At 41.6% G+C, this 271173-nt stretch overlaps 1 protein-coding gene and 2 long non-coding RNA genes across 22 annotated transcripts; 1 reads left to right on the top strand and 2 right to left on the bottom strand.

The window, feature by feature from the left end:
* Window positions 1-28253: 28253 nt before the first annotated feature.
* LOC109560415 (uncharacterized) lies at window positions 28254-52296 on the bottom strand. Its single transcript, XR_002180920.2, has 3 exons — window positions 52186-52296; window positions 33382-33457; window positions 28254-31447 (listed from the first exon to the last, which is right to left on the bottom strand). It is a non-coding gene; the product is annotated as an uncharacterized lncRNA (long non-coding RNA).
* On the top strand, window positions 51589-228043 carry RBM47 (RNA binding motif protein 47). Of its 16 annotated transcripts, none has more exons than XM_070791341.1 (8): window positions 51589-51743; window positions 51895-52051; window positions 120043-120127; window positions 192577-192700; window positions 214925-216084; window positions 216938-217141; window positions 220131-220330; window positions 225256-228043. In XM_070791341.1, the coding sequence occupies exons 5-8, from the start codon at window positions 214956-214958 to the stop codon at window positions 225493-225495; spliced, it is 1773 nt and encodes a 590-aa protein (XP_070647442.1). In that variant the 5' UTR covers window positions 51589-51743; window positions 51895-52051; window positions 120043-120127; window positions 192577-192700; window positions 214925-214955; the 3' UTR covers window positions 225496-228043. The 16 variants fall into 16 exon arrangements, with proteins under 16 accessions (XP_070647442.1, XP_019818182.2, XP_070647438.1 ...); XM_019962623.2 differs by having other exon boundaries at window positions 216935-217141; XM_070791337.1 differs by lacking the exon at window positions 192577-192700 and having other exon boundaries at window positions 216935-217141.
* Window positions 184911-214872, bottom strand: LOC139183620 (uncharacterized). Of its 5 annotated transcripts, none has more exons than XR_011567168.1 (4): window positions 214279-214872; window positions 210046-210121; window positions 209138-209249; window positions 184911-191792 (listed from the first exon to the last, which is right to left on the bottom strand). It is a non-coding gene; the product is annotated as an uncharacterized lncRNA (long non-coding RNA). The 5 variants fall into 5 exon arrangements; XR_011567169.1 differs by having other exon boundaries at window positions 184911-189569; XR_011567166.1 differs by lacking the exon at window positions 184911-191792 and adding an exon at window positions 196043-209048.
* Window positions 228044-271173: the final 43130 nt, after the last annotated feature.

The raw sequence follows: 271173 nt of genomic DNA, 5'->3' as shown, positions 1-271173 counted from the left end.
GCCAGTATGTGTAGATAGGCCACACTCCCCTAAGGCTGCAGAATATCTCTGTACTTTGAGGAAGGCTGTGGCCAGGAGAGAGGTGGCGTAGCACAATGGTTTTCAAGTCGTTTAGCCATACTAAGAAATCCAAAGCCATACTAAGAAAATCCAAATCCCAGGTAACCTGACTATGAAGATGCAAGTATATGTATACAATGTAACTGAAATAAATCCCATAGAAAAACACTCACCTTTATTATTTCAATGAATTTAGCTCTATTTTATACACACATAAACACACACACACGCACACGTAGTTTGTGACCTACTGAATTGATTATATGTCCCTTTAATGAAAGGAATATCAGCCTGAGGCTTTACTCAGTGGGAATGTGTCTGGCTTTCCTCATCATGCTATTCCTGTCCCAAATACAACCAAGCATATTTATTTCTTAATGTGGATCCAGCCATACCCTATAAAACATTTCACTGGGAGCCATTTTGGTTGGTACTCAGCATGATCAAAGGGCTTTCCTGTGGGCATGGGTGTGTCCTAGGAGAGCAGATGCTCTTTGAGGACTGGGCTTGTAGCTCCTCTTTCAAGCTGCTGAACTGTCTTTTGGGTCTCCTCTCCATCTCCCTTACCAAATAGGAGTAAATCAATAAATGGTTGCAGACCAACCTATTCTACTCTATGCTGTGACCTTGAGCAAGTCATTTAAACTCTTTGATCGTCAGTCCCCTGATCTATAAAATGAAAACTCTCATTCCACCTCACAAAGCTGTTATGAGAGGCAAAAAAAAAAAAATGTTAAATGAGAAACTGCCTTCTCAACTTTAAAGTAAATGTTACATATAATTATAATTTTACCTATAACACTGTAGGGCATGACACATTAAATGCACAATGACAAAGAGAACTGAAGCTCTGAGAGGGTTCCTAATGCTTCTGCAGTTCTCTGGCATTTAATAAACTCTCAATACATTAATATATTCTAAAAGCAGATTACTAAATCTATCAGTGTCTATATAAAGTTATAAGTTGCTGCCTAACAAACTGCCTTAAAGCATAATGATTTAAATTCATAGAGAAAGAAAGTAAAACAGTGGTTACCAGGGGCTGGAAAGAAGGAAGAGTGAGGAGTTAGTGTTTAACGGGAATAGAGTTTCAGTTTGAGATGATAAAAAAAGTTCTGGAGAGGTACCATGGTGATGGATGCACAGTGTGAATGCCACAGAGCTCTATACACTTAGAAAATGGTTAAAATGGTGAATTTTGTTAGGCATGTTTCATAATAGAAAAGAAACACTTAATGACTTAAAACCACCACCCTTTTAGAGTCAGGATTAGGGGCAATGCTCAGCAGGTGTGGGTCACCTTTGCCCTTTGTGATGTCTCAGTGGACAGTTCAGATAGCTGCACTGACCACTATGAGGCTGGCCCTTAGATGAGGTGCCTCTGTTTTCCATGTGGCTCTCAACCTCCAAAACTTCTCATTACCTGTGGCCTCTCTCTACAGCTGGATAGCCTGGACTTCTTTACAAGGCAGTTGGATTCTGAGAGAAAAAGCAGAAGCTCCGGATCTCTCAGGGCTTCCCAGGTGGCACTCGTGGTAAAGAACGTACCTACCAAGGCAGGAAACCTAAGAGATGCAGGTTTGATCCTTGTCAGAAAGGTCCCCCTGAAGGAGGGCATGGCAACCCACTCCAGTACTCTTGCCTGGAGAATCCCATGGACAGAGGAGCCTGCCAGGCTACAGTTCATGGGGTGGCAAAGAGTCGGACACAATTGAAGTGACTTAGTGGGCACATGTCAGATCTCTCTTGGGCTTGAAGTCCCGGAAAGTTGCTTCCATCCTATGCTGTTGGCCAAGCAAGCCATTATGCTGGCACAGATTTAGTGTGGAAGGGGACTGCACAGGGCATGAATTTGGGGAGGCATGGTTCACGGAGGGCATTTTCTAACAATGTACCACAACCTCCACGCCACTTTGGTAGCATATCTTTCCTGCTCCGCTTATCTTGAATTCTGTTCTAGTGCAGTTTCTACAGATGAGCAGGGTAGGGTGGTAGGTAAGAGGGCAGGCTTTTGCAGGAGGCTTCAAATGTTGGCTCTGCCATTTGTTGGTTGTGTGACCTTTGGCAAGTTACTCACCATCTCTGGGTCTCAGGTTTTTTTGTTTGTTTTTTATCTGTAAACTGGAGATGGCAATAGTATTTATCGCATTGTGCTGTTCTGAGTACTGAAGGAATGAATCTGAGTAGAAAACAATAACAGTGCCTGGTACAAAGGAAGAACTATATGAGCATTTGCTATTGTTATTGTTGTCCTTTTTTGTTATGAAACAAATAAGGGTGATATGGTAGGAAAGGGAATATTTAGGGCGTACTAAGGCAGAAGTCTAGAAACTTACTTACACAGGACCTCCCTGCCTCAGAGTTCTCACTTACATCTAAATCCCCTGCTGACATTTAAGCCTCTTCCCTTTTGTTCTGCCCACAGGAGACATGGAGAACAGCTGATCAACATCTCATAATAATCCCCTGAACACCTGAAGACAGCTGTGAGCGCTTAAAGATTTGCTGAGGCTAATCTGAACACAGGTAATTGATGATATGTTCAAAGGTGCATAAACCTGTATTCGGCACATGTGTTGTGTATTAATGGGCACTTCACAACTTCTCTTCACCCCTTAGAAACTGGAGCGCTGGGTCTTGTCTGCACACAGGGAGTGAGTCTCTTTTTTCTGAGCAGAAAGCTGAGGAGGAGGACAGTACAGGCAGGGCCTGAGAGACGCCATGTGCATGGCAGCCTGCTGGTTCACACAAAGAGCTAAACTCAGGAAGTGATAATGTGAGCAGTTAATTAGCACCTACTGTCAAACTCAACAGTGGCCCTCACTCCTAATCCAATTGACACTTTTCAATCCTCAGCTTCCTAGAGGGCCTTGTCACATTTGTAACCCTCTCCTGTTTTGGAGTGAGGCAGGACATTGTGGTTTTTTGCAAGTATTGGAGCCAGAATGCCTGGATTAGAATCCTGGCTCTGCCACTTACCAACTGCATGACCTGCTGCAAGTTACCTGGCTGGTGAGTTTCATCTTCATCTATAAAACGGATTTGATAATAGTGCTAAATTATTGGGTTGCTTGAAATATTAAAAAGAAAATTTTTTTTCTTAGCACAATGGGGAGACATAGTAAGAATTCAAAATATTTTTAAACTCTTTTCCACTGATTTTCGGGACAGTGGCTCTTCTTCTGCCTGTTAGACTACGCCTTCTGTACCTCTTTTGTCAACCCTTTCCTTTCACCCATCCATGAAAATCAGCAGTTTCCCCAAGGTTCTACCTCAGATCCTCTACTCTTCTCATTTTGTGTTACCTCCTATATGATTTATGTTCGCAGTCTCAATTACTATCTATACACTGATGTTTTGTAAACCTTTGTCTCTAGGCTACCTTTCCATTGTAGAATATCTGGATAGTCCAAAGTTCCTTAAATTCAAAAGGTCTAAAATTAGGATATCTACCCTTGACTATGATGAAGTAGAAACTAGTACCAGATGAGCCATCCCACCACTTAAAAAAAAAATCACTAAACTGAGCAAAATATTTGAGTCAACTGTTTCAGACAGTACAAGTCTGTGGTCCCTAAGAGAAACTGAAGAGGTAAGGCCCAGAATCACTCTGGCTTTTTATATGGGGAATATATCCCAACTAAGAAACAGTGAACTGAGGAACTGGCTGAGCTGAGCAGGCAGAGATTGAGTTTGGGGCAACTGAGCAGTTAAAATTTGCGAGGTGGGGCATTGAGAGAAGGGAGCTTTGCAGAGGGAAGTCTCTAAAAATCCCATGTGAATCCCCTGTTGGTGCCTAACTAAAAGCTGGTTTGACATGTGTAAGGTGAGACTGTCCTAGGATTACCAAATACCAGCTTCTGTGGGGTTGAAAGCCGAGCAGGGTTATTAGAATTCAAGCAGTGATAAGGTCATAGAAGTTTGGGTGCAGCCTGAGTGGAGAGCCCCATTAACACTATATTAATAACACCTCAGGCATCCAGCTGCGAGGCCAGATGGAACACATTTTAAAAGTAAGGATCATGGGAGCTCCCCTTGTGGTTCAGTGGTAAAGAATATGCTTGCAGTGCAGGAGACATAGGTTCAATCCCTGATCTCGGAAGATCCCACATGCCATGGAGCATTTAAGCCCATGCTCCACAACTGTTGAACCTGTGCTCTAGAGCCTGAAAACCACAACTACTGAAGCCCACAAGGCCTAGAGCCTGTTCTCTGAGAAAAAAAAAAGAAAATAAGGATCATGTTCTAAAGCGGTATTTCTCAGTTGGTCATTCCCAACTTGAAGCATTAGCATCAAGTTCATAGGCTTGAAGCATTAGCATCACCTGGAAATTTGTTATAGACATACAGTTGGAAATACTAATTCTAGAGTCCCACCTCATATCTACTCAATCAGACTCAAGGGAAAAAGCCTAGAAATCTGTTTTTAACAAACACTTCAGATGATTCTGATACATGCTAAAGTTTGAGAACAACTGCCCTAAAGGAAGGCCTATGACTAGAACTGCCCTAACAACAAGCTTGGAGAAGGCAATGGCACCCCACTCCAGAACTCTCGCCTGGAAAATCCCATGGATGGAGGAGCCTGGTGGGCTGCAGTCCATGGGGTCGCTAAGAGTCTGACACGACTGAGCGACTTCACTTTCACTTTTCACTTTCATGCATTGGAGAAGGAAATGGCAACCGACTCCAGTGTTCTTGCCTGGAGAGTCCCAGGGACGGGGGAGCCTGGTGGGCTGCCGTCTATGGGGTCGCACACTGCTGAAGTGACTTAGCAGCAGCCGCAACAAGCTTGGCGAGATCACAGGGGAAACGGCGAAGGCTGAGCACACTGTCAGAGGGCTTGGGAAGACAGATTGGACTTCCCAAAGATCTACCCTAAAAAACAAAAGAAAAAAAAACTCCCAAATCAAAAACTAAACAAATGCCTACACAAATTCAAAGTGGTCAAACAATAATTGAACTACCTACTAGAACAAAAATCAAAACTTTTCAGAGAAAAATAAGACTACAGAATCCACAATTTCTACAGTGCATCATCTGTAGCCTTGAGTATGACAATAAAAAATTACTGCACAGACACAGGAAAACATAGAAAATAGAAATTGACCTTAAGATTACTCAGATATTTTACTTAGTAGACAGACATTAAGATAGCTATTATAAAAATATTCAAAGAATTAAAGGCAAAAATGTTCAAAATAAAGAAAAAAAAGATCTGGATGAGTAAATAAGTAGGAAACAGACAGGGAATCTTGATGATGAAAACTATGAAAAAGAAGCAGTGTAAGCTCTAGAACTTTTTTAAAGTGAAATAAGTACACAGTTCAGTTCAGTCGCTCAGTCATGTCTGACTCTGTGACCCCATGGACTGTGGCACACCAGGCCTCCCTGTCCATCACCAACTCCCAGAGTCCATTCAAACCCACGTCCATCGAGTCAGTGATGTTCATTAGCGGCTTAACAGCAGGTGGAAGATGAGTCAGTAAACCTCAAGATTACCCAATAGAAATTATCTGATTTGAAGAACAGAAAAAAATTTGGAGAAAAATGAGTAGCTCCTCTGAGACCTTTGGGACAATATCAGACATATGTATAATTGGTGTCTCAAAAAGAGACAGTGAAATTGGGACAGAAATATAATCGAAAGAAAAATTTTCCCAAAGTTGTTGAAACAGTCAACTTAAACCCCCATAGCTCAGCAAACTCTAGGCAATATAATTAGAAAGAAAAACTATACCTAGATACATCATTGTCAGATTGCCAAAAAACACAAAAATAAAAATTTGAAAGCTGCCAGAGAAGAATAATGCGTTATATATAGAACAACAAGCACATGGAGAGGGCCAGCTTCTTGTCAGAAACTGAGAAAACAGAAGACAATGAATGACAGTTTCAAAGTGCTGAAAGAGTCCTTCACCAAGTTCATTACCTTCCCCACCCTTCGATTTGCTCATCATTCTCAAATCTCTATTTGAATTCCTGGTCACTGTTTATTTGACTTTCCAAGTTAGAAAACTGGGAATCATTCTAGATACCTGTTTGTCCTCTATCCTTACATAATTGCCCAGCAGATCTTTTGATCCTGCTTTTAAAATGTCACTAAACTAGTCCCACCTGTTCATCCCAATTTCCATTGCTTTAGGTCAGGCTCTTCCTACCTAATCTTCAGAAGTCAGATTGCCTGAGTTTGAATTTTGCCTTATTAGGTGTAACTTTGGGAATATTCTTAGACTTTTCTGAGTCTCAGTTTTCAGATCTATAAAATGGAAATTCATTATCATCATCATCACTATCATCATAAACCTATCTGTGATTTTAAGATCGCACAGAAATTTTCTGTCTCCGCCATAACAATCCAGGTGAACTGGGTTATGCTCCAACTACAAATATTCTTCAAATCTCAATGACTTACAACTGTGATTAACTCCACATGCCTGCTGGAAGTCAATGGGAGCTCTGCTGTCAGTTCTCACTCTGGAACCGGGGCTGAAGGAGAAGCCACTATGTGGAATATTGCCAGGCCATGGCAGAGAGAAAGCAAGAGCCAAACAAATTTTGTTCTAGTTCTTAGTTCTTAAAGTCTCCTAGTTCTCAAAGTTTCCTCTATTTCTTTGACTGAACTGGGTCACACAGCCAGCCACATCCAACTTCAGAAGCAGGTCAGAAAGTAGTTTTATTCTATGCTCTGAACAGGATGTGGTAGTAATTAGTGCTGGTGTCTAAGTATTTCTGGTTCTCCTTTTGGGCTCATGGTAGGGTTGTACTTCCCTGCCTTCCTGGAGTTGGTTGTGGCCATGTGACACTGGGGCAGAAGCTTTGAGAGTCTATAGGCAATGAACCACACTCCTAGCCTACTACTGGGATGGTGACACCCACCCCCCGCCTCCCTCCTGTGAGGTATATATTGAGATGAAGTCTCCATTATTCCAGGATTCTATGTGACTATAAGAAGAATTGCTCCCTGGCCAACTTGCACGTGACATATGGTAGGAGCAAAGAATTATTTTGGTTGTTTTATGCCAATGAGATTTTGAGGTTATTTCTTGTCACAGCATAACCTAACCTGTCCTGACTAGTATAGTAGCTTAAAGAATGATTGTGAGGATTAAATGAGATAATTTTTGTCAAAGCCTTGGCACATGATTAGCACTCAGTGTATGTTCGTAATTACCATTCTTGCTTAAACTCTTGTACTAACCTCCTAACCACTGATGTCTGACCCTGTCCAATTTTCTCCATCCACTCCATTGTCTCCAGAGACATCTTCCTAAAACACTAAACTAATCGTTTACTTCCTTCAGATGAAATTGAAATCTTCAGTTTTCTCCTGACTTCGATAAACCTTAAATTCCCTTGTAGGGATCAAGACCTTCCATGGCCTGCACTCTGCCTGCCTCTCCAGTCTCATTTCGCACGCGCCCCTCAATTCTCCTGGGATCAGCCATATCGGGCAGCCAGTTCTTGTTACGCTCTTCATATATTCATATCATTGCAAATGCTGTTCCTTCTGCCTGGAATGCTCTTCCTTCATTCCAAGGGAACTTGCCCTCAAGGCAAACCGCTTATCATTCTTCAAGACAGCTCAAGGATCACCTCCTCTATGTATTTACTCTGATACACTTGGTAGGAGTTAGCTATAGTCCTCTATTATGCCCTAATTGTTTGCTTGTCTATTTTCATTATACTGTGGCCCTCAATGGCAAAGATCATTTCTGTACCCCCAGTGCCTAGTACTACACCTTCCATGAGCCAAATATGTGCTTGTGTGTTAGTTGCTCAGCTGTGTCTGACTCTGACTCCATGGACTGTAGCCCGCCAGGCTTCTTCTCTGTCCATGAGATTTCCCAGGCAAGACTGGATGGGGTAGCCATTTCCTTCTCCAGGGGATCTCCTGACCCAGGGATTGAACCCACATCTCCCACATTGGCAGGCGAGTTCTTTACCACTGACCCACAAGGGAAGCCCTAAATTGAAAGAGTGAATAAATGAATATTTATTGAAATACTGTTTCTAATACAAGTCATTAATTAGGGCACACCACTGTGGGCAAAATTTCCAACTTTTCTTCTTAGACATGACAAAACCTAAAAATAGAAAATATTTTCAAAATAAGAGCAAAGCAAACTAAGGTAATTTGTAATTACATATTTTTTTATTCTGAAGAGTCCAGTACTCATCTCCAAATTCAATACCATGCTGGTCACATAAGTGGCAGGGTAATGTAATAGGTAGAGGTGGTAACTGTTACATATAATGCTTATTTTTTGACATTTTTGGCTACCTGAGATACTTTATATGATAATATTTTTGACATAGTGAAAAAACAAACCATCAATAGATAAAGCATGTCAGGAATATGTGTCTAATTAGTATTCTATGGGTGCCTTTTCTTTTCAAATTGTGGTTTTAATAGCCTTGAACATCTGCAGTCACTTTTCTGGTAGGATTGCTATGCTTTCAATAGCAGATATTTACTTTGCTTTAATCTGCAACTTCCTTGAGAGTTCTTTCTTGTCTCTCTTGTTAAGAATGGTAGCCTTTTTCTGTCAAGGTTTCAGAACTTTTAAAAAATAATTTATTAACTTATGGCTGTGCTGAGTCTTCACTGCTGCTCAGGTTTTTTTCTCTAGTTGAATCTAGTGGAGTCTACTCTCAAATTGCAGTGCTCAGGTGTCTCACTATGGTGGCTTCTCTTGTGGAACACAGGCTCTAGGAGCTCCAGCTTCAGTCGCTGCAGCATGTGGGCTCAGGAGTTGTGGCTCCTGAGCCCTAGAGCCCAGGCTCAGGAGTTGTGGCGCACGGGCTTAGTTGCTCTGAGGCATATGAGATCTTCTCGGCCTAGGAATTGAACCCATGTGACCTGCATTGGCAGGCAACTACTTTACCACTGAGCCACCAGGGAAACCCTGAGTTTCCAGAACTTTTAACCTCCACTTTCACCATAAAATTCATAACTATTATAAAGGGAATTATCTGAGATTTTTCCAACAAAACTTTATGTTCATTGAGTCCATGATTTGATTTCTATGGACCATAATAAGCTCCAGAATGCTTATATTGCTTCCCTGGCAGCTCAGTCGGTAAAGAATCTGCCAGCAGTGCAGGAGACCCGGATTTGATCCCTGGGTTGGGAAGATGCCCTGGAGAAGGAAATGGCAAATCACTCCAGTATCCTTGTCTGGAAAATCCCATGGACAGGAGAGCCTGGTGAGCTGCAGTCCATGGGGTCACAAAGAGCTGGGCACAATGAGTGACTAACAGTTTCACTTTCCATATTGCCCATTACTATCAAACTATCTTGGTTTTGCAAGACTGAGGGAGACCAATAGCAAAATTCTTAAATAAGAGAACTCTAAAAAACCTAAGAAATATATCTCAAAGATTTATGAAGATCAGATGGAGCAGAAGTTGAGGTGAGGACAGCATGCGATAATCAGTAAGAAAAGGAATCTTGAAACCTGAGTATAAATCAACCTATGTGTGGGACTTCCCTGGTGACTCAGTGGTTAAGATTTCGAGCTTCTAATGCACGGGACACAGGTTTAATACCTGGTCGGGAAACTAAGATCCCACATACTGCATGGTACAGCCAAAAAATAAAATCATTAAAAAAAAAAAGAAATTATGATAGGTAACACAGAGTCGGACACAACTGAAGTGACTTAGCATAGCACAGCAAACTCTGCAGAGGAACAAGGATGCCCAGGAGAAGGGGAGGAGCAAGGATGGCCAGGAGAGGGGGCTGGGTGAGCACTGAGAGGGTGGGGACTCCTGGACAAGGAGCAATCTCAACAAATTAAGCAGCGGACTTAAATGGCAACAGACCCTGATGCTGGGAAAGATTGAAGGCAGGAGGAGAAGGGGGCAACAGAGGATGCGATGGTTGGTTGGCATCACTGACTCAATTGACATGAGTTTGAGCAAAGTCTGGGAGCTAGTGAAGGACAGGAAAGCCTGGTGTGCTGTAGTCTATGGGGTTGAAAAGAGTCAGACACGACTGAGCAACTGAACAACAGCAACAAAATCAGCCAGCATGTGGTACAGTACAGGGACACAGGGTGACTTGGAGAAGGTATTCATGTAGGAAATTGCCTCTGCAGGTTAGATCTTCAGAGAAAAGAAAACATGGTTAATGATGAGATAAGTATAGCTCCCAGTTAAGAAAAGGCATGTTAAAAGAACTTTAACACTTCTGAGAAAAAATCGTGGTGCCACCCACATGGGCTTGTCTTTAGATTTGGAAGCTGGGGTAACTGCGCTTAGGAGAGAGGAGGAAAGAGAAGAGCAGAAACACAGTTCTGGGGCGAGAAAAGGACACCTCCAAAAATACTCATCTCTTCTCATACACCAAGGACAGAGGTGTTTTGACCTGCCAAAGACAAAAATTACTTCAGCCGTAGTCAGTGATTTCAAAAGTAAGTTCCATGAAAAGAAAGAGGTGGAGCAATGGCACAGCCATGTCAGCATTGGTGGAGAAACGTGTTGTGTCATGTGACTGCACTGACATTTTAGGTTCCGATAATCTGTGGAATTATCAAGGGGACCCATCCAGCATTTAGCATATTGTGTCTGCAAGAAAACACGTTCTTGATTGAAAACAAGACTGGAGTATAGGCTATTTTTCATGTGTGGCACCTTGTATCCAAGTAGCCACTTCTTTCAAGTGTATAACATCTTTAACAGAATATGACCAGTCACACAGTACAGAGGAACTGGCAAATTAAACATTTAATGGTCACTGAATGGAAATATCTATTTTTATTTGTATAAAGAAACTAACTGCCTAGATACAAGGAACAATGAAAGGAACATAGTTATGAAATCAGTTCTTTCTTGGATTGGCTCTGAAACACTTTGAACATATGAATTGTTTATTGTTACTAAGGAAATGTGTTTAGAGAGAGGTCACGTCAGATCACAAAGCAAAATTAAATCTAAGTAGCCAGGAGTTCCCAACATTGATCAATCCAGATTGTGATACTGTAGGTTTTGGACTTCCATTTCCTAAACTTGCTTCAGATATAGTTCAGTAGGGAATCTGATCGTTTTTGTTATTTCAGTTAAAATCAATAAATAAAAGTAGAAGTGATGGGTTCTGTGAAATTATTTGCTGGTATTAAATCAGAGTTCCAAGGATAGGAACATGTCTACTCCCTGTGTGGGGCATCTGTTGGCTCTGTGGTAGCTTGGAAGGCAACTCAAATATTACTCTGATCAAGACATATATTTCTCCAAGTGAAAAGAATGTCTGAAACACCAAAGCTGGAGCCACTGGATTAGCTTGGGATTCAGGAATTTACTGTGACAGAAAATTAGGCCAAGTTGAAAATTTTTTTGCAAGAAGACCAGAGATTAAGGAAGTCTATTTTCAAAATACACTTGAGAAGCCTTAAGAGCATGCCATTGTAAGAAGTCAGCAAATTGGTGAGATTGAGGATTAACAGCTATGCATGATGATTGTTTGTAATGCCCCTAAATTCAGAGGGTGTTTACTTCTCTGACTTATGTGGGTCAACAAGAGTGCAGTGTAGGAGTAAGGTGGGGGAAGGGGTGATGGCATGTAGTTGATACTACCATACTCCAAAATTATTATTGATTTTATATAATTTTAATGACTGTGCATAATTTATCTTAAAATTTCAAGTAATCTTAAAGCAGGAGATGTAATCTTTATATTGATTAAATAAATATGTTGGTTAGATGCACCACATGTTGCATGAGGACCACTGAGGGCCCCCTCATTAGACTCCTTTTTGCAAAGAGTTTATGGTAGATCTTTCAAATAGATCGGCCATGATTCACAATACTTATAATCATTTAAACTATAGTCTCCAGAGCAACAATAAAGTCAATATCTTTCTATCTAACCACTAGTGTCTCAAGTTTTACTCTGCAAGGATTTCTGCCCTTTCTTCAACGTATCTATCTTTATTAAGGGTGAAAGGGACATAGCCAATGTCCCAGTGGTCCTTTTCCACAGGAAGGTGAAGTCTATCTGCTTTCAAAGTACCAGCTGCCTCTACCCACCACACACAGTATCTATGTTCAAAAGGAAGAGTATACTAGGAGCAAGCTTCCAGAATACACAGTGCCACATAAAACGTGTTCAGCTGGAGCACAGACCCTTTCAAGTACATTGCCTAACCCCACAATGACTTACCTGAATGCTTCCTCAGAGCTCTTTCTGAAGGACAGGGTCAGATTGAGGCTGTCAAGTGGTACACGTGTGCTTCTAGGCGTCTTCATCCAGAACTTCCACTGAGCCAGGCAGTTGGTCTGGTTAGATCACTAGTCTTTGGGTGGGTATCATGACTTCCCGCCCTAAATGCAAGCCCATCAACCTTTTAGGTTTCATTGCCATTACCTCACAAAAGAAGCCAGAAAACTCTAGATCAGTGGTTTCCAACCTGCTTCTTTATCAGAATTTCCTTATTAGCATCACCACATTGCTATTTTATTTGGACTTTTTTATTGAGTGAGAAAACTCCATAACTGCAAAAAAAAAAAAAAAAAAAAAAAACCAGTTACTATCAACCTGAGACTGAGATTAGCTTGTTAATCAACTTCCATAGGTATTTTTAAAAATAATGGTTATATATGAAACATAGTCAATCTCCAGACGTGACTTGAAGACCCATTTTACTTAAGGCTCTTTTGGTTGCAAATAACAGAAACAAACTCTGGCCAGAATAGATTAAAAGGCTCCAAGGAAGAGATGCACACCAAGCCTTGGGAAGGCAGTTCATGGCTTTATTCTATTTGTCTAGTTGACAGCAAGAGTCAGCTCATTCCAAAGAGTTACATCCTTCTACATGGGAAAGATCTTCAAAAACTCACTCAAATTCTATAGTTTTATTTTTTTTTTCCCCTGAAAATCACACAGAATTAGTTGGCTAGGGATGCCATAACAAAATCACACAATCTGGGTTGCTTAATGGAATTCTGGAAGATGGAAATCCAGGATCAAGGTGCCAGCAGGATTGGTTGCCCCGGCTGGCAGATCATCACCTTCTCACTGTGTCTCCACATGGCATTCTCTCTGTGTGCATAGCCCTGGTGTCTCTTCCCCTTTTCATAAGAACAGTAGCCATATTAGATTGGGGTCACCCTTATAATCTCATTTAACCTTAATTAATTCTTTAAAGGTCCAATCTCCAAATACTGTCACACTAGGGAGTAAGGCTCCAACATATGAACCTTGAAGGGACACAAGTTAGTCTGTAATAGATATTGTATCTGTCTTTTTCTCTGTAGACTCTATAAATTGCTATTGGCTGAAAGCACAAGAATCCCACCAAGCTGAGCACCTTCTAAAGTAGGTACGATTATATAATTTAGATAACTCAGAATTGAAAGCCAAGTAAGCATTGACCCCGGGATATCACACTTTACAGGAACATCTCCTGGCAAATTTAAGTATTACTACTTCACTAGCTGCTCATTTTGAAGTCCCAGTCAGCAAGGAATTCCATGAGTTTCAAGACGTCTGTATGGGAATTTTTTTTTTAATATCTGTGAATTCTTATAAAATGTGTTGTTGTCCAGTTGTTAAGTCATGGCCTACTCTTTGCAACCCTGTAAATTGCAGTACACTAGGCGTCCCTGTCCTACATTATTTCCCAGAATTTGCTCAAACTCATGTCCATTGAGTCAGTGATGTCATCCAACCATCTTATTCTCTGTCGCCCCCTTCTCCCTTGCCCTCAACCTTTCCCAATATCAGGGTCTTTTCCAATGAGTCAGCTCTTCCCATCAGGTGGCCAAAGTATTGAAGCTTCAGCTTCAGCATTAGTACTTACCAATTAATATTCAGGACTGAATCCCTTTAGGATTGAGAAGTTTGATCTCCATGCTGTCCAAGGGACTCTCAAGTCTTCTCCAGAACCACAATTTAAAAGCATCAATTGGCATCAATAGCATATAAAATATATTCAAGACCAAGTTGAGATAGTTCATTCATCTGTTTTTTGACTTACAAATTAGGGAAAAGCAAGGGAACACTACATGCATGGCTGGTTTCAACTAAATTCTTTCTTTAAATGACATAATATCAGTCCTTATAGGTTTGGATGCCACTGTCATGGGGAAAAGATGAGGGAGGTAGGGAAAAGCTATATGTTATTTAGTGAAAACTGAACAAAATCTTATCTAGGAAAGAAAGAAAAAACATTGAGACTTAGAATTTTACCAAACTTCTAACCAACTTGGACTAAGATTTAAAAAAAATATAGTTTACCTATAAATAACTCATGGATTAAGAGTGTCAAACTTCCATTCAGGTGAAAAATCTGTGTGTAATTGGCCCTCCAGATCCCTGGTTCCTGGTTTCTCCCTATATGTCGTTCCTCCACATGTGCAATCTGGTATCTGTGGATTCAGCCAACCTCATAGTTGTGTGTGAGTGTATTACCATCATATTTACTATTGAACAAAATCTGCTGTAAGTGGACTGCACAGTTCACAACTGTGTTGTTCAAGGGTCTGCTGTATATGAACTCCCAAGTCAAAGACTTGGATTCAAAAACTGAAAAGGCTTTACCAAACGAGGCTAAGGTATAAGAGAATCTAAACTACAGCTATATGTAATTCCAATATATAGTACCTATAATTCAAACCTTACTACTTTAGAAAGGTATAGATTTTTATCTGGTCTTACAGCTTCTGTCCACACTAGGTGCGAAAATAAAGTTTTTCACATTTTGGTACATAAAATCATTTTTAGGGTATTGCCTGCTGTTAATTACCACATGAATAATATCATAAAGTATAATATTACCAGAAATGAGTAGTTTTAAGTATTAGCTCAAAGAAGGAAACTTCTTTCACTCGCTAAATACTTTGGCACGCACTGGCTCCTCCCAGGCACAGGGACTGCTGCTTCTCAGCAAGAAATAGTCCCAGATACACCATATTGATGAATGCAAATAATCATCGACTCCAGCATTTTCCTGATTGACTCTTCCTTGTTAATTGGCTTGAAGTTTAATGTTTTTGCTGCACTGGTTTCTGAATTCAAAGAGCTCTATTGTACCTATTGAAAGCCCATTTTCAGAATAAAACAGCCCAAAGTCCATGTTCCAGATTAGCAAGTGCGGTGCCATTTATATGTCCCCATGGTATATAAACCTTAGGGGATCTACATTAAACAAAGTAGAATATATCTTATTTGCTTATGGAAGATTGTTTTGGTTTTAGAGGAATCTCTGTCCTCATCAAGTCTTTGCAGTATTTTTTTTTAAATTTTAAAAAATTTTATTGAGATATAGTCAATTTACAATGTTGTATGCCAAAGTGATTCAGATATATTATATATATATGAATATATATCTGAAGATATATTTCTCTTCTCTTTAAAAAATATTTATTTGGCTGCACTGAATCTCAGTTGCAGCACAGGGAATCTTCAGTCTCCGTTGTGGCATGCGGGATGCAGGATCTTTAGTTGCAGCATGCCGACTGTTAGCTGCAGCATTTGGTTCACTGAAAGGAGTTCCCTGACCAGGGATCAAACTTGGGCCCCCCTGCATTAAGAGCACAGTGTCTTAGACACTGGACCATCAGGGAAGTCCCTATTTATCTTCTCTTTTAGATTCTTTTTCCATTATAGGTTATTGTAGGTCCTTCTTGTTTATATGTGAGTCTTCACACTCTTGCATTGACAGTTTTCCTACATAGAATGAGATAGAAGCCACATTTAGCTAACCATGCCTTAAAGGATCCTGATTTCCAGAGGTCCATTTGTCTGCACAATCATGACTAAGAGCATTCCTATTTATTTCCACTGTCACTCTTGCTAGTATGAATGACCATATTGATATCAGAAGGTCGAAGTCAGACTTACAGCAAAGATAAAAACTTTGAAATAATCAACAATTTTGGTGAAGGGGTGGGAAAAGAGGCACTATTACTTTGCCAACAAAGGTCCGTCTAGTCAAGGCTATGGTTTTTCCTGTGGTCATGTATGGATGTGAGAGCTGGACTGTGAAGAAGGCTGAGCGCCAAAGAATTGATGCTTTTGAAAAGTGTGGTGTTGGAGAAGACTCTTGAGAGTCCCTTGGACTGCAAGGAGATCCAACCAGTCCATTCTGAAGGAGATCAGTCCTGGGTGTTCTTTGGAAGGAATGATGCTAAAGCTGAAACTCCAGTACTTTGGCCACCTCATGGGAAGAGTTGACTCATTGGAAAAGACTCTGATGCTGAGAAGGATTGGGGACAGGAGGAGAAGGGGACGACAGAGGATGAGATGGCTGGATAGCATCACCGACTTGATGGACATGAGTCTGAGTGAACTCCGGGAGTTGGTGATGGACAGGGAGGCCTGGCGTGCTGCAATTCATGGGGTGGCAAAGAGTTGGACACGACTGAGCGACTGAACTGATTGAACTGATACGGTAGAGAGAGTGTAAATTGATACAACCTCCTTGTAAGACAACTTAGTAATAGGTGTCAATACTATACATATTTTTTGGCTGAGCAATTCCACTTCTAGAAATTTATCCTGCAGATATACTCACAGACATGGAAAAGAATACATGTTCAAGGGTAATCATATTATTGATTGTAATAGAAAAACTTGAAAACTAAATATGTATCAGTAATAAATATGATAGACACATTCAGTAAAATACTCCATCAACATCAAAAAGAATGAGGCAGTTCTCAATGTGCTAATGCGAAAGGATCTCCAATAAACAGCAAGGTAGAGAACAGAATACCATGGCCTCATCTGTGTTAAAAACATATCTGTGAAAATGGTTTACATGATATATTATCACAGCAATATCCACACTATTGTCTATGTACAGGTGGTCTTAGGGAGATGTACAAGAGTAATCAATGATTACTTCTGGGAGACCAGTGTGTGGATGCCTTGGGTGGAAGAAAAGCTTGGTTTTTATTGGTCATCTTTTTGTTCCCTTTTAAATGTTGTAGGATGTTAAGTTTTGGAAAAATCCATGCCACTGTCTAATAAGAGGGTAGACTGGGCTGGGGAAGGAGAGAAGCCTTAAGCGACTCACTTTTGCTACTTCTAGTTGACTCATTGGAAAAGACTCTGATGCTAGGAGGGATTGGGGGCAGGAGGAAAAGGGGACGACAGAGGATGAGATGGCTGGATGGCATCACTGACTCGATGGACGTGATTCTGAGTGAACTCTGGGAGTTGGTGATGGACAGGGAGGTCTGGCGTGCTGTGGTTCATGGGGTCACAAAGAGTCGGACACGACTCAGCGACTGAACTGAACTGAACTAAACTGAGCAGCTCTGCTGATAGTTGATGAAGGAAATATATTTAACAAGCACTTGTATAGTACTTCTCAATGCCAGGCCCTATTATAAACATTTTATAAATATGTGATTCAATCCTCACAACAATCCTATGAAAAAGATGCTCTACAAATGAGAAAACTAAGGACAGAGGTTAAATAACTACTTGCCCAAGACCACATTGAAAGAAAGTGGCAGGGGCAAGACTTGAACCCTAGCAGCGAGTCTAGAGTTTATGTTCTTATGGATGCTATGTTGTGTATCATGATGTCATGACATGAAAACTGCATGATCTCATGAATGTGGAAACTATGGCCTTGATCATGTTTAACACAGTCAATCCCAGTATCCTGAAATTAACTCAGAACCCTGGTTGGGGAACTAAGATCCTACAAGCTGTGCAACCAAAAAATAAAAACATCTAGTGACTGTGGTGAGAACAGGATTAGGCTTAGGCCTGACTTCCCAGTCAGCTCACCTTTCTCCCTCACTGCCACACCGCCCACAGTGAGGGAGCAGACAGACCTGTCCACCCACTGCTGAGTAACCTTAACCAAGCCGGAGCCAAAGGGGTAAAAGGAATAAAGTTCTCTCTCTGACTGAAAGGATGACTCAGGTTCTTATTTTTAGAAACCAACATGAAACTATCGGCTGAACAATAGCTAGGTTTTCTACTGAGACCTTGGGCTGTAGGGGTGGCCCTATCTGCTCTGTGGAAATGTATTGGTCTCCTTTTTTAGCTCCAAGCGCTAGATGACTGATTTCCAAACAAGTGGAGCTGAAAGGATTTAAACAGATTAACATTCTAACAACAAGAAATGGAATAAAAGCGAATCCTGTGGCGTTTGTTAACATATTGAAACACATTCAATAAAACCCCCCTCCCCAAGGCCTAGCTTTGCAAATATTTGCTTTATAAAGATGTGTCAGTTTAAAAGGAAAGAGCAGTTGCCACTAGGATCTGGTCCCATGTCCCTGTGTGACCTTTCTTCCTCCTTCCGGCTTCCTCCTCTCCAACTACAGGGCCCCTGGGCATTCCCCAGAACACGCCAAGCCCTATGCTGCCTCAGGGCCCTTGCGCTTCTGTTTCCCTTGGCCTGGGACATTCTTCCTCTAGTGTCTGCCCTGAATTCACTCAGATCACTGCTCAAGTGGCATCTTGCTGAAGTGTCTTGCCCCAACCATCTTATTTAAAGCAGCTGTGCTCCTTGTCTGTCACTCTCTCCTTATTCTGCTTTATTTTTCTTGATAGCACTTTGATCACCTTGTTATCTTCTGTCGCCCACAAAAAAATGTAAGCTCTAGGAGGGCAGAGGATTTCTTTGTTTTATTCTTTACTATCTATCTAGTATGCAGAACAATTCATGGTAAATAGCAGAGACTCAGATAATTGTTGAATGAATTAATAAATCAGGAACAAAAGCATTGCATCTGTGTAAAGGCTTCCCTGGTGGCTCAGTAGTAAAGAATCTGCCTGCCAATGCAGGAGATGCAGGTTTGATCCCTGGCCTGGGAAGATCCCCTGGAGAAGGAAATGGCAACCCACTCCAGTATTCTTGCCTGGGAAGTCCCACAGACAAAGAAGCCTGGAGGGCTACAGTCCATAGGGTCTCAAAAGACTAAGACACGACTTAGCAACTGAAAACACACACAAAAAACCAACTTGTCACTCCTGAGGTATCTTTGCATCCACTTTGTTTTCTCTTTTTTAAATCATTTGTTAACCTACTCAATGCGGAAAAGATACTTGCTCATGTGATTGTACAAAGTCCAGAATTAAAAAAGATAACAAAACCAGAAACCAGCTAAGAATGAAGTTTTTCCTTGCCTTTCAATAGCTGTGTGACCTTAGAAAAGTCATTCATTTTTCTTGGCTCCAGATGTCTTATCTTTTAAATAGAGATTAGAGTCTTTTTTCATTTTTTTAAATTGAAATATAGTTGATTACAGTTATTACTTAAGTTACAAGGTACAGCATAGTGATTCACAACTTTTAAAGGTTATATTCCAAACTAACACAACACTATAAAGCAACTATACACCAATAAAAATTAATTAAATAAAGGTTATATTCCATTTATTGTTACTACAGAATACTGGCTATATTCCTTGTGTTATAGCTTGCAAACTATAGAGTCGTCTTTGAAAAATCAAAGCAAATGGGATCTAGAGGTTTCTTCCTACACTAAGATCCTTTGAAATTTAAATTCATGCAGGAAATATCGGTTTTACCTTTCCCAATGTTAAATGCAAACTGAGTATGTAACCCCGGGCAAGTCCTTTAACCTCTCTAGGCCTTCAGAGAAACCAACATTTGTTTTTGAGGTTCTTATGAGGTCAGGTCATTGTCACCAGTAGGGGTGGGAATGGTGAAGAGCTAGGTCAACCAGATCTTCTGCTGTTTGTAAGACCTTGATCTCTGTCTCTACAGGGTACGGGTCCAGTTGTTGGGTTGGGGTGAGGCTCAAGACTAAAATGCTGGTTCAATAAATATTTTCTGAGCACTTGCCATATGCTGTGTGCTGGAGGATACCACAGGGAACACTGCCAACAAGGTTCCTGCCCTCTTACATTCTAATGGTAGGAAATGGATGATAAATAGGTAAAATGATAAATGAATCAAGACAAATAAGTTCTAGGATGGAAGCAAAAGAATGCTATAATAGACTATAGCAGATTGGACCTGTTGAGGTAACCTGAATCAGGGAAGGCCTTTCTGGAGCTTTCAAGGATGAGAAAAATCCAGCTACATGAAGAGCATTCCAGATCAAGGGAAAGGAGGGCCTAATTATCTAGGCCTTGAGAATGAAAAGTGACATTCTAGGACCTGACAAAGGCCAGTGTGCAAAGGGTATAGTGACTGAGGGGACAGCGCATGAGATGAGGCCCTGAGGCAGGGAGGAGCCACTCCACGTGCTTAATGTGATCAGTCACCCCTATTGTCCAGAGCTGGGAAGTTTTTGAGAATGTGAGACTTTCAGTACTTAGACCAGGAAAGTCCTGGGTAAGACGAGGGACGAGTTGGTAGAGGGTTGTACTTTATCCTGTCTGCAATAGGCGGTCACTGAACGGTTTTAAGTAGGGAAACGATATGTTTTGATCTCTCTTTTTCAAAGGTCACTCTTGGGTTTTGTGTGGCAAATGCATTGGAAAGGAGAAAAAGATGGAAAAAGAGAAGGCCAACTAGCCAATTATTGCAATGTTCCATGCAAGAGAGGATAGTGGGTTGAAGTAGATTGGTGGCATTGAAGATGGAGAGATGGGGATGGATATAAGATACATTTTGGAGGTAGAATGAATAGGACTCAGGAATGTATGTTAGTGAAGGGAAAGGAGTTAAAAATGACTTTAACTCTTGAACTTCTGATTTTAATAGCTAGGTAATTTTTTTTTCAACAGAGGGAAATCTGAGAAGGACTAGGGGTAGAATTTGGGGTAGGAGGGGAATGGAGGTATCTAGAGTTCCATTGGGAGGAAAATGTGATACTTGGAGTGAAGACACTCTTATTGTTAATGTTCAAAGTATTTTGTAAGCAGAAACTAATTAGTTCTCATAACAGTTGTTCTGGGTTGTTAATTACCCGAACCCCATTTTACAGGCTCTGGAGAAGAGCAAATGTCAGTAACTTGCCTAAGGCTGGAGTAAATTAAAGAAATAACAGCAGCATCAATTAATTCCTGGTAGTCTTATGCTCTGCCAGTCTTTTAGAAGAGCAAGTCTTTGGGGTAGGATGAGTAAATCAAATGGTATTTTGGAAGAATAGGGCATGGATTTTGAGGTTTATAGACCTGGAGTCGTCTTTTGGCTTTGCCCTTTGTTACTGATGTGATATGGACGCATATGTAATAATAATATACTGGAGCCTTCAGGTTCCTATGAAATAATACTTATAGAGTCAAATACTAGACATGTCCTTATTTCTGCTGTATCCCCTGCCTAGAAACATATTTTTCCCCAGAAAACCAACTGTCACCCTATTACAGAGAGCTTCTCTGATCACCCTATAATAAATTAACAGCCCCTCACCCCCATTCAACAGCATTCTCTACCCACTTTAGCCTGGTTTGATTTTGCTATAGCATTTATTACCACATGGTCTGTTATATATCCACTTCCATAAGAGCAGGGATTTTTCTCTGTTTTGTTCCCTGTTATGTCTAGAATGATGCCTGGCACAAGAGAGGGCTCAATCGTTGTTGAAGTGAGTGCATAAACTAAATAAAACTTTACATATAGTAAAACTCTTTGCTTGATATCTGCCATGGTAGGAACTCAATAATAGTTATCAGAATAAAAATTGAGAAACACACTCAAGTTTATATATTCCTTGTCTAAGAAACTGTTTTAGCACTATTTTTTGTATATTATAAAAAAGATAAATATTTAGATTATACTTGAAAACGTATCTACCAATTTTGTGCTTCATTTGATTAATGTACAGAAAGACAGTCTTTGCTGTTCTGTGGTCATTCTCATTGTCATTTGGTGATTTACAGTTACGTGGTCATAAGAACAACCCACTTCATGCACTGACTCACAAACAGTATACGCATGAACAAACAAAGCTGAAGGTTCAAAAGTATGCTACCACCACCACTTTGGGGTGGAAATGGTATTTTTAAGCAATTGAAAGGAAAATTAAGTTATAGATGCTTTGTCATCTCCCAGACCTCCCAGGGAAGAATGGGAAAGCTACAAGTTACTTTTCCTCTATAAAAGTACTCAACTACTCAGTAGTCATTTTCTTGTATAACATTCACTCTTAACTTCTCTATTCTGGTAATATAGGTCTTTCTATTCTTATTATTTTCTTTCTTTTAACCTCATCTCCTTTAAATAATTGCTCAAATGCCACGCTATAGGTAAAATCTATTCTGACCACACCCCTTCCAGCCCTGACCCCTCCTAGTCTCCCTTACACTGCTCTACAACTTTTGCCGCCTTAATGCTATTATATAATTATTTATTATGTTTATTGCCTGTATCCCTCCAATTAAAACATAAGCTTCATGAGGATAGAAATTTTTATTTTGTTCACTTCTATCTTCCTAAGGCCCAGAGAATAGTTTATCCCATCACAGTGAATGAAACTGAAACTCCAAGATTAGACAAAATCTAAGTTTGTTGGAGTTTAGGGAGACAGGATGGAAACTGCAATCTCTGGTCTCCAGTCACACCAGATGGATGTAGTAGCATAATCTCTGCATGAGGCCAGTGTGACTTCCAACCAAGACATCAGCCAAGGCAGTCACTGTCTTTTCTGCCTCTCCCCTGCACTCCCAGCATTCATCTCTACTTGGTCACTAACTCTCAGCTCAGTTATTTTTCTGGCCACTTCCATGTTATTTACTGTCTCTTTCTGCGTCTTTCTGATTTTTTTTTTATCTTCACTCCTTCATCAAAAAGCCACCAGGGTTTCCCTGGTGGCTCAGTGGTAAACAGTCCACCTGCCAAAGCAGGAGACACAGGTTTGATCCCTGGTCTGAGAAGATCCCACATGCTGCAGAGCAACTAAGCCCAGGCACCACAACTATTGAGCCTGTGCTCTGGAGCCGAAGACCCACAGTGCTGCAACTGAGCCCATGTGCTGCAACTACTGAAGCTCGCACACCCTAGGGCCTGTGCTCTGCAACAAGTGAAGCCATCACAATGAGAAGCCTGAGAACTGCAACTGGAGAGAAGCCTGTACTCTCCACAAGTAGAGAAAAGCCAGAGCAGCAACCAAGACCCAGCACAGCCAAAAAAAAACCAAAACTAAACAAATGAAGCATCAATCAATGAATCAGTCAACAAGCATTTATTGAGTATCTGCCATGTATTTAGCACCAGCCAGCATGTAGCATATCCTAATGGTCGAGTCAGCAATTTAGGGGTTGGACATGCTTTGGTTGAAATCTTGGATTTGCCCTTCACTAGCTGGCTGACTCGGAGAAGGCAATGGCAACCCACTCCAGTACTCTTGCCTGGAAAATCCCATGGGCGGAGGAGCCTGGTAGGCTGCAGTCCATGGGGTCGTGAAGAGTCAGACATGACTGAGTGACTTCCTTTCACTTTTCACTTTCCTGCATTGGATAAGGAAATGGCAACCCACTCCAGTGTTCTTGCCTGGAGAATCCCAGGGACGGATTCTCCTGGTGGGCTGCCGTCTGTGGGGTCACACAGAGTCGGACATGACTGAAGTGACTTAGCAGCAGCAGCAGCAGCAGCTGGCTGACTAGGGATAGTCCCTTAACTTTAGTTTCCCCACATGTGAAATGAGGGTAATAATGACATGTGCCTCAGAGGCAGTTCTGAGGAATGAGAGTATGACCATGACAAACTTAGACTATTGCCAGACAAATGAGGTGATCCATAAACATTAGCTCTTACGATCACGTCTGTCCTAGTGTCCAGTGAGGAATGGGCTGTACATCCAGGACTTGATCCTTGTCTCCATAGAACTTCCCAACTCATAAGCCAGTTAGAAAACAATCCAGGCCTGGATATATGGTGGAGTACTCATTTCTGTGGTTTAGAGTGTATAGAGATGCAGCAGTGTTGAAAGGAGTAAAAAGGGAAAAAATGCAAATGCCAGAAATACTGATTTGTCACATATTGAAGAGGCAGAATATATATATATATATTATTCAATTTGTAGTATATTAAAATTTTTATATACAGTATATTTAAAATATATAACTAGCTATGACCAACCTAGACAGCATATTAAAAAGCAGAGACATTAGTTTACCAACAAAAGTCCATCTAGTCAAAAGCTATGGTTTTTCCAGTAGTCATGTATGGATGTGAGAGTTGGACCATAAAGAAGCTGAACGCTGAAGAATTGATGCTTTTGAACTGTGGTGTTGGAGAAGACTCTTGAGAGTCCCTTGGACTGCAAGGAGATCAAACCAGCCAATCCTATAGGAAATCAGTCCTGAATATTCATTGGAAGGACTGATGCTGAAGCTGAAGCTCCAATACTTTGGCTTCCTGATGTGAAGAACTGACTCATTTGAATAGACCCTGATGCTGGGAAAGACTAAAGGCAAGAGAAGGGGTTGACAGAAGAAGAGATGGTTGGATGGCATCACTGACTTGATGGACATGAGTTTGAGCAAGCTCCAGGAATTGGTGATGGACAGGGAAGCCTGGTGTGCTACAGTACATTGCAAAGAGTTGGACATAACTGAGTGACTGAACTGAACTGGTATCTTAAACACATATACTGGATGCATAGTATTAGAAGAAGAAAATTGTATGAATCTCAAAGGTTATTAGCCTTTTGAGGTACCATGCTTTGTGGCAGACAAGAACTTTAGTATCCTAGAGCAACTTGAATGTTCAAATTCCAATTTGTCACTTAACTAGCTGTGTGATGTTGTTCAAGGTATCTAGGTTCTCTGTCAGAGAAGGCAATGGCACCCCACTCCAGTACTCTTGCCTGGAAAATCCCATGGACAGAGGAGCCTGGTGGGCTGCAGTTCATGGGGTCACTAGGAGTCAGACACGACTGAGCGACTTCACTTTCACTTTTCACTGTCATGGCATTGGAGAAGGAAATGGCAACCCACTCCAGTGTTCTTGCCTGGAGAATCCCAGGGAGGGTAGAGTCTGGTGGGCTGCCGTCTATGGGGTCGAACAGAGTCGGACACTACTGAAGCGACTTAGCAGCAGCAGCAGCAGGTTCTCTGTACTTGTTTCTTCATGTGTAAAGTGGAGGTGATGATAATGGTAAACATACTATAGAATTGTTATGAAAATTAGATTAATTAACACTTGCAGTTAGTGAATGTGCCTAGCATATGGCAAGCACCCAAGTGTTAGCTAGTATCACCCCACATTTATTCTTTCTTTCTCTAAGTCTTCACTAGAGAACAATAGCTTAAAATACCATAATTTGATTTTTTTCATTATTTACTCCTAATATAAAGTATGTGCTTACCTGAAGCTACATATAATCTATTGGTAGAAAACAAAGCAAAGGTAATACAGTTCTCCTTAAGAGTAACCTCCTGGTGGCTCAGATGGTAAAGAGTTTGTCTGCAGTTCAGGAGACCCGGGTTTCATCCCTACATTAGGAAGATCTCCTGGAGAAGGGAATGGCAACCTACTCCAGTATTATTGCCTGGGAAATCTCATGGATAGAGGAGCCTGGCAGGCTACAGTTCATGGGGTCTCATAGAGTTGGACACGACCGAGTGACTAACATTTTCACTTTCTAATGCAATGATGTCAGGTTAGCCTCCTGCTGTCTTCTGAGAGGACTAGCTCTTGAAGTCTGAAAATGAACTATACTGTGTGTGAAGATGATATGGGCTTGATTATGTATATTATGTTATATATTGCCACATATGCCCAGAATATCAAGCTCTGATATTTTGCATTTACAGTATTACCCTTCCTCCATATGGATTTCTAGCCTCTTTCACTGGCTTAATTTTTTTCCACCCAAAGACTTACTTACATTTAATGACTATACATGGCACATACCTAATACATAGGCCTCACTGTTTGTTTTTTTTCCCTTTGTCTCACGTGTTCATTACAGTGCAAATTTTCCTTTATACATGTTAAGTTTACAATATTGTTCCATTGATCTGTTATTCCATGATAAAGCTTTTAGACCCAGTTCAAATGAGCATTGCATAGAAGTAACCAAAATGATTTTTCATTTGAGCCGTTACTCAAATTATAAGGTAGTTCTGTCTATTTTACTTTCAAATAATAAAGCACATTGCATATTGGGTAATATGTATAAAATCTTTCATAGAGCAGGATGCAAATGTAAAGTTTGTTACAGAAGCTCTGGCATGCCAAAAAAAATTTTTTTTCCTTTATTCTAAGGTTGCTAACAATGTCTTCTATTCTAGAAAACAGTGTATAACTTTGCAGTGAAGAAACCTTAACCAAGTAATCAGAGTTAATATCACCATTAATAAAGACATATTAACCTCCACTTCCCCCTAGATGATACGGCAGTGAAAGTGAAAGTCGCTCAGTCATGTCTGACTTTTTGCGACCCCATGAACTATATATACAGTCCATGGAATTCTCCAGGCCAGAATACTGGAGTGGGTAACCATTCCCTCCTCCAGGGGATCTTCCCAACCCAGGGATCAAACCCAGGTCTCCCACATTATAGGCGGCTTCTTTACCAGCTGAGCCACAAGGGAAGCCCAAGAATACTGGAGTGGGCAGCCTATCCTTTCTCCAGTGGATCTTCCTGACCCAGGAATCAACCCGGGGTTTCCTGCATTGCGGGCGGATTCTTTACCAACTGAGCTATCTGGGAAAGCCTGATACAACAAGGACACATCATTTCTGTGGGCTTCCCACCAAAAGGTCAAGCTTTAATCTAATCGCGAGTAAATATCCAATGAACCCAAACTCTGAGACATTATATAAAATACTTTTAGCCGATACTCATCTATAGTGTCAAGGTCAGGATAGAAATGCAAAGTCTGAGCAACTGCTATGGACTGGAGAATACTAAGAAGACACAACAATTAAATGCAATGTAAAATCTTGTGTTGGATTCTGGGCTTTGATGGAAAACTGCTGAAATTTGAATAAGATTTATAGTTTAGAGACTTCCCTGGCAGTTCAGTGGTTAAGACTCCACACTTCCACTGCAGGGGGCATGGGTTCAATCCTTGACTGTGAAACTAGGTTTTCTCTGTGCCCCCCCAAAAAGATTTACTTAATTATGTTCAGTTGGTTCACAGTGCTTTTCAGATATACTATCCTTCAATTTTCTGTCCATTCTATTAATATTTGAGAGCTTGATATTCAAACTCCAACTAAAAAATCTTAATTCATCTACTTATAAAAGTAACTATGATATATAGTGGAACTATATGTAACTATGTTCTGTATTTTCCAAGTCTCCTGTAAATGTGTTATCATACTTTCATCATTTAAAAAATAAAAAAACAAAAGAAGAAAAAAAGATTTATAATTTAGTTAACAGACTTGTTTCTACATTTGTTAACTGGCTTTAATAATTGTACTATAGTTATGAAAGATGTTAACACCAGGGTAAGCTGGATAAAGGGTAGTTGTGAATCCTATATATTTGCAACTTTTCTGTAAGTCCACAATTATTTAAAAATAAAAAGTAAACAAAAAGCCAAAAGAATTCTCTGTGTCTGACTTTAAAGCCCTAACTCCTAACCACCAGAATGTACTTTGAATTCCAGGCCCAGGCTACGTAAGGACCGGTTGATGATTTGCTTCTGGAACTGCACTGCAAGGCACCTGCCTAGTGTCTCAGAGTGAAATCATATGTTTAAGGTATCTGGAAGTAAATAAGAAAAAGAATAAGGAAAAATTTGCCTTTAATTAACCTATTAACAAATTTTCAATCCAAAAACAATTAGAAAGCATGTCAGTGTTCTAGTTATAACTAGCATTTATATGGCACTTACTATGTACGAAGCCCCTCTCTAAGCATGTTACAAATTTTAAGGTATTTAATCTTCACACCAACCCTATGAGGGTAGTTTATTCCTTTTTTACAGATGATGAAACCGAGACACAGATTTTAAGTGACTGGCCCCAGGTCACAAAACTGATAAATGGGAAAGCTGTAACTCAGACCCAAGCAGTCTGGCTCTAGTCATGGATATGTGCTTATCCAAAATTCTACATTGCCCTCCACTGTTATCGGAACACTTATTTTGAATCAGCTGTAGCTGATACAGTTTAGGGAGCACCAGTGTTGGTCAACATTTTGGGTCTTGACGCCTATACATTTTAGGCCCTAACATATGTCCAGGCATGGCCTAGTAAGCAGCTCAAACCCACCCTGCAATGTCCTGGGTCCACAGAAAAGGAAGCACTGAAACCTCCAACAGGTTGGCTCACTGATCGAATTTTGCCCCAGAAACCTGGAGAGAAAAGATTTCCTTTCTGAGCCCAGGTCTCAGTTCTCTATCTTGGGAGTGGGTTTTCTCTACACAAAAACAAAATCAAATTTATGCTATGTAATCAGTGAGTTTGCAAAGTAAGGATTTCATTTCTCAGTGACAGTATCAGAACTGAACATGTGAACCAACAGGCTCCTACAACTATCGGTGAGTCAATTCAACTAGAAAAACAGAAAATATGCTAAGTGGCTTGGCTGTGCCAGAGTGGGCGGAGGAAGGCTACATTTCTATTCACAAAGTCTGATTCATTTAGGAAAAGAAAAAGTCACATGCCATCAGATTGGGATTTGTGTTCACTGCACTGAGGAGAAGTACAGGGCCTTCATACTCTCAGGGGTGACTAAGCCATTATTTCACTTGGAACACAAAGCACTGTTGCTTTGCACACCCCTCACTGTAATTAGCTCTTGTAAGCAAGGGATGAAGAATCGAACACGAGAGCTCCTTGGCTGTGGGCCAGACACTCAGAATTATTTATTTTATTTTGCTTAAGGAGACAGAGGAGAAGAGGGCCACGTCTAATAGTCTGTTTCTTCATGTGTCCCTGAGTTACATGCAGTCAGATGATAACTATGCTCTTCTATCTGAGAGCAATAGTTGGTCCTTTCAAGAGAGTCCAAATGCATATGTTGGTTCAAGCCAGGGGTGCACTGGTAAATGTTTAACAACCAGCCTTGGGAGAGGTTGAAGACTGATTTGTTGTGTTTGCAGATATCTACAGTGTTAAATACTCCTACCTTGACAGATGTCAGGCTACTCAGCTGACATCACTGAACGAGGACTTGGGAAAAGATGAACGCACAGTAGCACAGCTGTTCTTTACACTTCCCACCATTCAGATGCAGTTGATGTAAATAACTTAAAAAACAGAGATAATGGCCAAAGTAAAGAAATCATTAGGAAATGATGTGTTGAGTATTTGTCACTTCATTTTAAATGGAATTTATTGAACTGTAAGTTCACGTCATGCAATTTCCCTGGTGGCTTCCCTGTTGGCTCAGATGGGAAAGAATCCGCCTGCAGTGCAGGAGACCCAGGTTCAATCCCTGGGTCAGGAAGGTCTCTTGGAGGGGGAGATGGCCACCCACGCCAGTCTTCTTGCCTGGAGAATTCCATGGACAGAGGAGCTTGGCAGGCCACAGTCCATGGGGTCACAAAGAGTCAGACATGGCTGAGAACTGTCATAGCATACATAGCTGCCATGGAATTTTAATAGTGGCTGTTAAACAACTTGTTGTTGTTGTCTAGTCACTAAGTCGTGTCCAACTCTTTGCAACCTCATGGACAGTAGCCCACCAGGCTCCTCTGTTCATGGGATTTCCCAGGCAAGAATACTGGACTGGGTTCCCATTTCCTTCTCCAGGGGCTCTTCCTGACCCAGGGATCGAACTCATGGCTCCTGCCACATATCCTGCATTGCAGGCAGATTCTTTACCACTGAGCCACCAGGGAGGCCCTTGAAAGTTTAACAACTGGCTCAGCAGTTATGAGAGCCAGGACAAGGCAACTCCAGCACCACTGATCATGTGGCCCCAGGCACAGAAGAACTCATAAGCCTGTTACTTCAAAACGAAGCCCACACATCGTCGCCTAGGCTTCTACTTTCTCATTCTGTGAGAACAATCATTCTAGAATGTCCTGCCTTGCTTTACTCACCTACAGAACAGAGAGAAGACCATCCCTATTCCTGTTATAGTCTGCGGATTATCTAATTCAAGCCTCTGGTTTACCTGGCTTCCCAGGTGGCTCAGTGGTAGAGAATCTGCCTGCAATGTAAGACATGAAGGTTCAGTCCCTGGGCTGGGAAGATCCCCTGGAAAAGGAAATGGTGACCCACTCCGGTATTCTTGCCTGGGAAATCCCATGGACAGAGGAGCCTGGTGGGCTACAGTCCGTGGGGTCGCAGAAGAGTCGGAAAAAACTTAGCGACTAAACAACAGTTTTACCGAAGAGGAAAATAAGTCTCAGAAGAGTCAAATAATAGTTAAAATAATAGCTGACATTGATTAAACTCCTACTATAGGCCAGCTGCTGGGGCTGTGTTAAGAATGTCATGGTTCAACAAAAAGCAGCTCCTTTTTTTTTTTTTTTTTGTCCTTGCTATGCAGTTTGTGGATCTTAGTTCCCCAACCAGGGATTGAAACCTGGGCCCTTGGCGTGAGAACACAGAGTCTTAACCCCACTGGATCTCTAAGGAATTACCAGCTCCTTCTCTTGACTTTGTGTTTTCATTAACCAAGCTGCCTCCCAGTTATTCTTTGAGAATGAAAACTATGGCTTTATTATTTTTATATACCCTGATATAACTTGCATAGAACCTTAGATATAACAGGTGACAATAAATGTTTACTGAGTTATAATAAGATGCTTAGGTTCCAGACCTAAATATGCTTCTTGTAGTCTTGGAAAACACTGCCCCAGTATTCTCTGTCACTCTGCCAAAAGGCCTTTAGAACCTTTTTTGGGGGTAAAATATATATATTATAAAATGTACCATTTTAACCATTTTAAAATGTACAATTGAGTGGCATCAGGTTGGGTTTTGGTTTAGTCACTCAGTCGTATTCGACTCTTATGACTCCATGGACTGTAGCCTGCCAAGTTCCTTTGTTCATGGAATTTTCTAGGCAAGAATACTAGACTGGGTTGCCATTTCCTTCTCCAGGGGATCTTCCCAGCCCAGGGACCGAACCCTAGTCTCCTGCATTGCGGGCGGATTCTTTATCAACTGACCTACAAGGGAAGCCCATTTACAATACTGTGCAACCGTTCAGTTCAGTTCAGTAGCTCAGTCGTATAAGACTTTTTGCATGGACTAAAGCACGCCAGGCCTCCCTGTCCATCACCAACTTCCGGAGCTTGCTCAAATTCATGTCTGTGTAGGGATAATAGTAGTAGCTACCTCCAGGGTTATTGTAAGGATTAATGCATTCATATGTATAAAGTGCATAAAGGAAGTGCTGTCCACTTCCTGTGAATAACACTCTGGGATTATTATCTTCCTGGAGACCTTAGTGCATACATGAGTGATATTTGAGTGTGTACGTGTCACAGGCAGTGTGGGAGCACTGAAGGATGAGGGATGGCTGAGGCAGCAGCAGATACTGGGAAAACACCGTCTGGAAAGCTGAAGATCGGTGATCTTCTGGTGTTGGTGACATGCTTTGGGGCCTTCAGGTGTTACCTCTCTGAGCCTTTGTCTTCTCACCTGTGAAATGAGAATATTTGACCAGATGAAATCTAAGGTCTGCTTCACATTTAACATTCTATATCTGTCTTTAACAGGTTTGAAAGGTGCCAGGATTTTTAAAGGGAACTGAAGAAATCAAATTAGCAGGTAGGGAGGAGGGTTCCTCAGACAGACATTGACACTTGAGTGGAAACGAGACTCTTAGGTCAACCGTGCCACCTGCTTGAGTCATCTGGTTTCCCACATCCTCTTTTAAAGGAGCTATGCACCGTTCCTTTGCACTAAGGTTCAATTTCAAGCTCACACGGTCCAGTTCTAAAAGGCCAGAGAGAGTCTTTGTTGGCCTTGATGACTCATAGGGACAGTTTGCCACCTATTTTACTGATGACAGTCCGGGATTACAGCACTGATAGATAGTACTGAGTCTTTTGCTTGTTTTTTTTTAAAGGTAAAATTTACCAGCTGGTGATCTCTGGTTATTTTCTGATCTGCTTGGCCAGATGGCACTTTCAGTGATAAAACTGCACAACACAAAGAGGTTTCACTTTGCTCTGTATCTTCTCTGCTCCATTTCTCAAATAACATGTCTACTCTGCAGATTTTTTTCTGAACCCAGAAGCTTAGGCATTCAGTGATGAAACCTGATGAGGGAAGCTCTTAGAGTCTGATTAACTTAGAGACATCATCTAGTTGCTGTTTAATTAGACATTCAAATAAAATCATACGCATTCCTATTGGATACTCACTTTGATTACGAACATTTAAAAATTCACTGATATTATTGTTCTTACTATTGCATTATCATTGTTGTATTGATAATGACTATTGTGTAGAATACTTCTATACGACTGACTCATTGAAAAAGATACTGATGCTGGGAAAGATTGAGGGCCAGAGGAAAAGAGGGTGACAGAGGATGAGATGGTTGGATGGCATCATTGACTCACTGGACATAAGTTTGAGCAAACTCTGAGAGAGAGTGAAGGACAGGGAAGCCTGGCATGCTGCAGTCCATTGGGGTCACAAAGAGTTGGACCGGACTGAGTGACTGACAACAACAAGAATACTTCCACATTTCCATTCACAAAGTATCTTTTAAAATAGTAATTTATTTGATATATGTTATTGTCCTTCGGGGAAGTGTAGGACTGTAGATAAGAGAATAAGCTTCAGAGTTTTACTAAATTGGGTCAGAATCCCAGCTTTGCCCTTAGATTCGGTTAGTCTCGATGTCCTTACCTATAAAATGGTGATAATAATACCCAATTTATACAGTTGTGGGTGGATTTGGAGATATAATACAAAGAGCCTAATTCAGTACTTGATACATAAAATATTCAATAAATAGTGGCTATTACTACTATTGTTATCATTATTCTCCTTTTCTACATGAGGAAATTGAGGCTCAAAGAAATAAGAGATTTACTCAGGGTTGTTTAAGCCATAAGTGATAAAGCTATGTCTCAGATGTAGGGCTTTGGATTCAGAACTTGTCTGTGTTCTTTCCACAGACTGACATTGCCAGTCAAAGAACAGCTTTAGTCTAGTAAAAGTGCCTAGCTTCGTTATTCAACTCGTTAAAAATGTACTTGTTGTTTTTTATTTGTTATTTTACTTTTTTCCTCTTTACCTCTTTTTTTTTTCCCCCTTGTTTTTGGCCATGGGGCTTCTGGGATCTTAGTTCCCCAACCAGGGATTGAACCCTGGCCCTCAGCAGTTAAAACACAAAGTCCTAAACACTGAGTTGCTAGGAACTCCTCCCTTTATCTCTTCATAGTTCTCCTCCCTTTCTCTCTCCCCTCTATTTCTGTGTCTCTCCCTCCCTCCTTTTCTGTCTGTCTCATTTAGTAGAACCCAAATTAGGGAATCTGAAGTAAAGAGCAATAAAAATAGTCCCTGGATTTGTTTCTGACTCATAGCCAAATAGCTCCAAATTACACTCAGATGCCTACCATCTTTCAACATCTCCAAATGTTCCCTTAGATCTTTGGAGCTAGAAGCTGTCTTCCACGTCATCTAGCACAGCTCCTTGATGAAAGCAGAGAAAAGTCAGTTAGCACAGGAAGTTCAAACCAGCGAAGGAGCGAGAGCTAGAAGCCACAGGTCAGGATCCCAGTCCTGGTTTCTTTCTTCTTCTCTTTGCTCTTCAATGAGTATTATCTCTCCTCTACTCTTTTACTAAAACTAATGTACATTATCTTCATAATCCTATGTACTTGGTTTGATGATCATTTAAAATATCAGCTAGTTACACAATTGTGACACTCGAGACATCACAGTCATAAGATCAGCACAGCTTCTTTGGAAATCATGCTGTCAGGACGGGAGTCTCCTCCCAGCGCTTTTGTTCTGGTCTTGGGGTGGTAACAAGAGGCTTTCTCGTGACTTACCTAAGCCTTCCTGCTTTGGGCAGAATTGAAAGTAGGGCAGTACTTGCCAATCCCGTGGTATTTCAGTGTGTCCCTATGGTCATAACCAACATTAGGAAGTATGAAAATTTAAATTCTATGCTTGCAGCCTCTCTCCCTCTTTCTCCCTCCCTCCCTCCCTCCCTCCCCTCCTTTCTCCCTTCCTTCCTATCCAAGCCAAATATATTGCTAAACCCAAATTTGGAGATGTTCCAGGAGTGAGGCCTCTTTAAACTTGATCCTCTAAAGATCCTTTCCTCCTCCTTTCTCCCACAGTCACAGTGCCTACCTCACAGGGCACCCAAAGGCAGTGAATGAATAAATGCACAGAGGAGAAAAAAACATATGCCCAGTTTTGAATTTTGAGTCCTGAGCATATCACCTAAAGAGTGATGGTCATCTTGTGTTTTGAACTTGGTTTGAATTCTTTTCAAACTCATCTTGTCACTTGAACCTAAATTTCATCCCTTACCCCTTGGGTGAATCATTTGACCTCTCTGGGATTCTATTTTTTCCATTTGTTCATGGCTGTTCATGGCTCTAAGGGCCAGGAGAAGAAATAAATAAGTGCTACTTGTCTGGCTTCCCTGGTTGCTCAGCAGTAAGGAATCCACCTGCAGTGTGGGAGACTCGAGTTTGATCCCCGGGTTGGAAAGATCCCCTGGAGAAGGAAATGGCAACTCACTCCAGTATTCTTGCCTAGGAAATCCCGTAGACAGAGGAGCCTGGCAGGCTACAGTCGATGGGGCCACAAAGAGTCGGACATGACTGAGCTATTGAAAAGCAAACAAAACTTGCCTGGCACATAACAGCCCTTAAATAATGCTCATATTCTTTCTTCCCTTGCCTCCTCAGGGCCTTACTGCCCCTCTTCAAATCCTCCTTGGTTCGCTCCTGAGTTCCACTAGCAACATGGTAGAACTTGGGGTCATTTTCCTGTGCCAACTCCCATTTCTTACACTGCAAGCGGCTTAGTTCATTTCCATTTCTACTCAGCAGGGAAGACCAACTTTCGTTCTCATGGATCTGGAATTTGTGTTCCTCTTTGTTTGTTTGAAGTTGAACACTGTGGGGTATCAGCCCGCACCTTCGATCTAATCCCTGCTAGTCCAGAGGGACAGGTCTTCCTTGGCAGTGAGATTTTAAAATAACACTGCAGGCGAAGGATTGCTGAAATTCAGCTGAAACCAGCCTTCCCTAAAGACCAGCTGCCTGCTCAATCAAAAGTCTTGGATTCCTCTGCAAGATTACATCTTCTTCTGGGCTATTTACTCAGCCCACAGCTTACTACAAAGCTGGTTTTCACCCCGTGGTAAAAACTACAAAGATAGCCTGCTTGCTTAAAGATGGATGGCATCTTTGAGTTGCCTCAGGCTTATCTGCAGCCATTTTCCTATGGCCATTCCACCAGCCCTCAGGTCTCTGCTCACTGGTTTTTCACACTTTTGGAATTTATTCCTTGGATTCCTAATGACTGGGTAAGTCTGCTTGGCAACTTGCCCTGAAGTGGAAGACTCTATTATTATTACTATTATTTTTGCAATAAGATCACAATCAGAGTCAGTCCCACAAGAAGGGCAAGGAAAGGTTTCCTAACCACCTCTCGAGACGTGGAAGAGTTCCTCTTGGTCCAGAAGTGCAGGTCAGGAACATGGCTTCCAGCTTCTTCCTGTGTACCCGGGAATTATAACCAGGAAGCCACAGCAGAAGGCTCACGTATTCTTCCATCAAATATGTATTGGGCATCTACTCCATACCAGGCACTCTGCTAGGGCCTGAGTTGACAAGATGAGTAAGTTATAGTCCCTAGTGGGCAAAGGCAGATACACCTAAACGTAGTTACCGCCATGTTGCTGCACATTGTAAGAGAAGTCTGTATAAAGGGCCAAGGACCTCAGGGGAAAGAGGCCCTCACACTGGATGGTGGAGTGTGGTAGATGAAAGGGCATCACAGAGGTGACTGTCTGACAGAACTTCAAGAATGAGGAGCTCAACCAACTGGAGACATGTGGCATAAGGGCCAAAGTGGAGAAGAAAGGAGAGATTGTGTGGTTTGGATCCCTGCAGAAGTAGGTTCCGAGACAGTGACTTGAATGCAATAGTTAGTTTGGGAGATGACCCCAGAAAACAGCTGTAGAAGAATGGGGGATGCAGCCGGAATGGAAGGAGGGTGTGTTATCGAGACAGTTACCATTGTGGGTAATTGGAGTTCAACTCTTTTGGACAGCCCTGGGAGTCAGTGTAACACAACGTGTGGCTCAGAATTATCTCAACTAAAGAGCAAAGAAGCTGGAGTAGGAGGAGCTGTTTCCAGGAACACTTCTACTTCTGGCTTGCCCTGCCTAGGGTGCTCCCACAGCCAAAGAAGAGCCACAGAACTAGAGGTACAGGTGTTTGCAGCAATTTTCAGTGTGGACAGGTACATGTCCCCTGAGACATGAAAGGCATTGAGACATGAAAATCTCAGTGGTCCATGAATTATGGACCATTAGTGAAGGGGCAAGAGGTAGAGTTGAAAAAGAAAGTGGGAGTCAGGACTTGTGTGCGCCCTAGGGCCCACGCTCCACAAGAGCAGCCACCGCAATGGGAAGCCCTGCACTACAGCGAGAGTGTAGCCCCTGGTCACCGTAACTGGAGAAAAGCCCATGCAGTGTCGAAGAGCCTATGCACCACGGTGGAGACCAAGAGCAAACAGAAAGAAAGATAGAAGAAAAGAAAGAGAATGCCTTGCTAAGGGGTTGGATCTTTACTCAACAGGGGATGGGAGTCACTGAGGGAGGTGGGGAGCCGAGTGCTATGGTCAGATGAGCCAAGTGCCACAGAAGCAGGAGAGGTTGTGAGATGGGAAGGCAAAGCAGCACCCAGATCCTGGACCTGCCATCAGACCGGATGGACAAGTCGGCAGCACTCACAGGGTCGAATTCATTGCTCTTGAAGGCAATGAAAGGCAGGGCCTAAGGCAAGGCAGGGCCCTTGTGCTATTATAATAATTGTGCATGCTTACTTAACCAGACCATCTGTCTGTGGTCTCTGATTTCATGCACCATGCTGAGGCCAATGCCTAGTGCAGGGTCCGGCACATAGCAGGTACTCAGGAAGTGTTTGATGGATGGAGCGTAGGTTGGTTTATACTCATAGCTCTACCCAGAGCTATTAACTGCACTTACAGCCAGATTATCCTTGTTTCCAAAGGGCACTAGATTATTTTGTGTATGCATGTTGAAACTGGACTGCAAAGGTGGTACTGGCAGGACACTGAAGTATTTGGGGTCTCCTCTAAAAGCCCAGAGAAGGTCCCAGAAGATGCCCCCTCCCCCTGGGCTGCTCTAGCAAGGCCTTGGTGGAACTTTGCTTAATCGTCACTTGCATGGAGACATTTGCCACAGTCTCTATGTCATCACCAGAGGCTGGACTTTCCCTCTGGCCTTGGCCAACTAAGTGTCCTAACCCTTTCCTTCTGCCTAAATCAGACAGCGGTCGCTTCTGGTTGCCAACCAGAGAAAGAGGCTATCATTGTCATTCAACAAGAGGATGGTTTTCTGAGGTGGCTGTGTGACCTTTTTAGAAAATCCCCATGGAAAGGGGAAATATTCTGATGGTAAACAAGAGGAAAATAGAAACAATTCAGTAGCTAAATTGTTTCTGGAAGGGGCTCCATGCCCAGTAATTCTGACCCAGATCTCAAAGGAGAGGAGAGTTAATAGGATCCCACCACCCAGAATCCAAAGAGAACTCTAGAGGTTATGCAATCCATGGCTCTGCCGAGGGCGCAACCAAACTGAACCCATTAGTCAGTGATACTTCAAACATTTTAGGAAGGAGATTCTTTATCCTTTTCCATTAGAGATCAAGAAATTTTATGGTTAAGAAGCCCTTCAAGGAAATAACAGAACTTAGGACCTGGAAACTCATTTCATAGCTGAGGAAACTGAAGCCAAGCTTCAGTTCAAGCCAGTATTAAAACAGTGTCCCTTGACCTCCTGTTTTGAAACTTCCTTCCATCACTCATCAAGCATTCCTTGAGTGCCCACCATGTGGACCTCTAGTTGGAATAGGGGAAAAACATAGCTCAACAAGATAGTTTCTGCACTCGCAGGACGGGCTCATAAGCCAGTTGAACAGAGATATTTGCATTTAATTAACTATAACCAAATGTCACCAATGCTACAATAAAAGCATATTCAAATGTGTCTTGAAATCTTAACGAGAGTCTTTTTTGTTTTTAAAAAAATAGGTGCTAATATTTACAACAGATTGCAAACATTTCTACTTCTACCTCCTCCAATCCTCATGTCCAATTTCATTAGGTACACACTTAATGAAAATTTTGTAAGTACCAGAATTTTATTATAAAATCAGAAAGCACATGCTCCCATCTCAAGTTGCAGTGTCAGGTTATTATTTGTCCAAAGAGTTAAGGAAGCTGAACTGAGGTTTGTTTACCTTCCTACTGCCCACAACCTTAGGAACATGTCACTGTACTGATAATAAATGGAATCAGATGCTAAAAAAAAAAAAAAAGTAAATAAGAATAAAGAAAAAGGAACACTTACTACTTGTCCATGTTTACTATAACCTCCACAGTGAAACACAATATCTTTTTTTTTTAATATTTTTTCACACTTTAAACTTTTTATTTTGTGTTGGGATATAGCCAATTAACAATGTTGTGATGGTTTCAGGTGAACAGCAAAGGGATTCAGCCATACATATATATGTATCCATTCTCTTCCTAAACCCCTATCTAATCCAGGCTGACATATAACATTGAGTAGAGTTCCATGTGCTATACAGTAAGTCCTTGTTAGTCATCCGTTTTGTGAAACACTATTTTTGAGAGGAGGAGTCATATGACGAGTCACTAGCCCACAGACAGGTTGTCATCACGAAAGCAATAGGCTGAAATTAAAATGTCATTTTATTTGAGCACCACTGTGTCACTTAGGGCCTGAAAGAAATATGCTGCTAGACTAGCATCTTATTCTAAAAAGAAAAAAAAACGCACTATTGTAACCAAAGTTAAAAAAAGGAGATACTATCAGAATGATAGCTTTCTGAATAGTAAGATATGAGGGGGGAAATGTCCCTGGGAACAGACAGGTAAGTGTGTATAAATTTCACTAACTCTGCCATTGTTCGGAGAAGGCAATGGCACCCCACTCCATTACTCTTGCCTGGAAAGCCCCATGGACTGAGGAGCCTGGTAGGCTGCAGTCCATGGGGTCACTAAGAGTCGGACACAACTGAGCGACTTCACTTTCACTTTTCACTGTCATGCATTGGAGAAGGAAATGGCAACCCACTCCAGTGTTCTTGCCTGGAGAATCCCAGGGACGGGGGAGCCTGGTGGGCTTCCGTCTATGGGGTCGCACAGAGTCGGACACAACTGAAGTGACTTAGCAGCAGCAGCAGCTGCCATTGTTATTTCATTTGACTCTTCCATTCAATAATTGAACTGGAAAGTGTAAGTCAATGATGCATCACAATAAAAACTTACTTTCTGGAACCAAGTCTCCTTCTGCTCCCCTATTAGTCAGTAATGACCTAGCTTCAACTGCCTGCCCCACAGCTAGATGCTGCAGAGAACTGGTTCCTGACAACTCATGAGATGCCCCACTCTCCTATCCACAAGTCTCCAGTTCTCTCTGTGAATCCCTATTTTGATGGATGGCCACAAGAAGCTAGAAACCTTGGAAGCAGTTGCCTCCTCTCTTTTTCTCACTACCACCCCCATCCTTCCTTTCTGCATTCAGTTGGCATCAAATTCTCTCGGTTCTATTTACTCAACAAATCAGGGAGTGTTCAACTGCAGTAAATAGAAATCATTCTCGCTGGTAGCCATTCCCTTCTCCAGGGTATCTTCCTGACCCAGGGATGGAACCTGGATCTCCTGCGTTGCAGGCAGATTTTTACTGTCTAAGCCACCAGGGAAGCCCTTTAATATATGCAATCAAGTCCTTATACAGTGATTGGAAGAGCAGGCATCCCACTGGACCTGGAGGTCAGCCTTCCACAGTAACACTGCCAGAACCAGCCTGTCAGGGGAGCTGCTGCATTGCCACAATCAGGAAGGTGAGGAGTCAGAAAACTACCACTAGAACTACTGAGTTCTGGGACACACCACTTTCTGGGATCAGAAAGCTGTTCCGCCATGTTCGCAACAAAGGCATGTTTTGTCTGCTAGATCCACACCAGCAAAAATAGTGCCTGTGCCTGTGCCCTGTGCTCTACCCACAAGGCTAGCAGCCCATGGGGTGATGCCACAGGAACATGTGTTTATGACTGTGCTGGCTGGAAGAAACAGCAGAAGCAGCCAGAAACCTGCCCCTTCCTCAGTTTTAACAAATCTTCCACAAAATGGATGTTTGTCAGAACTCACATTGCATTTGGAACTTTAACTGCAAGGGGTCTGGGAAATGAGGGTTTTAGCTTTTCAGCCTTTCAAGGTACACTGGAAGGAGAGTGGAATGAGATAATTCACAGTATTTACCGCATGCATCATCTCTTAAACTGCCACTGCCCTATGGACCTTGTTGTCTCTTACCTGAACCATTGCAGTATCTTCACACCCAGTTTCTCTGATCCCAAATTCTTCCCTCTTCAATCCATCCTCTGTGTTGTGCTTAAAACACACCTGTAATCATGTCATTTTCCTGCTCAATATCTTGTCACCCATAAGCATAAGGACCATTTTTCCATTTAAGTCTCTGAACCATCTGGCCCCAGCTCACCTCACCATCTGCAGATTTTGCTACTTCACCACCCCCTAGGCTTTGGTCACACGGGGGGTTAAATGCTTTCACCACCTCTTCCCATCTTGCTGTTGTTTGTGACCTTCTCCTGACTAGAATGCCTACTACCCTTCATTTTTTAATTTTTAATTCCACCTCTGAGAAGTTTCCTTCACTTTCCCCCTCTTTCCACACAGGCAGAATTAATGGGTTTCTCCTGGCATTTTACATCTCTCTCTATTGCCTTCCTCACTTTGTACTGTATATAGTTATATATGTATCTGTCTTGCCAGTGAGGAAATGGACTGTGTGTTCTATTCATCTGTGTATATCCCGTGCTTAACTCCTGGCGTGCTGCAGTCCATGGGGTCGCAAAGAGTCGGACACAACTGAGAAACTGAACAACAACAAGTCCTCAATAAATATTTGTTGAGCAAATGAATGAATGAATGACTTGTCCTGTGTGTCTAGGATACCCAGTCCCATCTGACTAGTTTTTGTCTTCAGCTTATAGATATTCTGAGACCTTTCTCCTCTCAAAAAGCAAGTTTACCTTTGATCCTCTGGCTATTATCCTATCCCTGTTCTTCATTTCAAGACCAGTTATCTGAGAGGGTTATCCACACCTGCTATCTACACTCCTTTACCACCCAGCTTTACCACTCCACTGAAAGCACCCTTGTCAAGGTCACCAGTTATCTCCTGGTTGCCAAACAAAATGATAGTTTTCCATCATTATTTCATTTAACCCTTGCCTCACTTGACTTCATGAACATGCCTTCTTTCTTGAATCTCATTTTTTCCTGGGCAGACACTTTCTCCTTGGCCTTCTCCATGGACTCTTCTCCCTCGGTTGGGATAGAGATCCTGTCTCTTGTCCTCCTCTTGTCCTCTCAACACTCTGGGAGGTCTCGTGGCCCCATTATATTCCTAACTCATTTCCTATGATTTCCTCCTTCCATCTCTCCATTCCGGCTGTACCAGCCCTCCAGATGTTCTCAAATTGATCCACATTCTGGCTCAGTTGGTAAAGAATCCGTCTGCAGTGCAGGAGACCCAGGTTTGATCCTCGGGTAGGAAGATCCCCCGGAGAAGGAAACAACAACCCACTCAGTATTCTTGCCTGGAAAATTCCATGGTCAGAGGAGCCTGGAAGGCTACAGTCCATGGGGTCACAAACAGTCGGAGGTGTCTGAGTGACTAAACCACCACTGGCTCTTGCTCTGCCTGGAGTACACTGCCTCTGGGCATTTCAGTTGCTCTGTCCCTCACCATCTTCATCCCTCTCAATGTCACCTTTTCAGAGAGGCCTTCTCTGACCACCTTTGAAATATTGCAACCTACCTCAGCTTTATATTCCTTTCTTGCTTTACTCTTCTATTCCTTTCCCTGCTTTCCTGCTTTATTTTTCCTCATAGTACTTACCATCATTAAACCTGCTGTATATTTTTATTTATTTTCATATTTATTTTTGTCTGTCTCTCCCGGTGAGAATGTAAACTCCATGAGGACAATATTTGGTTGTGCCTGTTTGGTTCACTGCTGCTTTCCCAAGTTCTAGAACAGTGTTTGGCACATGGTAGATGTTCAACAAATGTTTCTGGAATGAGTGAGTGTCTCTACTCCAAACCTTTTTGTGTCTCTTATTTCATCCTCAATATCTGATCAGTCACTAAGCCCCATGACTCTTACCTTCTAAATATATCCTTAATCCCCTCTTCTCCATCTACTTTGCCTCTACTATGGCCTCTCACAGGTTTGCCAATCTGATCTCTGCACCCCCTATTCAAAGCCCTTCTGAAACTCCTTAGCATATCAGATGATTCTCAGGAACTGCTCTGTCTCTCAATTTCATCTTACACTACTGCCATCTAACCCTCTAACTATAGAGAGCTCCTTGTCTCACATCCCTGAATCCACCATCTCTCTTGTTCTGGGGAAACAGAAATATACCTCTCCGCCTTCTTTACCTGGCCAGCTCCTAAGCAAACTTCAGACTTCTCAGTTCTGACATCATCTCTCCTAGGTGGACTCTTTAAGGTAAAGTTAAACTGCCATGAACTTCTTGGGCTCATATACTGTAAGGCCATTGGATGTCTCTTACCTGTTGCCATAGAACCCAAATTCCTTGAAAATAGGGACTGTATCTCATTTATTTTTCTATATTTAGCATGATGTACAGAACCTGACACATGGTAGATGCTCAATAAATATTGGTTCAGTTTAGTTGCTCAGTTGTGTCCAACTCTTTGCAACCCCAAGGATTGCAGCACGCCAGGCCTCCCTGTCCATCAGCAACTCCCAGAGATTACGCAAACTCGTGTCCACTGAGACTGTGATGCCATCCAACCATCTCATCCTCTGCCGACACCTCGTCCCACCTTCAGTCTTTCCCAGTATCAGGGTCTTTTCAAATGAGTCAATTCTTCACATCAGGTGGCCAAAGTATTGGAGCTTCAGCTTCAGCGTCAGTCCTTCCAATGAATATTCAGGACTGATTTCTTTAGGATAGACTGGCTGGATCTCTTTGCAGTCCAAGGGACTCTCAAGAGTCTTCTCCAACACCACAGTTCAAAAGCATCAATTCTTTGGCGCTCAGCTTTTTTTATAGTCCAACTCTCACATCCATACATGACTACTGGAAAAACCAGAGCTTTGACTAGATGGAGCTTTGTTGGTAAACTAGTCTCTGCTTTTTAATATGCTATCTAGGTTGGTCATTGCAACCTAATCACTGGTCTGCAGTGATTTTGGAGCCCCCCAAAATAAAGTCAGCCACTGTTTCCACTGTTTCCCCATCTATTTGCCATACAGTGATGGGACAGGATGTCATGATCTTAGTTTTCTGAATGTTGAGTGTTAAGCCAACTTTTTCACTCCTCTTTCACTTTCATCAAGAGGCTCTTTGGTTCTTCTTTGCTTTCTGCCATAAGGGTGGTGTCGTCTGCATATCTGAGGTTATTGATATTTCTCCCAGCAATCTTAATTGCAGCTTGTGCTTCATCCAGCCCGGCATTTTACATGATGTACTCATGATAAGTTAAATAGCAGGGTGACAATATACAGCCTTGACGTACTCCTTTCCTGTTGAACCAGTCTGTTGTTCCATGTCCAGTTCTAACTGTTGCTTCCTGACCTGCATACAGATTTCTCAAGAGGCAGGTCAGGTGGTCTGGTATTCACATCTCTTTCAGAATTTTCCAGTTGTTGTGATCCACACAGTCAAAGGCTTTGGCATAGTCAATAAAGTAAAAATAGATGTTTTTCTGGAACTCTCTTGCTTTTTCAATGATCCAGCAGATGTTGGCAATTTGATCTCTGGTTCCTCATTGCCTTTCTTTGGGCTTAGAATGAAAACTGACCTTTTCCAGTCCTGTGGCCACTGCTGCGTTTTCCAGATTTGCTGTCATATTGACTGCAGCACTTTCACAGAATCATCTTTTAGGATTTGAAATAGCTCAACTGGAATTCCATCACCTCCACTAGCTTTATTTGTAATGATGCTTCCTAAGGCCCACTTGACTTAGCATTCCAGAATGTCTGACTCTAGGTGAGTGATCACACCATTGTGGTTATCTGGATCATGAAGATCTTTTTTATATAGTTCTTCTGTATATTCTTGCCACCTCTTCTTAATATCTTCTGCTTCTGTTAGGTCCATACCATTTCTGTCGTTTATTGTGCTCATCTTTGTATAAAATGTTCCCTTGATATCTCTAATTTTCTTGAAGAGATATCTAGTCTTTCTCATTCTATTGTTTTCCTCTATTTCTCTGCATTGATCACTGAGGAAGGCTCTCTTATCTGTCCTTGCTATTCTTTGGAACTCTGCATTCAAATGGGTATATCCATCTTTTCTTTTTTGCCTTTAGCTTCTCTTCTTTTCTCAGCTGTTTGTGAGGCCTCCTCAGACAACCATTTTGTCTTTTTGCATTTCTTTTTATTAAGGATGGTCTTGATCACTGCTTCCTGTACAATGTCATGAACCTCTGTCCATAGTTCTTCAGGCACTTTATCAGATCTAATCCCTTGAATCTATTTTTCTCTTCTACTGTATAATCGTAAGGGATTTGATTTAGGTCATACCTGAATGGTCTAGTGGTTTTCTCTACTTTCTTCAATTTAAGTCTGAATTTGGCATAAGGAGTTCATGATCTGAGCCACAGTCAACTCCCTGTCTTGTTTTTGCTGACTGTATAGAGCTTCTCCATCTTTGGCTGCAAAAAATATAATCAATGTGATTTTGGTGTTGGCCATCTGGTGACATCCATGTACACAGAGTACAAGAGACATCCATCTACAGAGTTGTCTCTTGTGTTGTCAGAAGAGGGTGTTTGCTATGACCAGTGTGGTCTCTTGGCAAAACTCTGTTAGCCTTTGACTTACTTCATTTTGTACTCCAAGGCCAAATTTGCCTGTTACTCCAGTTATCTCTTGACTTTCTACTTTTGCATTGCAGTCCCCTGTAATGAAGAGGACATCTTTTTTGGGTGTTAGTTCTAGAAGGTCTTATAGGTCTTCATAGAACCATTCAACTTCAGCTTCTTCAGCATTACTGGTCAGGGCATAGACTTGGATTACTGTGATATTGAATGATTTGCCTTGGAAACAAACAGAGATCATTCTGTCATTTTTGAGACTGCATCCAAGCACTGCATTTTTAAAACAAAAAGTAGACAGTTGGATGATGAATCCTAACAGGAAATACCTACATTGGGCTTATAATGTTCTGGTGGTCTTCCCAGGACCCTATTTGTAGTAGCACATGGAAAATTCCCAATAATCCTAATGCTGTGGGTACTGGTAAGATGCCTAAAGGCCCCAGATGGTTATTTGACCACAGTTACACAGTTGGTAAGCAGGAGAGACAAGATTCAGACTTAGGTATCTGGCTCCACATATTTGTAACTACTATGCTTAAACCAGTGTTGGATGGATAGAAGGTGTATACAAGGATATTCTAAGTAGAGAAACAATAGAAGCAAAGCACATATTATTTTATGTGCTTTTTATGATCAGTAAATTTGACTAAACCTGACATGAATTCTGTCCTGTAAAATACTCATCTTGTACAATGTGTCAAATTAAAACCTTATTTTGTGTTCAATCTCCAATGTGACTCTAAGCTCAGATCCTCGCTGAGCTAAACCCTATCTTCCTTGACACCCACTTCTACAAACTGATATCACAATATTCAAATGTATATCCACATTCACTTATTCATTTAACAAACATTTTCTGAGTGCCTACTGTGTGCCGGGCCCTGTCTTTACACTGGTACTACTGCTAATAGATATATACACTTATATATAATGTAATTGTAGACAATACAGAATCTTTTTTGAGACCGTAGAGTATAGTGGTTAGGATCACAGGCTCAGGAGCCAGACTGCCTGGGTTAAAACTCAGTTCTGATGCTTTCTATTTGTGGGACCTCAGCATTGTCACCTGTCCAGTGCATTGGTCTCTTCAGCTATAAAATGGGTATAACAACATTCTATCCTATCTCCTGGGGTTGTTGTGAGGATTAAATAGTTAATATGTGTGACGTGCTTAACACAGCTTCTAGCAAAAACTCTGGGAAGCACTTAATAAATGTTAGTAATTTTATGTTGACAATCATTTTTAATTAGTTATTGCTAAACAATTGAGCTTCTTATGTGAGGCTGTTTTCCACTATAAAATAAAAATAAATCTGGAGACCTTCTCTGGTGGGGCATAAGCCTTAAAGGGATATAAAGGAATTAACAGCATTTGTTGCTCTAACAAAACCATGTTTTGGTCTCGAGTGGGCCTTTAAGGGCCTGTAATTTCCATCAGGGTTCCTTCCATCCCAGCAGGCGGGTGAGTCGGGGAAAGCCTGCAGTCTAAGCAGACGGGCTTTGGCAGAGCTATTTGTGCAGGAAGTACGGAGGTCAAGGGACTCCTTGTATTGAAGGCCTTTCTCAAAATGAAGGATTTGGCTTCTGAGATTAATGTTCGAAGTGAACCCCTGCTATACTTAATTCCCTTTTCTGTGAACTCAGTGCATTTTTAAAATTCAGTTAGGGGCCCTCCTATGGTGTGGCATGGAAACCACAAACCCAGACGCCCTTTTGACGGAGTTCGCACTGCCCTCCCTCATCCCTTGACCCAATGGACTGCTGACTGCATTCTAGGATTAATCACTGCGCTGAATTCTTTGGGTTAAAGTGTGTCCAGAAATAACATGTCTTAAATTTGCACATATTAGGTCCAGTGGGGATTTAATATAAACATTTAAAAATAAAAGATTCATTAAAAAAGGCTTCTATGAGTAGCTAGGGCTTCCCTGGTGGCTCAGACGGTAAAGAATCTGCCTGGAATGCAAGAGACCTGGGTTTGATCCCTGGGTTGGAAAGATCCCCTGGAGAAGGGCATGGCAACCCACTCCAGTATTCTTGCCTGGAGAATCCCCATGGACAGAGGAGCCTGGCAGGCTGCAATCCCAGGGGTTGCATAGAGTTGGACACAACTGAGTAGCTAGTGGCCACCATATGAGGAAATGAGAAACTGGAAATGGCGGGTGAGAGGTCTCTCTGGGTTGAGTTGCATGTTCTAAGTTACCAGAGGGTTGATAATTTAGAACCCTCCTGTGTTGCAGGCGGATTCTTTACCAACTGATCTATGAGGGAAGCCACATCAGAGGGTTACTTTTTAAAATAATTTCTGTTGGGCAAAATATCCAATCAAGCTCAACAGTAAGTTTGATTGGTGATTTTATCCCATCTACTAATACATTTTCTATTTCAGGTAAAATTAAGTGGAACAAGGGAAACTGGTAGAAAGTAAGTCCATTGAGAAGATATTTGCCTTTTTCACTTTATGATCTCAGCTCCCATAAGAAATAAACATTAGAGGCTCCCTCCCCATAAAAGTCAACTGCTTGAGGACTTCTCTGGTGGTCCAGTGACTAAGACTCCAGTCTCTGTTTGGGGAACTAGATTCCACATGCCTCAGCTAAGACCTGGTGCAACAGAAAAAAAAAAAAAAAAAAAAATATATATATAGAGAGAGAGAGAGAGACAGAGAGAGACAGAGAGAGAGAGAGACAGAGACAGAGAGACAGAGAGACAGACAGAGAGAGTCAACTGCTTATCATATAACCACTGTTACAAAGAGTTGTTATATAGGGAAATAATTATAACAGTAATAACAGCAAACAGTTATATAGCAATTACTGGGCTATAATCTTCTGGGCATCATTCTAAGCTCTTTGCATTTATTACATGCCTGATTTAGGCCTAACATGTACCATTTTAGTGCATGGTCTTTGGTCTTTTAAAAAAACAACGAATGTGTTGAAAACTTTGACTGTGTCCAGCACTATGCTTTTTTTTTTTTTTAATTTTTGGACACACTTCATGGCATGTGGGATCTTAGTTCCCTGACCAGGAATTGAGCCTGCACCCTCTTCAGTGGAATTTAGGAGTTATAACCCTGGACTGCTAGGGAAGTCCCGAGCACTGTGTTTTTATGTGTATTGCCTCTTTTAATCCTCATGATGACTCCACAGTTAGGTGTTGCCATCACCCATAAACTGAGGCTCAGAGAGTTAGGTAACTTGTTCCCCACAATTGCCAAGATGCAAAGTTTGGTCTTATTGACATCAAGCCCGAGCTCTTTATCTTGCTGCTCTTCTATCTCTCATAGAATTGGAAGCTGTTGCATAGACTCAGCGTGCCTCACTCTCATAGGGGTCTTTGATGGGGTTCTTTGTGGGTTTCCATGCCTCCAAGGTGAGAAGTGTCCCGAAACTCTGGCTAGAATTTCCTAGATTTCTCCCCACAAGTGGGAGATAAAATAATTGTTTGGAACTCCTTGATCTTGTTCCTTAACTGGATACAGAAATAGAGTAATCATAGTTCTAGCTATAGGAAATAGTGAAAAGAAGTTTTAAAAAGAAACCCAAAGCAAAAAACCTTGACTCTGCTACTTACTAGCACCTGGAACAACTCTTGATAACCTCAGTTTCCTAATCTGAGCAATGGAGTGATGCAAATTATTTGTGCTTTACTCGGCACCCCACTCCAGTACTCTTGCCTGGAAAATCCCATGGATGGAGGAGCCTGGTCGGCTGCAGTCCATGGGGTCGCTAAGAGTCAGATACGACTGAGCGACTTCACTTTCACTTTCCACTTTCACGCATTGGAGAAGGAAATGGCAACCCACTCGCCTGGAGAATCCCAGGGACGGGGGAGCCTGGTGGGCTGCTGTCTACGCGGTCGCACAGAGTAGGACACGACTGAAGCCACTTAGCAGCAGCAGCAGCAGCATACATACCTTATACAGTTTTCATGACCAAAGATGACATCACTGTTGGAAAGTGTATGTTAGATTCGTTGTTACTATTATACTGTGATTTAAAAAAAATTTTTTTTATTTATTTATTTTTGGTTGTGCTGGGTCTTCCGTGATGTTTGGGCTTTCTCTAATTGCAGCTAGCAGAGGCTACTCTTTGTTGTGAGAAGGTGAGGCTACTCAGGCTTCTCATGGCAGTGGCCCTTGTTGCAGAGCAAAAGCTCTAGGCATATGGGCTTCAGTAGTTGCAGCTCGCAGGTTTAGTTGCTCCAAGGCAAATGGAATCTTCCTGGACCATGGATGGAACCTGTGTCCACTACATTGGCAGGTGGATTCCTATCCACTGTACCACCAGGGAAGTCCTATACTGTGGTTCTTTACAAATGTAGGAGGATTGCTCCTATTAATGAGGGTGTCTTGGGAATAGTGTTATTTTATCTTAAACATATGAAAGACAATTCTTTGTGAGCCATGGAGTAGGTTTTTTCCAGGTACCAAAGGCAATACCACTTCTGGGAGTATCTACTATGTGCCAGTAATCATAATGAGACTTCACCTTTCATTTAACTCTTATACAAATCCAGAGAGGGAGGGGTTATTATTTTATAAGTGAAGTAACTGAAGCTCTCCATGGAGTTGCAGAGTCAGACATGACTTAGTGACTAAACAACCACCACAAACTGAAGCTCAAGAGCAGCTAAGCAATCTACCCAGCAGCACATAACTAAGAGGTAAAATTGAGATTCAAACTTAGAACTATGGGAAACAATTTCCATGCTATTGGCATTCATTCTAGCCCTCTGCCTTTTAGGCAGAAGGAAAAGGAGAAAACAGAAAGCAAAAGGCAAGGGTCTACAGAACTCAAATGCCCCAAGATCATGGGATTTGCCTGAGAATTAAAATAATGATGATGATAATGATAGTAATAGTAAAGATGAGGAACAGACATCAAGGTCAGCCACAAAGAAGTAGTAACAAACATTCATATTTCTTTTGCCATAGACTGTCACTTAAAATGTTTTATTTTCTCTATGTTCCTAGGGACAGCACTGGGAAGTAGTTAGGAATAGGAATAATATCCACTTAATAGGTGGCAATGTACAAAAGTGAGAAAGAAGGAGCAGTGCCAGGCTTCGTTTGAGAGAAAGTGAACCACTGAGGGCTGTCATAAGGACTTGCTTCCGGGGAGCTGGGCTTCCTCAAGGGCCATCTTCCCTAATTCCAGCTCCAGTTCACCTGCAGTCACTGACCTCCACACTTTCAAACTTACTTGATTATTCCTAGCCATTATTCCCCTGGTTTGGCCCATTCCTTCCTATGGAAAAGCCTGGAAAAAGAGGTGGGAAAATCTGTGAGCCTGAGAATGTCCCCTCTTGAATTCTTTAACTCAGAAGGTCCCTGACACTGTGAGGCTCTCAAGGTAACAATTCTCATACTTACGGAAAAGAAAAATCTGAGCTATGTGGAGTCAGAGTTTTTAAGTTGTCTTGAGGCTGTGGAACGCTTGTCTGTATCCAGCATCTTAGATATGGTGAAGGAACCCTGAAGGGGTCACAGTGCCGGATCTTCATATAGTAACAAGGAATGAATCTAAAACTCAGAAAACATTTAGTTGATCTGTTAAGTCTTGCACCACAGGGAAGATAAAAAATCAAAGAGATTTAAAATGTTTCAGAATTCTTGGCTGGTTTGAAGGAATCATTTTTCCAAAAGGTGGCAAACTATGCTTTTAGATTTAACTGGAGCTGAGAACTATCTCGGCCTCATCACTCAGGGAAAACGTGCTCTAGCTGACCTCAGTGCCTTCAATCTGCAAAACAGGAATGAAGTGCTGCATAGGATGGTGCTGCAGGGCAAAACGAGGTGGGTTAAGGTGCACCGCAAAGTACTAAAGGCCTCATTTGGGTAAACGGGCTATGATTTCCTTAAGAGCGAAGTTAAGTGGAGAAAAAAGGGCATCAGCACTGCACATGCTTACTGTCAATAATTACTTTCAAATATTTATGAAGAGCTTAAAAATTATTTCCCCCAGTTTCACACTGATATTCAAATGGTAATAACCATTATTTGTCCAGCATTGGATAGGATAAGTAACTCTCCCGGTGTCAGACAGCAAATTAGGTGCCTAAATCCGAATTCGAATGAAGCACACATCTGTGGTAGATGGCTAGATCCTGAGTTTCCTCGCTGTCAGAGAACTTCATGGAGTGTACAGGTCAACTTATTGTCATGTATCTTGTCCATCTGGCAACTTTTAAGTGAGATGGAGATCACTTAAACACTATTTTTACAGGACCTTTATTTTCATTATATTCAATGAATGTAAACTGCAGAAATTTCACTGTTAGAATTTTCCGGATAGGGACCCTGGGAGAGGTTTAAAAAAAAAAGAAAAAAAGAAAGAAACTGGCTCATGGCTTTACAACTAGAGAGTGGCAGTGTTGGCTCAAGAGCCCACTTCTCTGATCACGACCCCACCTCTTCAGGAAAAAAGCTATAGTACAAATAATAATAATTTTAAAAAACAGTGGCATTAGTGGCAACTAACACAGTGTACCAAGCACTGTTCTAACCTTTTTGTATGTATTAACTCATTTAACCCGCAAATAAAAAAAAAGATTTTAACTATCTCTTCACTAAGCAGCCCAATGAGAAGTAGCACTTTTTTTTCCTCCCCTCAGTTGAATGACACTGCAACCCGAAATCACAACTCCGTTTTAGGTTCCTGGTGGTGCCTGCTTCCTCTTCTAGTTTGTTTAGTCACAGAATTCGATTCCTGTTGGCCGATTACGCGCCTACAAACAGGCTTAGCGCTCTATTGAAATGCGTGAGGCTCCTTAACTCTTGTATAAACAGGTAATGCGAAGGGGTGGGGCACAGATTGCGGATTTCTTGGGGATGGGGCTGGGATGGGGGTTAGAACCGGCTCCCCAGAGGATCGGGCCGAGGTTAAGGGAGGGCTTGGCTGCTGTTTTAAAATGCAGTGTTTTTTTTGTACCCTTTCTAGAAACCAGCTGTAACTTTAGGTCACAGCGTATTAAAATGAGCCACTTCTGAACCAGCAGCGCCCAGGCCCCAGGCCCTGCTGTGAAGGCCCCGGCAAAGGTCAGGGCTTGGTCCGCGTGACGCTCCTTCCCGTGCCCGTCCGAGCTGTTCTGCCTCAGGTAAGGACACTCTCGGGAGGTCCCCCCCTTCCTCCAGGCCCGCCGCCGAGCTCGCTGTGATCCTACCTGGTTACACGACTTCTTTACTGGGCGGGGGGTGGGGTGGGGGGAGGACGGGGGTGGGGTGTACCGACCGGCTCGTGATTCAACAGCTGGTTCCTTATTCCTCAAACGTGGTTCTGCTTGGTTTCCCTCAACCGCCCAAAGCGGGGGGCCAGACGTCTGATTTCGGGCAGATGTCCTCAGGTGGAGCAGGTGCCACTGCTGGGGCTATTTCTTGGCTGTCTAAAATGGATGTGACTTTTTGAGCGGGGAGCGACAAGTCTGTGTGGTGAAGTCCCCACGTCTCTTCCCCATCAAGGCAGATTTGTTTTGTTTTGTTTTTATCCCCAACCTTCAGCAAAGGTATCTGCGCTCCTAAAACAACAGGAATGTTGCACTGGCCTTCAGCCAGCGGAGGCTCAGCGAGCAGGATAAAATTTCAGAGCAGATTTACGGGAAGTTGCCGGTGTTGGGAGTAAAAATCTGGTTTGGTGAGTTTAAGGGAAGGGAGTAGACGAGAGACAACCTTGCTACTGTGAGGCGAACGGCCTCGGATGGGGGAGGGCAGAAGCGGGAGGAGGGAACAGGGAAGAGCCGGAGCCGAGGCTCGAGCGCTCCCCGCGCGCAGCGCCGGACGCACGCAGGGCTCCCGGGGCCGCCGGTCTCCCCCGGGTGCGAGTCCGGCGCGGCTCTGCCAGGGGAACTCGCCGCGCTTTCGAATTCTCGCTCCCGCCAGGAATTTAGCCCCGAGAGAACTGCCTTCTGGTTATCGCGCCGGCTTCTCACTTTGGAATGTGCAGTTTGGGACAGTGAGAAGTTGGGGCTCGGGGAGTTGTCCTCGGAGAGAGTTTCTCTCCTGCGGGTTTCCAAGGTTAAGAGATTCTGATAAACTGGAATTCCCAGAGCCTGGGAGTGAAGCCTGAAACGATCTGTGGCTTTAAGCGGCGCGGTAGGGAGTCGCTGGACACTCCTTATTTTGGTTTTACATTAAAAAGAGGGAGGCCGAGAAGATGTTGTAGGTTACTTCCTAGCTGTGTCAGTCGCTACCGCGCTCTGAATGGTGTTAATTTCAGAAGTGGGCGACTGCAAATACATCACAAAGGTAAGGTCGTTTTTGGCAATCTTTTCTAACTACTGTCCCTTAATCTTACCTGTGGGTCCAGATTTTGAAATTTTGTTTTGCTCTCTTTCGACCTTATCTCCCCTTATTCTACCGTCCGCCTTCGGACTCTGGCATATTTAATGGGAAAGAAATAGTTTATAATAAGATTTTAAAAGCATCAGCTTCTGGAAAAGCAGAAAATTATATACAGTCAGCCCCATCGTTTCCTCTGGTGATGAAACCTCTTCCATACAATAAGCAATTTTCTCCCCCGCTCTTGAAAGCATATGATTGGGCTGTCCAGAGGCACAGGTGACTTTTTAGACTCAGATTATTAAAGTGTGATTGAGAAAACTTTTATGATAGGCATCTCACAGTGAGTGGTAAGGAGGGGAGGGTTACTGGGGGATGTGTGTTGGGGGAGGATATGAGGGGAATATCTTCTTGGAGTCATTTACCTCCCAAGGTAACACTGAGCACAGGCTTAGATGTTTAAAGTTAAAAATTCAATCTGTATAAAAGTCTAGGGCTGATGAACTATGACAGCTGACAAATCCGCCACTGGATATTTAAGAAATCAGATAAAATAAATGAAGTGGAATTTTTCAAATAGTGATTCATTTTTTATTAAGGTAAAAGTTCATCTACTCTTGGGTACTGTCCCAAAGCATTTGGGGATGTGTCTTCTTTCTTGCGGCTTATCTGAGATTGTGTCCTCGAGGTACTTTACTCATAGGCCATGCTGATTTTTGCCATGCTGATTTGTACTGTTACTGATGTAGCACATTCTAATGGCTCACCCAGTGTTCTTTAGTATGAATATAGATTAGAAATCTTGTTCTTTAAAACTTGTTATGGTAGAGTCACAAGAATTTTTTAGGGCAGAGAAAAGCATAAATGTGAAGAGGTTGCCACAGATTTAAGCACAGTTGCAATTTAGATCAAGTGCATTTGAGAGTTGTAGGTGCCTATTCTAAAAGTAAAAGGTTTTCAACAGCGTAAAACACAATCTCTAGACAAAGCCAAGTACCCAATCAAGGTGATGAGATAGCGTTTTGCAGGATTTTGTATTGCTGTTCAGCATGGCTCAGATGGTAGAGTCTGTCTGCAGTGCAGGAGACCCAGGTTCAATTACTGGGTCAGAAAGATCCCCTAGAGAAGAGAATGGCTACCCACTCCAGTACTCTTGCCTGGAGAATTCAGTGGTCAGAGGAGCCTGGATTATTAAACAATATTATTATTGTTTTTATAATAATTAAACAATAATTATTATTACAATAATATTATTATTAAACAATAATCCTTGTCAGATTGATGATCTGAAATCTTGGAGGGAAACAGAACTAACCCAGTCCAAAATGGAAACAGGAGGAAGGAAAGAAAGGAATTTGGGTTTTCATATCCTTTCTTGTCTACCTTACCCTTCACCTTGTTCTGATAAACCATTTTGGCCTCTTTGACTTAATTACTGCACAGAGGGAGAATGAGAAATCTGCCCAGTGTTATTATTTCAATATTTGTTAAAGGAAGAAATAAACTGACAAAAACCAAGCTCCTAAGTCTGACTCTGTCACGCTTCTTTACCTGACAAGGCTACACTTAAATTCATCTGCTCAAGAGTGTTTTGTGAACAGATGCCAAAAATGAATCAAGTTTTGAAGATTCTTCATCTTTTTCTTGGTTTTTGAGTTTTCAGAAGCTTGTAAGATTGAAAATTTGGCATCATCACTTTACTCCAATCTCTGTAGTTTTAATTGTCAGCGTATTTTTGATTCCCACCTGTGCTGCTGTACACTAAATTTTGCCCAAAACAGCTGGTGACACTGAGGATGAAATCAAGATAGAAAGCAAGGAAACTATGTGCTTCAGGACATGTGTCCTCATACTTGCTCTGACTGGTGTTTAGGATGACTCTCATTTTTTTTTCCCCCTCACATGATAAGAGCATTCAGATTAGACTGTTCTCTGATTTACTAGGAACAGAACCTGTTCTCAGTAATTTAAACAAAGATTAGAAGATTGAAGCCGATAAAATAATTTTCTTACAAAATGAACTTGCTTTCCAAATTCTACTCTTGATCTGACGATTAAAAAATCTATCACGTCCCAATTGATTGAGCTTTGACTGCTAGAGGGAAGTATTTGCCTGTTTCAGACAGGTTTCCACCTCTACATTTCAAGTCCCTTCTGATTTTTCAGCACTGGATACAGGAGTGCAAGTGGGGGGAGGGAGATCTCCTCAAAGTTGGCCTGAGGTTCAAGTGAAACTCTGATTTGGTTTTCCCAGAGGATGCATAATCCTAGAAAAAAACTTGCTCTGAAGAGGGCTTAAGTGTGGGATTCATACGACTTAGCTAAAGGATAGATTTTGTAAGAACCTAGGGTTTGTGTGCCAAACGTTTGTGAAGTTACATTGAATACATAAATACAGTTTAAAAAAATGTTTGTCAGAATGATTCCAAGTTAAAGATTATATTGGAACGCTTCAGCTATTGGCCCGATTAAAAGATGTATTTTTCCTCTTGGGAGCAGTCTCTGTGTCTTATGATGATGTTGATTTTCTGATTTAATATTGTGAGACGTGTGTGTTAGTCCAGACAGCCACTTGCCAGGGTCATTGCCTCAAAGAACAACTAGAAAAGGATTGTCAATAATGGCAATGCAGGGATGACTTGGGTTATGAGATAGAAGGCTTTTAGAAACTCCCGAGAAGAATAGCATAGCAATGATAATATGCGATTGTTCAACTGCCACCTCAAGCTGTTAGAAACCTCTCATACTGGGATTTAGGGGGAAATGGCACCCTGCCACTTGTGTGTGGTCCTGAATCATCTTGTCAGTAAAAGACTCCTGGAATGGTCTGAGCTTGCGTTCTGATGGTTTCTGCCTCTTTATAGTTGCTTCTCCTTTTGCTCTGTCAGCATCTGTATGGGGAGAGGACTCAGAGGGAAAGGGTGTCTTTCCCTTCAAGTCAGTGTACCCCCCCTCTTTCCAGAACCTCTCTTTTTGCCCTGAGAAGTGGGCGAGGAAGGAATTTTCCAGCGGAAGTAGAAGGGTACAGAGTGTCTGGAGGAATAAATGGCCAGACACAAGTGAGCTCCAAACCCCTAAAATAATGTGGGATTTAATGCCCTCCAACTATTGCAGGTGAACTGGCAACTGGAGGAATCTGAGGCTCACCCCCCACCCCACTTTTGTAATTCAAATGCCCTAGTGCACTGCACTAGATGGCTCATTTGAATGAGTTCAAGATGTTGTCTCTAGGTACAGCCCAAAGTAAACTGATTACAAAAGACACAGGCCCTTCAACCACACTCCATTCTGGCTTTCATCTACTTTCTGCAGTGGTTTAAAGGACACCTGAAAAGAAAAAACAAAAACCCACAGCTTAGTTTATGTAACTTAGGTGTATAATATGAGCATTCTTTTTCACTGTGAATGTGGAGATTTTGTCATCTTAGGCAGTTAGTTTATGCCGAAGTGATTTGTGGGAGTGTTTAGATATAAACAGTTTATACATCTGTAAAATACAAAACAACAAAACTGAGACTATAGTAGAAATGCTTGACTGTAGTTTATAGTTTCTCTTTTTGGTAAACCCTACCGGGTTTTAAAGAGTGGGATCGTTTTAGAAATCAAAAGAACAATCTCTACCTTTCTGAAGGCCGCTTAAGAGAGATGACACCGGAAGACAAAGCGCTGGCATAGGCCTGAAAATGCTTTGTGATTTTGAGGAGATATCAGTCCTTTGGTCTCAGCAGATTCCCGGCAGTGCAAAAATGTATGCTTATATATTACAGCCATTTACATTAGTCAAGAAAACAATCGCTGGCCTCAAATCATGATATTTGTCTCTGGGAATATTATATGTTTGTAGCTCTTGACAACATAACGTCCCAGTGCCAAGACCATAGTTGGTGGGTGTATGTTGATGAAAGGGGATTTGCTGACAGTGTTTGCTTCCTGATTGTGCTTTGCTTTGGCTAATAGTCAATTTTGGTCATATTCCTTGAGTTTCCGGGGGAAAAAAACCAACCGGATTGTAGAAGCAATGGATAATCCACACGTGGACAAGCAAGGGTTAATTATACATACCAATGGGCAATGGGTGGATGTACAATGAATGTGGGGCATTGTGTAGCTGAAACAGAAACAAGACACCTCTACCTGACCAAGGAAATGCCAACCTATACAAATTATAATAAAAAGTATTCACCTTTCAGAGCACTGAGTCTTCACTCAATCATTTTTGTAAAGCATTACATATCATGCCAAAAGAAAACAAAAGAAGTACTTAGGAAAGTGAGGAAGATTTTTTTTCAGGTGTTAATTTCTTACATCAGTTTGATTGCCATTCTGAAAATGTGTATTTGGGCCTTTTGAGGTCAGGTAAAATACTCATGTGTCCGAAAGTGGGGTTCCATGTCCATGATGATGATAGCACTGTGCCTTTTGAAAAGACGGCTTAAATAATATTTCTCTTTGTTTGCTGTCATTTATTTTCAAAAATAATAACATGGTTCTCGGTACACCAAGCCCTTGCCAAGATTAGGCCCATCTTCTTAGTAGCTATCTCAAGACAAAGTTGCCTTTGTGTAACTACAGCTGGGAGAATTTGGTGACACGGAAAACTCAGTAGGGCACTGCAGCTTATTATCAACAGAAAATTCAATGGCCTGATGGGTTTTTTGTTGTTATTGTGGTTGTTTTTATTCTTCCAGCTAATAATCATGATATATTTCTATGTGCAGATGATTTTACTATTTTCCCAGGGAAGAATGCAGCGGTTGAGAATTTACCTTGGAATTTAGTTAGATTATAAAAGGCAAAAGCTGCAGCATGATGATGCAGAGAAGATCTCAGCTCCGTGGGCTAGTTTGTTCTCAGGGTGTGTGCTCAGTTGCTCAGTCGTGTCTGACTCTTTGTGACCCTATGGACCGTAGCCCACCATGATCCTTTGTCCATGGGATTCTCCAGGCAAGAATACTATAGTGAGTTGCCATGCCCTCCTCCAGGGGATATTCCTGACCCAGGGATCCAACTCAGATCTCCCTCATTGCAGGCAGATTCTTTACCATCTGAACCAAATTTGGTCATGTGTGGAGAAAAAGAAGGAGTGGTTAGCCCACATGAAAATGACAATCTGTGGGGAAAGGATGACCATTCACATTAAATTCAAACTCCATGGAGAAGTAGCTAAGAATACAGTCTACCTTGGTTCAAATCCTAGCTTGGCCACTTACAGACTACCTGATCTCTCCATGACTCAGTTTCCTCAGCTGTAAAATGCCTATCTCACAGAGTTGTTACAAGGATTAAATAAATCAATCTGTTTTATAAAGAGGGCTCAGAACAGTACCTGGCATGCAGTCAGTCTGATATGGTACATTGTTCACTTGTTATATATCATTTTAGGATTTCTTTCTGTGTTTGAATTCTTCTCATCTCACTACTCACTCCTTTTGTGACTTATTCTGGTGATGGTAATCTAGGATTCTCTTCTTAAGATCACTCCTTTTGACCAAATGCCATTGCCATTATAGGCAGGCACTATTTTTTGCAAGTTTCTTTTGATCTTTGTAACTTAGTTGTAGAAAGAAGCTAACTTAGAATCATTAACATGCCTTTTTCTTTCCTCTCTGTATATGATCATCAACTGTATGATGTTTTATCAGAAGCAAAAAGAATGATGCTATCATATCCGTTAAGTGAGAGACTGCCAAATGTTCTGCTGAAAACAGTATAGATCTGGAAATGGCTAATGCAAAGTAGAAATACTCTATGTGGAAGACCTTAATACAGCAAACTTAAGTAGTTCCTATTATGACTTCTGCTGGTTAGTGTTCACGGGTCATATTCATAATCAGAGTATGAGGCTTTCTCAGAACTGCCAGTGTCTTATCTGTGCACTTCTCATGGCATTTTATATCATTTGATACTTTTTGTACATATACTGTTTTCCCCTGCCAAACAGACATTAAGTTCTTTGGAGGCAGGATTTGTGTCTAAATAGTATTTGCATCCCTCAATGTCCCTAGTTATAGTTAAGTGCTCAATGAATAAGAATTTCTTTGCCCAAATTCATTACCATCTAAAATGACAGCTTTTTTTTTTTTCATTTCATGGGCATGTATTATGAGTCATATTTATTTGGATGACCTCTATTTTTCCATAAGCGTTTTAGCAAAAATTGTTGGATAGAGAAAATATGATGGAGAAGTAGTGAACTCAGAAAGCAACCAGGATGGAAGCTATATCCACAGCCAAGCTTCTGAAAGCAGTCTGGATGGGGAAGGGAGGGGCTGAATTGTTGCACAGCTTAGGTGCCCATCACACTGGCAAACACTTAAATGTTTGTACCTCTTTTTTTTTCTGCTCTTTAACAGACTTTAGAAGGCCCAGACTTGTTACTAGGTAACAATGAGAAGGGGAAAATGTATTTTCTCAAATTACAAGGAATTTATTAGATAATTATCAGGGAAAAGTGCATTTTCTCAAAATTAGGGAGAGTGAACAGAGATCCACTGAGGAAGAACAATATCGAGGGAGTGCACAGCTCTGTGAGCCCCGGTGGTTGGTGTTTCTGGTACGGCTGTTGGTGTACTCTCAGCTAAGCGGAAGGAGGGCAAGTGGTGAAGACTTGTGTTCCGAGAATTGCCTCCAGTGAAATCCTATTTGTAGGGCAAAGGGAATCCAATAACAAGCTAGCTGGTGCAAACAATAGTTTGTCCCAGGTACCTCCTTTGCTCTTTGCCCTATATTGTGGGTTGCAGGATCCACCTCAAGTTATTTGTAGATTCGCCAGTGTAAGCAGAAACTGCTTACTACTATGGAGCCCTGGAATTTGTGCCTTGTTTCTGCGTGGCTCCATATTCACAGTCACTCCCAGTGGCTGAGACCAACCCTGGGAAGGCAGGAATCTTCCCAGAGTGGGACCTAGGAGTCACTCCCCCAGTGGGAAGTGTATGAGCCACACAGACCCTGAACCAAATGGTGACACCTGTGTTCTCACACATCCTACTATGGTGTGAAGGGTCTTGTCCTTTCCCCATCGGCTAAAGTTAATCAATGAAATTGTCAGTGGAACGGCAGAATCTGCTTTTCTCTTCTCCTTGCTTCCACCTTTGCCCTGATCCCATATGCTTCGTATTTGACACAGTATCCAGAGTGACTCATAAAACAGTCAGATCATGTTATTTCCCTACTGAAAACTTTCCAGAGCTTCTCCATCTCCCTCAAAAGCCAACGAGGCACTGTATTTCTAGTCCCATTACCTTTTTTTCTTTTGGCCACACTGCAGAGCATGTGGGATCTTCTTTCCCTGACCAGGGACTGAACCCGTGCCTCTTGCATTGGAAGCATGGAGTCTTAACCACTGGAATGTCAGGAAAGTCTGCATTACCTCTTAAATCTCATCTCCTATCAGTCACCCCATTATCGCTTTGCTTTAGCCATAGTTTCATGCTTCCAGGCCTTTGCACTCACTATTCTCTCTCTCTGAACTGTCTTCCCCAAATACATCCAAGCTCTACTTTTCCACCTCTTCCATGTCTTTACTCTTCCTCCCTTTGTGGAAGGGCAGCAATTCCTCCTTCCTGTTGGCACTCTCTCTCCCTACCCTGCTCTATTTTTAATACTGTACTTTTTAGTATATTTTATGATTGTGTGGCTTACTGTTTGTCTGTTCTCTAGTAGAACATCTGTATCATTTATTAATGTTTGTCAAGCATCTTAGAACAGAATCTGCCACAGACTGTGTGCGTGCTCAGTTGTACCCGACTCTTTGCAACCGCATGGACTGTAGCCCGTCAAGTTCCTCTGGCCATGGGAGTATCCAGGCAAGAATACTAGAGTGGGTTGCCATTTCCTCCTCCAGGAGATCTTCCTGTCTCCTGCATCTCCTGCATTGGCAGGTGGATTCTTTGCCACTGAGTCACCTGGGAAGCCCCTGCCACAGAGTAGGTAATCCATAAATATTTGTCAAATAAGTGAATAAAGCACAGACTCTTACACAGCACAAGTACAATGGAAAGTGTAGTACTTACTCGTGTGTTCTACTCAAAATATAACTACAAGCACGTCTTTCTACATAAGCATGATTTTTTTTCCCCAGACCTCTCCTATTAAGCTACCATATCTTCTCTGGTTTCTCTGGTTTCATTATTTTCTGTGCCACCATGAGTCCTTGATGGAGGCAGTGACTAAGTAACAAGCAAGGCAGAGCTAAGTGTGGGAATGGCGCAATCATTTCAGCACTTCTGTTTCCAAATCATAGCCTAGTCTTTGGCAATCTTTTTTGATTTCCATCTAAATCATACAGCTCTGTTTTGAACCAGTCTTGTGAATTGCTTGCCCTACAGATAATTACACTTAACTAACTCATGTTACTATATTGGTTATCACTTTTTCTATTGTCATTTAATTATAATTAATGATTGCTCTGAAAGTAACTGTCAAGACAACTTGCACTTTTTTTTTTTTAGCTGTCTCTTCAGACCTTTGAGATTTTGCCAAATGTCAACTGTGGCTACAGGATTCCATCTTCATTCTTTTCTCAATTGCAGGGCTCAGTTAAGTATTTCCCCTTGACCTGGCATGAAATGAGTGCTAGTGTCGTTGTCTGAGTTGTTAATATCTCTGCAGAACCTTTTACAAAATTCTGGTCTTGCGTTTACTGAGTGGCACAACACTCTCCGATCTGTCATACTGGTTTGCTAGTCCCTGCCTTATTCCCTCCTTCTGCACGATTTTCCTTGGTTAAATAAAACTGCATTTCTTGGTGCTTGCAGGTGCGGCTTCCTCTGTGTGTCCTCCTGTTAGTTTTAGATCTATAACTCTGTAAAGAACTTCCCCGATGGCTGGTGGGATCCTGTGGCTCCTGGGCTTGGGGACCCTAGAAGGGTTTTTGTTGTTGTTGTTGTGCCACGTGGCATGTGGGAGCTTAGTTTCTTGATCAGGGATTGAACCCATGTCCCCTGAATTGGAAGCGCAGTCTTATCTGCTGGATCACCAGGTTAGGTGCCTAGAAGTGGTCTTGAAGGTGAGTGTATACTCCTGGAAGGTTCTTTGCAGTTAAAAAACAGAAATTCCTTGGTGGTCTAGTGGTTAGGGTCCCAGTGCTTCCACTGCAGGGGGCCTGGATTCCATCCCTAATCAGGGAACTAAGATCCCACAAGCGGCATGGCACAACCAAAACCAAACAAACAAAAAAACAGTATGTAAATTCTGCTGAAGGTGCGTGAAGATCGTGGATGTAGTTATTTTTGACTGTTGTTGATCATGGCTTGTGGCTGATTTACAATTATCCGGATATTTTTCATTTCTAAGTTGATTTGGAAACTGTCATCATAATTGATAGTAAAATGGACAATGCAAGAAATTTTTAAAAACCCTGAATATACCTAATAATCAGCTAATATTTGTAGTACTTTCTGCAAATCATTGTATTACTTATCATATGTACTGAATGGGACATTAAGAATGAGTAGCATGTAAATGTTCAGTTAGATCTGTGTTTAAGAATATACTGGGCCTCTCTGGTGGCTCACATGGTAAAGAATCTGCCTGCAATGCAGGAGACCTGGGTTTGATCCCTGAATTGGGAAGATCCCCTGGAGAAGGGAATGGCTACTCTCTCCAGTATTCTTGCCTGGAGAAATCCATGGACAGAGGAGGCTAGTGGGTTACAGTCCATGGGGTCACAAACAATTGGACATGACTGAGCAACTTTTTTTTTTTTTAAACAATATACTATGTAGGTGGAAGTGAAGTGAAGTGAAGTGAAGTCGCTCAGTCATGCCCGTCTCTTTGCAACCCCATGGACAGTAGGCTGCACCAAGCTCCTCCATCCATGGGATTTTGTAGGTGGAGCTAGTGGTAATTCTTTATGAATTAGAAAAATTTATCAAAATATAGACCTAGTTAATGGGTATACTTGAGAAAAAAAAAGATGAATATGGAATACTTGGCAGGCAGATTCTTTACCACTGAGCCATCAGGGAAGCTGAATGTGGATTAAACGGGTTTAAAGCAGACTTTGAAAAAACCTATTTTCCTTATGTAGACACAGACTCAGCTGTTATTTATTGAGTAGCTGCTATGTGCCAGATGCCGGGTACTAGGTGTGCAGCGGAGAGCAAAAGTTCTCTGTCCTCTTGGGGCTTTCTTTAGGGGTGGAGATGGGGTTCAGTGCTCTGAAGGAACTGAGGGGTACTGGACAACAGAAGATGGGACTCTTAGCCGGAGTGGCCTGGGATGTGATGCCCCTGGGATGTGATATGGTGCTGAAGGTATAGCATTTATGCAGTTCCTAAGGCTGGAGGAAGCTGGGCATGCTGAAGGACTTAAAAGGGGCCAGTGTTGCCCCCGTGCTGGGGGCAAGGAGCAGGGAGGCACAGGTAAGATTGTGGGACTAACTGAGTCCTAGAGCATGTGGCCCTTCAACCTCAGAAGAGTTTGTCACCCCCATTTCAATGGAAAGCCATGAAAAAAGGACTTACTTGTTAAATAATAACTCTTAGGTAAAGACTGAATTGGAGGGAGGCTGTCATGGCAGACAGATATGATTCCTTTTTGGAAGGGGGCAGTGGAAGTGGAGTCATGATGGTCAGCTGGGCGCCATTTCTTCTGTGCGCTCTCCTACCTGTTTTTACAGCCTCAGTTCAGCTGCGGTAGGGGTTTCGCCAGTGACTTGAAGAAATAGCAAGACTTACTGATGGCCTGGATGTAGGGGTGAGGGAAAGAATGAGGATTCTAGCTAAAGTTACTGGGTTCGATGTAAGGGACTGAAGGAGAACAGGTTCAAGGGGAGCTGGGGAAACCAGAAGCTCAGTTTGGGGAATGTTTACTGAGATGTCCGTTAAACACCCCAAGGAGATGTTTCCCTTTTGTATCCAGCACTTGTAGCAAGAGTGAGAGGCATTTATTTTAGACAACTATTTTGGATTTCATTATTTCTTTTTATCACTGTGTCCAAATTACCAAATATAGATAAAGTGTGTAACCTTTATATCACACATGACTAAACAGTATTCTAACAATAAATGAGCCTTCCACAGTGTATAAGACACTGTAATGTGGGCATGGGTTAGGGTGTGTTAATGTTGAAAAATTTTAAGTATAGTTTCAGCCATTAAGAATTATCTAATTCAAATTAATCCTATATATATTTAATATTTCAGTATTATATGTTTAATATTTGCATTATATAAACATATTGATATGCTGCTGCTGCTGCTACTGCTAAGTTACTTCAGTCATGTCCAACTCTGTGCAACCCTATGGACAGCAGCCCACCAGGCTCCTCTATCCACGGGACAAGAATTCTCTAGGCAAGAATACTGGAGTGGGTTGCCATTTCCTCCTCCAATTGATATGCTGCTGCTGCTGCTGCTAAGTCGCTTCAGTCGTGTCTGACTCTTAGCGACCCCATGGACTGCAGCCTACCAGGCTCCTCTGTCCATGGGATTTTCCAGGCAAGAGTACTGGAGTGGGTTGCCATTGCTGATATGTTACTATATTATAAATATGAATATGCTAAGAATTAAATTAATATATTTAGTGTAGAAGATATATTTACTATATATTGAATTTATATTAAATAGCATATTTAATCAGAGAAGGCAATGGCACCCCACTCCAGTACTATTGCCTGGAAAATGCCATGGACGGAGGACCCTGGTAGGCTGCAGTCCCTGAGGTCGCTAAGAGTCGGACACGACTGAGCGACTTCACTTTCACTTTTCACTTTCATGCATTGGAGAAGGAAATGGCAACCCACTCCAGTGTTCTTGCCTGGAGAATCCCAGGGACGGGGGAGCCTGGTGGGCTGCCGTCTATGGGGTCACACAGAGTCGGACACGACTGAAGTGACTTAGCAGCAGCAGCAGCAACAGCATATTTAATATTGAAAAGTAAGTGTATATCATGCATGAACAAAGACTCATTCCATAGTATAAAAGATGAAAATATTACAACATGAAGTACAGTGGATTTCCTTGTGAGGTACAACCTCTTTTAGAGGCATGCAAATTCGTGCTGTAAATATTGGCACATACAAATGGATCCATTTAGGACATGCAAATGTATTTCTTGTCTCTTCCTTACCTAACCTGACGAGGGGTCTGTAGCACTTCTGCCTAGTAAGTGAGTGAAAACTGGAAGCCAACATGGACACACTTTAAACTACATTGTGAAAGGCTGATTTGCATCTCTAGCAAATCCATATTTTAAGCTTCTCGAGCAAGCGCTTGGGAATCCGATGACAAATAAGACATGAGGCTTTGGAGCTCGGAGGGCTGGAAGCTTTATCTGTACCACCACTGTAAGCCCTCCTCCCCTACCAGTGGTTCTTCTAAAAATAAGAAGATTGAGCTTATATTTCCAAATTTGTAGAAATAAAACTCTATTGTCTGAAGCAATAGAAAACTCTAGTCCAAAAAGTAATGTTTTAGAAAGTCATAAACCATTACATTTGGGTGGAGGTAGGAGAGGAGGTTACAATGGATAATGTTTTGCAATCACGGCTATAGAAACTGTCAACGGCTGCAGCTTTTCATTCTGGTTTGTCAACACCAGTGGTGCCCATGAGGTGTAATAAAATTTATTGTTGCTTAATTGGGACAAATGGTGTGGTTTTTGGTTTTGCATAAGATGGGTCACTGCTCAAAAGGATATGTAGTATCTGAAGATTTCACATTTATTTCAGTTTTGTTTTTAATAAGGAAAATGCTTCGATGACAAATTATATATGTGTGTACCTACAGTAATCAATGATAGAAAAGGAGAGTCTTGTACTTGAGTAATTGCTTAACAGCTATCTGTAACTAAATATTTGAAGTTGAAAGTTAAAAACAGAAAATAGTAATGGCTAACAATAATAGCTGACATTAAGGAGTGCCTACTGTAATGCCAGGCTTGACTTTATGTAATCAACAGAATCAACTGTAAGAATTAGGTCCTACTATTATCCTCATCTGGGCTTCCCTGGTGGCTCAGATGGTAAAGAATCTACCTACAGTGTGAGAGATCTGGGTTCAATCCCTGGGTTGGGAAGATTCCCTGGAGGAGGGCATGGCAACCCACTCCAATATTCTTGCCTGGAGACTCCCCTGGACAGAGGAGCCTGGTAAGCTACAGTCCACGGGGTCACAAAGAGTTGGATATGACTGCATGACTAAGCACACATACATTATCCTCATCCAGCAGATATGGAAATGAAGGACTAACAGATCAAGCAGTGTGCCCAAGGTAAATAGTGGTCAGGATGTAGATTCTCATAAGGCTTCCTGAAGGAGGTTGGGTTTGGGAAAAATCCCTAGACCAGGTCCAATCTTCTTACCAAGATCAGCCCTTGGTTAACAGACTAGGGACTTTGGACATGGCATTTTATTTTATTGGCTTTCAACTTCTTTGCCTTTAAAATTGGCTAGAAGGCAGGGGGGATTTGAGACATGTTTTGCACAGCCCCAAATTTCTCTTAAGTTTTTTTACTTTTATGGTTCAAATCTATTAAAGATTGCTATTCGTAGGATTTCTAAAGAGAAGATCAAGATGGTGGGAGTAAATGAGGATGAGGGGTAGGGATGGTTTAGAAGGGCAGTCACCCTGACATTAAGTCACAGAAAGAAAACAGCTAGGTTATATGGCCTGTACAACAAATCTTACAAAGTTCTTAGAGGCTTGATTCTTCATTTCTGAATCCCATTTGAGGAATTGAATATTACTGATATATATTCCCTGGTAGCTCAGCTGGTAAAGAATCCATCTGCAATGCAGGAGATTCCAGTTTGATTCCTGGGTCAGGAAGATCCTCTGGAGAAGGGAAAGGCTACCTACTCCAGTATTCTTGGGCTCCTGGTGGTTCAGATGGTAAAGAATCCGCTTGTAATGCGGGAGACCTGGGTCCAATCCCTGGTTTGGGAAGATCCTCTGGAGGAGGGCATGGCAACCCACTCCAGCATTCTTGCCTGGAGAATCTCCATGGACAGAGGAGCCTGGCGGTCTACAGTTCATAGGGTCACAAAGAGTCGGACACAAGTGAGCAACTAAGTGGGCAAGGTGGTTCTAGACCAGTGGTTCTCCACTGCAGGAGACTGTTGTCCAGAGGACACTTGGCAAATGTCTGGAGACATTATTGGTTGCCACAGTCTGGGAGGGGCGGAACACTACTGGCATCTCTGGAAGAGGCCAAAGATGCGTCTAAACGTCCTGAAGCGCACCGGAGAGCCCCTTACAATAAAGAATTATCTGACCCAAAAGTCAGTAGTGCCAGGATTTGGAAACCCTGTTCTAGGTGAGTCTTTACAACCATTACAGTCTGTACAACAAATAGTGTTCTTGCCTTTATTATTATTTTTTTAATTTTTATTTATTTATATTTATGGCTATGCTGGGTCTATGTTGCTGTGCAAGGGCTTTCTCGAGTTATGGCTTTCTCTAGTTACTCTAGTTGCAGCGTGCTGGGTTCTCCATGCAGTGGCTTCTCTTGTTGCAGAGCACGGGCTCTAGGCTCCCACGCTTCAGTAGCTGTGGCTCTCAGGCTCTAGAGCTTGGTGCCAGTAGTTGCGGTGCGTGAGTCGCCCCGAGGCACATGGGATTCTCTCAGACCAGGGATCGAACCCGTGTCGCCTGTATTGGCAGGCGGATTCTCTACCATTGGACCACCAGGGAAGTTCCTCATGTATTTTGCTGACATTTTCCTCTGAAGAAACTTTTTGGTTAGTATGTGATGTCCTATAGATTTAGGGGAAAAGGATAAATGCATTTAGGTTTACAGTTGTTCCTGGCCGAAGGAAGCTTAGTTTTTAACTAGTTTCCATAAGAAATTAATTACAATCAAAGAACACCTTTTTGTGTTATGCTAGGTCAGGTCGTTTAAGGTCCCAAAAGCTCTACAAATACCCTGTTAGATCAGGGCCTTTGTTCCTGCCTCTAGCAGACTTCGTAGGATATATTTTGTATAGTGTAATTCGTGAATTTCTAATTACACTCTTTGAATGTCAGATTCAAACCCTAGATACCATTATCCAACACTCCACATATTATGGATTCATCATCAATGAATTCTCTCAAATTCCAGGGACTTTATCTCCATTTCCCTCCTTTTACCCTTAAGATCAACTGGCTCAACCATTCCCTTCTCCAAGGGATCTTCCTGACCCAGGGATCAAACCTAGGTCTCCTGTATTGCAGGCAGATTCTTTACCATCTGAGCCACCAGGGAAGCCCCTACAATTTACTATGTCTTGTTAAAGAAGTACTTACTTTTCTTCCCTCTAAAGCTAACTTTCAGGCTTCTCAAGGTAGCGGATTTACCTGCACGTGGCTCTCTTGACCCTTCATGCTTTTGACATGAGTCCTTTTCTTTCTCGGTCTTAATCTTTCTGTTCTGAAGAGGCTTGTGTCCTATCAGTTCAGTTCAGTTCAGTTCAGTCTCTCAGTCGTATCCGACTCTTTGCGACCCCATGGACTGCAGCATGCCAGGCCTCCCTGTCCATCACCAACTCCCGGAGTTTACTCAAACTCATTCCATTGAGTCGGTGATGCCATCCAGCCATCTCATCCTCTGTCTTCCCCTTCTCCTCCCACCTTCAGTCTTTCCCAGCATCAGGGTCCTTTCAAATGAGTCAGTTCTTCACATCAGGTGGCCAGAGTATTGGAGTTTCAGCTTCAGCATCATCCTTCCAATGAATATTCAGGACTGATTTCCTTTAGGATAGACTTGGTTGGATCTCCTTGCAGTCCAAGGGACTCTCAAGAGTCTTTTCCAACACCACAGTTCAAAAGCTTCAATTCTTCCGCGCTTAGCTTTCTTTGTAGTCCGACTCTCACATCCATACATGACTACTGGGAAAATCATAGCTTTGACTAGACAGACCTTTGTTGGTACAGTAATGCTTCTTAATATGCTGTGTAGGTTGGTCATAACTTTTCTTCCAAGGAACAAGCATCTTTTAATTTCATGGCTGTAGTCATAATCTGCAGCGATTTTGGAGCCCCCCAAAATAAAGTATCTCACTGTTTCCATTGTTTTGCCATCTATTTGCCATGAAGTGATGTGACTGGATGCCGCGATCTTAGTTTTCTGAATGCTTGATTATTTTCATTGTTCCTCTCGTGGCACTGGAAATGTAGATATATACATCTATGATATTTTTGTTATGATGGAAAGTTGTCCCAATTAACCTAAGATGATCTGTGGTTTTGCCCAAGAATCAACGCTTTCAAGTTTGCTTCCAAAACTCTTCTTCAAAATTCTATGTGATTTGCTGGCCTTTCTAGTAGTAATAACTTCAGCCATTTATTCATGGAGTAAAAGGTTCTATGTCAGACATTGGAGATACAAAATGGATAAGAAATACTCTCAGTCCTCTCAGTCCTTTTATTGTTACTCATTTGGTTGTGCCGGATCTTAGTTGTTGCATTTGGGATCTTTCAGTCTTCACTGCGGTGTGCAGGATCTTTCAGCTGCAGCATGTGGGATCTAGTTCCCTGACCAGGGATCAAATCTGGTTCCCCCACTTTTGTGATAGAGGTATTTATTTATTCGTCCAGTGATTCACTGAAAACCATTTGTTTTGTGTACATTTATTGTGTCTATTATATTTGTGTCAAATACATTTATCTTCTAGAAATAAAAACAGATATGATTTAAAGGAGCTTATAGGCTAGTACAGACAGACTGACAACATTAAAAATGAGTGCCGTGAAATCTTCTAGATGCTGTTAGGGATCAGTAGCATCTGTTTAACCTGAGGAGGCGTATGCAGGGAAGAGGGAACCTTAGGAAACTCCTCTCCTCATAAACGTGAGACCTTTAATGTACTTAACATTTACATAGCGTGTGTTAAGTGCCTGCTCCTATCTTAAGCACTTTACAAAGATGAACTCATTTAATTCACATAAAAACACTATGAGGTACATACAAGTATTTTCTCCGTTTTACACACTGGAAGACTGAGCTTCAGAGAGATCCAGTAACGTGGCTAGGGTTACATTGCTTGGTAAGGGCAGAACCAGATTTCAAAGCCTAGCAGTTTGGCTCTGAAATTAGCTGTGATTCCTTTGTTTTGTTTTGTTTTAGTTTATTTATTTTTAATCGAAGAATAATTGCTTTACAATTTTGTGTTGGTATATGCCATACTTCAACATGAATCCGCCACAGGTATACATATGTCCCCTCCCTCTTGAACCTTCCTCCCACTTCCCACCTCATTCCACCCCTCTAGGTAGATATGATTCTTGAGTCTTGAAAGAGACTTAGAGATATGAAAAACAGGTAGTTGCCAGTTGGAGGGAGAATCCCTAACCCCAGAAAGAGATGAAGCGGGAAGAAACTTTAGAAATAGAACTACATCTCATAGGCAAAACATGTAATTTATAGAAAATAAATAAAAATGGAAACTGAAAAAGAAGGAAAAATCACCTGGGTTCCTACTTGTTAAACTTTTTGTACCTTTGAATAATGTGCTTGTGCTTTTTCACTAGTTGTCCTTGAACCATAAAAGAAAGTCTGTATTACTTTCCTTCATGTTAGCTCACTTAATCCTTGCACTGTCCCTGTAATTTCGGGGTCTCCATTTGACAGAGGTGGACATTGAGGCTCACATGGAACAGTTCACATGGAACCCACAGTCTAACTCAGGCCTTCTAAATTGATCTTCTGATTTTTTTTTTTTTTTTTTCTATTTCACACCTACCTTCTGAAACAAAGGTGGGTATAAGAAGAGGTGTGGAAATGTATCCAAACACTGCAGATAATTCACATGTTTCATGTCATCTTGTTTTTTCAACTCAGCGATGACAGCGGGATTAGCAGACTAACTCTAAGGAATGTTCATGTAAGACACTCGACTTCATCACCGCTGTCCTGCTTGCAGGGTTTCTGCTACTTGTGTTTATTTCATAACATGGATTCACCCAGAGTGTGGCTTCCTTGCCAGGATCTTAGAATTGTACCTGCCTTTACTAACAGCGGCTTTGGCAGGTCAGTGGTTATCAGAGCAGAGATTGTCATTGCTCCAACAATCTCTAAGTTCAGGATTTGCATGTTTGCTGGGCACAAACAAGCCTAGTTGACAGGAGAGAAAAAGAAATCCAAGTCTAAGCTTGTTTCAATCTCGATGGCAAAAGAAAGGGCTTTTTATGCTGTTTTGTACAGTCTTAATACTCAACAGGGGTTGGGCCCCCGCATTGGGGCATAAGATCTTTGGTCACTGGCTTGGTACTTTAGAGCCCGGACACTTGGGGACATTAAGTATTCTCAGAGTCTGTTCTTCCCGCAAATGGTAAGGTTCACTTACTCTATCAGCAGGCATGGACTGGAGCAACTAGTGGGTACTGGTCATTCTGATAAATTCTGAAGAGTTGTAGATGAATCACCTACCCTCCCTGCCTTTTAGGCTGCTTACACTCCAGTGGGGACAGCTGATGTCTTCCAGTTCAGTTCAGTCGCTCAGTTGTGTCCGACTCTTTGCAACCCCATGGACTGCAGCACGCTAGGCCTTCCTGTCCATCACCAGCTCCCACAGCTTGCTCAAACTCATGTCCATTGAGTCGGTGATGCCATCCAATCATCTCATCCTCTGTGGTCCCCTTCTCCTCCTGCCTTCAGTCTTTCCCAGCATCAGGGTCTTTTCCACGACCTCTCCCAACTTACTATAATATAACAGGGCACACGGTCTGGACAAGAGCTCCAGAGGAGGGGGTGCTCAGGAAGGAACAGGGTCTTTTACCTGAATTTAAAAAAAATATATTTTCTTTTTATTTATTTATTTTGCTGCAGCAGGTGGGATCTTTAGTTGTGGCATGCAAACTCCCAGTTGTGGCATATGGGATCTAGTTCCTCAATCATGGATGGAACCCAGGCCCCATTGGGAATCTTAGTCTGTGGACTACCAGGCAGATACCTTAGCTGAATTTTGTAGTTGTTTTTGGAGATGTGATTCACATACCATAAATGTCACCATTTTTTTTTTAAAGATATTTTTAACACAGACCATTTTAAAAGTCTATTGAATTTGTCACAAAATTCCTTTTTTTTTTTATATATTGGTTTTTTGGCCATGAAGCATGTAAAATCTTAGCTCCCCGCCCAGGATCAAACCTATACCCACTGTACTGGAACGCAAAGTCTCTACCACTGGACCGCCAGGGAAGTCCCTAAATGTCACCATTTTTATAGTGTTAGATTCAGTGGTTTTTAGTGTATTTCACAAAGTTGTGCAATCTAATCCCACCATCTAATTCCAGAACATTCTCATTATCCAAAAAAGAAATCCTGTGCGTCTCAAGTAGTCATTCCTTGTTTCCCTTTCCCCCACACACTGTCAACCACTAATCTACCTTCTGTCTTCCACGTATTTACCTATTCTGGACATTTCATATAAACAGAATTATATAATATGTGACCTTTGTGTCTGGCTTGTTTCACTTAGCCTGTATGTTTTCAAGGTTCATCTATGTTGTAGCATATATCAATGTTTCATTCCTTTTTATAACTGAAAATATTCCATTGTATTAACATATTTTGTTTATCCATTCATCAGTTGATGGACATTTGGTTTCAGCTGAAGTTTGAATAAATGGACAAGGGTTTGCAAGGCATAGAAAGGAGGGTGTATTTTATGGCAGATAAAACCCATCATATAAATTAACACATATGTATGTGCTGTAGTACCCGTTGAATGCCAGGCACATTTCACATCCTCATTACAACCCAGTGAGGTGGCAAATAAAGCAGAAAGACAATTTGCCCAGGTTACCAGCCTGCTGTCAGCCAGGTTACCAGGTAGAGAGCTGGGGACCAAATCCAGGCAGCCAGGCTTTGGAGTTCACTGTTCAACCACCTAGATTTGCTGTGAAGCTAGGGTCGTGGGACAAGACAAGCCTGTTCTGAAGAACTGTCTATGGCAAGAGGGATGCAGGAGAGTGAGATAAATGAGGCCAGAGACTGAGTGTCCTGTACTCAACAATTGTCTTTGTGAAAGACACATCTGACTGCATCATTCCCCTATTTTAAAACTGCCTCTAGTTCTATGTTAGTTTCCCAATGCCAGTCATTGCTTACTGCCTTTATAATTTTCCCCCTATGTTTTACCTGTATAAGTGTTTAATTTTTTCTTTAAATCAGCTCACTTTTGTTTTTGCTTAGGCACATTTATTTAAAGTGGAACTTTATCTCCTACATTAACCGGAAAACTAGTATTTTTCTAATGCACGTTTAAATTCGCCAAACCATTAGATTGCAGTGCCTCCACTTATTACCACCTAAAAGCAGCTTGCACACCAGTAGGATGCGTCATATTTATTGAGAAATTGAGGCTTGCAGGGTAAGGTTTGGACACTGTATAGGCCCTTCAGAACCCTGCTCCAGTCCATGCTCCAGCCGCATGTGTGGCTTGTCACCACAGTACCCTGTGGAGTTGTCACATCAAACATGCTTCCCTTCTCCTTGAACTCATGCTTTTTCATTACAATTTGTTGTTCTTTTGACTGTCTTTCCTCTTCTCTCTCCATTCTTTCTTATCACCAGCTCATAAAATTCCTCCCTTCTTAAGTCTTCCCATATCCTCTGGGTTCTCCAGAACTTGGCTCTAATATGTCTTACTTTGCTGTTACTTTTTTAGTGTGTCCCTGTCAGATTTGAGGTGCTTCAAGGCTGGGAACTTTACTTGTTAAATGAGTAAATGATTGATGAAGGCCAAAGAGGAAAGACCTTGATTGTGACAGTGTTATGAATGACATTTCCAAATCACAGAATGTTTTGAAACAAACATGATCGATTCTGTTTTTAACAAAACTAAGTGGGGTTTGTTGTATGAGATCAAATGAAAGAGTAAGATCCTGGAAGCAGGGAGAGGAGATATAAAATAAGCACTGATTAAAATGCCAGGTGTCTAAAAGAGGACCCACTAAACCTGAAAGTATCTATGCTTTATGAGCCAGCAGTTTCACTCCCAGGTATGTTCCCAGCAGAAATCTGTTACATATGTTCACCAAAAGGTAAGTTTCACAATGCCCTTAGAAGCATCATTAAAAATATCCCCAAACTGGAAGCAACCGAGATATCCATCAATAGTGGAATGAATTTTTAAAAAATAGAGTACTATATACAGTGAGAATGAGCAGCTATTACTGCATGTAAAAATGTGTTCACAGTTCACAAACCTGATTTTTAGTGAAAGAACCCTGGCTTAATAAAATATATGAGTCCCTTTTACCTAAAGTTCAAAAAGAGACATGTCTATGAATTAGAAGTCAGGATAGCTGTCAGCCTTGGCTGAATGATGACTAGAAGGGGACATAAGAGGGACCTCTAGGGTTCTGGTGACACGTGTTCGGTTTGTGAAATTCATTGAGAAATACTCTTTTAATCTGTGCATTTTCTGTACATATGAAATGCTTCAATAAAGTTTATATTTTAAAACATACGAAGAAAATAAAAGCAATTAACAAAAAGGATTTTTAATTTTTTAAATTATTTTTGGCTGTGCTGGGTTTTCGTTGATGCATGGGCTTTTCTCTAGAGGCGAAGAGTGGGGACGACTCTTCATTGCAGTGTGCGGGCTTATTGCAGTAGCTTCTCTTGTTGCAGAGCACAAGCTCTACCACGTGGGTTTCGGTAGCTGTGGCTTGTGGGCTCAGTGGTTGTGGTTCCTGGGCTCTAGAACACAGGCTCAGTAGTTGTGGTGCACAGGCTTAGTTGCTCTGAGGCATGTCGGATCTTCCCAGACCAGGGATCAAACTCATGTCTCCTGCATTGGCAGGCTGATTCTTTATCACTGAGCCACCAAGGAAGCCCCCAAAGAGAATTTTTTAAATTAAAACATCTTGTTCCAGAAAGAAATAAGCAGCAAACTATGAAAACTAAGAAGAGAAACTAATGGTGAATCTAAGACCCTGAGCTGCTTCTCTCCATTTTCATTTGGCTTCATTGTCTTGGAATTTATTACCTGCCATGATTTTGCTGTAAAAGTAATAACTACTAAGAAAAAGGCATTTTGTTTTACAACATATGAACCATATGGAGTCATTATTCTATTTCATCTTTAGAACATCTCTATGAGGGTTCATTATTATCCCTATTCTCCAGATGAGGAAGCTGAGGCCCAGAGAGATTTCTTAATGTGCCCCAAGTCACAGGACTAGTAAGTGCCTGAGCTGAAACTATTCCTCTAAGTCCTGTCTATGACTCAGGGCCATCTGGGAATGGCACTTGTACTTGAACTTTGGGTCTCCAGGAAGAGAGAGGAACAGAGGAAGCTGGCACTAAGGGAGAGAGAATGGTGCGCCATCTACATGATAAATCCACCATGGAGCTTTGTAACTCTTTGTGTCAAGTCAACCAACAAGTAAAGCAGAACTTTTTTGACACGCGAGTTAAATTAATTGTTCTTTTCTGTCTAAATAATTAAGGGCTTATGTACAAATTAAATGACCTCAAGTTAATAGAGAATGCCATTGACTTGATTGAGTTGTAATTGAAAATGTTTTTGGCTGCTTCCAGTTAGCTTTCAGTAAGCAAAATTGTCCATGGGTGGACATCTACCATTTTTCAGCTGGACAGGACCACAGGGGCTTTCTGGTTTGACATTCCATCCAATGTAGGAATGCTTTTGCAGCATTAGTGATAATCATGCTCTGATAACATGTGCACTGAGAGCACGCAAGGGACCAGGTGCTCATTACAGCTGCCAGAGTTGCTATTGTTAATATTCCTATTTTACCGATGAGCAAGTAGACTTCGAGAGGTTAAGCAGCTTTCTCTAGAACACAGAGGTAATTATAGCCAAACAGATCTAGACACAGGTCTTTCTGACTCCAAACTTGCAGGGTTTTGTTGCTGTGCTTCCTGTTTCCATCTTGGCCTTGAATTCTTACAGTGGTGGGTGCATCGTCATGATACCTCATCCATGAGACACTTCAGGCTAAGAATGGAGAGCCCTACTAGGAAGCCCTTATATCTAGCTAGAATCTTTCTTCTCTATGCAGGAATGGAAAACTGAAAATGATATAATAGGATAAGAGAATAAATTAGCCTATTCATAAAAACTTTCATCTATATAGGGCCTAGTTTTGCTCTCAAGAGTAATACTGCTTAAGATTCCTTGTTTTGGGTGAAAGTCACCTCTCCAGAATTTTTTTTTTAAGTTAATCAATTAAGTAATTTTTACCACACTGTGCAGCTTGTGGAATCTTAGTTCCCTGACCAGTGATCAAACCTGAGCCCTAGGCAGTGAAAGTGCAGAGTCCTAACCACTGGACCACCAGAGAATTTGGTCTCCAGAAATTTTAAGTGAGGGGTTACATTAGTCTGTAATTTTCAGAATGATGCAAGGGCTTCAATTATCTCTTTTTTTTTTAATTAAAAAAATTTATTGAAGGATAATTATAATATCGTGTTGATTTCTGCCATACATCAACATGGATCAGCCGTAGGTTCAATTGTCTCTTGGTGTACATTAAACTATTCTGATTTCCTAGTAGATCAAGCAACCACCAATGAATACCTGTCATCTCTCGTGATTCGGGCATTGCTCAGCAGGGACGTTCTTCATGTGGATATATACATCAAAAAGAACTTGTTGGTGTTGATCAATTTGTGGCTTGTCTGGTTCAAGAATCCAAGACGGCTTCTCTCACATGTCTGGCACCTTGGCAGGGATAATCTCAAACCTCTTCATAAGGTCTCTCCTACAGGGTAGTTGAACTTCTTCATGTCAGCCAGGCACTCCAAGGGTGAGTGTGCCCAGAGAGGACATTAGAGCTGCCAGTCTCTGCAGACCTGGGCCTGGAACCTCGCATAGGGTCACTTTCAGGTCAAAGCAGGCACAGAGCCTACCCAAATTCAAATGGAGGAAAACACACTCCACCATTCAGTGGGAGGAGTGTAACAAAGGCTCTGTGGCAATTTTTAATCTTCTGTACTAAGGATCAGCCTAACTTAATCCCCATTTTCCTGGGTTGGAGGTGGTACTTCCTGTTTGGGTTCTGAAGTTCTCCTGCTGAATTTATTGCTTTCTCTTTTGGCGGGTATCAGAACTTTAGGAATATCTTTTTCTAATAATTATTTTAGTTATAGAGCACAATCTTTGTCAGTTCTAACTATTTGCTGAAGTTAAAGATGATGAACTTATTGGTATCAGAGCCCTATAAAGATAGATTCTCCTTCTGACTGACAGACAGAAGACATGCTGATATAATACATTTGCAGGTAAAGCACAGAACAGAAGTATGCTGGAGAGTGGGTAGAAAAAGAATATAGAAACCCTAAGTCAAAAGGTTTTTAGAAATAGGTTAATTTATTGCCTTATCCTATTACATCATTTTCAGCTTTTCATTCCTGCAGAGCATTTGTGATGTTTTGATTCTTTAAAACAGCATTTTAAAAGTTCTGTAATTTTGGTCAATGATGCTTGTTTTCCAGTATAAATTGAGGCAAAATTCAATGGTTATTCTGCTACTTATATTAGTAGAAGGAGTTAATTGAAATTATTTCTAATCTTTTGATCCCTGTCACACTACTCTGCTATGCAATAATACACAAAAGAATTTTCAGAAAGCAACTGTTGGGGACCTAGCATAGCTCCCTGCCTTAAAAATGTGCCATTTTGTGAAGTTGTATTAGCAATTTGTATACTAAATTGACCACAAGGTGCTGTTTTAGAAAACAGAAAGTGCTTTAGGCAGAAATAAAATCAAGATGTTTTGGATAAGAGATGTGAATACATTGTTGCCAGGTACCTAGTTCTTTGTGCTTGAGATCCTGAGGGAAACTCATGTAGCAGTTCAAAAATTGAGAAAAGCTTTTCATGGGTAAATGTTGTTTGTTTATTTGTTACTGATATAGTCATTAGGGCAAACAGAAATGAACTGGAGCACACTCATTTTATGTGCCTTCTCTTTTACTTCTATTGAAATATTTCAGACCTACTGAAAAGTACAAGAAATGGTACTTTTCCAAATACCCCTGTGTCCATGGGCCAACATAAGGAATAAAACATGAGAGAACTGAAGCCCCTTGCAAACTGCACCCAATCCCAATCCCCTTCCTCCCTTCACAGGAGGGGTCTCACCCAAAATGTAGGGATTATCACTCCCTGGCATGGCTTCTTGCCTTTACTATAGTACATATGGTATAAACCCATATATAACCTGTTGGCTTACTTAACGGTTAGGGAAAAAAATCAAAAGAATAATCTTTTGTGACACCTGAAAATCATATGAAGTTCAAATTTCGGTTCCATAAATAAAGTTTTATTGGCATACAGTGTAAAAACATACTGTCCCTGGTTGCTTTTATGTGGCTTGGCAGCTCTGAGTGGCTGGAATGGAAACTGTATGGCCCACAATGCCTAAAATATTTACTATTTGATCCTTGCAAAAAAATATTTGCCGACCCCTTGTCCAGCGCACACACACACACATAAACACAGAGTACCTAATTTGGCTAGAGAAAGATTGATGTGGAGGTCTGTGTGCCTTGGCTGGGAGCAGGCTGAAGTGGACAAAAAGCTTTTTTAAAAAAAAAAAAAAAAAATTTATTTGACTGCACCGGGCTTTAGTTGCAGCTTGTGGAATCCAGGTCCCTGACTAGGGCACCCTCTTAGCCCCTGGATCACCAGGGAATTCCCTCTCTGGTTTCTTGACAACGGCAGTGATTGACCATTCCCCTCCCATCCCCCCTCCCCTGGATGATTACATTTTGTTCCTCTGCTCTAAGCTTCTTTTCCTCTTACTCTTGCTTTCCCCACCCCCATGCCTACAAAACCAACAAATTCTGTTTGTCCTGTGACAGAAAGAACAGCTCCAAGGATCACCTCCTCCCTCCAGAAAGTTCTCGGCTTAGCAGTGTGCTAACTGTCTTCATTTGGCACATTGAGTTCCCTTGGACTTGCCTTGTCTTCTTTCTCCTAGAGTTCTGGCTTATTGTACCCTAAGAGATTATGTCCACACCAGCTGCAGACATAGGTGGAGGTCAGCAAAGAGTAATTGAACAAATGCCCTTTTAAACATAAATTTATAAAAAGTTGATGAGGAATTTCAGCCTTTTGCAAAAATAATGATACCTCTTCCTTGTTTTTTAACAATGGATCTTTTCCTTTCCTAAGCCAGAATTAAACAGATATTTGTTCCAACTTGATGATTTCCTCTTCTAATAATAGATGAATAATGGATGGTGCTGTGCACTTCAGGAGTGTCCCATGGCAAGCATCATGGACTTTGAAGCCAGGTAGCCTGTCTGTTATTGGGGAGACTCTGGAGATCCCTTAGGATAGAAGAGGGGAATAGCAATCTGGGGTGTCTGCCACAAAAGTTAGAATACAGAGAGCAATGCTACAGTCTTCAGTCTGAAGGAGCTTTTAAGTAAGTGAAATAAAAACTGAACAATAGAAAATGATAAATACTGCAGGGTAAATACAAAGTAAAATGTGATAAAGACTGTAAGAGAGGTACAGAAAAGTTACTGGATTGGAAGGGATGGAGAGATGATTTCCTTCTGGGGACAATTGGAAGGACTTCCTGAAGGAGGTGGCCGGGGAAAACAACAAGGGTTTGGATCAATGGAATCTAGAGCAAGAATTTTCTCGGCCATGGGGACAGCATGAAGAAAGGCACTGAGGCAGAGTTATTCAGATCAGATCAGTCGCTCAGTCGTGTCCGACTCTTTGCGACCCCATGAATCGCAGCATGGGGTCACAAAGATATTAGGTGGCAAATAGATAACAGATCAGTCTGACCTTCTGTGAAGGGAAATAGAGAGATGAGCAGGGGAATGAAGGAGACTATCTGGTGAGGCAAGGCCTTGAATGCCCGGCAGAGTTTGGTAGCCATGACCGTGTATCTACTCCTGCTTGAAATAGGAGTGCCTGCAGAATGATTAGAGTCTGAGCTCTGGCTTCTGTTCTAGAAGACTGCTGTACCACAAGACCTTGACTTTTCCTGTCTGGGTCCATTGTCACTCCAGGCAGATTTGCTGTCTCAGTACGGAAGATGTTAAAGACGCTGGAATGCGCTGTTTCACAGAATGCCTCCAAAAGAGCCAATCTGAGCAGATTGCGTAAGGGCCCCCATCGCTCCATTATCATTTCAAATCAGGAGAAATATCCCTGACTATAGCGGAATTTGCTGTCCTTTGTGTTCCTCACTTTTCCACAGTTCTGGTCAGAAAAGAGGCCAGAGTGGAAATTTTCATGTTTAAAGTGGGTGGAAGAGGGGAGGAGAGAAAAATAAGAGATTTTTCTAAACTATTTCCTTGGATTGTTAGGGACATACATTTATGAGGGTTTCAGAACCTCTGAAGTGGTCTTCCAGGGGTTTCTTTTAGTATAGTAGTCGGGTATAAGTCAAGGTTTCCATCTATGAAGGTGATTTATTGAATACAAAAATTAAATAGTGTTTTTATAATAATGTGTATCCTAAATAGTTTCCATTGATACTAAATGGGATGGGGAGGTTAGTAAAACTGAATTAAGGTTCAAAATGTCATTTCAGTGAGGAGAGGAAGGGGCAACGATTCTCAGGTGTGTACAGCTTGAGTCCTGGGTCAGACTCACTCTGGGTCCAAAGCCTGGGAATCTGCATTTTGATATCTACCTGAAATGAAAGAGTTTTTAAAATGTTTTTATTATGGTAAAATATAATAATATAAAATTTATTATTTTATCCATCTACTCTGGAAATTTTTCATCTCCCCAAACTGAAACTTATTAAACAATAATTTCCCATTTTTCCCTTCCCCAACCCCTAGCAACCACAGTTTCACTTTACTATGAATTTGACTAGTCAGATAACTCAAAAGTAGAATCACATGGTATTTGTCTTTTTGTGAGTGGTGTATTTCACCTAGCGTGGTGTCCTCAAGGTTCATTTGTAACGTGTCAGAATTTCATTCCTTTTTAAGACTGAATAATATTTAATCTATGTGTAGTCCCACATTTTGTTTATCCACTGATCTTGATGAATCTTTTTATCATTCTTTTGGCTGTTGTGAAAAATGCTGCTATGAATACTGATGTGCAAGTACCTCTCTGAGTCCCTGCTTTTAATTCCTTTGAGACTATACCTAGGAGTAGAATTGCTGGCTCATGTAATAATTCTCTTTGATTTTCTGAGGAATCACCATGCTATTTTTAACAGTGACAATGTAATGTAACCATCATTTCTATCTACTTCCAAAACACATTTTCATCACCTCCAAAGGAGACACTATAACCATTTAAGAAATCACTGTTCACCTCACTTTCCCCTACCCACTGTGTGTGTGTTGGTCGCTCAGTCAGGGGGTCTTCCCTAACAAGGGACTGAACCTGGGCCTTGTGCACTGCAGGCAGATGCTTTACCATCTGAGCTACTAGGGAAGTCCCTACTCCTTCAGTTCAGTTCAGTTCAGTTGCACAGTCGTGTCCGACTCTTTGCGACCCCATGAATCACAGCACACCAGCCCTCCCTATCCATCACCAACTCCCGGAGTTCACTCAAACTCATGTGCATTGAGTCAGTGATGCCATCCAGCCATCTCATCCTCTGTCGTCCCTTTCTCCTCCTGTCCCCAATCCCTCCCAGCATCAGTCTTTTCCAATGAGTCAACTCTTCGCATGAGGTGGCCCAAGTACTGGAGTTTCAGCTTCAGCATCAGTCCTTCCAGTGAACACCGAGGATTGATCTCCTACCCCTTAGTGACCACTTATCTGCTTTCTGTCTCTATGGATTTATTTATTCTGGATATTTCATATTAATGGAATCATACAATATGTGGCCTTTCGTGTCTGGCTTTTTTCACTTAACATCATGTATTTGAGGTCCATCTATGTTCTAACACATTAAGACTTCCTTCCTTTTCAGGTTTGGATAGTATTTTATTGCATGGCTAGACCACAGTTTGTTTGCTCATCTGTCGATGGCCATCTGAGTCGTTTCCACCCTTGGGTGTCGCTTTTTAAGATAGCGCAGCCAGGTGGTATGCATCAAGTGAGAGGCAGTGTGTCCTCAGCTTGGACACAGGGGCCCTTGCTCCAGGAGGAGGGACCTCTACCAGGACAAAACAGTCACCCTACATAAGAGGTGGCAGATGGGCGCTTCACAGGAAAATGAAGCTCCCACGGTGTATTGTTTGTGTTTGTTCTTCCATGCACTGTTGTCCTGCCCAATCTTTAAACGTTGAATCAGTTGCACACATTTAAACTTGGAGAGAATTTTTTCTCTGTCCCTTCCTCCCCACTCAGTGCACCTGGGTTTCTGTCTTGTTACAAAAACGATACAAAACAAAGCTTCATCAGTACCTGGCCTAGCAACTACCACCTAGTACCACCTAGCAACTACCAGCTGGAGTTGGGCGTGGGCTTCCACCTTCTGCCCACTACCCTCTCCAGGTAGTCACAGCCCTCACCCCTCCTTAGTAAGGCCAAAGATTAGACCATTTGAGTTGCTGTGTTTTCTAATTAATGGAATTAGAGGAAAGTGAAAGATGGGCTCATGTCTCTATCAAAAGTAGAAAAAAGAAATGAAACTAGCTGCTTCTTTCGAGGCCTTGCATGCCCCCACAGGCACTGAGGATTCTGTCCTCTGTTTCAGTGTTCATCACTTTCCTAAATACTAGAAATAAGGGGAAAAAAAAGTTTTATTGAGATATGATTCATACTTTGTACAGTTCAGCCATTTAGTGTACAATTCAGTGGATATTAATATACTCACTGATTGTAGCCATCACCACAGTCAGTTTAGAACGTTTACATCACCTTGAAGAGAAACCTTTAGTTATCACCTCTATCCCCCTTACTCTCTCTCAGACCTAAGCAATCTCCCATCAAATATCAGAATTTTTTTTTGGTGTGAGGTGGGGGCGGGGCTGCACCTCGAGGCTTATGGGATCACAAACCCATGCCCTCAACAATGACAGTGTGAAGTCCTAACTACTGGACCGCTAGGGAATTCGTCAGAGAAGGCAATGGCACCCCACTCCAGTACTCTTGCCTGGAAAATCCCACGGATGGAAGAGCCTGGTAGGCTGCAGTCCATGGGGTCGCTAAGAGTCGGACACGACTGAGCGACTTCACTTTCACTTTTCACTTTCATGCATTGGAGAAGGAAATGGCAACCCACTCCAGTGTTCTTGCCTGGAGAATCCCAGGGACAGGGGAGCCTGGTGGGCTGCCGTCTATGGGGTCACACAGAGTCGGACACGACTGAAGCGACTTAGCAGCAGCAGCAGCAGGGAATTCGTAAATATCAGAATTTTTAATGGCACTGCAGAAGGGGTTGAAAGGGAAGCAACGCTAGGGGCTTTTCCTGTGGTCCATGGGGTTGCAAAGAGTCGGTCACTGCTGAGCGACTAACACTTTCACTTTCAAGAGTCCATCACTATAGTACTCTGGCCTCACTCAGAAGGAGTGAGGAAGGAGATGATGGAAGCTAAAATAAACCTCCTTGATCAAAGTGTAGCTACCACCACACCTGGGAAACTTGTAGGTTCTCATCCCAGCCAGTGGATTTCTATGTGAATTTCAGAAACAAAACCATTTGTTTCAGGAAGAGTTATAGATTTGTTCCTTCCTTTGTGCGCTGTGGGGTGCTTTCTTTGTATGCTTTGTCCTGTCCAACTTCTGTGAGCCCACAGATGGTAACCCCCTAGGCTCCTCTGTCCATGGAATTCTCCAGGCAAGACTCCTGGAGTGGGTTGCCATTCTCTTCTCCAGTGGATCTTCTTGACCCAGGGATTGAACCCAGATCTCCCCTATTGCAGGCAGATTCTTTACCATCTGAGCCACCAGGGAAGCCCCAGTGTAACACTACTTAGCCATAAAAAAGAATGAAATTTTGCCATTTACAGTAGCAGGGATGGACGTGAATGGTCTTATGATAAATGACATAAGTCAGACAGAGAAAGACAAATACTTATAACGTTATTACTTATATGTGGAATCTAAAAAATACAACAGCTAGTGAATATAACAAAAAAAGACTTGTTGATGTAGAGAACAAACTAAAGGTTATCAGAGGGGAGAGAGAAAAGGGTAGGGGAAATACAGGGATAGGGATTAAGAGGTACAAACTGAGGTATAAAATAAGCTACCAGGATATATTGGAATATTGTACAATATGGGGAATATAGCCAATTGTTTTATAATAACTATGAGTGGAGTATAACCTTTCAAAATTGTGAATCACTATATTGAACACCCATAACTGATAATATTGTACATTAACTATACTTCAATTTAGAAAACAAAAAGACATGGTTGGTCGTCTGGGGAGGGAAAGTTCAGTTGAAAGTAGACATATGTAAAGACCTTCCATGTGTTGTCATTACTCTCGCTCAGGGTTCAGTTGTGACATTTTGAATCCCGAAAGAGAAACCACCCCGGAAATAATTACCTTATGGGAGAACCATTGAATTTTAAATGAGGAAGCCTCAGGGATCCTGAAATGTTCCCCCTCAAAACCTGCCAGACTCACCTTGCAGGCTGTCTTATGTTCCTGTTGGCTTCAGGTTGCCTTGTTTAGCAAGTAAAGATTATTGATTGTTTATCTGAAATTCAAATGTCACTGGATGTTCCATTTTATCTGGCAGCCTTCTTTGTCCACAGCCCGATATGTCTCATGGCTCCATGTCTGCTCTGTATCACTGGTCCTTTGAGTTGCAGGGTCTGGGAGGTCTCTGCATACTTCTCAAAGAAGTGCAAATTCAGTGGGGCAGGCACTAGGCTGGGTTCCCCTTATCCAGTTGACACGGCCAGACCCCTTGAACTGGCCAGGCAAAAGAGTGATTTAAAAAAAATAAATGCCAGTCAAGGTGCTGTCTGGCAGCAGCCCAAATTTTGGGCCTGGCTTCATCACTTTGACCAGAGGCAAGTCACTATAATTCCTTGGAACAGGATTTTCATCTTTTTACTTCCTTGAAATGAAAACAGTAGAAATGCCAGTAACCAGCATTTGTTTAGGGCACTACCATTTACTTGTCTAGTGTAATTAGCAACCCTAATTAGTGTGGCACTCATTCCCCTCCCCGCCCTGGGCAGCTCATTTAATTCTTACAATTAGTTATCTTTGAAGAGTGTCATTATACCCCTTAAGTAGACAAACCTCTGAAGGGTTAAGGAAAGAAAGCCGCTCAACTCTCTCCAAGATTTTATTTAGTGAAATCAAATGAAATTAAACCCCAAAACATGCCCGAAAGGGGAAAGAATTCATAAAAGGAAGGAAAAAGCAGCCCACTTATTGTTTTCATTCTTAGTGTCCGTGTTCTGCCTGCCCCCAGCATCTGGTGCCTGGCACACAGTTTTAATATAAGTTTACTGAATGGGTAAATGTTTGGAGGGCCTCTCAGGTAGCTCAGTGGTAAAGAATCCTTATGTGATGCAGGAGGCACAGGTTGGATCCCTGGGTCAGGAAGATTCTCTGCAGAAGGAAATGGCAACCCACACTAATATTCTTGCCTGGGAAATCCCATGGACAGAGGAGCCTGGCGGGCTACAGTCGATGGGGTTCCAAAAGAGTCAGACACGATTTAGTGACTAAACTCACTCAAATGTTTGGAACCACAGGGAAGTTTGAGCAGTCGGGGCCTCTGGTCTCTTCCTTAGCGTGACTCCCTACTTCGCCCGCCAGCTCCTCATTCAGCCCTGCTTAAGGTCCCTGCATCTGGTCCCAACCCATTAGTACTTCCAATCCTCAAGGATTCCCCAGTCTAAGGCTCTGAGTCTATTTGAACTGTTCTTCCATTTGTCCCTTTCCCTCTGCTTGTCTCCCTGGATAGCTAAATCCTCTTTATCCTCCATCCCATTGCAAGTCCTGGCTCCTCCACCAGGACCTTTCCAACTATCCCAGCACAGAATTCTCCATTCTTGACTCATCGAGCAGTTAGTGTGTATCACGCATTTTAGCTCACAGCAGAGCAGGAAGTTCCCTTTGGTAATATTTGGTCCAAACCCCTCATTTTATGGATGAGGACACCGAAGACCTAGGAAGTCATGTGATATGCCCAAGGCCACACTGGGTATCTAGAATTTGTTTCATTGCTTGTGCACAGCTGTTCTGAATTTCTCCCCAACCCCCATTCACCCCATCGTGGTACCATCTTGCATTTACCTGCTGTGTGTATATATGCACTGTCTACGACAAGGAAAACCCAGAAAACACCCTTAAAAAGGAACCCACCACTGCTCAACGAGAGTTTTTTTTTTTTTTTAACTGCAAACTTCAACAGGGTGAACCAATCAGATCACAACACAGTTATCTTCACATTCAGCATATTCTTCAGAGAAGTGGGAGGCAGGGAGCTGGTCTTTATGGCATCTCCCTAACACATTAATTCTCTGATGAGTACCCTCTGTTCTCTTATGGATTCCTGTCCTATGTCTTTTAGCTGTGGGTGCTGAGCATTTAGTGAATCTTGGTTGAACTGAGTGGATCTGACCCATCGAGTGTACTTTAGGGAGGAAGCTTAGGGTAGGGGAAAGAGGGAGGGTGGTGTGGGAAGAGAAGAATACCACTCTGCTCACCACCTTCCAGACTGCCAAAGAATGCCCACTCCACTTTTGTTCCTGAATATATTCATTCATTCATTCAACAAATATTTCTAGAGTGCCTGCCACCTGCCAAGAATTATATGTGGTGCTGGGCATCAAAATGAATAAAAAATAGCCTCTGTGCCTGCCCTAAAGAGCTATGTTCTCTGTATGGTGCTTGATGGATGACCCGTTGTGACCTCATTAGTAGCCGAAGGAGCCTGGTTAATAAACCATGCTCCATCATGTGCTGAGACACCTTCATCTTCTGGAGATGCCTGGGTTTACTTTGATTTGTTGTGAAGCGTGAATGCTAAGATGAGTTTTGCCCAGAGAAGCCCCAGCAATGTGGTTACTCCGGTTAACCAGCACGGCCAGCGTGAGGCAAGAAAATAATAGGTGGTTATGTAATGGATGTGCTTTTCTTTACACGAGACCTTTAAAGGTCAGTTTATTAGAGCCTAATGAAACAGGGATATATATGGGGTGATTTAGTTGCTTCCTTACTTCTACAATAAATGTCATAGTTTTGGATGACTGTAAACTAGTTCTGGTGCTCTGAAATGAAAAAGATACTAAGAACGAGGCTCAAAGGAGCTTGATTTATTTTCCCCTTTTCATTTTTTATTTGGCACATGAGTACCATTTCATACCAATTTTTTCCCCTGTGCATAGTAAAGTTTTAAAATAAACAGCAGCAACTCTGTTTTCCTAGTTTAACTAACATGGAAACATCTAATCCTCTTAGTTTTTTTGATTTTGCAAACAAGGATTTGTTGGGATAAAATCTTTAAGCAGTCCAGTCACATGAACTAGGTATTCATTTAATGGCCGCAAGTACAACCTGTTGGAAAAGCAAAGTAATGAATTAATAATATTTCTCACAGTCATTTTCTCTGCCTTATTTTTCAATCACAGGATGTGCAACGTTAATGGAAGTAGTGAACGCAAAGTTAATTCACCCTGTAAATTGAGAATAGCTGCTTCACATTATTAGCCAGTATTACTTTCAGCTTTTTGACCTTTCCATTCTGAGCATGTGGGGAAAAAAGCCATAATCTACAGCCGTGCTTTCCAAGAGAATGGCCACCAGCTACTTGTGGCCACTGAAATGTGTGTGGCCAGTGTGACTGAGCTGAATTTAAAAATTTTAATTAAATGTAAAAATGGAAGCAGTGTATTTTGTTTGTTAAACACAACTTTATTGGGAAGCTTATGTTTGGAGCAACCCGGATGTGTGAGTCTACTTTTTCAACTGTAAATTTTATGCAATACTGATTATTTCCAGTGAGAATGTAGCATCCAAATTGCAATGTGCTATCAGTGTAAAATGCACACTAGATTTTGAAGATTTCATTTAAAAAAATGTAAAATATTTCATTTAGTAGTTATTAATTTTTATATTGATTACATGTTGAAATTATGTTTTGGATATATTGGGTTAAAGAAAATATATTAAAATGAACGTCACCTGGTTTTGTACTTTTAAAAAAGTGACCACCATAAAACTTAAAATCACGTAAATGTCTCGCATGAATTAATATAGAACAGCACTCCTCTGTTGGATTGGAACGAAAGGTTCCATGTCATGGTCCACAGGGTTCTCACTAGTTTACTTTGTGAGAATATCACAATGAGCTCAGTTAAACATGAACACGGAATTATGTGTCATAGCAAATCATAACATATATTTAATCATTCTGTTTTTTTATTTTTTAAGCTTGTCAAACCCAGGTGATCTTGGGATATTTTTGATTCCAAAACTGCATCACATATTTAATCCCATTTATTTTAGGAGAATCTCAATCTAAACTTGGGAACTTTAAATAACTTTTAATTGATTAAAAGAACCAATCAACAGTATGGCTTAATGAATCTAATTATAGATAACTTTATAAAGCACTTAAATAGTATTTTATCCTGTAATCACCATAGAAATTGTGATTAGGACTTCCATGGTGGTCCAGTGGTTAGGACTCTGCATTTCCACTGCAGGGCGCACAGGTGTCATCCCTGGTCGGGAAAGTTTCACAGGCCTTGCAGTGTGGCCAGAGAGAAAAGAAAAAAATACCACACACACAAAAAATGAAATTGTGGTTAAAAACTCAAATTTTGGAGTCAGGCAGACCTGGGCTTGAATTACTGATCTGCCATTTTATAGTTGTGTGACCTCAGACTAGTATTTTAAACTTGTTAAGCCTTGATTTCCTCATCCATAAAATGGGACAATAATAGACCCTATCTGATGGCATTCTTATAAAGATTAAAACATGTAACCCATATAAAGTGTTATATGGGTTACATATAACACTTTATATGTATGTTTATAAAACATATAAACCCATATGAGAAGCACTCAGTTTGTTCATAATTATTGATTATGGGGTTATTATTGTTGTTGTTATTATTAAGGGCTTTATAAAGTATCCAACATTGTCTTTGGGGACCCAGTTTGCCAGGTTGCTGTAGTTATCTGCAAGGCTTGGTCAGAGCTTCATTAATTTGCAAGTTGTGTTTAATGTTAAAATTACTTGTTCTCTTTGTGTCTTATTCTTGACTTTTCTTTCTTCTCCTTTTCTCCCTCCTTGTTCTTTGCCCCAGTCTGCAATTAGCCTTTGATCCTGAAGTTTCTCTTCTCTTCTCTTACTTGGCACACTCCATAACTCTCCTAATGTTTCATTTAGGAGTGTGTATTGAGCACTTCCTATGTGCCAGGCTCTTGGATAGGTGCTCGGAATACAAAGGTGAATATTATAACAAGGCTCCTGCCTTCGAGGTGCTCACTAACCAGTTAGTCCAGGGGGAGAGTTATGTCTGATTACGTCCCTCAATACCAATTAGTTAGCAAAGCATACCAAGTCCTCTGGGATGGGTTCCCGGTCCCCTCTCTGTCTGATGTCTCCTCCCAACGCCACCTTGCTGAACTATGACCCAATTATTCCTTACAAACTATTGACATTTCCTGAACACATTGTTCTGGCTCCAGGCTGTGTCATGTGTCTACACCAGACCCCCTAAGTGTTTCTTCTCCAATTTTAAGTCCTACTCTCAATACCTATTCGTTTATCAAAACAATTCAACTGTCACTTCCTCTGAGAAGTTGGTCTAATCACCACCCTAGTAGAATCCATTTTCTCATTACTGCCCCTGCCCACACTGAACTCTCCTCCAGCTTAAGGACATTTAATTGTCTTTTTAAAGCTCTCCCACCATCACCATCACCACCACCACCACCTCCATCCACGTCCACCACCATCACCATCACCATCACCATCATCACGACCTCCACCATCACAACCATCACCACAACCACCAACCCTCTTCAACCAATCACATACGTTGAATGCTCTCTAGGTTATCTTTCAAAGCGTTTTCGGTTAGTGGGTTATGTGCTTTCTTCTTCTGAAGTGCTAATTCAACCCCACTCCCCACCCCACCCCTTCGCATCCTTTCAGAAACAGATTGTACCAGGAAGAAGTCTTTCTGATAGGAAAGCAAACAAACCATCTCTGTGGGATGCTTTCCAGTTCTCTGTCTTCCCAAATGGTGCCCTGCAAAGCTCAGCATTCTTCAGTGACATCTCCTTGTATTTAGAATAAAACTCAAACTCCTCACCGGGGCTTCTTCATCACAGGACCTCTGGCCACTTCCCCAACCTCGGCTCTTTCACCTCTGCCTCCATCATCAGATTTCTGTTCCTGAATTAAAAGCAACACGAGCAAACAAACACACTTCCTGGCAGATATTTGCACAGGACATTTGTACTTGTCTGTGCCTAGATTGTCCTTTCCTCAGATCTCCACTCGTGGCCCTCCGCTTCTTCCAGTTCTCAGCATGAGTGTCTCAGAGCCTTCTCCGATCGCCGTGAGTCTCCATCCTATTTCCCAGTTTTTACTGCTAGGCAGAGCTTACTGTTGCCTGAATTTTTTCAATTTGTGTACCTGGTCCTCCCTGCTAGTGGGTAAGCTCAAAGTTCCCCCCGTTTCTGGCACCTAGCACAGTGCTGACATCATAGCAAGCAGTCATTAGACTTTGGTTCTAGGAGCTTGAAATCTTGGTGAAACATCCTCAAATTAAGGTGTTTCCCCGCCCTCCCCCAGCCGCTTCTGCTAAGTTGTTTTGAAACAAACTAGCTCCTTTGACTCTATCTTTTGGAGGGAGTTGGGAGCAGCTACATCAGTCATATTCGCCCCCATAGGAGACAGATATACACTCACCAGGGTAATTGAGGAGAGATTCATAAAGGGATTATCAGGGTTTAGGGAAGCCAGCAAGGATTGTGAAGTACTGCCAAGAAAACAGAGACCCTGCCAGGAGCCTTTGGTAAAGGGCCGCAGCCACCCTTCTGTCACCCAGAAGGGAGGTAACCTTGAGAATACATGCCCTGACCTTTCTCTACTGCCAGCCTCTCAGTGTAACCCTCCATAACAGCATTTCAGCAGTACCCCAGTGCTTGACACACAAGGATGATATATGGTTATTTTTGTGTTGTCAGGTTGCTTGTTTTAGTGTATCACTTATAGCCACAGTCAGAAAACTCCCATTTGCTTCCTAAATTAGAAAATATTCTCTGTAGGGAAGTGAACCCTTAATGAGTCTTCCAGGGCACTTTCTGTACCTGGGCTGACTCCAGTCTGAGGTTGATAATATTATTAGAGGGTTAGTGATGCAGCATTGTCCTGTCAAGTAATATATTTTAGGAGAAGGAAAAAGTGATTAAATTTGATGGTAAAATAAAAGTTGTTCTAACATAATCTATTTTTTTTTACTGTTTGTTGAAAGCTCTTGAGGTAGACCATGAGTCCCAGTGTAACAAAAATAATAGCTGACTCTTTTGTGCCTCTACTGTATACTAGCCCCTGGAGTCCTTGCCATGACATCTAACAAGCTCATGGAGTTGTTATTATTGTCACAGTTTTATATATGAGATGGTCTTAAAGTTATCAGCAAGAAAGAGTGATTCAGGATTCAGAATCACATCTGTCTGAAAGCGAGGGCCAGGTTCTTGCCACATGCATAGACGCCCTTAAGCAGGACTACTGGAGTCCATGTTGGAAACCTGCGGTGGGGTAAGGATGGGACTGTGAGCTGGTCAACTAGGAGGATGGGACCCGGGACATGTGTGACTCACTCTGGCTCTGCCACGCCATGGGAGGTCAGCACTGCAGAGAAGAATGAGGTGCAGCCGGGACCAGGGGACAGGCGACTGACGCCATTGGTGAATGCCTGTGAACCAGCCCCCAGCTGCTTGACTCACTGGCAGGTGCTGTCAACCATAATCTCAAGCCTGTTCTCCCTTCAACGTGTAGATCAACTGTGCTCTGGTCACAGAGCCTCTGTCACACGTGGGAGGTTCCTCATCGCTTGTCCACAAGGCCCTCCTGTAATGTTCTGAGGAATTCCTGGAGCCCTGAAACCAGGAAGAGGATCTAGAGTTTTAGGTTTCAAATGAGGAACCCAAACTCATTTGTTGTGCAGTTTGATTATCTTTCACAACTGAGAGAAGGCACTATAAAGTTGGAGGAGGAGAATGAGGAAGAGGAAAGGAATTAAGCGGACAGGTAAGTCACTTGGATTCTAGTTGTGTTTTTTTTTTTTTTAAGTAGAAGTAAACAAATTTAGAAAATGCCCATGAGGTGGAATTATTTGACTTTGCTAACTAAGCAAAGTTTAGTTAGAAAAGATTTCCTAGTGGAGAGAAGCCCATGGTATTTGGCACGCTGGAGTTTAGACAGAACTAGAATTTAGGAGCACTCTAAAAAGCATTTTTGGGCTCAAAAAATTATTAGATATTGCTTAAAATTTTCTCTATCGTAATGATCAGTTTGGGAGAAAATGCTTTTTATTTCTGCTGATCAGTAACTACCCTAACATCCGTTTTCTCAACATAGTAACTCCAAAATCTTTGGAGAGAAAGATCCACAGAGGAAAATGCTTCAGAAATTTCCCCAGAGCTTCTTGTTCATGTGGATTTACCCATGTATGTGGCAGAGTTGATCTGATTTGAACGACCTCCATAAAGTGGGTCCAGTGAATTATCTAATTCTTCCTGAAGTCAGATCTTATTTTTTGTAATTACTCTAAAATGTTATCAATGCCATTTTACCTACATAGACAGTCAGAACTAGTAGATTCTGTTTAATTGAGGGCTTTTGTTCACTGACTGTAGCTATTATGTTTTGAGCACCTACTATGCACCAGGCATTATGTCAGGCATTTTATGAGCATTGTCTTCGTCAGTCCTAAGGCATTTGAGACATTGTCCTCTCCATATCCTAAGTAATATAGTCGCTCGAGAGTTTAAGGTGAAAGAAAAAATATATATATATATATTTATATGTATGTATATATAAAGTTAAGAAAACTAAAAATGAATGAAAGTAGAAAATGGAGTCCGAGGGAGACCATTTAATCAACAACTAAGTGCTAGGGAGGAAAAAAGATGATACTTGTGTATTTGTTGGTTTCTTGACCAGGGAATAACACAATGGTACTATATCTATCTAATCTCAAGATTTGTGCTGAAGTAGGAGAAAATCCGAGAGTTTGAAAGTGCTTGTTGATAAGGCAGAGATCTGGGGCTTTTGGTTTCTGATTTGGCTGCGTTCCTGTCTCTCTGTAACTATAAAGTTATTCCGGACATTTTTTTTAAAAGCATGAAACACCCAAAGAGAGGATCAGGGAAGGGAACACAGGATTTTTTAAACACTGGGACAAAGGAGGTGAGAATAAATGGCAAAGAGGAACATCTTTCTTTTTTCATAAAATCTGACAGGTACCTATTATACTATCTCCACTTGTCTGGATTGTCAGACATGTGAGCTGTTTCCAGAACTGTCTTCATATAACTGTTAACTCCCTGGTCTTTCTGAGGTTGCCTGTAAGGTGTCTAGTCTGCTAATAGGGTGTTTGTCAAGGACCCTCATGAGCAGGCGTTTCCATGTTTGAAGAAGTTCCCGTGCCCTGTGTTGGACTGGGGTCACCAGCTCAGAGAGTGGGAGTGTGGAGGCAGTTATTGGCTAGATGGGGTTTAGCCTCTTCCCAGAACTGAAACTGGTCTCCATCTGTTTGTTGGCTCAGCACTCGAAAAGGGCTGTTTCAGGAAGCAAACCCACAAGGAACTAAGAGCACAGTCATGTGTTTATGAGTGACGCGCTCAGGGTGTCTGCTTCAGCACGTGGCCCTCAAGCAACCAACTGCATGGTGTGGGCTCAAAGTTCATGATGCATTAGGGTGGGAGGGCATTTTCTCTAAGCCACTTTTCTTTCTCCTGAAATGGCTTGAGTGATAGGTAGTAGCATCCAGCAGGAACTTCAGAGCCAGCCTGCCTGAATCTAATCTCCCATTACCACCAGCTCTGCGACCCTGGCAAAGTTATTTAATATTATTCTACCTCAGTGTTTTCATCTGTAAAATGGGCATCATCATAGTAATACTTGATAGGATTTTTGTTAATATTATATGAGATAACACACACACAGTGCTTATAACAGTGCTTCTGTGTATGTGTGTTAGTTGCTCAGTCGTGTCTGACTCTGCGACCCCATGGACTGTAACTTACCAGGTTCCTCTGTCCTTGGAATTCTCGAGGCAAGAATACTGGAGTGGGTTGCCACTCCCTTTTCCAGGGGATCTTCCCAACCGAGGGATCAAACCCAGGTTTTCCACGTTGCAGGCAGATTCTTTATCATCTGAGCCACCAGGGAAGCCCCATAACAGTGCCTACCATATGCTAATTGTAAGTGTTTAGCAAGAAAGAGAAATAACTGTCCATTGCTAACCTCAGACAAATGATTTCTCATTGAGAGATTAGTATGCTACATTTATTTTCTATTTTCCGATTTGTGAATTGCTTTCTTATGACATTTCATGATGTCCTTTGATCAGAGGACAGACAATAGTTAGAATGTTTCACATTTATAAGAAATAGGAGAGAGTATAATGTAGGACTTCCCTGGTGGCTTAGAGGGTAAAGCATCTGCCTGCAATGCAAGAGACCTGGGTTCGATCCCTGGGTTGGGAAGATCCCCTGGAGAAGGAAATGGCAACCCACTCCAGTACTCTTGCCTGGAAAATCCCATGGATTGAGGAGCCTGCATCCTCCTGTAGGCTACAGTCCACGGGGCCGCAGAAAGTCGGACATGACTGAGCGACTTATCTTTTACTATAATGTAGGAAAGATAAGGGGAAAGGTTTCTACTCTCAAAAAATGCATTCCATTGCCTGGAGTTCTTCCCCAGGGGGAGTTTAAGAAAGGTAAACCAGGAGGGTATGCTGATTACATACCCTCCCTCTTAGCAAGGTATGTGGTCCTCCAGGGCAGCAGTGTTTCCCAGGCGCCTATCCAAAGAAGATTCTGGACCCTGGGCCTGGGTGGGGGTAGAACAATGAACTTTAGACAAGCCAGAGACCCAGGAGGCTCCATCCTTCCCACTAAGACTGATGCCAAGATAGTCTTCAGATACAGAGAGCATCTGAAGGATCAAACCCTGTCTTTCCCTCCTGGAGCCAGATCTTTAGGAGCTTGTTACATATAAGAAAAGGATCAGAGAAATCCATGAAGGAACCGGCTTTTTTCTCTTGTGACCAAACGACACTGTGCTCTGGGTCAACAGAGTGGTTTTACTTTTCTCAGTACTAAAACCAGGACTGCTGCTGCTGTGCTGGGCTCAGTTGTGTCTGACTCTTTGTCACCCTATGGACTGTAGCCTGCCAGTCTCCTGTCCATGGGGCTGTAGCCAGCCAGGTCCTCTGTCCATGGGATTTTCCTGGCAAGAATACTGTAGTAGGTTGCCATTTCCTACTCCAGGGGATCTTCCTGACCCTTGTCTCCTGCGTCTCCTGCATTGCAGGCGAATTCTTAATGGCTGAGCCATTGGGGAAGTACTGGGCAAATCCACGGGAGTTGGTTACCCTGGCACACAGCAGGCCCTGATCAAAGTGGCCTAAAGGGAGGCTGAAGACAAAGCTGTAACTCAAGTTTCAGGGCCAGACACCATGACGATGTTTTTTTTAGATAGCTACTTCCTTATAGGTAGCTTTGGTAATAATACTTCATTTGTGAATTGTAATATTGGTTGAGTATTTCTGTGTGGTCAATTCACACCCCGCCCCCCACCCGCTCACCCCATCCACCGAGGCCGGGATGTCTTAACCTTGCCTGGCAAAATTGATGTTTTGGATTGTTGTGGGATGTTGTCCGGTGCATTGTAGAATGCTTAACGGTATCAGTAGCCCCACTCACTAGATGCTGCTTGCACCCACCACCAAAAACGTCTTATGTGCTGTGCTATGCTGTGCTTAGTCGCTCAGTCATGTCTGACTCTTTGCAACCCTACGGGCTGTACCCCGCCAGGCTCTTCTGTCCATGTGATTCTCCAGGCAAGAATACTGGAGTGGGTTGTCATGCCTCCTCCAGAGGACCTTCGCAACGCAGGGATCAAACCAGGTCTCCTGCATTGCAGGCGGATTCTTTACTGTCTGAGCTACCAGGTCTTTGGCCATTGCCTAGTAACTTCTGGGTTGGGGGGCGAAAGGGCCACAGTTGAGGACCATTGCTCTGAGGTTGATAACAGCGCCTACATTTTAGAAAACTGACCTCCTGATCATCTTTGTAATCTGTATGAGTTTCTCTTAATTTTTTTGTTCATTCTGTACTATTTTGCTCCTCTTCTTCGCTCCTCCTCCTATCATCTATGATCACATGGTTACTTACAAAATTCTAAAACATACCTACAGAACACAAGTTTGCCTAACAGACTGAAAGGGTCATTGAGTTTTCTCAAATCTGTGGAAATTCTTTCTGGTCTTAACTTCTTTTGTTTCAGTAGCGTGTCCTCTGAGGTTTACTGGAATTGAGTATATAAAAGTCTTTTAAGTTTTTTTAGAAAAACCATAATTAATTTTGATCTTACTAGGAAGCTTGTTTCTTCTCATGGTGCTATTTTTGTCTGGGCCACTTCTGAAACAATAAAACTGTATTCTCTGTAAAAACTTTTGGAGGAACTTAGATTCTTGGAGAAGATTTGAAATAATCTATAACGCCTACAGAGAGGCTTCAGAACTGAAAACTATTTGTGCAATCTAGATTTTTCTACCTATTCAGTCAGCCTCATTCTTTGTAATTATTTAACTGAAAAAGTATCCTAAACACCACTCTCCAGTTACTGTGACAGCGTTGTGACAAAAGACCATCTGATCCACCTTTGAGCATTTAACAAACGAATATTTAAATCCAAGATGTCTAATACTATTTTTATAAAGTTTTGCAGACATAGAAATTCCAATTATCTTTATTAAACTGTTTCAGTTTTTAATTACCCTCTAAATCAACATTTCTTCCTTTTCTTAAATGCTGAAGACAGTGTTTATAATATTTACTTTATTAGAATAAATTTTAATCCAGTTATAAAAATAATGCAGGCCAATAAAGAAGCTGAGAACACAGAGGAGAAAATAAAAATCGTCTTAAGCCCACACCCAGAGATAATGCAGATAATGGTTTTGAAGTTATATATCTTTTAAAGATGGATATGATATATGCTTATCAGATTAAGTCTTCTTTTCCATTCTCACTTTCACAGTTTTGTGGCTAATTTTAATCTATTGTACCTTTTGTTGTTCAGTGACTAAGTCATGTCTGATTCTTTTCGACCCCAGGGATAGCCGTAAGCCTGGCTACACTGTCCTCTGCTTTTAAATGAATAAATAAAGTGTTTCACGGAAAATTAAGTTGACAGAATGCATAATGATGAAGACACAGTACTTTTTTCATTATTAAGTTGATTGTTTTGTTCAAATAAACTAGATGTGGATATCAGTTGTCTTAATTTCTTATCTATCCTTTGGAAATTTCTTTATGCTATACATGTACATATAACATCTACTCCCCTCTCCCCTTTTCCTCAAAAGGCAGACTATTAGGTGAATTGTTTTGTAACTTGTTTTTCTTCACTTAGCAATACATTTTGGAGTTCTCAATTTCAGTACATTGAGATTTTCCACATTGACTATTATACTTATTTTTATTATTTTGGTTTCACCAGCTCTTAGTTGCAGCATCTTTCATCTTCATTAATGCATGTGGGATCTAGTTCCCTGACCAGGGATCAAACCCAGGCCCCCTGCATTGAGAGCCCAAGTCTTAGCCACTGGACCACCAGAGAAGTCCCTCATATTGACTTAAAAAAAAAAAAAAACAGAGATATAGTATTTCATTGTATGGATATACCGTGATATTTAACTAGAATCCTATTTGATTGGTTTCTAGTCTTTTGCTGTTAAGAACAGTGCTGAAAGAAATTGTCTGTACACGTCATTTTGCAAGTGTAAAATATATCTTTTGTAGGATAAATTCTCCAAAGTGCAATTGCTAGGTTAAAAAGTATATGCAATAATAATTATAATAGAGATATAATATGATAGATAAATGTCTTTCCCAGGGGTAACAATATATACTCCCATGAGAAATGTATGAGACATCCAGTTTCCTCATAGCCTTGGCAACATAACGTGTTAATATGTTACAGTAATATATGGAATTTAGAAAGATGGTAATGATAACCCTGTATGTGAGACAGCTAAAGAGACACAGATGTATAGAACAGTCTTTTGGACTCTGTGGGAGAGGGAGAGGGTGGGATGATTTGGGAGAATGGCATTGAAACATGTATAATACCATATATGAAACAAATCGCCAGTCCAGGTTCGATGCAGGATACAGGATGCTTGGGGCTAGTGCACTGGGATGACCTAGAGGGATGGTACGGGGAGGGAGGTGGGAGGAGGGGTTCAGGTTGGGGAACACGTGTACACCCGTGGCAGATTCATGTTGATGTATGGCAAAACCAATACGATATTGTAAAGTAATTAGCTTCCAATTAAATAAATTTATATTTAAAAATATGTTACAGTAAATTTGTAACTTATTTTTGGGGTTTTGCCAATCTGATACATGAGCAATGATATCTCAGTGTATTTTCAATTCGCATATTTTTATAAAGGTTAAAGTCATCTGTACTTGGTCAGCGCTGTCTGTCTCCCATTTTTTAATTGGTTTATTGATCATTTTCTCATTGCTTTGTATAAGCATTTTAGGTATTACAGAAATGAGCTCTTGGTGATACGAACTGTGAATATTTTTCCATTGATTATTCATCTTTTGTTTTTGTTTTGTGGTTTAAATAAATTTTGTATCTAGTTGAATTTATCAGTCTTTTATTATGGCTTTTGGCTTATGAGTCACAATAGAAAGGTCTTTCTCATTTCAAGGTTTTAAAAGAATTCTCCCATGTTTTCTTGCAGAACTTATAGTTGATCCATTTGGAATTTATCCTGATATGAGATATAAATCCAACTTTTCTAGATGAAATTCCAGATGTCCCAACACCTAGACTATTTGTTGAATAGTCCCTCTCTTCATTGGTGTGAGATGCGCCTTTCGTTGTCTAATAAATTTCCATATAGACTTGGATATATTTCTGGATTTTCTATTCTGTTTCAGTCATTGCTGTGACTGCTTATGTGCCAGAACTTGATTTTTGTGTATAGGTGTGTATATTTTATCATTCCATTTTCCCCTCTATTAGTTTGGAATTCTGTTTTTAGTGTTCACTTTGTATGTTACGAGACAGTTTTTATTTACTTTTTTATGGCTGTGCAGGGTCTTGGTGGCTTCCCGGGCTTTTTCCTAGTTGTGCCGAGCTGGAACGACTCTTTAGTTGTGGAGTGTGCTTTCTGGGGCACGTGGGCTCAGTAGTTGCGAGCACAGGCTCAGTAGTTGTGGCGCAGGCGCTTAGTTGCTCTGTGGCATTGTGGGATCTTCCCTGCTGAGGGACTGAACCCATGCCTCCTACATTGGCAGGTAAATTCCTTACCCCTGAGACACCAAGGAAACCACTGGACAGCTTTTAAATTCATTTCCCCACCTACTGACTTAGGTGCCTCTCTTGTCATGTGTTTTAATTCTCTTTATAGTATTTTTAATTTATGAAATATTTGTTTATTTGTAAAACTTAGTAAGAAATGATCATGATTGTTTTATGTAGTCAGTGTTTATTTAAATTTAACATTTTTATTGTTCCTCATTATATCCTGTATTCTCTGACTTTCCATCTTGGACCATTTTCCTGCTGCTTCTAGAGCCTCCTTTAGTGGCAGTCTACTTGTGACAAACTCACTATTCATTTTACAGAATATGCCATTATTTTGAGCTTCATTTTTGAAAGGTATTTTCGATAAGAATAGCATCATAAGGTTGATTCGCAGCACACTGAAGATATCATCCTACTGTTTTCTGGCTTCCATTGTTGGTGCTGAGAAGGCCGTTGTCTAACTATTAAGCTTTTTGATGATAATACTGCATTTTGCATGATAATCATAATTGTTTATAGTCTGTCTAATAATTTCAAAATTATGAATTCTAGAGTCAAATTTCAAAATAATTATTTCTAGAGTTGCGTGGGTTTCGTTTTATTTCCTGTATTTCTGCTGATTCTCACACATGTTGTGTTGCATCACTTTGACTGGATGCTGGATCCTGTATTTGAAAAAGTTTTTGTAGAAATTACTTGAGGTTTAGCATTACCTTATGTTCTTCCTGGGTCAAACTATTTCTTTATTAAAACTTTCTACTATGTTTCAGTGTTTGATAGTGCTAGTGGCCCTTCTATCAGGATTCTCCTGGTTATGAATTTTAGGATTCACTTAACTAGTTCAAAACCGCCCCTCCCTTAAAAAAATTCCATTGTTACCTCTTTGGAGGTGGACATGTTAAATTTATGCATTAATGCAAAATAACATCTGATGTTGAGTTTTTCCATTCAAAAATATGGTAGAGACAACATTTTTAAAAAAGGAATGTTGGGATTCTCAGGTGTTTTATTCATTTTATTCATTTTGGGACTTTAGAAACATTCAACTGAGGTCATAATAGATGTCAGGGTATGGTTTAATATATACATAGTCATTTTAGATTGTCTTATTTATAAAGCATGATGACTTTATCAAGGCTATTATGATATTAGACTCATGGCCTCTTGATTCTCCAGCATTAGCTTTTATTTGTATACCTCTCTCTCTCCTGAGTCCTGCCCCACCCTGAGTCATGTCAGACAACTGAAAGCTCTTTTATCTTGATTGTATTAGGCTAGCCCTAGTAGAATTTGAGGGACACTGGGTTGCAGTCCTTTCTTGAGACGCATTTGCTGTGCTACGGCATTGTTCACGACTCGCTGCGAGCATGCTTGCGCTGCTTTCACAGAATCTCAGGTCAGAGACAGCAGAGCACAGTGCTTCAGAGGGCAGGATCTGGTGTCTCACCAGACTGGCTTTGAAGCGGTGGCTGGACTTCTTCCAGCTTTGTGACTTTGGTTAGATAGTTCACCTTTTGAAGATCAAGTTTCCTCCCCTGGAAAATGGACGTAATAAGGGAATCTTCATTAAAGTATTGCGAACATTAAATGAGAGAACCACATATTAAGTGGTCGATAAATGTTAGCTGTAATATGCTTCCCTCATTTTATAGATACTTGTGCTCAGGTTCTGTCATTTACATAACTTTCCTAAAATCCGTGGGATTTGAGGAAGTGGCAGAGCTTTTTGTATCTGAGTCCAGTGCTCTTTTTTTTTCACAGTGCCACCAATGAATAGTATAAATAAAGAATAGCTATCAGCTAGGCTATCAAAATAGCTATCAGGTAGGGCTTCCCTGCTGGCTCAAATGGTAAAGAATCTGTGTGCAATGCAGGAGACCTGGGTTCAATCCCTCTGTCGGGAAGATCCCCTGGTGAAGGAATTGGCAACCTACTCCAGTATTCTTGCCTGGAGAATTCCATGGACAAGAGGAGCCTGGCGGGCTACAGTACATGGGATCACAGACTCAGACACAACTGAGCAACTAACTTTTTCTTTCAGGCTATCTGGTCGGCACCGTTCTTAGCACTTTACCTGTAGCTCAGTTTATGCTTATTAACCAGAAGGTAGATGCTAAAATTATCTCCGTTGTACAAATGGAGAAACTGAGATATGGAGACATTAAATCAGGTACACACAGCCAATAATGACAGAGCAGGATTTGAATCAAGACAGTCCAACTCTAACACAAAGGTCTAATTGGTCTGGGAGTCCCTACCACTGGCAGCAGTTCTTCTCAACAACGGGTACCAACCCCCTCCAGGTTCCTCTTTGCCGCCTTTTTTTCACACCTCCCATCTCTCCCTCCATCCTCTTATCCTTTTCATTCTGTATCCTTATCATTTATCCTCTATCATTTATCCTTGTGCCTTGAGCTTGCTCTGAAGATGGTATAACTTGAGGAGGTTTTAAGGAAACTAGCTTTTACTAAGCACCTACTAAAATCACACACTATATTAGTTGCTTTCGTATCTATGTTTTCATCTTCATTTTGCAGTTGAGCAAACTAAGGCTCAGAGAATATAAGTAATAAGTTACCCACATTCACTCAATTGTATGGTAACAAAACTGAGACTGGAGCTTAGGTATATTTCCAAAGCTTGAACTTTTCGCCAGGTATGGTAAACAGCTGTATGCACTTGATTCGGCCATGCTGGTTGTTAAAATAGTGCACTCTCTCTGAACCTCTTGATGGATAGCTGCTGTTCCAAGTCTCCCTTGTGTCTCTACCACCACCGCCTGGCCTGCCCAGCCCCCTCCCCAGGACGTCTAGACCTTCCCATAAGCCAACAAGTAGAAGTTGACATCCAGTCCAGCAGGGGCATCAAAGACCTTGCTCCAGCACCGAGGCTGGCTGGCAGATGTGTGTCAGTGTCTTTGCAGTCCTCTTTATCACAAGGCTATGTAGTGTCAAGTATCATGCTGAGTACTGCTTAACATCACTAGGGTAGCTCAGGATGAATGAGAAAATAACTTCACAGCTCATTAATGAAACTGCCATTTGGGATCAAATCAGAAACACTGTGGAAACTTAGTTGAATTCATTGCTTCCCTTGATGAAGTACAAGATGAGGAATGTTGCATCTGAACAACGAATTTTGTATTCTCACCAAGACTAAGGTTGCTAAAGAGCAAGTGTGTCTCAGCCCCTACCCAGTCTTCACTCCCACTATCCAGCCTGGCCAAGCCACCTATGCCAGAGCCCTCCTTCTATACCTCAGCCTTTGGTTAGAAGCTCTTCTGCCCCTATCCACACCCCTTTCACCCACTGAGGATTTTCAGGCCTCCGAGGCCCACAAGACGGGTATTACCTTTAGAATCATTTCTATTGCACTTGGGTGAAAAAAGCTTTTTGTAGGGCCTGGGGCTCTGAACATCATTTCTAACATTCTTTCTTTGAAAAAGGCATTTTGTGTTTTAAAAAGCTACTTACAAAGGAACGTTTCTAAAATCGAGATAGGGTTTTTTCAAGACTTGCCTGGTGGTCCAGTGGCTGAGACTTTATGCTCCCAATGCAGGGTGCCCAAGTTTGATCTCTGAGCTGGGAACTAGATCCCATATCCGCAACTAAAGATCCCACATGCTGCAATGAAGATCAGAGATCCCATGTGTGCAACTAACACCCAGTGCAGCTAAATAGATAAATAAAAGATTTTTGAAAGAAGATAGGGATTTTTCTTGTGTTGTGGAAAGAAATTAAGTTAGTCTGGTGTGTTTTACTCTTCCTCAAGTCCCATTGATTCCTTCCTGTTGTTTTGTGGTTGATAATAAACCGACAGATCTGTTACCTGGGCTGTTTATTTTTCCTACTTTAAAGCTGTGGTTTTCCCAGTCTAGAGATTCCTTGTGTTTTTGTCAGGATAAGCTAAGTAGCAGTGACGTAGAGACCCCAAGATGTCAGCGGGTTGCCTGATAGAAATATAGTTCCTGAAGTCCTGGTGTGTGTGCAGGCTTGCAGAGTATCACCTCCATGAACTCATTAGGAGATTTGGACTGAAAATGTGCTGTGCTTAGTTGCTCAGTCGTGTCTGACTCTTTGCCACCCTATGGACTGTCGCCCACCAGGCTCCTCTGGCCATGGGGATTCTCCAGGCAAGAATACAGGTTGCCATGGCTTTCTCCAGGGGAATCTTCCCAACCCAGGGATTGAACCCAGGTTTCCTGCGTTGCAGGTGGATTCTTTGCCATCTGAACCACCAGGGAAGCTTAAGAATACTGGAGTGGGTAGCCTGTCCGTTCTCCAGCGGATCTTCCCAACTCAGGAACTGAACCAGGGTCTCCTGCATTGCAGGCAGATTCTTTAGCCACTGAGCTATCAAGGAAGTCCTTGATAGCTATTCCTTGAATAGCTTTGCCTTTTCCAGCATGTGATGTCCAGAGTTGCTTAGGCATTGCTATCCCAGTCATCCAGACAAGGAAAAAACCCAAGGGAATAGATTTTTAGGGCCAGGTCCACATCACGTCATCATGGCACACATCATTTTCTTTCTGTCCATTGGCCAGAGCTAAGTCAAATAGTCACTCACCACAGCAATGTGGGAACTGTGTTCTTACTCTGGTCTATAGAAAGGAATGACCTCTATACCTTGTATGTTTTGAAACTTTTAAATATACCAGGAAGAGTCCACCCAGGTCCTGCCTACTGGACATTACCATCTCTGAGGACCATCCCATCCCGCATGCCCTGGGAGAGTCCCCAGTTCTGGGTGGCCATGTAACCTCGGGCAAGTTACCTGTCTGAATCTCAGTTTTCTTATCTAAATCAACCAGTAAATATCTATGGTATTTAAATGTTTTAAGATGGCATGGTTCAGAAGAATTTGACTTCTGGGGATCCCGTAGGGTAATCACAACACAGCCACAAAGTTCAGAGAATATTTTACAGCTTTTAAAGCCATTTAATCATGAGAGAGGGAAAAACAAAAATTAAAGAACCACAGATCATCAAAGTGTTCATTGTTTAAATGCTGTTCATGAAGCAAAAAGGATTTATTTGGAGCCAGTCTTAGGTGAGTGGTGAAAAGTTTAGAGGTCCGAGATCATACTAAAATGTACTTTAGAATGCCAATATAATGTAGCACATGGATTCATTCACTTTGGTTTTAAACTGCCAGTTTATCACTGGATTTGACCCTCTTTGAGATATTTCATTTGGAACTTCACACCCACCAACATGACTCTATCCTTGGAGTGAATTCCTCAGTGATGTCTCTTCTAAGAATAATATTACTTCTGAGCATCCTTGTGTATTGAACCAACACTACTTAGTATGGGAAAAATATATTATCAGTGAAACAAGTTTTTCTTCCTAGGGAGTATCATAGATAGAAAGGAAGCATCATGTGGACAAATTATGTTGCCTATTGCAAGGAGCAGTGCACTGTGCACATAAATTCTTCCATAGGCTTTGGCAGGCTGTTGACAAAGTACTGAGTGCTCAAGTGCTCAAAGCATTGGGTAAGGGCTGTGTTAATTCACAATATCACCATCAGTGTGGGCTACCTAACATTTGCTGGTCTTCTGAATATTACGTCATCTGAGATCTCAATGAGATAGGATCCACGTTTCTGAGACTTCGTTTGGTAGAATTTGGGCAAAGGAATGAGGAGAAAAGAGCCTTGGTTTGATCATAGAAGCTGTTATACTATTATTTCTCAAAGAAGTGAAAGTTGCTCAGTCATGTCTGACTATTTGCGACCCCATGTACTATACACTCCATGGAATTCTCCAGGCCAGAATACTGGAGTCGGTAGCCTTTCCCTTCTCCAGGGGATCTTCCCAACCCAGGGATCAAACCCAGGTCTCCCACATTACAGGTGGATTCTTTACCAGCTGAGCCACAAGGGAAGCCCAAGAATACTGGAGTGGGTAGCCTATGCCTTCTGCAGCAGATCTTCCCAACCCAGGAATCGAACCTGGATCTCCTGAATTGTAGGCGGATTCCTTAACAACTGAGCTATCAGGAAAGCTCATATTTCTCAAAGCAGTTTTTAAATACTCTGACTCCTCAGTCTTTTTTTTTTTTAATGTGAACTATTTTTAAAAGTCTTTATTGAATATTGCTTCTGTCTTTTGTTTTGGTTTTTTGGCCGAGAGTCATGTGGGACCTTAGCTCTCCAACCAGGAATGGAGCCTGAACCCCCAGGATTGGAAGGCGAAGCCTTAACCATTGGACTACAGGGAAGTCCATCCCCAGTGTATCACATTGCATTAAATATACTGCCTCTGAGCCCACACCCACAATAGGTTAAATGAATCACCAAAGGACTGAAGTCGAAAAAGTTCCTTAATGAATAGAATTACTGGGACAGTAATTCTGGGACTGTTTAAGATGAGAGATTTCCAGACCTTTGCTTTGGTGTTGCTGATGCAGAAAGTCCAAGGCAAAATCAGGAGTCTGATTTTTAACAAGCTCTCCAGGTAATTAGATCAGCTTGAGAAACTGCTCCAGGGCAGTGGTCCTCCACCTTTCAGAAGACGGTTGCTCGGAGGGGCGCCATGGGATGAGAATGCTCCTGCTCCAAGGCAGGGCAGGTCTAGAGGGACACCCAGCATGGTGATGGCTTGCAGCGTGCCCCCGATAAATATTTGTTGACTATTGGAAATAAGGTTACTTTGAGGAAATGAGCACATTCTGTCTCAACCTTGAGTGGATAGGGAGAAGCAAATTATTTTGGAAGACTACTGGATGAGCATGCAACGAGAGCTGAGGAGAAGAGGGACCTAAAATCTCACTGCACCCTCTTCCTTGGCCCAGTGCAACCCCAGCCTGTTTCACCGTAGGGTGAGCTTGTTGTCTTGGCAGCTGAAAACCTTTTGAAGTCCAGTGAATTCGGAAGTTCCAGTGGGCACCGTCGATTTTTTTCTGTCCAGCTTTTCCTGGGCTTCCCAGTGGGACCCACCTCTTCTTTTGATAGTCATTAATACCTTTTTTTTCTTTATTCATTTTTATCTTATAGTCTTGGAGCCCAGTAGACCAATAGTCTATTTCTGTTGTTTTTGCATATCTTTAACTCTAGTAGATCTGGAAGATTTTCTCTTAAGGAGCTTGTTCCCTGATTTGTAATCTGACTGTACAGATTGTAAAACACGTAATTGACTTAAGTGATAGCTTAAAGATACAGATTGGTTATTTGGGAGATGTTAAAATGTAAAACATGGTGTATTGTTTCTAGTTACTGAGCATACCGTGCGCTGTGGACCTCTGATGACTGTTACTGACAGAGATTTCTGATCTCCTAGCGGAAGAATCTATTATTTTAAGATAAGGAATAATATTAATACCAGAAAGACCAAAGTTTAAGCATCAGCCTACTTCTTTTTTTTTCCCCCTAGTCTACTTCATAGAAGCCTTTTCTTTTTTTTAAATGAGACACTCTCCAAGCCTCAGTTTCCTTCACTGAAAGTAGGCTTACCAGTTCCCACCTGGCTTGGTTGTTGGAGAATTAAAACCAGACACATGGTCTGTTTTAATGCAGTTTCTGGCACTCAGCCAGTGTTAAAAACATGCCGCCCCCCGCCCGGCCAAAAAAAAAAGAATGAAAGAAAAGAGAACAACATCAACTTTAAAAAATCAGTAATTAATTTGGCTGCGCTGGGACTTAGTTGTGGCACTCAGGTCTTGGATCTTTGTTGCAGCACGCGGGATCTTTAGCTGTGGTGTGTGAACCCTTAGATGCGGCGTGTGGGATCTAGTTCCCTGACCAGGGATCAAACCCAGGCGCGCTGCACTGGGAGCTCGGAGTCTCAGCCACAGGATTACCAGGGAAGTCCCAACAGCATCAACTTTGGACTTGTTATGGTGGTCAGCCGTCAAAAAGGACATAGATCAACACAATGTAGAGAATATGTTGAAAATTGAAATGCAGGAGGATGCAGGGAAGGGGCAGGCAGAGCCACCTTCTGGCTGCTCGGCCTTTAAGTGACACATGGGCCGCACCGGGAGGAACAGCCAGGTCATCTGTCTTCCCCCCCAGGGAACTGGTTATATTGTGAGCTCTGATTAGATTTTTTAAAATGGAACCTGGCAAAAATGCTTTGAGTTCTGTGGGTCACCTGAAGGTGGGAAGGAAATGCCGGGCCCTGCAGAATCTCAGTTCTAAAGTACCTGCGCTTCGGGAAAGTAAAGATAAGCATAACTCAGAAATGTATGCCCTTATATTTTAAAGGGTGACCTTAGTGAGTACTTAAAGCATTTGGGGGATTTTCTGCAATTTTCACGAAGTGGATTCAGATTCTGCAGGTGATGTTGGTGAAACCATTAACTGTCAGTGACCCTAGCCATGTTAGGAAACACCCCCAAATTGTGAACATTCTGAGTGGTTTGGCTGTGTTTTGACAACCGCATTTTAGCTGATGAGTTTGTTTTTTCACTGTTTTGCTTCTGTGAGGGTCGGAGCAGAAAATGAGAACAGGGTAATGCTTGAAATTGAGTGCTTGGCTAGAGATGAGTGATTCACGGGCCTGTTTGTTAATCCAGCTAACATCTATCATAAGTAATTAGACTAAAAAAAATAACCATTTAAAACTGCTTGAAATATAGATTTGAAGGCACACGGAGTTATCTATTTCATTTGTGGTTTGTTGTGCTTGAGAGTCAGGGCTAGGACATATTTTGTGCTGCCAGCAGAAATGAGGAATTGAGAAATAGGGAACAAGTGTTCTTTCTACCCTATAAAAAAGGGCCTGACTTAGCAAAATAACAAAAAAATCCTGCTTTTGCACGACTGAGAGTTTTCCTGAGCTGGGTGGGACCTGAAGGATGGTGGAAGGGATATTTCATGAAACTAAAAAGAATTCTGCTGAATTAAGATGTTCTCTGCCCTTGTGCGAGTCTCTCACATAAGCAAAGTTAGAACCATGTTTTGTATTTAAACAACACTCAAGTCTTCGTGGGCTCTCCTGATTTATTTAAAAATATTTTTTAGGACACTCTTCTGACATTGGGGGCTTCAATATTCAGTAGTATTAGCTGCAAAAATACCTGTTTTGAGCACCAAATAAAGCAACCATTTACAAAGAGCACCAGTGAGGGAGCTTTGAGGACTTCAAGGCAGTACAGCTTACACTTGATGTGCTTCTAAATCTAGTTGTGAAGATAAGATCTAAACAGGCTAAAAGTTAAATAAGAGTAATAACCTAAAACTGTAGTGATAACACGTCACTGGGCGATGAATTGCCAAATAGAATTGCACAGGCAATAAGGCTTTCACAATTCAGAGGTGGGAGCAGACTGTGTGTCTGCTGGTGAAGTGCTGGCCACCTCTTGCGTGTCTGTCGTGACATTCAGGACTCCTTCATTCCTTCAGCAAATATGTATTGGTGTCAGGTGCTGGACTGTGCACGGGGCATACAGTAAGCCGAGTAAGGGTCCTGCCCTCATGGAGATTACAGTTTGGGGTGGACAACCAGGCAGTGAGCAAATAGTAGTTCATCACACATCATGATGAGTGCTACAAGGGAAAGCTCACACCAAGATGCGAAACAATCTGGGCTGCTGAAGGGGAGAGCTACCCCGAAGAAGTAACATTTGAACTGAGAGCTAAAGAGTTTACCTCAAGTACTTCGTGAAGTAAGAACACTGCTGGACCCAATTAAGTAGCTTAGAGTTTCCACAAAGAATTCATTTGGAGGATAGTGCTTTCCTTAGTTGCTCAGTCGTGTCTGACTCTTTGCGACCCCATGGACAGTAACCCACCAGGCTCCTCTGCCCATGGAATTTCCCAGGCAAGAATACTGGAGTGGGGTGCCATTTCCTACTCCAGGGGCCAAACCCACGTCTCTTGTGTCTCCTGCATTGGTGGGCAGATCTGTACCATGAGCAAAAAGGCGAAACAATTTATAATTGTTGAAGTTTTTGCAATGAGCATATGCTTCCATGCATGTACACACACACTCACACCCTTTCTTCTTACACATTGTCTTGCTCACACCCCACTGACAGCTTTCCTATCCAGCTCGGTAGAGTAATTTTGCAAACAAATGTGGAAAAGATCATTCCAGATTCCTAGCAGATCTGTCTCAATGTTTCCCAAAAGCTCTTGTGGATGCCTTCAGGGAGGTGAAATTTTGATTGCCAAAAGCTTTGTGTACCGTCTTCCCAGATGGCGCTAGTGGTAAAGAATCCTCCTGCCAGTGCAGGAGATGTAAGAGACAACGGGTTCAGTCTCTGGATTGGGAAGATCCCCTGGAGGAGGACATAACAATCCACTCCAGTGTTCTTGCCTGGAGAATCCCCATGGACAGAAGAGCCTGGTGGGCTGGAGTCTAGGGGGTCGCAAAGAGTCAGACATGACCGAGCACCCACATACACGGACTGAGAGTAAGCTGAATCTGCAGTGTTATTTCCGTGTCTTCTTCCTTGAAACAAATAGGTTTTGATTATGTGCCAGGCTCACTGCTAGGAGCTAAAGAAAACAAATATGGACCATACAGGGCTCCTGCCTTGCATTACTGCCACAGCACCCATGGTCGGAGACACCGCTAGCTTTTTGATCCCCCTCCTCTGCCCACCCACCTCCTTTTTTTTTTTTCCTTGCCTATTCCACTTTTCCTAGGTATTTTCCATGCTAGACAATGTTAATTCTGTTAGAATCAGATCAGCCCCCAGATAGACAATTGTGGTGTCTGGTATGTTGTCATACATATGTACAGAGGACAGGAAATGATGACACATGACACAAGTGACTGGAAACGGTTCTCAGATGGGAAGTTATAGGTGGGACAGTGATGAGAGGAAGGAAGTCAGTTCAGTTGAATGAGCACTTAAGAGTAGAAGTGGGGACTCTTGTTCCTTGGGCACACTTCTTGGTGGCAGGCGGCGTGTTGGCTGTTGGGACTATAGGAATGAATAAGGTGAGCACTCTGTGCCCTTGATGTGATGTGGTGTTTGCTGATAGTCACTGTTTCTGGGTGAGCCTAGAGAAACCAGTCAACCTCTCTGAGCCTGTGTCCTTATCATCAAAACTGGAGTCAGTTGTAACTAAAGGCTCCATTTCACCTTCAAAAGTCTGTGGTCCTGAAGAATTATTTAACAGCTTGCTGGTCAACCCCTGTCCATCACTCTAGGATTCAAATAAAGGATAGTGGGGGCTTTTAAATACACATATATATGTGTAGTGTATTTATTTATTTGACTTTCTTAGTTGCAGCGCTCGGGGTCTTCGATCTTTGTTGTGTGGCATGTGGGATATTTTGCTTGTAGCAAGTGGGATCTAGTTCCCTGACCAGGGATCCAACCCTGGGTCCCTGCATTGGGAGTGTAGAGTCTTAACCACTGGACCAGCAGGGAAGTCCAGAATATTTGCTTTTGTTGCAGTAAGAGAGACTTGAGATAGGTCTGAGGAAGAACTTGTTGGTGATAGAGTGTTGAAACAGCACATTAGGGTTTATTATCTTGGACTGACAAGTGTCAGGCTCTGTTTCAGGAGAGAAAGCCCCTTCTCTCAGGGAGCTCACATTTCATTGGGGTAGAGAGATAACAAAAAGTGATAAAAATGAATACACAATGTAATTCCAGATAATAAAAAGTGCATCAAAGAAAAATAAAGAACTTCCTAGAGAGATGGAAATTCCTGTATCTTGGGAAGAAGAGAGAGAGTACAGGGCTGGTGATTGGAGGGCTGTCTTCACAGAGTGATCTGGGAAGACTGCTTGGGGGTGAGTCCAGCTGTGGGGAGAGCCAGACAAGGAAGGCTGGGAAAGGAAATTCCAGGTGGGGTCTGAGGCAGGGAACTGAGAAAGCTAGCACATTGGAGTGAGGAAGTGGTAGAGAGGCTGGGAAGGAAGTACAGAGTAAAGAAGGCTCGAGAAAGCTTGCTGTACTAGAATATGGATTTAGCAGTCACTCTTCAGGAGTGACTGTAACCCTGGTGTAGGTTAACTTAGTCCAGCCTGATATTGCTGGATCTGGACTAGGTGCATCTTGAACATGTCAACAGTTGAAATACAGCATCTGTTTCCATCTATATCTTTGTCTTTTCTTTATGTATTTTTTTGACAAAAGGTTTTGTATTAAGATGTGTTGCTTTCTAAAGAGAAAACATCTTTTGAGTTAATGCTTATGCCGTCTTTTCTTTTCTTAGTGTAACTTTTGAAAAACTATGCTACTTGTTCCTCCCTCTCTTCCTTATTTTTTTAAACAAACATTTAATATTTCATAAGACATTTAGATTCCCTGCCTGCCTACTAAGTTGCTTCAGTCTCATCCAACTCTTTGTGACCCTATCGACTAACCCGCCAGGCTCCTCTGTCCTGGGATTCTCCAGGCAAGAATATTGGAGTGGGTTGCCATGCCCTCCCCGAGGGGAGTCTTCCTGACCCAGGGATCCTACCAGCATCTCTTATGTCTCTTGGATTGGCGGGCAGGTTCTTTACCGCTAGCGCCAGCTGGGATGCACACCAGTGTTAATAAAGACCAACCAGTGTTTGGGTGGTATTTCCTGCCTTGTTATTTTCTTTCTTCGTGCAAACTTGATCTTGGGAATACTGAAAAGTATTCACAGATGGTGGGAATGAAACTTTCAGTTCTGTTTTCTTTGCACTCACCTTGAGACAGATGTTTGCTTCTGATATGCTGATAACCATATTACGAAAATGAAATTTAAATTCAGTTAAAATGTCTCTTGAATTTATTAGCCTCAAAAATATGTATTTTGTGGCAACCCTATTTTCTTAGTTATTTAAAAGTCAGCTGTGACACAAGCCCAGGATGGCCCGTGCACCTCGTGTATGCAAGCAGCCAGCATACCCACTCCCAGTCATCGAAGAATATTTATTTACAGCCAGGCTGGGCTTGCTACCCAAATAACTTAGTAACTGCCTACTTTTGTGCTTGGTAAATATTTATCAGAGCCACAAGAGGGCAGCTTGTCCAGTGAATCTAGGGGTAAAAAGTTCTGTTCTTTAGACAGAGGATAAAGTGCTGAATTTCTCAAAATGTTTCTTGAATAAGGAAGAGTTTTTACATTCTTAGCCAGCTTCATCCATTCTAAGAGACAGTGTTTTTGGAAATTAAATGTTTTAAGGCAAGTTCTTTCACTCATATCTATTTTCCCTTTTCTTTGAAATATGAGTATCCATTTCCCCTTGAGTCCCCAGTTCCCCCATCTTCCAGCCCTTTTGTCCTTATGCAGTTTTTATTGAACTATAATTTGCATATAATAACATTCACACAGGCTTTAGTGACATGTGGGATGCATGCAGGTGTGGAGCCACTGCCCGTCAAGATATAGGAACTTCCATCTCTATAGAAAGCTCTCTAGTGCCTCTTTCAGTGGGTTTCCCTTTGCAGGTCCCACATCCCCTTGGATCATTAATCTTATGTATAATATATATATATACCTGAGACAAAGCATTTTATAAATTGAAGTTAATGATCATGCACTTTAGGGTCCTTTCTGAAAGGCTGTGTGAGAGCTCTGGAGAGATTAAGGAAATCGGAGGCAGCTCCTTTTCAAGGCAATTATATAAGTTTTTACTCTTTGTGGTTGTAGGGGTGGTTTTAATCTGCCTCGTATTCACTGAGTGGGAGGATTATCCTTAACTGCACAGTCAATAATTATCCATTTGTCCTTTAAAGTTTATTTCTGCTCTCATTATAGTTGATTTAATAATAATGCGTTTCTGGCACTTTACTTACTTGTATTAATGAGCTCAAGGAATCTGAAGGAGGTACCATTATTATCCATATTTAGATGAGAACACTGAGGTACAGTCACATGTAACCTTGATGGATAAAAAGGAGTAGAGTTAGTTTCTTGGTGTGAAATGTAAGATAAACGAAAATAAAAGCTTCCTAGGAAATGTATGTTCTCATCAGTCAAAGTAGTACCCTTAAAAAATTAGTGCTTCTCTTGATGCACTTAATGTTCTTGGACAGTGTCACCTGTGGCCACGGTTGAACGCCATGACAGTTTCAGTTCCGCATCCGTGACCTTGACTGCCCAGATTCCCTATGTCTGTTTCCCTGGTTCCTGCCTTCATCTTCTCCTTTTGGGTCACCCTGCCTTTAGTTCCCTGCATTGTGGTCAGGGTGATCTTTCCAACAAGCAGTCCTGGTCATGCCACCTTCCTGATTAAAATTCTCCAGTGGTTCACCATGCAGTAAAATGTCAGCTCCTCGCCTTGTTCAGCCGTGAATCCTGCTGCTCCCTCCACTGCCTACCCTCAGTCCAGCTAGTCTTCATTCTCCAAAAAGCCTGTGCTTTCTCTTGTCCCACACACAGGAGCTGACTATTCCTTCTGTCTGGAAAATGTGCTCTTTTCATCTGTCATCCTGTCTGACAGTTCAGTTCAGTTCATTTCAGTCGCTCAGTCGTGTCCAACTATTTGCGACCCCATGAAATGCAGCATGCCAGGCCTCCCTGTCTATCACCAACTCCCAGAGTTTACTCAGACTCATGTCCATTGAGTCGGTGATGCCATCCAGCCATCTCATCCTCTGTCGTCCCCTTCTCCTCCCACCTTCAATCTTTCCCAGCATCAGGATCTTTTCCAATGAGTCAGTTCTTTGCATCAGGTGGCCAAAGTATTGGAGTTTCAGCTTCAACATCAGTCCTTCCAGTGAATATTCAGGACTGATTTCCTTTAGGATGGACGGGTTGGATCTCTTTGCAGTCCAAGGGACTCTCAAGAGTCTTCCCCAGCACCACAGTTCAAAAGCATCAATTCTTTGGTGCTCAGTTTTCTTTATAATCCAACTCTCACATCCATCCATGACTACTGGAAAAACCATAGCCTGTGAAAAATTCTAAACGACATGGGAATACCAGACCACCTGACCTGCCTCTTGAGAAATCTGTATGCAGGTCAGGAAGCAACAGTTAGAACTGGACATGGGACAACAGATTGGTTCCAAATAGGAAAAGGAGTACGTCAAGGTTGTATAGTGTCACTCTGCTTATTTAACTTATATGCAGAGTACTTCATGAGAAATGCTGGGCTGGAGGAAGCACAAGCTGGAATCAAGACTGCTGGGAGAAATATCAATAACCTCAGATATGCAGATGACACCACCCTTATGGCAAAAAGTGAAGAAGAACAAAAAGCCTCTTGATGAAAGTGAAAGTGGACAGTGAAAAAGTTGGCTTAAAGCTCAACATTCAGAAAACTAAGATCATGGCATCTGGTCCCATCACTTCATGGGAAATAGATGGGAAAACAGTGGAAACAGTGGCTGACTTTATTTTTCTGGACTCCAAAATCACTGCAGATGGTGACTGCAGCCATAAAATTAAAAGACGCTTATTCCTTGGAAGGAAAGTCATGACCAACCTAGACAGCATATTAAAAAGCAGAGACATTATTTTGCCAACAAAGGTCCGTCTCGTCAAGGCTATGGTTTTTCCAGAAGTCATGGATGGATGTGAGAGTTGGACTATAAAGAAAGGTGAGTGCCAAAGAATTGATGGTTTTGAACTGTGGTGCTGGAGAAGACTCTTGAGAGTCCCTTGCAAGGAGATCCAACCAATCCATCCTAAAGGAGATCAGTCCTGAGTGTTCATTGGAAGGACTGTTGTTGAAGCTGAAACTCCAATACCTTGGCAACCTGATACAAAGAGCTGACTCATTTGAAAAGACTCTGATGCTGGGAAACATTGAAGGCAGGAGGAGAAGGGGATGACAGAGGATGAGATGGTCGGATGGCATCACCGACTCAATGGACATGAGTTTGAGTAGACTCTGGGAGTTGGTGATGAACAGGGAGGACTGGCGTGCTGTGGTCCATGGGGTCGCAAAGAGTCGGACACAACTGAGTGATTGAACTGAACTGACTAGATGGACCTTTGTTGGCAAAATAATGTCTCTGCTTTTTAATATGCTGTCTAGGTTGGTCAAGTGTCTTTTAATTTCATGGCTGCAGTCACCATCTGCAGTGATTTTGGAGCCCAAGAAAATAAAGTCATCCACTGTTTTCACTGTTTCTCCATCTATTTTCCATGAAGTGATGGGACCAGATGCCATGATCTTAGTTTTCTGAATGTTGAGCTTTAAGCCAACTTTTTCACTGTCCACTTTCACTTTCATCAAGAGGCTTTTTGTTCTTCTTCACTTTTTGCCATAAGGGTGGTGTCATCTGCATATCTGAGGTTATTGATATTTCTCCCGGCAATCTTGATTCCAGCTTGTGCTTCCTCCAGCCCAGCGTTTCTCATGATGTACTCTGCATACAAGTTAAATAAGCAGGGTGACAATATATAGCCTTGATGTACTCCTTTTCCTATTTGGAACCAGTCTGTTGTCCCGTGTCCAGTTCTAACTGTTGCTTCCTGACCTGCATACAGATTTCTCAAGAGGCAGGTCAGGTGGTCTGGTATACCCATCTCTTTCAGAATTTTCCACAGTTTATTGTGATCCACACAGTCAAAGGCTTTGGCATAGTTGATAAAGCAGAAATAGATGTTTTTCTGGAACTCTTTTGCTTCTTCAATGATCCAACACATGTTGGCAATTTGATCTCTGGTTCCTCTGCCTTTTCTAAATCCAGCTTGAACATCTGGAAATTCATGGTTCACAAACTATTGAAGCCTGGCTTGGAGAATTTTGAGCATTATTTTACTAGCATGTGAGATGAGTGCAATTGTGCGGTTGTTTGAGCATTCTTTGGCATTGCCTTTCTTTGGGATTGGAATGAAGACTTACCTCTTCCAGTCCTGTGGCCACTGATGAGTTTTCCAAATTTGCTGGCATATTGAGTGCCTCACTTTCATAGCATCATCTTTTAGGGTTTGAGATAACTCAACTGGAATTCCATCAGCTCCACTAACTTTGTTCATAGTGATGCTTCCTAAGGCCCGCTTGACTTAACATTCCAGGATGTCTGGCTCTAGGTGCATGATCACACCATCGTGATTATCTGGGTCATGAAGATCTTTTTTGTGTAGTTCTTCTGTGTATTCTTGCCACCTCTTCTTAATATCTTCTGCTTCTGTTAGGTCCATACCATTTCTGTCCTTTATTGAGTCCATCTTTGCATGAAATGTTCCCTTGGTATCTCTCAGTTTCTTGAAGAGATCTCTAGTCTTTTTCATTCTATGGCTTTCCTCTATGTCTTTGCACTGATCACTGAGGTAGGTTTTCTTATTCCTCCTTGCTGTTCTTTGGAACTCTGCATTCAGATGGGTATATCTTTCCTTTTCTCCTTTGCCTTTAGCTTCTCTTCTTTTCACAGCTATTTGTAAGGCCTCCTCAGACAGCCATTTTGCTTTGTCAGACAGCCTGTCTGACAAGCAGACTGTTATTCATCCTCCAGAACTTGGCTCATGTCTTCCTGGGTCAACTCTGACGACGTTGGCGGTCATCTTTTCACTTTCCATTGCCCCTTGTGTTGTGTAGCCGGTGTCCCATTATTTCATGACTGTCTTGTTCCATGTCTGTGGTTTGTTAGTCTGCAGCGCCCTGGAAGGCAGCAACTTTGTCTTTTCAACTTGGCATTTCTTGCCTAGCTCAGTACCTGGGCTCCCTATCCCAGACCACTGCATACCATGCAGACAAAGAAGACACCTTATATTAGTCACCACTGATATGCCTAGTGTCTTGTGTAAGATCTATCCTGTAGTAGGTGTTCAGTTAATATTTATTGCAGGATGAATAGTGGGCGCTTTTAAGTATCTGATTGCATGATGTAACTAACCCAGGGGTTGCCACTGAAAGGCCTGTGACATAATCAATCCGTGGACATATTTTGTGTGGCCACCCAGTATTTTTTAAAGTTTTAAAATTTGACACCTCTCCTGTTATTTTGCTCTTGGTCAACTTCCTCATTTGTTATCTGCTTGGTCCTGGGACATATAGTTGTGGGTACAGAGAGGTGGGTAGTGGTTTAGATCACTAGGGCTACAATAAAAAAATACCATAGACTGGGCTTAAACAAGAGAAATTTATTTTCTCCCAGTTCTGGAAGCTGGAAGTCCAGGATCAAGTTGGCAGGTTTGGTTTCTGTTGAGGCTTATGTCCTCGGCTTGCAGATGACCAGCTTCTTGTTGTGTGCTCACAGGGTCTTCCCTTGTTCTGAATGTGAATGTGTCCTAATCTCTTGTAAGGACACCAGTCATACTGGGTTGTGTGTGTGTTAGTGGCTCAGTCGTGTCTGACTCTGTGTGACCCCATGGACTGTAGCCCACCAGGCTCCTCTGTCCATGGGATTCTCCAGGCAAAAATACTGGAGTGGGTTGCCATGCCCTCCTCTAGGGGATCTTTCCGACCCAGGGATCAAACCCTATGTCTCTTGTGTCTCCTGCATTAGCATGCAGGTTCTTTACCACTAGCACCACCTCAGAAGCCCTAAATAGCAGCTAAGAATGATTCTAGGTACTGTACTATAACTATAATACTATAGCAGGGCTCAGTCTGCTCTTTGCGACAGCATAAACTGTAGCCTGCTGGGCTCCTCTGTCCCTGGGATTTTTCAGGCAAGAATACTGGAGTGGGTTGCCACTTCCTACTCCAGGGTATCTTCCTGACTCAGGGATCGAATCCACATCTCCTTTGTCTCTTGCACTGTTGGCAGATTCTTTAGCCGCTGAGCCACTGGGCAACTTTAGGGCCCACCCATATGACCTCTTTTAACCTTAATTACCTTCTCAAAAGGCATCTCCAAATGCTGTCACATTCTGAGGTGCTGAGGCAGGGATGATGTCAACACGTCAACATATGAATTTGGGAAGGACACTATTCATCTTAAAATAGGCAAGAGCGTGAACGTTCAGGTGCTGTGGTCTCTGCCTTGTGGCTGATGAGTGTTGTAGAACTCTGGAGCCTTCAGAGAGAGAGCAGTTTGCTCACTGAAGCAGAATCTGTAGACAGCATGCACCTGCCCTAACACCTAATCTCTGCTCTGATCACTGTCATCTGGGGATCATATTCATGTTTCTTAAACAACTGACATTTAGGTAACGTGCCAGGTAGAACTTAGGTGCTTTTCAGTTTGGTAATACACACCTTTTCATTCTGTTGACTCCAAAAGCTGACATGCAGGCTGCAAACTGTCTTTGCCAAGGGTTGGGTGGACAGTTGGGAAAAGCTCTGTAATGACATGGCACCACCTCCGTTTGCTGTAAGCAAACAGCCAGGTCCTTTTATTACCCTTGAAACCTGCACTCGTGACACAAGTTGGGCTCAGAAGCGAGTCAGATGCCAGCTTTCTGGGTCAAAGTTCCTTCAAGCACTGTATGTTAATCAAAAGCTCAACCTTGGTTAATGAGGCCATTGAGTTGGGAAGAACTTTGGAACAAATGATTACTTATTTCAACTAGAGGAGTTAGCAGAACTCAGTATTTTGTTTCCCATAGGTAGGTTGCAGACTTACGGTCTTTCTTGGAAAGGGAGGGAGGGAGAGTCTTGTGCGGTTTTATTAATTCTTGGTGGACTAGTAGCATGATGAAGTCTGCTGTACAGAGCCTAGTTAATCAGTTGTGTTTACATAAAGATGAAGCTGAATACTTAAGGAATATTGTTCATATATGGGCAGAAAAGCCAGCTGCAAAGGGCTTCCAAAGGTAAAGAAATATTTTAAAATGCTAACAGCTCACAGACTTCAAACCATTTTGAGTGTTTGGTGATTTACCCTAAAAGACCACAACTTAATGTGCCCCTGCAGAAAGAAACTTAAAGGAGTGTAATAATCATAGCTGCCCTCCATCGAGTGATTTCTCTCACGGGGCCCTAAGGGCTTTGTAGCCCTTCATAGCCCTGTTGTCTTGTTTGTTGTCACAGTGTCCCTAACAGGTGGATATCAGGCTCATATTGGATGAGAAAAAAAAGGATCAGAGAGGTTGAGTAAAATGTCCAAAGTCACTGAGCTAGCAAGCAGTAGAGCAGAGTTTGAACACCTAGGGAAATCCATGAGCTACCCCTCCCAGTTACACCACCTCTTTATATGTTTTCCTCTTCTCTCCTTGCCAGAGTTGATATTTTTTTCACTTGAATATCCTTTGTGCAGGCATGTGTGTCCCTTCAGTCATGCCTGCCTCTTTGCAACCCCGTGGAGAGTAACCTGCCAGGCTCCTCTGTCCATGGGATTCTCCAGGCAAGAATACTGGAGTGGGTTGCCCTGCCCTCCTCCAGGGGATCTTCCCAACCCAGGGATCGAACCTACATCTCTTGTGTATCCTGTATTAGCAGGCAGGTTCCTTACCACTGGGCCACCTGGGAAGCCCTGAATATGCTTTAGGTAATATCAACCCGAATAGCCTTGTGGAATTGGCAAAAGGACATGACCTATTTTCTCCATGTATCTGAGCCAGTGCAGATCTCTTGTACTAACTGGTTATGTAGCTTTCCCTGTAATCAATGCACAGACAAAGGTGTGCCGTAATCAGAGCACCGTATTTCTTCTTTTTCCCACCTCCCCTCCGTCCACTTAGCCGTCATTAACTGCACGCTCCTCGTCAGCCATCTCTGGGTTAATAGTGTTATCTTTTCCATTTCAGAGTTCGGGTAACAGAGGCATCAGGACACCTTGTGTCAGGCACCCTAGCAGTAAGCAGCCACTCCTGGGCTCACTGACGAGGTTTGGTAAGTCATCTGACTCTGTCTTCCCTTCAAACAAACATCATCAAGGGTTGGAGAAAAGTAGGTGAATATTACGTAGTGACACCAAATGTTAATCCTCTCTATCATTATTTATTTATTTTAAAAGTTATTTAATTCATTTTTGGCTGCACTGGGTCTTCATTGCTGTGTGGGCTTTCTCTAGCTGTTGTGAGCCAGGGCTGCTCTCTAGTTGGGGTGTGTGAGTTTCTCATTGCAGTCGCTTCTTTTGTTGCGGATCATGAGCTCTAGGGCGAGTGGGCTCAGTAGTTGCGGCACCTGGGCTCTAGAGCACAGGCTCGGTAGTTGTGGTGCACGGGCTTAGTTGCCCTGTGCATGTGGGATCTTCCTGGATCAGGGATTGAACCCACATCTCACGCATTGACAGGCGGATTCTTTACCACTGAGCCACCAGGGAAGCCCTTCTCTCTCATTTTTTAACCAACACATACTGTTTTTGCTTCTGGACATTTGCTTAATTTACTAAGCCAGAGTGTCCTATATGTTTATAAGTACTGTTGGCCCCAGAGGACTCCCATAGTTAAAAAATGACTGAGGCTATATGTGAATGACTTTGCTTGAAGTCTTTTAATACTGACTTTTTCCTGTAGTTCACTGCATTTTATAACTCTAAAAATACATTTCCCCTCATAATTTAACGTGTCTAAAGTGGGGATGCATGTTATGGAGATTCTGATTTGGTGAAATAACAGCATTCTTCTAATAACCCCCAAATGACTAGAATTATGTGTTCTCTGTGTCCTATTTTTCACAAAGCGCAAATGCCTTTAGAAACTAGTATCTTTGTTACTCCATATGATGAGAAAGTAGCCCGTGGACCTCCTTAGCAGTGGTGCTGGCATTCAGAACAGCCCATATGACCTCATGGAGCAGTCAATTAGATAGCAGATCCTAAAACCAGACACTGTCTTATCCAACACCTGCTTCCTCTCCAGTGCTTGGCATCGTGGCATTTACAAGTAATTTGCTCTATTTTAGGATATTTCACCCCAAAATGATTTGTCAGGATGATTTATGTATGCATGAGTACTTGTGCTAAGTCTTTTCAGTTGTGTCCGACTCTTTGCAATTGTATGGACTGTAGCCCGCCAAACTTCTGTGTCCATAGGGATTCTCCAGGCAAGGATACTGGAGTGGGTTGCCATTTCCTTCTCCAGATTTATGTGTGAATGAGTCCAAATTCACATTCATGTTAAATGCATGGGTAAATAGTATCTTTGTAGAGTATAATGCCACAGTATGGATTCTCCAAATTACATGGATCTGATTTATATAGGCTTTAATATTTTCAGAACCTCTATATTATAGGGAACCACATGTGATAGTACATTAACCCTAAAGTCAGCAGGTGAATCAGTTAACCAAGGTTTTCCCTAGCACAGTACCAGGCTCTGTGCTAGATGCTGGGTAATTAAGACAGAAAAGATTGGTTTTCTGCCCTCAGGAACCTGGTCTAGTAGTGAAAAAGAAAGTGAAAGTGAAATTCACGTCTGATTCTCCAGGCCAGAATACTGGAGTGGGTAGCCATTCCCTTCTCCAGGGGATCTTTCCAACCTAGGGATCGAACCCAGGTCTCCCACATTGCAAGCAGATTCTTTACTGTCTGAGCCACCAGGGGTAGTCAAAGCAAACATTAAATGATGAAAGAGTTGTGAGTGGGCTGAAGAAGAATTACAAGGAATTAAGAAAGGACCTACTTTGAACGTTAGTGAAAGGAGTGACCATCATGGAAGGTTTCTTGGAATTTCAGTGCTGTTTTAACTGAGACCCAAAGAAGAAGGAATGGTTTACTAGGCATGGGAGACTGGGGGCAGGCAGTAGCGGCTTGTCAAATGAGGATATCTGGAGGGTTTCAAAATGGGCCAGTGAGCATCAGGTTCAAGGAATAAGCATGAACCTAATGGGGAAAGAGGTAAAGGAAAGTGGCTTCAGATGAACAGATGTCAAATTCTGGAAGAATCTTTTGACTTAGTCAAATGTCTGTAAGAATGTCTTTAAAAGACGTTTAAGAGAATTTTTGGTTTTGTAGTTCAACATATATTCTTCCTTTCCTATTAGCATCATTTCCTAGAGCTGGATTCCAGGTTCTATTTTCCTACCAATCTTTTGAATTCTCAAATCTGTGTTCTTAATTTCCTTCATCTACCCCTCACAGAGGGTGATCAGCTTCTAGTGAGGGATTGTTTTCATGAACAAATGTGTCCACTTTTCTTTTTCTGTGTTTATTTAATGGCATCAGGGAGGGGTGATTACTGGTAATGGACTATATAATTCCTCCATCCAAAAGCCAGATTTAAGAAAAAAAAAAAGATGGAGGACTTCCCTGGTGGTCCAGTGGTTAAGACTCTATGCTCCCACTGCAGCAGGGGGCAGGTTTGATCCTGGGTTGGGATCCCACATGTCATGTGACATGGCCTCTCTCTCTCTCTCTCTATATATATATATATGGTTTAACTAGAATGAACAGAGGTCAGCTACTGACCCTACTTCCATTTTGGACCATTATGAGATTCTCAGATATCAAATCTTCATGCTCTATGTTGACATTTTCTATCCAGAGTACTGTTGAGCAACTGAGTAATTTAATTGACAAGATTCAGAAATTCACACCTGTACATTTAGACATGTGCACATACCACACACTGCATGGAACCCCAGTTCCATTGAATTGACCAAACTTGCTGGTTTCTTAGTCATGAATGAATTTGATGTCATTTTTGAGAAATCTATTGAGTGTAGGGGCCGACCAGGGTTAGATATATCTTTTTAACAGAACTTCTAATTTTATTTTTCAAGATTTTTCTACCTCAGTTTGAGATAACATTGATCTGTTTTCCCCATTCAGAAGGAAAGGGAATCACTGGCCGTGATTGATCTATAGAAATTTGAACTTTTAGTATGAACTTTTGGTGACCTCTTTGGCCAGTCCTCTTAAAAAGTTAACATCTAGGTCATTATCTGATTTTTCGCAAGTCACAGGAAGTCTGTGCACCTCCATCAAGATAAGACATCAGGTGGTGGACATTCGTAGGAAGGGCAAAGGGGGAAAATCACAGAATTTCTGGTGGCCTCTAAGTAAAATGGTGAAACATTTTGAGTGCTGACCTTTCCTAGTCATCATAGCCTAGATTTCCATTCCAAGTAAGTTAATAAATTCTGGAGTGGATATTGTTTAACCTGTAAGCTGAAGATGCAAGTTACTTTTGAAAAAGAGGAAAAGGTGAACAGCTTAATATACTGTTTTTTTTGCTAAAATGACTCTTTGTGTTCCTTTACTGTAGATTTCATTTGATGAGATCACAAACTTCTTAGAAGCAATTTTCTTCAAATTCCTAAAAATTCCCAGAAGGGCTACCTTCTGGAAAATGATCTTGACTTCATTTTGTTTTAAGAAAGCATGCTATAACTCAAGTAGGACTTAGGCTCCTTACAGTCACCTAACTCATGTGGTCCATATGAAGGAAACTTGCTAAAGAACAGGTACACAAAAGATCAGGCAAGTGAGTTGAAACAAATTCTCTTTCATTTGCTCAACTACAAATGGGAACCTTCACAGAATGACCCCAGGCTGCTGAAGTCACTCTCCAAAGGCAGGTTCTAATTGTGACTTTTGTGCTTCTTCTGAAAATAGATGTTTTTTTCCATCACACGTTACTACTTAGTATTTACTTTGTACCATATAACTTATTACTGCAGAGAGGGGGAAAAAGGCCCATAATTTAATTTGATTCAGGTTAATAAACTTAAAAGTACTCCATAATGAAAGATGTTGGGGCAGGAGTGTGAGGAATACAAAGATGGGTCAGACATGATCCTTGCCCCAGAAGAGTTTCAGGATGAAAGCAAAGCCATTTAGTTAGGCTGTGCTGTGCTTAGTTGCAGGCAGATTCTTTATCATCTGAGCCACCAGGGAAGCCCAAGAATATTGGAGTGGGTAGCCTATCCCTTCTTCAAGAGATCTTCCCAACCAAGGAATCAAACCGGGGTCTCCTGCATTGCAGGCAGATTCTTTACCAGCTGAGCTACCAGGGAAAACCATTTAGTTATGAGAAAATGTTAATAAAGCAGGAATGAATCAAGTAACAAGCAATGTCGTAACTCATATATTTAATGTATTTTTGAAAATGCAGTAGAAGTTAATGAGTCTCTTTTCTCATCTATATCCAGATTTACCAGAGAACAAATTTACCACTTTCTTGTCTAGACCTCTTGTCTCCTTTTGTTTTGTCTGATATTTGATCCAGTTTAATAAAAGTGCTAATTCAGGTATGGAGCTGGTTGGTGTTGAGAACTTATGCAAAAGTAACTTATTGTGTAGCCAAAGTCCTTTGCTATTTATAAAGACCAATGGTGATATAAGCCAAAGAAATTTCCAAGACTTGGTATTGAAGTAGTTACGCCCAACTCACATTTAGCTTGTTGTGGGTATAATCAACCAGTGACTTCATGACATGTCATTCCTGTAACTGAGATGATCCTGAAGTGTGTTTTCTGGACCCAAATCAACATACGTTAGGAAAAACTGGTTTTCTTAAGGAAAAACTGGGTTTCATAGGGAGTTTGTGGCTAATCCCAAACTGATAATTTCTCTTATTAAAATTATTTCATCACCTGGACAAAAGTTTCACAGAGCCAGTAATTCCTTTGGCAACCTGCTTGATGACTTGCTATTTGCAAAACAAGGTAACCCATTTTCAAAAATGAAAAGGTGGCGAGGTGGATGTAAGCCATGCCTCAATCAATAACATCATGGCGGATGTTTGCCTACAAAAGGAGGACTGTCTTCCTAAAAGGAAGAGGTTTATTCCCATCATGGACAAAGAAAAGGAAAGCTATGGGCATCAACAGGATGTGTGTCTTTTGGCAGAATGACGATCGATGATGGCATGATTCTCTGTAGGAGGGTATTGGTGTGGTGGAAAGCAAAGAGAACACTTCACAGTTGAGGCTGACATCTGTGGCTAACGTCAGCATTGGGCCTTTAGGCAAATTTCATGGGCAACACTCAAATGTCAACCCCGAAGTTTCCAAGAACAGCGTCTTCATCCCAGTCATTAGACAAGCATCAGAATTACGCTGAGTGGGGGGCCGGCCTTCAGGCAGTTTGCCCCCAGGTGTTAGCAGTTGGTGCAGCAGGGACAGACGGAGGCAGAAGATCTCACATTCACTCCAGCCAGGTTCACAGGTGTCTGTGCTGCCCAGAAATATCAGGAACAGAAGAACGACTTTGCTTTCATCAAGAATGACCCACGTTCTGTGCCTGCAAAGTAAGTAACATCATTTTGAAACTAAAACCAGCATCTGCAACATATAAGGGACAGCTTAGGCAAAGAATGAAGTAGTTATTGAAGAATCAGGCTGAGATGAAGGGAGCTGAATCCAGTCTGGGCATTTATTTAAATCTTAACTTGTTAGTACCTGCTAATTTTTGGCAATCTCCTTCTGTACAGTCAGTCACCAGTGATTCTTAGAACCATAAAATATTGGCATCAGAAGGAACCCAGAAGTGGTGATGAAAATAAATGATAAATAATGGCAATAATGATAATATTTATTGAGTGCTTACTCTGTGCCAGGCACCAAAGAAGTCTTTTAATGGTATTATCTCTTTTACCTGTATGAAAATGTTAGTCACTCAGTTGTGTCCGACTCTTTGTGACCCCATGGACTATATCCTGCTAGGCTCCTCTGTCCTTGGAATTTTCCAGGCAAGAATACTGGGGTGGGCTGCCATTCCCTTCTTCAGGGGATCTTCCTGACCCAGGGATTGAACCCAGGTCCCCTGCATTGCAGGCAGATTCTTTACCATCTGAGCTACCAGGGAAGCCTTTTACCTGTATGGCCTCATTTAATTTCTACAATAATCCCATAAAGACATTAAGATTCCTATTTGGCAGCTCAGGAAACTGAGATATGAAACAGAATGTGTAACTTTCACACAGTCACAGAGTTTTCGTGAGTGCACAGCAAAGCTGGCATGCTCACTGAGGTCCATCTGAAGCCAGCGTCTACACTGTTTAACTAGTAGCCCCTCAGAAGGCAAGGGATCCTCAGAAAAAGGCATGTTTCTTTGGTGAGAGTTCATTGAGTAGCCACAGTCCCCAGGAGTTCAATCATACTTGGTTCAGTGAAAATGATGAAAGGTTGTATTGAAAATGACAGATCGTATACTCTGAAAATAGAAGCTATGTATAGTTTAATATGCAAATTAAAAAGTTTCGTGGTGGGTTCTCTTTTGGCCTCTAGTTCCCCTTCACTAAGGAACTGGCTGCAGCTTTTCACCAGCGTGGCTAAGAACACAGTCATTCAGGTCTGGATCACTCGCTGCCCCTAGACCCTTTGAACTGTTCTAGCCCTGGGATATCTGCCAATGCTTCGGGCATCAGTCATCTTGAGAACTTAAAAAACAAACAAACAAACAAAAACCACCAATGCATAGGCCCTGCTTACTGAGACAATGATATCATTGGTCTGAGAAGGAACCCAACCATCAATATTTTTTGAAAACTCCAAGATTGAGTCTCGTGTAGGTCCCATGTGGAGAACCACTGGTTTACACTTGTGCTTATTAACCTGGTGAAGGACTTTTTCTGGAAAGCATAATTTGTGTTCTCTAGCAGCTGTTTTTGTTTTTTTGGTTTTTTTCTCTGTGGTCTGTGAAGACGCTGTCACTGCTTGGTGGCGTGTTGTCTGAGACTGGATCCCCTGTTTACACCGCCCCATGACATGTCCTGAGAACCACATCTACACATCCTCCCTGCAACACTGCTGAGAATATATACTTTAATTACTTTACACCTAAAATCTTACAGATTACAACGGACTCTGTGTTATTGACAGCGTAATGATCAAGGAAACTTTATTGTCTTGACAACTCCCGCTATCTATATGTGTGTTCACTAAAATCCACAGAGCTGCTGCTGCTGCTGCTGCTGCTGCTGCTGCTGCTGCTGCTAAGTCGCTTCAGTCATTTCCAACTCTGTGTGACCCCATAGACTGCAGCCCACCAGACTCCCCCATCCCTGGGATTCTCCAGGCAAGAACACTGGAGTGGGTTGCCATTTCCTTCTCCAGTGCATGAAAGTGAAAAGTGAAAGTGAAGTTGCTCAGTCATGTCTGACTCTTAGCAACCCCATTGACTGCAGCCTACCAGGCTCCTCTGTCCATGGGATTTTCCAGGCAAGAGTACTGGAGTGGGTTGCCATTGCCTTCTCCGAAATGCACAGAGACATGCATATAAACTGTTTAGTTCCATTTTAGGTCTAGAGAAGGTCTCGAAGGCAATGGCACACTCCAGTACTCTTGCCTGGAGAATCCCATAGACGGAGGAGCCTGGTAGGCTGCAGTCCATGGGGTTGCAAAGAGTCGGACACGACTGAGCGACTTCACTTTCACTTCACTTTCAAGGTCTCAAAAATGTCATCTGTCCTTTAATTAGACACCAATAAGAAGAGATTATCTTTACTCATCACTCTGCTGTCTCACTTAAAAATTCCTTTTGTAGCTTTCCCTCTTTATTCACACTACCACCTTCCTAGTTTTAGTCCTATCTTTATTCCTGATTTATTCCAATAGCCATGGAAGGGGAAGAAAAAAAAAGCCTAGAAGAAGCTACATCAAAATGCCAACTATGGTTGAGTGTGAAAGGTAGCGGTCTAGTTTTAATTTTTATATATGCTTTTCAGTGGTTTTCTGACTTTCCTTAATAAGCAAGTGTTACTTTCCTAAAGGAAAACCAAGAACCTTCAGCAGAATAGCCTTCTTTGTTGTTGTTCAGTTGCTAATTCGTGTCGGACTTTTTGCAACCCCATGGACTGCAACACACCACGTTTCCCTGCCCTTCACTGTCTCTCGGACAATGGCACCCCACTCCAGTACTCTTGCCTGGAAAATCCCATGGACGGAGGAGCCTGGTAGGCTGCAGTCCATGGGGTCACTAAGAGTCCCACATGACTGAGCGACTTCACTTTCACTTTTCACTTTCATGCATTGGAGAAGGAAATGGCATCCCACTCCAGTGTTCTTGCCTGGAGAATCCCAGGGACGGGGGAGCCTGGTGGGCTGCCGTCTATGGGGTCACACAGAGTCAGACACAACTAAAGTGACTTAGCAGCATGTACATTGATTTGGCAATGCCATCCAACGATCTCATTCTCTGTCACCCCCTTCTTCTCCTGCACTCAATCTTTCCCAGTATCTTTCCCAGTCTTTTCCAGTGAGTCGGCTCTCTGCATCTGGTGGCCAAAGTATTGGAGTTTCAGCTTCAGCATGAGTCCTTCCAATGAATATTCAGGGTTGATCTCCTTGCTGTCCAAGGGACTCTCAAGAGTCTTCTCTAGCACCGTATCAATTGTTATCTTACTAGTCTCTGAATGTATGTGTCCATTATACAATCCTGTCTGTGGTTCACTATCAGATCAAATTCTCAAAACAGGTTTTTCTCCTGTCATTATCCTGCTTAAACCTTCAGAGGCGCCCATTGCTCTTGAGAAAAAGTCTCATCTTCTGGAATCCAAAGGTCTCCTTCATCTAGTCCCACCCTCTGTGTGACCCCTTATGTCCACCATACCCCCCCTTTCTGGACAGCCCAGCATCCCCCTTGTCCTGGAACCAGGAGAATTCTATCAGTTGCTTTGCTCATACTCTTCTGCCCATGGAGAGCTGCACACAATCTGCCCCTTTCTCTGTATCTGTCAAAACGCTGCCTTGCTAAGCTTGGCCCGAGTACTTCCTTCTTCTGCTATATTTGTCACCTTCTATTTGTCTCAAGGATGGCAAATAGATTTCATTATATGCCAGATCCTAGCAATTGAAAATACGGAGAATCCTGAGAGCTCATCCCTGCTCAGAGGGAACAGGTTCTGTGAGCCACAGTGGTTTCTGCCAAAGGAGCAAGGGGGAGAAGTGACAGGATATCTGTTACATATCTTCCATCCATATCTTTAACTGCTTTTTTAGACCTGTGATGCCCAATACAGTAACCACTAGCCACATATGGTTATTTAAACTAAAATTCTGGTGGTGGGTTAGTCGCTAAGTCCTGTCTGACTCTTGGGATTCCATGGACTGTGTAGCCCACCAGGCTCCTCTGTCCTTGGGGATTTTCCAGGCAAGAATACTGGAGTGGTTTCCTTCTCCAGGGGATCATCCCCACCCAGGGATCGAATTCCGGTCTCCTGCACTATAGGCAGACTTTACCCATTGAGCTACCAGGGAATTAAAAATAAATACCATTAAAAGTTCACTTCCTTAGTCATGAGGCAGTCTGGGTCTTGGGTCCTGGGACCTTTTACTGCAGTGCTTGCTCCTGGACAAATGTGTCCTCGAGCAACAAAACACAAAGAAACTATGAGGAACTAAAAATAACTGTGCACATCCTCAGTTGAGGCAAATAATGAACAAAACACTAAAAGGCCAAAACCAAAAAGGCCAACTGCTGCTTCTGAGGTGCTGGGAGCCAGAGCAGGGTATTGCACATGATCCCTGCATGCAGCACCACCACGAGGGCCCGTCCCAATGCTCCGTGCCTGCCCTCACCCCATTTAAGGGACCAGCTCACCCCACCTCACTCTCTTGTGCTACAGCAGGAGTCTTAATAAAACCTTGCCTGAATTCCTCTTCTTGCCTCTTATAGTCCAAGAACTACCCACATTTAAAAAAAAAAATTAATTTTCTTTTTGGCTGTGCTGGGTCTTTGTTGCTGCGTGGGCTTTTCCCTAGCTTTGGTGAGCAGGGGCTAGTCTGCAGTTTTGGTGTGCCGGCTTCTCACTGCGGTGGCTTCTCTTGTGGAGCACAGGCACCCCAGAGCAAGGGCTTCAGTCGTTGGGGCACATGGACTCAATGGTTGTGGCGCACAGGCTTAGTTGCTCTGCAGCATGTGGGATCTTCCCAGATCAGGGATTGAACCCGTGTCTTCCTGCATCGACCAGCGGAGCCACCAGGGAAGCCCCACTACCCACATTTTAAGTACTCCGCAGCCACACATGGCTACTGGCCCCTGTGTTGAACATCAAAAACAGAGAAATGTTCCATCATAGGAAGCTTTATCAGTTCTGCTTTAGCCCTGCAATTACATAGTAATGTAAGACAGTATATTTGTTTGGTGTGTGTGTGCGCCCTGTTTTCTCAGTGAGCTCAAAAGTTTTTCTTGGGCAGGACTCTTCTCTTACACTTCTTTTGTATCCCAGAGCACAAGCCAGTGCTGGGCATATATGGAAATACTGTAAGTATTTGTTGAATGGAATTTTTAGTACCAACTTGGCAATGTGCAATGAAGTAGAGGAGTAGAAAGAGAACTAATTTGGAAATTAGGAAACCAAGTTTCTGGCCCCAGCTCTTCTGCCGCTCATCGTGTCGCTGGACTAGCTCGTTTAACTGCAGCAGGTTACAGTTTCCCCAGATGTAAGCAGTTAGAGGCCAGGCTCTGTCGGAGGACTTTCCCCGTTTGGAATTCTGTGAGACATATGCATGCTTCCCAGGTGGTGTAACTGGTAGAAAACCAGCCTGCCAGTGTAAGAAATGCAAGTGATGCAGGTTCGATCCCTGGGTTGGGAAGATCCCCCGCAGTAGGAAATGGCAACCCAGTAAGAGTATTCCAGTATTCTTGCCTGGAAAATCCCATGGACAGAGGAACCCCATGGGCTAAAGTCCATGGGGTCACAATAAGTCAGACACAATGGAGCACACACACAAGTGTGAGGACTACCACAGTGTGGAGTGTTCACTTTTCAGCAGAAATGCAGTCATGTACACACACACACACACAGATACACATGAAAAAAAAAAAAAAGAAAACTAGCCTGTTAAAAATATTCTAACTTATTTAAAATTCCATCCCATTTATCTAATTTCCTGACTAAATAAGACTATCATTTTAAGGTTTGATTTCACCAGATCTATAGCGAAATTCTTCTTTTAAGAGGATCATACCAAAGGGAAGATGACTCCACAAGCAGAGAATGTTAGACCAGGCAAGTGCGACGGAGAATTAGTGGTCTTTGTCAGCAACAAGGCAATGTAACCGCTGCCTCATGGTTTGTTTTGTTTTAATTAGTTAATTTATTTATTTTGGCTATGCTGGGTCTTCCTTGCTGTGCGGGCTTTTCTCTAATGGCCTCGGGCGAGAGCTACTCTCTTTATATACACGGGCTTCTCGTTGCAGTAACTTCTCACAGGCTCTAGGGGCCCTGGCTTCAGTAGCTGCAACTCCCTGCCTCATGGTTTTAACAACCAAACTGAAAACCCCTAGTTTATGCTGCCCACCCTTCGCTGTTGCTCTAAGTAAGGGACCAGCAAACTAAGGCCCACTCTGCTGCCAGTTTTTGTATGTAGCTCAGAATGGTTTTTACATTTTTAAGGCTTTCTCAAAAAAAGAAAAAGAAACATATAACCATTTGGCCGGCAGAGCTGAAAATATTTACTATGTGGCTCTACACAAACAGCCAGTGAGTGACCTTCATATACAGATCCAACCACTTTCCAAGGCAGATCACTTTCTGAAGTGTCGTGATGGCCTGTGGCTCAAGCACGGTGGATGAAACTCCCTGTTCTCCATGTGTCAAGTCAGGGAAAGGCCGCTGCTGGGGGCGAGGCTGGGCCATGGCTCCACCCCCTTTACATTGGAAGCAGGCAGGGGCCTTGACTCTGAGTGCAAACCCAGTCCTTGGATCCAGTCTGTGCTCTCTGGTCTTGACGTTGGAAATTTGATGAGTCACAGTTTCTGGCTGTGTCTTCCTTGACATTCAGCATTCAGGAGAATAAATTCTGAAGGTCCCTTGAAGGGAAAAGCTGCACACTCCATGGTCATCCAAGCTTATCTGAGGCAGGAGCCGGGCTTGCATCTCAGTTTATTTTTCTTTTTCTTTTCCCCTCTCCTCCAGACACTCCTTTCAGTGCTTGAGGGATCTAGATTGCATATGCAGATAGAAAGACTGCCAGGGAGACACAGGGCCCACCAGGTAGGGCTGGGCCTGCATCTGAGCTCAGACAGCAGCCATGCCGTGTAGGCCTGAGACACACTGTGAAGCTGACTGTTTTAAAAAATTTTTGTAATTACTCTTTTTCGTTCCCATCAGACACCCCGTGGAAAAGGCCCTTGGATTTCTCCAAACCCTCTCTCTACCTAGGCCTGCTCTCTAGGTTCTCACCAAGATTTGGTTCCTAAAATGTACTTCTTAATTATCTAACTTCCCTGGTCAGTTCAGTTCAGTTCAGTCACTCAGTTCTGTCTGACTCTTTGTGACCCTATGGACTGCAGCACGCCAGGCCTCCCTGTCCATCACCAACTCCTGGACTTCACTCAAACTCATGTCCATTGAGTCGGTGATGCCATCCAACCATCTCATCCTCTGTCGTCCCCTTCTCCTCCCACCTTGAATCTTTCCCAGCATCAGGGTCTTTTCAAATAAGTCAGCTCTTCTCATCAGGTGCCCAAAATATTGGAGTTTCAGCTTCAGCATCAGTCCTTCCATTGAATATTCAGGACTGATTTCCTTTAGGATGGACTGGTTGGATCTCCTTGCAGTCCAAGGGACTTTCAGGAGTCTTCTCCAACACCACAGTTCAAAAGCATCAATTCTTTGGCACTCAGCTTTCTTTATAATCCAACTCTCACATCAATACATGACTACTGGAAAAAACATAGCCTTGACTAGATGGACCTTTGTTGGCAAAGTAATGTCTCTGCTTTTTAATATGCTGTTTAAGTTGGTCATAACTTTCCTTCCAAGAAGTAAGCATCTTTTAATTTCATGGCTGCAATCACTATCTACAGTGATTTTGGAGTCCCCCCAAATAAAGTCTGTCACTATTTCCACTGTTTCCGCATCTATTTGCCACAAAATGATGGGACCAGATGCCATGATCTTCGTTTTCTGAATGTTGAGCTTTAAGCCAACTTTTTCACTCTCTTCTTTCACTTTTATCAAGAGGCTCTTTAGTTCTTCACTTCCTGCTATAGGGTGCTGTCATCTGCATATCTGAGGTTATTGATACTTCCCCTGACAATCTTGATTCCAGCTTATGCTTCTTCCAGCCCAACGTTTCTCATGATATATACTCTGCATATAAGTTAAATAAGCAGGGTGACAATATACAGCCTTGACATACTCCTTTTCCTATTTGGAACCAGTCTGTTGTCCCATGTTCAGTTCTAACTGTTGCTTCCTGACCTGCATACAGATTTCTCAAGAGGCAGGTCAGGTGGTCTGGTATTCTCATCTCTTTCAGAATTTTCCACAGTTTATTGTGATCTACACAGGCAAAGGCTTTGGCATAGTCAATAAAGCAGAAATAGATGTTTTTCTGGAACTCTCTTGCTTTTTCAATGATCCAGCAGATGTTGGCAATTTGATCTCTGGTTCCTCTGCCTTTTCTAAAACCAGCTTGAAGATCTGGAAGTTCATGGTTCACATATTGCTGAAGCCTGGCTTGGAGAATTTTGAGCATTACTTTACTAGCGTGTGAGATGAGTCCAACTGTGCGGTAGTTTGAGCATTCTTTGGCATTGCCTTTCTTTGGGATTGGAATGAAAACTGACCTTTTCCAGTCCTGTGGCCAACTTCCCTGGTTGCCCAGTCAGTAAAGAGTTTGCCTACAGTGTGAGAGACCCTAGGAGGGGAAGATCCCCTGGAGAAGGAAATGGCAACCCACTCCAGTACTTTTGCCTGGAGAATCCCATGGAGGGAGGAGCCTCGTGGGCTACAGTCCATGGGGTCCCAAAGAGTTGGACACAAATGAGCAACTTCACTTTATGCCTATTGTTTGAAAAATGGGTAGTGCACAGTCTGAGCGACTTCACTTTCACTTTCCAGTATTCTTGCCTGGAAAATCTTTCACATCTACACTTTTTTTTTTTCTTCTCCTTTTGTCCCATTCTCTCCTCCAGGCTAATTTTTAAAGTTCTATCACCCTTCTGTATACACAACCGCCTTTAATATAATCTGGTGTGCCTCACGTCTAATAAAAATCCAAATTTACAAAACAAAAGGTCTGAAAGGTAAATCTTCCCTTTGTTAAAGAAGTTTTCCTGTCTGAAAAACTAGTATCCCTCTCTGTCTCTCTCTACCTCCCTTACATGTTTCTCGCTTTCTACACTTCATTATGCACAGTAGTAGTAGTAGTTACTCACTCAGTGGTGTCCGACTCTTTGCGACCCTATGGACTGTGGTTTGCCAGGTGAATATTGCCGTCCTCATCATACAGGCAGCCCGGATAAAGTAAATACAAACACAAGGATCAAACCTGGTTCTTTTCGGTGCCTTGGGGGCCTTCCCCTTTCTGTGCAGTCTAGACTTGTGTAGCGCCGCCTCCGTGTCTAGCTGACGGGAGACATACTCTTGAAACTGGAGAAGAAAGGTGACTAGGGCACGCGTGCTAAGTCACTACGTAGTGTCTGACTCTTTTTCGACCCCATGGACGGCAGCCTTCCAGGCTCCTCTGTCCATGGGGATTCTCCAAGCAAGAATACTGGAGTGCATTGCCATGCCCTACTCCAGGAGTTCTTCCCGACTCAGGGATTGAACCCACATCTCTTACATAGGCAGGCGGTTCTTTACCATGGCGCCACTTGGGGGATTGGGGGTGGGGGAGGAGGTCTGAGTTGCCTGCAAGCAAATTCATTTTTGTATTTGCAGATCTTGAGATGCAGTGAGTATATAGCCGTGCTGTCATGCTGTATCATACAAAAAAGTTCACTTTCCCTAGTTTGTTTACTGTCAAACCTTGGCTCATTAAATATATCCAGTAGCCTGGGTCATGATCATACGAAAAATAGGACCTTGGCTCACTTAAAACAATAGTTGCTTTTGCTTCAGAGAAGGCAATGGCACCCCACTCTGGTACTCTTGCCTGGAAAATCCCATGGATGGAGGAGCCTGGAAGGCTGCAGTCCATGGGATCACTGAGGGTTGGACACGACTGAGTGACTTCACTTTCACTTTTCACTTTCATGCATTGGAGAAGGAAATGGCAACCCACTCCAGTGTCCTTGCCTGGAGAATCCCAGGGACAGGGGAGCCTGGTGGGCTGCTGTTTTTGGGGTTGCACAGAGTTGGACACGACTGAAGTGACTTAGCAGCAGCAGCAGCAGCATTTGCTTCAGTTGGTACAGATTCATTTGGAGAAATTACCAATTCTCAAGGATGATTCAAGTCCAGCACCAAGCTCCCAGCAGCTTCCAATGAATAGTAACGAGCAGTGCCCGTGTACCACTGCTCCATTCTAGAATTCCCAGCCTGGAAAAAGGCAGTTGTCACGCCCAGGGAAGCATCCATTAGGAAAGTTTGCTCTCAGTCAAATACTCACAGCCAGTTCTGGATAGAATTTCCTGACACACAGCCTTGGCTTCCATCATTACTGACTGAAGAACATATACACAGCTGTGAGACAGAGAAAAAAAGAAATCAATTTGCTAAAATTTGGAGATGTAAATACGTAAAAAAACCCATCATCTTTGGGATTCTCCATTAGATTTCAGTGTAACCCTAATGGTTACAAGTTGAGATTTTGGTGTCTGAGTGAGTGGGTTCCAGTCTTGCCTTCCACCAATAACTAGTTTTATTTAACTAGGGATCTCAATAATACTTGCCGCATAGGGTTTTGGAGATGAGTGAAGAGGTAGTATTTGTCAAGAATTTAGTGCTGGGTATGATACACAGTGGGTGTTAAATACATGTTAGTGTGTTAGCACATGTGTGCGGGACATGGTCTACTGCGGCTTGTCTCAAACTTTCTGGGCTCAGAACATCTTTAACAGGCAAATAAAATAAAGGACACTCAGATATAAACTTCAGATAAATAATAAAGTAATTTTTTTTAGTATAAATATGTCTCAAAAGTTGCATGGATACTTAAATATTATTTGTTGTTTATCTGAAATTCAAATTTAACTAACACAACAGTGTTAATCAACTATTCTTCAATATAAAATAAAAATTAACAGAAATTAACTCTGATCTGCATTTTTATTTGCTGAATCTGGCAACCCTGTCTTCACATTCTTAAGAATTATTAAGGAACCCAGAGTGCTCTTGTTTATGTGGGTTGTATCTGTAACTATTTACCACATTAGAAATTCAAACTAAGAAATTAAAAATATTTATTAAGTACTTCAAAAGTGGCTCAGAGGTTAAAGCATCTGCCTGGAATTCAGGAGACTCAGGTTCAATCCCCGGGTCGGGAAGATCCCCTGGAGAAGGAAATGGCAACCCACTCCCGTACTCTTGCCTGGAGAATCCCATGGAGGGAGGAGCCTGGTAGGCTACAGTCCATGGAGTCGCAAAGAGTCAGACACGACTGAGTGACTTCACTTTCACTTTTCTTTCACTTTCATGTTAACATAAATAACATTTTATGAAAAACTATATTTCCAAAAAAATAGATGATAGAAAGCACATTATATTTTTTGCAAATAATTACTGGCTTGATAGAAGTCAACTTTATTCTTATGTCTGCTTATGCCTTCCATCTGGCGAAATACATTATTTTTATTGAAGTAATTAAAGAATACTCGGCTTCACAAAGATATGTAGTTGGAAAAGAGAGGGGTATTTTGATATACTTTTCAGATAGTTGAGAACATTCTTCTTTACTATTAAAGCCAAACTCTATAAGAGATAGTTTCTTAATGATTAGTTGTAGTATGGAATCTGAAACCATATCAGTGAAGTTTTTATCAGATCAGATCAGTCGTTCAGTCGTGTCTGATTCTTTGTGACCTCGTGAATCGCAGCACGCCAGGCCTCCCTGTCCATCACCAACTCCCAGAGTTCACTGAGACTCACATCCATCGAGTCAGTGATGCCATCCAGCCATCTCATCCTCTGTCATCCCCTTCTTCTCTTGCCCCCAATCCCTCCCAGCATCAGAGTTTTTTCCAGTGAGTCAACTCTTCCCATGAGGTGGCCAAAGTACTGGAGTTTCAGCTTTAGCATTATTCCTTCCAAAGAAATCCCAGGGCTGATCTCCTTCAGAGTGGACTGGTTGGATCTCCTTGCAGTCCAAGGGACTCTCAAGAGTCTTCTCCAACACCACGGTTCAAAAGCATCAATTCTTCAGCGCTCAGCCTTCTTCCACTGGTTTACTTGTACTATGAATGGGCCTTTTACTATGTGTGATTCTGTAACATTGTGAATTGGTCATTTGGAAAATACTGGCTTACTGAGTTGTGAAGATCATTGAAATATTGACACATTTCATTGTATAATATTTTTAAAAATCACATTTACTAATATCACAACTAATTTAATCAGAAAAGCATTTAATTATGACAAACTATTAAGCTCATGGTGGTGAATAGAAGTTCTTCAAAAATTGAACTTTTGCTTGAAAGCTCCGATTTTATCATTGGAGACAAATACCATTAGTTGTGTTCTTTGAAGAGACAGGCACATTTCATTTGTTTCTCCAGAAAGTATCTACCAAATACCCAGTATCTGGATAACCATAGTTTAGCTGCAGTTATTCTTTCAAGTAAAAATAGTGTTCTGTGACAGAAGCAGCTGTAGTTCACCCTGTACCTGTCACACATATGACTTTTCTTGAGTCTATGGTCATGATTAAGTATGCAGCAAGAGTGTTTTGTGCATGCTTCCCATTTCATCACACAGAATATTTTAAAAGATATATGCTCGAGTCAAGATGTGTTAAAATGATGGAATTAATGTTTTCCTGTTTCAAGTACATTCAAAAAAATAATAAAGACAACTTCTAGTGCCTGCTAATAGAAAAATGCTGTGATTCCTAGTGCAAATTGGTGCCACTGTCTTCTTTTGTGCTGAGGTACCAGCAGTATAACTCTCTGCTGCCTTTTCATCATTGGTGCAAAAGTCAACACAGTGGAAAAATACAGAAATGTTATTTCGTATTATTATGAAAATTGTTTTGACTTTGCAGACCTCTGAAAGGGTCTCCCAGGGGATCCAGGGACCTCACTTTGAGAACCTTCTGGTCCCAGTGAAACTGTTACTGTCCCAGTGAAAAGACAGTGATGGGCTGTATGTTGATTCATCGTGTGTTCCCCTCATCTGTTCCAACATCTCCTTCCTTAAGCAGTTTGGAAAAACACTAGAGACTGTGGGGACCTTTCTTAGGGTTTGATTTAGGCTGGGCTGGGTGACCAGAAGTTTCTGACGCTGCCTTCAGGATGCTCTCAGATGCCCTCCCAGAAAACTGAAGGGGCTTGAATGAGTCAGGGGAGTAAAGACTTCTCAAGGATTCTGTGAGACTTACTCGCCTCTCTCCAAATAAAACATTCTCCTCTTGCTCTTCCTCCTTCTTATCACTGGTGTCTAAGAGAACTCAAAACCCCTTTCAGAATCTGGAACCATCTTGCAGACCAAATACATGCTAGATTCAGATATATCTAAGCTAGAGATGGGCCTCTGGAATCACAGACACTCTGGTGAAAGAGCAGAGAGAGGTTGATTTTCTGCCCTAATATAACTCGGCAGTTAGAAGTACCCAGGGGACATCTGCATGCTGGCATACCCAAAACAATAGCACAAAACCCAACTTAGAATTGCATGGCTGGAAGTGAGAAAATGCTACTATCAAACATTTATATTGCCTGGAAGGCACAGTTCTTTCTCAGGGACAAAGAATTTATCTTCTGAGCAGCATGAGATGAAATATTTGAATATACAATAGAACACCAAGGACTATATTTGACACAGGGAATTTTAACACAGCCCACAGTGTTTAAAGTCAAATATCAAATTTGTGGCCATAGGAAAAAAATGAACATAAAGGCTTACTTGAAGTGGGGAAATCCATACTATCCATATCTCAGTTTTTGTGGTTAACTGAGATCCTCGATAGTAGAATCTGTCAATAGATTTCAAAGTGAGCAGGACAGATTGTCTTGGGATGAAAAGGTGAAAAGAAGGATTGGGGAACCCAAGGAAAAGGAGTAGAAGAACAGGGCCAAATGTGTTCTTGTAGAGCCTAGAAAGCATACACAGGTGACTCTGGATTTGACCAACAGATCCTCCCTGGAGCCAGGGTCCTTGTGGCAGGAGAGAGTGGCTTAGATGAAGAGCAATGACTGGATTGGATCTGCTCTGATTCTCAGCTCTGCCCTTATCAGAGCATGCCCTGGGGCAGGTTCTCTGAACCTGTCTCCTCCTCCTCTGTTAGATTAAATTAAATGAGATTATAGATCAGTTCAGTTCAGTCACTCAGTCTGTCCAACCCTTGGCGACCCCTTGGAATGCAGCACACCAGGCTTCCCTGTCCATCACCAGGATTGTTTATCAGGTAACCGGTAATTGTGGTTCAGTTGCAAATTCATGTCCAATTCTTTGAGACCCTGTGGACTGCAGCATGCCAGGCTTCCCTGTCTGGCATTTAATCCTTGGTTCTTATTTCATGGCATGATTTGATGGTTAATTTATTTGCCACCTTGTCTTTATAATCCACTTTTCTCATCCTCTTTGAATATAGAACAAAACATAGCTACTACATCAAAACCCTAAACTCTCAAGTCCTACCTGGAGTCATACCTGGAGTTTACTCCATTAGGCACACTTTGGATTCTGATATTGTCTTCACACTTTTTTTTTCTTCAGAATTCAAATATGTTCCTTAACCATAAGCACTGGACAGCGTGCTAAGGATGCAGAGGCTACTCTTACGGTCTAGAAAGTGGTTGACTTGTATGTGGATATGTGGTACAACGTGGCTTGTACCCAAGAGTACCCAAGAGAGGTACTAATGAAGGGAAAGACTCCTATGAAGTGAATAATTACTCCCCAGTTGTGTGGGTTTGTCGCTTTGCAGATTTGTTCCTCTTTGGTTTGCTTAAAGAAGGGGAGGTGGGCTGTGGGGGTCAAGTGAGATAGACTCCCCTGCCCTCCAAATAGGATAAGAATTTGATGAGCCCAGAGGGAGGAAGGTGAGAATATGCCAGAATTAGCAGGGAGACTCAGTCATACCATGTGGCGAATTTGAGGCTCTGGGAAGAGGCATATCTGAGGGTGGGGAATTGGGTGGTCCTGGCCATGAAGGAGGGAAACCCTGGCCTGTCAGGAAAGTCCAGCTTCAGCCTCGTGACCTAGAGCCAGCTGTTGAATCTTTCTGGATCTCTCTTCAGTAGAATCTGGATGATAACAAATCTATTTCACTCCCTCACCAGCTTGTTTATTACCTAAAATAAAAGAAGAAAGAGGGTGATAGGAGTAATTGATATACACATCATCTCTTTGTCAAGGAGTTGGGCAAAAAAGCAAGGATAGAAAGGAGGATAGGAAAGAGAAAATGAGAAAAAAAAATAAGAGAGAAGGAAAGGGGAAGGGAGGCAGGCATGCAGGTATCTGTGTTAGAGGGCAAGATGAATTCAAGAGGAGAAGTGTTGTGAAAGCACAGGCACTGCAGCCTGGGCCGAGGCCCGGGAGGTCGGCTCACCACGCCTCTGGGAGGCAGATAACCGGCCTTGAGGATATCCACCCAAGGTGGATTAGTCACAGCACTAACCTGAGGCATCTGTAATACTGAGGAAACTGAAAACAAGATAGGACCTATAGAGGTAAGGGGTCGGGGAGGAAAAATGGACAATTACCTTGCAAATGCTTTGGAAATGTGTATATGCCATTTTCTACGCTCTCAGATTAAGAGGGCTGGCAATTCTTTGGGTAAATCTTTCCTGGTTTTAGAGATTTTTATTTTATAGGTGAGGAAAACAGGTCAGAGAGGTTAAGTGATTTGCTCAAGGTCACACAGCTGGTGTGCCCAAAAGCCTTGATCGCAGTTCCCTGTTGAGTCTTCTTTCTACCCCACTGGATATCCTAAAGGTATGAAATGAAGAATTCTAGGTGTTCCTGGGGACTCTGGTGGGAGTGGGGACTAGAGAATGGGTTTTCTTATTTGCCTAACCTGGCTGTGTGTGATTCCAAAGCCAAAGTCAATTCCTTCTCTCTACGGCCTTGGTCTCTTTTTATGGAGTTGGCTCGACGGTCACGGGATAATTCTGTTTTCTCATTTCTCAGCTCCAAGAGCAGGTAGGTAGGTGCGAGCTGCCCACAGGAGCTCCGGACTTCATTGACGTTCATGTGTGCTGTAGATGATCCCTGGGTGCTCTCTCTTTATCTTGTTAACCCTGGTGGTACCAAGAGGCACCTGACTTTTGGGTATGCTAATAATTCAGTGCCAGCCAGTTTCTGTTATCCTCCAGTTGTAATTGTTAACTTGAATGGAATGCAAAACTTCTGGTTTGGAGCAGAGTTGGTTTTTAACTGTGAATTACTTGAAGGGTATGGAAAATGGGAAGTACGTTTTATTTTTTGTGGAAGTTCGTTTTTGTAAAGCTTTTTTGGCGTCCGCTTTGCTCTGAAAACTAGAAATACATGGTACATGTTTAGATGTGGCAGTCTCTACAGATTCACTTGTGACCTCTACCCTTTATTAACTCTTGCCTTTGACACTTTTTCATTTTAACAAGCCAAGACTTGCTTGGGGATTAGAACAATGAGCTTATCATAATGAGGCTTAAAAAAAAAAAAAAACCCACACAAAACTCCGAGTTTGTATCTGCTAGCCCACCCCCACCCCTTGGAGGTTTGGGATTTTCTTCTCCCCCTTAAGGGGAAGTGTGGAAATAGAGCCCGCCTGTTCATTTGCATTACTGCACATCACATCACACGATATCTTTTCGACCATTATATTGTGTTCTCTCAATGGTGTTTGCTCTGAGGGTGGGACACAAGGCTGTTTAGTGTCTCGTAAAACATTTACCAAAAGCACTGAGCCAGGGTTTTGAAGGGCATTCCGTTGCCAGAGTGTAGGAGGAGAGAGCCAGCAGGGGAAAGGGAGCTCCAGGTGTGTGGCAGGTACTCGTTTCGTACTTTAGTTTTTATACATGTTTAAAATGTTAGATTACATACGAGTTCCTTCTGCTGAAGGGGCAGGAATGGTGAGGAAGGGGGCCAAAGGATTGCTTTGCAAACTGTATTTTTCTGTGGATCGGCGTCCCTGGATACTTGTAATCTTCAGTTTCGGTTGAGTGTTGTTTTCGGTTTTAGTCCAGGGACGTGTATGTCACAGAGAAGGAGGTAAAATGTACCTGCGCAGGAGGTTTCCCCATGGCCTGGATCAGAACTTAGCGTTTGCTTTAGCAAAGAATTCGGAACCAGCTGCAGTGTTCCTAGGAGGCAACGTGTAGCCTTGTGATTTGCGTTTCATTATACCCCGTGACTCACTCCCTGAAAAGCTTTTGCTAAATGGTGGCTTGGGTTTTGTGAAAATACTCTTAAACTTTCTCTCTTACCCACTCCTTGCCCCGATGAAAGGTCAGCTTGAAAGCCTCTTCCTATCCTCAAATTTTTGTTTTTAGAACACAGTTGCTAGGAATAACTTTATATCCTGGTCATACATAGTTTTGGAGAAACGAATGACTCAGTGCTTCTTGGGAATGCTAAGTATTCTACCTTTTTTTTTTTTTTTCCTTTTGTAGAAAACATGAGTGTCTATGATAAAACTAGAGCCATAATCAAATGTTTACATTTGATCAAATGTAATAATGATATCCTGGACACAGATACTTGGAACTGTGTTGTTAGTGGTTAAAACTCAAACAGTAGGTAGGAAAACCTAGAAAAAGGGTAACTCCAGAAGGTGACTGTAATGGCCAGTTCCTGGGAAAAGAAGTTGCTGGATGGTATTTGCAATGTAACAAGCATGTGGAATCTTTAGTCTGTTTTTACTTTATGGCAGGAAACCTCATCATAAAGACGGTGCTGAAGTTCAGATTAAACGGCAAGCATGTTGTTGTTCAGTTGGTCAGTCGTGTCCAGCTCTTTGTGACCCCATGGACTGTAGCACTGATTATGAAGGAACATTGTTAGCGTACTCTTTTCACCGGTGACGCTAGCAGTCAGGAGCTGAGAGTCTTTCTTCTGACAAGTTCCCAGTCATTGCAAAATGGTTGAAATAAATGATGGTTTCAAAATGAGAGGAAACTTCCTTCATGGGAAAAGTTCACTGTGGCTTTGTGTATTTAGGCAAATAGGACTAAATCTACAATTTTGAAGGGCCGAAGACATCAGTTCACCCGAGGGATAGCAGATTTGATTGTTTTTATATGTGTATCAGAAAACTGAATTTTACGTTGAGTCATTTCACTACCCCGACCACTGTAAGTTTATGTAACTTGCCACAAGTGTATTACCTTTTTCTTATCTCTCTTTTAAAATTTTGAAACAGAGGTAGGAATACTTGCTGCTTACTTCTCTGTCCCATAGACGCACCTTGATTGCTTAAGGGTCTGTCAAACTTTTGACCTTCAATGTTATTAATACTGCAGAAATCCAAAATAGATCCTGACCAGTGAAGAAACTCATGCATTAATTCCACTGTCTCTCAGGTAGATGGATAGAGTTTTATGTGTGAAATTTCATCAGAGGAACAGGAAGACTGGAAAGAAGTCTAAAAATAAATCATTTCCAGATATTTGCCATTCCCTGTTTCCCATTATTTCACTGGGAAAATCCTACCCAGTGCAGTTCCTTTGTTTGCTTATTTAAAATCAGAAGGTCTGTATGGAACTGTAAGAAACTAAGATCAACAAAGTCTACATTTCCATCTCTCTTTAGGAGTTCTTGCAGTTATTGGGCAGTTTGTAAATGGATCCACTCAGATGTCAAATTAAACTCTGGATACATTGGCCCCTATCTCTGGCATTTAAAACTCTGTTGCTATTCCATGTGATATGTTAATAGTACCAGGCTGGCTTTATCAGGCATGTGTGTGTTAGTCGCTCAGTTGTGTCTGACTCTTTGCAAACCCACAGAATGTGGTGTGCCAGGTTCCTCTGTCCGTGGGATTCTCCAAGCAAGAATACTGGAGTGGATTGCCAATCCCTTCACCAGGGATCTTCCTAACCCAGGGATCGAACCCTGGTCTCCTGCATTGCAGGAGGATTCTTTACCATGTGAGCTACAGGGAAATCCTTATCAGGCATATATTTGGGTAAAGTCTCTCCACAAAGATTTTGTCATCTGCTCTTTCTCCGCTTTAGACAGCAAGCTCTTGGTTTGTAATATATCATGAAGGTGAAATCTCTAGGGACAGTAATTGGCCCCCAAATTAGGTGGCAGTTTGCAACATGCAGGAATGCCTAAGGAGTCAGGGTTGTTTTGGCTTGCTTGGACAGAGCTGTCACAAAAAGGTGTGGATGAGTAACGCCCACCTTTCAAGATTTTTGGGTGACTGTGCCAGGAAAGTCACAGTCACGGGAACTTGGGATCAGAACTATGAGGCAGACTAGGGGAATCATCATAAAGACATGGGCTTTTGGGGCTGGTTTTGTTTTGGTAAAAACTGAATTTGTATAGGTTAGTCGAGCAATGATTAAAAATCCTTCACTTGGGACTTCCTTGGCAGTTCAGTGGTTAAGACTTCTGCTGAATGGGACACAGGTTCGATCCCTGATCGCAGAACTAAGATCCCATGTGCCCACAGTGGGGCCAAAAAAAAAAAAAAAAAAAAATCCTTGTCTAGTAACACAAGGTCTTAAGTAAGGCAAAAAACAGTCCTCACAGCATTCAAAAAATTCAAGCCATTAAGTCCATCAGGGCCTCACTCTGCCTACTCGCTTTTGGTTTAGAATTCCTGTTTTCTTAATGCACAATGAATCAAAACTCTTTTTTGTTGGCTAATGATCAATCATCCATTCATTCAACAAATGCTTACTAAGATCTCATTCTAGGCTAGGTTCTTATGTCTCAGTTCTTAAATGTCACTTCTTCAAGGTGACCTTCCCAAACCCCCTAAATTAGGTCCTATCCTCCTATCCCTTTAAGATAGTCATCACACTGGTTTTATACTTGCCTCCTGTGCCAAAGAATAAGTCCCCCTTACGTCATGAATTGTAACTGTCTTATTCACCACTCTATGTTCAGTGCTTAGCACATATTAGGCATTCTAAAAACAGGTACCAAATGAATGAATGAATGAAAGCAGAGGATAAGGACCAGGATGGTTAGAGGCAGGCACAGAACAATGAAAAATTGCCCCTGATAACAGGGAAAGGGCAAAAATTACTGTTACCCAGTTTGGAAGCAATGGCCCCTGAAGCCATCCTTTCATTTCAGCCCAGCTCAACCATGTAAACTTCTAAGGGTAGCCTTGGTTCACCAAGAAAAATGTGCTCAGTAACATTTGTTTAAGATGACACTGAGGGCCACAAATCATTTTATAAAGCTTTTCTTCCAAGAAAGTAATAGTTTTCTAACTTACGTGGATATATTCATTATTTGGAAATTTTAATATATGAATAATTCTTTATTCCTACAATTATTTCCTACCGATGAAAAAATTGAGCACTTACACAAAATGCAAAAAGAGCCTGGAACAATGCAATAAGGGAGAAACTTCAGTGTGATGAGGCTAAGTCAAATAAGTGCTTTGAGAAATATTATTTTAAATATTATTATGGAAGTATAACATAAAGGCAGTCAAATGAACCACCCTTAAGTATACAGCTTGAGTTTTTACGTGTACCTGTGTAACCACCAATCTTAGTTCAAAGTATGGGACATTTTCAGTGTCTCAGAAAGCTCCCTGTGCTTCTCCTCCCTGTCAGCCACCCACCTTGCTCCAGGTAACCATTATTCTGACTTCCATCACCACACATTATCTGTTTTTTTAAATAATTTTTATTTATCTGTTTACGGCTGTGCTGGGTCTTTGTTGCTGCGAGAGCTTTTTTCTGGTCACGGCGAGTGCGGAGCTACTCTCTAGCTGTGGTGCACAGGCTTCTCATTGCTGTGGCTTCTTGTTGCGGAGCACCGCCTCAATAGTTGTGGCGTGTGGGCTTAGTTGCTCCACGACCTGTGGGATCCTCTTGGATGAGGGATCAAACCCGTGTCTCCTTCATTGGCAGGCAGATTCTTTACCACTGAGCCACCAGGGAAGCCCCTACATTAGCTATTCTTGAACTTCATAAAAATGGAATCATATATCTGTGCTCTTCTGTGTCTGGCTTCTTTCATTCAACATTGATTTGTGTAGCTGTAATGTATTCCTTCACTGATGCATAGTATTTCTTTGTAAGAATACACCACAGTTTAATAAATTGGGCATGGGGAGATTAAAAACATGACTGTATGAGCTGAAAATTATTCCATGTGTGCCAGCCCTTTAAAGTTGCATGATCTCATAAAAGGTGGGTTGGAAATGTTATCACTAGAAAAGGCAGAAAAAGAGAAGAAGTCCTTCTGGGAGTGGATTTATTAAGTACTCTGCATGGGCTGTTCATTTAACTGAAACCATTACCCTAGGAGGTGACAGCCATCGTTTGCAGAAGAGGAAACTGAGCCTGAGAAAAGTTTTCTAATTGCACAATCAATCTTAACACCCAAGGTGTTGGTTACAGCAATGAGCAGTGATGCCCTGGCTATGAGAATGCCAGGCGGCTTTTGAGGCTGTGCTACCTCGTTAACGAAGACTCAGCATTTACACAGTAGCACAGATCTATTTCTGGTCAGAAAGCTGGCAATTGACCTGACTTTTCTTAATTCAATTTCTCTATCTTTCCCTTCAGTGTTTTTCTTGTTTTGAAAAGAAGTCTCCCTTGTATATTTTTCATTCTGACTTTTGTTTATGAATAAATTTTTGTGGCTTATTATGTTTTTCAGATGCATATCTGAATCTAAATCTATTCAGCAAACTATTGAGGGTTTTTTTTTTCTTTTTCTCTTTTTTTAAATAAAAATCTGTTATTTTCTTTCTTTTTTTCTAAATTTTGGCCATGCCACACCCAAGCCACAGTAGTGAAAGCACTGAATCCTAACCACTAGTTCAGTTCAGTCGCTCAGTCATGTCCAACTCTTTGCTACCCCGTGGATTGCAGCATGCCAGGCTTCCCTGTCCATCACCAACGTCCGGAGCTTACTCAAACTCATGTCCATTGACCACTAGACCGCCAGGGAATTCCATAAGATCAGGTTTCAGTATCTGTGCATAAAGAAATGTTCAATCACTGTAAGAAAGGGAGATGAATTTCAAGTCAGAATTGCCAAGAAATTTCCTGGGAGGCAAAAGTCACATCTTTCATTGTGAGATTTGAAGTGCTTTAAATTCGAACTCCCAGAGGGTCTATATGTCAAAGTCTCTGACTCAATTGATCATGTTGGAAATGAACAAAATTTCTAAATTTCCTCTTCCTAGTACCTTTCTTGATTTTCACCCTACAAGTATAAGCATTCACAATCCCATTCTTCAAAAGTTACCAGAAACTTGCTCAGAATGCCCTTTGGTCAGAATAACAAAAGGGAGAATATACCTTTTAGGTTTTTTTTGAGTTGGGAATGAAAGAGGTTATGTTTTAAATTTTGCATTAATATTAATTTTGCATTTAATATTGCATCAGGTCACCATTTCAGTGAGGCTACAGGTAAGCAGTCCTGTATGCCTAGTGACAGATAGGAGAATACCCTGAGTGTCACAGTCAAACGTTTTGAGTCACTTCTAGAAAAAGCAAGAGATGCCCGGATTCTTTGCTTCAAAGGCATCATTATTTTCACAGTAGAAAGCCTCTTCCATATGGGATGCTTGAACATCAAAGATTTGATTTGATTCTTTTTAATTTTATGAACAATCACAGGACCAATATCTTGTGTTTTACACTTAAGAAAATACTTTCCCAAATAATTTTATACTTACCTTTAAAAAAACTTTTCTGAGATGTAACATCTACACGTTTTGTATATGAGGAAGCTGAAATAGAGAATCTGTCACACACCTAGTTAGTGAAAGAGGAGACATTCAGATTTTCTGCTTCCATGGTGCCAGCCCTTCCCACTGCCCAGGTGCTACCCAGGCAGTGTTTGGTGAACTGCATAAGCCATTAAAATCTGCTCTCTTTCAAGACATTGTTTGGTCTGTGATGACTGCTCAAGTCATACCATTTGATCATATACGTACTATATGTGCCAGGCATTGCTCTGGCTGCCATATGTATATTACCCCCAATTCTTGAAATTACAAGCTAGGAATCATTAACCCCTTTTGCAAATGGGGAAACTGAGTCACTGAGCTCAAGAACCTTGAATAAAGCCACATTTTTAGTAAATGCTGAAATCTGCCTTCACACTCAGATTAGTTTGATCCCAAAGTCCATTCAGTTTCCTCGTGCTATCCTGACTCTCATCAGAAAAAAAATGTCTTTCATCTTCTCAATTACAAGTGAGGCAAGTGCAGGAGCCCTAAAATTATTGACAAGTCTTAGCTCATTTCAATATACCTTTCTGACAAGCGGGCATTTTCTTTAGAACTAAACAAAGACAGGTACTGGGTGGGATTCAATTTTTAAAAAGGTTGTTTTGTTTTTATTTTTGTTTTTGTTTTAACTCTTGGAGCTGTAAGAAAACTAGATTAGTTTGCCATGCAATCAAGTTTTGTGTGCAAAGTATCCTCGCTTCATCAGTGAGATTGGGAGACCCCTGATGGGGAAGCTGGAAGAAACGTTAGTTCTTGGGAATGGAGATTGGGCCACGTGATTCTCAAGATCTCGCTAATTCTCAAGATCATTGTGTTCTAAACAACAATTCCATGACGGAAAATTGGAAAGAAGTGTTCAAAGCCACAGCTTATTTCTCTCCATCAAAGTTATTGTTTATCTTCACTAAAGAACCTAGTCTTGCAATAGAAGCATGTGGTTTCTAGCACCTAAGACAACTATAGTGTGGCTGCAGGTAGAATGGTCTCAAAGACAATGAGTCAGCCAGGAAGATACCTCAGATGCCAGTTGGGTACCAAAAAACACCGATCTGAGGTTAACCTCCTGCTGATGTTATCCTTCGTGATAAAATAAGAGCCAGCCAGATTCCCTAATGGCTCAGATGGTAAAGAATCCACCTGCAGTGCAGGAGTCTTGGGTTTGATCCCTGAGTTGGGAAGAGCCCCTGGAGGAGATCATCGCAACCCACTCCAGTATTCTTGCCTGGAGAATCCCCATGGACAGAGGGCTAACAGGCTACAGTCTGTGGGGTCTCAAAGAGTCGGACACAACTGAGGGACTAAGCACAGCCAGTAGCCTAGTGCTCTGCTTTTCCCAATGCACTGGCTTTCTCTGTGCGGCATTTTTACTTTTTCAGCAAATTTACTAACCTTTAGCAATTACTGTCGGAGAAGGCAATGGCACCCCACTCCAGTACTCTTGCCTGGAAAATCCCATGGATGGAGGAGCCTGGTGGGCTGCAGTCCACGAGGTGGCAAAGAGTCAGACACGACTGAGCACCTTCACTTTCACTTTTTACTTTCATGCATTGGAGAAGGAAATGGCAACCCACTCCAGTGTTCTTGCCTGGAGAATCCCAGGGACAGGGGAGCCTGGTGGGCTGCCGTCTATGGGGTCGCACAGGGTCGGACACAACTGAAGTGACGCAGCAGCAGCAACAGCAGTAGCAGCAGCAGTTACTGTTAGGATTAATTGAGATAACATGAAGTCTATAAAAGTATCTGGCACATCACGGAGGATCTTCGTTTGCCTTCCTCTCAAACAGGATTCCCTGGAAGGAAGTTGGCACACATGAATGGAACTGGACTCTTACTTAATAGTGAACTCAATGGATTGAACGTTGTCACGTGTGACATTTTTTCCCCCTTAAGAATTGTGAAACCTCCCCATTTAAATTTGCCATTGTTGAAGTAAGCTTGATCTCTGTGTCAATCACAAGTGCAAACTTTGAGTAGAAACGAAACAAAGGCTTTTTATTCTAATTAAATGGCTTCTTATAAGAAAGCTGCAAGATATGCCCACTCTTTCATTTTTTAATAAAGAATATTAGAGTAGTTCATAGGCACAGAGCCTGCTGTTGTTTGAATAGATATGTCAGGGAAAGTAAGATCATATAATGAAGGTGTTAATAAACACATGGGCATATGCACACATTGAAAATGATTGAATATAATCCCATTCATAATATGATCCCTGGGTGGGCAAAATCTCCTGGAGAAGGAAATGGAAACCATATTCTTGTATTACGGTATTCTTGCCTGGAAAATCCCATGGACAGAGGAGCCTGGTGGGCTACAGTCCATGGGGTCACAAAGAATTGGACACGACTGAACATCTGAGCATGGACAGCATAATATGATAAGGGCTTTATTTGCTACACAGAAGAATAGATGTTTTCATTGGAATTTTAAAATGATATATTTTGTAGAAAATGTCAGGTTCTGCGGGAGTGAGGTGGTATGGAAAGAACACTGACCCAGAATCATGGAATTGATTTATTCCCGGGCCTTCTTCCATTTAGTCTGTGACTTCGAGAAACTTCTCCATGCTCCTGCTGTCTCACCTGTGATGCTGTCACACACTATGCTTCCCAGGAGCATTCTGCTGTTTGTGTGCAGTGAAAAGCCTTGTTTTGCTTTTAATTCTAGGAAATAGCACTGATGTGGATATATTATACTGTTATTCTGTAGAAAAATATCAGAGGATCCTGATTTATGACGTTGAGTCCAACTCTTCTTCATCTTTGTCATAATAAAAATTAAGGACTCTTCTTATTTTGAAAAATAAAAAGACGACAATGACCTTTTTCATTTTTGTAATTTGCCGTCAGAAGTTAACAGTCCTTTGCCTTTCCTAAGCTCTTCTTTGGTAAAGAACCTGCCACTTACAGATATTTCACAAGTGGACTGTTTCTGGGTCACATAAAAGTGGTGACCAAAATAAGAAATGTGAGTGAAATGTGAACAAATTAAGTTAATGATGATAATTTTGGGTGGGCAAGGATTTTCAATACAGAGAAGTAATTCAGTATCATTTTATTTATTTTTTTTTTACTTTACAATATTGTATTGGTTTTGCCATACATCAACATGCATCTGCCACGGGTGTACATGTGTTCCCCATCCTGAACCCCCCCTTCCACCTCCCTCCCCATACCATCCCTCTGGGTCATCCCAGTGCACCAGCCCCAAGCTTCCTGTATCCTACATCGAACCTGGACTGGCGATTTGTTTCTTATATGATATTACACATGTTTATTAATTCATTATTCTATACACAAGCCCTTATCATGGAATCTGAGAAGTCAAACAACAGAAAAAAGGAACAATACTGGTATATACTATAAGGAAGAAAGTCAGTATCACAAATAACCTGCAAATTAAAACAGTGATGTACCTTTTTCCTTCCATGAAAGAATCCAGCTTACTTAGGCATGTCTGGTGGCCACACAAAGACACATATTTGGTATGACCTCATAGGAAAACAGTTTGGCAGTATGTATCAGGAACCTTAGAAATGCTTAATCTAGTTATGCTTAATCTTAATCTAATTCCATAGATGGAAAAATAATGTAGAGGAATAGAGAAGAATTACACTGAAGAATCCAAATTCTCACCCAAATTCCCACTCATGATGGATTTACAATTTTCCATTTAATTATCCATATTTCCAACTCATATCCTCTTTCTTCCCTATGGCTTTTAATAAGAAATCATCCATCCCAGATTGTGAGTAAGTGTGTGGGGCAGGGGTGGGATGGCGGGGGTTTCTGTGTTTTCCATGGTGAACACTGATTTTTTTGTGTAATCAGAAACAGCATTTGAAAACATTGTTTCTAAAAGTCACTAAAATTCAAAGTCTCCTGCTATCAGAGACACAAGTCAAAGATAGGAAACACGGTCCAAGGTGAAGGGAGCAGAAAGCAGTGACCATGGGAACAAGGTTTTTGACCTTCCAGTTATACACTGCTGGTAAGACTTTGAAACTCTTGAACCCTCTGAGTCTTTTCGGAATGTTCGGGACTGGTGTTACCTATGCCCACAGCTCTCCTGCACTACTTCCTCCCCTAAAGTCCAGCCTGCAACTCACTTTTCATGAACGATCTGCCTCCGTGATCTGGGGAAGCCTTCTCCTTCCAATTTCTGTCACCCACTGCTGGCTACCAGCAGCCACCAAACACCTCTGCAGATCTCACCTCTCTGTAGCCTCCTCCCTCCCTGCCCAGTGCAGACTCGTCATACTTCCATTACATTTGTTCTTCCCTCTGAGATTTAGGCTCTGATTTCAAGGCTTTGTAGTTCTTATTTCAAAGACAAGGAGTGAAAAAAACCAGGGAAGATATGAAGCATGGACTTCAGTCACCAGTTCTGTGATGCAACACTGCCCTAGGTCTGTTCAGGCTTACCAAAATCAACTGTTTTCAAGTTCTATATCATTGAACAGTGACTGGTTCACACACAGTCATTAACCTTGCTCCCCGCCTTTTCTTCCCTGCCTTCCTATCAGAGAGATGGGAAAAACATGGGCTTAGCCAGGTCATTCATTTCATTTCTCAACAACACTTGGAACATCCAAATCCACTTCCTCATTCATACTTGCTAGGCTAAGCTAAGTCACTTCAGTCGTGTCCGACTCTGTGCGACCCCATAGACGGCAGCCCACCAGGCTTCACCGTCCCTGGGATTCTCCAGGCAAGAACACTGGAGTGGGTTGCCATTTCCTTCTCCAATGCATGAAAGTGAAAAGTGAAAGTGAAGTCGCTCAGTTGTGTCCGGCTCAGCGACCCCATGGACTGCAGCCTACCAGGCTCCTCCATCCATGGGATTTTCTAAGCAAAAGTACTGGAGTGGGATGCCATTGCCTTCTCCGCATTCATACTTGACTTCTCCTCAATTCAGACCAGTTTTATTCATCGAATGAAGTGCTGTACTCTTTTCTGAACAAAATAACAAGGACCAATCTAAAAAATATCCTGTGGAAAATAACATCAACATGATTACAATACACCAGGCAATTTGTCCAACTCGATAGACCCACCCAGATGATCAACTTCAAGTTTAGATGCTCAAATTAAGACTAGGAGTGTTTTCCTGTTTTTATTTTACTCGTCGTCATAAATGAAACCATCGTCTGATCTCCTATGCATATTTGGACTCCAAATTAAACCTTCAGTCACCTAGACGTCTTGTTTTATATGGCTGCTATTTTAAAAATTTATTTCTATTGTTTTTGACTGTGCTGGATCTTCGTTGCTGTGAGGGCTTTTCTCTAGTTGCGGCTAGTGTGGTCTGCTCTCTAGTTGCGATTTGCGGGCTTCTCATTGCCGTGGCTTCTTTTGTTTGAGAGAACGGGCTCTAGGGCACTGGGGCTTCAGCAGTTGCGGCTTGTGGGCTCTAGAGCCCAGGCTTAGTTGCTCCACAGTATGTGAGATTTTCCCAGATCAGGGATTGAACCTGTGTTTTCTGTTTGTGAGTCTTTATGTTTTGTAAATAAGTTCATTCGTATCATTTTTGTAGATTCTGTACATAAGTGATATCACTGGGGCAGATGTGTAACCCCATCAACAGTGGATGGTGTGTACTGTACCCCTGAACCAGGGAGTGCATGGATGCAGGGATGGTGGCTTTGGCCCCCAGGCCCCAGGGAGGGCGCTGGGCCTGGTCTCACCATTGAAGAGGTGAATTAGAAGTCCTTCCCCAAGAGTGCTCATGCTTTTCTTTTTTAAGTCTAAAAGTTTTGTTTAGATATAAACGAATACTGCCATCTTTTGTCAATTTCCCTTTTTTGTAATACTCAAAGTACAGTTCAGTTCAGTTGCTCAGTCATGTCCAATGAACCGCAGCACGCCAGGCCTCCCTGTCCGTCACCAACTCCCCGAGTCTACCCAAACCCATATCCTTTGAGTCGGTGATGCCATCCAACCATCTCATCTTCTGTCATGCCCTTCTCCTCCTGCCCTCAATCTTTCCCAGCATCAGGGTCTTTTCTAATGAGTCAGCTCTTCGCATCACATGGCCAAAGTACTGGAGTTTCAGCTTCAACATCAGTCCTTCCAATGAACACCCAGGGCCGATGTCCTTTAGAATGGACTGGTTGGATCTCCTTGCAGTCCAAGGGACTCTCAAGAGTCTTCTCCAACACCACAGTTCAAAAGCATGAATTCTTCAGCGCTCAGCTTTCTTTATAGCCCAACTCTCACATCCATCCATGACTACTGGAAAAAACATAGCCTTGACTAAACGGACCTTTGTTGACAAAGTTATGTCTCTGCTTTTTAATATGCTGTCTAGGTTGGTCATAACTTTCCTTCCAAGGAGTAAGTGTCTTTTAATTTCATGGCTGCAATCACCATCTGCAGTGATTTTGGAGCCCCCCAAAATAAAGTCAGCCACTATTTGCACTGTTTCCCCATCTATTTGCCATGAAGTGATGGGACCAGATGCCATGATTTCAGTTTTCTGAATGTTGAGCTTTAAGCCAACTTTTTCACTCTCCCCTTTCACTTTCATCAAGAGGTTCTTTAGTTCCTCTTCACTTTCTGCCATAAGGGTGGTGTCATCTGCATTATCTGAGGTTATTGATATTTCTCCCAGCAATCTTGATTCTAGCTTGTGCTTCCTCCAGCCCAGTGTTTCTCATGATATACTCTGCATATAAGTTAAATAAGCAGGGTGACAATATACAGCCTTGATGTACTCCTTTCCTGATTGGAACCATTCTGTTGTTCCATGTCCAGTTCTAACTGTTGCTTCCTGACCTGCATACAGGTTTCTCAAGGGGCAGGTCAGGTGGTCTGGTATTCCCATCTCTTTCAGAATTATCCACAGTTTATTGTGATCCACACAGTCAAAGGCTTTGGCATAGTCAATAAAGCAGAAATAGATGTTTTTCTGGAACTCTCTTGCTAATACTCAAAAGTAAATAAACTCAATTCAAAAAACTATGTGTACTAGTTGTCTTGATAATTTCTTTTTACAGTTGATTTCTTCATTAAGGCTTTGAACAGGGCCTTCAGAGAATGCTTGTTTTAAGTCTCTTTTTTAAAGCCAACATTTTATTATTCTATTTTTATAATTTCAAACATATGGCACATTTGGATCTTACAGTGAACACCCGCATACCCAAAACTTAAATTCTGCCATTAGCGTTTACTGTACTTGTTTGTCATTATCTACCCCTCAATCCATTCCTCCATCCATATATTCTTTGTAGTTTTTGATGATCTTCAAAACTAAAGTGCTAAACATCAGAATACTTAACCTGAGTCACTTCGTTAACTAAAATTCAATACTTGTTTTCAGTTTTTAAGATAAAACTTGGATATAATGAAATATAACAATCTTAGGTGTATATTTACTGAGCTTTAACAAAAGCATACCCTGGTATAACCCAAACCCCTATCATGATAAAGACATACCATCACCCCAGAAAGTTCTCCTCATGACCCCTCCAAGTTGCTGGCCCTACCCCTACCACCCAGAGTCAACCACTGATGTGATATTTTTCTTACCATATATTAGTTTTGCCTATTTTAGAGTTTCATATAAATAGAATTTACTTGGCATGTATTCTTCTGTGTAAGACTCTTTAAACAGCATGTTTTGTGCTAATGATCTATGCTTATGAGCTAGTGAGCCATGTTGTTGCATGTATCTGATGTAACTGAGCAGTATTCCATTGTATGACTGTATCAGTTTATCTATTCTCTTATTGATAAATAACAGATGTTTTAGGCTATTTTAAATGACACTGCTATAAGCATTCTTGTACAAGACTTTGTAGACATACATTGTTATTTCTCTTGGATAAATACCTCAGAGTACCAAATAATACTAAATAGTAGTAATAATAAAATTTGTAACAGGATACTAACATATAGCACAATTTATTATTAATCTTATTATTATGCTGTTAAGGACTTCACCTAAGTAGAAGAACTCACAGTGTTCAATTGTGAAGAGCATTCCCATGAAAACAGTGTTTTGCCAGTAAATTGGAGCTTTGAAGGACTGTGGTTGTAAGGACACTAGCGAGTTTTGAGCTAAAGGGAAATAAGTATCACAGTGCCACTTGAGTTGTGAGTTAATTTTACATGAACTTTGGGTTAGGAGAAAGGAAATCTGACCTTTGGTCCTAGCCTTACCACTAACTAGTAGTCACTTTGTCACTTTGAGAAATAATCCAAGAGGAAATGAAGGGTTGAGCTAGATGTTCTGTAAGGTGTGGTTCAAGTCATTCAGCATTTCTCAAATATGTGCTAAGCTGTGAGGGCACTGTTAGGAATAAGACATATCTTTTGGACTTCAAGCTGTTCACAGTGTAGGAGCACTAGATGGTGTTTTCTAGGTGGAAAGTATCTGTGGTATCACTGATTAATTGTGTACCTCCTCTTAGGCAAAGCACAATATAGTCAATGGATGAATGGATGAATGAATGAATGAATGAATAGAAGCAAAACCCCAACCTTAAGAACATTGTAATGTTGCTAAAATTGCTATGGTTATCTCTGTGTCTACAACCAGCTATAATGTAAAGCAGAATATGCTGTCTGCTGTAATAAAGACTCTGTTCTTGGGAAACAGTGGAGGAATGACTAATAGATGTGATTCTGAAGTAGTAACTGCTTCCTCATAGTCTTTTTTTTTTTTTTTTTTTAATATTTATTTATTCATTTGGTTATGTTGGGCCTGCAGGCTCCAAAGTGCTTGAGCTCAGTAGTTGTGGCACACAGGCTTAGTTGTCCCTTGACACATGGGATCTTAGTTCCCCAACCAGGGATGGAACCTGCATCCCCTGAATTGCAAGGTGAATTCTTAACCAAGGTGAATTCTTAACCAGGGAAGTCCCCCTCATAGAGTCTTTAGGAAGAAGAGAGTCTAAACAGCAGAGTCACATTTCCGATTTAGGAAAACTTCTCCATCTATTTCCATGTACCTGAAGATGTAAATAAATGATACGTTTTGGAATCTAAAAGCCCTCTTGGTAGTATATAAGATCCATAAGCTGTGGATCTTGGCCTTCCCTGGTGGCTCAGATGGTAAAGAATCTGCCTGCAATGCGGGCAACCTGGGTTCGATCCCTGGATTGGGAAGATCCCCTGGAGGAGGGCATGGCAACCTACTCCAGTATTCTTGCCTGGAGAATCCCCATGGAAAGAGGAGCCTGGCGGGCTACAGTCCATGGGGTTGCAAAGAGTCAGACACGACTGAGAGACTAAGCATGGCACAGCACAGCTATGGATCTTCAATTTCACCCTTTTTGATATATTTTTGAATGAGTGTGTGGGGTTTTGTTTTCTGTTTGAGGTAACCTTTCTCCCTGAATTTTGCACTTCAGTCCTCCCCTCCCCATTTATGTATTCATTCAAAACAAGTATTTATTGAGTACCAATTATTAACATGAGATATAGTCATGCCATAGAGAGGTAACTGAACAGCACTTATCTGAAACTGACTGTTAAGACCTGCTCCAGTTTGTAAAGGTGCCAAATTGCAGTCACATTTAGTGTGTTAGAAATAAAAACCTCTGTGTGTGTGTGCCTTATGTTTCCTAGCAATTAGGAGCTATTATGTCAATACTTTTAATAGAGTACTATGCTATAGTTTGCTTTCCAAGGATCCATAAGGGGAATTTCCAGATTTACCAGTAATTTAAGCATTTTTCAGGAAAAGGAATTTAAAGAAGCATCAATTTTAGGGATATGTATTGCTAGAAGGTTTGCTACTTGCATATGGCCCAAATCAATTGTGCATTCACCAAACTAAGCAAAACCAGCTTGCTCAACAAAGTTGGTTCACATTGCAAATGGACATTAGAGTTTAGAAGGTAGGCTGGTAACAGATCTTGACATTTGTCTCTTTCTAGAATTAGAGAATTTTTTTCTTTTTAAATATTTTTTTTTATGGCTGCACTGGGTCTTCACTGCAGTGCTGCTCTTTGTTGCAGCACGTGGGGCTTTCTCTAGTTGTGGCAAAAAGGAGCTACGCTCTAGTTTCGGTGAGCTGGCTTCTCATTGCGGTGGCCTTTCTTACTGCTGAGCATGGGCTCTGGAGCATATGGGCTTCAGTAGCAGCTGCACAAGGACTTAGCTGCCCTCGGCATGTGCGATCTAATTTCCCAGACCAGGGATCAAATCCGTGTGCCCTGCATTGGCGTGTGGATTATGTCCCTATCTATCTATCATCTATCTATTTATTTGGATGTGCCAGGTCTTAGTTGTGGCACCCAAGATCTATAGTTAAGGCACGTGGGATCTTAGTTCCCTGATCAGGGATTCAACCTGGACTCCATGCATTGGCAGGTGTATTCTTAACCACTGGATCACCAGGGAAGTCCCAAGAATTATAGAAATTTTTAAAAAAATAATAAGCATTAACAATTTATAAAATGAAGAAAACTTTTGTGTATATATATATATTTCAAATATTTATTTCTCTGAGTTTTCACCAGTTTTTAAACAGTCATATTTGCACATGTGGTAGAATATTAGAAGAATACCAATTTTGGATTAAAGGCACGAAGACAAGGGGCTATCCTTATAGTGGAGAGAGGGCAAGCTTGGATTGGGGTCTCTGTGCTACTTATTTGCTGTGTAGTAAATTCCTTTACCACTATATTTCTCCATTTCTTGTGCTGAAATTGGGAATGTACTGTGTACTTTCCAAGGTGGTTGCACATATTAGAGATGACGTCGTAATGTGCTGGGTACAAACTGATATGCAGTAAAGACGCTAGAACTAATAGCTTTAATTATCTGCTTGTGCAGAAGCATTGTTACTGGTCATTTTGGTTATAGCCCAAGCTGCCCAGCATAATCGCAACTGTTGGATAAAGAGTTTGTTTGGATGTCTGTAGAGATGATTGGTTTTGACTTTGGCTACATATTAAAATCACCAAGAAGAGGTTTTAAAAATGACCAAGGGCTAGGACCCTCCACAAATTCTAGTTTTGTTTTGTTTTGTTTTTTAAAGATCTCCAGCCAAGGGTGTTCATCCAAGGTTGATGTATAATAGTTTAGACCGAATGATAGTTTAGAAGCCATAGTTTCTGCTGATAGCCCTACTTTGCACTATAAATAAACAGATATATTGATTGAGCCACTGTTTAGTCCATGCAAATGCTGATCTGGTTCAACCCTTGTTGAAAATTCTCTTACGGATTCTCTATAGTTTGCTGTAAAAGTTACTTCCCACTAGGTTTTGTTCTTTATTCTTATCTTTCCTCTCTGACTTTATTTCTAAGAGGGAAGCAGGAGAAGGAAGATAAAATAAAAGGAAATAGAAAATGAGGATGATTGTTTCTGTTCTTTTTTTTTTTGATAGATAAAAAGTAGATTTGTTGAGAGAGATACACACTCCACAATGTGGGCCATCTTGGAAGGGGAGAGGCCCTTTTCTGTTCCTTTGAGCAATTCCAGTTAACACTGTTCAGGACAGCAGCCACAGAACTGGAGCCGACAGGCAACAGAGCCTTTAAGGGACTACACATCAGTAGCATTTGAGTGTAATAACTGGAAAAGAATCCTCTCCAGGAATATGAGAATTTTCTATTAGGAGAGAGAGAGAAGCCCCGAGACCTGACCACTTTTCACAAAGGAAATTGCAGAAGGCACCTTCTTTATTGGAATTTAGTTCAGTTCGGTTCAGTCGCTCAGTCGTGTCTGACTCTTTGCGACCCCATTAACCACAGCATGCCAGGCCTCCCTGTCTATCACCAACTCTCAGAGTTTACCCAAACTCATGCCCATTGAGTCGGTGATGCCATCCAACCATCTCATCCTCTGTCATCCCCTTCTCCTCCTGCCCTCAATCTTTCCCAGCATCAGGGTCTTTTCAAATGAGTCAGCTCTTCGCATCAGGTGGCCAAAGTATTGGCATTTCAGCTTCAACATCAGTCCTTCCAATGAACACCCAGGACTGATCTCCTTTAGGGATAGACTGGTTGGATCTCCTTGCAGTCCAAGGGACTCTCAAGAGTTTTCTCCAACACTATAGTTCAAAAGCATCAATTCCTTGGCATTCAGCTTTCTTTATAGTCCAACTTTCACATCCATACGTGACTACTGGAAAAACAGCCTTGACTAGATGGACCTTTATTGACAAAGTTATGTCTCTGCTTTTTAATATGCTGTCTAGGTTGGTCATAACTTTCCTTCTAAGGAGTAAGTGTCTTTTAATTTCATGGCCTCAATCACCATCTGCAGTGATTTTGGAGCCCCCCAAAATAAAGTCAGCCTCTTTTCCCACTGTTTCCCCATCTATTTGCCATGAAGTGATGGGACCAGATGCCATGATTTTAGTTTTCTGAATGTTGAGCTTTAAGCCAACTTTTTCACTCTCCTCTTTCACTTTCATCAAGAGGCTCTTTAGTTCTTCACTTTCTGCCATAAGGGTGGTGTCATCTGCATATCTGAGGTTATTGATATTTCTCCCAGCAATCTTGATTCCAGCTTGTGCTTCCTCCAGCCCAGTGTTTCTATGATATACTCTGCATACAAGTTAAATAAGCAGGGTGACACTATACAGCCTTGACATACTGCTTTTCCTATTTGGAACCAGTCTGTTGTTCCACGTCCAGTTCTAACTGTTGCTTCCTGACCTGCATACAGGTTTCTCAAGGGGCAGGTCAGGTGGTCTGGCATTCCCATCTCTTTCAGAATTTTGCACAGCTTATTGTGATCCACACAATCAAAGGCTTTGGCATAGTCAGTAAAGCAAAAATAGATGTTTTTCTGGAAGTCTCTTGCTTTTTCGATGATCCAGCTAATGTTGGCAATTTGATCTGTGGTTCCTCTGCCTTTTCTAAATCCAGCTTGAACATCTGGAAGTTCACAGTTCACATATTGCTGAAGCCTGGCCTGGAGAATTTTGAGCATTACTTTACTAGCGTGTGAGATGAGTGCAATTGTGCAGTAGTTTGAGCATTCTTTGGCATTGCCTTTCTTTGGGATTGGAATGAAATCCTATCCTTGGTTAATTTTCTGTTTGAATGTCAGCATTTCTTTTCAAAGATGCATTAGCACCACTCTTCTGTTATACAAAACAATGAAATGCCCTTTTCAATAAGGGCAAAAAGGCATAGAGTAAAATTTTACTAAAGGAATTGAGAAAGGAAAAATGAAAGCTTTTTACAGCACCTGGAGAGTACATTTGTTGAACTGTAAGAATGAGTGAGAAGAGTGAATTGGGGTTAGGTGAGATTACTATGTGACCTTGGTTACCCCATCCCATAATAAAACATACTAAGGAGGAGAGCTGCAGTGACACCCATTGCCACTTAAGGATTCATTTGGTTGCAAGTGACAGAAATCCAATCCCAAATAGTTTAAGGAATCAACCAAGGAATATACCAAATTAAAATCACGTAAAATTACATATATCCATATATATTTACTTAGCTGGAAATTCTAAGGAGGTAGAACATGACTGGATCAAAGGAATCAAAAGAGGTCATCAGGATTGATTTTCTCCCTCACTCTCTCAGTCTGTTGTCCTATGTGTTGGCTTTTTAGTTTCAGCTTCCTCATATCCAAAAGGACTCCAGTTCACCACACAGTGACACACCTGGATCTGTCCCTGAGCTGTGGGACACGGAGGGGTACATTGCCAGGAGGCGTGGGAGGGTGGATGGGCCGGAGAAAGTAGGTGTCTGTTGCACCTGTGGGCTCCCTTCCTCTGTGCTGGTGCTTCGTTGATTCCCACATCTTATGCCTCAGACTCCAGAGTTGGATTACACCACCTTCCTTGCGCTAGCATGGATTTACTGATTATTAGGGTTGTTTATCTATATAGCTGAGACTCTTGATAACTGCTGGAGGTTTTATCATTTCCACAAGATTTACTCTGAGAACATTGAGTACTTGACTTGTCCATATTGAGAAATTTTTATCATTTCTTTTCTTTTTTTTTCCCACCAAGTGAAAGCCCATTTGCAAATGTCTAGTTCTAGAAGTTGGTATAAGAGTACAGATCTGATTGGGAAGGAACCAGTATTATAAGCATTATCTCTCTGCTTTGTTTCAAGAACAAGAAACCCTCCTGAATAAGCCTTGTCAGGGAATAGATACAACATGCTATTCTGCCAACATTGCCATTATTAAGGATTTGTTTTCTCTTTCTTAGTCATTTGTAAGCTTGTGGTAGTTTTAATTTTATATCTCTCTTTCCTGGTACCACATAGTAGGGAATCAAAAAATATGTATTGAATGAGTCTGGAATTTTTGAATGATTTTCCTGAATTTGGCCAAATTAGGTTAAAATTCATAATATTACCCCAAAACACCCACATTTATTTGTTATAACTTTGATTTATTATAATAATATCTTTCTAGTTATATTTATAAGCAAGAAGAAATAAAACATTGATGCCCACCTTTTTCAGTTAAATTAAGCCCCTGGAAAAAGAAACAGCAACCCACTCCAGTACTCTTGCCTGGGAAGTCTCATGGACAGAGGAGCCTGGTCGCAAAAGAGTCAGACATGACTTAGTGACTAAAACAAGAGCAATAACAAGGTGGAACAGTGACCAGCCCTTTCCAGTTTCTTATCTCTTTTAACAAAACTTAAAAATTTTTTCTTGTACGTTCCTAGCGCCCTTTGTGGAGAAAAAACTTCACACATTTTGAGCACTTGCTATGTACCAAGTGTTCTGTGGACACATTGTCTAATTGAAATCCCACAGCCATACCATAAAGCCTTCCTCTTTATCAACTCCCTCCTTTGTGATGTCATCTCTCATGGCGTTTATCACACTCCGTTGCAATATTTGCTTCTTTTCTTTGTCTCCTACTAAACTGAGTTTTTCAGCTGCAGAGTCTGTCTTATTCAGGTATGTATTCTCAGTACCCAGCTCACAGTGGGAACTCTGGAAATATTTTTTAACAATTTGGGTATTGTGTAATCTTTATTTTACAAATTAACATTCAAGGTTACTAAGTAGAAAGTGATTAAGGTTAGTTTTTGAGAAAGAATCTGCCTGCCTGCCAGTGCAGGAGATGCAGAGATATGGGTTTGATCCCTGGGTCAGGAAGATTCCCTGGAGGAGGATATGGCCACCCACTCCAGTATTCTTGCCTGGGAAATCCCATGGACAGAGGAGTTTGACAGGCCACAGTTCATGAGGTCATAAACAGTCGGACATGACTGAGCATGCACACACATACCAGACTTGAAGGCTTGTTTTCTTTCTGCTAAACCACTCTGGGTTGTTAGGAAGGTTGGCTGGAGTGATGAAGCTGATTGAGGAGGGGAAGTATAAGGGGATGATGAAGAGAGTATTCATTTCTCTTGGGTATGTACTATGGAGTGGAATCGCTGGGTTATGCTTTCACTGTACTCCACCTTTTAAGGACCTGCCAGACAGCTTTCCATCCAAAGTGACTGCACCATTTTACATTCCCATTAGCAGTATGAGGGTTGCAATGTCTACACATCCTTCCAACACTTGTTTTGATCAGCTTTTTTGGTTACAGTCATCCTGGTGGTTGTGTAAAACTGATATTTCGTTGCAGTTTTAATTTATATTTTTCTGGTGGCTAATTATGTTGAGCATTTTCCATGTGCTTTTTGGCCATTTGTATATCTTCTTTGAAGTAAGTCCATTCAGATCATTTGCCTGCTTTTCAGTTGGGTTGTCTTTTTAAGTTGTAAGAGTTCTTTATATACTTTAGATACAAATCTCTTATTAGACATATAATTTGCAAATATTTTCTCCCATTTTGTGGGTTATCTTTTTACTTCAGCAATGATGAGCTGTGAGGCACAAAAATGTTTCATTTGGCCAAGTCCAATTTAATGATTTTTTTTCTTGTTGTTTATACTTTTGATATTATATCTAAAATGCCATTGCCTGATCTAAGGTCATGAAGATTTACATCTATCTTTTCTTCTAAGAGTTTTATAGTTTTAGCTCTTATAGTTGGGTGACTCATATTATTCAGTTTTTATATATGGTATGAGTTACAGGTCCAACTTCATTCCTTTGCATTTGGATAGTTGTTCTAGCATCATTTCTTAAAAAGACTATTCTTTTCCCATTGAGTGAACTTCATACCCTTGTCAAAAGTCAGTTGACTGTAGATGTGTGATTTCATGTTTTAGTCTGTTTTCTTGTCTCTCAGTTCTATTCCACTGATCAGCATGTCTATCCTTAACGCTAGTACTATACTGTCTTAATTACCATCGAGTGCTTGGTTGCTCAGTCGTGTCTGACTCTCTGCAACCCCACAGACTGTAGGCCTCCAGGCTCCTCTGTCCTTCAGATTTCCCAGGCCAAGAATACTGGAGCAGGTTGCCATTTCCTTCTCCAGGGGATCTTCCCAACCCAGGGATCAAACCAGCATCTCCTGTGGCTCCTACATTGGCAGGCAGAGTCTTTACCACTAGTCTAGTGCCACTTGGGAAAGCCCATATAGCTTTATACTAAGTTTTGCTGTTCTTTTTCAAGATCATTTTGCCTTCTGGGCCCCTTTAATTCTCATACAAATTTTAAGACCAGCTTATCAATTTCTTCAAAGAAGTTAGCTGAAATATTGATAAAGATTGTGTTGACTACATATATCAGTTTGAGGAGGACTGCCATCTTAACAACATTACATGTTTGATCCATGAACATGGATGTTTTTCTATTTATGTCGATCTTCTCATTTCTTTCAACAGTGTTTTGAAGTCTTCATGTTACTATGATATTTTTGAAGCTATTTTAAATGAAATTTTTTTATTAATTTCATTTTTTTGGACCATTCATTGATAGTTTATAGAAATACAATTGTATTTTAACTTAAATTGTAATTTAATTTAAACACAGTTGTATTACTTTTGTATAAGGGTTTTGTATCCTGCAACCTTGTTAAACTTATTGAATATTTAGTAGTTCTACTAGTATTTTAGTGGATTCTTTAGGATAATCTACATGTAAGATCGTGTCAGCTGTGAGTATATGTAGTTTGTTGTTGTTGTTGTTTTTGGCAGAGTTGTGTAGCTTGTGGGAGCTTTGTTCTCCAACCAGGGATTGAACCCAGGCCACAGCAGTCAAAGTGCCAATTCTTAACCACTGGACTGCCAGGGAATTCCTGAATATGCTCAGTTGCTCAGTTGTGTCAGACTCTGCAACTCCATCAACTGTAGCCCCCCAGGCTTCTCTGTCCATAGAATTTTCCAGGCAAGAATGCTGGAGTGGAGTGCCATTTACTTCTCTAATTCCTGAATATATGTAGTTTTATTTCTTTTTTTACAATAGGATTGCCCTTTATTTCTTTCTCTTACCTAATTGCCCTGGCTAAAATCTCCAACACAATTTTTAGTAAATGTGACAAAGAATGGGCATATTCATCTTGTCACAGATTTTAGGGAGAAAGCATTCACTCTTTTACCAAGATGTATGATGTTAGTTGTAGGCTTTTGTAGATTTTTTTTTTTTTTTAAACCAGATTGAAGAAATTCCCTTGGTTCCTAGTATGTTGAGAGTTTTAATCATTAAAGGTTGTTGCATAATGTCAGATTTTTTTATGTGTGTCTGTTAAAATGATTGTATGGCTTTTGTGCTTTATTGGTAAGGTATAATGTATTGCATTAGGGCTTCCCTGGTTGCTCAGTGGTAAAGAGTTCACCTGCCAACGCAGGAGACAAGGGTTCAATCTCTGTGTTGGGAAAACAAAAGAGCAACCCACTTCAGTATTCTTGCCTGGGAAATTCCATGGACAGAGGAGCCTGGCAGGCCATAGTCCACAGGGTCACAGAAGAGTCAGATACAACTTAGTGACTAAACAACAGTGTATTTCATTGATTGATTTTCTTATGTTAAAATCTTGCATTCCTGGGATATATCATATTTGGTCATGGTATATAATCTTTTATATGTTGTTGTGTTCAATCTGGGTTTTGTTGAGGATTTTTGCATCTATATTCATAAGAGATGTTGATTTGCAGTTTTCTTGTGATATCTTTGTCAGGATTCTGTAGTAGGGTAACACTGGCCACATTGAATTGAGAAGTGTTCTGTCCTTTTCTAATTTTTAAGAAGAGTTTGTGGAGGATCAGTGATTATCATACTTTAAACAAATGGCAGAATTCACGAGCAAAGTTCCTGGGCTCTTCATGAAAAAAAAATCATAACTAATTCAAATTTTTTACTTTGTTGTTGTTGTACTTATAATAGATTTATTATAAGTCTCTTCAGATTTTCTATTTCTTCTTGAATCTTTTTTGATAGAAATATCTTTCTAGGAATTTGTCCATTACATCTAGGTCGTAGATTTGCTGCCATGCAGTTGTTCATAGTATTCCTTTATAATTTTTATTTCTGAGAGGTCAGTAGTGACATCCCTCTTTTATTCCTGAGTTTAGTAAGTTGAGTCATCTCTCTTATTTCTTGGTCATTCTAACTAAAGGTTTGTCTATTTTTTTCTATTAAAGAACCAACTTTCAGTTTCATTGATTGTCTTTATTGTTTTTCTAGTCTCCGTTTCCTTTATTTCCATTTGAATCTTTATTCTTTGTTATTTCTATTCCTTCTTTGTGTTGTTTCAGGTTTAGTTTGCTCTTCTTTTTCTAGTTTTTTAAAGTGGAAGGATAGATTGCTTACTGCATTTTAATTGGTGTCTTCATTTTCTATCTCACAAGACTGTTTGCGAGTGTGGGTGAGCAATGCCAAATCTGAGCCAGTGCATTCAGACCCTCCTCTGGGGACAGAATCACAAGGCAGCTGGCTTCATGAGGCAGGTACACAGAGACTAATTGATGAAATACTGACTCCTCACTATCATGGCGTCTATGTGGCATTGTGGTTCTGGGGCTGAAACATGGACTCTGGAGTCTGGCTGCCTCAGTGTGAGTTCTTTCTCTCACTTAGTAGCTGTGAGACTTTGGGCAACTTAAGTTCTCTAAGCCTCAGTTTCCACATTTGTAAAATATGCATAAAGATACTTCCTCATAGTGTTGTTGTAAGGATTAAATGAGCTAACATGTGAAGTCTTGGCCAGAGTTGCTGTGCTTAGTTGCTCAGTCATGCCTGACTCTTTGTGACCCATAGACTGTAACCTGCCAGGCTCCTCTGTCCATGGGGATTCTCCATGCAAGAATACTGGAGTGGGTTTCCATGTCCTCCTCCAGGAGATCTTCCCAACCCAGGGATCAAACCCAGGTCTCCCGCGTCACAGGCAGATTGTTTACCGTCTGAGCTACCAAGGAAGCCCAGAGTCGGCACATAGCAAATGCTCAATCAGGGTTAGCTATTCTGTTGCTGCTGTTGTTGTCAGGTCAGATGGGTCTATGTTGAGCTACTTCCATGTAAAGTAACTACAGAACTTGGAGTTCTGTTACCATTAGTTTGTGCTTCTTTGCCAACCGTCCATGACCTCACCCGAATGTGCTACCAGAATGAACCTCACCTGCATTTACTACCAAGACACATTTTCCTACTGAAGTGTGACCACCTTGTCTGTTACTTCCAAACAGGAGATCTTCTTTTCTCCAAAAGATTGCAGATTGAACTTATTTGATCATCCGTCTATCTATATTGTAATGATACTATGAGAACAATTGCAAGAAATTTCATTTCTCTTTAAAATGTATTTATTTCTGGCCATGTTGGGTCTTTGTTGCTGCACTCAGGCTTTCTCCAGTTGTGGTGTGGGGGTTTCTCATTGAGGCGGCTTCTCTTGTTGCAGAGCGCAGGCTCTAGGCACACGGGTTTCAGTAGTTGCAGCATTGAGGCTCAGTACTTGTGACTTGCTGGGTCTGGGTGCACAGGCTTCAGGAGTTGCAGTTCAGGGGCTCAGCAGTTACAGCTCCAGGCTCTCAGGCATGGGCTCAGTAGTTGTGGCGCAGGGGTTTAGTTGCTCAGAGGCATGTGGAAACTTACCAGACCAGAGATCAAAGATGTGTCCCCTGCATTGACAGGCAGACTCCTATCCACTGCACCACCAGGGAAGTCCCAAGAAATGTATTTTCCTAAACAAATTTGAGACAAGGTCAGGATGGGAGTACCATAAATTATGAAAATCGTGTCACTAAAAAATTCTAATTTAAGTTTTATAGTACGTCAAGTTCTCCTCTTGAAGTGGGAATAGAAATGCCCTCTCTGAACTCGACAGAGGAGCTAACAGTAAGATTCTGGTGCCTCAGGCTCCATGAGAGTAGCACATTCTCCCATTGCAGCTCCAAGACATGGGCTGCTATTTATGTGCCTAAATGGAATTTTTAAAAAACACATACAGGTTATTCCCATCCTTCAGCCAAAGGATGGCTATTACTTTCAGAGAAAGAAAAAAAGATATGGATCAATCCTCATCAAGAAACCATCAGTTAGCTTCCTTTAAAATGAAAATATAGCCAATCTCTAGTTATTTATGAACGATAATAGTTAAGATAATCCTAAAACCTTCAAGCAAAGTAATATTTTAATAAAAATATTTTATTGACTATAAGTAGATACCAAGTTTTATGTTTTTACCATTTGAATATAAGTATTTACTATTAAAACAATAGGTGAGCATTATTTTAATAATAATACATTGCTTCTCTTCCTGAACACTCAGAACATTTTCATGCATATCATATATTTTTCTCCCTCACATCTCTTGGGTTGTTATAGGGAAATAATTATTACCGTTTTACCTGTGAGAAGAATAAAGTATTTTTAAAACATTTTCCCCCAATATTTTCTAGTTAGAAGGCAATGGCACCCCACTCCAGTACTCTTGCCTGGAAAATCCCATGGATGGAGGAGCCTGGTGGGCTGTAGTCCATGGGGTCACTAAGAGTTGGACACGACTGACCGACTTCACTTTCACTTTTCACTTGCATACATTGGAGAAGGAAATGGCAACCCACTCCAGTGTTCTTGCCTTGAGAATCCCAGGGATGGGGGAGCCTAGTGGGCTGCCGTCTATGGGGTCGCACAGAGTCGGACACAACTGAAGCGACTTGGCAGCAGCAGCAAAGTAAGTACAACCAGTATTCAATTACTCAATTAGTCTTTCTCCCTCCCCTTTCTTTTTTTTTTTCTCATTAAAATTTTTTATTAGAAGCATCACTAAGTATTAGAAAGGATGTGGATATCCCCCTATTTTCCTCTGGCCTTGTAGATACAGAGAAATTCGAGAATACTAGATTATACATAGGGAAAAAGTGAAGAAAAGAACTCATTAGTCTATAAATTGACAATCAACTTTCTTTGTGATATATAAAATTAAATGAATTTTATCCAAGGACAGGTAAAAAGTAGATTTATTTTTTGGAAGACTGAATTTAGTGTGAATTAGTCAAAGATGCAGTTATATTAATAACAATTAAATTTTGTTTGTCTCTTTATACGTGGGGTCAAGCCACTCTTGTTCTTTGTGTAGCATGATTACAAATAGAAGGGTGTGAAAGATGGGGCAGAAGATGTGCTGAGGGTCATGAGTAATGGGCCATGAGTTCTAAATTAGGCAGTCAGAGTGGCCTGGGATCAGCACCACAGATACCTACCTCTCCGGGCCTGAGCTCCTTAAACACTTAAATAGCCAATAGAATTTTCTATGATATGCTGAGAATATATTATTAAAAGCTTTAGGTTCAATATATTTTGTAGCTCTGTATTACCAACCTGTAAGTGTTATTGGCTGTCTACTATTTTCCAAAATCTTTAGGCCAGCCAGAATAAGAGACCACTAACCCTCGAGATGATCATTTCAAAGAGTGCCAAGACATCAAGTTAAACCACACACCCTTATGCAGCTGTTAAGGTGTGTGTGTGTATTTATTATACATTATATCTAGATACTAATTTTTAACAGGAAAGAAATGCATGATGTACAGGTAAAATCACTAACATCATCAGGTAATAGGGACCACAAGGACCATGTCAGTTCCTGAGACTCTGACCCATTCTGTTTTTTTTCTTTGCCACATTGAATTCTATCTGCCAATCCTCAATAAAGGTTTCTAAAAGAAATTTCTGGTGTAAAAGAGCTAATAAACTTTGGCTATCCTATGGTTGCTCCCTCCTGGGGGAGTGCAAGGAGTAATTTTTGGTGACTACTGAAATCTTAAGACACGTCCACTCCAGTATGAGTAAATAAGTACTGGCGTTTAAAAAAAAAAAAAAATATATATATATATATATATACGTTTTAATTTTATTACTTATTTTTATGTTTGGCTTAGCTGGGTCTTTGTTGCTGAACCCATGATTTCTTGAGCTGCAGCTAGCAAGCTCAGTCGTCGTGGCACACAAGCTTAGTTGTCCCGCGGCGTACGGGATCTTTCCGGACCAGGGCTCGAACCCATGTCCCTGCAATGACAGGAAGATCCCCAACCACTGGACTACCAGGGACCACCCTAAGTACCGGCATTGACTTTGGGATCCAAAGTAAATGTGAATCCTTGTGAGTAGACTAGGGGTGACGTACAGAAAACAGTAACAATCAGGGATCACCCAACAGTTAACAGTTGATTAAACTTTATGTTTAATTATCTAAATTACCCAGAGACTAGCCACATAAATGCTAGGTGAGTGCCTTTACAGTTAAACAGGGCACACGTGTGCTCTGTTGAATCATAGTCATATGGGGAGTTGGACCTACCAGAACTTCTAAATTCACAAGCCAGTGTTTCTCAACCCATTTCTCTTCTACTCAGCACTCATTTCACCACCCTCCGACACCTTTCCTCTGAGGATTTTACAGCTTCCGTTTAAGTCTGTTGCCCATCCCAGGGTATGACATTATCATAAATATTCCTTATATGTAGTCCATTTCTAAAAGTTAATGAGAACTTTAATTACTCCACCACAATCTGAGATTAAGTATGGACAAGAACGAATTCTATAAGTTATACAACACTATACAGATTAGTAATTATCCTTACTACTGAATATATAAACATTTCTTCATTTTGATAGGACGGGAGCTAGATTGTTTTCTTATGCAAGTGAAAAAATTAATGTATTTTTGTTATTTAACAGGTTTTGAATTGAGGGTCTATAGTGTATGAGTAAGCCAGTAGTAGGTCAGGCAGTACAAAGAATATGCACATGAAAGAATTTACTCTGGGGACTTCCCTGGTCAGGGAGCTGAGATCCCCCATACCTCAGACCAACAAAAGAAAAAAACCAAAAACATAAAACAGAAGCCGTATTGTAACAAATTCAATAAAGATTTAAAAGAAAAAAAAATGGTCCACCCCAAAAAAAATCCAAAAAAAAATCTTTAAAAAGAAAAAAAGAATTTACTCTGTATCCTTAGGCATCTTAGAATGCTTGATCACATTCTTATACCCGTTTATATTCCCACTAGAGTATATGTGAATCCCTGTTTTTCCCACCTTTCACCACCAGTGGGTGTTATAAATTTCCAAATTTTTGCTGATTTGATAGGACTTTTAAAATTTATATTTACATTTATTTAATGGAACAGAATTCAGTGTGAATAAAGTGGAACATATTTTTATGTGTTTTTGCCACTGAATTTTTCTGCACATTGCCTATTCATATTTTTGCTCAAATTTATTGAGTTACATTTGCTTTATTGGTTTGTAAGAGCTCTTGCACAGTAAGGAAACTGACTTTTCATTATATGTCTTGTAGCCCATCCCATGTGTAGTTTGACTTTGTTTTAATGCTATGAAAGTGAAAGTCGCTTGGTCATGTCCGACTCTTTGTGACCCCATGGACTATATACAATTCATGGAATTCTCCAGGCCAGAATACTGGAGTGGGTTGCCTTTTCCTTAATAAATATTTCTAAATTCCACTTAATTCTTGGTTGAAAGAAAAACTAGTGATTGGGACCAGTTTTTAGTTTGATTTGAAAATTAGTTTCAATCTTAACTACTGCATTTAGTTATTTAATTCTCCAACCTAAGTTCAGTTATTAACTGATATGTCTGTGTCCTAAGTTTAATTATTAACTGAATCTAAAATGGAGATTTCTTATTATAATTTTCCTTTCATTTTTGAAAGTGAACTAAGTACTATAAATGGTATTCTGTTGCTTCAATTAATTATTCTCATTATTATTTTGTAGTTTTACTTCCAATAAATGCATTAGAGACAGCCACTCAAAAGAAATCTAATAAGCAGTTTTTGTTAATCACATGCTTGTAAGTTTGAGGGCTGTGTCTACTTCCTCTTTATAAAAGTACGTTTTCACAGTAATGTGTTTTTCCAATTAAAAAAATTGTCCGTTTGAGTAATTATAAGGAGTCATGACTGACACTATTATTTTCATTAACATCAGATCAAAGTGATTTTCATATATATGTCTATATATATCCTTTCATAGTTTCACTTGGAACTGACTCTGGGGCTGATAATTTCAGCGTTGGTGTTTCTAAAAACACATTGTGTTAATAAGTTGCTCCATTGCCATTTTGTTTTGTTTCCTTTTCTATAAAACAATGCCAGAGAAGTGAGGTGCTTCTCAATGCACTGTGGTGTCAGGGACACATGGATTTCCGATTGGAAGCCTGAAACAAACATGGTAGGAGAACAGAAGAGGCACACACATGCAGGCTCTTACTACACAGAGGTGGCATCTGTTACTGTGACTTTCCTTCTTCCTAATTGTTTTCATAGTTGTTCACCAGAGTGCTAAAGATTTAGCTTTGAGGTCTTTGTTTCACAAGGATTCTTCCTAAGCTGAAATTTCTAACTATGATTTATGGCTCCATATGGTAAGTCAAAATATTTTACCAGTAGTTTGGAATTTTATCAAGAGCATTGAGCACCCAGGTTAGTGAATTTCTGTGTGTTTGCCCTTGGCAGGGAGACACGTTGAAAGCAGATGGCTTGTATATGATGTATTTTGTAAGGTATTAATACTATCAGCTTGTCATGCAAATGAATGGCAACCATGAAAATCAACAACAACCAAAAAAAAAAAAAGAGAGAGAGAGAAAGTCTTAAACTTTGTGTATAAGTTTTAATTTTCAAATGTGGAATTATAGTTTATGCAATGCTGGGATAACAGAAATTCCAAACCATTTTGCAAATGACACACAGTTATCAAATAGTCACACACACACACACAACACACACACATATATATATGTATGTCTATATATGTGTGTATACATATATAAGCAGAAATGCTGAAGCAGTATGGCAAGAAAGCCATGTAGAGAAAGGCAGATACCTGCATAAGAAGCCTGAGCAGATGACTCCAGAGAGGAGTTGTGAAAGAAAACACAGATCTGTTCAGACATAGAAAGTAGAAAGAGAGTCGGGGATTTTGTATGTGGGTGTGTGTCTGTCGAGGCTGAGAGGAACAAAGGGAAATTATGCAGTAGATTGTAGTCAGAAGTTAAGATTTGCAGTTCATGATCAAAAACCTCGTAATGTTATGTGCCGGGGTCCAGCCCCGGCTGATCCAGGGTATTCGAAGGAGAGACGGCATCGGCGACCTATTTATTTAAACACTCATCAAAGATACAAAGAGTAATAGAATGAGGATAGCTCAGTGAAGAAATTCAGTGGAGAAAAGCGGCTGAAATAAGGATAGCTCAGTGAGGAAATTCAGTGGAGAAAAGAGGCTGAAATAAGGATAGCTCAGTGAGGAAATTCAGTGGAGAAAAGAGGCTGAAATAAGGATAGCTCAGTAGGAAAATTCAGTGGAGAAAAGAGGCTGAATAATTCAGCCAGAAGGTAAGAGAAAGAACGACATGGGGAGACCAAGTTTCGGTGAACAGGGCCCGCACTTTATTTTCCAAAGTAGTTTTTATACCTTAAGTTATGCATAGAGGATAATGGGGGAAGGGGTAGAGTCATGCAGTAAGCCAGGCTTTCTTCCTGCAAATTTATCATATGCAAAAGTTTAGGTGATTTACATCATCTTCTGGCCCGGAGGTCTGTTAACATTTTAAGAAACTTATTTTTCTCTAAAGGTGATTATTCTAAAGTCAGCTAGCCTCCAAAAAGCATTGGATAGAGCTGCATTCCTATAGGGCAAAGGTGAGGTGGGCTCAGTCAAGAAAAGAATTAACTCAAGGGTCCAAGGTTACAAACATTGAGGCTACTACTTATATTTCTATAAACCCATTATATCCATCAATACACTGCCAAGGACACAGTAGGTAAGGGCTATGGAGACTTAGCAGCAAACATTGGCCCAATAAGTGAAAAACCCTTCAATACAATTTCTAATCAATCTTTTAACTACTCAAAGGACTCTGTGTTTAGACAGTTTAGAACATCTCCCGCCTCTCACAGTTGGGAGGCTCTGAACAATCACATGTGGCCGGAAAAACCTATTCAGGCAGGCTAGAGGATTTCCAAAGGAGTTTGTAGGTTGAAACACTGTCACACCCAGGAATCATTAACTGGAGCTGTAAGCTAACTCTTTTTTCAGAGAGAGGTAGTGGGGGACAGCCCCCTGTAAAGTCAGAGGTATAGGTGAGAGCACAAAGCAGAAAGTAGGCAGACTCTGGTTTGGGGGGGTAGATGCTCGAGAATTTCCAGGGGGACTCCTGAGGCTCAGTCCCGCCTTTGCGTATGCTGAGCCTCCTTCCTCATGACCTTTGCCACAGGTGGAGTTCCTCACGCTGGCTCCCGGCAGTGACAGAATTCCAGTTGAGCTATTCCAGATCCTGAAAGATGATGCTGTGGAAAGTGCTGCACTCAATATGCAATATGCACTCCTTATGCAATATGCTGGCTCCCGGCAGTTATGCATGATCAGGATCACATCAAATTCCTTTCATTGGAGTAATATGATCCCAGCCACACTTAAGGTAGATAGTTCTTACTGCTTTCTGGATGGTGAGCAGGAAAAGTGGCTATCAAATGGGAAGGAAAGAGGTTATATGTGGTTGCTGCTAAGTCGCTTCAGTCATGTCCGACTCTGTGCAACCCCAGAGATGACAGCCCACCAGGCTCCCCTGTCCCTGGGATTCTCCAGGCAAGAACACTGGAGTGGGTTGCCATTTCCTTCTCCAGTGTGTGAAAGTAAAAAGTGAAAGTGAAGTTGCTCAGTCGTGTCCGACTCTTAGCGACCCCATGGACTGCAGCCTAGCAGGCTCCTCCGTCCATGGGATTTTCCAGGCAAGAGTACTGGAGTGGGGTGCCATTGCCTTCTCCATATATGTGGTTAGTGTTAGCTAAATTGATAAGAGAAAGGGAAATAATTGGCATTAAGAACTTAAAATGATGGGTTGAAAAGGAGAGAAAGGGGCTAAAACAATAAATTATTTTATCAAATCATTTAAATATTTCTGATAACCAAATGTAATGTTAAAATATAGACTACAAAGAGGAAAAACTTAAATCACCATATTTAATATTCTTACTATCCAAAGACAACCACTATCAATATTTTATTATATTTTTCTAGTTTTTACATCTATAGTATCAGTTGAGATCATGCTATACATACAGTTTTCTGTACTATTTTCTTAATCTCACATATCATAAACTTTTATTCATAACATTAAAATTCTATGTAAATGTAATTTTTAGTGGCTGAAGAACTAATACAATTTTTAGTAGCTTCTGTACCATCATTTATTCAACCATTCCCTCAAGGTGAAGTGTTTGGATAGTTTCTAAATGTATTATAAGTATCGCTGAGATAAGCATCTTTGTATATAAACTTCATTTTAATTATTTCTTTAGATAGATCTTAATGATTTAATTGCCAAGAGAATAAATATTTTCAATGCTTTTCATATATATTACAATTTTTTTAAGGAATGGTTTTGATCAATTTATATTTGTCTTACTAAAGAGTGACATTTTAGCACTATTCATTAAAAATATTTGCTAATTTTATTGGTTAAAAGTGATATTCTAAGCATGTTCTTGACTGAATTTACATTTATTTGCTTACCAATGAGGCTGAACAGTTTCAGTCATTTGTAATTCTTGAAGTGAGAGATTAAAATACATATACCATGCATATATGATAAGTATATTTGCTGGTATATTTCATATTATTAGCTAACAGGACATCTAAAGAGACTGTAGACTGTTGTTTCAAGTGGAGGAATAGAAAGTAAAGGCCAAGTGGTGTAACCGAAGAGTGGACATAGAGGATGAGGGAGGAAGATCCTAGACTATAGTCAGTGTTGCGGGGCAGAAGGGGAGTCAATAATAAAGGTCTTCCAAATCGGATCGTAGTCATGAAGGGAATTAAGTAGGATGGGTCATGAAGTCCAAGATGGAAAGAATATGGAATAGGCAAAGAGCAGCAAACTCAAAGGGCCCGGTGGAGATGAAGGCCAGACAGTGAATGAGGGAGGCACCCACTTACTACAGTCCTCCACCTTGACCTCCAGGAGGCCTTGGGAGCTTCCCAGGTTTTCCAGGGAGGCTCTTGTTTATACAAGTCTGTGTTTCCCTCAAATCTGGAAGTTTTCAATAATATGGATCTTTTGTATATCCCCTCTCCCACTCACCCAGCATGTCTCTTTTAATAATGAAGGTCGATGAGACTGTATTTTGTGTATTTATTGTTTCTTGGCCCTGAAGTCAGTTTTCCATAGCATGCACATTTTTTTTGAATTAAAGAACCATAAATGTACCAAAGAAAACTAAAAATGGAGAGGACTGCAGAGTTTATGCACAATACATTTAGCAGTGAAGTTAAGGACTGAGTTGATTGGCTTAAACCTAGATTTTAAAAATAATATTCTGAGATGCTGCCTGATGGTTAACATCACTGATACTATACATTTGCACTTTTACTGCTTATGAATGAATGCCATGCCATGCAAAATGTTTTACCCCATATTACTGACATGTTATGGAACCACCCTGACCCCAGCTGCTCAGGCTGCAGTGTGAGGATCCTGGACACTGCCATCCTCAGGTCATCCATGAGTCAGCTCTGCCCATTCTGCCTTTATGATGTAATTCAAAGTCAACTTCTCTTCTCATGACCCCAGGGTTACCAGGCCTGAACAGCTTGCAGTCCACATCTGCGTCCTCATCTGCATGCCTGGGATCTCGTTTTCAGCCCAGAGTTATCTTAAGAAAAAGAAAATCAGATCTCATCACTTCTCTACTAAAAATCCTCCAGTAAGCCCAGTAGAACCAAAATCCTTGCCTGTCAGCCCCACATTTGACCCCTGCCTCCTCTGCTCACTCTACTTCAGCTTCACCATCTTTGTCTTCAGATACCCCACTGCAGTCTTTCCTTGAGAGAAAAAGGACTTCCCTGACCACCCTACTCAAAATAGCTCCTCCTTTTCCCTCCTAACTCTGCTTTATTCTTCCTCATAGTATTTGTCACTATGCTGTCTCTCCAAAACGTATATATTTTCTTTTTGATTATGTTTCTCTAGCATAACAGGAAGGACCATGTCTGTCTTCAGTTCAGTTCAGTCGCTCAGTCGTGTTCGACTCTTTGCGACCCCATGAATTGCAGCACGCCAGGCCTCCCTGTCCATCACAAACTCCCGGAGTTCACTCAGACTCAAGTCCATCGAGTCAGCGATGCCATCCAGCCATCTCATCCTCTGTCGTCCCCTTCTCCTCCTGCCCCCAATCCCTCCCAGCATCAGAGTCTTTTCCAGTTCTTCGCATGAGGTGGCCAAAGTATTGGAGTTTCAGCTTTAGCATCAGTCCTTCCAATGAACACTCAGGACTGATCTCCTTTAGAATGGACTGGTTGGATCTCCTTGCAGTCCAAGGGACTCTCAAGAGTCTTCTCCAACACCACAGTTCAAAAGCATCAGTTCTTCGGTGCTCGGCTTTCTTCACAATCCAACTCTCACATCCATACATGACCACTGGAAAAACCATAGCTTTGACTAGATGGACCTTTGTTGGCAAAGTAATGTCTCTGCTTTTGAATATGCTATCTAGGTTGTTCATAACTTTCCTTCCAAGGTATAAGCGTCTTTTAATTTCATGGCTGCAGTCACCATCTGCAGTGATTTTGGAGCCCAAAAAAATAAAGTCTGACACTGTTTCCACTGTTTCCCCATCTATTTCCCATGAAGTGATGGGACTGGATGCCATGATCTTTGTTTTCTGAATGTTGAGCTTTAAGCCAACATTTTCACTCTCCACTTTCACTTTCATCAAGAGGCTTTTGAGTTCCTCTTCACTTTCTGCCATAAGGGTGGTGTCATCTGCATATCTGAGGTTATTGATATTTCTCCCAGCAATCTTGATTCCAGCTTGTGTTTCTTCCAGTCCAGCGTTTCTCATGATGTACTCTTAGTCACCACTTTATCTTCAAGGTCTAGAACAAAGACAGTCAATGGCAGTAACCATTTGTTGAATGATTGAATGACTCATCTAACCAATTTAAATTGAGTATCTTGAGAAGTTACTGTGTGCTCATAGAAATTTAGGTTCATTATGTCTAAACTATTTGCTTCAGTACTATTTTATGTTGTTCTTTTTCTTGAACATAACACTGCTTGCTAATTTTAGCATTATCTAAACTGACCAGCCTTGCGATTGATCTATTAAAGGTGTCCTCATGTTTCTAATTAGTGACTTAACTGATGTTTATAGATGCACAGCAGTTAAAGTTTTAATCTGCTAGATTCTTTACATGATTTCTATTCTTTCCATATTAAATTTTTTCTTTAGAATATCTGCTTCTATGTTGTCAAAAAGTAAGAGCTTCTTTTAGAAAATGGCAAAACTATATTGATCAGATAATTAAGCTTAAACAAGAACTGAACCCAAGAGTTTTAAAGAAAAAAAAATGTTCACAGTCTTTTAAAGACAACATGACTTATTTAGGACCTTGCCAGCCATTCAAGCCCCAGATAAAATTAAATTTCTTGGTTGATTAAGGTATTATGAAATACATTATGTTTAAAATTAACGCCAATATTATTTATTCCTAATTCTTGGAATAAATTAGGTATAATATAAAAAAAATTCTTCAGCAAAGAGGTTTTGGTTTTTTTAAATCACAAAGTAAACAGAGAAGTGTATTTTTATTTTTAAAATTTTATTTTTAGCTGTCCTGGGTCTTTGTTGCTGTGCGGGCTTTTCTCTAGTTGCAGTGAGCAGGGGTTAGGCTCCAGCTGCTGTGCACAGGCTTCTCATCGCGGTGGCTTCTCTTGTTGCAGAGTACGGGCTCCAGGGTACTCAGGCTTTAGTAGTTTCGGCTCATGGGCTCAGTAGTTTCGGCTCTCCAGCTGCAGAACACAGGGTCAGTTGTTGTATTGCATGGGTTTAGTCACTCTGAGGTATGTGGGATCCTTCCAGATCAGGTATCAAACCTGTGTCTCCTGTTTTGGCAGGTGGATTCTTTACCACTGAGCCACCAGGGAAGCCCCAAGAAGTGCATGTTTTCAAGTTGTGAGGTGTGTGATTGCCAGAAGGCAGCCTGCAGGCACCCCCGATGGCAGCTTTCCCCATGGACTCTGGTCAACTTGATAAGGCTCCTACCTGACTCTGCAGTGCTTGGTGTCTGCACAGCACGTGGTGCTGCGGTTCGCCCTGTATGTGTTTTAGTTGTTTGATATTTAATTGTCTCCAAAAAGATTATTAGTTATTAGCTCCCAGTTCATAGAGCCCACATCAGGGTCCAGGTCTTTGACTGCTTTTTCCCTCTGTGCTTGAATATATCCCAGAGCATTATTGAAAATAAACACATCTGGACAGAAGAGCACAGTGCTTGGTAAATCCAGGATGATAGGGGATTTCTGTGGTAATTTAGAGGAAATTAAAATACCATTTAACTATTAAAGAGTAAAACCTACATATTACTTTGCAAAATCACATACTTCCTGAGCTCTTGTTATCCAGATTGCTCATTGTGGGGAGGGGGTTCTCCTTTTTATATGGCTTTTGTGTTAAAAGTGGAACACAGGGCTTGGATTTTTACACATTATTTATGAGTTTGTAATAGATTCTCCTCTCCACCTGCATTCAGTATTTCTTCTCAACTTCTTCTTTTAAAAAATAAAAAGTGTGTTAAAACTACTACAGGATATGTAAGGTAAAGACTGGTAATTAGGTAATTATGAGGTACTACAGTTTGCTGTAGTTCCTGGAATGTGAAGTCAAGTGGGCCTTAGAAAGCGTCACTACGAACAAAGCTAGTGGAGGTGATGGAATTCCAGTTGAGCTATTTCAAATCCTGAAAGAGGATTCTGTGAAAGTACTGCACTCAATATGCCAGCAAATTTGGAAAACTCAGCAGTGGCCACAGGACTGGAAAAGGTCAGTTTTCATTCCAATCCCAAAGAAAGGCAATGCCAAAGAATGCTCAAACTACCACACAATTGCACTCATCTCACACGCTAGTAAAGTCATGCTCAAAATTCTCAAAGCCAGGCTTCAGCAGTACATGAACTGTGAATTTCCAGATGTTCCAGCTGGTTTTAGAAAAGGCAGAGGAACCAGAGATCAAATTGCCAATATCCACTGGATCATGGAAAAAGCAAGAGAGTTCCAGATAAACATCTATTTCTGCTTTATTGACTATGCCAAAGCCTTTGCCTGTGTGAATCACAATAAACTGTGGAAAATTCTGAAAGAGATGGGAATACCAGACCACCTGACCTGCCTCTTGAGAAACCTGTATGCAGGTCAGGAAGCAACAGTTAGAACTGGACTTGGAACAACAGACTGGTTCCAAATAGGAAAAGGAGTCTGTCAAGGCTGTATATTGTCACCCTGCTTATTTAACTTATATGCAGAGTACATAATGAGAAACTCTGGGCTGGAGGAAGCACAAGCTGGAATCAAGATTGCCGGGAGAAATATCAATAACCTCAGATATGCAGATGACACCACCCTTATGGCAGAAAGTGAAGAGGAACTCAAAAGCCTCTTGATGAAAGTGAAAGAGGAGAGTGTAAAAGTTAGCTTAAAGCTCAACATTCAGAAAACTAAGATCATGGCATCTGGTCCCATCACTTCATGGCAAATAGATGGGGAAACAGTAGAAACAGTGTCAGACTTTATTTTTGGGGGCTCCAAAATCAATGCAGGTGGTGATTGCAGCCATTAAATTAAAAGACGCTTATTCCTTGGAAGGAAAGTTATGAACAACCTAGATAGCATATTCAAAAGCAGAGACATTACTTTGCCAACAAAGGTCCATCTAGTCAAGGCTATGGTTTTTCCAGTGGTCATGTATGGATGTGAGAGTTGGATTGTGAAGAAAGCTGAGCACCGAAGAACTGATGCTTTTGAACTGTGGTGTTGGAGAAGACTCTTGAGAGTCCTTTGGACTGCAAGGAGATCCAACCAGTCCATTCTAAAGGAGATCAGTCCTGGGTGTTCTTTGGAAGGACTGATGCTAAAGCTGAAACTCCAGTACTTTGGCCACCTCATGCGAAGAGCTGACTCATTGGAAAAGACTCTGATGCTGGAAGGGATTGGGGACAGGAGGAGAAGGGGACGACAGAGGATGAGATGGCTGGATGGCATCACTGACTCCATGGACATGAGTTTGCGTAAACTCCGGGAGTTTGTGATGGACAGGGAGGCCTGGCGTGCTGCGATTCATGGGGTTGCAAAGAGTCAGACAAGACTGAGCGACTGAATTGAACTGACTGACAGTTTGCTGTGGTAGAGGAGCAGAAAGTGATCACTGTCAAACCTAGCAGGTTTCTAAGAGTTAGTGAAGATTACTGTAGGTAAAGGGATGTTAACAGTGCATGCAGCTGAGGCCAAGGTGTGTGTATGTTGGGTGTATGTGGAAACCAAAAGATGTTTGGAGGTGTTAATCCTTTTATAATGTTTCTATTGTTTTGGTGGGTTCCGTGTTTATCCTTCTTTAGGAGGACTCTCATACCTGCATGCCTTCGACTCTTTGAACTCACCTTCCCAATGTTGATTAGTTACTGGTCATGACCAACTATTGTTGCTGACACCACCCATACAGGTAATATGGCTTCAGTGCGATAACTGACACTTTTTCATATGAACGCTAGTACCTTGGTGTGTGTGTGTGTGTGTGTGTGTGTGTGTGTGTACCATTTCTTCCTCTTCTGCTTTAGTCATGCATTAATACAGTAACCACTTTCAGCAAAAGTTTTGAAATTCTAAATACTTAGTGTAAAGTGGGCTGCCATCTGTGGGGTCGCACAGAGTCAGACACGACTGAAGTGACTTAGCAGCAGCAGCAGCAGTGTAAAGTTTACTTCTTGAAAACTGTATACTACTATTAAATATAGAGCAACACACATTCACTTGATCTTCACACTGGCTAGATCTTTAAATCTTTAGGTAAGATAAAATAAAAAATAATGTTCTCCTAATAGGATGTAAAAGGGACTTTAATAAATGTTGTTGGTCAGTCACAAAATCATGTCCAACTCTTTGTGACCCCATGGACTACAGCCCGCCAGGCTCCTCTGTCCATGGGGATCTTCAAGCAAGAATACTGAAGTGGGTTGCCATGTCATTCTCCAGGGGATCTTCCCAACCCAGAGATCAAACCCTGAGTCTCCTGTACTTACAGGCAGATCCTTTACTGCTGAGCCACCAGGGAAGCTCTGGTAAATATTACCTATATTTAAAATAACCCACATGACAATTTCCTGGCTTATTACCAGGTCCCCATCCATGTTATAACATCTCTTTTCCATGACCTGTCTGAATCTTATTTCTTATTCCTTTTTCCAGATCTACCTTAGTCTCATCTGGTCTCAAGCTTCTGTTTTGCACCAGTAGGTTTTTTTTTTTTGCCACAGTCTCAGATCTCATATTTGCCTGCTGTCAGTCCACTCTAAAAACAAAGTGGCCTTGTTAAGACAAAGGATGCTCCTCCAGGGATGACGTACGCACGCCAGAGCTGTCAGAAGTTAGGCAGCAAGTGTAGCATGTGTCTGCCTTCACCAAGGCTTAGGTAATAGCAATCGGTGTCCCTACCAGTAGAACGGCTGACTTTTACTTTTCTTGTGTACTTGTCTATTGTGTGCATTTATGATAACTTGTGTGCCTTGTTTTTTGCCAAGACCATAGATAGTGGTAGGCCACGTGTGTTTTTAAAATTAACTCTGTTCAAAGCAAAAGCAGGCAGAAGTTGCTCATTTTTGTTTAGAGTAGGCTGTAATTGTAATTATGCCTTTAGATATTCAGTGAAAAGCTGCCCTGCCCTTACTCTAGAAATTTATCATCTTGAGATGGTTTGTTTCCTATGTTTTTGTATTCTTGGTAATGTTTAAGAATTCACACACACACACACACACATTTTCTCTTTTTCTCTTATGTATATTCACACACTTGACCAACAGGCATTCATAAACCAAACCTTTAAGCCAAAAATATTCTTCCTAATGCTTAAAGCATGTCACACATCCAGAATTTATTAAATATTATATAATATAAAATTCTAACATAATATACTCAATTACACTTATATAAAAAGGCAGATTTTCTGGGTTCCTTTTGTAGTCAAAAGGAATTCAGTGTAAATTTAGTAGTTTTTTTGGAAACACTGCCTTAGTATCATTGCAAGATTGCTTCCATTTTCCTTTAATCAGAACTTAGCAATTTAGTTTTATATAATATTTAATGTGATTATAATCTTAGACTTGTTCTGGATTTTGACCCTTTACTAAGTAACCTGTTGATAATTTTCTTGTCACTATTGATAGCTTTAGATTATTTCATTTGGGAGTAATAAAACTGTCTCTCTTAAAAAATATAAGTAGATAAGTAGATTTAAAACTTGTCACTCTGGCCTTTTTACTTCCCATCCTGGCTACTTCAAATTGTTAAAGTTATGGAATTTACAAAATAACAACTAAGGGAAAATTCAAGACCACAAGTTTGAAATGTTTGTTTCAGGAAGAGTTATAGATTTGTTCCTTTCTTTGTACTCTGTGGGGTGCTTTCTTTGTATGCTAAGTCCTGTCCAACTTTTGTGATCCCCGCCAGGCTCCTCTGTCCATGGGATTCCCCAGGCAAGAAGTGGGTCGCCATTTCCTTCTCCAGGGGATCTTCCCAACCCAGGAATCAAACCCTCGTCTCCTGCATTGGCAGGTGGATTCCTCACCCCTGAGCTGTAGAGCTCATGTTAATTCTGGCCCAGGTGGTCCCAGATGTCACTGGTTGGCTTTCAGGAAGCCTCCTGTAGTCCATCTTCTGGTCCGTTCTCCCCTGATCTGCCGGCTGCCTGAAGTGACAGTCTTATCCCCCAGAGCGGTTCCATCTCTTCACTGCTTAAAGAGGAATATATTTACTCTGCTTAAGTGCTTCTGGTCCTCCGAACCCGTTGTTATGTACGGACTGTTTTTATTATCCATGAATCATGTTTTACTGCTCCTTTTTCCTTCTACCCCTTCTATTTGCCCCTGCCTCTTACCAATAAATCCATTGCCAGCTCCAAATGGATAAAGTAAAATAAATGAGGGTTTAGTTCTTGTGTAATTTTTGCCTCTCTCTTTTTTCTACCAGGCTTATCTAAACCCTATTACTGGTAGTGATTAGGAGAAAAGATAAAGAGTACTCACTCCCAGTTACCTACCCCAGATACAATGAGAAGGGAAAAAAAAAAAAAATATATATATATATATATATATAAAATACTAAAAAATAGAACATTTCTAGGAAATCACGGTAACATTTTTTGAGTACTTTCTATTTTGGAAATTTTCTAAGTACTTCCTGAAATGCTTAAAACTCAACAACTCAGGTGAAGTAAGAATTGTTTTTATTTTGTAGCAAGCAGAACAATGTAATCGGCACCCACCTTATTTCTAGGAAGGTGAATTTAAAAAAAAATTTGTTTCCTTTTAGTTAGTTTTGGTGTTAGAATAAAATACTTCAGGTACATTTCCTTCTCTATGAAATGTCAGAACTTTTGTCTTCTTGGGTCTTCCCCAGATCCATTTGCTACCGTAAGTTTGCTATTAAATTGTCAGGCTGCTGTGGAGCTTTTTGTATCTGGTGATTTAAACACCTCCCTTCTTTCTGTACCACCCACTCAAGTTCATTCCAGGTGCCCTTAGCAAATGACTCCCAAGGCATTTAAGTGGCCAAAGCTCATTGACCAATGAGGAGAAGAGTGTCATGTATAATAGAGTTACGCAGTTCCTGGATCAGGAGCAAAGTTTGCTTAAGCAAAGCTTTTGTTACCATTAGCCTGTCGCATCCAGATTTCAAGACTGGAAAGGTAGGGGACACCTTATTTGTTGTAATTGGAAGAGAGGAGGAGATGGTTTTGTTTAGTTAAAGTAATTTAGATCAAGTTGAATAAACAAGTGATCCATTTCGTTTTTAACTGAGGGCAAAAAAAAATTTAGAAGTTTGTGAGAATTTCAAATGCTGCACAGTTTGCCTTACCAGCAGCTAAGCCAAACTTCTTAAGAACATTTAAAAAACAAAAAACAAAACAGTTCGTCTAGCATCTCTTCTCTTTATCACACTTGAAAAAACTAGGTGGAAAAAAAAGTCATGTTTTCATAGATTGCAGCTATTTTCATTCTGGGATTAAAAGCAGGAATTTATCAGTAATATCCACATTTGTTTTCCAAAGTCATTTCAGACTCAGTCGTTATAGAAGAATTTTGTGTAATTATTTAAATGAGATAAGGAAAAATGTGAAATTAATAGAATTAGCTCTTAAGAGCTACTACTTAAAAGGTTACTGATAATGACTGAGAAAAGTTCAGGTGTAAAACGACTCTCATATCAATCATACTGCTTTTTTCAAGCCAACAGTAACGTTTATGAAATGGAATTAGTTAAGTGTAGGTTTATATACTTTAAGCACTATATAAATTAGTTTCACTTTTATTAGAAGGAATAATTTAGTTATATTTTATGTGTTGTTTAGATGTTCTAATATTAAGCCAGAGGTAAAGAATCTTTATTTGCTTTTTTCTACCTGGAAATGGAGTGATCTGGATAGCATTTGAAGCTAATCCTAAAAAGAAAAACCCTGGTCATTATGAATAAAATATGATGAATCAATGTTATAACAAAATGTATACATAAAAACATTTATTCCTGATATTATACTTGTCCCCTAGCCTACATCTAATGTTTAGTATCAGAAGGTAAGCTCAGGTTCAAAGAAAAGTAAAACTGGTTTCCCAAGATGGCTTTTTCATAGAGCTGACTTAATATGAGTTTGTATTTTATACAGAAATTAGATAATTGTTTAAAAATACAACATATGAGAGATTGTATCATTTGATTAAAATTTTTTAAAGTTTTAATGTATAGTCAAAACTCTATTTTTGCCTAATTTATAAAGAAAATTGTTTAGCACACATTCTCACTGGGTCTAAATGTCCAATCATTTCAGTTATCTCAGATTCTCTCCTTTTTAAAAATTATTTTTATATGCTCCTTTAAAAAAGTTACACCCTGAAACTTTATACTTTTATTAGATTTTTTTCATAATGCCACTTTATGAGAAGTTTACCCTCCAGATCTCCCTCTTGACTCTTCAGGGCAGGTGGAGATAGATGGAGCACCAGGCACACAGGGTTAACTATTCACAGCAGCCATCTTCTTGGGTACAAGTAAATACTATTTCTCAACTCCAAGCTGAGGTTCAAAGGTTTAGACTTAACTTCACAGATCAGAGGTCAGGCACGAATTGCTGCAATTTGTAGTTCAATTCTGCCGATATGACAGAATTTCACAGCTATGATGATTGCTTTTTCCACTTCTGCACACAGGCCAGGCCGGGCAGTTAACAGCATAATTTGTACAAGTCAGCCCTTGGCACCCAGGTTTAATGAGTAACTAGCTGGTGCCTTAGGTTTCACTGGTACAAGGTGCACATTATAAAAAGGGTCAAATGTCACACACAAGAAATGGAGGGAGTGGGTAGTGAGATTGCAGTAACCACCATTTATGAATCATACATAAAGAGTTGGTAATTTGCGTTCATTTTAAAAGCAATTTCTGTGATGTTAGTGTTACTGTGTTAATTTTCTTTGCTATGAAAAGACAAAAAGACATAGATAATTTTGTTAAATGTTAGCAAGAAAGAACTATCTGATTAGAGATTATTGACACCCATAGACAGTGAAATTGCAGGCTCTGATTATGCCTTTCATAGGGTTTCTCGAAAACTTCCCCAAGCATGCCAGTTTTTCAAGAATCTAGGGAACAAATTGGGTAACCAGGTATTTCTGAGCCCATAATATTTATGAGTATCTCACATTTTCTGCTCTTCATCTAAAAAGTTACACTCCTGGCTTTATTTCTAACCCAAGCCAAGAATATCTTTTACTGTTTGAAGGTGGATATTGAGATTCTTCAGGAAACCCTTAGATGGTGGGCCTTGACAATCCATGGGTTTGCCGTTCACAGTTTTGACTTCTCATAAATGACTCTGAAACTGCCATATAAATACATACAGAGTGATTTGTCATTTCTGTTGTAACACAAATTTTCATTTTCTACTCCCAAACTGGGGTATAGAAGCAATTGGATTCTTCCATAGAGCACAATAATTAAGAGCACAGACTCTGGTCTCAGACCTCTTGGGTTTCAATCCCAGCTTCATCACTTACAATTAAGGAACCTGAACAAATGAGCAGTCTTCCTCTGTTTAATTCCCTCATGTTCAGGATGAGTATAAACAGAATTTGCTTCATGGAGTTGTAATAACAATTAAATAAGTGTACATGAAATGCTCAGCACAATGCCTGGCACCTATTAAGCACTCCGTGAATATTTGTTATAATTAGTACTATTGGGACTAGCCTCCTCTACCCTGTAAATCATCCCAATTTGTTTATTATTTTTTCAATATTTATTGATTTGGCTGTGCCAGGTCTTAGTTGGGGCATGTGATACACAGTTCCCTGACCAGGGATTGAACCCAGGCCCCCTACATTGGGAGCTCCGAGTCTTAACCACTGGACCACCAGGGAAGTCCATCCCAGCTTGTTTGGACGTGGTCTTTGCTCTGTTCATTTCAGGAGAGACATAAGATAAGGTATACTTGGCAAGGTGATCTGAGGATGTTTTAGGTGTATTTTTTTAATATCATGAGGAAGTGTGTTTTTAAATTCCTCAGTTTCAAGTCCAGCATTCTTTTGTATGCTAGTTTTCCCCCAACTGCTTTGCTGTCATATGGCAAAAGCTGTTAAAATAAATAAATAAATAAATAAATCCAAATCATCTGGTTTCCTTTGAGAGTTGTTTTCATTCTGCCCTTTGGTAAGAAACATTTGAGTTGAAAAAGAAAAAAATCCACCTTATCAGTGGGCTAAATTCTATTCCTGATGATATGTGTTATACTTACTAAAAGTCATGGTTTCCAGAAATGTCAGGAAAGTCTTAAAAGGTGATTTTTTTGGGGGGGGGGAGGGGGCTAATTTTATTTCTATGGAACAGTAGCATTTGAACAAAAACATGATACTACCAATGACAATATATCAATTATGTGCTTAGTATTGAAAAGGTAGTAACAATCCCTCTCCCTAATTAAACAGTGAAGCACCTACTGTGTGCTAGGATTGTGTGTGGGACACTGGGACTATAGCTGTGATCAGATCTGGATCCTGCCCTGGTCAAGTCTATAACTGATTGGAGAAGACTGCCATTATACCAACTACTGTAAGATTAAACCAAGTAAAATTGCCAGTATTCTACTGTTTTTGTCCCCTCAGGGGGCAATTTCATTGGATTCAAGCCAGTGTTATGAAAGGGTCTCCAGAGATGACCTCTGAGGAGTGAAGTGTAAGGATGAGAACAAGCTAGCTAGGCAGGGCATTGGTGAAGATTTGAAGCTCTAGGAGTAGCAAGTGTTGGGGAAAAGTGACACAACATGAGGCTGGGGAAGGAGCCAAAGTCTTCCTTACGTCCCTTACTAAGGACATTGACTTTCTTCTAAGGGCAGTGGAAGAGAGGGTAGAGATTTAAGCAGGAGGGTGACATGATCAAATTGTGTGGGTTTTAATTAATTTTTTGCTGTTCTGGATCTTCGTTGCTGCGCATAGGCATTTTTTCTAGTTGTGGAGAGCAGGGGCTATTCTCCAGTTGCGGTGCGCGGACTTCTCATTGCAGTGGCTTCTCTTGTAGAGCACGGTCTCTAGGTGCAAGGGCTTCAGTTGCGGTGCTTGGGCTCAGTTGCCCCAAGCCGTGTGGGGTCTTCCCAGACCAGGGATTGAACCCATGTCTCCGTCATTGGCAGTTGGATTCTTAACCACTGGACCACCAGGGAAGTCCAAATTGTGTGTTTTTAAAAGGTCACTTTGTCTGTCTTGAGAGCCAGATTGATTGCAGCAGGCAAGAGTGGATGGGATGAAGTCAGCTGGGAGGCTGTGCAGCTGTCCAGGCAGGAGCCGATGACTGGCAAGATGCTTTCAAAATGTAGTGTCTCGTGTTATCCTTGTAACGACTCTCACCTGTGGTGTTAATATCAGCTTCAGTATGCTGGTGAGGATGCTAAGGCCAGAAAGCTAAGTGGCATGCCTGTACAGGGTCTCAGGCTGCTGGCAGAGCTCGAACCAGCACTCGGTTACCAGACTCTTGCTCCAGTAGACTCCTGGTAGCTTTAGTGAAAACTGAAAGTGAAAGTCACTCAGTCATGTCTGACTCTTCACGACCCCATGGACTATACAATCCATGGAATTCTCTAGGCCAGAATACTGGAGTGGGTAGCTGTTCCCTTCAGACTTGTATACTATTGTCCTGGGGTGTGGACAGTTGGTTTATGTTTAGAACCAGTTTGTTTTTAAGAAACAGAATTCTCATTCCTTGGTGGAGGACTGGGGTTGAAAAAGTTATTTTTAGCCTCACTTTATGCTTGAGAGTTGAAAGAAGCAGAATGTGACATGGAACTTGATATTAGACTGGAGCCTCCTTTTGGAAAAAAGACAGTTATTAATTTCACATATTTATTTATACCTTGCCTCATTCCAAAAATAGACTTGAACAGCTTTCAAAAATACATATGGTAGACAAAATAGAGAGGGAGGAAATCAGGGCAGGCAAATGAAGATGATGCCATAGGTGTTGTAAGCCCAACAGAAGATTGCCCTCGGATCCTACCAACTCTCTGTAACTGTATGGACCACAGCCCGCCAGACTCCTCTGTCCATGGGATTTTCCAGGCAAGAACACTGGAGTGGGTTGCCATGCCCTCCCCCAGGGGGTCTTCCCGAACCAGGGAACGAACCCATGTCTCTTAGTCTCCTGCATTGGCAGGTGGGTTATTTACCACCAGTGCCACCCAGGAAGCCTATAATGGACACTTACCTGTAGCTTTTTCACAGAACAAGGAGTGAAGGGTTGGAGTGAATGAATTAACCCAGTTTCTGTCTGGAAACTATTTTGTTTCTCTATGAACTTCCCCACAAATCTTATGTGACCTTCAGTAAGACAGTTTACTCCATAGTAAAATGGAGAATTTATACTAGAGATGGACTTCTTAAATGGGGTGCCTCAGGACACCCAATATTGCGTCAGGATGAGTGTGGAGTGACAGGAAAAAAAGTGGCATCTTGAAGATTTTCATGATAAAATAGTATTAAAATATTTATGAAATGACTTGTGTTTAGAGTCATTCTGGAAAATCAGATTTTTTGGTAAATAAATAGTCCTAAGTATTTTCCACCCCCGGGAAATTTTCTGTTACTTAAATTGCCACGAGAGGCACTTCAGTAATCCTTTCCATCATTAAGATTCAGCACAAAACTATGTAAAATCTATAATTTCATTTATATATTAATAATTTGCTTCTACTTCATAGAGTTTACATCTCCATTACCATGATATTATTTTTCAAAGGGAAACATTTGCCATTATAGAGAGAAAGCTTACAATTTTGCACCAATATTATGTGCCAGGAATAGTGTTTTATAAGTATTTTCTCTATTCTCCATACAGTCCCACAAGAAATTAGCTCCACTTATGGATATGGAGACTGAGGCCCAGAAAAGTTTAGTTAAGTTTGTCAGGATTCACTTAAATAGTAAATGAATAGTGCAGGAGTTTACATTTTATTCTGTTGTCTTGACAGGGCAGAATTAATTTCAGGACACACCTTGTAATTTCCACATTTATTGTTCTTTATCAAACATGTGATGGTGATCATTAGGAATTATCTAGAATGCAGCATTTAAGAAAGGTGAGGGTTATATGCTTTGAGATGTACAGAGTTTAACAACAATTATTCTATGATTTATTTGAGGGTGTAGCTTTATTTTTAGTAGATCATTAATAATTAGGATTAAACCCAGTTCATGGCTTAGTTTTATTGCTTGTGTTGCTATAATGTTATGGATCCCATTGAATGCCTTGCCAGTCACTGCAATATAAAGATAGTTATGGTGGAATAATTTTGGAGCTGTAACTGACTATGTACGTACATGTTAAGTCACTTCAGTCGTGTCCAACTCTTTGTGACCCCATGGACTGCAGCACACCAGGCTCCTCTATCCATAGAGTCTCCAGGGAAGAATACTGGAGTGGGTTGCCATGCCCTCCTCCAGGGGATCTTCCCAACCTAGGGATTGAACCCATGTCTCTTTTGTCTCCTGCATTGGCAGGCGGGTTCTTTGCCACCTGGAAAGCCTGTAACTAACTGACTTAAAAGGCTGTTTCATTGGCAGGTTCTAAATTGTGCTCTGTGGTTCTAAAGAACCTATGTGTTCCCACACAGCCTGGATGGACGATGGAGCAGAATGGGTGGAGATGTTTCCCCATATCATCCCCTACTTCAGCTTAGCCAGCTCCTGTTTTATCAGTTTGTTTCTGTATCTAGGTAAATTTTTGGTGGAAGAAAGGAGGCTACACCTTTAAAAAAAAAAAAAAAGAAGCAAAACAAATATTAAAAAACCAGTTTGAAAACTACTGGTAATCCAACTTTTTTATTTTTCTACAGGGAAGCAAACTTTAGCTCAGCCAGGTAAAACAATTTGCCTAAGAACATAGAACAAAGCATGGCAGAGCTAGAATTAAAATCCCAGTCTTCTAGGTGCTCCAAGTCTGGCGTTGCAGCCACTGTACCATATTGGATTGTGGCAGTCATCCTGGTCTTCTGATGGCTTCATGAGGGCCCTCTGTATTTAGGTGAGAATATTCCTGAAGTTTGGCAGATTATATTAATATTTCCAGGTGTGAAATAAAGGTAAAAGTTTTAGGCTCAGGATACATATTTTTCACATACCCTTTTAAAATAACCTTTCTCTTGAACTTAAGTTTCTTTTGAATGCTTTCTATATTATGACTTTCAAGATTATCCTAGGACTCTAAATCCTATTTTTTATAGTACTCCATGCAAACAACATCCTCCAAAGTGTCTTACACATTTTAGGGCAGAATAACAAGTTTATTTTATACCAGCTCTGATCGGTTGGTGGTGGTTGGCCGAAGTGCTTGTTTCACTGGTTTTTGAGACCCTCTGGATCTAGCAGGAAAGAATGTGATGATCCATAGTGATGTGTGACATAAGCCCCCAAATGGGGATGGGGGGAGTCCATGAGCTAGATAGTATCATCTCTTTAAAGGGGTACCCCCGCTTCTTCTTGTGGATTTATAAGCATAAAATATAAGCTACATCTGTATTCATTCCTAAACGCTGTGTTGTTCATCTTGGAGTCAGGGGTGGGGAGGCAGGGTTCTAAATAAGACAGAGGGGAAAATACAACAAATGGAAGAAACTGGTCATTTTCTTATGGCCATTCCCTGTTTCTTCAAGGATAGGAGGAGGAACAAAAGGTTGCGTTTCTTGATCTGAAGAGAATATGATAATTAGAGTAACAGTAGTTTAGTTTTTTGAAGAAAATGGCCCCAAATTCATATTGCATGTATGAAAATTTTATTGAAATAGAAAACATTCCTAGCAGGGTTTTTTTTAACTCCTTAGGATTTGTCTCATGGGGCACTCCAAAAACTGAACTGAGAAATCCCAAGAAAGCTACCTGAATCTTCCTGTGTATTCTTATTCTACATCCTGTAGAGGATCAGACAAATCAAATTGGTGGTTTTTGGTAAGTACACCTTGCCCAAGTTTGATAAGTTTTCATTCTTATCAACCAGTACATCTGCTGTATAGAGAGTGTGTACCAGATGTATGTTTATTGACATTAGTACATATGACATGATAAGTCATTTGGTAAGTCATTTTGAACCAACAATATAAATCCTCATTTCTTTGCTCAGTTTACATCTTTGAGGCCCAAGACGAGACGCTACTGCTACTGCTATGTGAGCTTCTTAGGAATTACTGCTTCTATAACTGTCTCCCTCACCTCCCACAACCACCCCCAAATGAGTTCAAGCGATTTCACTCAGAGATGTCTTTTGAAATTTTTTTTGCAAGGAAGGTCCTTTGTAAAAGTCAGAGAGCTACTGGTATGTCCTTGAACAATCTGTATGCCTCCTCTAATTTCTGTTTCCTCACCTGTCATATAAGGTAAAAATAACTATGTTAGACTCTCCAAATCATGGTAATCCTGTGAACTACAATATATATAAATGCACTTTGACAACTATATAATTCTCCACAGACAGATGGTATTATTCTGTGGGTGATAATCCTAGGTATGCTATGGCAGGGATAGGGGGCATAGAAGAAAGAGGTTACTTGCATCAGCTTCACCCTGAATCTTGAACGGCCAGCCCTCACTTAGCTCTGAGGGGTAGAGACAGCAGATCCCTGTATGTGAGGGAGGAACTCCTGGTGACACTGGTTGCTTGGCTACCGCCCTCCCGCTTCCTACCCCAGCCCACCTGCCTCACCACGCCCGTTTTCATATCCTCTCGGCTGGGTTCTGAACATGCCCACTAATTTCAGGGACGCAGAGAGCTAAAATTGTTTTTAATTAAATATTTTTTCTTTTTATCAGAGCATATTCATGAAAGGAAACTTGGAAATTAAAGAATAGTATCAAATTACTTCCAAAAATCCAAAGATAACCACAATTAACACTGTAGTATATTCCTTTTTAGTTTTTAAAAATTGTTGTTGTTGCTTAGTCACTAAGTCATGTCTGAGTCTTTTGAGATCCCGTGGACTGTAGTCTGCTGGGCTCCTCTGTCCATGGGATTTACCAGGTAAGAATACTGGAATGAGTTGCCATTTCCTTCTCCACGGGATCTTCCTGACTCAGGGATGGAACCTGCATCTCCCATATTGGCAGGCAGATTCTTTACCACCTAGCCACTTGGGAAGCCCTTTTAAAAATTTTCATATATATTCTAAAATATAATTTAACAAAATTAACATAGTTGAGAACATGAAATAAACATTCTAGCCTACAACTATGCTGTAATTGTTATAGCCATTTTCATATTTTTGAAGGTTTGTTACATCACATATAAATACATACTATTATGTTCATTACATTGTGCTATGAATACCACAGTAGTGAACATACCTGACTATAAATTTTACCCATGTCTCTGATTATTTTCTTGGGTTAAATTTCTTTAAATGGAATTAATGAGAATGAACTTTTTTTTGGAGAATGAACTGTTAATTTAATGACTACTGTAATTGAGGTTGTCAAACTATCCTCCAGAAATGTACTAAAGTATACTTGCCATCCCCATCCCCAAACATGACATATGACAATGTTCATATGTACATGTACATATGACCACTGTACACGTGTACAGACTGCATTCTTTCACATTAAGATTTAAAATCATAAATGAATCTAAGAAGGTCAGGAAATATGAGCCTGTTCCCTCCCCTGGCCCAGCCCAGCCCTAACACACACCAGGCCTCTGAAGTAGACAGTATCATCCAACTGATGCTGTGTCCACCTCAGTGCCTGTGACCTGTTCGTGGGGGAATGCTCCCGTGAGGCTTGCAGTCACTCACTCGGCATTTATGCCACCACTTGTGTTCGTAGTGAAAACAACAATAAAGATATCTAAACTTAACTGTGAACAACATGATGTGTTGTTTAACTTCCATTTTCTGACAATGCAGCAGTTCTGTAGGAGAAAAAAAGTTTCCCTGCATCAAGTATTAGGAAAAAATTTCAAGTTAATTATATTTTTATTTACTTAGTTTTATTATTGTTACTTTTTTAGCCATATCACGTGGCATGTGGGATCTTAGTTTCCCCACCAGAAATCAAATCTTCACCCCTTGCAGTGGAAGTGTGGAGTCTTAACCACTGAACTGCCAGGGGAGTCGCAAGTTAATCTTATTTTTAAATGTAAAAGTAAAGTAATAGGAAAATCCTTCAGGATAGCCTCTAAGGTTTCTTTTAACTCTAACATCTTTAATTCATAAGTAATAGATAATATAGCAAAGGCCAAGGACCTTCGCCTTCCCCATCCCCAAACATCACATATGACAATGTTCATACCACCGCACACATGGACAGATTGCATTCTTTCACATTAAGATTTAAAATCATAAATATACCTCAAAAGAATGGTCAGTGGGCTTCACAGAGATTTGTAGAGGTGGTACTAGTGGTGAAAAACCCACCTGCCAATACAGAAGACATAAGAGACCCAGGTTCAGTTCCTGGGTTGGGAAGATCCCCTGGAGGAGGGCATGGCAACCCACTCCAGTATTCTTGCCTGGAGAATCCCATGGACAGAGGAACCTGGCGGGCTTCTCAGAAAGAGCTGGGCATGACTGAAGCAACTTAGCATACATTCACACAACTAGAATTTTAAAGTGATAGTTTCTACAGACTAGTTCTGTCTAATCAGCATCCTCACCAATTGCCACCCACCTCAACAAAGACACACTGAAAGTCTATACTAATCCTATTCATAAATTTAATCAGATTCTCAGACATTGGAAGACATCCAACAGGTTTAAGGAGTAAATAAGCTCATGAATATTTAGTTATGCTTCACCATTACCACTTACATCTACCAAAAATGTTAAAATGGTTTGACTCAACTACTGAGCAATGTCAGGAAGACTGGACTAATCTTTGGAAGAAAGTATGCCACTGGCCATTGAGCCCTCTCTTTGGAGTAGACTGTCCCTTCCATTTTAACACACAGTAGATAGAAATATTTGCGGGCTTCCTTTCTACTAGGATTTTGTGTCACCTTGTAGTATTGGTTTGTCCTGTACTTAGAAAAAAAAATTACATGTACATTGGAACAGCTCCCAATATCTAAAAGCATGAAGGAATTGTAGTAGTACCTCAGACTAACTCTAATCTTAATCTTAGAACAAGGACACTTTTAGACTAGATTTCACACGCAAGTCTCAGTTGATAAGCGAATACATTGATCAGTTTTCTCTTTGCCATTTGAATCATAAACATGAACAAAAAGCTGCATAATCTAGACATCATTTTTTCTAATAATTTTCCCATCTTCTCTTAAAGACCTGCATCCCTTCCTCCTTTTTATTCCACGTACTAACTCTGCTGGTTTTCCATGACTCTTTTTTTTTTTTCTTTTTACTGTGGCCAAATATCCATGACATAAAATTTACCACTGTAATCATTCTTAGCTGTACAGTTCAGGGACATTAAATGCATTTCCGTTGTTGTGCAAATATCACATCATCTATCTATCTCCAGAGCTATCTCATTTTCCTGTCCTAAAACTTTGTACCTATTGAACAATAACACTCCATTACTCCCTCTCCCCAGCTCCTGGCAACCATTCTATTTTCTATCTCCATAAATTTGACTACTCCAGGTAGTCTCATATAAGAGGAAATATACAACATTTATCCTTTGGGTCTAGTATGTTTCACTTAGTGTTAAGTTTTTATGATTCATCCACATTGTAGTATGTTTCAGAATTTCCTTCCCTTTTAAGGCTGAATTAATACTCTATTTTGTGTATGTGCCACATTTTGTTTATCCATTCATGCACTGATGAACATATGAGATAATTCCACCTTTGGGCTATGTGAATAAAACTGCTATGATCATGGGTGTGCTAATATCTGTTTGAATCCCTATTTTCAATTCTTTTGGAACTAGTTCCACCAGCTCAGTGGTAGAACTAGTAGATCATGTGATAAAGTTTTTGAGGAACTTTTCCATAGCAGCTGCACCATTTTGTATTCTTACCAGCAGTGCATGAGAGTTCTAATTTCCTCACATTCCTGTCAACTCTAATTTCTGTTTTGTTTTGTCTTAAATAATAGACATCTTTATAAGTATGAAGTGGTATGTTATTGTGGCTATGTGTTACTGTGGGTTTGAATTGCATGCTCCTAATGGTTAGTGATGTTGAGCATCTTATGCTTGTTAGCTATTTGTGTATCATCTTTGGTGAATCGCCTGTTTATTCTTTTGCCCATTTTTAAGTTGGTTGCTTTGCTTTGTTATTGTTGCATTTTAGGAGTTCTTTATATACACTGGCTATTAATTCCTTCATATTTTCAGAAATTATTTTCTCCTGTTCCGTGGGTTGCCTTTTCACTCTGCAGATGGTATCCTTTGGTTCACAAAAGTTTTCATTTTGCGAGAGCCCAGTCTACCCATTTTTTCCTTGTTTTGCCTGTGCTTTTAGTGTCATGTCTGAGAAATCAGTGCCAAATCCAGTGTGATAAAGCTTTTCCTCCATATTTTCTTCTAAGAGTTTTATCATTTTAGCTTTTTACATTTAGATCTTTGATCCATTGTGAGTCAGTTTTTGTATATGGTGTATGGTAAGAGTCAAGGTTCGTCAGAGTTCTTCCTGTAAACAGGTACTTTTCAATCCCACCATGTCTCACTGATGACATGTGTCATTTAAGCTACTGACACACATATTCCCGCATATGCTCATCCTCACTCACTTTGCCTTCCAGTCTAGGCTTCGGTGGTTTCCCAGTAGACAAGTGAGAGAAAGCTGAAGTGGTTGGAAAACTAACAGCTCAGCTGGCTTACCTCCCGTAACCAGGATACAGTGGTGAGAGCACTGAGGCAGTGGCCAGGATCAGCAAGCATTTTGATGTAAACATGCTTGATGAAATCCCCAACAAAAGAACAGCAGAAGTAGGTAAAGTTTCAGGAGAAGAAGGAAAAAGGGAGTGTGTGTTATGTGTGTGCATGTGTGTGTTATATATGCACACATATATGGCAGCAGAGGGCAAGAGTGAGGTCACTCCACACTGGATACTGGATGTGGCTGTGAACTGTAGGTTACAGCAAATTTTTATTTATGTTCATACAAAAATAAATTTCTCTCTGTGCTGCTTTAGAAAAATCAAACTAGATTAACCACGGTTATGTGGGCAAACTGTGTTTTCCAAACAATCCTCCTAGTTCTGTTTTACAGTGGAAAGAACCTAAAAGTGCTTACAGTGTAAAATGTGAAGGTCTGCTTAGCCTTCACTTGCAGAATCTTGAGAAGTAAGAAGAAACTACCAGGCCATGTAAGCTGCCTCACCCAGTATCACCAGGACCAAAGGTCTTCACTGGGCGGGCTGCTCTGATGGGCTTGGAGATAACAGCACCCCACTCACATAACTCATAGTTGCAGGAATCTACAGATGAATTGGGCTTCCCAGGCGGCTCAGTGGGTAAAGAATCTGCCTGCAATGCAGGAGATGAGGGTTCAGTTCCCGGGTCAGGAAGAGTCCCTGGAGAAGAGCATGGAAACCCATTCCTGTATTCTTGCTGGAGAATCCCATGGACAGGGGAACCTGGTGGACTACAGTCCGTAGGGTTGCAAAGAGTCAGACATGACTGAAGTGACTGAGCACACACGCGCGCACACACATTAATTGGAAACTCTACATCAGAACCCAGGACTGGCAATAGGGCATCCAAATCTCAAATAAATTAGTGTTAAGTCTACTAAGGCTGGCTTCAGGACCTATGAGAAACACTGACCCAGTCTGTCCCCTCTTGTTCTTCATGGCGACTGGTTTACAGAGATAAACTGTTTGCTGTAGGTCCTCACCTTCTCTATGCCATAAAAGGCTATTTGGAGAAAAAAGAAATAACTAAGCCTATTAAATTTTCGGGTTTGACTAAGCCGTGCTTTCTAAAAACAGTTTGCAAGAATGATATAGTATATTTCCCCTGAAGCATTAAAGTCGTTTCACACTTTATTAACTCAGAGAATATCCAGTCTTTTCCTCTGAGACTGGGAGTAAATGACTAGCTTAAATCAGAGACGTTTTTCCTGGTATTCTAGTTTTTCAATTGAAATATTAACTCCAAGTACACACAAGGAAAGTACAGACTGTGAGGCGTGAATAGCAATTATGTCTCAAACAACAGTCCCAGAAGTTTATTATACCTGAAAAATCATAAACTTCTTGACACTTGACCATTTCATTCTCAACACCCTAAGTTCAGGAAAACTCTGGAAAAAAGTTTCTGCACATTTCCTTTCTTAAATTTCAGTCTGTATTTCAGACTGAAATACAGTATATTCGTTTAACTAATATAGTTTTGATTTCTGTGCAGCATTTGTAGTCTTTGTAACTTTTATGTAAATTTCCAACTAACTTTAACTGCCTAGTTAAATTATAGACACTGGGAAAACTGGTTCTCCTCCATCCGCCCCCAACTTTTCCTTCTTCTAAAATATATCTTTCCTCAGAATAGAACAACTTCCCTCTCCTCCCCCAAACCTGCAGATTCTACCTTGGAAAAAAAATTAGACATTTAGTATTTAAATAATTCATAAATGACAAACTCTTCTCCTTTCCCTAGTTTGAAACCATATGTTACCACATTTTGTTCAAATGGTGAATTCTCGGTAAAAAGGTGTGTGTGTGTTATTTAAACAAGGATTAAAGCAAACAGCTACTAATCAGACAGTAGCATCAGTCTAGTCCTATACGATCATCTGGAGTACTTATTAACCATGTATTTACATTTGAAAACCAGGAATATAAAGTGACAATTTAAGATGAGAAAGAGAAAAAAATAAGAAAAAGAAAAGATGAAAGAAGTATGAATAAACAGGAAAAATGGCAGCAGTGCTTTTTTTTTCCCCCTCCCCAAAGACCAGAGATCCAGTGCTGCTTCCCCGTTTCTTACCCCCTGAACAAGAGGCTGTGCCTGCCTGTGTGGCAAGATAAGTGACACTACTGGGTCGTGGAGGTTTCCTGTGTGGACATTTATGAACTTCTGTATTATATCCAGCGTCAGATTAGTTTGTGATTTCTCTTCCAAGTCATCAGGACTCACTACTGCATTGGAGAACTGCCCAGGAGCAGAGAAATGCCAGGGGGGAAAGGACCCTACAGCAGTGTGTGAGCTCAAGCGCTGTAACACCCAACCTTTCAGGATACCCGCATATAAAAGAGCATTTGGAAACTGCCCTCGTGGTCAGGCCCTGGCTTTGTGTCTACTTCCTTGTGGCACCATAAAGTCTCTACCAAAGCTCTGAGACAATATAGTAGAAGCTAAGCATATCAGCTCAGGCAAAAAAAAGTCTTGGAAGTTCTCCAGCTGCCTGACTGACCAGTGTCTGCTTTCCAAGAAGACTCTTGGGAGCCTTGGCTATCGTCCATCAATCAGTGATTGGTGGGGCTTTTCCCCTTGACCTTGCTGATGCCTGAGCTGTGTATTAGAAATGCCCGCTCCTGTGCCAAAGCTGGGGCTTCCCTAGTGGTCCAGTGTCAGAGAATCCACCTGCCAATGCAGGAGATGTTGATTCAATCCCTGGGTTGGAAAGATCCCTTGGAGAAGGAAATGGCAACCCAATCTAATATTCTTGCCTAGGAAATCCCATGGACAGAGGAGCCTGGCAGGCTACAGTCCACGCGGGTCTCAAAAGAGTCAGACACGACTTAGCAACTAAATAACAGAAACAACAATGCCCAAATGGACCTATCCATTCTTTTTGTGTGTGTGTGTGGCTCGTGGGATGTGGGATCTTAATTCCTCAACCAGAGATTGATCCCAGACCCTCAATAGTGAGAGTGTGGAGTCCTAGCCATTGGACTGCCAGGGAATTTCCCCTTTCTATTCCCTGGACAATACTCTGTACGGCTATTTGTGCTTGGTTCTAAATGCAGGTAAAACACAAAAGTTAAATATAAATAGGATATCCAAAGCAATTTATTGGCAGTTATATATAATATTACAATTCTTTTTCGAGCTTTATCTTACTACATTTCTTATAAAAGACAGTGCTCATTCATTGGTTCTTTCATTAATTTTTTTCCTTTACTGAAACATTTCTTCATTTTGTGCTAGGCACTGGGGATACCAATTAAGGTCTCTGCCTTTTAAAAGCTTCAGTTATAGATAATGAAATAAACTATGTTTCTTTACTTTTTCTAATACATTTCAGACAGTGTAGAATAAAGTGGAAATAGGCTAAACTGTCTAAAATCACTTCACAATAGGAAGTAAATTTTACTTTTTCTGTTACAAAGGGCCCTTTCTCAAATGGCCCCATTTCTAATAGAGTCCAAGTTTCTATAACACGAATTAAGCTACTGAGTAGTAGGGTTTAACTTTAAGCATACTTTTGCTAGAAGCACATGTTCTTTAAACTATCATTTTCATTTTTCACTATATGAAAAAATAATAATAATGGCAATAATAATAAACCAAGTATCACCAGAGGAAGAACAAAGCTAGAAAGTTAGTTAAGGGAGAATAACATTTAAATGTTCAGTGGATAAAAAGAAAATGTAATTTGGGGGTTAGTTAAAAGTTGCATTTTAATGCATATTGTCTCTGCCTCCCACTAGAAAGTTTACTTCCTTTTATATGTTTTCTCACAAAGAGCCTATTATAGTCATATTGCTGTGGTATTTGAAAATATTTTTAACTTCAAAAATACCCCACATTCAACTTAAATATTTGTGGAAGAAAGTAACCCATGGCTTAATCAATATTGAGAGTATTTCTGGCCAACTTCTATTTCACTGTGACTAGTGCCTTGGGATACTTGTCTAGGAAATACAAGAACATCAACATTAAACAGGATCTGATTTTTTTCTGTACTGGCAGATACTGTTCCCTGGTCAGAACTGAGATGACTAATGTTAACCAAACAAAATCAGAAGGTCACACCTAAAACTGAAACTAATGTTTGTCTATGTCACTCCATCGTAGAGTCTTTGTTTCAGAACAGGCAATTTGTCATTTTTCTTATAAGGAGACCTGTGATATTCTTGTATACTATGATTTGACATACCACCAGAAGGTAATAAAAGAACATAATCCATAGAGCATGTACTCATGTATAATATGGCACAATAATAATAGCCATATTATTACCATATAACTACCACTTGCTAATATACTTTGAAACTCGGGGAAAGGAAAAGCATTTACATACCATCATAAAGCTACATACGCTTATGTTTGGGAAAGTTTACCTTCTAAATCTATTTTGGTATAAATTCAAGAAACTAAATGAATGAAAAATACTCTTTATACACAAGTTTTAGAATATATATATAACATATATATTCTAAAATATATATATAGTCTAAAATATATGTATGTGTATATACCCTAAAATATGTGTGTGTGTGTGTATATATATATCTCCTATATTTGGACTGTCCAGATTTGTCTTGAAGATAAATGGACCATTTATCAAACAATTTAAACTAAAGACTGTACTCCCAAAGATGAAGCCCCTTTATTAAATTGTGATTCCCATTTTATCACTGTGTAATTGGGATTTTGAGCTTAAGTGCATGATTATCCAGCTTCTCCATCAAGAAAATGGGACCGATACTTTGGCATAGTGTTTTAGGTCTATATCGATATAAGGAAGGTATATTCAGGAAAGATATAGAGAGAGAGAGATCAATTTTTCAATAACTTGAATCATATTCTAGACGACACAGAGGATTTCCTAGCTAAAGGAACTCTATGATAAATCCCTTTCCAAATTAAAGAATATTTTTGTGATAAAAATTACCATCCATCAAACCACCAGTTCATATATTCCAATGCTGGCACATGAAACTTTTCTGTGAATATTACTCCCAGGTAACTTTCTTAAACTTGTAGTGGTAATTTGAATATATCATAGTTAATAAACAGTATTTACAACTACATTCAATGGGAAGACATAAAGCATTAGTGTAGGTATACTAAGTAATAAAAAGGTAATACACAATTGAACAAATATCAGAAAGAACATAGTATTTGCTCTTTTGCATAATCATTAGCTTTGAAAAAGGCATCATTATAACCACATGTGAAATGTGTGGTTATAATGATGCATTTCCTATAGCAATATATAATAGCTATAGAAGTTCCCTTTCAGTTTGTCCACAAAAATCTGGGAGTAAATTCCTTCAGATTCTTTAGCTTTTAAAATTATACTGTCAAGCAGAAAATTTGTGATTCTTAGGTGTGACTTACACACGGGGCTGTACTCCCAAGAGTACATCCTTGAAAAACATCTATTTTGCTCAACTGAAATAATAATTATTTAAAAATCATATAGTATATAAAATACAAAATAATAAATTTGAGCACTTAACATAGCCAAGTACTTTTCTAAGTATTTTCTATGCATTGTCTCACTTAGCCTTCACAACATCGTGGGGTGTATTATCACCATCTTATAGATGGTGAAACTGAGGCTTAGGGAGATTAATGGCTGGTGTGACGACACTTGCTTCTCAAGTGGTGGAGCCAGGGTATGAAGCTAGGTCTGATTCCAGAGCCTGGGTGAGTAGCCCCCATTCCCACTGCTATATCATAGTCCCCATATTCTCACTTGAACATTTGGATTATGTGAATTCTAGTCCTTAAACATTTCCATTTAAGAAGTTAATAGTGCTTTTTTAAGTCTAAAAAGTCGAATTTGAACCTATTTACTACTTTATAAAGGGCCAGAAATAGGCTATGGAACAGTTTGCAGCACTCTCTGAAGGGTGGGGGAAGTGGGGTGGTGTAATGAGGCATTTGGTATTATAGAAAGGTATGGTTTTCCAACAATTTTACTGTGGATCTGTGCTTGAGTTTCCTTCAACTCTGTCAACCAAGGTCCATCTCTCACTGATAGTAGTTTTACCCTGTGAACACTGGCTGCGGTTAACTCTGCTATTACTAAGAACATAGCAAAGAGAGTTACCACAGCAGAAAGGACCCTGGGCTTTGTCATCAGCTAAATTTCAATTCTGAGCGGTCTTGGGTAAGTCATTTGATCACTCTGAGCCTGAAGTTCCTGATCTTGAAAAAGGAGGCAACAGTAGCTAACATTTATCAAGTTCTTACTGTATACTTGGTTCTCTTCTAAGGACTTGGTATTATTATCTAATTTATTCCTCACAGTGACGCCTTGAGATAGTGATTGTTGTTACCACCAGTCCAGTCTCATTCTGCAGATGAGGGTGGTGAGGAACAAAGACTTTAAATAAATAAGTACATCACTGTCACACGGCTTCACAGTTAAAGAGCTGGGGCTCAAACCCAGGAAATCTAACCCAAGAGAGCAGGCCTTTTGCTAGAAAGGGCCAGACAGTCAATATTTCAGGTTTTGTGGGCCATACTGTCTCTGCTGCAGCAGAGGTGTCTTTTGCACACTAAGTGCTCAACACGAGAGTTTTTAAACCATACATTACAGAAATTTCATAAGAGATTATTTCTAGTCCATCTCCTTCCCTCCAGGGAATTTATGTCATCTATTGCATTTAAGTTGCATTTGAGTCATCTATTCTCTTTTATGCCACTCTCTTCTTAGCATATGAAGGAAATAACACTCTCCAACCATTTTCCCAGGAATGCTGGAGATGCTGTGGAATACAGTCCTCCTCTGAAATTATCCCACTGCGGTAAATTGATAATAATATGATAGCAGTGAGCAAAGCGTCTGGCTTATAAAGATGCTCGATAAAATTGATTTTGATCTTAATGATTTTAATTAATTCATTCTATTACAACATCATTGGGTATTATATTTGTAGTTATGCAATCAATATATGATAATGTAGTTTTAGGTGTAGATGGAAAAGGTGGATTACCCTTGCAGAATTTCCATCTGTCTCTAAATATAATTAGCCAGATGTGCAGATTTTCAGTCCTCACCCACCTGTTAAAGCTGGATCACTCTTTGGGTTCTGTTTTGACCCACAGTCCATTGTTGCTTGTAAACTTTACAAAGCTATGATCATGCCTTTGGCACTCAATGTTTGTTGAAAGACCATATGTGATCTCCTGTGTGTGTGTGCATGCACTCAGTCATGTCCAATTTTGCAACCCCATGGACTGTAACCCGCCAGGCTCCTCTGCCCATGGAATCTTCCAGGCAAGACTACTGGAGTGGGTTGCCATTTCCTCTTCCAGGGGATCTTCCCAAGCCAGAGGTCAAGCCGGCATCTCTTGCATCTCCTGCATCGGCAGGCAAATTCTTTATCAACTGCGCCACCTGGGAAGTCCCAGGGCTAAATAACCTGATGTGGCTGCCTGTCTTTGCTCGTGGTCTTTGCTCTGCCCTCTCTTTTCTCCCTCCTTCTTCATCTACCCTTGCTTGGCTGGGAACCCCAAGGACTATGCTGCATTCATGACTGCATCACCAAGCACCCAGCATGGCCTGGCAATCAGCAAGTGTTCGAATGAATGAATAAATGAGTGACTGAATGAATGCATGCACAAACATTGAGCATCTATTTTATCACGTCATTGCCTTCTGCCTAAGGGGTACAGAGGTTGGTTCTAATATCAGTGAATTGACTTGTGTTCCAGGGGCAATAGTTGTTCATAGCGTGTCAAAAAACAAAATTCTGAATCCTAAGTGAAGCTTTTGACATAATTAGAAACCAGCAGTGACACCAGAAAAAGGTCTAAGTCTTAAAAACCAGATGGTCAGCAGTTTTCACATGTCCGTGAAGCCAAGGGGTCTGAATTGAATAAGGCATTTCTATAGCTCGGCAGATCCTTAGCCTGATCGCAAAAGTGCTATTTGGGTGACGTAGGCCTGTCAGTTTGCCGGATGGCAAGTCAGTCTAACGACAGAATCAGTGTGTAGGGCTTTATGGTGGTAGTTCTTTGCTTTGAAAAATTAATAGATTTCCAACCAAATTAATTTGAGTAGTTTTGTATCAAAGAGACATTGCTTTGGATCTTTGAAATCTCTTGCACATGTCTCAGTTTTGATAGCCTTGACAGGAAGAGCCAGGTCAAGACACCAAGCCCATGCTGAGTGTGGAGATACTACTATTTCATTAGTACCTCTCATGTGTAAGTGTATAGGCTTCCCTGCTGGCTCAGCGGTAAAGAATCCACCTACAATGCAGGAGCCTTGGGTTCGATCCCTGGGTTCGAAGACCCCCCGGAGGAGGGCATGGCAACCCAGTCCAGTATTCTTGCCTGGAGAATCCATGGACAGAGGAGCCTGGTGGGTTACAGTCCTTAGGGTCACAAAGAGTCGGACACAACGAAAGCAACTTAGCACACACACATGTGTAAGTGTATAATCTGTTTATAACTCCAAGGTAGACTCGATCAGTAATTCTCAACAGGGAGCAGTTTTGGCTCTCTGGAGATGTTTTTGGTTGTTACATGTAGAGGGGATTGGGAATGTAGAGGGCAGAGATCCTATGAGACATGCTACAGTCTACAGGAGACCTCCTCCACCCAAACCCAGAATTATCACACCCACAATGGCAGTAGCCAATTCAGAAACTTTGGGTTAAATGACACTCAAGGTTCCTTTGCAGCTCAAATTCTGGATTATAGGAAATTAACTTACATACATCAAAGAATTTTCTAAATTGCCAAACACTATATACATTCAAGCTACTATTATGATACAAGCCATCACTGCTTTTCCTTCTCCTCTCTGGTATTTGTGGGCCTGTCAACCTTTCTGTTCTGAGCCAGATCCCTCAAATATTTAGGTCAGAAGAGCCAAGATAGGGGTGAGACTAGAAGTCCCTTCTACTGCTTGTTCACGGCTTGGGAGAACATTAATTCAGGAAGTAGATGTGTCCGAATTTGCCCGTTTCTTTTTTTTTTTCAGCATTACCCATCAACCTGTTGAGAAAGAAGTGTATGTGTGTAATGCTTATTTAACCAGATAGCATATTCTTTTTAACTTTTTATTTTGTATTGGGGTATAGCCAATTAACAATGTGACAGTTTCAAGTGAACAGCAGGGCATGAAGGGACTCAGCCATACATATACATGTGTCCATTCTCCCCAAACTCCCCTCCCATCCAGGCTGCCACATAACATCAAGCAGACAGTTCCATGTGCTATACAGTAGGTCCTTGTTGGTTATCCATTTAAAATATAGCAGTATATACATGTCTGTCCCAAACTCCTTAACTATCCCTTCCCCTGCCCCCAGGCAGCCATAAGTTAGTTCTCTACCTCTGAGTCTCTTTCTGTTTTGTTAAGTTTATTTGTATCAATTTTTTTTTTTTTTTTTTAGCTTCCACGTATAAGGGATGTCAAATGATGTTTCTCCTTCTCTGTCTGACTTGCTTTACTCAGTAAGACAAATTCCAGGCCCATCCATGTTGCTGCAAATGGCATTATTTCATTCTTTTTAATGGCTGAGTACAGATAGCAGATTCTTAACTGGTATTTATGTGCTGCCAAAACCCCACAGAAAGTTCCCCCACGCCACCCCTCTGGGGCAGGTGGTTCTACCCCTCCCCTGGTACACAGCCAATGTCCCTGGGAACCCACAGCCAAGTGCCTCATTTCAGGGATATGTTGATAGAAATGCCTGGGAAAAATGAACCTCTCGGCTTTCACTGTTTATCAGTCATTCACCGAATGATGTGCTTTACCGTAACAAACTCTGTACCAGCATCAGTGCAGTTGAAGACCCATTATGAATTAACTCTTCTCAGAATTAGCCAAGAGCTGACAGAAGGTATGGCCCAGAGTGCCTCTATTCTAGGGCCCCTTTATCCTTCCAGGATTTTCCCTAAATAAAAGAGAATCATGGGAGGATTTTTGTGTGTCCCACGGGCCATGCCTTCAAATAGCACAAGGTTACTGGCTGAGGTAGAAAAGGTTGCTGTGCTTCAGCTTTCTGTTTGGGCCCCCAGGTAATTTCCAAGTATCCTGCCTCCATTTTGAGCAGAACTGCTGTAAACGTTCAACCTCTGGGGTAACAGAAATGTCCCTATCCCCAGAGGCCTGCCCACCTGTCCTCAAGCCCAGAGGCCTGCCCGGTGGTGGGAGTGTCTGCTCTGCTGTTGACTCTAATGGGTGGTGGTAACTTGGCACAGAGCAGTAAGATAACCGCTCAGCGTGAGGCCAAATCTTCGAAACTTTTTGTAGAAGTTGGTCTTCAATTCTTTTCCCCCTCATGTGTGATATTAAGTATCATTTAATCTTGGAACCAATCCTCTTAAGATGGGTGCTATTACTAGAACCATCTCAGAGATGTAGACAGGGAACCTCATATGACATGGCAGGTAAGTGGCACAGACATGACCTGAACTCATGTTTCTTCAGCTCCAAAGTCCTTGCTGTCACCAGTACGGTATGTATTTTATTATATCTATACATTGTGTATGCTGAGTCATGCCTAAGAAGTGACTATCAGTAAAGACACATTTTATGTTATAAATAAGGGGACATAAAAATAGAACTCTAACTGCAAACAGAGCCAGAATTACCTCTTGAATAAATTCTAAAACCTTCTACTGGATTAAATTCCAGTTAGTGCTGGAAGATTCACCACTGAATATTACGTTCAAGGTACAGTGTGTCTATTAGTGAGCAAATAAAGCTCCCCCAAGAATTCCAATTCCAAATTGCATAGTAATCACACACACACATAGACACACACATGGCTGTGAATCAAAGTTAACTGGTGGTTTGTGCTACCATGAGTGTAAACTCATGCCTGCTTTTGATCCCAGGTAAAGACTGGTTGGTAAACATTGGGAATATTTCCCAGTACAGTGTTATCCCTTGCCCTCTAAAATGTCCCACTTCAGAGAATTCCCTAGTAGTCCAGTGGTTAGGATTCCATGCTTCCACTGCTGGGGGACCTAGATTCGATACCCAACCAGGGAACTAAGATCCCACAAGCCATGCATCAGGGCCAAAAGAAAAATGTCCCACTTCAAACTTAAAATCCTACTGAAAGGTACTCTAAACCAGTATTAAGGGAATTCAAATCCTTGATGATTTCTGCTTTAAGCCTGAGTTAACCCCAAGATGTTATTTTACACTAACAAGCCCAAACTCAACCTAAAACAAAAACAACAAAAATTCTAGCTAATAGTTCAAAATAATAATAGCTTGATTTTGATAGTATATTCTCCTGTTTTACATGCCAAACTGTGAATAAATGAGTAGTTTTGAATATAATGCCATGTTTGTTTAATGAGAGCAGCCTTCAATGAAGACTAACGTGTTTTCAGTGTGTGAGAGCATGGCTCTGTGTGGGGAAGGTCCTGCTGCCAGGGACCTGGCATCCATGTGGGCTGCGGGACCGTCTGAGCCCAGTGCAGCAAGTCTCTGCAGGTTCTTTCTGGAAGAGCCTCTTGCAAAGTGCTATAGCCAAAGGTTAGGTGAGAAACAGGCTTACACTCGGATGGCTGAGCGACGTCACCAGTAGAAAATCACACTGCCAGACAACTTACCTGCTATGAATGGAATCTGGGAGGCTCTGATATGCCAGTCTACACCAGAATTCACAGGCTAGGCTTCTCATTCTGACTAGTGTAGGGTTGGCTGGGGTAGCCTCTTGTTTCTCTGTAAACACAAGGAAGATTCTTAACTCAGTCTTAAGACTGGGTAAGATTTTTAAGTTCAAATTTCTTACGCTAACATTTCTTGAGCACTTGGCCCGAGGTTCTGCACTGGGAGCTTTGCATGGATCATTTCAGTTCAATGGTAGGAGTCACTCAGGGCAGCTGTGGTACAGACTCTTAAGACACACTGTCAGGGTTCAAGGTAAGCTCCAGGAGGACGAGGTCCACTGGTATTTGGCACATAGTAGGTGCTCAATTTGGAGAAGGCAATGGCAACCCTCTCCAGTACTCTTGCCTGGAGAATCCCATGGACGGAGGAGCCTGCGTAGGCTGCGGTCCTTGGGGTCGCTAAGAGTCAGACATGACTGAGCGACTTCACTTTCACTTTTCACTTTCATGCATTGGAGAAGGAAATGGCAACCCACTCCAGTGTTCTTGCCTGGAGAATCCCAGGGATGGGGGAGCCCAGTGGACTGCCATCTATGGGGTTGCACAGAGTCGGACACGACTGAAGCGACTTAGCAGCAGCAGCAGCAGGTGCTCAATTAATATGTACAGAATGAATGAATTTAAAATCTTAAGAAATTTTGTTTACATATAAGTGTTAGGAGCTGAGCCAGCATTCTTCAGCAGATGTCTCTTCTTCTGGTCTCATAAATTTGACTGTGTAGTTAAATGGAAGACAGCTTAGAATTGCAGGGGGTGGGGAGGCAAGCAGTTTGAGAAGACTCTTTAAAACTGGTCCTGAAATTAAGTAATTGCTCAGCATAGGAAACAGGGAAAAGTGACTGTAATACCTTAGCAAGAAGAATCTTTGTTATTTAGTCTCATTGATGTTCTCCATGAACGAAGGTTGGCAAACTTCTTCTATACCTGGCCAGAGAGTAAATATTTCAGCCTTTGTGACCCATGCAATCTCTGAACTAGTCAAGTCTGCCACTGAAATGGAAAAAGAGCCATCTTTCTTTCTTTTTTTTTTTTAAAGAGGATGACTGTTCCAATAAAACTTTATTTAAAAAAACAAATGGCAGGCTATATTTGGACCATGGTGTAATTTGCCAAGCCCTGGTCTAAAGCATGTCTAGTTGTAATAAAGTTTCTGTTTCATCTCTGAAAGAAGGGTCATATAGCTAAATGTTATATAGCTCCCCTGCTTTCAAGACATTAAATAAGCCATATATCTTTTACATATCTAAGCCTTTGGCCTTGAAAACTCATTAAACAGCATGGTAATTTATTTAACTATGGCATCTTAGACATAAAGATAAGAAGAATGGAGTTTGCAGACCATAAGACTTTCTTGAATGTGTTAAACTAATGCAATATACCATTTGTAATGGCCTCTAATGAAATCCTAACTTTACAGAATCTTATTTTTATCCTTTTCACTCTGTGTGTTAACCTTTACATAATAAAGAACCATTTTAACTGTTTTTACATGTACAGTTCAGTGGCATTAAGTACATTACACTGATGTGCAACCATCACCACCACCCCTCTCCAGAACTTTCTTATCATCTCTCACTGGAACGCCATAAACCATAGTTCCCCATTCTCCCTCGTCACAGTTCTTGGCAACCACTATTCTGCTTTCTATGAATTTGACTCTTTAGGTACTTCATGAAAGTGGAAACATACAATATTTGTCCTTTTGTACCTGGCGTATTTCACTTAGGGTATCTTCATGGTTCATCCATGCTGCAGCATGTGTGAGAATTTCCTCTTCTTTAAGGCTGAATAATACTCCATTGAGTACACATGCCACATTGTGTTTGCCCATTCATGTGTAGTGGACTTCGGGGTTGTTTCTACCTTTTGGCTACTGTGAATAATACTGTTATGACCAATGGTGTGCAAATATCTGTGTTGAGTCCCAATTTTCAGTTCTTTTGAGTATATATCCAGTAGTGGAATTGGTGGATCATATGATAACTGTTATGTTCTTGAGGAACCACTATACAGTTCTCCACAGTAGCTGCACCATTTTACATTCCCACCAGCAATGAGCAAAGATGGCAGTTTTTCTACATTCTTGTCAACACTTATTTTACTTCATTAGTTTGTATGTTTGGTTGGTTATAATAGCATGCTAGGACTTCCCAAGTGGCTCAGTGGTGAAGAATCTGCAGTGCAGGAGACCCAGGTTCAATACCTGGGCCAGGAACGTACCTTGGAGGAAGAAATGGAAACCCACTCCAGTATTCTTGCCTGGAGAATCCCATGGACAGAGGAGCCTGGCAGGCTACAGTCAGTGGGGTCACAAAGAGTCAGATATGACTGAGCACTCACAGGTGCGTGCACACACACACACACACACACAATAGCATGCTAATGGGTGCAGAGTGGTATCTTATTGTTGTTCTCAGTTGCTTTTATGTATCTGTAGTATAAAAATAGTTCATTTAAATACTACACTAATTTATATTTCATGCAAATTATATATATTTTTTTCATGGGTATATGCATTTATTCCTCTCCTAACTCCAGAATTATATGAGATGGCTTCCAAGGACATGAAAACAGTAAGATGAATAATATACATAGCTAAATTCATGGCATTGGGAATATAGGAGACTAAAAAAATGAAACTATAGCCAAGATCAGATGAACCTAAGAGTGTACTGTAATGTCTTACACAATTAAAAACTAAAGTGACAAATTCAGTTCCAAACCTCCTAGGGGTCAAAGTAAAAAGGGAAGGGGGACCAGTAACATGATTCATTTATCCCAGATGATGAAAGCTCAGGAAAAAAGGCTTTTCTTGGCTTGCAGGTGCAAGAGAATAAGCTATAACTACTTACTGAAAGCAACAGATTTTCTGGTGAAATTAATAGGGCTGGAATTGAAAATGACTCCCTTAGCCTGGCATTATACAGCTTTTTGTGAGAGTTAAAGAGTAGTTTCAAAGTACAATTATCAAAGTATTAAGAAAAAGTCAATTCTACATCTCTCAGAAGAGATAGAAGGACTATTCCTTTGGACTTTAGTCACTGTTTTATGTAGTTAAACCATGTTAAGATCTTGAATTCCCTCATACATGTTTATATATATATATATACACCTGGCATTTCCTTCCCAGGTCACAGATTATAAATGCATATGTGTTTGTACACAGAATCTTCTTATCTTCTTAAGAATATATCCTTATCTTCCTTTTGGAAGGAGGGAAAGATCTTCATGTTCAAATCTGATACTGAAATTTCTGCTTCAACACAAAACTCCAGGAACTATATTATTTTCAAATTTAAACCAGAAAAAAAGGCTTCATAATAATTGGATATGTTGCCAAAACAGCTTTCAAGCAACTGAAGAGCAAAGAAAATTAAAAATAAGAATAGCAGCCATATCAAACAGATGTTTTTAAAGAACTGAGAAAGTGTCAAAATTACTCTAAAACTAAATTGGTCAGAAGTTTGGATGAACTGTAATAACTGACATTTCTTGAGCATTTACAACTTCCCAAGCACAGTTCAAAATGCTTGTATGTATTAACTCACTTTTGTAAACTTAACAAAGTTAATACTGTTATCATCGTTCCCATTTTATAGACAGGGAAACTGAGGCATGAAGGAGCTGGATATCCTTGCTTCAGGTCATACAACTAGGAAGTGTTCAAGCTAGGGTTCACACATAGTCATGCACTCTGGTTCCAGTTCAGTTCAGTTCAGTTCAGTCTCTCAGTCGTGTCCAACTCTTTGCGACCCCATGAACCGCAGCATGCCAGGCCTCCCTGTCCATCACCAACTCCCGGAGTTCACTCAAACTCATCTCCAGTGAGTCAGTGATGCCATCCAACCATCTCATCCTCTGTCGTCCCCTTCTCCTCCTGCCCTCAATCTTTCCCAGCATCAGGGTCTTTTCAAATGAGTCAGCTCTTTGCATCAGGTGGCCAAAGCATTGGAGTTTCAGCTTCAACATCAGTCCAGTGGCCACTCACTAACCCGTGAACCTGTATTGCTGCTTGATGTTTCAGCAGATGAACCAAAGTAGTACTGGTTGGCCAACAGGCAAAAACATACATTCTGTTGTGTCCCTATCATTCCTTTTTTTTTTCTTTAGATGAGCAAATGTACCTTAATTAACCTTGAAATTTCCCTTAATATCCTTGTGTAGAATTCCCAGTAGTAAATTTTAAACAATGAAAAACAAATTTAGTTGAATGATGAAACCATATTCCAATTATAAATCATATTTTTACAGTTTTAAGAATGTGGAAGAATGCTTATAAAATGAAGTAAAGCAGCAGATGTAAATTTGTTGGAAGCCTAGCTCCACCTCTCCCATTCCCCCCAAAGAAACTATCAAAAGAAAGATGGAAAAGTTTATGTGGCTATCACTGGGTAGGAGAATTAGGAATAACTTCTTTTCCTACTTTTTCTTAATTTCCATAAAATTTACTTGAATACTTTCATAGTCCAAAAAAATGAAATAAACTTCATTTTTAAAAAAAAGCTAAACAGAGCTATTCTTCACAAAGGCACAATAAGAAGTGCCTAGTGATAATCTCACTGTCTAATTTTAAATCATTTCTAAGGGCCTTGCTCTGAAGGAGTGAAGGTGGCATGGTTTGGACTTGCACTTATGTGGGTATTTAATTTTAGAAAAAAATGAAAAACTCTGCAATTGTCCCATTGCAAGTATTCAGTAGCCACTTGTGGCTACTGACAGCTTTTTCATCATCACAGAGAGTTCTTATTGCCCAGCACTGGTTTAGAAAAAAGAACACAAGATGGCTTGAAATCAAGTCCCGATAGGAGTGGATACCTACTGTGTGAAATGAGTAATTTATTCAACCTATTTCCCCACAGACAAATTGGGACTAATGATACTGTCACTTACCATGAAAGGAGATTAAGATCAAATAAGATAATGGATGTGACAGTTCTCTGAAAACTATCCTGCAGTTTACCAGATAGTTGTTTTCAAAAATCCCCAGCCTGAACCTAATCTAGCTCTTTGTGCACTGATTCCAAATCCATGAATGGTTCATAATTGCTGACAAGGAATGACAGTGTAAAAGTCAGACTTACCAGCTCTTCGCACAGTTCTTTGCGCAAGTCCTTCGTTATTGTGGATATTCCATTTCTTCCCTGTAAAAAGCTTCAGCACACAGTTCTGTATCTTCTACAACACCTCCTCAGTTTTTTCCTTAACAATATAAATACACTGCCCTCTTTCCATTCCTAAATGAAAAAGCCTCTTTAAAAAGAAAGCAAAGAAAGCAGACTTTGTCTGCCAAAGAAATAAAGGGGGTAAAATACTATAACTAAAAGGAAATCAATCTGAGTTGACAGTGCAGGAATTAAGCAAAAGATGTTGCCAACTGCCTCAGGAACGTGAGATTTGCACCCACAGTGACAGCAGGTTCTCTATGCTTCAAAGCTGTTGGGGGTACTGATTAGGCGGAAGTACCTGCTCCTTCTGATTTTTTTTTTCCTGAGTCACTTCTGGTTTTTCCTGCAAAACAACTTGCCTAATTTAGACTATTTTAGAGCTGCCGCTCATCCAGAGAAGTCCCCATCTTATTTCTCATTTAACCACCCAATAATTAAGCGTGAGTCTTGGATGGCTTTAAGAAAAAAAAAGAGGAGAAAAAGAAGGAAAAAAATTGTAGTTAAGTTGTGGCTCAACTTGGTGTAGATTCTAGGCTCATCCTCTCTCTCCTGCCTTCCCCAGGTCTCCACCGGCCGTGGATGCCTTTGACATTATGACCGCAGAGGATTCCACCGCAGCCATGAGCAGCGACTCCGCCACAGGGTCCTCTGCCAAGGTGCCCGAGGGCGTGGCGGGCGCGCCCAATGAGGCGGCGCTGCTGGCGCTGATGGAGCGCACGGGCTACAGCATGGTGCAGGAGAATGGGCAGCGCAAGTACGGTGGCCCGCCGCCCGGCTGGGAGGGCCCACACCCGCAGCGCGGCTGCGAGGTCTTCGTGGGCAAGATCCCCCGCGATGTGTACGAGGACGAGCTGGTGCCAGTGTTCGAGACGGTGGGCCGCATCTACGAGCTGCGCCTCATGATGGACTTCGATGGCAAGAACCGCGGCTACGCCTTCGTCATGTACTGCCACAAGAACGAGGCCAAGCGCGCCGTGCGCGAGCTCAACAACTATGAGATCCGCCCCGGACGCCTGCTGGGCGTGTGCTGCAGCGTCGACAACTGCCGCCTCTTCATCGGGGGCATCCCCAAGATGAAGAAGCGCGAGGAGATCCTGGAGGAGATCGCCAAGGTCACAGAGGGCGTGCTCGACGTGATCGTCTACGCCAGCGCGGCCGACAAGATGAAGAATCGCGGCTTCGCCTTCGTGGAGTACGAGAGCCACCGCGCCGCCGCCATGGCGCGCCGCAAGCTCATGCCCGGCCGCATCCAGCTGTGGGGCCACCAGATCGCTGTGGACTGGGCCGAGCCCGAGATCGACGTGGACGAGGATGTGATGGAGACCGTGAAGATCCTCTACGTGCGGAACCTCATGATCGAGACCACCGAGGACACCATCAAGAAGAGCTTCGGCCAGTTCAACCCGGGCTGCGTGGAGCGCGTCAAGAAGATCCGCGACTACGCCTTCGTGCACTTCTCCAGCCGCGAGGACGCCGTGCACGCCATGAACAACCTCAACGGCACCGAGCTGGAGGGCTCGTGCCTCGAGGTGACGCTGGCCAAGCCCGTGGACAAGGAGCAGTACTCCCGCTACCAGAAGGCAGCCAAGGGTGGCGGCGCAGCCGAGGCAGCAGTGGTGCAGCAGCCCAGCTACGTGTATTCCTGTGACCCCTACACGCTAGCCTACTATGGCTACCCCTACAACGCGCTCATCGGGCCCAACAGGGACTACTTCGTGAAAGGTTAGTGGGGGTTCCTCGCCTGCGTGGGTGGGAGTCGGGGAGACGCATCTGCCAGATGGATGCCATTTGGGAGGTGGTGGCTGTCATTTACTGAGCTGGTGGACGGCGACCCTTCCTACTCACCCTCGTTGGGGCAGTCAGTCACTTCTACAGCATCGAGAAAATGTAGATGGTTCATATATACAGCGTGAGGTAACATTACCCATCATGTGAAGCATGCAAGCTCTTCTTGCGTTTTCTTGCGTTTTCCCAGGGCCTTTATCCAACGTGGGGCTAGACGGCAAGGTTCTTAGGTTAAAGCCTGCTTGTGAAATTAAACCTTTAGAATGTTGGGGAGTAGGGGGCACAGTATTGTTGGGTTTGTTTGTGTTGTTTTGTTGTTCTTAGTCACTGACTAGCCTGTACTGAAAGCAGGCATTACACTGGAAAACAAAATACTTGGGTTCTGGGTCCTGCCATCTGATTAACTGGCTCTGTGACTTTAGTCAGCCCCTTTAAGCTCCCGAAGCCTGTTTTCTCACGCCTAAAATGAGGAAGATGAACTAGCAGTTCCCCTTCTACATCTAGTTTTGTGACCGTCTTAGAAAATTTTTATTTATTGGAGTGGCAGTTACAATCCTAGGAACTCACCCTTCAAGTTCATCTTGTGTACTAAGCAGACATCTTAGGATGCATCTAGGCTGGAGCCAGAAAGTCTGAAGCATCTTCCGAGCTCACTAAAGAGCAGAGGTGTAGCCACCTGCAGCTTAGAGCCAGGACAGATACCGAAGTGCCAAGAACCTTGGGTTAAGATCCACCTCTTGTACAGTTGCTGTTGGTAGCTCATCATTTTTTGTGTTGTTATTATAAGCAGGCAGCATAAGAGGCCGGGGTCGAGGTGCAGCTGGCAACAGAGCCCCGGGCCCCAGGGGTTCCTACCTTGGGGGATATTCTGCTGGCCGTGGTATATATAGCCGATATCATGAAGGAAAAGGAAAACAGCAAGAAAAAGGATATGAACTTGTACCGAATTTGGAAATCTCTGCCGTCAATCCAGTTGCCATTAAGCCTGGTACAGGTCAGTATAAACCAGAGTGAGAATGCATTTATTCAGCCTGAACCCCAACTCTCTCTCTTTGAAGTGACTTCCTCGGCACTTTCATCTGTACATGGGTTCCTCTTCTCAAAGGCAGGCGGAGATTAGGCAAGGATTGTGGCCTCCTGGGCCTTCTTATCTAGAACTTGGGGGATGGTCTAATTTTGACCATGTTCAAGTCAAACTTTCTTATAGTGGGTTTCCCAAATGGCTGTCACCAGTTGTTAGACTTTTTCTCAATTAGGTAGGTTCTCAATTAGGGAGGTTGGGGCGAGGGGTGCGGGGGTAGAAAAATGTGAGGCTCTTCTATATCTTCTACCAGCTAACAGCTTTCTGTTCCTTACTCAAGCCTATTTTGACCCCAGTCATCAGAAGCCAGAAGGTGCAACTCTTTGCCAGTTGTGAGAGTTGTTGGGAAATTCCCCTTCAGGAGCAAATAACGCTGCTGTGCCTTGTCGTGGTCTTAACCAACCAGAACACCTGGGAGTAAGGCAGCAGAGAAACTTTCTGCAGCTAATTCCCAGCTCTCATTTCCGCCTCTTGCTGGATCAGTAGCTTGAGGGTAGGGGCACTCAAGTAGTTGAAGCCAAGGACCTTGAACTTTGCTTCCACCCTCCAGGCCCCACAAACCAGTTTTCCAACATTGTTAATGCTCGTCAGTCATCTGAGACAGGTCTTCTTTCTAATCCTAAGCTGCAGGGAGCTTTATTGAACTGCACAGTGTGAGCACGGCACAAACTCCTTATGTGCGCACACCACACAAGCACCCAAACACATGGGAAATTCCATCATGATACTCCTCCAGACCTTCTCCCAGTCTCATGGAGGGTAGGTTGAAGAGCTCTTTGAGAGCATCCGCACTTCGAAGCTCAGCTCCTCTGACTTCGTGTTGGCTGAGGACTGTACTCCTTACCCTGGCTAAAACGGTTTCAAGGGAGCTGTGTATAGGGAGTGTAGGTTGGCATTGGCCACATAGGGGCTTACAAGGCCTTTTCTCAGTAGAGCTTCCTTTTGAAGTAATCCAGTGATTTTTTTTTTTTTTTAATGCCTGTGAAAAAAATTCTGCCACTTCTGCAGTTAAATGACTCCTTAGACTGGATTTCCTTGGAAATGTCATTGATGCGTCAAGCAATATAAAACTGATCCTGTTTCTCTCTAATTCCATAAAGCAGAGCCTGGATACAGGAGTTGGCACTTCTACTTGTTGGGAAAGGTATTCCCATTGGCAGTAGTTTAAGATTTAACTACAGAAAAGAAAAGTCGCTCAGTCATGTCCAACTCTTTGAAAACCCATGGACTGTCCATGGAATTCTCCAGGCCAGAATACTGAAGTGAGTAACCTTTCCCTTCTCCAGGGACTCTTCCCAACCCAGGTTTCCTGCATTGCAGGCAAATTCTTTACCAGCTGAGCCACCAGGGAAGCCCAGAGAAAAGAACTCAAAGATCTTTAAGCATGTAATTGTGTTCTGAGGCGTAGGGTAGAAATTCCTGTGGCTGGTAGCCAGAACAATCCAGAGTTGCTTAGTACAACTCAGATGTAGCTCAAACTTATAGCCCTTTCTAGACCCTGTCCCCTTGACCTCTATTTCTGATTCATTCAGAAAATTAGAACTCTGTATTTTAGGAGGAACACCAGGCAATAGTGAAGTATCTAGGCACAAGATCATATAGATAGAAAGGCAGGTAAAAGATCTGGTTTAGATTTTAGATATATTTTATTGAATGACTGTATCATTGTTTAGCCTACAGTCATTTCTCTTTGGGCTTCCCCAGTGGTTCATTGGTAAAGGATCTACCTGCAAAGCAGGAGACGTGGATTTGATCCCTGAGTCGGGAAGATTCCCTGAAGGAGGGCAACCCACTCCAGTATTCTTGCCCGGAGAATCTCATGGACAGAGAAGCTGGGTGGGTTACAGTCCATAGAGTCACAAAAAGTTAGACACAAATGAAGCGACTGAGCACACAGCATGCAAGCATTTCTCTTTAACTTATATCAAATCAGCTTTTATTCGAAGAAATTACCTACAGTTGGAAAATAAAAATAAGTGAAAGTATACTTTGTTGTATGCATTTCAATATTCTTACCATCCTCAAAACATGCAGCACACACACAAACTCCCCCAAATCAGGGCTATTTTTTTTTTTTTTTTTTGGTCTTTTTACCTCTCCTTATCATACATTGGAGAAGGGCATGGCAACCCACTCCAGTATTCTTGCCTGGAGAATCCCATGGACAGAGGAGCCTGGCGGGCTGTACAGTCCATAGGGTCGCAAAGAGCCAGACATGACTGAAGCAACTTAGCAGCAGCATACATTGACATTCGAAAACTGTGATCTGTCTGATCCTCTGGTTGAAATGAGTCCTTTGAACTTTATTCACAGAAACATGTCTTTGCATTGGCAGGTCGGGGAGGATATACACTGACCTCTGAGTTCTCAGAATGAAACTCTCAATAGCACCTGCTCTTTAAAACGTGGTGAAAGTGAAAAAGGGCAGTGGGGCAGGTACTGAGTAAGATAGGTAATAAGGAACTGGCAGGCTCTTCTCACACTCTTGGGCCTCAACCCTCTGCTCTCACTTCTTATTCTGATCCTGTTTTCTCAAAATTGCAAGGCCCTTTCTTGCTTTGTAGGACCTCAAGAATACGAGTCTAAACGCTATTCTGTTCTAAATTCTGTTAGCAGCAGTAGAAAATGTGGGCAAAACTTAACTGTAGGCTTGCGTACCCTGAGGATCCGTGGGGAGATCCCACCCATTGCCCACATGGTTCCTTTTGAAAGTCCAGCGGGATATAGGGTACCTCCACCTCCCCTCTCTTCCTCTTGGGTAGCACCTGTAGTGAGAGAGCATTCGTTTGCAGGCAGAGCCCCTGGCTGCTAAACTTGTTTTTAAAAGTATTGAGGAAGTGATGGCGCTTCCCTCAGTGCCTGGAAGTGACTGACCTGTGTTTCCCTTTTCCTTCTTTTGCAGTGGCCATCCCTGCCATCGGCGCCCAATATTCCATGTTTCAGGCAGCTCCGGCCCCTAAAATGATTGAAGATGGTAAAATCCACACAATGGAGCACATGATCAGCCCCATCGCTGTGCAGCCCGACCCAGCCAGTGCTGCTGCGGCCGCCGCAGCCGCCGCTGCCGTCATCCCTGCCGTGTCCACGCCACCGCCTTTCCAGGTAGGCTTCTTGCTGCGGTGTTTGTGTGAGGTCTCATGTATCACAGATTCACTTAATACTCTGCAGGAGCACTGACACTGTGCCTGGCTTTCTGCTAGAACTATGGGTCTGAGTGACAGAAATATTTTTGTAAGATAAATCATGACAGGACAGGAAAATGTTAGATAAGAATTGTACTATCCTCAAGTTGCCAGTGTATTAAAGATAGGAAGCAATATGCAAAAATGACATATGGAATTTCTCACAGTGTTGTTATACATCCTATTTTTTTTTTAATGACATAGGATAATTTTTAACTCATGTACTTATTGTTACAGAGGTGACACACGGAGTCCCAGGGTTCATGCCAGATTGTAGTTTTGCATTCCAGATTATAGTTCAGTAAAGGTTTTTTAAAGTTCTGCCCCTCTTCTTCCCCTCCATCCCTCTCTATGAGTATATCCATAGGTATATACATATGCATATATATATGTGAGTGCCTGTAGAGAGACAGAAATGTCTGTAAAGATTTACGAAACTTTACAAAACTCTCCCAACCATATCCAGCTATTCCCATTTCTCCTCCCAATCCAGTTTTACCATTCCATCCTCCTTCCCCACCTTTACTCATAGTGTTCTCATCTATCTGGTTTTTTTCTCTAGAACCTTTTCCATCTACCTCACCTTGGAAACCATCTGTCCTGTATATCTCCATATTGGCTGCTTGACTACCAGTCAAGTTCTATGTTCTGTCTCCCCAATTAAAGTATTTCCAGACCAAGAGCCACATCTTATATATATTTCTTTGTTTCTGCAATATGTAGCACACAGGGAATATCTATACCATATATCATTTTCCTAGACAGAAAAATAATCTTGTTGAAGCTATCCTTTGTGAAGCAGTGAATATCAAACACCTCATCAATCCATAAGCATAAAAACTCAGGCCAGGGATGTCTTGTATCTAACTGGATAAGAATTATCGAGGAGACATGTTTATAAAACAGAGATTCTTAGATTTAAACCCCAGAAGACTCCAGTTCAGCAGAACTGGGCTGGGGTTCTAGAATCCATATTTTGTCCCACCTCCTCAGTAATGCTGAAACAGCTAGGCCTGTGAACCCCAGCAGTAGTCTTGGGTTGGAAATGACTCACAAGGTAGTTATTACTGTGTCCTGACTATAAATACATACAGTAACCTACAAGCATTACCTAGTGGAATTCTGCTAATTCTAATTCCTCTTTACTAGGAAACTTGTGAACTTTGGTCTTCGCTGAGTGGTCACAGCTGTGGCTGGGCCCAAATTTCAGGCTTCATGATTACATTCTGGATTGCAGGCTGTTTCTGTCTTATATCAGTCTGTACGGATGCTGGCGTCGGGGTCTTGTGGCTTGGGATTTGTTCAGTGTGCTGTCATCATCAGTAGAGTCCTATGGCAGTTGTTCCCTCCTCCAGTATATTCTGCAGAATGCCTGGAGCCACTTCCTCTGTAATGTGGGAATGGCTTCTTTGAGTATGTGGCCCCGCTGCTGTCCCTCAAAGCTGAGTACTGTCTGTCCTGCCTTGAGTTCTTTGACCTGGGTTCTCTGGTACGTTCCGTCCTCCACCTCCTCTGTGTTCTCTGCCAAACTGCAGCAGAGGAAGGAGCATTTTAAGCTCCACGGATTGGTAAAAAGAACACTGTTCAGAGTGAAACCACACATCAGTTCCCAGTGACCTTCCTGGGGAACACCTTCGATCTTCCTCCTCTGTTTTGCAGGAGCTCAGAGATGTTCCTTTGTAGCCATTTAAATCCAAAATTTCATATAGCCTTTGCAGGCAATTAGAAAAAGAAGCTTGCATGTGTAGACAGTCCTTTTTTCACGTTTATTTCTCAAAATGTCTCAATCTTCACAGCAAGTCAGTGGTATAGGTAGAGCAAGAACCATCCCTTTTTTGAGAGGAGGGGAAATTGAGGCCTTTTTCTCTCCTCCTCCCCAGCTCCCCACACTCAACTCAACCTCATCACACTGCCCTGAGCTCAGGTGTTGGGCTGCACTGTTGTACATGGAGTGGTTTCTCTCTGATGTCACCTTCCTGGTGATCCTTTCCTTTGTGCATTTGTCACTAAAGAGATGTCCACAGATTTGGAGAAGATAGCTTGTGTCCTGCTATGAACCACAGTCTTCCCAGTTCCAGAGTTTCTCTCCTTGGTTGTAAAGTGTTACTAACGTTCATTGTGGCTGCATTGTAGCAGGCAGGATAATGCAAGGCTAAATGCACAGGTGCCAGACTCCCACATCCCATTGTTTAAAAGCTGTGGCACCTTGTGCAAGTCATTTAAAACATCTAAGCTTCTCCGTATAATCAATCCACCAGCTTCATTGGTGGTTGTGATGATGTTTCAATAGTGTCACTTAATAAGGCACTTAGAATAGTGCCTGCTGCTGCTGCTGCTAAGTCGCTTCCGTTGTGTCCAACTCTGTGCGACCCCAGAGACGGCAGCCCACCAGGCTCCCGTGTCCCTGGGATTCTCCAGGCAAGAACACTGGAGTGGGTTGCCATTTCCTTCTCAAATGCGTGAAAGTGAAAAGTGAAAGTGAAGTTGCTCAGTCGTGTCCGACTCCTAGCGACCCCATGGACTGCAGCCTACCAGGCCCCTCTGTCCATGGGATTTCCCAGGCAAGAGTACTGGAGTGGGGTGCCATTGCCTTCTCCATAATAGTGCCTAGCAGACTGTAATCTCTGTTATTGTTATCATTTGGATATTATTTGGATTACAGTTGAAAAAAATGACTCTTCAATTCTGAAGTTCTTTGAACATAATTTTGTGACTCTAATTTGGAGATTTTTGTAAAGGAATGATAAGTAATTCCTTTATAAAACCCAGGAAGAAATAATTTCTTTAAATCTACTTCTCCCTTTTGCATATCCTGAACTATTTGTACCATAGGGCATTCTATGAAACATAAGGTACACAAGATGTTTTGTTAAATAAATGTATGTTTTGTTTTACCAAAAATCTCCTTTTCCCTTAAGCAGTCCACAGAATGAACTCCGTAGCAAACATTTTGGAAAATACTGAACCACAGTCTTCCTTGTCTACTTGTTCTGAAAATGTAGTATATTTCACTCTCAAGTGGAGGGAAGGAACCATCTGGACTTTCAGAGCCAGCGTGGCATCTACAGTAAGGCAGCTTCAGATAGCGCCTCTTTCCCCACTTCCTCCTCATGTGGAAATCCCACCTTATCCAAGTGAAAGTGAAAGTGTTAGCTGCTCAGTCCTGTCCAACTCTTTGTGACCCCACAGACTATAGCCCACAAGGCTCCTCTATCCACAGAATTCTCCAGGCAAGAACTCTGGGTTGGGTAGCCATTCTGTTCTCCAAGGGATCTGACTGACCCAGGGATTGAACCCAGGTCTCTGGCATTGCAGGCAGATTCTTTACCATCTGGGCCACCAGGGAAGCCCCACTTATCCTTCAAAACCCAGCTCAAAATTTTCCACTTCAGAGACACTTCCTCTTGCTCCTCAAGTTAGTTGGCTTCTTCTCTAAGCTTCCACAGCAACTGTATATTTAGTGGTATCATATCTTAGGTTGGCGATGGCTGAAGCAAATGCATTTGTTGAAGATCCTGTATGATCACAGTCTTTTTAGGTCACAGCTTAAGATGCTGGCCCTTGGGAGAGCTGTGTACTTTGTTCCATAAAGTCATATACTGTGCTTCTCTCCATTCTTGATACACCATGTTCCTTCAGTTAGGTATGAGTTGAGGCAGCTGGCATGTATTTTAGGGAAAATACTTATTCATAATTACAGTGAGATCAACTGAGTAAAGGGTAGACCTCAACTCCCATCTCTAGCTCGCTCTGGTACATAGGCTGATTGAGTAGAATGGTGGGCAGAAGATTCCAGAGTATTTGAACTTTCCCTAAACACTCCAGTTCTGTCATGGTCACCAGTTGAATTTGAATGTACCTTGAGGATGCAACTCCACTTCAATGGCTCCTATCTCAGTCCCTTATGATTATTGCTTGTCTATCCATCTGCCCTGAGAATGGAAACTTTTGTTTCTCTGTCATTCCCTCACCCCTGGGAGTTGAATGAATGAATGGGGTTGTTGAATGAATGGATAGGTTGTTGTTGTTCTGTCGCTCAATAATGTCCAACTCTTTGTAACCCCATGGGCTGCAGCACACCAGGCTTCCCTATCCTTTACCATCTCCCTGAATTTGCTAAAACTCATATCCATTGAGTCAATGATGCCATCCAACTATCTCATCCTCTGTTGCCCCGTCTCCTCCTGCCCTCAATCTTTCCCAGCATCAGGGTCTTTTCCAGTGAGTTGGCTCTTCACATCAGGGAGGCCATAAGTGTTGGAGCTTCCACTTCAGCATCAGTCCTTCCAGTGACTATTCAAGGCTGATTTCCTTTAGGATTGGCTGGTTTGATCTTGTTATCCAAGGAACTCTAAAGAGTTTTCTCCAGCACCACAGTTTGAAAGCATCAATTCTTCGATGCTCAGCCTTCTTTATAGTCTAGCACTCACATCCATACATGACTACTGGAAAAACCAAAGCTGTGACTATACAGACCTTTGTTGGCCAAGTGATGTCTCTACTTTTTAATATGCTGTCTAGGTTTGCCATAGCTTTTCTTCCAAGGAACAAGCGTCTTTTAACTTCTTGGCTGTAGTCACCATCTGCAGTGATTTTGGAGCCCAAGAAAATAAAGTCTCTCACTGTTTGCATTGTTTCTCCACCTATTTGCCATGAAGTGATAGGACCAGATGCCATGATCTTAGTTTTCTGAATGTTGAGTTTTAAGCCAGTTTTTTCACTCCTGTTTTACCTTCATCAAGAGACTCTTCAGTTCCTCTTTGCTTTCTGCCATTAAGGTGGTGTCTCCGCCTATCTGGTTAGATACCTACAGGTGATCAATAAGGATGCTCTCTCTCCCCTCAGGGTCGCCCAATAACTCCAGTGTACACGGTGGCTCCAAATGTTCAGAGAATTCCCACTGCCGGGATCTACGGAACCAGTTATGTGCCATTTGCTGCTCCAGCCACAGCCACGATCGCCACACTACAGAAGAATGCAGCGGCCGCCGCTGCCATGTACGGCGGATACGCAGGCTACATACCTCAGGCCTTCCCCGCCGCTGCTATCCAGGTGCCCATCCACGACGTGTACCAGACCTACTGAGACCCGCCGCCGCCACTGAAGGAACACTTTACTATTTATGAAGAAAGACCGTGTTCGGTTAGCACACACGAAACCTGAACGCAAAGAATGTTATCAAATACCATACTGGAATATTTTATATTACATGAAGTTTTCACTAGTTTTTTAAGACTGTTTTCAATTTAGCAGACCTGTGTTCATACATTTCTAAGAGACTTGCAATGGTTTGTGCCTTAAACACCATCTCTTAAAAATTTGTATGTGGTAGTACATTTGTATAGAGGTTTTTGTTTTTGTATTTTTAAGGATATATTTTCAGTTATGAAGGTTATTTTCTTAACTTCTGCACTCCAGAGATTTCTATTTTGTAGTACCTTCAATAATATATCAAGTATATATTAAAAAAGCACACTTGAGCAGCTAGGGAACTATTTTGAAAAATATATTCAATATTTAAAGATACAAACAATAGTGCTTTAAAAATACTACAGAAAACATTATTTTAAAAGTTATACTGGAAAGTGCAATTATAAAATGAGTGAAACCTCTATTCTGCTGGAATTAAGGGTTGACGGGTGTTAACCACGTGTTATTCATGATGGTTCTGTTCTTTAAACGCTCGACCTCTCCTTAAGGCCAATGTTGAAAAGACTTGTCACACTTCTGAGTCCAAACACTGGAAGGCGCTGTCACCTGCTGCCCTCGTCCTGGGCCCCTACTCATTGTCCACGAGCCTTTGCTCTTAGATGTGTCCCCTCCGCCGCCCACCACTACCCTGCACTCACCCTCCCCCGCCCCCAACCTTCCCCAGACCCACCTTCATATTTGGCAAGTCAAGGACAAATTAATTACTCTGACAGAGAACATTGATGGCTTTTATACTTCTTTTTGTTAGGGTTTTTTGTTTTGTATGGGTTTTTGTTTAGGGAGGGTTGTGGTTTGGTTGGGGAGCTATTTTCAATAGCAGAGTATGTGTAAGCACAAGATTTTAATAGTTTGCATAAGGCATCTTTGCATAGCTATTTAATTGTCCAATATGAAACCTTCACTCCTTTCTTAATGCTTTTATTATATTTGTTTTGAAGTCTAAGTTTGTAGAGACAGAGAATGTTATTATAGACAAGACCCCAAAGGCTCTTGTTAGCAGACGGTTATGCTTCTAGTTGCCTTATCATGTTTCATGCACAACGTCTGTGGTTGTCAGGGGTGTTGGAAATATGTTTATTGAACAGGGCCTCCCTCCGTTGTTGCTGTGCATGTGGCAAGTGAACTGAATTGGGGCGTGCACAGCCAGGAGGAGGAGGAGAGACCTGTAGGAGTAAAAGATAGTTTGTAAATATCTCCTAATGCTCATTTTTAGTTGTTTTATGTTGCAGAAATTCATGGTATATAGTTGAATGCAAAACAAAACCATTTTATTTCAATGTTATTAAACAGTTTTGTTTTATTAGGAAGTAAATGTATTGTTGCAGTGTTTTGTGCCTGTTTAAAGGCTTTTGTTTAGCAGAGTGAATGTAAAATACAGTAAAATGTTAAGATTGTCATCTACGTTATGAAATACATCAACTTGGAATTTTTTTTTTAAGGTTCTAACAAGGAAGTGAGGTGTGCAATAGATGGCAAGGACATAGTTGTGTTTTTATGTCATATTAGAGATTCCATCAAATGTTTCCACTCACTGAATTTTGCTGATGGCTGAATTCTTATTGTGGATTGATAATAGGATCATGCCCTTAGCAGATGTTTTAGTTCTGTTTTACATTTTAAATTAAGAGATTCCCAGATGCTCTCTTTTCCCTCATCTTAGGGTGGGATGAATTTTTTATATATAAGCAATATTTATTTAACTATTCTATAAGATTATTGAGTGCCTGCAAAGGCCTTTAAACATTCCTAGCCTTCCTTTCCATCATTGTTAAATGACAGAAAGTAATTGTGCAATGTTTTCTGATGATGCACCCAGCGAGCTGCATCCAAACTCAAATCCGTCGTAATGAGTAATCCAACCAAATGCAGTTCGCGTTCAGCCCCCATCCCTTGACTTTGTATGAAAGAAGTGCTCTCTTACTCTCCTTCCAGTGAAGGGTTAATTAGCACAGAGGTTCACTGGATGAGACTGACCCAGGGATCTTACTGTATTTTACATGTGCCTGTAAGTTATTTGCAAAAATGGAAAAAAAAAAAAAAAGGAAAAAAATGGTGTCTTAACATGGCAACTACCAAACTACCTTAAAAATAAATGTTGGTGACATAGCCAGTTAAGTATCAGTGAGCCTCCCACCTACCTATGGTCTGCCTGTTCCTGTTGTTTCAAAACCATTTCACATATATACACTACTGAGGTAAGTTTGTAACTTGAAATGTGAACTTTTTTTTAGGGTTAAGAACAAAGTATAAAAATGTTTAAAAAAAAAAAAAGCTTTCGAGTTCTCTGTTTTCAAACATGCTGGCAGTTTAGTTGTTATCTTTAGTGCTTTGTATTTGAAAAGCTTTTAAGTTTATTTAGATCTTGCTTCATTTACAATACATTCTTAGGATGTATGCAGTAAATAAAACTTTCTTAAAGCAATTTCAGTACCTTATTTTAAATTGTGTTTTCTTTATACACTTTTTTTTTTCCCCTAACAAAATTAGAAAAAAAACCCTATAGCATAGAAGGAATTGACTGTTTCTGGCTGGAGAAAATCATATCTTTGATTTGGAATTATTAATGAAGTTGAGGTACATAGTAAAAATTGTGAATTATCAGTGTTTTCAGCCTTGGGTCCAGGTGGTAGAAAGTTGAGCGTTCAACTACTACTTAGCATCTGGATCAGAGTAGGATGTGGCAAAGCCTGTCACTGTTCTCAGTGCTGAAGTTTGTTTATGATCCCAAGGGTTTTACACTTAGATATATACATGGACTCAGTTGATGTGACATTGAGTTGTTCGATGGTCTCATGAAAGTACTGGTGTGACCTGTATGTTGGTCACCGCACTGGAAACCACAGTCTTCCGTTTCACCTTTTTTGACAGCGTGCAGCAAGATTAGCAAGACACTGCCTTTTTCTCTATACATCATCACTAACTTCAGGTGGGATCCATCAGCAAAGCCAATTAACAATTCAAGGGAAAGTGGTAGCTTGTCAGTGGAATTACCTCTAAAAACTGCCCCACGCAGCTTTGCCATTGATTAAGAATTTTACCTAGTTAGTCTTGAGTAGCCTGGGTTATGGGCCTTCCCAACCCACAGTTCTTGGAATTCTAACTTCCTGCTTCCTCTTAAAAGGATAAAGTCTTTCTTACAGACAGGAAAGGCCAGAGAACTTCCCAAAATGAGAGATCAACGAGATTTGCTGATACCATCTAGTTCTAGGAGATGAGCACAGATGCCCTTTAAGTTGCAGAATCAGAGTTTGATTGCTCTTGTCAGAAAATGAATTAAAAGAATTAATCTTAACGGAATATTTCTTCCACCTCTACTAAATGCCCTGCTTTGTTCTAGGTGCTGTGGTGAGTACAGCATGAACAAAACCAACAAAACTTTGTACACATAGAGCTTACCTTAAAGTGGGAGAACACAGACCCAATAAGCTCGTAAACAGTGTGTTGGGTGGGGATAAATGCTGTGATTGTGTGATTCATTAGGCTCTAAGGCTGTTTGGTTTCCATCACCTCGGGACCTCACAAGCACTTAGTGAAGTAGGCAGAACAGATATGTGACTGGCCAGGGTCCCACAGCTCGTAGGAACCACGGCAGAAATTCAGACTCCAAGTCTCAGCACACTGACCCTGAAAATAGATTTAGTAGTACCAACAGCCTGCTTCACAGCCTACAAAAAGAAAAGCTTTTCTCCAAAAGTAGTTTCTTTTCTGTTGACTTTTAATGTGTTTTCACATGCAGCCTCTTTCCTCAGGATAGGAACTGAAGGTAGAATGGCTGAAATGCCTACGTTCAGCTTGGAAGACATAGCACTAGGTGAGCTGCTAAAATTCTCTGGTAGATGGAAGGAATTCGACTTACGATGCTGTGTCAAGGATTATGGATGGGACTAAAAAACTACTGTAAAGTCAACTATACCCTTCTGATTCTAAACTAGACTAGATCCCCAATTTTTAAATTCCAAAAATATCTGTCAAGACAACATGCATAAGCACTTATTTAGGTGGAAGTAAAAACAACTAGAACACAAAAGTTCTAATTTTTCTTTCCTAATGAAGGATAACCTGTGAACAGTCCCAACGTTGTACTGGGTGCTGTGACATGGCATGCCCCATGCTGAGTGGATTTTGTCAACTATAATTGACCTTACTGGCTTACCAGACCCTGTTTTAAGGGCATTAGGGTACTTGACTATTTTAAAGAGATGTATATAGTATATTACATGTTATCTTTATTATAAAGTGTTCTGGGAAGAGTTGAGTTTAAAAAAAATAATAAAACATGAAATGTGACATTTCGGCATGGCTGTTTTGAAAAAAATCACATTTGACACAACGACCCTAAAGAAAAAAAAAAAAGCATCTTCAACTTTAAAAAATAAATTAGTGGTAGGATAACACAGATGTACTCATTTTATCCTTGTCCTGCCACTTCCTTGACACGCTCCTCCTCTCTGACCATTCAAGGGCAAGAGCATGATTTGGCTTAAACACAGAATGAGACTCAGGAGACATGTTTTGCTTCAGTTCCAAGTTCTAGGCTATCAGATTAGACATGGCCTTCCTTCTCCTTCCCCCCATTAGTCTTCCCTGTCTAGGTGCCTGGTGTCCCTCAGTGATCGCCCAAACCCTTGGCAAGCGCTGTGGCCTGGTGAAACAGGCTGGGCTTGCAGTCTGGATGCCTAGGGTGTGAACCCCCAGCTTTGCTATTTACCAGCCGTGTGACCTTGGAAAAGACACCTTGCCTCTCTGAGCACCAGTTTCTTAATTGGTAAAAGAGATGATACCCTCATAAGGTTACTGTGAAAATCAGATAGGTTAATGAATCTTTAAAAAGCCTGGATAAATAAATTTTTAAATAAGCTGGGTACATCATAGACAAGAAAGTTATTTCCTTTCTCTTCCTCTTTATAAACTGTAGTGTGAATGCATTCCACTGTCTTAACTGCATTAAGCCTTTCCATTTTACACCTTCCTATGCTTTTGTTCACTTATTTATTCAGTAAACGCTTGTCGAGTGCCAGCTGTCTACCAGAACTGGAAGATGCACTGGAGAGGCGGTTATCAACAAAACCAGCCCCCCTCTGCCCTCCAGAAGCTCCCAGGCATGATAAGACAGTGATGAAAAGGCTATGAAATGGGAGGGGGCACCCACCCTGGCCTGGGCAAGGGGTTAAGAAGACTTTGGAGAGGAAGTGGCATCTAAGCAAAGAACAACAGGATGAGTTGAGGGGGAGGAGGGAGGGCAGATGAGCAGGAAGAAGAGGAAACAGGAAATGCCCAGGCCCAGAAGAAAAAGCGAGTACCTGAACAACGTTAGTGTGGCAGCCTCAAAAGAGAGGAGAAAGGGTGTGGGGACAACCTTTGTCCCCACCAACGCTAAACGTGGTTGATAGGCCCGTGTAAATTCTGGAAGGAAGAGATTTGGCCCGGATAACAAGGAAGTAGGAAGAACCCTAAATCATTCCAATTTAGGACTTTGAGTTTCTTTTAGAAAATGGTGGCACTGCCTTATCTAAACTGAAGGGCTGAAGGATTGTCTAGCGATCAATAGCATGATGCATCTGAGCGCTCCCCCTAGTGGCTAACTGCCTCTCTTCGGCCTTCCTAGCACCAGGTGATGCCCACCAACGCTGATTTTTTCCATGAGATTTTGTAGGGCTAGCCGAGGCTCTCAGAGTTCTCACCCCTTCTTTCTTTAGAGGCAGGTTCCACCCTCTGGGACCTTCCATCCTTCCTGTCTGGAGTCACATGCAGCTGCAAGGATTGGCCAAACTCCCCACTCTCTTGGGAAGCCCTACAGGAATGCAGCCTTCTTGGGAAAGGTGATGGAGGCCCATTGTCCTGCAGATCAATGTGAGGATGGAGAAAAGTCCTAAGTAAAATCTCCTAAAGACACACTGGCTTCCTCAGCAGGGTTATATATCCTTGTGACTCCATTCCACACAATTATACTCACAATCAAAAACACCACCAAACCTTTCATTTGCAAGAAATATGACCTTTTCTAAGCTAATTTTTAGCCACCCTTCTTTCTTGGCTTGTTCTACTTTGTTTGTCAAAAATCTTCATTAATGATTAACCAACCATGAGGCTTAAATAGGCCTTAGTCATTCTGAGGCAGCTGAGACAAGTTGCTGAAGCCCAGTAGTTTCTGAGATGACCTTGCTGGGGGCGCTGGGTCAAGACATTTTGAGCTCATGGTGTCATGATAGCATTGGGCCTTGCCAGTTCCCTCTGCTGGGACTCTTCCTCTCCTTTTTCAGAATTTGTATTCTAAGAAGTGGTGGCACCAGAGAACGGTATTTCTATCAGCTTCACCAGCTTCACACCCACCCCAATTCAAATATGTCCATTTGACATTTTCTCAATCACACAAAATGATATGCAAACTCAGCTTCCCAAAAGGCACCTTCTCTCCTCTTTCCAAATAAGATGCTCTCATAAGAGGAGAAATTCTGGAAGTGTAACTATTTCTAAATGTGCTCTAACATCTATAGAAGGAAGCATTCTGAGCATGAGGTAATAGCAAAAATAACCTATTTTGCATAATTTCCCAACTCCTAAGTACAAATATCTAATTAAACCATTGAGTGCCCAGTCAAGGCCTGCCCTCTGTACTTCTTTTTCTTATTTGTCAATTTCCTTGTGTTTGTGTGCATGCCTGTTCAGTCACTTCAGTTGAGTCCAACTCTTTGTGACCATGTGGAGTAGCCTTCCAGGCTCCGATGTCCATGGAATTCTCCAGGCAAGAATACTGGAGTGGGTTTCCATTTCCTATTCCAGGGGATCTTCCAGACCCAGGGATTGGACCCCCGTTACCTGTGTCCCCTGCATTGTGGGCAGATTCTTTACCCGTGGGGACTTCCCTAGTCGCTCAGATGGTAAAGAAACTGCCTGCAATGCAGGAGACCCAGGTTCAATCCCAGGGTCTGGAAGATCCCCTGGAGAAGGAAATGGCAACCCACTCCAATATTCTTGCCTGGAGAATCTGATGGACTGAAGAGCTGGCGACTACAGTCCGTGAGGTCACAAAGAGTTGGACACAACTGAGTGACTAACACTTTCACCGCTGAGCCACTGGGGAAGCCCTTCCTTGTGTTTGGGAATCATGTTAAAGCTTAGACAGTGATCACTGAGCAGGAGATCAAGTAATGGCTGATAGTAACTTATGATATGTCAAGTAGTTTACATGGATTTTAAAAAACTTTATTAAAAAATAATACAGATGCAGAATTATGCAAATATCATATACAGCATGATGAGTTCTCACAAATTGAGCACATCCATGTAACTAGCATCCAGATGAAAAATATGACCAGCATGCCAGAAGCTTCCCTATGGCCCTTTCCAGTCACACTCCCTCCTCATAGAGAAGTCACCACTTTGACTTCTCACAGTATAGATTAGTTTTGCATGGGTTACTTTTCCATACTTGAGATAGCTACTAGTATTACCCCATTTTCCAGATAAATACCAAGGATGCAAAGAGAGGTTCGATAACTTCACCAAGATTGCATGCGTGAGTGCTCAGTTGTTCAGTTGTGTCCAACTCTTTATGATCCCATGGACTATAGCGCACCAGGCTCCTCTGTCCATGAGTTAATCCTGGCAATAAAACTGGTTACTCCAGTGGGTTGCCATTTCCTACTCCAGGGCATCTTCCCAACCCAGGGACTGAACCCACATCTCCAGCAGCTCCTGCATTGGCAGGCAAGTTCTTTACCACTAAGCAACCTTGAAAGCCCAACCCCACAAGACCTCATAGCTGGTAACTAAAAGAGTTGGAATTTGAACATGGATTGTCTAACTCTGACCTGGGGATGGGGTGGGGAAGTATAATTATAATTTACTCATTTTGTGAGGACCTAAAGTCATTGGTTTCTTCTAGAAGTTATACTGGTCTCCTCACAGTCACTTGACCACGAAGGTCATTGGAAAAAAGAGATGAAAAATCAGCCCATATGGCAGAACATGGAGTACAAAACCTGAAGTTTCCAGGCCCTGAAGGATTACCTTCCCAAGTCCATTTTCCCCTGGGGGCTTCCAAATCTCTTGCCCATGGACATTCCCATTATCAAACTTCCCTCTCAGTAAGGGAAGTAATGAACTAATTCACACTGAGGTGAATAATGCATTTTCACCAAGGACAGATCCCTTGTTCAATAAACTGAAGAACAAAGTTCTAATTTTGGAATGTAAGTAAGGCCTTACCCAGTTAAATAAAGATATTAACTTCAAGGGTTAAGAGGTTCTCCGCCCTCTCATGACATGGTGGCAGGCATGTCACCACGAAAGCAGCCCAATCTAGGGAGCTTGGGCTACGAATTCTGAGTTGCTAGGGGCCAAAGGTGCCAAAGAATGTTCAACTACTGGACGATTGCACGCATTTCACGTACTAGTAAGATAATGCTCAAAATCCTTCAAGCTAGACTTCAGCAGTATGCGACCTGAAAACTTCCAGGTATACAAGCTGGGTTTAGAAAAGGCAGAGGAACCAGAGGTCAAACTGTCAACATTTGTTGGATTATAGAGAAATAAGGGAATTCCAGAAAATGTCTACTTCTTCTTCACTGACTACTCAAAAGACTTTGACTATGTTGCTGCTGCTAAGTCGATTCAGTCGTGTCCGACTCTGTGCGACCCCAGAGACGGCAGCCCACCAGGCTCCATTGTCCCTGGGATTCTCCAGGCAAGAACACCGGAGTGGGTTGCCATTTCCTTCTCCAATGCATGAGTGGAGGGTGAAAAGTGAAAGTGAAGTCGCTCAGTCGTGTCCGACTCTTAGCGACCCCATGGACTGCAGCCTCCCAGGCTCCTCCATCCATGGGATTTTCTAGGCAAGAGTACTGGAGTAGGGTGCCATTGCCTTCTCCATTTGACTGTGTGGGTCACAACAAATATGGAAAATTCTTAAAAGGATGGAAATACCAAACCATCTTACCTGTCTCCTGAGAAACCTACATGTGGTTTAAGAAGGAACACTTAGAACCTTACATGGAAGAATGGACTGATTCAAAATTGGGAAATGAGTAAGACAAGGCTATATATTGTCACCCTGTTTATTTAACTTATATGCAGAGTACATATAAGTACTGATACCACTCTAATGGCAGAAAATGAAGAGGAACTAAAGAGCCTCTTGAGGGTAAAAGAGGAGATTGAAAAAACTGGCTTAAAACTCAACATTCAAAAAAACTAAGATGATGGCATTCAGTCCCATCACTTCATGGCAAGTAGATGGGGAAAAGTAGAAGTGGCAGATTTTATATTCTTAGGCTTCAATCACTCTAGACAGTGACTGCAGCCACAAAATTAAAAGACACTTGCTCCTTGGAAGAAAATCTATGACAAACCTAGACAGCATATTAAAAAGCAAAGACATCACTTTGCCAACAAAGATCTGAATAGTCAACGCTATGATTTTTCCAGTAATGATGTATGGATATGAGAGTTGAATCATAAAGAAGGCAGAGCACCAAAGAACTGTGGTGTTGAAGAAGACTCCTGAGAGTCCCTTGGACAGCAAGGAGATCAAAGCAGTTAATCCAAAAGGAAATCAATCCTGAATATTCATTGGAAGGACTGAAGCTGAAGCTGAAGCTCCAATACTTTGGTCACCTGATGCAAAGAGCTGACTCATTGGAAAAGATCCTGATTCTGGGAAAGATTGAGGGCAGCAGGAAAAGAGGGTGACAGAGGATGAGATGGTTGGATGGCATCACTGACTCAATGGACGTGAGTTTGAGCAAACTCTGGAAGACTGAAGGACAGGGAAGCCTGGCGTGCTACAGTTCACGGGATCACAAAGAGTGGGACATGACTTAGTGACTGAACAACAACAGGGACCAAATAATTAGACTCCTGGAGAATTCACTGAACAAGGCTAAGAGCAGTGTCCTAGGCATGAGAGGAACTGAATAAAATTCCAGAAAGTCACTCTAGTTAAGGAACTTCCTTTACCCTAAAACACTCCTCGTAATTTTAGCTTATTTTTGAATAGCATTCACTGTCCACAGAAGACTTTCTTCAGCCACATGTCACCTAAGCCTCATGAGAATCTGTAAGATAGTTACAGATGACATTCTTCTTTCTCTCCTCCCCCTCATTCAACCATTTGTTTATTAAGAAATGTTTTTGAGCATCTACTGTGCCAGACTTTGTGGTGGAACCTAAAAGCACAGTGGTGAGCATTATCTCCATTTTATCAAGGAAGAAATTGAGGCTTAAAGAGGATAAATGACTTGCCCAAGATCATATCAATACTCTAAATTAAATAATGTGGTGCAAGTGTTTACCCTGCACCAAAGACTTTAAATGCAGTGTCTCATTAAATCCTTACAACAACTTTATGAGGCAGTTATTTTACCTCCCATTTTACAAATGAAGTAACTAAAGGTCAGAAAGTTTACATGACTGCCTGAGGTCTCACGGCTGGTGTGGGTAGAAGAGCCAGCATTTGGATCCTTGTTGGTCTGACTCCAGAAATGAGAGCTTAAGTATTACCTTGTAGACTCAACTGCTGATGATGTCACTGGCCCATCTGGGCCCTAAATAGAACTCATGAGAGTTTGGACTCCGTTGTGAACAATAGGATAAGAGCTCTTTGGTTCTGTGGGAGGCCGTACAATGACTTAGTTGGCTCGATGTAAGTCCTGCCTCTTAGGTTAAACAGACATTTCTGTGCATCTCTTACAGAACAGCCTTTTCACTCATATGTTATAAATATCCATTCAAACAGAACTAGAAATAAAGTCCTTGAAATCCAAAGTTTTAAAAAAACACGCCACAAATTAATAAGAACATACTGTATAGCACAGGGGAACACTTTACTCCATACTCTATAATGGCTTATATAAGAAAAGAATGGGATATAGCCCCTCTAAAAAAGAGGGGATGTATATGTATACATGTATATATGTATATGTATAACTGATTCACTCTGCTATATACGTCAAACTAACACAATATTGTAAATCAACTATACTCCAATAAAATTTTTTAAAAAAAGAATAGAAAACATGCCACAATAGCTTAATGCCCTAATTTAAACACTATCCTGAATAGAGCTGGATAAGCCAAATGAAGTCACTCAGTCGTGTCCAACTCTTTACAACCCCATGGACTATAGCCTACCAGGCTCCTCCCTCCATGGGATTCTCCAGGCAAGAGTACTGGAGTGGGTTGCCATTTCCTTCTCCAGGGGATCTTCCCGACCCAGGGATCAAACCCCGGTCTCCCACATTCCAGGCAGACGCTTTAACCTCTGAGCCACGAGGGAAGCCTGGATAAGCCAAGGAGGGGAGAAAGATTAACCACTGAAGGCTTTGCTTCCACTTTCAGAATGCTCCCCCTAGTAACCTGGGACATACCAAGCTTGAGATGCCTGTAGAGAACTCAGACAAAGTTCAGAAGGTATCTGGATATATGAAAATGGGATAAAACTATGAGTTTATAAAGCGTGATACTTTATAACAATACTACATTCAGAAATCTTGAATGGATGTCTTTTTCATTTACCTTTAATCGGGTGTTTGGGGACTCTTGATGGGATCAGTGTGATTCAGTGGTTCAGGGAGGGGAGAGGAGGATGCCAGGCAGGTGTCCAAGTCATCGCTCAGCTTTGACTCTCAGTTTCTTTTCTGTCCATAGTGAGACAATCGCTTTGAAAGGCCGTATCAAAATATGAGCAAAATTTCTGAACTGTGGCACTCCCTTTTCAAAGATCCAATCCCATCAAGTCAAACCATTGAGCATTGTCAAGATTGCTCAGCTGACAGCACCTGAGTAACAGCCAGTGTTCACTCTGATCAGCATCCATTCTGTTTGGTGGATTCTGTGTCATATCAACTGGAAAGGAGAAAAAGGGAAGCTAAGTTTAGGAGAAAGGACAGGAGGTTAGTGGCAAAAGTCCCACATCAGAGTAAAAAACAAACCAGGCAATTATTTTAAAAATATTTTTGTACAGAGGAGCAAGAAGAGATACTGCAAGATCAAGTGGGACCCCAGACTTGTTCAAAGAGAGTCATAGAACACTGCAGCCAGTGCTGTTTCCCTATCACACCCGACATGGCAGGGAGAGGCAGAACGATGTGAGAGGCAGGGACATACGTGCATTAGTGCTACTAGTTCTGGGTTCTCCACTGTCTTACTGTGATGTGTTCCCACATCTTCCCACCGCCCCACTGCTGCCATGTTCCACTTGCCCAGCAGAGAAGGAAATGAAACCAGGGTTACCCACAGAAAACATTGCTGAGGCAGGGCTTTGGCAGAGGATGTGACTGCAACTCCAAGGGTCTGCAGGTACAGCACCATCAAATGCTCTCATGAGCTAGATAGAGCTCAACTCCCGGTGCATGGCCAAGAAAACCAGGCCCTTCATTGACTGGCACCAGGACCAAACACTCAGAGATCAGATTAAACCACCTCACTGCATCAGAAACCACACCTTGGCCAGCATGAAGATCCAGAACTTCCTACCTCTTGCCGTGACATTGTCTGAGCTTCTTTAAACATAGAGTCATTTTGAAGGAAAAAGAGCAAGAGGGGGAAAAGAGTTCAGGCACGGAGATGAACTTTAAATTAACTGAATATTTACTTAAAAGAGACTTTTAATCGCAAAGAGATTATTGTAAACCAAAAGAGCCCAAGATGCCTATAATCACTCAGATCAGATCAGATCAGTTGCTCAGTCATGTCTGACTCTTTGCGACCCCCTGAATCGCAGCACACGAGGCTTCCCTGTCCATCACCAACTCCCAGAGTTCACTGAGACTCACGTCCATCGAGTCAGCGATGCCATCCAGCCATCTCATCCTCTGTCGTCCCCTTCTCCTCCTGCCCCCAATCCCTCCCAGCACCAGAGTCTTTAATCGCTAGACCAAGTTTTTTTTTGTTGTTTTTTTTTTTTTTAAATTTAAGCGTGTCTCCAAGAGTAAGGAGTTGCTGGGAGTCAGTTTTGTCTAGAGCCCCTCCCCCACCAATAGGCATGGACCACCATCTCTGCACCATTCACGCTGCCCAGGAGATGAGCCGAAGGCATACCACCTTCATCTCTCCAAGTATTTTTTAAAAGTTGATTTCACTGTACTTGATTTACAGTGTTGTGTTTAATTTCTGCTGTTCAGCAAAGGGATGCAGTTTTATATATATGTGTATATATATATATATGTTATTTTTCATATTCTTTTCCATTATGGTTTATCACAGGATATTGAGTATAGTTCCTTGTGTTATATATAATAGTTTGCATTTGCTAATCCCAAATTCCCAATCCAGCCTTTCCCCACCCCATTCCCCTTGGCAACCGCAAGTCTGTTCTCTCTGTGAGTCTGTTTGCTTCATGGGTAAGTTCATTTGTAAGGCTAAGTATCAGTTATTCTGGCTCCCCAAGAAAACAAACCACAAACTATTATGTAAAACAAAGAAACCCTATTTCTTTTCTACATCTGAATGTGTATTACTAAAGAGGAAGTTATCACCATCACTTCTCCTGATGCTTCCCTTAATGGATAGTGAGTTCAGTGAATATGGCCTCTCTCTGCCTCTGTTTTCTTTGCGCTTCTGGAGCGGTAGTTCCACCTCTGATAACTTTGGGAATGATTGGGCTTTAGTAGCTATGCAATTTCCTCTTCCTCTTGAAAGGGAGCCTAACAGTAGACAAGCTTCCCTCTGTTCTTTCCTCTCTGAAATCCTCCCAGATCCATTGTCGCCTGGGAGGATTGCTTACCAGATTGGGTAAACCTACTGAATTTGGGGGCTCAGTTAGCAGGCCCATTTGGCTTTTATGCTAAGCTAAGATCCCCAATGTCCTCCAGTCTCCACCAGTAATAAACATGACATTTTCATCTCATTTTAAAAACAGATGGTAAAAGTAACATAATATAATATTCACCAATACTTTTAAAGTGGACAATTCAGTGGCTTTTATTACCTTCACAATGTTGGATAACTGTCATCACTATATAATTCCAGAGCATTTTCATCACTGCCCCCACCCCCTGCAAAAGAAACCCTTACCCAGTAAGAAGTCACTGTCCATACCCTCTCACTCCAGTCCCTGGCAATCACTGATCTGCCTTCGGTCTCTACAGAATTGCCTATTCTGCTCATTTCCTATAAATAGAATCAAATAATATGTGGCTGTTTATGACTGGCATTTTTTCTCTTTAGCTTATTTCCAAAATTCACCCATGCTATCACATATATCAGTACTTCATTTCTTTTTTATGCCAGTGTTTGGACATATCACATTTATTTATCCATTCAGCATCTGATGAACACTGGTGTTGTTTCTAGTGTTTTGGGTATTATGAATAATTCTTCCAGGAATATCCATGTACAAGTTTTTGTTTGAACACTTGTTTTTATTTCTTTGGGGTATGCACCTACCTAGGAGTGGAATTGCTAGGTTGTGTTATAATTCCATTATTCTATGTTTAACTTTTAAGGAACTGCCAAACTGTTTTGCATAGCAGTGACACATTTTACATTCCCACCAGCACTGTATGTGGGTTCTAATTTCTCCATATTATTGCCAACACAGGGCTTTTTTTTCCTTTTTTCCCCTGTTTTCTCTCTCTTTTTTAAAAAAAATTATAGCCATCCTAGTGGGTGTGAAAGGGTGTCTGCTGTGGTTTTGATTTGCATTTTCCTAGTGACTGCTGTGTGCTTGCTAAGTAGCTTCAGTTGTGTCTGACTCTGCGAACCTATAGACTGTAGCCCACCAGGTCTCTCTGTCCATGGGATTGATTCTCCAGGCAAGAATACTGGAGTGGGTCGCTATGCCCTCCTCCAGGGAAATTCCTGACCCAGGAATCAAACCTGCGTCTCATATCTCCTGCATTGGCAGGTGAGTTCTTTACCACTAGCCACTACCTGGGAAGCCCCTCCCTAATGACTAACGATGTTAATAATGTTTTTGCGTGCTTATTGGCCACTCATATGTATATATTCTTTGGAGAAACATCTGTTCAAGTCTTTTACCCATTTTTAATTGGGTTGCCTTTTTGGTTTTGAGTTATAAAAGTTCTTTATATATTCTGGATACCAGACCCATATCAGATATATGATTTGAAAAGAGTTACTCCCATTATATGGGTTACCTTTTCATATTCTTTTTTATATAATCCAAAAAAATTGGGGGCCACACCACGTGGCTTGCAGGATCTCAGTTTCCTGACCTGAGGGTGAACCCAGGCCTTGGCAGTGAAAGCACCAAATCCTAACCACCAGATCACCAGGGCACTCCCATCCTTTTCATATTCTTGATAATGTCCTTTGGTGACAAAAGGTTTTCACTTTGATGAAGCCAAATTTATGTTTTTTTCTTTTGTGCTTGTGCTTTTTGTGTCATATCTAAGAATTCATTGCCAATCTAAAGTCATGCAGATTTTACCCTATTTTTTTCCCCTATGTTTTCTAGTTTGGCTGTTACATCTTTGATCCATGTTGAGTTAATTTATGCCTGTGGTGTGAGGTAGGGGTCCAACTTCATTCTTTGGGTATTTTGTTGTCCCACTACAATTTATTGGAAAAACTATTATATCCCTTTTTAATTGTCTTGGCACCCTTGTCAAAAATCGATGTCAAAAAATTCACTGCTGAGTTATGGGTTTGTTTCTAAACTCTCAGTTCTATTTCATTGATCCATGTCTACCCTTATGTCAGCATCAGTCTTAATTACCTTAGTCTTGTAGTAAGTTTTGAAATTGGAAAGAGTGAATCCTCCAGCTTTGCACTACTTTTTCAAGAATGTTTTGACTATTTTGGATCCCTTGAATTCCATATGGATATTCAGGTCAGCGTCTTCACTTTTGCCCTCCCCCCCCACAAAAAAAAGTTGATACTTTTTTTTTGCAAGGACAATTCCATTGGATAGATCGCTTTGCAGAGTATTGCCAAATTGGCAAAATTAAGGCTCCCAGTTCATGAACACAGAGTGTGCTTCCATTTACTTAAGTTTTCTTAAATATATTTCAGCAATATTTCATTGTTTTCAGTATACAAATCTTGGTTAAATTTATTCATAAGTAGTTCATTCTTTTTGATGCTATTGTAAATGGAATTATTTCCTTTTTTATTGTTAATGTGTTGAAATATAATTGATTTTCTGTATGTTTTCAGTATCTTTTTTATTGAAGTATAGTTGATTTACAATATTATATTAGCTTCAAGTGTGCATCATAATGATTTGGTATTTTTACAGTTTATACTCCATTAAAAGTTACTACAAGATAATGGCTATAATTTCCTGTGCAATACAACATATCCTTGTTCCTTATTTTTAGCATCTGTTTTAACTCCATGTTCATTTAGAACATGGAAGAGGAAAAGTTCTATTTATTGGGATCTTTCAGAAACCAACAATTGATACATATGAATTTGGTAGCCGAGGACACAGAATGAAGATCAGATAGAGTATACACATTGACAAGGGAGGGATCAAGAACGGGACTTCGGTGAATATCAATGATGAGGGGGCAGATAGGAGAACAGTCATTCATGTAGGGGTGTGGCTTCATAGAAATGACTTCTTAGACCAAAAAAGCTTCTTTCTCAAGCCAGAGAAAAGGCTTGACAAAGACCTTTCATCATTTATTGCTATGTTATATGTAGAAGTCCACCACAAAGCTTAAAGCCTTAAAATGACAACTAGTTGAGCTTTGCTTTTCTTTATTTCAGTTCCTGGGTTTCTGCATGATATTTGAAAAAATAGTTTTGCCCAATATACAATAAGTCTGGAGAATACTATTTTAGATTTATGTGTTCTTTTAGCCCCAGGATATAAAGGTTTGTTGTCTGTGATGAGGAGGTAATTAGCTAGAGCATTGGCTTGCTAGTAAATGTTTAAAAACTGGCTCTCTAGAAAGAAAAAGCCCTGAGCCTTTGCCAATTTCCATGGTATGAATAATCCCACCATGGTTGATTTCAAGATACCAAGGTGCTATCACCAAACACCTGCTTAGGAAGAGAGTGCAATAGTTCAGCATTATTTAGCATTTCCACTGTACAGATAAAACAGGCTTGAATAACAGCATTGATAATAGTGGTCAGTTTTTATTATTTATTACCTTTGTTTTTGCTATAATTTATTTTCTTATAAGTTATAGCATTTCTTATTTTAATAATGGCTGTGTTTAACAGTTGGCTCACAAAAATTCCTGAAAGTCAAATGATCAGCTCTCACAGGCTAGTACAAGTCTCTTCAACCTGAGCTACAGCTGCACTTTGAGCTGACAGACCTGTGCCCTTGCACAGACGTAAGAGCATGCTATGAGGTCACGTGGACCTCTCGCACACTTCCTCCTTATAAGAATTTGGTAAGTCACTGAATCTCAGTTTCTTCACCAGTAAAATGGGATGATGGTGAGGGACAGGGAGGCCTGGAATGCTGCAGTTCATGTGGTCACAAAGAGTTAGACACGACTGAGAGACTAAGCATACACACACACACACACACACACACACTAGGTATAGCATTTGTCTGAGGACACAAATACAAATAAGTGTCACTTACTGTGTACTTGGCATCGGCAGAGCCTTGGAAATCTTGCCCCCCAGAGTTTGGGAGGAAGGAACCAGAGTATCAGGCTCATGGCAACCCTAGAAATTGGGAAATCAGATTGTGATCATATGTCCCCCCTACAAAGCCTTCCTGGCTCCCCAAATATATTCCTGACAGACTGCTCAGAAACTTAATTGTTCTACCCTTTAAATTCCAGATGTGTTGCCTAAAAGGAAGGAGGTTTTGTCCTGAGCACAGGGATCAGGGATCAGCCAGCTTAGGGCAGGCAGAGAGTAGGAGCCCAGAGAGATGTCACCTGAGGCAAGTATGTTGTTGTGGGGCAAAGCTCCTGGCCTGGAGGAAGGCTTTGCAGGGGGCTGTTGGAACATAAAGGAAGGAAAGACACCTCTCAGTGCTGAGAGGGAAGGGTCAAGAAGAGGCACAAACCAGTTCTGCCCCACCTCCCAGACCTGCACAGAGACTCTGATTTCACACCACCTCGTGAGAAAGCTAACATCCTCTTTGCTTTTCTGTGTCTTGCAGCAAATGCCAGGGCTACACATCATCAGGAAGTAAATGCACAGTGGCTGGCACTTGATCTCGTTTGTCAACATTTCGCAGCCTCTTTGGAGAGGCCTGAGGAAAGATGAACGGAGAGGTAGAATCCTTTCACCCTGGGAAGGCCAGTTTTTTGTTTTTTGTTTTTTTGCACCCTGGTATATAGTGGTCACTTATGAAACCACAATAGCAACCTGTCCATCATATATTAGGTATGGAAAATCCAGCATTCTGACAATTCCACCAAAACAGGGTATTACTTCAGAGAGCAGTAGCCAAGTATGTGCTGGGAATCTGGCTTTGTGCTCAACTGGGAGTCCCTGGGCAAGGCACTCGGCTGCTCTTGGCTTCCATATCCTTTCTGTAAATCAGAGATAATAGTACCTACCTGGGAAAGTTGTTTTAGGGAGACCTCATATGAGTAAAATGCTAATGTAGTAGGTGCTCAGTAAATGGGACCAGCTGGTGTTGTCACTACTGCCCATGTGACCTTGGCAAGGTTATTTCTTCTTTCTGGGTCTTAGTTTTCTTATTTGTGTCTTGTGGCCCAGATGACCTGGGAGGCATCTCTGGTTCTAGCATTTTGTTATTCCATGACGAACAAGATTCTTTGTCTTAACTCTGGCCCTGCTTATCTAAAGGAAGAGATCAGATGATTTGCTGTTGCGATACTCAGATAGCGAAGACCTCCAACAGCCCAGAAGTCTTGTTCGTCCATCCCCTTAAAAGGAGTTCCAAGGCTCTGGGGCACGGAGAGAACTGGGGTGTTTCTCTAACCACAGGATTAGAAGAGAGTGCAAGGTGCCAGGCAGGAGGACCTGGGTGTATTGAAAACTGTTGTCCTTGAAATGCTGCCTGGTTGCTGCTATTCAGTCGCTGTCGTGTCTGACTCTTTGTGACCCCATGGCTTACAGCACACCAGGCTTCCCTGTACTTCACCATCTCCCGGAGTTTGCTCAAACTCAAGTCCACTGAGTCAGTGATGCCATCCAACCATCTCGTCCTCTATTGTTCCCTTCTCCTGCCTTCAGTCTTTCCCAGCTTAGAGAAGTAAGTAAACATGCTCTTGGGCCAAAGTCAAAACAGATGTGTCAGCATTTTCTCAGGACATCTCCTGGTATTCTACCCCCAAAATAAGTGGTGGCTGAGTGGGAAAGACAGTTCTCCACTTTCAGAAAAAAATTCCCCTCTGGACTCCAGCTGAAAGGGAGAAAGTCTTTTCATTTTGAATAAGACCCTGTGAATGATTATCAAGAGAGTTGATAGATGTGCACTCGTATGTGACAGATGAAGTCAAAGTTTATACTCTGGGCTGGAGGGAACAGAAAGATAGATTCAAGGCAGGTGGCACCCTATTGATGCTCTTAGTCCTGCCTGGTGTTTCAAGTGATCCTAATGTCCTTAGCTCAGACACAGAATGTGACAAGAATTGAGTACCTTGGACACAGTAGAGGGCAAGACTTCTTTCCCTCAGCCCCGGATCCCTAGGGCAGGATGCTGAGGGCTTCAGGCTGACTTATTCCCAGAATATCTTGGGTCAACCCTATTTCCATAACAAAAAACAGAAAAGGGAAAAAAAAAAAAAAGCCTATGACTATGTACAGGGTGCATTTTCTACAAATGGCTTTCTCAGAGCCTCATTTGTAGTCTCTTTCTCAGAGCTGTGTTTTCTCAGAGCCCCATTTCTAGGAGGGGCCCCCTGACTTCCATGAGTGATTTCCAGATGTCGATTAAGGAGCTGGTTTCCAGCTGGTTGAAAGCATTGCTCATTAAGAATACTCACAAGACCCCAGGCCTTCGGATGACAAGTCAACGGGTTTCTGTCACCCTCCCAGCTGGAAGGTTTCTGCTAAATGACAAACTTCCTGAAGTTTTTCCCTACACATCTTGTACTGTGATCAACGCTCAAGATTACATTTCAGTTTTTTATGCTGTCTCTCATTGTGTGCTACTAATTCCATGCCTCCCCGTCAGTATAAAAGAAGCATCTGTCACAGAAAAATGGCTCAGATGGGTAAGGAGAGCACCCAGCTGCCATCCTCGTGTGCCTCTGTCACTCCGTCTCCTGCCTGCACACAGAAGGGTGAGAGCTGCAAGGACCCCCAGATCGTATGTGCTCAGTTAATACCATCACTGATCGATCATGCCCTGGCTGCACTTTTATGCTAAATAATGGGAATATACTTAGCAATATCCTCAGAACTCTGCAACTGTAAAAAATGTGCCAGTAATGGACTCCAGGTGGGGCTCTCTTAAACCATGGGACACTCACTTGCACAATTCTGTTATCCAGGCAAAAACAAAGAAAGGTACGTATATTCATTTGCTAGGGCTGCCATAACAAAAGACGACTGACTGAGTGGCTAAACCAACAGAATTTATTTCTCACAGTTCTGGAGGCTGGAAGCTGATGATCACTGTGTTGGCAGGATTCTGCTGAGGGCTCTCTCCTTGGCTTGCAGACGGCTGCCTTCTCACTGTGTCCTCACATGGTCTTTCTGCTCTATGTGGACATCCCTGGTGTTTCTTAGTGTGTCATAATTTTGCCTTCTTATAAGGACACCAGTCAGATAAGCTTAGAGTCCTTTCTCAGTTCAGTTCAGTTCAGTCACTCAGTCATGTCCGACTCTTTGCGACCCCATGAATTGCAGTACGCCAGGCCTCCCTGTCCATCACCAACTCTCAGAGTTCACTCAAACTCCATCGAGTCAGTGATGCCATCCAACCATTTCATGCTCTGTCATCCCCTTTTCCTCCTGCCCCCAATTCCTCCCAGCATCAGAGTCTTTTCCAATGAGTCAACTCTTCGCATGAGGTGGTCAAAGTACTGGAGTTTCAGCCTTAGCATCATTCCTTCCAAAGAACACCCAGGGCTGATCTCCTTTAGAATGGACTGGTTGGATCTCCTGGCAGTCCAAGGGACTCTCAAGAGTCTTCTCCAACACCACAGTTCAAAAGCATCAATTCTTCGGCACTCAGCTTTCTTTATAGTCCAACTCTCACATCCATACATGACTACTGGAAAAACCATAGCCTTGACTAGACGGACTTTATTGGCAAAGTAATGTCTCCCATTAACTTAATTACCTCTTTAGGGCCCTCTCTCCAAATGCAGTCACAGGCTAATGAACTAGGGGCTAGAACTTCAACATATGTATTCGTGGGGACACATTTCAGCTCATAACAGTAAACTTTCCTACTTTTTGTTGTCACTGATGTTGATGAGGAGGAAAAGAAGAACATACTCTCAATTTCAGAGGATATAAACACTCAGGAACTTTCCAGAGGTTAGCCATCAGGACCAAGAAAGTATTAAAAAATGAAATCACTGGCATGAAATAGAAAAAGCTGATTTTCTTCCACTGAAATATTGGATAATAGACTTAAATAAAATCACTGCAAATGGTGACTGTAGCCATGAAATTAAAAGACGCTTGCTCCTTGGAAGAAAAGCTCTGACCAACCTAGACAGCATATTAAAAAAGCAGAGACATTACTTTACCAACAAAGGTCTGTCTAGTCAAAGTTATGGTTTTTCCAGTAGTCATGTATGGATATGAGAGTTGGACTATAAAGAAAGCTGAGCGCCGAAGAATTGATGCTTTTGAACTGGGGTGTTGGAGAAGACTCTTGAGAGTCCCTTGGACTGCAAGGAGATCCAACCAGTCCATTCTAAAGGAAATCAGTTCTGAATATTCATTGGAAGGACTGATGCTGAAGCTGAAACTCCAATACTTTGGGCACCTGATGCAAAGAACCGACTCATTGGAAGAGACCCTGATGCTGGGAAAGATTGAAGGCAGGAGAAGGAGATGACAGAGGATGAGATGGTTGGACGGCATCACCGATGCAATGGACATGAGTTTGTGTAGGCTCCGGGAGTTGGTGATGGACAGGGAAGCCTGGTGTGCTGCAGTTCATGGGGTCACAAAGAGTCAGAAATGACTGAGTGACTGAACTGAACTGAGACTTAAATATCTTCACCATACAACTTGGATGTGCAAAGAAAGTGTTTTCTTTGTATTCTCATCTTATTTGTTGCTACTTGCTAGGTAAAGAGGAGAAAGACAACTGAATGCCCAAACCAACTTAAACCTTAGTCAATTGAATGTTTATTCAGTTGGTCCCTTTTGGGTTTTGGCAATGATGCTGGGAAGAAGGCACCATGAATTTACGCAGGTCCTTAGTAGGTGTTTGGCCCCATTACTGATGTCTGTAACTGGCATAGCTCTTGGTCTACCCCTCCATCCCCACCCTGCCACCCACATGTCCCCTGGTACCTTGCCTCATCTAAGCTCCTTCTTAAGCTGTGGGCCCTTCAGAGCTCTGCCCTAGGCTCCCTCTGCCATGTGGGTGCAGTGAGCATCAGGGCTGGCGCGCTAGCTCTCCAGTGGGAATGGAGGGAGACTTGGGACTGTGGAGCTCCTCCTCTCTCTCTTCCTGACACACAGCCTGCTTTTCATACCACAAAGGACTGCCCACCCTGCCACTGGCCCAGAGCAGTGTCTGCTACCAGAGGTCTCTTTTCAGCTTATCCAATATGCCTTTCATCAGAACATGGATCTTACCACTTTCCCTCCTAACTTAGCTTCTCTTCATGGCCTCTTCTTCCCACAATGCCCCAGATGAGAAGAGACAACTCATTTATTTCCTCTGCTTTATAGTTTCCTGGCTCTAACCCAGATACAACCTACAGACTCCTGGCTAAACCTAAATCAAAACCACAGTTATCTTCTCTGCTCTATGGGAGAAACTCTATGCTCTAGACCACATGGGAGTTTAAATTATTTAGAAATAACCTTTCCCTCATCCCAGACCCAGCATTCAAGTTATTGTCTTGTTGTGAAATCCCATTTTTGATGTCAGAAACTGAATATTAACTTTCTTTCTCTTTGAATTTCTTCAGGAACCATTTTAATCACTTCTCTGGATAAAATGATTCTTCCAACAAGTAGGGAGAAAGCAAAAGAAAAGCACATTAATCCCCCCAATTATAACTCCCATAACAATAGTTTGTGTATTTCTTAACAGGCAAAGGCAACTCCCCAAAGCACTTGCTTAATATTTTTTAAGGAAAGGAAGGAAAAAGAGGGAAAGAAATTAATATTTTAAAGGTCATAACTAATTATTGCTGGTCTATGATAGGGTAGAACAAGGCAATTTGGTTTCAGTCAAAATGGAAACTATTTTGAACAGTTTGAGAGAAGCTGAGCCTATCACCAAACTTGAGAAGTGGACTGAAAAAGGGTCAGAGTGGTAAATATGAAGAGATGAACTAAATGACCTCTTCAAAAAAATTTCTAGATCCCACTCCTGTTCTAACCCCAAAAAGGCCCAGAGATGATGCTGAAGCCATGGTTCCTGGAGCCCAGTGTATACTTGCGGCCAGGGCCCACCCCCAGCATGGCAGCCTCTGTGAGAACAGGAACGTGGTAGGACTGAGGAGTCTTTGGCCTCACAGAGTCTGTGGCACCCTTCCCAGCAAGGCAGCTGAAGCTGGGCACACTTCAGGAGACATGGAGTCTTCTGGGAAGAAGAGAGTCAGAAAGGCAGCAGACATTCCTCCACCCCTGGAGGTGGGGAAGCTGAGAGGACCTTGGGGAGAACAAACCAAGCCCACTCCAGGGGCTGACTGGTGACTGTCTGGTAGAGAGGGTCCCGAGAATAAGGTCATATGGCTTCTCGAAGCCTCAGTTTCCTCAAGTGTAGATGGAGGGTATCGGTGCCAAACAGCTGCATTCACTGAGAGGGTTACGTGGGGTAACGTAGATCCAGCGTCTAGAACTAGGCTTGTTGCCAAGCAAGTTGTCAGCACATGGTGGCTGTTTTATGACAGCCATTATTTTTTTATGAAACCTGGAAAGAAATAATACAGGGACAGCAGAGTGGAAAAACCTGCAAGACAATCCTCTGGTACATAAAATAAACAAAAGATCTCTTTGTATGGCCCTTTTTCCTCCTTCTGGGTAAAACCAAGGAGCAGAGATCCGATTCTAAAGTTGCAGTCCATACTGTCTAAAAGGAACGTACTGTAACCAAGATCCTCTGCGTGTTTACTGAGAAAATGAGGATATTTAACCCCATGCTGCAGGGTGAGGGTCACGTGCTGAGAGCCCCACCCCTCTACTGTTCTCTTGTGATCCCGGAAGTCAGAGTCCTCAGGCTGAGTGATTTGGGGCAATGTATACACGATACTGAGTGGGAGGACTCTGGCTTGAGTGAAGAATGGAAAATTCCCCTTTTTACTGTGACTCCATAACTGGTGTGTTAAAAAGGAACAAAAGGGATAGAAATAATGCAGACCAGAATTAAGAGTAGGAGAACCAGGAAACGCAGACACCCAGGAAGTGGAGTTGAGAAAAATAAGGCACTGAAGTTAGAACCACTATCACTGTGATTCAGCTGCTTGAGTAATCTTTACAGTCACCACTCCCTGGGTTTTCCAGAAAAGGAAACTGAGGCTCATAGAGTCAGATTACTTGTCCAAGTCCATGGTTAGCCAATTTGAGTCTCTCTTCAATCTAGCACTCTTGCCTCATCCAGGGATTAGAGAGAAGACCCTCAGAGGGAAGAGTCAAGAAGGAAGGGAAAGGTCATTCAATCCAAGTCCCCAGATCTATGATTAGCTGGCGATATGCAGCCTCATGAAAGGTAACTTGACCCCAAGACTTCAGCCAGAAGAAGGCGCTGTGGATGGAGGGCCAATGTTAAAACAACAAGCAGTTGGAGTTGAGCAATGGATGGCAGGAATCCAGGCGCCGAAAGGGAGCAAATCCACCTGCTCAGGTACTGAAGCATAACAGGACTTGGCCAGGCTCAAGCTCAACAGGAGAGAATGTGGAGGAGGGCAGAGCAAAGGGCTTGGTTGAAAAACAAAAAACCCTCACTTTACAACATTAAGATTCTGGCACATCAGTGGACATTTTTTTTTCCCCCTTGCTCTTCAGCATCTAAATCCTCCTTCCAAATTTTGAGGAATTCCCTCCCCTATTATACGCCAGAGCCTTCTTCTGGCACTAGCATCTCAAGAGTTAACCAGAGGACATGAACCCAGTGTAGCTGCACTGTATCTTCTGAGGATTAGCCAACATATACCTATTGTAGACGTGAAAAGATGGAAAATCTTGCACTTCTCGTCTAGGATACCACCACCTAGGACTCTGAATTGTGCAAAGTCATAGGAGCAATGGTGTTGGATCCATGGTGGTGGTGGAGGCAGGCTTGTGTTACGATTGATGTCCAAGGATGGTGGCCACGGTTGGTAAGGGTGGTGGCATCCTGGCCGCACTGTGTCTGCTGCCTAGCCTCCTTGATTTCCAAGCCTGTTTCTCCTACCTTCTTACAAATTCTGTGAGCAACTTTTCATTAACTCATTTTCCATCATTGTCAGCAAGCCTCCAACCACAGATACCTGGCTGTTATAGGCCCATGCCTCACCTGCAGCAGGAGGAGCCACGGAGTTTTAAAAGGCTTTGACTCAGATCAGTTGTGAATCTTACAAAGGGAAAGGATGTGAGAATAGGATGGAAGACTGAAAAGTTCACGGGGGAACACACACAGTGGAAACACATTCACAAAATCATCTGTTACACTTGCTAAAACCACTAATCTGGTGCTGGGAGAGAGATCTGGCTTAATGGTCCTCCCACAGCTGGTCTCCACTGGGGACAGACCGGTGTTCAGGCTGGAGGTTTAAAAACTTGCCCAGTATCACACAGGTAGCCAAGGGGCAGAATTCTTGGAAGCTGTTGGGTTCAGCTGGACCTTGAAATGTCAGGAGGAAAAGAGGCTTTGGTTTCTTTTTAAAAGAGGCATTAGATGCTAAAGGTCTGGACTGGATTATACAATCTGCACCAAGGACTTCCTCAGCTTCATAAACAATGAAGCATTGATTGCTGGACAGGGGGAGTCAAGAGCTATTTCCTGATGGGAACAAAGAAGACAACCCCAAGGATTCTTAAGTCACGCTGAGAAAAACCCATAGCCGTGCTCTCTCCTAGCTTTCCATGCTAAAACAGGAAGAAGGGAGAAAATTTTCAAATAAAATAAAAGAGGAAGAAGGGGGAAATCCATAATGGATATAGAAATAACCTCCTATCTTCTATCAGGCTACTATCCTCTAGTCCAGACTCTGGACTCTCTTCTTTCTTTGCAATAAGCCCCGAAATCTTAACCTGTTTCTATTTCCTCTCTAAAGCTCCTTTCACTCTCTCTATCCCTTAGAGTTCTTATCACTCTTTCATCCTACACCAAAATGGCTACAGAGTAAGAACATCTCATTCCTGCTGTCCTCAAAGACAAGTATAAACCTATTCTCTTAAGGATTTTCCTCCTAAGAATGTAGGACAAACAAACAGGGGAACAAAAACAAACAAACAAAGGGGTAGTTACAAAGCTTAAGAATCTTATAGGATTCACATAATCCTGGATCTTTCATGCTGAGCCAAGACGTTATTAATTATAACTAACATTTATCAATCATTTATTATTTACAAACACTGGACTAAGTATTCCATTGCTGTTATCTTACTTTATATTCCCAGCTACCCCTTGCATTTTATCAATGGGACTGAAGCCAAGAGAGATTAAATAGTTTTCGAAGGTCAATCAGTAGTTAGTTCAGTTCAGTTCAGTTCAGCCACTCATTCATGTCCGACTCTTTGCAACCCCATGAACCGCAGCACACCAGGCCTCCCTGTCCATCACCAACTCCCGGAACCCACCCAAACCCATGTCCATTGAATCGGTGATGCCATCTAACCTCTCATTCTCTGTCGTCCCCTTCTCCTCCTGCCCTCAGTCTTTCCCAGCATCAGGGTCTTTTCCAATGAGTCAGCCCTTCACATCAGGTGGCCTAAGTATTGGAGTTTCAGCCTCAACATGAGTCCTTCCAATGAACACCCAGGACTGATCTCCTTTAGGATGGACTGGTTGGATCTCCTGGCAGTCCAAGGGACTCTCAAGGTAGTTAGTTGCAGGATTGGAATTTGAACTCAAGTCTCTCTGACTTTAGATCTAGTGCTCTTCTTTTAAATTTTATTTTTATAATACTCACTTCCATCCTTGTCTCTTATCCCCATCCCTTCTTTGCCTTACAGATAATTTTCCCCTTATAGATAATTTCTATTAATTTCTGATGCACCTTGCTAGTGGTTGGTTTTTTTTTTTTTTTTTTTTTTGAGAATATACATAGACACATACATACACGGGGTTTCCCAGGTAGCTCAGTGGTAAAGAATCCACCTGCCAAGCAGGAAACTCAGGTTCAATCCCTGGGTCAGGAAGATCCCCTGGAGGAGGAGATGGCCACCCACTCCAGTCTTCTTGCCTGGGAAATCTCATTGACAGAGGAGCCTGGCAGACTAGTCCGTGGGCTCACAAAGAGTCAGACACTACTTGGGGCCTAAACAACAGCATGCATACACAACAAGAGATTAAAGCTGGTGTTGTTTATACTTGAACAGTAAGTTCTCGAACAATAAGTTGAATCCTTAGTCTATCTTTTTAAAAATGAAACAAATAATCAATTTAGTCAGAAGGAAGGACTTTTCCAGAGCCAAATAAGAGGGGATTTGTAGGAAATGAATTCTTCTTTAGATGGATGAAAACAAATATGTTAGAATTCTCCAACACTGCCTAAAACTTCCTAGATAGCTTTTTAAAGTGTCTACAGTACTAACACTAGTGTTTGGATACCAGAAACAGAAGTGTGAAAGAAATCGTCAAGTTTCCCGAACATAAAAAGCAATCAAGTATAAACCTAATTTGGTGGGGTGGGCAGGTAGCATGCTAAGCATTTTATTTTACTTAAATACAACAGTGATGCTATGGGATGGTTAGATAGCATCCCTGACTCAATGGGCATGAATTTGAGCAAGCTCTGGGAGACAGTGAAGGATGGGGGAGCCTGGCCTGCTGCAGTCCATGGGGTTGCAAAGAGTCGAACATGACTTTGCGAATGAACGAAAACAACAACATAACCCTAAGAAAAGCCATGTGACCAAGTCTCTGCATAGAGTCACAGATAAGGAAGCATATTACTGTACTAAAAATTAATAAAAACTAAATTTCAATCTTTATTCATATCTCTCAAAGAATATCAACAGAAATCCAATTCATAAGCCTTAGCAAATTTCCCAAATCCAAATTCTCCCCAATACTCAGCCTATATTTTTTCTTCTCCCTTCCACCTTTCCTCTCTCCGCTGGCTCTTCAGTATGTAAATTAGCTTAGCTTCTCCTGCTAAGTCTTCTGTGATTTCTTCCCACTTCTCAGATCCTATTTCTTCTTATCTTCCTTTGCTGTTGTTATTTAGTTGCTAAGTCATGCCTGACTCTTTTGTAACTCCATGGACTGTAGCCCACCAGGCTCCTCTGTCCATGGGATTTTCCAGGCAAGAATACTGGAGTGGGTTGCCATTTACTTCTCCAGGGGATCTTCCCAAACCCAGGATCTAACCCACATCTCTTGCATCTCCTGCTTGGCAGGCAGATTCTTTACCACTAGTGCCCCCTGGGAAGGCCTTCATATTCTCCTAGGATCTGGGAAACTGAACCGGCAATGATTCTTTAGAGGAGGGCTACTTTAAGGAACTGGCTCAGATGGTCCTTAGGTTCCTCTGGAACTGAGCCCACTGCAAGGCAGACTCTTAACCACCAGGCCACTAGGGGAGTCCCAGGCACCTATTCTTCAAATGGGCAGTAGAAGTTTAGAGTCTGGTCGTGAGGGCACAGGCAAGGTTTGCATTAGTAGAGCTGGGGTGAAGTCAAAGTCCTTGGACAGCAAGGAAATCAAACCAGTCAATCCCAAAGGAAATCAACCCTGATTACTCATTGGAAGGACTAACGCTGAAGCTGAAGCTCCAATACTTTGGCCACCTGATGTGAAGAGCCAACTAACTGGAAAAGACTTAGACACTGGGAAAGATTGAGGGCAAGAGGAGAAGGGGGCAATAGAGGATGAGACAATTGGATGGCATTACAGAATCAATGAACTTGAGTTTGAGCAGATTCTGGGAGATAGTGAAGGACAGGGAAGCCTTGCCGTGCTGCAGTTCATGGGATCACAAAGAGTCGGACACAACTTGGTGACTGAACAACAACAACAAGTCAAAGGAAGTAAAGAAAATGAAAGAACATGGTGCTTACAAATATTAAAATACTTATGATTCTGCATCCCTCTATCACAGGGCCTTCTTTAGCAGGTGTGCTAAATGGCTTTCCTCAGCAATGCCTTCCAAAACAAGCACTTCCTTCTTCCAGCGTTTGTGTCTTTTCCATCTTTGTTGTCCTAATGTTTGTGTGTGCGTGCTAAATCACTTCAGTTGTGTCTGACTCTTTGTGACCCTATGAACCATAGCCTGCCAGGCTCTTCTGTCCATGGGATTCTGAGGCAAGAATACTGGAGTGGGTTAGCTATGCTCTCCTTCAGGGGATCTTCCCGGCCCAGGGATCGAACCTTGTCTCCTGTAGCTCCTACATTACAGGCAGATTCTTTACCACTGAGCCAGCAGGGAAGTTCATCCTAATGAGCTTCCCTGGTTTCATTTGAGGGTAAATCAAATTCCTTTAAAACAACTGAACAAAGCAGCTTATTGCAATTATTCTTTGACTGGAAGGTTGAATTACTTAACCACCTTTCTCCTCCTAGTTCTTGTGCCTACTCCCTGCCCTCAAAGCCATGCCTCTCACCTGCAAAAAGATTTTAAGTCATTAGACACCATACATCTAGAACTATTCATCACAGAAAAAGAACTGGAAAGACTGTCAACAGGACAGTCCCAAAGAGTCATCCATTTGACTGATTTATTATTTTCCTTTGGTAGTCATTCAGATGATTCAGTGTCCCAGAAACGGAAAGTCTGGAGTTCTATTGATTCTTGTTTTGGTTCACTAACTATGGAAAAGTTATCTTGCATCATTCAGCAAGTGGATACAATCCCTAACATACAGAGAGTATTTTCCTGGTTTTGAAATACTGTCACATATATTAATACCATTTGAAACTTCCCACTGCTCACTGAAGTGGAATTTTACAGTCAGGGAAATGAAGGCTGAGAATGGTAGAATAACTTTTTCAAGATTACAGCTAGTCAGTAACTAAGCTGTGACTCAGACTCAGGATTCCTGACCCAAGTTCAGCCCTCTATTCATTTTCATTGTTTCCTCCTCTCCTTCAATAATTTTGTCCTCCATCCTACCTCAACCATGGCCATGGTCCAACCTTAGACTCTGTCAAACAATCTACTTACAGTGTTAATATTAAGCATCTCAACTACTGCCCACTTTTATTTTTTCCAGTTTACTCTCTCTTGACTCTCACTCCATTTCTTTGATCCCACCAGGACCTACAGTAGTCCTATCTCTTGACCTCCTGTTCTGACCTTCTGACTTTCCCAGATCATATTCTACAGGAGGAAACTGTCATCGTTCCCATACATACATCTTCAGCTCCCTTTGCCCCGCCCCCCATCTCTTTCCTCATAAAGTTCCAATCCTGAAGAAATCTAATTTGACACCAGTTTTGCTATTCAGCAGCTGGCCACTGAACATAGGTGAGAAACACACACCCATAAACACACATACTCCATCCTGCTCTACCTCTGTTACTCTGCTGAATTTTTCTTCATTGCACTGTTGACGGTCATTGACTCTCACCCCAACTAGAACAGAAGCTCCATCAAGGCAGAGATTTTTTTTCCTGATTTGTTCACAGCTATATTCTTAGAACCTAGAACAATGCTTGACCCAGATGAGGAATTTAACAAATATTTGCAAATGGATGAATGAATTCGTGAAAGAGCCTCTCCTCTGCTAATTGTCAGCTCAACCATGCTGTCTTCTTGTTGATCTAGGAAACTCAAAAAGCAGGTTATCAACAGCCAAGATATACCCAGCTGAGGATATCAGGTATGACTTTTAATCTCCTAAAGAGAAATATTAGTGAATAGGAAAATGATTCTCTCTCCTTCCTTCTTCCCTAGCCCTTTCCAGTTCTCTGAAACAAGATGAACTCTAAGCAGCATATGCTGAGCGAAACCTGAGCATGCCACTGGCAAGTTGCCCTGCCCAGTTTGGCTTTGATGAGAAGCAATGTGGCAGAGTTTTTGTGGATCAGTGACAATGAGAATATATTGGGCAGGGGTCCATCCACATTGGAGAAAGGCCATACAATCCCAGTCCACAGCAAAATCAACAAAAGAAGAGAGGATCAAGGACAGAATCCACAATGTATCATTCTGTGCCTGATATTACCAGAATAACTAGGTCCTGAGTTTGCAGAGGGAGGGAGGCAGAGGAGGAACTGAAAGGAGGAAGTGGATTTTTGTTTAATGACTTTATTTTTCTTATAAGCAACATATTGGAAAAATTTAGGACAATCTTAAAAGTAAACTGAAACAACAATTTTTCATAATGAAAATACCCAGATATAACCACTGCGGAGATTTTTATGTTTCTTTATAGTTTTTGTCGTATTAGCTTTTTGCTAGTCATAGAAACAACACAATGGCCTTCCTTGGCAAAATTTCTGATCATTTCTGTAGAATACTACTCCAAAGTTTTCGCTCAAATGAACGACCATTTTAAGGCATTTTGAGATACACTGCCTCATTGCTTTACAGAGAGGTCATACTAATTTCCACTCTCTCCTACACGGTAGGAGAATACATACCTCACTTCGTTTCACCTGGCCTCACTTTCCTCAACTCACTTCACCTTACTTGACCTGCCCTCACCTCATCAGTGCCAACCAAAATCACCTTGAAAGTATTTGAATCAAAACATTGTGTAAAAATATGGAATTAACTAGCATTACTTCCTGACCACCTTAATATTCCCAGAGGGGCAATGAAAAGGCAAGGGATAAAGTCTGACAGATTGAGATGCCCTCGTAAATCTAAAAAAAAAAAAAGTGCTTCTCATTACCTGCCTTGTCTTCTATAACCACCATTAACCACTTCCTCTCTTGTCGGATTGTGGCCAAACCCTTGTACCAAAGGCTTCTTGCCTAAAGCCAAATTAAGCCGTCTCTCTCTCTCTCTCTCTCTTTTTTTTTTTTTTTTTTGGTAATTTCCTTGCATGAACTCCTTAGGAATCTCCTGAGCTCGGAGCTCACTACCCTGCCCACGGCAACTTTCTCAACAGCTCTCAAATTTGGCCTCTCGCATTCCTGATTTGCCACATTGCTTTCTCTTCCTCGGCCATTTGGAGATTAGGTGGAAATATGCACACGTTCCTACCTTGGGTTTTTCTTCTGTGCATGTGTGTGTGTGTTTAAGGACTCAAAATACTTCAGAGTGTGGTAATGACGAAGGTGATGATATCACTGCTCTCTGCAGTGATGCCTGGCATTGCCTGAACATTCCAGTCACTGTACTCAACAACTGGAAACACATATTCTTTTAACCCTCACAGCTGCCCTGGGAGTTAGGCACTGTTATTACATCTATTTTATAGACTAAGGAGTGGCCTCCCAGGTGGGTTAGATCCCTGGGTGGGAAGATTCCCTTGGCAACCCACTCCAGGATTCTTGCCTGGGACATCCCACAGACAGAGGAGCCTGGAGGGCTACAGTTCTGCTACAGAGTAAGACAGGACTGAGCAACTAACACACACACACACGATTCAGGAGCTTTAGGGAGGGAGGTTTGATTTAGGTCACTTCACCTGTAAATGTCAGTGCCATGCCTAGAGTTCTATCCGACTCCAAAGATGATGTTCTTAAACCTTACCCTGGGTTCTCCTCATGTCCATGCCAAGCATTCCCGATGTTTCCACCCACCAGTTCCTTTAATAACAGTCAGCATCATCGTATTTTAAAATCACATCTTCTATATACAGCAGGAAATGTATTTTCCTTCCAAAAATTTCTCAAGATCCTGGGGAAGGGAGAATGCTGTTACTCGTCACTGTGGACAGCTGCTCCAGGCTATTTCATGGATTGTCCCCCTGCTTCACGTAACTTTTCTTCAGGCGGCGGTTCACCCCAAACACCCCAACACTAGTGTACACATATCTGTTCTAGTGTACACATAGCTTCACTCTGTCCTCTCCCTTCATGACATTTCTATATCCAGACTTGGATACAGATTGCTGCTGAAGGCTTAGGAGGAACAGAAGGAGGGCTTGAAACCGGCAATCAGATTTCACTGCTGGAAAGTCTGGTGCTGAGCCAGTATAGTGGCGTATATTCAAGAGCAGAGACTCGAGCCCAAGTCCTGGCCCTACTGAAAAAGAGCCTTTTCCTGGTGGTGAGGGCGGGGCATCCTGGTTGTTTACAGTGGCCTCTGTTCTGATTGGTTAGAAGTCAAGCCCTATCTATTCTGATTGGTCAGCTTTTGCTAGTGTCTATTTTATGCTTGCTAACAGCACCATAGGGCTTCCTTCATAGCTCAGTCGGTAAAGAATCTGCCTGCAATGCAGGAGACGCCGGTTCGATTCCTGGGTCGGGAAGATCCCCTGGTGAAGGAAATGGCAATCTATTCCAGTATTCTTGCCTGGAAAATCCCATGGACAGAGGAGCCTGGCAGGCTACACTCCATGGAGAAGCAAGAGTCGGACACAACTTAGTGACTAAATCACCACCATCATCAGCACCAAGGGGCTTCCCCAGTGGTTCAGCAGTAAAGAATCTGCCTCTAACGCAGGAGAGGCGGGTTCAATTCCTGGGCCAGGAAGATCCCCTGGAGGAAGTCTTGGCAACCCACTCCAGTATTCTTGCCTGGGAAATCCCACAGAGGAGTCTGGTGGGCTATAGTCAATGGGGTTACAAAGAGTCCAACATGACTTAGCAACTAAACAACAACAATCAGCACCATGCTGATTATTAAACCTTTTGACTATCACCTTCTTAGGAAGTATTTAAATTGTAGCATGTTACTTAAGCATTTTTGTACCTCCATTTCCTCATCTTTTTGCCAAAGGCCACAAAGCCCTTTGGGATCAGAGTAGGGGAGGCTACTTATTGCAGTGACTGGCATTTGAAGATGGGTAAGAGGAAGCTAAAAAAATGAAATTACCTTGCACATAGGTGCTCACAGAGACCACCAGCCATATACCCAAGGCCTGTTTGGTGAGACTGGGCCCTGAATACACCTTTAAAAAATGCTAAAATCGAATGACCGTTGGCTGACAATTACACTGTCGGGAGGGCAAAACCATTTGCAGTCAATACTATAAAACCTCTTTACAGTCACTCCTTGAAGGAAACCAGCTTAATGTCACCTGCCCAAGGTGAGTGAATTTCAGATGAATGAGTCTCTGGAAATAAAGAGAGATTTTCTGAGAAACTGACAGAATTATAAAAAGCTGCCACTTTAAACTTGCCTCAGAGGAAGAACTCACAATAGATTTAACTATAAATTATTTTGTTTAAAAAAATTATAAAAAGGCTAGCTACAAACCAAAGTATATATGTTATAAAATATGGCACACAAAAAACTTGGTATCTTTAATGTATAACTTATACCAGTTAGCAATGTTCTGGGGAGAAAACACAATATTATATGCCAGCTTAGATGGGAGGAGGGTTTGTGGGAGAATGGATATATGTATATGTATGCCTGAGCCCCTTGGGCTGCTCCAAATTTGTTAATCAGCTATACTCCAATACAAAGTAAAAAATTTAGATTGAAAAAAAATCAATATAGAGAAAAAATTCTTTGGACCATAATTTTTTAAATGGCCAGAGAACACAAGTAGACAAAACAGACAGAGTAAATGTAAATAACTTAAAAAACTTTTGAAAGAAATATTCTGCCTCACTGATAACTAAATAAATTTATATTTTAAAAAAAGGTTCTTTGGCTGTCAAATCCTTTATTCATATTTATTGTATATTTAAAAGTTGCTAAGAAAGTAGATCTTAAATGTTCTCATCACATAAAAAAATTGTAGCACGTGAGATGATAGATGTTAATTAGACTTATTGTGATGATCATTTTGCAATACATATAAATATCAAATCATTATGCTGCATGCCTGAAACTAATATCATGTTATATGTCAATTGTATCACACTAATAAATAATTTATTCATTCAAAAAATAAATATTGACCGTACTACATACAAGACACTGTTCAGGCCGTGGAGCTTCAGCAGTGAACAAGGTAAACACAAAACCCACCCTCTAGGAGATTTCATGCTAGTGTGGGAGGCGAAAAATTTAAAAATCACATAAAATGTATGTTAGATAGTGATAAGTACTAAAAAGAAAAGGAAATCCAGAGAGGGGAGGGCCTTAAAGATGGGGAAGAACAACTGCTCCTTTTGACAGGGTGGCCAGGGATGAGTAAGAACCTGAATGAGATGAAGGAGTGAGTCATGCAGGTATCTGGGGCATGGGTTTCTCAGTAGAGATGCCAGAAAGTAAAAAGGCCCTGAGGCCAAAATGTGACTGCTGTTTTGAAGGATCAGTGGAAAGACTGAGTGGCTAGAACAGAATGAACAAGGGAGAGAGGAAGAGGAGTAAAATAAGAGAAAGGAGGTGAAGGCTGGATGATAAAGGCCCTGTAGATCTTTGTAAGGACTTCAGCTTTAACTTGTAATGCAGTGGGAAGCCATGGGAGGGTCTGAGGAGAGGAGAGCATAAACTGATGTATCAGTTTGCTGCAGCTTTCGTAACAAAACACCAGAGACAGAGTGGCTTACACGACAGAAATTTATTTTCTCACATTATTTTCTGGAGGCTGGTAGTCCAAGATCAAGGTGTGGGAAGGCAGGTTTCTTCTGAAGCCCTTTCCTTAGGCTTGCTGTGTCCTCACCTGGCCTTTCCTGTGTGCATGTCCATCGCAGGGGTGTCTCTCTCTGTGCCCAAGTTCCTTCTTCTCATAAGGACATCAGTCAAATTGGATGAGGGACCACCTGGATGCATTGTTTTCACTGAAGTCATTTCTTTTAAGACTCTATCTCCAAGTATAGTTATATTCTAAGGTACTAGGAGTTAGATCTTCAACATATAAATTTGGGGAGGCACAATTCAGCCCCCAGCAACTGATTTACATTTCAACAGCATTGTTCTCATTGTTGGGCTGAGAAAAGATTCAAGCACAGAAACCAGACCAGTTAAAGGTTATCACAACAATCCAGACAAGAGATAATAGTGGCTGGGGCCAGGTAATAGTAGGACATGCATACATCGCTCAGTCATGTCTGACTCTTGGCAACCCCATGGACTGTAAGCCCGGCAGGCTCCTCTCTGTCCATGGAATTTTCCAGGCAAGAATACTGGAGTTGATTGCCATTTCTTACTCCAGGGGATCCTCCTGACCCAGGGATCTAACCCACATCTCCTGCATCTCCTGCATCAGCAAGCAAATTCTTTACTACTGAGCCACCTGGAAAGTCCCCAGGTAATAGTAGAGGTAGTTAAAAGGGATTGCATTCTGATCATTTTGAGGATAGCTAGAGCTAACTGCGGAGAAGGCGATGGCACCCCACTCCAGTACTCTTGCCTGGAAAATCCCATGGACAGAGGAGCCTGGTGGGCTGCAGTCCATGGGGTTGCTAAGAGTCAGACACGACTAAGCGACTTCACTTTCACTTTTCACTTTCATGCATTGGAGAAGGCAGTGGCAACCCATTCCAATGTTCTTGCCTGGAGAATCCCAAGGACAGGGGAGCCTGGGGGGCTGCCGTCTATGGGGTCGCACAGAGTCAGACACGACTGAAGTGACTTAGCAGCAGCAGCAGCAGAGCTGACTGGATGGGATGAATCTTGAGTAGGAGAAAAAAGACAGGAGTCAGGATGACTTCAATGATTTTAACTTGAACAACCAGGGAAACAGTTCCTGGTGACTGATGGGGAAAAAAGACTAGTTTGTAGTGAGGGGTGGGGGGTGGGGGGTGATATCAGAATCTCTGTTTGGTATTTGAACATGTTAAATGTGAAATCCCTATTAGACATCCAAAAGGTAGCTGTATCTATAGGTGTGAAGTTCAGGGGAGAGATCACGATGGACATAAAAAATGTTTGGCCTGGAAATCATTTCAACCCAGCCCAGTTCTCAGGGGTGGGGAAGAGCCTTGTTTCAAATCTTCTAGATCTTGAAACGAGGCAGTTCACTTGCTTTGGGTTTATAAATCAACCTTCTAAACTTGAGACCTGAAAGTGGAGTTATAAGCCTGTAAATGTCTAAAGTAATTAGGCTCCAATGACAGTCTTCAAACCAAACAAGGCAAAGAAAATTTTTCTTTGGTTTATAACCAGAAAGGAGACTTTATAGCCAGTGTTTGGCAAAATGCTGTTCTCCCCAAAACACCTAGAGGTATTCAAGTGGAGTCATGCCAGCGTTTGGCAAAATGCTGTTCTCCCCAAAACACCTAGAGGTATTCAAGTGGAGTCATACAGTATTCGTTCTTCAATGAACTACTTCTTTCTTTTCTCAGAATATTTTAATAACTTTATTGAGGTGTAATTAATTGATGTACAGTAATGAATTGCTTCTTAAATTTAAAAAGACCAGGGGCCTCCCTGGTGGCTTAGTGGTAAAGAATCTGCCTGCCAGTGCAGGAGACACGTGTTCCATCCCTGGTCTGGGAAGATCCCGCATGCCACAGAGCAACTAAAAGCCATGTGCCGCAACTATTGAGCCTGTGCTACAGAGCCTGGGAGCAGCAACTACTGAAGCCCGAATGCCCTAGAACCCATGCTCCAAAACAAGAGAAGCCACTGAAAGGAGAAGCCCATGCACTGCAACTAGAGAATAGCCCCCACTCACCGCAGCTAGAGAAAATCTCACACAGCAACAAAGACCCAGCACAGTGAAAAATAAATTAAATAAAATTATTAAAAAATAAAATGACTGAACTCAGAAGAACCAGTTCAACCTGATTGAACCTACATGTTCACAGCAATTAACAGTTCAGACATGATTCAATCTGTTCTCTCAATGTCTAAATAGGGTAAGACTTACTGATTTCTTGGAAAAGACACATTTTTTGTATACTCCTATCATTTCCAAGTTCCCTCCCAGGGTTGGCCAACCAGGTATCAGTCTGTGGCTTATTAGGAACCGGGCTGCCCAGCAGGAGGTAAGCAGCCAGTGAGCAAGTGAAGCTTCATCTGCTGTTCCCCATTGTTCCCCATTGCTCACCTCCACCCCAACCCCGCCCGTGGAATAATCATTGTCCCTGAAACTGGTCCTTGCTGCCAAAAAGATTGGGGACCGCTGCCTCAAACCACTGTGGATGGGAGTAGAGCAGAAGTTCCACAACAGGGTGAAGGTTTAGAGATACTAAAACTCTATCACAGTGGGCCTATCACCTCATCTCAAATGACCTTTGGCCTGAGAATATTCATAACAGAACAAGAACTATAATAGGACTATTAGGAATTAATTTTACCACCTGTTTAACCCTGTGGGCTAATCAAGCACTTCTTATGTATTAACTCATTCAATCTTCACAGCAGCATTATGTGACAGATATAACCATTGTCCTCATTTTGCAGATGAGGAAATTGAGGTGGAGGGAAACTGGGTAACTTGCTCAAGATCACACAGTAAGAAATCAAACAAGCAGTGTGGCTCGTTGCCCTTCCTTCACTAGTGCTTCTCAAACATGAGTGCATTCCAGGAGAGCCTGTTTAAACAGATTGCTGGGCCCACTTCAGAATTTCTGATTCAGTAGCTCTTAGACAGAACCTCAGAATTTACATTTCTAGCACGTTCCTAAATATGCTACGCTGCTGGTCTGGGGACCCCATACTGAAAACCCTGTCTCTGATAAGTTAAAAGTGACTATATCTGCTAGACTTTATCAGGCACTTGACAAGAACAGCAGCACTGAGAGCAGTTGTTCCCATTTTACAACTCAGGATTTGAGAATCAAGAATTAAGGCTTCCCAGATGGCGCTAGTGGTAAAGAACCTGCCCGCCAATGCAGGAGACATAAGAGACATACGAGATCTGTGGTTCGGGAAAATTCCCTGAAGAAGGAAATGGCAACCCACTCCAGTATTCTTGCCTGGAGAATCCCAGGGACAGAGGAGCCTGGTGGGCTGCTGTCTATGGGGTCGCACAGAGTCCGACACGACTGAAGCGACTTAGCAGCAACAGCAGCAGCAGCAAGTTCACGGAAGCGGAAGTAAGCAACCTGAGTTCAAGACCAGCTTGCTGAATGCCAAAGCCCTTTTATACCCACTGCCTCACTGTGTGCGCTAGACAGGGTAAAAATTGAGCACCTCTTCAAAGCAATGTTTAGTAAATATTTGTCTTTCATTTTAGTAGAGACAGGTGAAACAGATTTTCTATTAATAGAATTATACATATCTGGCACATGTATCTTTATGTTAAAGAAGGGAATGAATCCCCTGCATTGAATAGCACCTAGCATTTTAACCTCTGTGGCAGTGTCTTTCATTTTATTTCTGTCACTCACGCTGCTCAGTCCTTTAGTCATATACAACTCTGTGACCCCATGGACTGTAGCCTGCCAGGTTCTCCTGTCCATGGAATTCTCCAGGAAGAATACTGGAGTGGGTTGCCCATGCCCTTCTCCAGGGAATCTTCCCAATCCAGAGATTGAACCCGCATCTCCTGTGTCTCCCGCATTGCGGGCGGACTCTTTACCACTTAGCCACCAGGAAGCTCTCTGTCACTGATAACTTGATAGTATTTGGCCATTCACAGTCACTAAGGATGACTTAATGAATGTAGTTGTGAAGTCTTATTCAATGTTTATGTTCAGTTCTCTTTTCTTTTCTGATTTTCATGTTGGTATAATATTTCCTTCATTTTTAAAGTTGTTTTTTTTTTAAATTTATCAAGCCAGGTAAATTTTGAGAAAAATTAGTAAAGGGTTAAAGTTTCAGAATTTTAACTGGCTCTAGGAGCCAACTTTGTATTTCTATCAGCTGGTCTCAGAATTGGTAGGGTGTTTAGTTGGGCCACTTGCAACATGCAAGGACCCACATAAAAGTTTGTTTCCCATTCAAGACTGATGTCTACGTTGACAAGATAGGGACAAATTTTAATTTGTCCTTCTTACATAAAGAATGGTAGGCAGGTACCTGGATTAATTGGTGCCCTATTTTCTATTTTTTCCCCAGGGTTGTTATGGTCCACACTGTTGAGTACCAACCAAAATCTTCCTTGGCAACAGCACCCTGCCATTGTTCAGTATTGGGAGTGCACCAATGTGGTGAAGGAAAGTGGACCAACACCCCCCACCACCTCTGCCCAGCCCAGGGAAAAAAAATCTGATTGTTTTAAAACCAGTTATGCAAAGGTGTGGTCTAAGCTCTCCCAGTGATTGGCCTCGGGGTGTGCATGTAACCAAGTTCTGGCCAATGAGATGTAATACAAAGAACACTGCCGGGGCTTCTGGGAAAGATTTTGCTCCCTGATACAAGTAAGGAAAGCTATTATTCTTTTTGTTTCTCATTGCAAAAAATTTTATAATACTTGTTCCATTTGCAGAGCATTTTTAAAAACAGTGTAAGGTACTGCCTAATTCTCTAGTAAGCACTGAATCAGTGGTAAGACTGGTCTCCCTGAAGAAACAGAGAATCTTGAGTTCTGTAGCTTTGACCCTACAAGTGGGAGCAGGGACTGGAATGCCTGGAGTCCACTCCTAGGGACAAAGAACACCTGGATGGCGGTCAGCTCTCTGCCTAGCAGCTAGTCTCTGAACATTGGTCCAGTTATCTGATGTGAGAATCTCAATTGCTACACGTAATTCTACAGCTAAATTACATATGAAGGCTCAGGTAGGCTTAAATAACTTTTCCCAGTATCAACCATTAAGAATTCAACGTGACTGGTGCAGAACAAGACAAATCTCTATCTATAGGTAGGTTTTCTGGATTACAGGGACTCCTCTGGGCTACATTTAGGCCCTTGCAACTAAATTTAATTGCCACTACAGTTATTATTGAATTATCAAGAAAGTAAGTACCATAGCATCAACTTTGGCCTGGAATTTATTTTATCTCAGCCCAAGACTCTCAAGGGTGGGGGAGGAGGCCTGATTCAAATCTCCAAGATCTGGAAAGTTCACTGGCTTTGGGTTTATATGTCAACGTTCTAAACCTGGTACCTGCAACTGGAGTTACCAGTTGATAAATGACTAAAGTAATCAGGGTGCAATGACAGTCTGCAGGCCAGACACAGGGCAAAGAAGACTTTTCTTTGGTTTATAGCCAGAAAGGAGACCTCACAGCCAGAGTTTGTCAAAATGCTGTTGCCCTCAGACTCAAAGAAGAACCAGACTTTCATTGTCTCTATGAAGATGCTGAACTCTTTTGTAGTTTATGATTTTCTGAATTATTCTTGCCTGATGTTTCTCAACTTTTTACAAAGTTAACTCAGACCCCCTTCAGAATCTTTCTAAATTCCTTATATCCCTACCAGCCAAGACTTAGTTAGTTTTGTTTCCTATGGTTTGATGAATGAAAACAGTAACTGTGTGGAATTATCTTTTTTGAATCAAAGGCACGTCTCCATTCTGCAGTGTCCCCTGGAGACAGTGCGCCATCCCTGATTTGAGAATGTGTGTTCTAGTTTTAATCCTTGTACTTTCAATCTGTGGTGAGTCATTTACTTCTAAATATGAATAAGGTACACTCTGTGTAAAGAGAAATTTTATTATATTTGGATTTCTGTGACCTGGAAAGAAAATCTGTACAAAAGAAAAAGATCTTTAATAATCCCCATCCTTACTTTTCTCATATCTACTTATTTTAATTACTTCACCCTCTCTATTGGCATGAATTACTGGCTACAAATCAGCACACGTTTTGCTTTTACTACACTTTCCCTTAGATCACTAGAACTTTATTGCTTGTTCTATGACTATTTCTTTTAATATTAAGAACCCGTGACTTCAATTAAATTAAAACATTATTCTATCAAGTATTGACTACATGACTATTATAGGTTGAATTGTGTCCTCAAAAAAAGTGTTGAAGTCATAATCCCCATACCCATGAGTGTGACTTGACTTGGATGTAGGGTCTTTGCAGATGTCATTAAGTTAAGGTGGCTTTACCACTGAGCCACCTGGGAAACCCATATCGATTGTACCTCCAATTAAGAGAAAACCTGTGCCATTTACATGTAGCCCCCTAAATTTTCTTTTTTTCCCAGTTTTATTAGAGTATAGTTTAAAAATGAAAATTATATGTATTTAGGTAGTACAATGTGATTTTTTAAAAGTGTACCGGGTGATAATTTAATATACGCACACATTGTGAAATGATCACCACCTTCAAGTTAATTTGCAAGTGTTACATAGTTACTGTTTTCCTCACATGTGTGACTAGAACGCTTAAGAGGAAGATTTTAATCCTTCATTCTGTTAAGGTGGTGTGTCATGTTTATTGATTTGTATCCCGGGAATAAATCTCACCTGATCATAGTGCATGATCCTTTTAACACATGGCTGACTGGAGTTTGCCAGTATTTTGTTGAGGATTTTTGCATTCATGTTCATCAGGGATATTGGCCTATAACTTTATTGTCTTGTAGGGTCCTTACCTGGCTTTGGTTTGAAAGTAATGCTGGTCTCATAAAACGAGTTTGGAAGTGTTCCTTCCTCTTCAATTTTTGGGAAGAATTTGAAAAGAATTGGTATTAATTCTTCTTTAAATGTTAGGTAAAATTCAGCAGTGAGGTCATTTGTTCCCATGGGCTTTCTTAGTTGGAAGTATTTTGAATACCTGAAAATCAAATCCCCTTTACTTGTTATTGGTCATTTCAGATTATTTTTTCAGGATTCAGACTTGGTAGGTCGTATGTTTCTGGGATATTTTTCTATTTCTTCTAGACTATCTAATTTGTTGGGATATAATTGTTCATAGTGGGCTCATGATTCTTTGTATTTCTGTGGTATCAGTTGTAATGTCTTTTCCTTCATCTATCATTTTATTTATTTGAGTCCTTTGCCCTTTTTTCTTGATTAATGTAAAAATTAAAAGTCTGTCAATTTTGTTGATCTTTTCAAAAAGCCAATCCTGAGTTTTATTGAGTTTTATCAATAAAAACTATAGAGACAAGCTTTTCTTGTCTCTATTTCACTTATTTCTGCTCTAATCTTTGTTACTGCCTTCCTCCTGCTAACTTTGGGCTTAGTTTCTTCTTCTTTTTCTAGTTCCTTGAGGTATAAAGTCCCTGGCAGGACAGGGTCAGTCCCAGACCACAGCTGAGAGGAGCTGAATCAAGTCATAGGGCTGCTTTAGAATCGCAGTTGGATCAAGTGGTGGGCTTGCCTTTGGGGATGTGGAGAAGCGTGTCTCCCACTGGGTCCCTGGGTGGATAGGACTGCTCCTGACTGATGGCAGCTGAAAGGGGCTAGAACCAAGTCATAGGGCTGCTTCAGGATCATGGTGGGACTGAGGTCATCAGGCCTCAGGAGACACAGACAGGTGTGTCTCCTTGCAGGCCCCTGAGCAAACAGGAGTATTCCTGCCCATGGCTGAGAGGAGCTGCCACCCGGACACAGGCCGTTTCAGCATCTGTAGTCCAACTCAGGTAGGCAAGCCTACCTACAGGGACACAGATGGCCATATCTCTGGCCAAGGCCCTTGTCAGATGGTGCTGGTGTCAGGGCCAAGGCCACGTGGGGCTGTGGCTGAGGCCACAGGTTGTTTCCACATCTATAACGAGGACCACAGTTGGCGGATCTGCCACCTGGATACATGCCTGCCTTCTCAAATGCCTCTCCTCAGCCTCGGGCTCCACCAGGGTCTCACAGTCTCCTGTGTCCCACAGTGCTCCCACAAAGGCAATTTCGTCTGTGAAAAGCTGTCAAATTATTGTTGAGTGGGGATATGGGTGGGCGACATCCTATTTCACCATTTTCTTACAGAATTTATATGTCCTTCCAGATTTTCTTACAGAAGTTGTATGTTTTGATTTTGTTTTTACACTTAAGTCTTTAATCCATTTTGAGCTAATATTAAGATAAAGCCCCAATTTTTTTTTTAATGGATAGCCTTTCCCCACTGATTTGAACTACCCTCATTATCATATATTATAGTCACACACATGGATACCTTTCTGGATTCTCAGCTCATTTCTATTGATTTTGTTTGTTTGTTTTTTGTTTTTGTCTGTTCCTAGCTAAGAGTCTGACACGACTGAGCGACTTCACTTTCACTTTTCACTTTCATGCATTGGAGAAGGAAATGGCAACCCACTCCAGTGTTCTTGCCTGGAGAATCCCAGGGACGGGGGAGCCTAGTGGGCTGCCATCTATGGGGTCGCACAGAGTCAGACACAACTTAGCAGCAGCAGCAGCAGCCTAATCCCAATTTTATTTGCCTTCAATATCTTCTCAGGTCAGCATTCTCCAGTCTCCTTTTGCATATTTTTCTTGGCTATTGGTATTTAGTATTCATTCTTCCAGATAAACTTTAAGAATCAAGGTCTCAGGTAGGAGTACATGTCTAACTCACTCTAAATCACATGCCCAGGATAGGAAGTCAGTCTGCTTGTTTCTTTTCTAACCATCAAACACTAAAGGTCTTATTTTGATTGCTCCCAGAAGGTCTCAGACTCTCACAACTCTCTTGTAAGAGATAGTAAGGTGGTTACTTTCCAGGCCAAGAAGATAATTTATACTCCTGAGGTGAACAAAAGAACATCTATTACTAGAGCAGTGGAAAAGAAAAAAACACACATTTTTAATCTCTGCTGTATCACATTAAGGAAGTTGGACTTTATTCAACTTGTAGGTGTTTAGTTAGCCATTTGAAAGTTTTAGGTGCAAGAGTCACAAGATTAGTTTGGCAGCAGTGAAAAAGAGTGAATAGAAGGAAAATAAACAGGAGGCCCAATTAAAGTACTACTGCAACAGGCCAGGCAAAGATAACAAAGACCCGAAATAGGCAATTGCCAGGGGCATAGAGAGAGGAGGACAGATCTGAAGGCCATTTAGCAGGTAGAATCAGCAGGATGAGTGATTGGTTGGATGTTATCCAGAATGACTGCCTGATTTCTAGCCTAGATGGTAGAGTTAATGACGGTACAGATAAATGCCACAGAACAGAGGAGGAGGAGTAGACTTCGATGATAGTGTAGATAATGAGCTTATTTGGGGGCACATTGAGTTTGAAAGTCTGTGAGACATTCAAGTTGCAATACTTGGTTGACATGAAGAGTATATTGAATTTAGAGCTAAAGGGAGAGCAAGATGGACAAGCGATCTTGAGAATAATCAGCATATATGTGGTAGTAATAAACCATGAGGAGGAAAGCTGAGGATGGAACAGTGAAGGGCACCAACATTTACCAGAAGAGAGGGGATTGGAGCCAGCAAAGGTTTTTGAGAACAATCCACTTAAGAAGCAGAAAGTGGTAGCCCAGAAGACCAGAGAGAAGAGCTTCAAGAAGGAGGAAGTGGTCAGTTGTGCTGACAGCAGCATAGAGGTCTCAGAAGCATCCAGCAGATTTGATAATTCCCAAATGATGAACTTGGCCAAAGTAGTTTCAGTTGAGTGCAGTGAAAGAAAGTCAGTTTGTAATTGTAGAGTGAAGTCAAAGAGTGGGAGAATG

Source organism: Bos indicus, chromosome 6, assembly GCF_029378745.1.
Source record: "Bos indicus isolate NIAB-ARS_2022 breed Sahiwal x Tharparkar chromosome 6, NIAB-ARS_B.indTharparkar_mat_pri_1.0, whole genome shotgun sequence".
NCBI classification, from domain to species: Eukaryota; Metazoa; Chordata; class Mammalia; order Artiodactyla; family Bovidae; genus Bos; species Bos indicus.
Note: the sequence above shows the minus strand (reverse complement) of the source record. Positions and strands in the feature narration are given on the sequence as shown.

Excerpts from the sequence above, each read along its gene's own strand:
- RBM47 (XM_070791337.1), top strand. The coding sequence starts at position 214,956 with ATGACCGCAGAGGATTCCACCGCAGCCATGAGCAGCGACTCCGCCACA. Across the intron at positions 216,085-216,934 it reads CAGGGACTACTTCGTGAAAG|CAGGCAGCATAAGAGGCCGG; the intron begins GTTAGTGGGGGT and ends TGTTATTATAAG. Across the intron at positions 220,331-225,255 it reads CCACGCCACCGCCTTTCCAG|GGTCGCCCAATAACTCCAGT; the intron begins GTAGGCTTCTTG and ends CTCTCCCCTCAG.